The sequence below is a fragment of the Passer montanus genome, unplaced genomic scaffold, assembly GCF_014805655.1.
Source record: "Passer montanus isolate IOZ18808 unplaced genomic scaffold, ASM1480565v1 scaffold73, whole genome shotgun sequence".
In the NCBI taxonomy this organism is placed as follows: Eukaryota; Metazoa; Chordata; class Aves; order Passeriformes; family Passeridae; genus Passer; species Passer montanus.
The window spans coordinates 204349-444874 of record NW_024372481.1 but is presented as its reverse complement, the minus strand read 5'-3'; the positions used below and the strand labels follow the sequence as shown (position 1 = coordinate 444874).

Sequence of the window (240526 nt, the reverse complement as noted above, 5' to 3'; positions counted from 1 at the left end):
GATATTGGGCACCCGACTTTGGATTGTGGGGTCCAGAGATGACAGAGGGGTGCCCCAGTGGGGGGTGTGGGTCCAGGGATGGCAGTGGGGTACCCCAGGATGGGTTTGTGGGGCCGGGGATGGCAGTGGGGTACCCCAAAGGGGTGCGGGGATATGGGGTATGATATTGGGCACCCCACTGTGGATGCGTGGGGCTGCGGATGGCAGTGGGGTGCCCGAGTGGGGGGTGTGGGTCCAGGGATGGCAGAGGGGTACCTTGAGTGGGGATGTCAGTCCAGGGATGGCAGAGGGGTACCCCAGTGGGGTGTGTGGGTCCGGGGATGGCAGTGGGGCTCCCCAAGGTGGGTTTGTGGGCCCAGGTGTGGCAGTGAAGCCCCCCCAGCTGGGTGTGAGAGTCCCAGGGGTGTCACCCAGCTCTGGATGTGCAGTGTTGTAAAGGGACACCCAGCCCAGCCTGTGCTGAGCCCATACTGGGAGCACTGGGGCTGAACTGGGGGAGCCCAGCCATGGGGTGGGGACAGGCAGGGCCACCCCTGTGTGCTGCCAGCCTCATGCCACTGCCACCGTGGGAAAGGAGCAGCCCCTCCTTGAGCTCCTCCGAGCTCCTCTCTCATCCCGGCCAGCACAGCACAGAAATATGTTTTGAAGAGAGCTGCAGGGCTTATTCTTTTCCTGATGATGCTAAATTTAAGCTCCCAATCTTCTTATCTCTGTGAAGGCAGCGCCATCTAATCTCCTGCGAAGGGCCCGGTGCATTTCCCCAGCAGAGCTGCTCCAGAGCTGCTCCTGGGGGTTCCTTCACGGACACAAACAAGAGGCTGTGGTTTGCTCCCCTCACAGGGAAGGCATGCTGCAGTTCTCTGCTCCCAGGAGATTTAGGCCAAACACAAAGAAGAGGGAAGCAAAGAAAAAAAAAAATTTAAAAAAAAAGGAATGAGCATGTTGTTGAAATGTTTATTATCAGAAATATCCTGACTCTGCTGCTTAATCTGCTTCCTGCTAGTGCAGGGAAGCCAGCCCTCGTGGAAGTTGCAGAAAAAAAGTGGAAAATCCTTTAGTAGACAAGATTTAGATTTATTTTTTTTTTTAAGGCTCTTTTGGTGTTGTCTTTAAAATTCCTGGCTGTGTCATCACCAAACTAACTGAATTTGGTAAGGGGGGTGGAGAGGGACAAGGAGGAGGATTGGAACCTGCCACCAGCTGCTCTGACCCCTCACTCACCCCAAGGTGAGTCCCCTGGGGCAGGACCTGCCCAATAAACCATGGAGGCAGCAGCAGGGATGGATGAGGTGAAACCCAGCTGCTGCCCAGCCAGAGGTTGGTTCCTCTCCACCTTCCTCCCAGGAAATCTCTGCTTTGTGTCCCCGGGCTGTTCCTCTGCTGTGCCGGGGCTGCAGTGAGGGGCTGGGCTGGGCTCTTTGCCCCTGGCCCAGTGTGAACACTCCAGCTCTGGCTGATTTTGATGGAAACCTGTTGGGGTGGGACCCAGTGTAGGATTCTCAATTAGCCAGGGTGTCCCAGCAGTGCTGGGAGCTGTTAACTGCTGCTTGCCGGTATGCAGCCCACCTGGGGCATCCCAAAATGAGGATGGGAAAGGCCCAGGGAAGCGCCAGCTCCACCTGCTTGGTGCCTGGGGTCAGAATCCTCGGGCTAAACAGAGAGCCCCCGAGCTGAGGAGAGCCCAGCTCGTCCCTCCTGCCTGGCACGGAGCTGTGCCAGGTTCATTTTCCTGCTGCTTTCCATGGGGACAGGCAGTCACCTCCTCGGGCAGCTCTGGAGGAAGGGGGGAATTGCAGGGATTGTGGCAGGGTGGGAATTGCAGGGATTGTGGCAGGGTGGGAATTGCAGGAATTGTGGCAGGGTGGGAATTGCAGGGATTGTGGCAGGGTGCGCCTTGTCTGGGCAGGTAGATCAGGTGTGTGACGAGGCAGACACGGGATTATTGTCTGTACCCAGCTTTGGTGGCCCTGTGGTTTCCCCCCTGGCTGACAATCCAGCAGTGGCTTTGCCGAGCTGGGGCTTGCACAGCTTTCCTAAAATAGTCGGTGAAAGGAGATCGCAGAATGCGAGGGCGTGCTGCAAATGGCACGTAGGCTGTGTGACAGCTGCCCTGCCAGCAGCCGGGCTGGCTCCTGCTCTGGGGACCCTCTGGGGACCCTGGCTCCAGCTGGGGACACGTCCCCTGGCAGCCAGCACGGCTCCGGGACAGCCGGCTGCACGCCTGGACTGATCCAGAAGGTGGCAATGGCAATCCACAGACACTGCCTGGCTGGGAAAAGAGGATTTCCTGGCGGCGTGGAGCCGGTGTTTAAGGGGTATTTACAGAGGGGCTGCACTGTGGCTGCTTCTCTGCACGTAAAGAACTCTGGAGTGACACCAAACATTGCAGAAAATGCACCTTGCTTGGAAATGTGGCCACGTCCTGGGTATTTTGGGGTGGATTTGTAAGGGATGGTGTCCTAAAACATGTCATTGCACTTAATCTTCTCTTTCCTTCCCTCCCATTTTGCCTGTTCCCTGCAGGACTGGGATGTCCCCAAGGAGCTCTGTGACATTCCCCAAGTGCCACCACTTCTCCAGCCGGGTCCATTCCCTGTGAGCTGTGGCCCGAGCTGTGGGGGCTGCCTGCCAGGCTCCTTGTCCGTACACACGGACACATTTTTGGGTGAAAAAGCACAATATTCCCCCTCCAGCCCCTTCCCGCTGCACCCAGCCACCTCTCGGGCTTCTCTCGTGCGAGGAGCTGAAGCAAAAGCCCGTGGAGCAAAATCTGGGCAGAGCAGCTCCACGCTGGGTCCCCAGCAGAGGGTGGTGACAGACCTTGTCCTGCCTGGCTGGCATCCCCTGGCATCCCCTGGCATTCCCTGGCTGTCATTCCCAGCAGTGCCAAGAGGCAGGAGAGGCGAGCACCAGCTCTAGCAGAAAATCCAACCTCTTTAATTTGTTCAAGCTCCCTTTTAGGTGCACAATAAAAGCAGCGCCTGGGTCCTCTCCACACTCCCCATCCTCTTGCAGGACAGTTTGTACAACCTGGAGCTCACTGTGCTGGATTCCAGCTCCTCCCGAGCCTGGCTGCACAGGTTTTGGGGTTTTTTTATTTTTCCTGCTCTCAGAAATACCTCTGCCATCAGCCCCTTGGGTGCAGAGGTGGGCGAGGAGCGTACTTGCTCCAACACCTCCCACGCAGAGCCTGGCTCTGCAGCTGCAGGGATTGCTCCCAAGTGTCCAGGGGCCAAGAATGCTTTTTATTACTCAGTAAAGAAAAAAAGCTAAGCTGTGGCTCGCAGCTTTAATTATGCACACACAATAAACTCCTCTGTTGTCATCTACCTACAGACCTGACCTCACACGGCAGGCTGGTTCTGAGTCAACCAAAAATTATCCCTGGCACGGCTCCAGTGCCTTCAGTAGCCTCGTGATCCCTGCCCGTGGGTGCTGTTGGAGGGCAGAAACGCCCCGTGAAGAGCTAAAAGATCCAGAAAATCATTCCGAGAAAGCAGCTCCTCAGGGTACGGGGAGCGTGGGCTGAGATCTGGGCACTCGCAGGGCAGGGCGCAGCTCTGACGGTGACACTGGAGCGTGTGGATGCTGCTCCCTCTTGGATGGCACTGCCCACACCCTGCCCCGGCCCAGGGCCGAGCTCTGCACCGCCAGCACCTCGCCATGAAAGAATTTCTTACCAAAAAAAACCCCCCAAACTTTCCATGGAACATGAAACAATTGTTTTCTGTTCGCCGGAGAGATCCTCCTTCCTGCATTGAAAAGGAAGGATCATGGCTGTGGAGTTCTCTCTCCTTTATCTCCGCTTGGCTCCGTTTGGAAGAGATTAGTGTTGCATTTGTTTGACATCCAGGTTAATAGCTTCCCTTCGTCCCAGTCCCGGCTTCCGGCGCTGGCGAAATGGAAAGCCGGGCTGGAAATTAATCGGCAAACTCTGGGGAGAGGATCTCGGAAGAAAACTCAGAACAGATTTGAAAAGAGGCTGCTCTAAGCCGCGCTGATTTGGAAGGAAGCCACCGGTGAAAATCAGAGATTTTTCAAGAGTTTGCTGCCAAGGAGTTAATGCCTGAGAGTCGAGTTTTTTAATAAATACGCTGGTAATTAATTATAGGAGTTGTCCTGCCGTTTGAGAGTCAAGGAACACGATGCCTTGTTTGGGTTAAACATCGCCGGCAGTGTTTGCAACCCAAACACGGGATGAGCAGCGGCGGCGAGCGCGCAGACAAAGCGGGCTCTGTGCGTGCGGGGGGACCCTGGGGAAGGGGGACCCCGCAAAATGCGGGGACACAGAGCGCCGGGGCTCGGGGCGGCTCTCCCGGAACAGGAGGGATATAAGGGAGGGGATGGGTGAGTTTAAAAAAAAAAAAAAAGGCAGGAAAAAAAATAAAAAAAGGGGAAAAGGGAAAAATATTGGGGGAAAACAAGCGGGCTGCGAGGCAAAGCGCCGCCAAAGCCCCTCCGCCCCCGCTGGCAGCCGGGGCTCCGCAGACAAAGGGGCGGCGGGGCGGGCCGGGGGCGGGCCGGGGGCTGCTCCGGGGGCTGCCCGGCCCAGGGACGAACCAAACACTCGCCCCCACGGCGGCTGCCCGGCTCGGCCCCTCGCAAGTTTCCACAGGGCACCGCCACGGAGTTGCGCGGGGCGGGGGGCGGCCCCGCTCTCCCCGTCTGTCCATCCGTCCGCCCGTCCGTCCGTCCGTCCGCCGCCCTCCTCCCGGAGGATGCGGCGCGCCTAACCCCGGCCGAGGCGGTGGGGCCGCAGCGGGGGCAGGGGCAGCCCTCCGCCGGAAAACTCCGCGCCGCCCTCCTTCCTCCTCCTCCTCCTCTTCCTCCTCCTCCTCCTCCTCCTCCCGCTCGCAGCCCCGGCGCGGAGCGATGCTCTCGGGGCCGGCGGGCGGCGATGGAGCGGGGCGGTAGCGCGGAGCCGCCGAGCACCGCGGCCCCTGGGGCGGCTGCCCGCGGCCCCTGAGCGCCGGCAGGAGGAGGAGGAGGAGGAAGAGGAAGGCCGGGGGCAGGCGGCGGAGCGCGGCCATGGAGGAGTGGCGGCAGTGCGGCCGCTGGCTCATCGACTGCAAAGTTTTGCCCCCGAACCACCGGGTGGTCTGGCCCTCGGCCGTGGTGTTCGACCTGGCGCAGGCGCTGCGGGACGGGGTGCTGCTGTGCCAGCTGCTGCACAACCTGTCCCCCGGCTCCATCGACCTCAAGGACATCAACTTCAGGCCGCAGATGTCCCAGGTAGGAGGGGAGCGCTGGGCGGGGAGCACCCCCGGAGCACCGGGATGCCTGCATGCGGCTGCTGCTCTGCTCAACTTGGTGGGATAATGGGATGGGATGATGGGATAATGGGATGGGATGCGGTACCGCCTGTTTCACCCCTCCCGGATGAAATGCCGCCGAGAAATTAGGATAAAAAGGGAGGCTGCGTCCTCCAAAAATTGGAGAGACCCTAAGGGAATGCCCCACAGCCTCTCCCTTTACTGGCATAAATTAAAAGGACTCCTCTGTCTCCTTTTTGGACGTAACCCTCTGGTGTTTGTGGGTTAATTTTGCTAACACCGCAGCCCCTCCCAGGCTGTATCCGCCCGGTTCCTCTCGGTCCAGCGGCCGGGAAAGGCTCCGGGGCGGGCAGAGAACACCCCGGGCAGGAGGGAAACATCCCCCTCGTGTTTACAGCCCTGGCGAAACAAAAGCAAATAACAGGGCTGCGAGGAGGAGGAGGAGGAGGAGATGGGATTTTTGGGGGTTTTCGTGGAGGCGCTGGTCCGTCTGAGATGTGCGGGAGGAGCGGGCGCCGGGACGAAAGTTTGGCTGGGAAGACTCAAAGCAAAATAAATGAATAAATTTATGAAAACACACGAACCTCCGGGGTTCTGCGAGGCTGCCCCAAGGCCCGAGCCCCGGTGCTGCATCCCTGCAGCGGGAGGTGATGGGGGGCTCGGGTCAGGGACCCCAATTCCACCCTTGCCCTGTGCCCTGCCCCGCTCTCATCGTGCTTTTCCCATCTGGGTCCTTTAAAAGGGCTCCATCCTCGGAAGTGTTTCCAGTTCTTGGTTGGTTTGGTGGAAGGAGGCTTAAACAAACGGAAAAAAAAAAAGAAAAAAGAAGTAAAATCAGCTCAGCGCAGGTTGTTTTGTGTGTGAGAGCTGCGCTGGTGTTTTTGCAGGTATTTGCATGGGAATCGGGAAGTGAAATCGATCAGAACAAACGAAATGGGGTTTGTGCCCTGCCCCTGCGTTGATTTCATTTCAGTTCAAGTTCGTTTCACGGTGCCGGCTTTTATTTTTGAACAACAGGTTCTGGCGGTGAAATTTGAAGGGAAACTTTCTGTCTGTAACTTCGCTGGAGCCTTTCAAGGATAAACAACCTCCAGTGCCCACACGAGCTCAGTTCCTGTGCTGTGAGAGTGAATCCTCTCCTTTTTCCGCTGGAGTTTCCCTCCAGGGCGATGTTTTTTTCATGTTTTTTTCCAGTTTGTCCCCTTCACCCAGCAGGACACATCCATGTGTGGCTGCTGTGGCTGAGGACAGCCAGGAGCTCCCAAATTTGGAGCTCCTCTTTGGGGAGCTTTGCTGTGAGGATGTCCTTGATCCTGCAAAGCGCCGGAATGGGAATCCCCAGCCCCCAGTAAATAAATAACAACACGTCCTGATGCCTCTTCCCAGGGTGGAACAATGCTGGGAGATTTCCTCTTGGTTTTCCAGGCTCTGAACTGATCAAACTGTTTTCCGCTCAGGCTGATGTTTCCAAATATAAACTGCCATGCAGGAGCTGTGGATGTGGAGGGCTGGAGCTTTCCTAGAACGTGCTGAGAATGGCACGCTGTGTTTTGGGGTTTTTAAAGGAAATACTGTAATCCTACAAGGCTCATTTTGGTGTGGTATTGCCCTGTGGGGAGTTCAGGCTGGGTTTAAAGATGTGGCACTTGGGGACGTGGTTTAGTGGCAGATTTGGCAGTGCTGGGTGATGGTTGGACTCGATCTCAGAGGGCTTTTCCAGCCTGAGCTCTGGTTCTGTGGAGCCTGGGCTGGTTTGGAGAGGAGGCTCCTGCTGTCCCTGCCCGGGTGGTGTTTGCTGGTTGGAGGGAGAGTTCACAACCCTGCTGTCTTTAACCAAATTGCGTTCTGCTTATCCCACCTGGCTGCTTTCACAGCTTTAGGGGCTGATTGGGATGGGTTTGGTGGCCCTGTCTCTGAAAATGGGGTCACTAGAGGGGACCAGCACAGAGCTGAGCCCACAGGACTGCAGAGCATCCCCTGGTGTGGGGGTGGATGCTCTGGTGAGGCTCAGCTGATGCTCAGCCAGGCTGGGACCCAGAGTCAGCCTTTATTTGTGATGTGTTTGGTGCTCTTTTGGTAATTCCCGGCTTTGGGAATTTGTCTTTTCCCCAGGGTGGTTAAAGGCACCTTCTGCTGCCCTGAGCTGATGGGGAGGAAGGGGCTGAGCCCAGCCACAGAGGGGACAAACCCCACTGGGGTGCCCCAGGAGCAATTCAGTGTCTCTGGGCCAAATTCCAGAGGAATTGTGCAGGAATCCATCTTTGCCAGCCAGCTGTGATGTGCCCAGACACGGGTAGGGATGCGTGAGGCCGAGGAACTTCAGAGGCTGGTTTTGATGATAAATGCACATTTTGCCTGGCTGGCTGGGCTGGCTAACCAGCTGTCTGCCTCACTAGAGAGCTCATTTTGTTATTAATCAGGTAAAGTGCCAGGGGACAAGACACTTGTGCTAGACTTGAGACACCCAGTAATTCTCTGTCATCCACCTTTCCTGCTGAATTAAGTGAGGTGTGCAGGTGTGCAATGAGAAACAGATTTTTGCCCGAGGTGAGCAGCGTTTCAAAGGCCAGAGGTGAAATCACATCTCTGCAGAGAAACACTTTAAGGTCCAGGCACTTGTGTGTTATTTTTTAAATCCTTTTCTGTGCTGATTTGTTTTTCCTTGCAGCTGTTGGAGGCGTGCTGTGAGGTGAGGCAGGGACTGCTGTCCCTGTCCTCCTAAAATCTCCCCAGCCTCATAAAACCTCCCTGTGCTTGTGCAGCAGAGAGGCCAGACTGGCCAGCAGCAGCAGTTTAATTAATACATGATGCTTAATTAAATTAATGAGGCAAATCACCCCGTTAGGTTGCAGGCTGAAGTTTGCTTTATTTTCATGTTCAGTTCCAAAGATCCCAAATCTGCTTGGTGGTGCCTGGGAGGATGGGATGACCCAAAGAACTTCCAGAGTGGCCAACAAAATAAACAGGAAAAACAATCTTGAATCCCAGCTCTCTTCTGAGAGTCGCTGGACGTGAGTTCAGTTCTGATGGAGTAAAACTTCATTTCTGCTCCGTGCTTCTCTTTGTTTCTGGAGAGCTGGGAAGTGGCGTGAGGGTGATTGCCCTCGGTGCTTATTGATCATTGTGTCTGTGGCTGTGATTGCATTTCTGGGGGTGTCATTCAGGGTGATTTTCCAGCTGGGAGAGTGTCATGCAAAGGACATTTGGAATTTGCAGGTGGGAGCAGAGGTGGGAGCCCTCTGCTTTGCATTCCCTGCCCCAGAGCCACCCCCAGAACCCCACTCCTCTCCCCATTCCCCCTCCCAATTCCAGTCCTCTGTCACTGTGTGTTCTTGGGGGTGAGACAGAGATCTTTAAGCTTTACATTTCCATCAATAATTAGGTTTGAATCTTAATTTTGTTAAATCTCTGGTCAAATACAAATTAAATGACTCTCCACTCATGCTTCAGCACAAAAATTATGTGCAATAAAACACCTGCATGTTTGAGTGAGGTTGATATTTGGTGCTGTGAGTTTTGTGAGGTTTTCCTTTTTTTCTCTTTTTTTTTTTTTGGCATTTGTCTTAGATAAAATTAATCCTTCCTGACAGGGCCTTGGATGTGTTTGGAGGTGGGCAGGGAAGCCTGCTGCCTCCCAGGAGCAGAGACCTCGTGGGGGCTGCACCAGCTGTGCCAGACACCTCTGCAGGTGTGGGACTGGATCAGGAATTATCCAGGAAAACTGGGGGATCTGGGAGTGTCCTGCAGGATTCCAGATCCCTGTCCCTCCTGTGCTTCAGTCCCGTCCCTCATGGGGATGCTGTGAAGGGCATTTCTGCTCCCAGTCTCTGCAGCTGAGGGGAAATGGGTGAATTCAAGGAAGAACAACTGAAAAAGAAGCAATAACCCCCAGATCCTGCCCCACTGCCCTGTCCTGGCTGTGTGAGCAGCTGCTGAAACCTGTGGGGTAAGAGAGGTGGGAATTGGTGCCTGCACAAAGCTGTGGTGGTGTGATTTAACATCAGGCCTCCCACAGATCCCACGCTGCACTCACCCCCATCAAAGGCTGCTCAATATCTTCATTTTCCTGCTCCAGAACCTCCTGGATTCTGGCAGCGAGGCAGCCGCGGGGTGAATGGTGCTGGGAGCACAGAGTTGAAGTCAGCAGCAATGGCCAGCTCATTCGGGATTCCTGTTTGGAAGCACTCTGCCATCTCCCCAGAGGGAATCCAGCCCTCCCTGCAGCACCTGGAGCTTTGGCTGGGGCCCTGGAGGCTGATGAGAGCAGCAAACCTGACTGGAGTGGTGGCTGGGCTGCCCCCTGCTCTGCTCCCCCTGAGCAGCCAGCCCCACACCTGCCTGAGCTGAAAAAACAACTTTTACCTGTTGTTTTTTTCTCCATTTCCACCAAAATCCTGTTTACTGGTGCTGTGACAACTGGGGAGCAGGTGGCTCGGAGCCTCCCCCAGGTGCAGGGGAGGTGGAGGATTTGGGGCAGGTGATTTTTCACAAGGATTTGGGGTTTTTAACGTGCCACTTGAAGGCTTTATAACTCCAGAGCTTGTAATTGCTTCCATGTGTCGTGATAGTAGTTAAATATAATTCAGTATTATCAGAGCTGGGTGGGTTCTTTGAGCAAGGTTTGTGCAGCCACTCCTGATTTACCCTGCTCAGCTCCTCTGGCTTTTTTATTTACTCTCTGCTTCTTTGAAACTGAGTTCTGTTCCAAAAAAAAAAAAAAATTAAAAAAATAAAAAAGGGCTGTGAAAAATGGCCTGGTTGCATATCCCTGTTTACTGTGTCTCACTGACTTCCCGTTGGGATGTGCTGAGCCTCACAAAGGGAAGAAAGGGAAGAAAGGTGCTCTGTGTGTGCAGCCAGCCTCGTGAGCTCCTTGCAGAGCAGGAGCTGTGCCACTCTTCCTGCCCAGCCCCGCTCTGCATGCCCAGCAGAACCCCAAAACCTTCTGGCAGCAGAGTGGGACCCTCTGAGCTCGAAGGATCCAACTTGGACCTGCAGCTGAAGGCTCATAAATATTCTGGTGGGGCAGGAGAAGGTGGAGGGTGTTGGATGGATGCAGTGAGCTGTGCCAAGCAGCCTGAAAAGCAGTGAAAACTTCTATTTATTTATTTTTTTCTCCACGCTCTTGAATGATTGATGAGAGCTAAATACCTGCATTAAGCACCTACCAGCAACAGGCTCTTGAATGAATAGATGCCTTGAAAAACACAAAGCCACCAAAAAAAAAAGAAAAAAAGAAAAAAAAAAAGGCAATTTCGTGGTGGGATTTTTTGGGTTTTTTTGGTTGTTTTTTTGTTTTTTTTTTTTCAAGCTGGGACTGGAAGCTGCCTCCTGTCCCTGCTGATGAGCTGTAAAAAATGCTTGGCTGGTCCATGCTGCTCGGGGTGCTGTGCCAGGAACAGGGGGTGCCTGGGGCTGGCTCCCTCCAGGAGGAGCAGGAGGGGTTTTGGCACTGGCACTGCCCAGCTGCAGGGGCTGAGCTGGGTGAGGAACTGGGCAAATGAGGGAATTTGGGCTGGAATTTGGGCTGAGCATCCCCCCTCAGCCTGCTGGGATGGACCCACCACCCCGACTTCTGGGGGTGTGGGAGCCCCAGAGCCTTTTCCTTCAGCTCCTCCGGAGCCAGAAGGGACCTGGTTTTTGGCAGGGACAGAAATGTTGCTTCAGACTGACCCGAGGGCACGTTTTTGATCTGTTTCTTTGTCGTTTCTTAAAGAGACAAAGCCTTTTCCCAGTGTTGGAGCTCTTCCCCTTCTCCGCTTGACTCCCCTCAAGCTGTGTTGAGAAATGGATGAAATGTGCTCATCCCAAAAATCCCAGCAGCCTGCTCCGGGGCTGGGCTGGGGGATCAGGATCCTGTTGATTTAGGGTGCAGGGCTGTGGGGTTGGGGAGGATTGATGGGGGTGGTGGAGGCTGGAAATTGGAGTGAGTTTGGGAATTGGAGTGAGCTTGGGAATTGGAGTGGGTTTGGGGAATGCAGTGAGTTTGGAGGATTGCAGTGGGTTTGGGAATTGCAGTGAGTTTGGGAAATTGGAGTGAGTTTGGGAATTGCAGTGAGTTGGGAATTGCAGTGAGTTTGGGGGAATGCAGTGAGTTTGGGAATTGCAGTGAGCTTGGGAAATGGCAGTGAGTTTGGGGGAATGCAGTGGGTTTGGGGAATGCAGTGGGTTTGGGAAATGGCAGTGAGTTTGGGGGAATGCAGTGGGTTTGGGGAATGCAGTGGGTTTGGGAAATGGCAGTGAGTTTGGGGGATTGCAGTGAGTTTAAGGAATTGCAGTGAGTTTGGGAATTGCAGTGAGTTGGGAATTGCAGTGAGTTTGAGGAATTGGAGTGAGTTTGGGGAATGCAGTGAGTTTGAGGAATTGGAGTGAGTTTGGGGAATGCAGTGAGTTTGAGGAATTGGAGTGAGTTTGGGGAATGCAGTGAGTTTGAGGAATTGGAGTGAGTTTGGGGAATGCAGTGAGTTTGAGGAATTGGAGTGAGTTTGGGGAATGCAGTGAGTTTGAGGAATTGGAGTGAGTTTGGGGAATGCAGTGAGTTTGAGGAATTGGAGTGAGTTTGGGGAATGCAGTGAGTTTGAGGAATTGGAGTGAGTTTGGGAATTGCAGTGAGTTTGGGGGAATGCAGTGAGTTTAAGGAATTGCAGTGATTTTGGGGAATTGCAGTGAGTTTGGGAATTGCATTGAGTTGGGAATTGCAGTGAGTTTGGGGGAATGCAGTGAGTTTAAGGAATTGCAGTGATTTTGGGGAATTGCAGTGATTTGGGGGATTGCAGTGAGTTTTTCCACACCTCTGGGAACTAAAGACTCTGCTTTGATTTTTAAAGCATGGATCCCCCTTCTTTGAGCTGTGCAGCATTTTTTAAAATAAATTTTTATTTCCTCACACCACTCTCAGCATCAGTTTGCTCCTTTGGACTTCCAGTGATCTCAAAGCAACCTCGTGGCTCTGCTCCCACCCCAAGGCTTGCTCAGTGCCCACCAGGGTGACCCTGTCCTGCTAATGCTGAGTCCATCTGTCTGCCCAGCTGTCCCTGCAGCATCCTCACACCCCTGGGGCTCCTGGTGGTGCTGTCCCTGCTGCCAGGATGGAATTTGGGTGACCCCTGTGGGAGCCAGCAGCCACCCAGCTTCCCCTGCCTCGTGTCCTGCTGCTTCTGAACCTCAGTGCTCCTTCCACAGGAGGGGGAAGAGGAACCTCTGCTCATTTGCCATCAAAATCCTGATTTTTGGTGATGTAGGTGCTGTGACAAGGGTGGCTTTATCACAGTCTGCCTTTGACAGCTTCAAGCTCAGCGTTGATGAAATTGCTTTTGGATTTCCCCTTAAAAAAATCTGCCACTAAAAAAAAAAAAAAAAGCCCTGGAGAAAAGTCTGCTTCCAATAAAAGTGACTTTTCCTGCCTGCTTTGGGTGCTCCACTGTGGAAGGAAATGTGAAAATACCAGGTGTAGATGAGCTTGCTGGTCAGCTGGCCCTGAAAATAAACCAGTTCTCCTCAGGAAGGTCACTGCAGAGCATCTTTGGCCATCACACTTCCCAGCCTTGTCTAACGAGTCCTGCAGAATAAATTTTTGGGCACCTCTTTGGATCTTTTTGGACACTTTTTGGACATTTTCCTGGAGTCCCCAAGCAGCTGTTTGAGAGCTGCCAGCCCTTCCTGCCCCAGCACAAAGGATGTGCCTGCGCCTTGTCCCTCCTCAGCCCAGCTCCCTTTGCTCTGAGGAGGCAATGTGGAATCTGTTCCTGTTTTGTAACCCTGTCTGGACAGCCAGGATTCAGCTGCAGGAGCCTCCTCTGCCTCCTTGGAAAGCCACCAGCCTGACTCATATCCTGACTTGCTGCTCGTGGCTCTGCAGTCCATGGGCTCCGTGCTACAGACCCACCAGTAAATCAGATTTTATTCACTCTGATGCCTCTGGCCTCGTCAGGATTGGATTTTCCAGCCTGGCTGGAGCTGGGCAGCATCTCCCATCTCGCCCAGTGCCATCTCCCAGGCTGTGCTCCAGCTGATGGAGCTGCTGCCAGCTGCCTTTGGATGTGCTGGGATGGGAGGCTGGCAGGGCTTTGTCCCTCTCTGGGCTGTCCCCTGGTGCTCCAGCATGGACCCTGAGCTTGTGCCTGCCCCCAGTGTGGCCTTGCTCTGGCCCCCAAACCTCCAGGATTTGGTAAATGAGGAGAGGGGGAAGGTTAAAAGGTTCCCATTTGGGAAATGTGCTCTTTCTCCTCCAGCATTTGCCTTAGCGCTGATGGAGACGGGGGGAGAATTTGCCCTTTTGTGGCACTGATATTTTTTGGTGTGTTTTATAGCGGTTTGCAGCTCAGTGGAACATCTGGTGTCTGAAGGGGCCGAGGAGGGAACAGAGGAGGTTTGTGATTTGTGTCCAGCAGCACAAACACTGAATTATCTGTGAAATCCATGGAAAACGGGGGCACCCAGCTCCTGGAAAACAAATACCCAGGCAGGCTGGGAGCAGGGCACTGCCAGAGCTGAGGCAGCTCCTGATCCCTGCAGGAAAAGCCCAGGGCAGGCTCTGGCACCGTGGCTCCCACAGGGAGAATTGCTGCTGCTTTTGCCTTCCAGGAGTTGTTGTTTGGCCCCTTTGGGTTTGTCAGAGCTTGGGATGCTCTCAGAGCACTCAGGTTCATGCAGGATCAGGTTTTTCCTCAAGCTTGCTGCTGAGAGGTTGGGCTTTGTGGCAGAAGAATGGGAGCTGGATCTGTGATGGTATAAATATGATTTATATATAAAATATCTGTAAATATGTATATATAAAAGGTGTGTAAAAGACACAAATGTATTTGTATGTAAATAAAATGGTGTTTCTTTAACAGCTGGAGTGTGTGAAACCCTGGAAATCCCAGGCTGAGTGGCATGGCCCCAGGACAGGAAATGTGCACAGCACTGGGACAGGCTTGTGTGCACATTTTGTGTTTATGGGAAGCACTTTCTCATGTGAGTGATCTTCCAAGAAAATCACTGGTGAGCCTTGAAGAGGGGAGGAGACAAAGGAAAAAAAAAAAAAAAAAAGAAGAGACAAGGCTTTTCCTCCCATAGCTGTGGGAGAATTGTGCCTTTAAACAGAAAATAAACCAGAAAATTTCCTACTAAACCTAGCAGAAGAGTTTATGATCTTTTTTTCCCCTTTATAGATCAGCTTCTATATCTTTATTTCCCTGCTGCTGCTGCAGGGTTGGGGGCTGTTTGCTGGGAATTGCTGCTGGAGCAGCAGCTGCTCAGCTCTGGGCTCAGCACTGGCCCTGGGGCTCCCTTTGGTGGCCCTGGGGCTCCCCTTGGTGGCCCTGGGGCAGCAGATGCTCCTTTGCAGGGTGTAAATGGCTTTGTTCTGTGGCTGGGCAGGGCCCAGCGGGTGGCAGGGCTCTGCATTTTGGGGACAGGGCATTTTTGTGGTGCTGTGGCAGCCTCCAGCTCTGGGGTGATGCTTTCAGGACCAGCTGGGGTGTGTCTTGTAGGAAAAAAAATAAGTTTTCAAGCTGCAAAATAGACCTAAAAACTTTGTATTGTCGAGGGATTGGGGGCATGGAGCCAGGCCAGCAGGAACCATCCCAGCAGGAAGGCTGGGGGCGTGGGGCTGCCTCCACAAAGGTGAATTTTTCAGGGTGAAGCTGCAGGGGATGAGGTGTGAGGATTGCTGGGCTGTCCAGCCTGCTCTGGGCTGGGGCTGGGTGTTCAGGGCGGTGTCCCTGCCCCTCCTGGGCATCCCTCCCCTTGGCTCATCCACTGAGCATCTCCCAGTGCTCTTTGGGGAGCCCGTGGGGATTGAGTGGGCATGGCCTGAGCACAGAGAATTCTCAGAAAAGTGGAGTTTTTGAAGGGCTTTCTGAAATAAAGTTTCATCTGGGGTCTTGCCAGATGTGAATCATCCCTGAGTGGGTCTGCAGGTCACAGGGCAGGCACCACAGATGTGTTCCCTCACTTTAACCCTTCCTCACCCATCAGTTTTTGTCTCCCCAGGGGTTGGGATGCTCACCCTGGTTCAGGGGGACACCTCCAAGGGATTTCCCACCTTGAATTGCTGCCACTCCCTGCAGCTTTGGCCACTTGGAGCTGCTGCAATCAGTGTCTCACTGCCAGGAACTTCACCTGAGACACAGAAATCGTGGCCAGACACCCCGAGCAGCCAAACCTGTTCCTTTGGTGGGAGGGTGAGAGGCCACACCAACCTCTGCTGCATTTCCCACCCTCAGCGTGCCCAGCTGCACGTCCCCCAAGCTCTCCCCACGTGGAGAGCATCGCAAATAAATAAATATTTTATTTTTCTTCGGAGGTGGCAAAGGTTAGAAGTGAATTTTCCCGGTATTGACAGCAGGGTTATCTTGGGCAGGGTAATGAGGAGGCTTTAATGAAGCTGCAGTATCTGCCTGAGAGTGGGGTTTTAGCCAGGTTGTTGCAAGAAGCATTTCTAATTAGGAGAGATTTAATTCCAGATTTTTGTCATCCCCCCCCCCCCCCCTTAATTATATTTGCTAACGTGTTTAACAGCTTTCCCTTCAGAAAAGAACAATTTATTCAAAGGTCATAAATAGATTCTGGCATTAATTACTCCAGGAGCCACACTGGGCTGCTCTGGAGGAAGAACTCCGTGGGGAATGCTAAACCTTTCCCAGCTGGATTTATCTGGGCTTGAAATGACTTTGTTTGCACACTCCCCCCATCAAAAACACCTCCAAAAAACCCCAAAAAAGCTGATTGTGTCCACATTTGTGCCCAGCTGAAAACCCACTGGGACCTTGGGGCTGATTTCCCTGAATTTTTGGAGCAAGCTTGCAAATCACAGCATCTCCCTTGATCTCTTGAAATGTATAAGAAATTATAAATAATATAATAAATATATTATAATATAATACATATAATATAATAGGATATAATATTAAAATATAGCTAATCTCCCTGAGTTTTTGGAGCAAGCCTGCAAATCACAGCATCTCCCTTGATCTCTTGAAATGTATAAGAAATTATAAATAATATAATAAATATATTATAATATAATACATATAATATAATAGGATATAATATTAAAATATAGCTAATCTCCCTGAGTTTTTGGAGCAAGCCTGCAAATCACAGCATCTCCCTTGATCTCTTGAAATATATAAGAAATGATAAATAATATCATAATATGCTATAATATGCTATAATATGCTATATTTAAAAATAAATATAAATATATAAGAATAATATATAACAATATGTAATTGAAATGATAAGGTTTGGGGGTGTTTTTGTCCCGTAGTTTGGGATCCCCTCGTTGCTGTGGATGCTGAGCTGCAGCAGGGAGAGCAGAGCCTGGCTGGGGGCAGTGGCAGGAGGAGCTGAGCTGCTCCTCCTCCTCAGCCCAGCTCAGGTTAATAGTTTCTGTAACCTCCAGATTTTGGAGTGGCTGCAACATCTGTTCCAAGTGATAACAATGCAGTGCTGAGGGGGAATTAGCATACAGCTGCTGGGCTGGGGGAGAGCCTCTATAGAAAAATAAATGGATTTATTGAGGGAAGATGAAGCCTCATTGCCTTCTCACAGTTCTGGTAATTTTGGCAGCGTGGGTAAAATCTGTTCCTGTGCAGTGGGAAGGGATGGGCTGGGATGTGGGACTCTGATGTGATTTGAGGCTCCTTTGTTTTGTCATTTCACCCCAAGAGTGCTTCTTGCTGGCTTTGGGTTCCTGTTGAAGGCTCCATTCCCTGCCTGGGCTGGCTCTGGGGGGGAATATTGAATATCTCTGGGAATAATTCTGCTCTCTCAGAGACCTGGTCCAGTGGGTGGCATCCCTGCACATTGTGCTCATCAAAATCTCTTTTAAAATCTCTTTTTCTTGCCCTTTGGCCTCGCTGTGCTCACCAGGAGCTACAGCTTTGTGTTGGCACTTCCAGAATGTTCCCTGTGCTGGTCCCTCTCCATCCTTCAGCACCCTCAGGGCTCAGGATCCTGCTCACCCTCAGAGGTGTCTGACCCACAGCTCTGCACCCAGCACTCAGCTTAAATATTTCTGTGGCTCTTTCTCCCCTGGTGCTGTTCCTGGCATCCTGTGATGTGACACTTTCATTTTTCCTTGAGGGAAGGCAGGCAAACATTGCTTTTGTTGCTTTGTGGAAATGCAGGAGAACGTGACTGAAGTGTTCTCTGAAGCCTCTCAGACTTGAAAGCAAATTTAAAATGCTCTGGTTTTAAAATTTATAAACCCAGAACGATGATTGGAGAGATTCTAGACTCCCCTCCTTGTAGAATAATAAAAAAATTAAACTGAAGCCAACCCATGTTCAGCTTCGGGCTCCAACACAAGAAGTGAGTGAACAGAATTACCTGGTTTATGTGGGGAAGAAAAACATCTTAAACACCTGATTTAACCATCTTAAACACCTGATTTTCATTCACTGGATGTGAATGAAAGAATTGAGAGTAAAACTCCAATAAATCCAGACGGGCAGAAAGGAATTTCCAGAGGTGGGGCTGTGCGTGCAGGGATGCTGAGCCCCCTGAGCTGGGGCAGGAATAACCCCCTGCAGCCCCCAGGTTTTGCAGGGTCTCTTCACAGGAAAATCTGTTTTTCTCTCAGCAGACACAGAACTGCTCAATCTTGTTTTGGTATTTTTTTTCCTCTGATTTAGAGGTTTTTTTAGGAGTACAGCTCTTCCAATAGCAGTGTGAAGGTGTGAGGATGCTGTGTGCCACAGGCAGGGTGTCAGGAGTGCTGTGGCTCTATAAAACCCGTTATTCAGCTGAGCAGGGCTGTCATTACCTGCCTCTGGTGCTGCTGAGGCAGGAGGAGCTGCTCCCAAAAAGAGATATTTAACTTGTCTCTGCTCCAGGTGCCTTAATAACCGCTTGGGTTTGTCTCTGGCACGTCAGCACCAGGCTTGGAGTGCTGAAGGATGGATGTGGAGTTCTCCTCCCCTCCACCCACTGAGGGTTTTACTCAAAAATTGGACAAAAATCCTCCTGGCGCTGGCTGCTCATCCCACCCAGGGCTGGCTCAGGGCTTTGGGCTTTGACATTTCCAGTGTCTGTGGAGCTGAAATGGATCTTCAGCCTCCCACCCTGCTCTGTGCTGTGCTCCCTGCAGTCCCAGGATAACCAATAATCCCAGGGGCTGATGGGCTCGTGCCCAGCCCGGGGCTCCACGTGCTGTCCCTGGGTGTTTGGGCTTTGTTACTCCTGAAAAACTTCTGCAGAACTTTTCTGGGAAAAAAAAATAACCCCAAACAACTGTTGGATTTTCACAGTTCTGTGGGTTTAAGGCAGCTGGGAAAAGCCAGCTGTGGCTGCTCCCACAGCCTGGTTCTTCAGGAATCTCGCTCAGCAGTGGATGTGAGTGCCCCACAAAAGCCACTTACCTGCCACTGTTTGCATTGCTTTGGGTTATTTGCATTGCTTTTTGGATTATTTTGGTGTTACTCATGGATTCCCAGTCCAAGCTCCACTTGGTACCAGACCCTTTGCAAACAGAGGTGCTGATCCTGGGCAAAGGTTGTGCAGATAATCTGGGAATGCAGAGCACCTAGAGCTCACTGTGCCTGAGCAGAGCCATTGGCAGAGTGATTTGTTGTCCCTCTGCCTTGCTGGGGCTTGGGGAGAGACAGCTGGGCTGGATTTTGTAATCCAGAATTTGTTTTTGAAAGGGCTCAGCTGCTGGGTTATTGCTGTCCCTGTTGGTGTGGAGCTGCATGAAGGGAAGGGGGAAGAAGTGTGAATTCTTCCTCCCCTCATCCTCATCCTCCTGGGGTGGTGCTGGGCCCCAGGTTTAGGACTTGGATCCTTTTGCAGCTCCAGGAAGCCTGGCAGAGCTGTGGGACAGTCCCACTGCCGTGCCCTCCACGGCATTCCCTGGGTGCTGTCCCTGCTCCAGGATTCCCAAACCTCCCAGCCTGGAGAGAGGCTGGGGAGGAGGTTCTGCCTGCTGGGAGGGAGCTGAGCTGGATTTCCCAGAGGGTTTGGGGGTCACACTGACCTGCTGTGAGACCTTGGGGCTCTGGGTGAGGAATGAAGGGTCCAAGGCAAGGGCAGAAATCTGGAAGTGCTGTGTGACCATCCCTCCTGCCTGGCTGCTGACCCAGGGCACCTCTGCTGGGAATTTGGGCTCGTTTTGGGAGTGGTGCTGCTGTCAGGTGGTGGGATGTGCCTGGTGTGGGCAGGGGAAGGAGGAGGATTCCATCCTGGTGGTTGTGTAACCCTGGAGTTCCTCCCTGAGCATTCAGGGCTGTGCTTGACCAGACTCTGGCTGGGCACGGAGCAGCTGGGAGCTCATTCCATGAGCTGGAGGAGGGACAAAAGTTCAAAAGTTGAGTGTCTGAGTGAGACCAGCAGCTCCATACCAGGGGAGAGCTGACATGGCTGGAAACCAAAACCAGAGCTGCAGTTGCATTTCATTGCATCACTCCTGCAGGATGTTCCTTGGATTATTCAGTGCAATGGGAAGAAAGTTTCCTGGGCTGGAAGGAGGCAGTTGGGAGTGGAGGAGGATTAAAACCTCCATGAAACCCCTTTGGTCCCTCCTGCCAAGCTGGGGAATGATGATCAGGAGTGTGAGTGCTGGGCTCAGCTGCCCCTGGGCTCACACTCTCAGTGATTTGGGATCTGGGAAGGGCCAGCAGGAAGGGCTGCCCTTTGGTGCTGTCCCTGTGCTGTTCCAAAGCCAGAAGGAAGGCTGTGTCCCCGAGGGCTGCAATAACCATCCCCAGGGAGGCTCCCTCAGCCTCTCCTCCCTGCGAGCCCCTGGCCAGAGCTCCAGCAGCCAGATGTTGTTCCCTGCCCCAGCCCTGGCCAGGGAATGCTGCTCCTGGTGGCGTGTGCTCCAGGAGAAGCCTCCATCTGCCCCGTGAGTGTAAGCAGAAGTGACAGGTCACGATGACTGTACATGACATGTTATTTTTGCTCCCCTCCCCGAGGCACCCAGCAGCTGGAGAGCTTTTCCCCCACGGAGCTGGAGGCAGCCCTGCTTTGAATAAGAGCTTTTTGCATTGGAAGCTGCACCTTAGGAGAGATGTTTTATTTCCCTGGCTGTTTATAGCCCTGTAAAATACTGTGGAGCCTTCATTTTCCCTCTTTGCATGGTCTCCATTGCATTATGCAGAGGAACAATTTATTCCTAACAGCTCAGCCTAATGTGTGCCACAGCCATTTCCACAGGAGCCAGACCTGCCTTAATGTTTGCTGGATGGCTTTTTAAATGCACTGTGCTGGCTCCTAAGCCAGGCTTTTTAATAGCTGCTGCTCAGAGCTGAGTGTACATAAGTCTGACAAAAACCTTGGTGCTTGTTCTCACACCTTAATTCTGGGCTTAAAAAATCCCTCCCTGACTTCCACTTTCTGTGTGTGTTGGTGGAGGCAGTTGCTAAGAGAAGGGATAATTTAAAGCAGAAGGAAGTCATACATGCAGCTGTACTAAAAATTAACTTCAGTTGGGTGGTACTTAGGAAATTAAAGCAGGGATGCTGCCAAAAAAAAAAAAAAAGGGGAAATGAAGAGTCTGCCTTTGACTGGGTGTTGATAGTGTCTTAACTGTGTCAATAAAGTCACTTTAATTCGTGGGTCAGTGAGCTTTTTTAGGGCTGCTGCCTGTTTAGACTTATTGATCCTCTCCCATTAAGCTCCAGATATTGTCCTTTCCTGTCCAGACAATTCTCAGCCCAGTCCAGCAGAGTGGGTGGCTTTGGAAGGAGATGGAGTGGAGCTGCTGAGAAGGAATCAGATGCTGCTGCCAGTTCCCCTCTTCACCCCTCTGGCTGAAACACAGCATTAATGCTCCAGCCCAGCATGTCCCTGGGGCCTTTTCTGCATCCTCAAATTGTACCAAATTAATTAGCCTGGCCCAGCAAAAGCAGCCCAGCCTTCCCTAACGCTCTGCAAATGCAATTACCCCGCTACCAGAGTTTATTTGAGATATTCCAATTAACAGCCAGCTTTGCTTGTGCACTGTCTGGTGGAGCTGCTCCTGTCTGGCTGGGAAATACCTCATTAAATGTTAAATCCTGTTCCTTGGAGTGCCAGGCTGGTTTGGCTTGGAAGGGACTGGATGCTCGTCCAGTGCCATCCCCCTTGCACTGGGGCAGGGTGTTCCAGAGGAAATGATGTCCTGGGGAATAGCTGGGTTTGACAGGACCCAATTCCATGCAGGAATGGAGGGAAGCTCCCAGAGAGCCAACCTGGATTTTCCCATTGTCTCACAGGGAGATTTTCCAGGGGAGTTTTCCTGCTGAACAGAGAGTAAATCAGTGCAGAATTACACAAGTGCTGTGCTTGTCATTAATCCCCAACATGCAACTTCCCATGAAATAATTTACCAAAGCCTAGCTTGAAAAAATAGAGCCCCCATCACAAAACACAAAATAATGTTCTTCCTTATTTTGAGCAGGGAAAAAAAAGGATAAAAACTATAAAAAATATGCTTTTGCTTGTGTGTGTCTAGCCCCTGTTAGCCTGGCTCAGAAAGGAGGACTTGCCTTACAGAAATATGAACCCAGATCTGGAAACTGTTCAGTCAAAGCATCCAGGAGATTTTGGGAGGATTTCCAACCCCCTCCAGCCCCAGGTGCCAGCTTTGGGTGCACCCCTGATGTGTTCCTGTAATAAATGAGCGTGAGGAGCTGCCAGGAATGGGATGTGGGTGTTAAATTAGAGGGTCCTCTTATCTTGTTATCCTCCCCAAGCATTAATTTGTAGAAATATCCAGAGCCTTGTTTCCCGTAATCGCTGGGATCTGTTCTCAGTGCTGGTTTTTATGAGCTGGGGACCTGACCTTTTTAAGCAGCTTTACAAATTAAGTAGCCAGTAGATTAATTTTCTGTAGCCTGTTTTCATCCCAGGGAGCAGGAACTGTTCTGCATTGCTGGGGCAGTAAATTTTTACCTCTGGAGCTTGGCAAGGGAAGGGGGAAAAAAAAATCTTCCAGATAAGGTAAAATAGTCACATCCTCAAGGAGAGATTGAAATAAATTGGGCAGAAATGAAGCTTCCCTTGTTTTAATTCAGGGCAGGTCAGGGACAGGGTTGTGCCCAAACCCAGGGAGGTTTGGAGTCTGTGGCCAAAATTTAAGCACTGCTGACTGCAGAAAGATCTTTAATTCATCGTGGCAACAATTCTCTGGATGCTTTGGGAAACTTCCCAGAGCCAGACTCAGTTCTGGCTGCAGCCTCTCATTCAGTTCCACCCTTGCAAAAAATAACTCGAAATGGGAAGTGATTTCCTTTTTGTTGCCTGTTTTGTTGCTGTGGTGTGAGCTGGGATAATTGAGCTGTGCTGGCACGTGCAGGGGTGCAGAGCCACTGCTGGGGCTGCTTTAGGGCAGCTCTGCCCCTGCTGGGGCTCTGAGCATCCTTCCCAGAATTAGAATTTCCTTCCAAATAGGTGCCAGGATCGTGGAGTGATGGCTCTTGTGCTTTTCACCTGGTTTTCACTGATGTCAGAGTGATTGCAATGATGCTTGATACTCTCTAGTAAGGAATTAAACCTCTCCCTTTCCTCCACGAGGGCTGAAAATGCTTAATTGAAATCTTACAGATAAAATACAGCTTCTAATCTTAAAATCTTAAAGAAAAAAACAACCCAACCAACCAACATCACAGTAATGCCAGTGGCCTCTTCATCCTGCCCTTGATCAAAGTTCATTCTGATTTTTATCTGGTGCCTCCATTAAAGATGATGGTTAACCTTCAGATTTCCTGTCTCGGCCTCCCAAGCTTTGTGATACTTACAGTTACTCTTCAGTTAATTAATTTCCTTGCAGTGCTGCAGGGAGAGGAACTGATACCCTGAATGCAAATTGCCTGGGGCAGCACAAGTGCTTTAGGTGGAAAGAAAAAAAATGGGTCCTGCCTGTGCTTGTGGGGGGTTTTCCTTTCCCGGGACACAGGGATGGGTTTGGGGTTGATGTATTTGGCCAAGCAGGATTTTGGGATGTGCTCTGAAGCTTTCTGGAGTCTGGTAGAGACTCCTGGGGGGCTTCTCCTGCTGCCAGGGGAGTTCTGAGTACCCAGCTGTGGGTTTAGCCTTTCAAACCCTGACAATTCCCCATTCCAGGGGGAAAGGTGCAGTGCAGGGGGTTCATCCCAGCTGTGGGCATTACCAAAAACCCTTCCTGTTCCCAGCACTGCTTCTTCCCCATCTGAAACGACAACAAAACCATTCATTATTTAAAGCTGAGGAGAGCAAGAAGCCCTGAGTGACCCCCAGGACTCAGGGCAGCCTGTCCATCCTCTGTCCCCAGGCACAGGCAGCCTCCAGGTGCTGGCACAGCCACCCCAGGCTGCTCTCCCAGCTCTGCCAGCCTCTGCTTCAGCTCCTGCTGCTGCCCAGAGCTGGAAATTCAGTTCTCAGCTCTTCTGATCACCCGGGAGGCTCCGAGGAGCTGCTGGGCAGGGGCTGCTCCCTCCCCAGCCAGGGCTGGCTGCTGGGTGCTGTGGTTCATGTTGGAGGAGCACTGCACAGCTTGGTTGGCCCAGGGGCACCCCACGATCCCATTTCTGCTGCTTTTTTGGGGGGAAGAAGGTGCTGAGCTGCTGGAGCCAGCCTCACCTCTGCCCTGAGGAGCTGATGGCAGCGCAGAGCCCTGCTGGGCTGCCACGAGCATCCAGGGACCTGTTCAAAAGCGCATTTGGGGCTCAATCTTGTGAAAATGCTGCTTGATTTCGTGTGCAGGTCTGCATCAGCTCTCCAGAATGTGAGGAGTGTTGTGGTTTTAATTCTTTCTCTAGGCAGGAGCTGGGGGGTGTCTTTCAGCATCATTACCTGGTGCCATTAAGTGAAATGTTCTGAGAATTTGCTGTCTGCTTCTAAAAATGCTATTCTGGTCCCTGGAGTGACATTTTGGGGCTGTTCCTCTCCAGACCCACTGGCCTGGTTTTCAGCAGGGTCTGGGGGTGGCTGGCAGCCCAGGGGGTGTCACCCAGCCCGGGTGTCACCAGGGATGGGCTGTTTCCATCTCCTGGCATGCAGAACTCCTCTGCTGAGCTGGGAGCTGAGCTCTCCCCTCCAGGTCTTGTCTGGTGCAGAGGGCTCTGCAAATCTCACCACAACAGACTTCTGCAGTTTTTCCAGGCTTTTATTTCCTCTGTCACCCATTTCAGAGGTAAAAGCTGCGAGTTAGAAATGTTTTTCTTGGCTGAGGGTTTGCTTTGCAGGGGTGATTTCCCTGTGGGTGATGATGCTTGGGCTCTGTGAGGTGAATGTGGCAGGAGTTTGTTTGTTCTGCCTCCTGGCACTTCTTGCACAGAGGAAAACACCACATTTAGCTGTAATTTTGGAGGCTTTGTGAGAGTGAAGTGAGGCTAATTGGAAAGGAGTCACCCCACAGCGTGACTGCGTGCAGAAAAATTGAATTTTACCCACCATGGATGAATAACGCCATGGCAGCCATACAAGCTCTTCCCAGAAAAGTCTTTTGGATGTTGGAAGGTTGCATGCTGTTGGTCTCGTGGCTGAATTTCTAAAATCAGCTTTCTTGAGATGCTTTCAGAAAGCAGAGTCTGCAGTGAGGCCCCTGAAATGAAGATGTTCCTCTGGCTAATGTCAGCTCAGGGGTGTTTGGGGATGATAAAATCACAGATTTTGTGGGAGGGACCATAAAGCTCATTGGAGCCATGGGCTGGGACCTCTCAGATACCAATGGATATTTAAAATTACTTATATGGGACTGCTCTATAACTGATATATAAAGATTTTTAATTTGATTATTATTTATTTGTCTGTTTTGACAAGTTTGCATCAGTGACACTGCTGCAGACACCCTCCAATCCCACCCTGCGGCTCACAAAAGTTGCAGAGCTTGGCTGTGCACCATTTTTTCAGGGTGGCTTGGTTTTAAAGAGACAAAAATGAGTTGTGGGAATGTCCTGAAGGAGCCCAGGCTTGCAGGGCTCATTCAAGGACTGCCTGCACCCAGTGTTGATGTGACAAGGCTCCGTTTGCTGACTTGGCTGCTGTTGACTCATCTCAGAGCTTTTGTCATCACTGTCCTGTCAAAAGCTGATCAGGGCTCCATTCCCTGGGCCAGCCTGAGGAGCAGGGGGACAATTCCTGCCTGGAAAGCTCCCTGGAAGAGCAGCCCTGCCGTGTAACTCGAGCTGGCCTTGCACAATTCCTCCTTTTCCTCAAGAGCAGCTGAGCGGTCTGTCGTAATTTGATTGTCATGGTTCAGGTCAAGTCCTTTCTCAAAGCTTTGGGTTGGCCCAAATGTTTGGAGTTTTCTCTGCAGGAGCCTTCCCACGCCTGGAGTTATCTCATTTTTCCATCAGCTCCCAGCAGGGTTTATTTTTCACGTGTCCCATCCCTTATCTGTGGTGGTGTTTTCGGGGTGAAGTGTGATCCTGGCTGAGGCAAACACGAGGTTGGGAATCACAGCAATACCATGAGCTAAGACATCTCTTTTTTTATTCTATTTTTTTTCTTTTTCCCCCACCTTTTTAAACTGGGTTCCCCTGGTAGAGCTGTGTTTCCTCCAGCAAGGAGAGGAAGAGGCTGGGTTTGTGGAAGGGAACTCTTCATTCAGGATGCCAGGTGTGGGCAGGTTGAGCAATGCCTGCTCCTGCTCCCAGGCTTTGTGCAGCCTCAGATTTAATCGCTCAGGAAAGCCCAGCCTGGATTTGTCAGTGTGCAGTGGAGACACCCAGATCTGGCATGCAGGAGGCTGAGGCTCCTGGATTCTGGGAGAAAGCCCAAAAGAACCTCCTTGGATGGATCTGCTGGGGCGCCGATGAAGTTCCTGGAAGTTTCTGGGTTTCTCTTTTGGGGCAGGGTGATGATCCTTGGTGGTCTGCCCACACTCAGGGCTGCAAAACCTCTGCTCCCTGCCTTGCCATCCATCCCCCAGGAGCTGCTGGACACCAGGGGGGCTGTGCCCACCTGGTTTGGCCAGAAACTCTTTGTAATTCCTGGGATTGGCTGGAGATATCCTGAAAATCCATTTCCAGAGTATAATCAGCCACACAGGGATTGGATTGGGGTTTTCCAGAACCTCAGTGGGAAGGGTTTGGGTGACACAAACCTCCTGCCTGTGGCTGGGGGGGGTTGCACCAGTGCTGAACCTGTTGGACCCGCTGGATTTGGGCTGGCTGGGGGAATTTCAGCACCGTGGGTGCAACCCTGCCAGGCATGGCAATTAAAGCCTTAAAACCTTAATTATTCTGCCTTTCCCAGCGTCTGCAGGCCCGGGAGGGCTCCACAAAGGAGGGAAGTACTGTCAGCAGTGGCAGGTCCAGCGTTTTCTTCGGGAAGTTGCAGCTTCCTTCCTCTCATTTAGAGCCCCTGAGTGCCGTGGGGTGAGTGTGGATGGACAGACGGACGGAGTCCGGCGTTCCCCCGGGAATGTGGGACCTGCTGCCTCCTGGCACGGCCTCTCAGAGCCTCCCCTGTCACCAGGGAGAGGTTTTTGGGGCTTTGGGGAGGCCGTCACTGCTGGTGGGAGTTCACCTCTCAGCAAACCCACCAGAAAACCCCAGGAGAGAAATATTTATTTTCATAAATGATCGTATCCTTATGAAAACCTGGAGTGAATGTTAATGGAGGGGAGGGGGACTTGTGCTAACAGCTTGAGGATGATTTTTTACTTTCACTTGAAAGCACTCTTATAAATCTTAACACAAATTCAGAAAAAGGGGGGAAAATTCAGTGATTGGTTCCTCTCTGTGAGACTTTGAATTTATCTGTGCAATTATAAATAGCTTTATAAACTGTTAGAAAAAAACCTTAAACTTCATAACTTAAACCTTAAACTTTATAATTTAAACCTTAAACTTTATAACTTCCCAGCTAAACCCACTGTCTGGGCTTGCCTGTGATGTCCCTGTGTCACTGGAGCCTTGTCCTCCCCTCCAGCCCTGAGTGTCCTGCACTCTCAGCTGCCCGATGGATGGGGGGTTTAGCCACATTTACAGCTTCTTTTTGCTTTTCCATTTCCCCCCCCCCCATGTGTAATGGGGGAAATGAACCTGGCAGTCTTCATGGGGAGTTCAGGAGTCAGGAGAACTTCCCTTGGATAAAATAGGATGAGCTCTTGGAGCCCTGGTCTTGGCAGGGTGACAGCAGCACCCTCTGAGTGTCCTCTGCCTCTGGGGCTGAGGTTTGGGACCTCTGGGTATTTAACAGGTTACTCCCGAGTCTCTGATTTTTTTTTTTTAAACATTAATTTTGTAGGTTTTAATTATTTTTTCACAGTTCCATGTATACTCTGGTTTCCAGTTCATGGTTTTATATTGTTAACTGAGAGACCTCTTCCCTTTGAGAGCCCATGATGGGAGGTTCCTGTGGGGTGACTGGGGGATCCTTGTCCATGATGGGAAGTTCCTGTGGGGTGACTGGGGGGTCTTTGTCCCTTTGAGCCACGCCAGGGCGATGATGAGTGAAGTTTTGAGGATGAGCAGGACCAGAGCAGGCTTGGCAGCCTGTCCTGCCCTGCTGCTGGACCCCTGGTGTGCTTCTCTTGGGCAAGGTGGAAGCTCCTGGTGAGTTTGTGCAGGAATTTTTCATCCCCCCTGAGCTCTGGCTGATTTTCCTCCCTGGGAAGAAGCTTTTCTTGCTTTCCCCCAGTCCTCCCAGTGCTCTGCTATGGGTGTTTGCTAAAATCCGTGGTTGCTTTCCCTCAGGTGCTTTCCTAGGGATAAATGGTGCTTGTGAGGGGATGTGAGAAGGAGAAGCTGTAGAGAGGTCAGCCCTCATCAGTGTTTCAGGCTCATTAATCAGCCTCCCTAAGTGGAATTTGTCCAGCCCTGGAGCACTCAGCAATGGGAATGGCTTTGAAAAGCAGGGGGGGGGAAATAATAGTGCTAAACTGTTTGAGAAATAATTTCATTCTCCACTTCTCAATAGATAAATCTGCTGTCCAACAACCTGAAATTTAATCTGTCCATCTGAAGTAATTGATGAGCTGCGACTTGAATCCAAATGCGGAGGGGAATTCTCTGCAGAGAGGATTTTGTGCTGCCTCTGCACCAGAGACAATGGGGCCAAGCTGGGGAGGAACAAAGCCAGCAGGAACAAAGCCATGGGAGATTTGGTGCTGTGGAGGGGGGGAATCCAAGCTCCACTGGTGCTTTTGACTCATTGCTGGTCCCAAAACATTGCTTGGTGTGGAGGGGAGCTGGATGGGGCAGAGCCACTTGGGGAGGTCAGATACAGGTCGTGATTTTCAGTTTTAGAGAATGGTTTGGGTTTGAAGAGACCTTAAAGACCAGCTAATCCCAAGCCCTGCCATGTGATGGCTGCAGCCCTGCAGTTCCCACTGGATACCCCTGGACTTTCTCTCCATTCCTGGTGTTGGAGGAAGCCGAGGGAGATTTGATGCCCCTTTGCACTATCGGAATAGCACAGGGCGACTCAGAGATGCATCCTTTGGCTCTCTGCAGAGGTTTGGGCCATGGGACACCTGTTTTCCCCTGGTAAATGATGTGTTTTCTCAAGGAGCCAGCCTCCCTGGCCCGTTGGCAGAGCCTGTGATAAGCAGATGCTCCCAGCTCTCACTTCTCGCCCGGCGCGTTCGAGCGGTGCCGGCAGTGAGATAAGAGGAAATCTGACATCAGGGCCAGGAAGTGCTAAAGAAAGCCCCTTGCATCATTCATCAGAGGGGTTATCTCCCCCAGCAGAGCTCCAGCATTCCTTGCATGCTGCAGGACACATTTCAAGCCCACGGCTTTGGGCACGCTGGGCTCGTGGCCGCGTGCCCGCGCACCCTGTGTGCCATTGTGTGCTCCCCACACAGCCCCAAGCCCTCTCCTAAAGGCCTTTCCAAAGTGCTGTGAGCTGCCGGATGTTCCTGCCCTTCCAGGCAAAACCATCCTCCTCATTTCTTGCCTTTCCTTGCGTTTTGTGGCATTTTTTAGAAGTCGCTCAGAGATTCCCGAGCTCTGCGTGTCCATCCCACGTGTGAGGAGCAGGGGCTGCTTTGATGCTCCTCCAGACCCCACCTGGGAATTCTCTTTGGTTTCTGAGCAGCTGCTGATGCATTCTCCAGCTTTTTGTCTGTCTCTGCCATCACCAGGCTGAGAAAGTGACAGAGTCCCCATCCCTGGTGGGATTTCATGGGGTATGGATGTGGCATTTAGGGACGTGGCATTTAGGACAAGCCACCCCCTTAGTGGAGGGCTTGGCAGTGCTGAGTTGATGGTCAAGCTCAATCTTGGAGCTCTTTTCTAACAAAAATGGTTGTGTTTTTCCACTAACAAAGCAGTTTTGCTGGGTGTCAGAAGCATGTGTGGCCTTCAACCTCTAGGGCTGGGATGTGTTTCCAACCCACTCGAGGTGCTCCAGTAGTTGGCTTTTCTCTGGTGAATTTGCATTGGAAATGGCTCCTGTCTTGTCAGTGCAGGTGCCACGGGTGCCCAGTCATTTGGGGACTGCAGGGAGGGGCCTGAAGTGGGGTGTGAGGAGGAGTCACCCACACCCTCCCAAAACGTCCTCTCCCAGCCCCAGGCTGGAATTTCCAATTGCAGAAACATCTGACCTGCCCTGGGGTTGTTGGGCATGTCCTTGCTGAGATCCCAGTGCAAAGTGCAGTTATCCCAAGTGCCAAATTATCCTTTATGACCTCCCCTGAAGTCACCTCCAGTGCATTTCTGAGTTTGAGTGGCACAAAAACTCGGCAGCACAACCCTTGTATGCCCTGTGATCACCTGAGGAGTCTCTAAACTCCCTGAATCCAGTAAAAGAGAGAAAATAATGAAACCCTTCTTTTAAACAGAGCATCCCAGAAGCTGTTGAGAGCTCCCAGCATGTCCCAGGCATTGGGGCTGTTGGCCACCCTGTGTGCAGGAGGGTGGCCAAGGGCTCCCAGTGGGAGCTCAGAGCAGTTTATTCACTTTATGACTCTGCAGAGTGGTTAAAAATAATCAGAGCTCTTCTGAAACTGGGTGAGTGCAGGTGATGGGGCCCTTCTGCTGCCTCTCTCTAGTGCTGGTTCTTACAACCCTGCAGGGCCTGGGGCAGAGCTGACCACACTTTTCTCATCCATCATCAGGCTTCAAGGTGGTTTGTTTTACCAGACGAGTTTCTTGCTCTGTTTGTCCCAATCCCACCCCTGTTCCAGTCCCTCTTCCCTCTGGCTTTAACTTCCCTCTCTGATGGGTTTTGCAGTGCCCAGGATGCTCTCCCCAGCCAAGGATTTGTTCTGTGGCTGTCCCAGAGCCTGGAAATGTTGGTAGCCATGGAATTCTGTGTGCTCTCAGGTGTGGCGTTCAGATTCTCTGAAAAATCCCTTCACCCAGGATTTTTCTCCTGGGAAGCTGAGAAGTCTCAGAGAAAAAGGAAAACAATTCTTATCTCATTTGCTTCTCCTCTGTTTTGCTCATCTGGAATGTGTTTGGAGATTGTTTACCCACAGGTGATTGTTTCACTGGATTCTGGTGTGAGTTGTTTTCACTCATTGGCCAATCAGTGCCAAGCTGTGTCAGGACGCTAGAAAGAGTCACGAGTTTCCTTTATTATCTTTTTAGCATTCTGTAAGTATCCCTTCTGTATTCTTCAGTATAGTTTAGTATAGTATTCTTTAATATAATTAAATAATAAATTAGCCTTCTGAGAGTCAGATTCGTCATTCCTCCCTTCAGTGGGGCACCCCACAAATACAATACTCAGGTCTGTTTCCAGAGCTCAGCAGTGTCTGTGCCCAGGAGCTGTGGCTGGTGGCTCCCAAGGCTGTTTTGGGTGCACAGGAGGGTGGTGGCAGCACTGGGAATTTGTGGTGTTGGTGTTCCCTTGCTCTCAGGACCCTGCTCAGCTCTGGCCGCGCTCGAAGCAGATAAATGACAGCACTGATTTTGGGCCTGACAGGTGCTGAATGAGCCCCATGGAGAGCATTGATTTCTTTTTTCTCCTGTGAAATGTTTGCTTGTCCAAGGGTGTGATTGACTGGCGAATAAAATGGCCTGGGCACAGCCCATGTTAAATTGGAGCTAATTTTAACCTGTGGCTGTTGAGTAACAGTCTTGAGCCAAGAATTCATCATCTTCCATCAGCAGCGACCTCGAAACGCCAAGAAAATAAAAAGCACAAGATGACACTTTGCAGATTGGCCACAGAAGAAGGGCCAGGAGTGAATTGTGCCACCAACACCCACGCTGGGTGTCCCCACCTGGACTCCTGGTGCTCCAAGAGCGAGGGTGAAGCCCAGCTGCACTTGTCATCCCCAGTGGTGGCTTTTCCTGTGGCAGCGTGGTGGCCTTGCTCTGCTGCCAGCGCCTCGCTGGTGGGGCAGGCCTCTGGTTAATTGTGTTAGTTGTGGTTTACACCAGGCCTTTTTCAGCAGCTCTTGAAATAGATGATGGGCTTTTTCCTCCGTGTTTGTTACCTGCTGGCACTCAGGGCCTGCTTGGTGGCGTGGTGGCTTTTTGCTGATGTCACCTGGAGCTGGCAGGTGCCTCCTCCTCATTTACCAGCTGTGGTGAGGTGGTTTCCACGTCTGAACTGGATGAGGAAAATCACTTTTGGCTTTTGGTTCCTTCACTGGCACAGGTTTCCAGAGCAGCTGTGGCTGCCCCATCCCTGGCAGTGCCCAAGGCCAGGCTGGAGCAGCCTGGCATAGTGGAAGGTGTCCCTGCCCATGGCAGAGGGGCGGAAATGGATAATCCTGAATATCCCAGACCATTCTGTAATTCTGATTTGGTGCTGCCCAGGCTGGGATGAGCGGGAGCAGGGGAGGAAATGCTGCAGAAGGGCAGGGCGGTTGTGCAGAGGAGGTTTGCATCTTGCTGTGTGTAATTGTGGCTGTACCCTGTGCCATTAACTTTCAAAATTGGAGGCTTAAAAGGATTTAAAATAAGCACACGCTGGAACTTTGGAATCAATGGGACTGCAGTGCAGCAACACATGCAGCCTGGGGTGCAAATTCTTCCAGAGATAAAGTTGTGAAATAACCAGTGTCAGCAAGAGAGCCTGTAAAGCAATTCCAAAAAAAAAAAAAAAAGAAAAAACAACCAAAAACCTCCCAGTCTAGACTCTTGTATTTACTGCAGTGTTTATGTGAGATAGAGGAATGCCCCAGAAAACCAGATTTGTTTTCAATTTCTGCCTCTGGCACGTGCTTGTCTAATGAGAAGGCTCTGATGTGATGGGACTGTCCTGTGCTGGGGGAGCTCTGCTGGCCCCGTGGCATGGGGCAGAAGGGGAAAAGGTTATTTCTTGCTTTGTGCAGGTGAACCCTGCTGTTATTGAGGTGGTTTTGCTAATCCAGGCTGGAAACCCTGGTGTCTAATCCCCAAAGCAGCGCTAACGAGCTGCACCACGGCCACGTCTGGGGAGATACCCCAAAGACTGTGCTTTGATTCTTTTAATTAAAAGAAAATTAAGCTATTTTCTTTTGCTTTGAACCCTGGGTGAGGTTTGCAAGCGGAGTGTGTTTGATGAGAGCTCGGGGTTGTGCCATGTGACAAAAGCAGGCTGAGGGAATCCACCCCAAGGCAGCTTGGCTCCTCTGCCTGTTGATCACATGGGGGTGATTCACCCCCTTAATGGATGGATTTCCTTAGGATTCTAGCGTGTTTGTTAGGTATCTGTGAGGAATTTGCTGAAAAAGTGAGGAGTTGCCTAAAGATACAGCAATAAATTGAAGGTATTTTGCAGTGAGGGTGCAAAAAGAAGGGAAGCTAATTGGCTGGCTCAGCAGATGATGGATGTAGGTGATGCAGCTGCAAAAATGAAGCAGATTTTTATTTTTCTCTTCTTTAGCCCCTGTGCTGCCAGTAGCAAGATCATATGGAGTCCTCAGGCTTCAGAATCGCTGGTGATTTTGGATAAAAATTCTTTTATTGCTGTAGCCAAAGACAGGATTTTTTAGAAGAGAAATTTGATGCTGCTCTGCCAGTCAACCTTGCTGGATAACCAAAGGTTTGGGTTGAAAGGGATATTGTAGATCATCCAATCTGACCCCTGGGCAGGGGCACCTTCCTCTGTCCCAGGTTGTTCCAAGTCCTTTCCAACCTGGCCTTGGGCACTTCCCGGGGATGGAGCAGCCACAGTTTTTCTGGGCAGGGCCTCCCCACCCTCACAGGGAAGAATTCCTTCCCAATATCCCACTAACCCTGCCCTCTGCCAGTTTAAAGCCATTCCCCCTTGTCCTGTTGCTGTAACACGTGTCCCTTCTGTGGGGAGCCAAGTGGGATCGTGCTGGAAATAGTTAAATATTCAACACTGGGCTTCTGTGCAACATCAACTGTGACTTATATTTGCCTTTGACCTTGAAAGGGAAACGTCCTGCCTTGAGTTTTGCAGCCCTTCTGCGGCGTTACCTTGGGAGAAAGTTGTTTTTCAAAGGGGCGTCGTGTTCCCGGAGCACACAGGAGCCCTGGCAGGGCAGCAGGGCCTGACATCCTCAGAAACAACAAACAAACTCCTGCCTGGCCTTGCAGGGCGAGCTTCTCAGCCCCTGCTTGTAGGAGCCACGGGGGAAGGACGGTGGGGATGGATGGAGAGCAGAGATCCCTGAAGCCAGGCCTTGGAATTTGTGGTTTATTGCCAAGGGCCTGGGAGCTGCCAGCCACAGCTGGGACCAGGCCCCAGAGAGGGAGAGAGGTGAAGAGGATGAGGGAAAGTGAAGAATAAAAGCAAGAGGGAAAGAGAAAGCAAAGTTCCCGTTGCAATACGATAAATCTTTTTCGGTGCTGAATATTCTAATTCTCACTAACCAGTCTAATACAAGATACAAATCCTATAGCATTTACACACAGCCTATAAGAATCATTACATTACCATACTGTGATACATTTTAATCCCTAAAAACTACTCTTTGGGCCCTTTCTGCCAAGCTGGTAGGGTCTGCTCTGACCCTTAGACCTGTCTGCAAGCAGAGGGTATTGTTCCATCCAAAGGGGATTACCTTCAGCTGGCCATACCATTGTTTTCCACTTATTCAGTAACCAAGGTATCTCAAAGCTTGCTTTCATTTCAATCTCGCTTATAGTTTCCATATTCTCAAAATATTTTGCCAGGCAATCATATTTATAATTTTCCTGTTTCATCTTCCCCAACACCTGCTCGCTTGTCTGGCATTTAACTCAGGAAATCTCAGTTATCATTTGTGCCTGTCTCGCTCATTTCCCCTCCTTATCTCCTTTTTCTCCCCCAGTTTCTGTGTTTGAAGAACATCCGGACCTTCCTGAAAGTGTGCCACGACAAATTTGGGTTAAGGAACAGCGACCTCTTTGATCCCTTTGACCTCTTCGACGTGCGGGATTTTGGGAAGGTAAGAGTTCCTGCTGAGCTCCTGGGGAGGGATGGGTCTGGCTTTGTGCTCCAGGTTTGGGATGAAAATACAAAGGTTTTGTGGTTTTCTGAGCAGCCTCTGAGAGCTGGGCACCAGGCTTGTGGTGTATTTAGGATTGTGCTAAATTCTCAGTGGATTTAGGGGTTGTTTTAGGTTGATTCTGCTGTCCTCAGTGACCAAGCCTTCAAGTTTTCTGCTTTAGATGAAAAACTCTCTGGGATCAGTCTCTAGAGGATGTGACCCATGTGTTTTTGAGAAGAACCAAACCTTGCCTGGGGTCCACACCTCGCTCAGTCCCTCCCCATCTGCTGCCACCTGTGCAGAGCAAAATAACTTTGCTGAAATCACCACTGATTTTTGTGTGACGTGGCCAGTGAGTGTCTGTGGGGTCAGGGAGTTTCATGGCAGGGTGAAATGAGTGCCCTGAGCTTCTCAGAAATGTCTTGCTGTAAGTGATGATTGCCACCAAATAGCAAAGAAAGAAAACTCTGGTTTTGACAAGTGGCTCTTGTTCAGATCCCCTGCCTGTGACACCAACTGCATCAGGGCTGATGGATACAGGGCTCAGGGAAGCCATTACCCAGGACAATTGCTACATTCTTCAGCAGAAAAGGTGATAAAAGATTTATTAAAGCTCTGTATTGTTTTACCTGTTTCGAGCTGCCAGACATAAGCTGCTGGAAGGCATCTTCCCTTCTGATTATCCAAGGAGTAGATTTTCACTGCTGATGGGGATATATTATTTGATATTTATTGCCTAATTTATTTCTGGACCATTATGTGGAATGTGCAATTGCAGTGCCTTGTTTTATGAGGTTTTTTTTGATTTATGGAATACAAGAAGGCAGTTGTTGTTCTGGGAATATGAATGCACAGAAGGAACCTTTTGGGCTGGGGAAGGAACTGCTGCTAATTAAAATGCTGCTTTATCGTCACATTGTCTCTTGCTTTGTGCAGTTTCAAATTGCCTCTGATGCCTGGTGTTAAACACTGCTGGAACACATCAGCTGATGAGCACAGCTTGCTTTTCCTTGTTCTGGTCTTCCCTCCCCCGGTCACTTTTTGGGGGTGCATTCAGCTTTGTGATTTTTGAAGGTGATTTGCTGCTCCCTCTTTCCTCAGGGCAATCTGGTTTTTTAGGAGACTCAGGAAAGAAATGTGTCATAAACTTCCAAGAGGTCCAAATGTGCTTTATTGCCTGCATCGTGCTTGCTTTCACGTTGTCGTCATCCCCAACCAACCACAGAAAATGTGGGAAGCACTGACTCTCTATACAAAAACCTCATTTTTTCTCTTTTATCAGCTTGGTGGAGGTATCAGCTGTCCAGCTCTGCACCACCCTAATTCCCTCTGGAAGCCTGTCAAAACATTCCCATTGTCTTCAGCACCTTTCATTCCCACATTATCCTCAGATCTGTGTTCAACAGTGGCAAAGCAAATAAACAGGGAAAAATCTCCTGTTGACCAGAGCTCCCTTTCCGCTTTGAGTCACGGCGAGAGCAAAAGCAGCCTCTAATCCACGTCCCCACTGGCCAAACACAGACTTCACACACAAAAAAATTCTTCCTGGAGCCATTCACTCCTCCGATCAATGGTGTTTTTTTGGTCACAAGGCACTTGCACCGTGCAGGAGGCGTTTGTGATGGGACACAGTAACAGAGAGTTTAATTGCAGAGGGGCTTTGGTGGAGCAGGGTTGGGTGTTTCCTTTCTGGATGCCACTGGGAGAGTTATTCCTCTCCTCCAAACCAAAAGGCCACTGGGACAGCAATTACCAGCAGTTTTTGGGATTGCTGGAGTGTAATTACTGAGGAGAAAGGTGGGGACTTGGTGCCAACCTCTGAGTAAAGGGCTTTGAGTTGCCGGGGTTTTTTAGTGTTAGAAAACCACTGGTGCTTTGAAAGAGTCTGAAAAATCAGATCCCTCAGTCCTGCCTTGCCCAGCTGTTATTCTGCGAGAGGTTTCCATTTTCCATCACTCTTTTGGCTCCCGAGCCAGGGCTTCTGCAAGGAGGAGCTGCCCTGGGAGCAGTGGAGCTGCTCCAGCTCTGCCTGGGGGCTCCTCAAGCCCAGGTTTGCTCCTGGTTTTGCTTCTTCCTTGAGTTTTCAGCTTGGGGAGGTGCTTTTTGCTGTCAGCAGGGTGACAGCTGGTGAAATGGGATCACGAACCATGTGGGCTTCTCCAGGCAGAGTCCCAGTGGAGCTGGGAACTCCGTCTGGGCTCTGCGGGGTGTAGGGGAATGGGGCACTGGGGCTCTGCCAGATGGATCATCCCATTCCCTGTGATCTGCAGTGGCTCCCAGCTCCCCAGGGGAGCCCAAAGGCCGCTCCCAATTGCTCATGGCCAGCTGAAATTGCTGACAGGCAGCTCTTTTTCCCCTTGTCCAGTTCTTAAGCAATCCTGCTGTGGTGGGGGCTGTGCTGTGTTTCATGTCAGAGGTTTGCAGAAGTGACCTGAGGTGCTGGTGCTTGTATTTCCACCCATGCCCCTTCAACAGATATATTAATTATTTCTGAATATTTGATCCCTTGAAAGTGGTTCAGAGCTCTCCATAAATCACCAGTGGCATCTGCAGAAGTGTTTTTTCTGTGGCTGCAGGATGCAGGAGTAAAACCCCAGTTAATATTGCCTCATTCCTAACCAGGGTCTGATTCTGCAGGCTTGCTCTCTCTCTCTCTATTAGTGCAGCCTGGCTCTTAAAAAAGAAATAAAATAAAAAGCTGGTGCTCATGTAGTGTGTGTTGTTACACATTTAGTAGCAGTGATGGTATAAAATCAAACTCTTATTGGACCTGCTAATTTATTGGCACCAACTGTAATGACATAAAATGTACATAAATATGGATTAAACTCTTTATTACTCTATTAGTCAGCGTGATGGTAGCCAGGTTCATTAAAAGGAGTTACTCATTTTAAATAACTTGCAGCAATGTACAATTTTTTAAAAAAGAAATATAGTTCAAATATTCATAAACCTGTGGAGCGTGCCATTTATTAGCCTCCCGCTCCTCTCTGCCCTCCTGACGTGGATTTAATCGTCCTGAATTCCTTTTGAAGCTCTTGCTCTCTCTGAAAAAGGCTTTTTTTTGGCAAGATAAGGGTCTTCCCTCCCCACCCCACAGATAGGAAACGCTGCAGTTCTAAAAATGAAAAAGGGAAGCGATTCACAGGGCGGCTGAGGGAGGAGGAGATGCTGGTACCGAATTGAAGTCGTGTTTTCCACTCTGCTGCTGGCCCAGAGAGCTGCAGCCCCTCGAGCTGGAGCAGGGCTTGGAGCAGCTCTGGGTCCGTTCTTGCTCTCAGCTGAGCCCACCGAGATCTTGCCTGGGGCAGGGCTCAGAGGAGGCTTTTTTTGGGTGGCTCAGTGCCAGGGAGGGGATGTGGCTGCTGGGGAGTGCCCCCAGCCTGGCACGCTCCAGTGCCTGTGCCAAGAGCTGCCTTGGAGGGGGAAAGAAATCAGAGTTGAACAAAAAGTTTAAATTTGGGGTGATGGATCCGAAATTGCTGCATATATTCAGGGTTCATAATATTCAGGGTTTATATTTTAGTGTTCCCTTCCTCCTGCTGGTGGGCTGGTGTGGATCCCTCCTGGAAAACCCTGGGGGGATCCAGGCTGTCCTCACCGGGTGCTCTTTGTCCCCAGCCCCTTCCAGGTGAGGGATTTCCCCTTGGCATCCATCTGGATGGCTTGGGACAGCTCTGGAGGGGCTCAGCTGCCACGCTCCCTTTCTGGCACACCCCACCCTGCTGTCAGAGAGTCAGAAAACTCTGTTTTCTGTTCACTTTCAGGCAGGAGGGCGGGGAGTGCTGTCAGAATTATTTAAGGGATTCATAACTGAGAGTTGCTGGTTGGTTTTTCTGTTTCTCTGCTGAGAATTCCCCTCCCTCCAGCATCTCTAACCCCACACAGGAGCCTCTAACCCTACAGCAGTATTTTTAAAGGTGCCTTTTTAACACAGTTTGGGCAGATAAAAAGAGGGATTTATATGAATTAATATAGAAAGGCAGAAACTGCAGAAATTCCAGATACAGGGCTGCTATAAACCCAGTGCCAGCTGTGACCTGCTGCTGCTGGGAGCAGCTCCTCTTCTCTCATTTTGACTTTTAGGGTTTTTTTCTGACCTCCTGCAGCCAAGAACATATTAAAAGCAGTGTGTTTTCTCCCTGCATGAAGCAGGAGTGTCTGGGAGCAGAGCAGAGCTTCCCAGCCAAGCTGGGTGTCCCATCCCAGCCCTGCCCATGATTTTTACAAATCCCCAGAGCCCAGGCAGCCTGGATGGGGCTTCCCGTGTTGTGGTGGCAGTGCCAGCTCCTCAGATGGCTCTGTGGCACTGGCTGTGTGCCCAGGGGGATGCTGTGGCAGCTGGGAGCATCTCAGATCGCTGTGTCACCAGGGTGGGTGGGGAGGGAAACGAGCAGAATTCTCCAAAAGAAGGGTGTGTATGTTTTATGTGTTTATTTATTTTTTTTTAATTCCCAAGGGAGCAGTACAGTAACTGGCCTGCCACGAGATTTTTGTGTCATTGCATGGAAGAAATCCACTTAACCCCTTGCCTGCCCAGTGGTTGATGACTTTAATCTCAAAAAGAATTTTTCACCCTGTGCCCACACCAGTGCTTTTCCCAGAACCTTTGGGACTGCAGTTCCTGCCTGAGGGAGAATTCCCAGCTTTGGGAAGTGTAGGAGAACGTGGGGAAGGCAGCCCTGGGTGCCTGTGCCTCCTCAGTTGATGATTAACTCCACTGCAGGAGCTGTGGGTGATTTTTTTTTTTGCTGTTTTAATGACCTTGCTGGAGATTTGGGCACTGGGATCAATGCTCCAAATGGCAAAAGCAGACTGGAGCAGCACAGCTTGGGTTTGTTCTTCCCTCCCTTTGCCAGCCTGGGGGTTCATTTGGCCTTGGGAGCTGAAGGTTTGGATTTGGGGTGCAGCAGGGGCACCCCTGGTCACCCTGAGGACATTCATGGGGCCATGCTGGCAGTGAAGAGTGCCCAGAAACCCCAAAAACAAGCACAGAATTACAGATTTTTTGGGCCAGCCAAGGCTGAGCCAGGCAGTGCCTTTGGCTGTGCAGTGCCAGGAGCGTTCCTGGGGTGGTGTTTGCCCTGAGGGATGTGGAGGTGCAGCCACTCCTCCAGCAATGGACATTTTTAGGCTCCAAATCCTGATAATTTCTCCCTGCTCTAGGTGTTGCCTGGATCTTCCCAGTTGTTTGGAGCAGATGGTGCTGAAAGGGCCGTGCTGGGGCGTTTTTTGGGGTATTTTTGGGGTGTTCAGGGCTTCAGAAGCAGCACCACAGCCTCAAATTCAGCTCAGGCAACAAAATGCTGATAAAAACCAGTTAATCTTTCACTGCAGCCTCAGGGCAGAACCTCTGGGGCATGCCACCAACCTGTGGCCCTGGTGTCACCTCCAGGGCCAAGGAAATGCCACAATCCAGCAGCTGGTGGCCCTCTGGTATTTCCTGAAGGAGAAGCTTTTAATTGTGCCAAATTCTCTGCTTTTCCCCATTCCTTTCTCCCGTGCTCAAAAGTCCAGGCTGTTCATAGATGTGCAACTGAAAGAGCCAGAAATGTTCATTCTGGGAAGGTTTTTTGGGGGTTTATTTGGGGTTTTTTTGGGTTTTGTTTTGTTTTGGGGTTTTTGTCTTCTTTTTTTTTTTTTGTTTGCTTTTTCTTCTTATGTTTTTTGGGGGTTTTTTTGGGTTTGGTTTGGTTTCTTTTTGGTTTTTGTTTTTTGCATTTTTTGTTTGTTTGTTTTGGTTGGTTGGTTTTTGTTGGTTTTTGTTTTCCCCCCTTTCTTGGCTGCTTTCCCCAGTATTTTTCCAAGGGGTCACACTAAGGGGTGTTGTGTTTCAGGTCAAACAAGTGTGGGCAGGATCTCTGTAATTCTCACAGCCCTGATGGGAGAATTCTGCAGTCAGGAGCAGTGATGGAAGTGCTTTGGAATCCAAAGCATTGATCAGGATGTGGGTGAATGCATCTCCTTAATGTGCATGAAATTGATTTCCTTGTACCTTCTTGATTTGTCTGAGTCCTTTTGTTAATTTTAGACAAGATCGGGGAGAGAAGGATATTTTTTTAACTTTGGGAAAAAAAACCCTGTGAGTGTTAAATCTCCAAAAAGTGAGGAGAGGAGATGCCAGGCTTTTTCTTTACTTTTTCTTGGGTGATCCAACAATTTCTGGCTGTTGTGAGGTTTCATTTGAGCCTCCTTGGTGATGTCATGGGATTTTTGAGGTTTGGTGCAGTGAACATCACTGTGGGTGCAAGATGCCAGCAGGCAAAGCCAGGCTTTGTGTGCCTGGGTGCTGTGAGTGAGTCTCTCATCACTTGAGCTTCATGTGCTCTGGGAAAGGAAGGAAATCCATCCTGGCTGGTATCACTTCAGGGACTCTTGGAATAAAAGGAATTCTTTATTCTCTAACGAGCTCTTCTGTTTCTTCATTAAAACCCTCAGCGTCTGATGATGAGACTGTGCCAAGGCCAAATAATGCAAATAATAATTAACATTTCTAGAAATGTGGGTGTAAACGGGGTTTAGTAAAAAGTGAAACCACCAGGCTGAAAGTTCTGGCACTGCACAATCCCCAGTGCTCAGAGCACAGCATCTTACCTATGAAACAAAAAATAAAAGAGGGGGAAGAAGCTTCTGTAGGAAATTGTGAATTTTCTTGGGGCAGAGATGAGTTTGTACAAGTCCATACATTGAAATATCTCAGCTGAACACAAACAGGAGGAGTCTGGGTGTCCCCAGGATGTCCCAGGGTTTGGGTGCTCTGGATCCATATTTTACACTGAAAAATCACTCTCTGGAAGGGAAATGTTCATGGTTTGCAGTAAATAAACAGCACAGACACAGAAGTGATGAATCCTGTGTCAGCAGAGTGAGGTTTGCTGTTTCTCAGTTGAGTCTCCTGTGCTTGGAGAGGCTTGAGGGTGTTGAGATTGTGCCAGGCAGGGACAGCTTTGGAAACCAGGAGCTCCTCAGCTCCCTCCCACACTTCTTCATGGGGGAAAGAAAAACCCATCTTGGATTATTTTGTTCCACTGGCTGTCGGAACGGGCTGCTTGTTTGTTCTTGGAGGGTTTCCAGATACGGGATTATTGGTTTTTTCTCCCTCTTTTTTCCTTCAGAAATTAAATATTTCTTCAAGAGCTCCCTGTAGGATTTGTGATTCCTCCAGCTGCCCGCTGCAGGATGGGTGTGGACATTGGGGTGCACTCACAGGAGGGGTGGAAAGGGTGGAAAATTCCAGGAATATCCTGGAGCTGCAGGTGTTGGGGTGTCCCTCACACCCAGGTGATCACACAGCATCCCAGGGCTGCTCAGGAGCAGGTTTTGAAAAGCTTCTCTCTAAACATCCCTGGAGTGAGCAAGACACCTCCAAGGGTATCTCAAATAGCAATTTTCCCCTTGTTTTACAGCTTTTCCTTGCCTGGTTCCAAACCAGCTTGGAGATGAGATGAGTTAATGAGATGGTGATGCTGCAGAAAATTCATTTACACCCTCAGTGTTAATGGTGTGTGAGGCAGGGTCCCCCTCTTCCACATCATTCTCCTCCTGCTAATTAGGGGTTAGAGCCTAATCATGGTGGCAGGACAGCAGCCACAGGTGAAGCCAGTGATGGGCATTGCACTTTGTGGTGTTTCTCAGTTATTTTTATTTCTTCCAGGCCTCTCTTGGTTGTAATTTTTGGAATTTTTGAGCCAGCGTGGGCTTGGCTGATGTTTGCAGTCACTGCTTGGAGTGAGTGAGGCTTGTGTGGGGGAGCTGAGCTGGGGATTGCACCTCCCTGCCTGGCACACGGGGGGGTTCACAGCCTGGAATTAAAGATTTTTAGGGAAAAATTGGTTAAAAATACCTCAGGAAGCAGCGATGTGCAAACAGGCTGGAAGTAACGTGGAGCCACCGGAGTTTCCCGTCCTAATCCTGGGGAAAGGCTTCATTTCTTGGGCATAATTTATATTTTTTGGGCATAATTTTCAGTTTTTTGGCATAATTTTGGGCATAATTTTCAATTTTTGGGCATAATTTTCCTTTTTTTTAGGCATAATTTTGGACATAATTTTCTTTTTTTGGGCATAATTTTCCACGTCTGGGCATAATTTTAATTTTTAGGCATAATTTTCATTTTTTGGGCATATTTTTTGCCAGAATTTTCATTTTTAGGCATAATTTTGATGCCAGGCCGTGGTGAGGAGCAGGGCCAGGCCTGGCAGTCCTGTGCTGTCCCACCTCTCGTGGGAGCAGGGGCTCAGCTCCAGAGCTGCTGGTGCTCTGCCTCCCTTGGGATGTCATCCCTTGGTGGATGTCACCCCACACAGGTTCCCCTGCAGGTGAACCTCTTGGTTTTGTGCATCTGATTTAAAATGTGCCCATCTCTGCAGAGCAGGGATGCACAAGTGGAGCTTTGTGGAGTTTTCTCAAGAAAAAAAAAAGAAAAAAAAAAGGAGGAAAGCTTGTTCCCCTTATAGAGAATTTACCCAGACATTTCAGAGCGCACGGAGGATTTTGAGTGCAGGCTCTGGGTGTGATCCCCTGTCACAAACTCTGCTCAAAGACAGAACAGCTGGAGGTTGTGCTGAAATAAAAAAATAAAAGCTTGGAGAGCCAGGGCGTGAGCCAGAGCTGCCCTGTACCTGAGCCTGATGCAGTGCAGCAGAGGGGAACTCACTCTTCCAAGCCACTGGGCTGCGAAGATGATTGGAAAAAAATTGAATTTATTTCTTTCATGCGGAAATAGTGCTGCAGTCCCTGTACAGAGAGATTTATCAAAGGGACCTCTGTGCTCCAGCAGCGGGGCTGAGATCACAGCTCGCTGCAGATGGGAGCTGAAGGGACTGAGTGCCACTTTCAGCAGCTCTGAGTAACCATTGTGCAGTGTCCTGAACCCCCTGCTCCCAGGCTGGCCTCACACAAGCCAGACTTGCACAGCCAAGGAGTTTTTCTTTAAAAAAAATGAATTTTCTGGGCCCACTGAGCTGGCTGTGTGGGTTCTGCACTGAGAACTCCAGGAGAGGATGCTCCAGTGCCAGGGAGGTGTTAGAGATGGATCCACCAGCATCTGGGTTTGTCTGGTTCTGTTTCCTTTTTCAGCTGGGATGCTCCATCATGTTATAACAGAGATATTTCAGCAGTTATAACAGAGATATTTAATTACAATAGACATTTCTCCTGTTGTAATAGAGATATTTCAGCAGTTCTGAGTAACCATTGTGCAGTGTCCTGAACCCCCCTGCTCCCAGGCTGGCCTCACACAAGCCAGACTTGCACAGCCAAGGAGTTTTTCTTTAAAAAAAATGAATTTTCTGGGCCCACGGGAGCTGGCTGTGTGGGTTCTGCACTGGGAACTGCAGTGTGGGGTGCTGGAGATCTGCAGAGGATGCTCAGTGCCAGGGAGGTGTTAGAGATGGATCCACCAGCATCTGGGTTTGTCTGGTTCTGTTTCCTTTCTCAGCTGGGATGCTCCATCCTGTTATAACAGAGATATTTCAGGAGTTTTAATAGAGATATTTAATTATAATAGATTATAATAGAGATATTTCAGCAGCTCTGAGTAACCGTTGTGCAGTGTCCTGAACCCCCACACCAGCCCTGCTCCCAGGCTGGCCTCACACAAGCCAGGCTTGCACAGCCAATGAGTTTTTCTTTAAAAAAATTTATTTTCTGGGCCCTGGAAATGCCCCAGTGAAGCTGTCTGTGTGGGTTCTGCACTGGGAACTCCAGGAGAGGATGCTCCAGTGCCAGGGAGGTGTTAGAGATGGATCCACCAGCATCTGGGTTTGTCTGGTTCTGTTTCCTTTCTCAGCTGGGATGCTCCATCCTGTTGTAACAGAGATGATTTTATGTGTATTCAGGTGATGCAGCAGTTTGGGGTGTTCTGATTTTTGTAGGTGTAGATGACAGCTCTTCTGTGAGAATCAGATTTTTGGGGCTGAGTGCTCAATGGGATTAGGCTTCACTCTGTTTCTTCATTAAAAGAATAGAGATTTATTCTTCATAAAATAACAGAGATTTGTACTTCATGAAAGAATAGAGATTTATTCTTCATAAAGAACAGAGATTTATTACTCACTGGGAGTGTCTGAAGCAGGACTTCAACTAAATGGGCTTGCCTGGAAACAGAAAAACCCCACTGACCTTGGTGAGGGGCTGAAGGAGCTGGGTCTGGCTCACCAGCCCCATATTTGAGCTGGGAATTAGAAATCTCATTTAAAACCACTCCTGCATAGAAAAATGGAGAGCTGGGAAGTGGAGAAGGTTTTGGTTGAAGTCCAGCCTGCAGGGATCCTGTGGAGGACTCTTGCCTTGGGGCCTCACTTGACTCTGGGTGTTTGCTCAGCCCTTTTCCTCATCCAGCCAAGTCCCTGTGGGAGCTCTGCTGCCTGCTCTCCCCCTCACCTTTTTTTTTTCTTTTTTTTTTCTCCCCATAATATTGTTCTAATTACTGGAGTGTGAAGAATTGACTCTTACAATGCCTCGTGGCAAATTCCATTTGTGCATTGGTGAAATGTCGAGCCCGTCCTGGGACCAAACTTCCCCATCCCAGCCAAACTGGGACCTGGAGCTTGTTCCTCTGGCTGGGGATCCTAAAAACCAACAGGAGATGGAAAAGGGAGAAGAAAAGGAGGGATTTGGGGGAGGGAAAAGGGTTAACACTTGTTTGCTGGCATCCTGCAGGGCTGTGTTTTCACAGGGCTGTTTCTCCTGGGGAGCTGCCAGATGTGATTTTTTTGGGGGCTAAACAGGGACAGGCTGGGACAGCTGTGGGTGCAGAGCTCTGAGGAGGAGCTCAGCAAAGGGGTTTGCAGGAAAGTTGTGGGGCTGAGGGTTTTGGGGATGCCCAGCCCTGAACCCTGCAGGGAGCAGGGTTTTTGTGCTGTTTCTTTGTGGCTGTGTCCTTTCCCTTCTCATCATGGCTGTCCCTTAGGGAAGGAGTTCCTGGCTCTTCTGGACCTTCTGCTCCCTGGCTGGAGCATGGACTTGCAGAGAATTCAGGGGCTGTGCTTTAGGTGCTTTCAAAGTGAATTATTTAAAACCAGCACTACTGCAAGGCTGTTTCTGGAGCTTTTGGTTTTTGTTTTTTTTTTCAAGTGAGAAAGGAGCACTTGTGCAATGCTTCAGGCTTTTTCTGCATTTCCAAGGGCATAAAAACCTGGAAAATGACGCTGAAAACTCAGTTAATGAGTAATTGCAAGGTTTGCAGGTCTGAGGATTCAAGAAAAATACCAGGAAGGAGGTTGTGTCCATAATGCTGGAGACTGGGCAGCTTTGGACCAGATCCTGATTCCAGAGCACTTGTGGTGGATCCAGTGAGGAGAGTTGTGCAGGAAAATGCCAGATTGCTCCTGCCTGGGCTCCCCTCAGCCCTGAGCCTGCAGCCTGGCAGCTGGAGGGGGAGCAGGGCTGGGATGGAGGGGGATTTTCCCTCTGTGTGCAGCTCAGTGTCTTTGGCTGCCCTGAAATCTCCTCCTTTGGGGTGAATCCTCCTGGAAGGGTGGATTGTGGACTGCACAGGCACTTGGCTGGATCCCGGGTGATTTTTCTGGATCAGCTGCCCTGACAGGGAGCCCAAACTCATCCCCATGGCTCTGCTGTGTGTGGGACAGGGGCTGGTGGAGGGAGGGGACAGTTGTGGGGTGACATCCCTATCCTCTGTGCCTCCATCTCTCGCTGGGGGCACCTCTCCCACCTGCCCAGCTGCTCTGGGGACATCAGGAGGTTCCAGTGTCCCTTGCAGGAGCTCTGGGCACACCCCCTGCCTTCTTCTTTCACTGGTGGGCTTGGCAGGGCTGAGTGAATCTCAGACTGGGTGAACTTGGGGGTCTTTTCCAAGCTCAGGGATTCCATGGATGTCCTTCTTTCAGAGGTGGGCTTGGCAGGGCTGAGTGAATGCTCGGGCTGGGTGAACTTGGGGGTCTTTTCCAAGCTCAGGGATTCCATGGATGTGTGATTTTCATGTTCCTCTCCTCCCTCAATGGCTCACAGAAGAGCAGTTATCCTTCAGAGGAGCAGCAGAGCCTGAACCTTGCCCACCTCATCCCCCTGCTCTGCCAGCTCATCCCTTTTCACCTTGCTGAGAGGAGAGTTTAAAAAGGCAAGGGAAGGTTTCAGATGGAGGGAAGGGGGGACTGACCAGGGCAGGGCTGCTCAGCTTTGGGATTTGTGTTCTCACAGTGCCAGGGACCTTCAAAATGAGGAAAAGAGCAATGCAGGGAAACCTGGAAGCAGCTAAAATGGGATGCAGCCCAGGTGATGCTGGAGAAAGCTTTTGGGAAGCAGGGTTCTGTGCTGGGAGCTGTTCATTCTGTGCAGTCTCAGCATGAGCTGCAACAGAGCTTCTAACAGGTCTAAAAGGGTGTAAAATGCCCCCAAACCCGTTTGACTTCAGGCACTTCACTCTTTCCGGATGCTTTTCCAGCTCTGCCTTGCTAAAGGCTTGTAAAGAGGGAAGAATCGATGAAAATGAAGTTCCTGGTGGTGAGAGCTGTCTGGTGAACAAGCAGATCTTTAGATTCTTGTGTCTCTTTTGTGGTTTCCCTCCCTTCTATTTCTAGGTCCATTAAATCCATTTTTTACCCTGTTCTCTGCTGAAACATAAATGAGTAAATGAGGTAACAAGGGCACACTTAAGGAAAAATGAAGCATGACCATAAATACGAGTGACCCACCTGAAAGGAAGGTCAGAGAAGAGACATTACCCAGTTGTGTTCATTAAGGGTGCCAGGCTGGAATTTAGAATCCTGCTTTAGGATTTAGGAAATGAGTTGGAGGGCCCGTGGAGAGAGATAAGAGCTGCAAGAAATGGAGAGGGAAACATTTTCCTTCCTGTTGTTTGCAGAGGGTGAAGTGAAGGAGGGTTTTTGATACTGATGATTTTCTGTGATGTGTGATTAGCTTGGAATTTTGGGGTAAAAAAGCCCAAAACATTTGAGGGGGCAAGGAATGCTCTGGCCCTTGCGGTGCTTCTTTTTGGGGAAAGACAGGGCTGTTTGATTTCCTACCCCTTGCTATGTGGAAAGTGCATAAAGGTATAGTGAAATTTGGATTTGGGGTGCTCAGGTTGGGGCTGAATATTTTGGGAGGAAAAAAAAACATTTTAGGGGCAAGGAAGGCTCTGGCCCTCCTGGTGCTTCTTTTTGGGGAAAGACAGGGCTGTTTGATTTCCTACCCCTTGCTATGTGGAAAGTGCATAAAGGTATAGTGAAATTTGGATTTGGGGTGCTCAGGTTGGGGCTGAATCTGCCACCCATCCCTGGTGCTTTCTGCTTGAGGAATACTGAAGGGAAATGCATGGAGTTGCTTCAGAAAAGAGAAGTAAGTTGGAGACAAGAGACAAACTCGTGCTCTGTGAGACTGAGAAGGTTTTCAGGGCTGTTGGATTTGGTGTTTTTTTGCAGGGCTTTGCTGCCTGTCCCTGTCCCTGCTCCTGTCCCCCTGCCTGGAGCTCCCCAGGTGTTCTGCAGGTGAGGGCAGGGAGCAAAGCAGCACAGAGAAATTCCTCTTTATGGCAGCAACCAAGAGAATGGGGATTTATCTTGGCGATTAACTGGGCTGCTCTTCTCAGTTTGTTTTCCCTGCCACGGAATTCAGTCCTGTGAGCTGCACAGATCTGCAGAAGGTGAAGTGATAAAGCTGTTTAAATCCCCTTTTGGATTTGGGAGGGACAGTGGTAATTCCCCTGGTGATGAGGTTTATTTTTCTCCATTAGTACCTGGTTTTGAAGAGATTCTTTTCTTCCCCTTGCTCAAGGCTGGGCTTTCAGAAAAGCCTCTTCTGGAGGAGACTTAGTGTGTGCACACACCACGTGAAGTCAACAAGGGCTCAACTTCAAAGTGAAGCATGTGGATAAATATTATCCTGACTGGAGGCTACTATTTATTCTTTTTCTTCCAAAACAAAACACATTCACACATGCCTTCTCAAGACTTGGGATTAATTATTTTTATTTCTTTTTTTAACCACTGTCTGTTCACTCTGCTTTGCTCAGATGATCCCTCTCTCAGGTGAGTGGGGTTTACAAAAATTTCAGCAATTTTTGAATATTGAGGGGAAGACAGTGTAGCCAGGGCCAAAATCTTCCAATTTTAAGCTCAAAATCCTCTGCTTCTGTTGGTGTGGTTTCCATCGGTCACCAAGGTGGGATGGGAGAGCCCAGGGAGATGGAAACCTGAAATTTGGAGGGTTGGGAGTTATTTGGTTCAGGTTTAGCTGAACATGAGTTGTGCCAGTACTGAGTAAGATTTACTCCCTAGAAGTGCCTGCAGCAGGCAGATCCCTGCATCCCAGGTGTCTAAAAGAAGCCACTTTCACTAAAAATCAGCCTGGTTAATTCTGCCTCAAAAGCCTCAGGACCAATTCCTGATATTCCAGACAATTCCTGGTTGTGGGATCACCATCCCAGCTGTGTCTGCTCCGACCCCCCGTGCAGGGCAGAGCCTTCATGCATAGGAAATAATCAAATAATCCAATAAAACGATGCCATGCCATGTTTTATGTATGAGGAGGCACGGGGCTGTCAATAATCTTCCGTGTATTTTAATGCCAGCTCTCTGGGCCTCGCTGCTCGTGGCTGATGACACCAATTAATTTGATTGTTTGGAAATAATCTCGTGCGCCGTGCGATTTGCACGGCCTCGGCCTTCTGCTTTCTAATGATTTCTCTATTAATTTCACTGCTGCCAAGAAGCTGGGGATGCCTTTCAGAGTGGAAAGGGAAACATGACCTAATACCATGGATAAAATATTAGTGAGGGTGAATGAAATCCCTGTTAGCAGTGGTGGGACCCCAGCCCCTGAAGACACAGGAGCTGCTGGAGCGTGGCAGAGAGAAAAGAGCTGCACATGCTGCGTGTGGGTGCACCAGTGTGGAGCAATAAGTTCTTGAACAGCTTTAAAATTAATGGAGAACCGGTGTTTTTCTTGTCCCCTCCTGCTCCAGCTGGCTTTTCCCTGGTTAAAAAAGAGCTGACATGGAGAAATTCAATGTCTGGGCCTCCCTGTGGGAATGAAACACAGGGGCTGGGCTTGTCCCTCTGGAGCTGGGGTTATGCTCTGCCTTAATTCCTGGTTTTTGGCCTGAATTTGGGTGTGGTGAACTCCTTGGCAGTGCTGTCTTTGTCGCCTCGTGTCCACCTGGGAGGATGGAGCTCCATGGGGGCTCTCCCCAGCCTGCAGGACAGTGCCATTAATTTTTCTGGTTTTCAGCATCACAGGCCTCAAGCTGTCCTCAAGCCTTGCCTTTTTATCCACCCATCTAGCAGAAATCCCCAAAACCAAGCCTTACACACAAGATTCCCAGCACAAACTGCAGTTGATGACTTTGGTACTGCTTATCTGTGAGTCCTTTGCATCACCTGAGCCCTGAGAAGTGGCCTTGCAGCAACCTGGAATACCAAAAACTGTCCCTGCCCAGGGGATTGGAGTGAGTTGGCCTTTAAGATCCTTTCCAGCCCAAACCATTCCATGATTCTGTGCTGAAATTACCCTCTTTCAGCCTTTGGAAGAGCTCTGTATTCATGGTGTGGCTGAGGCTGAATTTGTTCATCCATTTCCTTGTGAGAGGAAAAAAAAAATATTCCTGTAATGCACAAAAACATCACCCCATCAATATTGCCTAAGCAGGGGGAAAAAATCAATTCAATTTGTGGCCAAAATATTGATGTGATGATTTATATAAACACCCGGATATTTATAGCTTTAATGTTTTAGTCTCTGTGCTGGGGAGTTTTTTTGGTTCCTGCATAAATGAGGTGGTAATCAAGGATATGGAGCTGGGGAGGGATGAGGGGTGAGAACTTTGGGAAGAGCTTGGGGTGGTTTGCAGAGGGGAGGATGGAGCCAGGCCAGCAGGATCAGAGCTTTTCCTTCACAAATTTCTCATTAGATGCAAATCATGAGGCTTTGGGGTTCTGTGCTCCCACCTTGGTAACCTCTGGGGCATTTCAGTAATTCTATATTCCCACCCCCAGTATTTTGAATTTTAATTGTACAAACAGAATGAACATCAGGTTTTTACCATCCCATCCCATCCCATCCCATCCCCAAAGCCCTGTCACAGACAGGACCAGGATTAAATCTGAGACATTTCTTCCCCTGTGCTGCTTTCTTTGCCTTTCTCTCCCTGATGGACCCCAAGCTTGTGATGTTGTAAGGAGTGAGGAGTAATGGAGCTCTTGGCCTTTTAAAATATGCATGAACTTCTCAGGGAAATGCAGAGTGATGGAGACAGATGTGAGCTGTGTCGTTAACCAGGCCTGGGTGTCTCTTTTCCCCCTGTCCCAAGTCATTATTCACAAGCAAATCATAATGTTTCTGTTCCTTTGGTTATGGATTATTATTATTTTTTCAGGAGAAAAATAATAATACAGAGAGCTGCTGGTGCAGTTTCTACCTCTGGGTGTTTTCTGCTGCTTGGCAGGGTCACGCTGGGTGGTGACTCAGGAAAATGAGCTTTAATCCTGTGATTTTGGTGATAAACCTGCAGATTTTTGTTTGTTCTACTGGGCAGGTTTGGTTTCTGAGAGCTGGGTTTGTTTGTCCCATGTTCTCACTCACATTTGTCCCTCCAGGTGAACGTGGTGGGATTTCTCCGGGGTGAATGACTTTGTGTGTTGTTATGTATTCTTAGTCATTTTCCCTGGGGTAAATGACTCAGTGTTTTATTTATATTATAAATATTGATATAACCCATGGATCTGTGAATAGCCAGGATCTGTTCCTCATGCACTCACAGCACAGCAAAGCATCTTCCTTTCTGTCACAGCAGGGCAAGGGGATTTCTCATTTTATTTAATTCTCCAAACTCTTCATCTAAAAAAATCTCCCAATTTTGGCTTAAACACAGCTGATAGCTTTGTTTAAAAAGCAGATTATTTTAGATTTTTAAAAATTTTTACTTAGTGTGCTTTGTCTTCATTTAAAATTATATTTAATCTGGTGAGATTTTTATTCTGAGAGCTGGGAACTGTACAGAGATACAGCAGGAGCAAACCTTGCTCGTGTCCCACTCTCCTTCCTGGCATCCCAAAATGAATAATTCAGCCACGGGGATGTCTGGGGAGGTCACATAAATGAGGTGACACCCACTTTTTATCAGCCCTGAAGGTCACATGGGCTTTTTCAGCAGTCCTTTGCAGTCACAGCTGGAAGGGTTATTCCTGAGGGGAAGAGTTAAACCTTGGGATGAGTTTTTTGCACGGAATTTCATCTCCATGCATGGAATTTCATCACCATGCGGGTTGGCAGGGCCAGGGCTTCTGCAGTCTGTGGAGTTTGGGGTGTGCAGCACTGGAATTTCATCTCCATGCAGGTTGGCAGGGCCAGGGCTTCTGCAGTCTGTGGAGTTTGGGCTGTGCAGCACATCCACCAGCATGAATTTGTCACCAGGCATGAACTGATTTTTGTTTTTTTGCTGGACAAGGGGAGCTGGTGAGGGTAGAAAAAAGAGGAGAACAGGCAGGATTTGCTTTCTGGGAAGGCTCTGCTCACCCCGAGGGTGATGGGGTGAGGTGTTCCTGTTTGCACGGGGATTGTGTCTGCTACAGGAGCAGCCTTGGCTCTCAAATAATCGATTTCCTTGGGTTCTCCAGGCTCTGGACCATGGAAAACGTGGTAGTCATTGGCTTTCAGCCTCCTCCCCAGGGCAGGGGATCAATACAGCTCAATATGGGGTTCAGCCTGTGGTTTGTGCTTTTTCCAGAAGGACCTGGGGAGAAAAGACGCCGTTTAAAGAAAATTACTGCATTGCCTATCAACTGAAAACAAAAGTCTTTTGTCCTGTCAATCAGGGGGAGGCTTTATCTTGTCAATCACGGGAAAATGCTTCCCTTGCACTTCTGCCAGGCTTTGCACAGAGTGGGTTTCTCCTTCAGTCTCACAAACCAGTGTTGGGCACAGTAGCTTTTAATAAAAAATACATTAAAATTACATTAAAACATATAAAAAATTGCATTAAAATATATAAAAATCACATTAATATATATAACACATTAAATTAAATATATAAAATACATACAAATAAATATTCATGTTTTATCAGTATTTAGACTTGAGAGAAGGTGGTGATGCAAGTCAGAGGGCAGATCTTGGGGGCTCAGGCAGGAGGGAAGGGGCTGAAGTTTGGTCCTGTGAGGAAGCCGCAGGAGCACTGCAGGGTATTTGCAGAGCCCAGACCAAGCTGCTTCTGTCCCTTGAGCAGGACTCACCCTGGCTCTGCTCACAGACTGGACTCTCTGGTTGTTTTGAATTTATTTTGAATCATTTGGGGCTTTTGTTTTGTTCACCAGACTGAAAGACACTTTCCATTCCCTTCCCACTTCCTTTCCCTTTTGCTCAGTGGTTTTCCTCCTGCTGCTGTGCTCCACAGATGGGCTCTGGGTGGGTTTTTTCTGGCAATAAATGCACTTCCAGGAGCCTGTCTGCACTTCCAGGAGCCTGTCTGTCCATCCATCAGTGCACAGCTCGATGGGAGCTGGGTACCACCCCCCTCTCCTCCCTGTTTTGGGGTTCACAGAGCTGCTGCCTGCTCTCCTGCCTCAGGGATGTTCCTGCCCAAGCTGGAGACCCAGCTGAGCTCCAGGATTCAGGCTGGAGCTCCCAGCCCCTCACGGAATCCCCCAGGATGGGAAAGCCCTGGAGCAGTGCAGGATCCCTGAGCCCTGCCTGGCCCTGGGGCTGTGCTGGAGGTCTCCCCACTCCTGGCAAGCTTTCAGGAGCCTTAAATTTGGGCTGTGCCAAAGCTGGGGCTGGTTTTGTGCAGCAGCCACGTGCCTGGGGGTGTGTGGGTGCCTGCCCTGCTCTTCCTCCAAAAGCTTTTTCCTGCAGAAACAAACCGTGTCAGGAACTGGAATCATTGTTCTGCAGCTTCCCCTTGCAGCCAGCTGGAGGTAAAAAGTGCTGGGTTTGTAAAGTTTCCATCCTCGTGGTCCCTCTGTGAGCAGGACACCCAGAATTGCTGTCACTGTGTGCCAGGGCTGTGATGGGGAGGTGACATTGCTCTGGTGCCTTTGGTGATGCTCCTTTAGAAGCCCAGCTGAAATTCTTGCTAATTAGGGACTGATATATGGTTTTATTGAGCTAGGTCTTACAAGCTCTTGGAGATCTGTATTACACTTAAGATAGCTCAGCTACTTCAGAAGCATAAATTCAGCAGGATGGCTTCTGTGGTAGTGTTGGAAACAGAAAAGTTTTAATAAAAGGCAAAATAACAAAGCTCTTTACAGAGAAAAACCAAGCCAGGAGCAAGAGGTTCTTGCTCCTGGTAAAACACCCCACGAAAGTGATTAGTTCCTTTGTTCTCTTCTTTTCCTAGTGAATTGTTTAGGTTGGATTTTTTTGGCTCCTCTCCATTGGCTATCCTTAGGTTTGAAGTGAAGTTCTCTAGGTCTTATGAGATGTCTTTTTGTCTGATTGAGGAGAGAAACTTCTGGGCTTTTTTATTTTTAAGGAGCCAAGGAATAGTTTTGTCACTCCCATCAATAAAAACCACATTTCTACAAGGGACCTCTCTCTGGAGCAGGGGAGCTGAACCACCCCTCTTCAGCTTTTTCCTGCAAACTTTTTGTTCTTTTTGCAGCTCAGCTTTGTCCCCACAGCTCTGACTTTGGCTGCTGGAGCTGCTGGTGGTGCTCTTCCAGGAGGGGCTCAGTGGGGAGAGCTCAGGGGGCTCCATCCCCATCACTGCCAGTGGGAGATGATGGAGCTGATGGATCCAGAGCCAGGGATGCAGTTCATCCTCTGGGAAAACACATCCCGAGGTCATGCTAGTGCTCTGCTCCACTGGATTTCTCTGCTGGGAGGCTCTCTGGGGTTTTTCATCAGCTCTGAGTGTTTTACCCTCCTTCTGTTGCTAAAAATGTTGATTTTCAGAGCATGGAGTAATCAGGGGTGGCTCCTGGGTGTGCTGGAGCAGAGAGCAGGGACCAGTGCTGGTGATAACTTAGCACCTTGTTTAACAAACCTGGCTCATTCCCAGAAATTCTCCAAATTCTTCACACATCAGTGTTTTACAAACCCCAGAGCACCCAGCCCTGGAGGGAACTGCTGTGTGAGGAGTCACTGAGTGTTATTATGATATTTTTATGAACATCCTTTGCTCGGATTTTTCTTTTATTTTACCTGAGAAGCTTCAGAAAAGAAATGTAAGCAATAATTATTTGATGGCTGTAGAATGTGGTTTGGACATTGTTTAGTAACAGGTGCACCTTTGGTTGGTCCATGTGGGTTGTTTTTAATTAATAACCAATCAAAGATCCAGCTGTGTCGGACTCTCAGAGAGTTGTTATGATTATTTTCTATTCTTTTCTAGTTTTCTGATGGATGTATTCTTTTTTGTATAGTTCTAGTATAACATTATAATAAAAAGTTAAATTTCTCATCTCTTCCCTCGTCCTGAAACCCTCAAACACAACCATAACTGGGTGCTTTGGAGAATCCTGATTTATGAATTCCCAGCCTGGATGGAGCTGAGCTGTGAGGAATCACTGGGTGCTTTGGGAGCCCAGCCCTGGCACCCACCTCCTCCCATCCAGCATCCCCCCCTCCCTGGACACCAGACAAGGACAGATGGGACCTGGCAGTGCCTTTCACTCCCCTGAATGCAGGAGATCTGTCTCAGCCAGGCTTTTCTTCATGGAAGACAAATACCAGTCACCCTGGTGGTTTTTCACACCAGCCTTTTGTTTCTTTCCCTTCTGAGCTGCGACAAAAGCTGCAGTGCTCAGGGAGCAGTAATTAGTTTCGCTCTTATTTTCTATAGAACTCACCTCTGGAGCACGTGTGTGCCAGCAGCCACATCCAGGAGAATGGCCCCAGGGCTGAATTTGCATTTCTGATACAGAAATTCAAATTAGTCCCATACATCAAGCGATTCCAGTGGTCAGAGCATCACTCCTTATCAGAGGCTGTTGGGATCCGTGGCTGCAGCTGCCAAATTCTTTGGAAATTTGACAGAAACAGCCCCAAATAACGCCCAGGTGGGATGTGTGCCTCTGGAAGTGCCTGTGTCCCCAGCCACGGAGGGCTTTGATCCCCCCATGTGTGAAGTCTCACCTGGGCACTGCTTTCATCCATGACTGCACCTTCTTGGGGGTTCATTCAATTATTATCTCTGTTTTCAATTATTTCACTCTGGTTTTTTTGGAGTGAAACAACGGCTGGCTGTTCCTGAGCTTTGACACAGCCAGGCTTTGTGTTTGGATTTAATCTGTGGTAATATAAAAGTGGATGATTTTACATCCCTGTCTCTTCATCCCGACCATCCCAAACCTCTTTGGGAGTGGAAATCTCTGTGAGGAAGGCTTGGCACAACCAGGAGCAGCCCAAGCACCAGGAGATGCCTTGAGGAGCACATTTTTGATGAACAAAGGGTTTTCTCTCTGCCCGTGGAGCTGAGGCTTCCAGAGAAGAGCAGATGGCACTGGAAGCATCTTCTTGGTGACAGCCAGGCCTTCTGCAGGGCATCTTGCACCCAGGAGGTCACACTTGGATGATTTTCAGGTTTTTGGGCAAGTTGTGCAAGGTTTTTCAGGTTTTTGCAAGTTGTGTTTCTCAGCTGGCTGCGCTCCTGTTGATACAGAGCACCACAAAACTTCTTACCCACTGTTCATCTCCCTTTTTTGTACTGAAAAAAGAGATTTTTTTGGTGCTGTGTGAGGAGGTGGCTGTGGTGCATTCAGTGCCCCGCTGTGGCGTTTCTCCAGCTGGATTTGGCTGTGAAATGACATTTTCCACCTCCAAAGCCCAAACCTTCAGGGAGGTGAGACACCCTTGATGAGGAGAATCTTCAAACTGCAGCAAGACAGGGCAGAAACAGGCAGAGGGAAGAGAGATCCTGCAGGAAATTGCAGTTTGCTGCCTGAGCCTGGGATGGGTTTGTGAGTGCTGGCTGCCCCAGGGGTGGCTCTTTGCAGCTGCTGCTCCTTTCCATGTCCAGCCCTTCCCTCTCCTGCTTTCCTGGAGCTTTCCCTGCCTCAGATCTCTGGGACATTCATCCCCCACATCCCAAATTGCTGCTCAGCTCATCCCCCTCCAGCCATGAGGAGCTCCTGTGGGGAGGACTGAGCATCTTTGTTTGGAGGAGGAAGGTAAAATAGAAAAAAAAAAAAAGACAGAAAATCAGCTCCTTGTTCAAATTCCCCATCTCCTCTGCCTCATCACTTGGGTTTTGGTAATTGCTTTAATCTGCACTTGGGGTTTCCTGGCAGGAGAAGGATTTTTCAGTGCCTGTCATTTCTTTGTTACTGGTTGTTTCCAAACTCATTACTCCTGGCATTTATTCACCCAGGCTGGAAGCAGCTTGCACCAGGGGCACAAAATGGAAATTGATTTACAGCGACGGTGTGTGATCTAGAAGATGTCAATTTTTTTTTTCTCCCTCCTGAGTCTATAAATTAGTTTTGATTCCAATAAGGTTTTCTGCTATAGTTATAAATCAGATCCCAAGGAGCTGTGGGAGCTGGGATATTAAAGCAGTGAAGCAGCAGCCCTGGATCCCAATATTGCTGATGCCCAGAGGTTTTGTGGGATAAACTTGGGAAAGCGTCTTTCATCTGGGGAGAAAACCAGCTGCTGAAATTCAAATGTATCCTTAATAAATCAATTTAAAAATTGTATAGGTCTAAATTTTTAGGAAGGTAAGGGCCTGGGATTGTTTGTGATTTAAGGAAACAAGCCCCACACTGAGTTTTTTGGAGAATATTGATGCTCCAGCAGTTCTGAGCCAGCAGATCTCCAGGAGGCCTTGCCTCAGGCTGTGAAAGCTCTGATGCTTTGGCAAATTTGGGCTAGTTTGGATTTGCAGCCTCAGCACTGGGAGGGGTGTGTGAGCCTCAGTGTGTGAGTAGCTCATGCAGGGGAGAACTCCTGGGATGCAGCTGAGGGGCTGCAGGGAGGTGTGGGAATGGGAAATCCACCTTGGAGCTGGGGTTTGCCAGGATGGGTTTGGCCTGCTGTGAAATTGGAGCAGACTCTGTGGGCAGACACCGTGGTGGCTCCTCAGCAGGTGCTGCTGGGTTCTCCTGGTTCCAGGGGTGTTCCTGGGGGAATCCCAAGCTCCCCAAGCTTTGACTGCCAGCCAGCCTCCTTTCTGCTCAAGAGTTCACTGGGAAAAAAACTATTTCTGACCTGAGAGCAAACCTCACAGGAGGTGACAGGGTGATGTGACACGGGGAATCCCAAGCTCCCCAAGCTTTTCCTGCCAGCAGGTGATGACCTGACTGCCAGCCAGCCTCCTTTCTGCTCAAGAGTTCACTGGGAAAAAAACTATTTCTGACCTGAGAGCAAACCTCACAGGAGGTGACAGGGTGATGTGACATCGCCCTCATGGGATTTTCCATTTGCAGAGCCATGAGAGGCCACCAGCAGCAGAGAGATCAGCCCCCAGAGCAGCTGGGGCTGTGCTGAGCCTGGTCTCTGCTCTGGCACCCCGGGCTGGCTGGTCACCTCCCAAAGCTGCAGGTTGTCACCGTGCCCCTTCCTGTGCATCCCTGCTGCTTTTTACAGCCTTTGGTAGCTCTTTTCAGCTTCCCACTGCCAATGTTTTGAGCATTTTGTGGGTGTGTGGAGATGTTTGCTTTGCTTTGGGTTCATTTAGCAAATGCTGGTGGGGGTTTTTTTATCACTCCTTTTTTTTTCTTTGTATTTTAATTAGGGAGATTGAAAGCTTAGTGCAAATTTGAAGCAGATGGAGCTGGTGACATCACTCTTTGTTTTACTCCTGTTAGTGCAGATTAGCTACTTTGGGGTAAATCCTGGAGAGAACCTTTCTGGGCTTAAACACCCCCCAGCCTCTCCAGCCTTTTCCCATCCCTGCCTGCTTTGTCCTCTCTTTGTGCCCCCTTCACTCCCCCCAGGCCTGCCTCCATCAGATGCTGTTCCCAGACCAAATTCCCACCATCTCCCAGCTGTTCCTTGTGCAGGGAGCTCTGTGGGGTGGTGTTTCCCTGGGATGAGCCCCAGGGGTTGGTGCTGGTGCAGGAGCAGAGCCTGCGCGCTGCCAGACCCTTCCCAAACCTCCCCCATTCTCCATCCACAGGGAATTTGGTGATTTCTGCTTCTTGCACGGGGGTTTGGTCATGGAACCATCCCAGAAGTTGGAATAGCCACACTAAAGAGGCAGCAGCTCCAGCTGTGCTGTCCTTGCTGTCACTGCTGTGTCCCTTGGAGCCCCTGCCTCCAGCCCTGCCTCTTCTCTTTTCTCTGATGTCTCCTTCCATCCCTCACCCAGCAATCAGCCAGGGCTCAGATCTTTCCCCATAGCCCATCTCAGGGAGGAGGGGGATGGTTGGAGGTTGTCCCCAGAGCTGTGTCCCCAGGGCTGGTGGCAGCAGGGTGGCTCCTGTGGCCGTGTTCCTGTGGTCCTGCACCAGGCACTGCCCCCCAAAGCTGGCAGGAATTCCCTTTATCTCCCTGGCAGCGGATGAAAAGCCCTGGCCACAGGATGTGTGTGTGCACAAACACATTTCACCAAAAATAATTTCATTTTTAACCATTAATTTTAGAAAAAATCAATGCAAAACCAGCACAGGCAGCAAAGCCAGGCTGCAGGGAGGTGCTGGCTGATCCATCAGAGCCTCTGGTGGCAGTTGCAAGAAGTTTTTTGTCTTTTGAGGTAGGCTGCTCCTTGTTGGGGGCACCAGTTTGTGCTGTAATTGTTGTTTTCCTTGTGTTTCCAGGCTGTGTTTCACCCCCAGAGCTCCCAATTCCCCCCTCCCTTCAGGTCCTTTGGGGTCAGGGCTGCCATGGAGAGGCTGCCTCTGGAAAGGATGTGCTTCTGCTGTGTTTGCTTGCAGAGTTTCCTGTTGGAGTGGGCTTTCTCTTCCTCTGCTGCTTCCAGCAGCATCCAGGGGCTCAGCATTTCCTGCTCCTGCCCTGGGGGAACACGGTGTCACCTGGGTGTCCCCAGTGTCACCAGCAGCACCTGGGCCTTCAGGATGGGTGTGAAAAATCAGCTCCAGCATTTAGGCTGGGTGTTGGATTTAATCTGCTCATATTTGGGTTTAATTTATGAACTCTTCGGGGGTGATGAATCAGTGTTGGGTTTTCTGGTGTGGAATAAGAACATTTCCCATCACTTCATTCCCTGGGAAAAAGAGGAGAAAGTGTGTCTATGAATAGCTGTGTGAGGAAGTCTGTGCACAATAAAGACATTATGAAAAATATTACACTCATCCATATTGATTTTTGCTTTGTTTGCTGGCTGGTTCCTTCATTACCCTGGCAGAGCCATGAGCAATGTCATCCCAGCTCAGCTAATGAGAAAACATCAGATGCTGCTGTCAGGCTGCCTGGAAAAGCCCCTTCCATGGTCATTTTGAAAAGGACACTTTGGAATGGCCAGCCTGGGCTGTGAGGCTGTGCAGCCCCTGGGAAGGAGCTGCTCTGGGTGCTGGATGGGATGGGATGGATGATGTGACATGGGAAATGTGGCACATCCTGGGACAGGGCTGGGCTGGGGGCAAAACCTTCCTCCAAAATTGGGTGCTTTTTGCAGGATGGCTGAGCCCATTAAAGGGGATTAAACACAATCCTTCCCCACATTCTGCAGGTGCCCTTTATTCAGTGGCCTCTCCTTGTGTGATGCACTTCACCCTCCTGTCCCCCCCGTAAGGAAATGTGTGCCAGTGCTTCATTTATTTCAGACTGAGCCTGTTCCCAGCAGCCAGGGCTGGAGTGAGCCCCAGGGTCTCAGATGGGATGAGGCTGGGGCTGTCACAGAGAGTGACATGCGTGGGCTTTGAATACCAGTCATTAATTAGGATTTCCCAGCCCCTTTTCCAGGCTGGAGCAGCAACTCCCTTCATTAGCAAAGAGATAAATGCTCCCTGCAGCCAGCTCAGTGTGGTCCCAGAAACCTTCCTGGCTCCTTGCTGGAGCACGTGCTCAGCTGGGACTGGATTTACAGTTCCATCATGTATTATTCATCCCAAATAATACATATTCCAAGCCTGTCAATGTGCAGGGCAAGGCAGAGTGATTTGAGGGATATCTCCAACCTATAAATCTTAATATTCAAAGCAGTGACAGATTTTGAGTGGGTGTTTTTTGGGGGCCACACAAGGAATTCTCCTCCTTAGCAGAGAGCAAGGAATGCACCCAAAATTAAATGTTTACAAGCAGCATTTCCCTCAGGTGTCCATAAGTGGTTTGTTACTGAAATTCTGGTCTGGTCTAAATATATCTGTTGGGAAAAAAGTGAGAGCTTGCAGTTTCAGAGCATCCTGTAGGACTTGAGGTCATGATGCTTGCTTTAAATGATGGTTATGGCCAAGGTAGAACCTGTTACTAAATGTAGATTTCCTCCTTTGTTAGTGGGATTATTTCTGGTTGGGGAAGAGGAAATAATCTTAGCATTTAATTTAAAAAATTATGTGTAAGTATCTATTAGGAAATTTGGGCAGTGGAACTTTTTAAAGGAGGTGTGCACTGATTTATCTTAATCTTATTATAATAATTGATGTTAAAGGAAGAAAAAACAGCAGTGAAAAGCCACGTTCTTTGCCATGGTGGAAATCTTTGTATTTCTCATAATGTCATATTTACCCCAGGACTAAATTACAGCTTGTGCAGCCCTTTTCTTTAACTCAGTAAATAAGATTTAGCTCCTGTGTGCTATCCACCTGTTTCTATGGAAACCAGGCTGGAGTGCCAGGCAGTGGATCCTGGGCTCTGGAAGCCACCCCGGGGCCAGGGGGGCTCCCACTGACACCTGGGGGAGCCCAGGGAAGGGGGTGCAGCTTCTTGCTGTGATGCTGGACTCGTTCCTGTGATGCCAAACTTGTCTGATCCCCTTAAGAGTGACAATAAGTTGATTTTTGTGCCTGGAGCGAGGATCTCGCCTGTTTTGGAGGGGGAGAGGGGATGCTTGGAGCTGCTGTCTGCACACAGGGAGTCCTGTGCTGTGTTCATTAGTGGTGTTGTTTATTAATTGGGACATGGAGGGGTGCAGAGCTTGGGGGGCTGGTCCAGGGGATGGTCCCAGATGCTCCAGTGAGCCCTGGATTGGATCCTGGATGAGATGAACAAGGAGGAGTGGAGCTTGGCTCAGGGTTCCTCTTCAAGAGCAAAGCAAGCCAAAAAGACTTGCCTTTTATAGTGAAAAAAAAATGATTAAAGCATAATTAATTTCTTAGGCTTGGATAATGAAACGTCTTTCTCTGCAGGCCTGAGGGCCCAAATAGGAGCATTTTTAATGTTATTTTTAACAGTGCTATTTTTTACGTGTCTCAATTCCCATTCTCTTCATACTCAAAGCAGGAAGAGCCAGGGGTTGGTGTTAAAACCTCGAGCCTGTTTTTGCCATGTTTGAGCTTAGATAATGCAACAGGTCTGAGGTCTGCCCTGGAGACAGGGGTGTGTGGAGCAAACATCAGCTGGTTAAAGCCTGATGGCCTCCCTGGTCATCTTTCTCTGATACCAAAGGCAATTTTGCACCATTTTTTAATGTTGTGATGAAAAAACTGTGGCGTTTTTGGTGTTGCCTTACTCAGGGCCTGGGCAATCCCGTGGCCTTTCCAAAATTATTCCATAATCCTTTAGATATTTTTCTCTCTGCTTTCCTGGCATTTGCCCCCTGTCTTTGCTGTGCTGGGATTTGAGATTTGAGGGAAGCACAATTGGGTGGAAAACAAACCCAGCCTTGCTTGCACTCCGAAATCTTGATGCTAATGAGCATTAATAACGTGCCACGGTGAGAAAATTGGAGCAGACCCAAGGTTTAGCAGGAAGGACCAGGGGAGGATTTTTACTGGCAGCTCTCGTGTGATGAGGAGCATCAGCCACCACTTGGTGAGAGCTCAGGAGCCCCCCTGCTCTGCCAGGGAAGATTTTCCTTCCTTGCTTGCTGCAATGGCTGTGGAGCTCAAAAAATAGAATTTCTGCAAAATGGTGCAGCTGGAGGCTTCTGCCAAAATCTTGCATTCCAGTTTGAGGGTTTTTGGGATGAAAGATGTTGTGTTCTTCACCCCAGCTGTGTCCAGCTGTGCCAGAGGGGTGTGTGGGGCAGGGGAGATGCTGGGCTGGCTGCAGAGCCTCTCTTTTCATCACCCTTTATCTTTTTTGGCATTTCCTTCTCTATTTCCATCATCCAAGTGCTTATTCCTCAGCTAAAACCACCGGTGGACCCTCCAAGTCAGAGAACACCCCCAGCCTTTTAGCAGTTCAGATTTGGTGCATTCATGGGGCAGAAACAGAATCCTGCATCTGGAGATTTTCCCTTTCTTCCAGCCCCAAACCCTTCTGTAATCTTAATGGAAAAAAAACCAAACCTCCATCCCCATCCACCTATCTTTTATTGGAAGTGCTAAACAACCATCTTCAGCGAGTTTTTCTAATAAAAGGATGTCTGTTAAACAGAGCCCCAGAGAGCTGAGCTGCTTTACAGGGAGCTGTTTGAACTGCTCTCCATGCTGCCTTTTTAATATAGTTTAATACAGTTCTGGCCCTTTTTCTGCATAGTTTTTCCCCATCAAAGCTTATTGTCGTTGTCTGAGTGTCACGCAGCTTTAGAGGGGGTTTGGGAAGGGGGATGGCACATGGAGCAGTGGAGAGCTCCATATTTTACACCCCAAACACAGATTCACCAGTGACTCATCTGTGTCCGGGTGGGGAGATGCTCTGAAGTTAAAATCCCAGTGACAACAGGCATGGAGCAGCCCAGCTGTTCCCTTAACAGGTTGCACGGCGTTATTTCTTGATTTGTAATTGTATTTATTTGAAGTTTTTCCTGCAGTGAGGGATCAGTTACAGCCTGATGGCACCGTGCAGTGCAGGAGCAGCTCCGGGGACAGATGTGGCCCCAGGCAAACAAAGGCAGGAACACAGATGTGCTGCTGGGGCCAGCAGCCAGAGGGGAGAGATGGGCATTTCCAAGGGTCTGAATCCTGCCTCAGAGCTGGGAGCAGCGCTGGGCTCTCTGGGATCATTTGGGAGATGCTGTTGGAAAGAATAGGATGCCAGCTTGCTTTGTGGCATTGGTGGATGGGCTGGCTGGGCTCCCTCTCCTAATATTCTGTTTCAAATTCTCTCCTCAGCTGTGGCATGTGCATTTGTGCTCAGGGTGGAACCCAGCAGAGCTTGTGCTGCTTCAGGTGGCAGCTGGGACCCTTTGTCAGGGTGTGGGGTGATGTGAGAGCCCCTGGGTTTGTGCTTTGGCAGCTTCACCTCTGCCCCAGAAAAGGTGCTCTGGTTTCTTAGGAGGGCAGGAGAAGTTCTTGTGTGGAATGGAACAAAGCAAAGGCAGGGAAGGGGCCAAGGGCACTTGAGAGCCCTTCTCACAAGGGTCCAGAGGAGAGCTGGGACCTGCCCAAGCCCTGGAGCCCATCTGGGAGCCTTTGTCAGTGCAAAAGCTGCTGGGAACGCTGTCAGGAGCAAGAGAGGGGCTGGATGTTTAATTAATTTACATCATTTGTGTCATGAAGTGATGGGCCTGACAAGGGAGCAGGGAGATTGCTCCCATTAGCTCTGCTGGAGTCACTGGGGGGGAGGTGACAGTGCCATCACCCCCAGCAGGCAGCAGGGAAATTCCCATCAGAGCATCCCCGGGGATCTGCAGGGCCAGGAGGGAGTGAGGACATCACTGAGTGCCCTCAGCACATCCACATCTCCAGCTCTGAGTGTGTCTGATTGCCCCAGACGTGTTCCATGCTCTGCTCGTCCTCCCTGGAGCATTTTCTGCTGGAGCTGTGAGCCCTGGCTGGGGCTGGGCTAGGAGGTGAGCACATCCTGGATTTTACAGAATGCAGTGCACAGCACGTGCTGCTGCCAGGGCTGGAGGAGAAACTGCCCATACTGGGACAAACTGGGATAACTCTGGCTCAAACCCACCCCCACTGGTGTTCAGGTGTGAAGAACAGGAGTGAGAGGCAGCAAGCTGATTGTGTTTTGTAGTGGAGGCATTCCAGTATAAATTGGATTAATGGAGGTCTTAATAAACCCTGAATTATTTTAGGACAGGGCTCGTCAGCTCTTCTCCAGAGCTTTACAGATCCCAGCACCACCTCCTCCTGCAAACATTTATTGCTGATAAAAATCCACGTCTGCAGCAGAATAAAGCACTTTATGAAAAATACATCAGTGGGACCTTTGTTAGCAGAGGCTGCCTCGGTGCTCCTGCTGTGGTACCCAGCAGGGACATTCCCCTGGGCTCTCCCTGGACGCTGCAGTGGTGACAGTTCTGCCTTTCTCTCTCCTGACCCCTCTCATATCCTGGGCTCCCTGGGCTGCTGCTGGGTCCCAGTGGGATCTGGGGGCACAGACTGGGCAGGGAAAGGCTCCTTGCAGTGGGTGGGAAAGGAACAAAACGTGAGAGGGGGTCCTGGCAACATCTGGGGTGGCAAATTCCCTGGTGCTGTGGTGATGGGACATTTTGGAGGGTCTTTTTTCCCCCCATTGTTCCCCTGTCCAGAGGCATGACCAGGATGCTGCTGCTGGGAGGAAACTCTCTGGTGTGACTTTGAGGTGCCTGTGAGCACCCAGGGAGAGCCCAGGTCCCTTTGTAGGTCAGCACACATCACACCTGGGACGGTTTTTCCTTTGAGGCAGGGTTGGATGAGCGGTGGCAACACGGAATTCTGAGCTGGAGCAGCTGCTCCTCCTTTTGCACCCAATCCCCCAAACCTCCTCACTGACCAGTCCCAGCACTCCAAATCCCATTTCCAGCCAGCAAGGGGGAGGGAATTTGCTCAGCTGAACGTTCTTGTCACGGATGTAATTCCCGCATAAATATCCATACATTGTCAAACCATCTTTTGATGTTTTTTTTTTCCCTCCTTTTATTTTTTTTCCCTTTTAGCCCCTCAAACACGTGATTTTCATTTCTCCAGCTGTAAAGCCGAGCGTGTGAACATTAAATTGCTCAAGAAGCCAAAGATAATTATTCCAGCACCCGCCGTAGCGCGCGTCAGAAGCGCGGGACCCGAAACCGACACGGCGCGCGCGGGCAAACGCTTCTGTGGGGATTGCACTCCACAGGGGCATGTCATGTTGACAAGAACGAATTTTCCCCTCCTTCACAGCCTGTCTTGATGCTTTGGTGGAAGTCTCATCAACCGAGTGGAGCTGATTTTGATGGGGAATTATTCCAACCTTTCAGGTCCCTCCCTGCGGACTGGTTTGCTCCGCGGGCTGATGAGATGATGCTGGTGAGGAGCTGAGGGCCTGATGTCAAATAAAAGGTTTTTCTTTTGCAAGCCTGGTTATCTCTTGGTGATGCTGTCAAACGCTCTTTTCTGCAGTCCGAGCACATCTTCTACATCTGGTCAAAATATGGCATGAAAAAAAGATGCTTTGAACAAAAAAACAGCATTAATAGCAGATGGGAAAAAGTCATTAAGACTCAATTTTCAGGGACTTTTTTGGCTTTTTTTAAAATCCAAAATTGGAAAATACTTTGTTTGTTTGTGGACATACAGGAAACATTGCCTTTTTTCAGTGGACAAAACCAAAATACTCCTCAGTATTGATCAGAACATAAAGCCCTTTCACTTTTCTCTGTCCCACTCCTCAGCTTTGAGTTTTACACCAGGCTGAGCTTTTCCTCTGGGAATTCCAGACATTGCTGCCATTTTAAGCACGCACAGTTATTTGCAGTGTGGATTTTCATGCCCCACATGAGGCATCTGAGCAGGGGCTCACCCTGACCTGGGATTTTTGGGGATTTTGTGCTCTGTAAAATGCCCTGTGCAGTGGTAACTCAGTGGTGCTGGTTGTGAAGTCAGCGAGATTTTAACGTGCTCTTCCTGGCAGTTAGAAAATGCCAATGCTAGGAACAAATCTGAGTTTCCTGTTCCCTTCCCACAAGTAAATACTTGTCAGGCATTTCCAGGGGCTCCATAGGACAGAAACCAGTTTTACCTGTTTGATTACAAAAATCTCTTTGTTCTGGACAGGGGCTCCAGGGAGGAGTTTGCCCTGACCCTCTGGGGCTGCCCTGCTCAGACCTGAGGTGACAGCAGTCACCTCTCTGATCTCATCCTCACATTTGCATCAGTGGCCTTTGGGATGCACTTTTGTGCTTTGACATTAATTGATAACTCTGCCCTGCTGGCACCAGCAATTCCTGTTCCTTTTTTACTGTTTTTTCCCCTTGGTGGCTGCTGGGACCCTCATTCCCTCCTGCACAGGGTGTTTTCAAGGACTCTCATCCATCTTGATGACCTTTATCAACGTTGTGTGTTCAGACCTGAGCCCTCAGAACCATCAGGGGGCTGTGGTGATGGGAGCCTGTATTAACACATGGAAAAATCCCTTTTTTTTCCCTCCCCTACAACCCCAGGCTGACCACAGTGCAGCTCTTTGTCTCTAAACTCTGATTAAAGGGCTGGGAGAAGGCGGTTCAAACCACATTTCCCTTTCTCTGTGTGATGATGTGTGAGTGTATTTTTGGCATTTTCTCTCCTGTACCAAGTCTGGCTCTCCAGCCCGCTCGGTTTGAACGTCGCGTGTCGAAATCCCTCAAAGCTTCAGCTCGCTGTGTGTTCCACACTTGCTCAATCTGTTCCTATTAATTTTTAAAGGCGTTTTTAGCAGCTGATAAACAGCTGGTGACACTTTGGGAGCCGCTGTGACGCCGAGCTGGGGGATGCTGGGGCATGGGGATGGTGTTCCCTTGGGATGCCAGCACCCTCCGTGTGCTGCCCCCTCCCCATCCCGGTGAGGAGGGGGCTCTCCAGCTGCCACTCTGCTCTCCCTGCTGGTTCCCACCATCCTGGCTCGCCGCAGGTCCTGAGCAGAGCTGAGCTCACACTGCAGGATGCAGCTGGGGAGTCTGCCTGAGCATCCTCGACAAAGCTATTTGCATTCCTTAAATCACTGGCTGAAAGCATCATGCCTGACTCCTTCTTCTTTTCTTGGAGACAGACAAGATCTAATCTATGATATTATGATTTTTTTTCCTTTTTTTTTTCTTTACAGCTGTATGGATTTGTTAGGCCTGAAGGGACCCTTAGATCATCTTGTCTCACCCTCTGTGCAGCAGTGACCGTGGAAATCCATCCAGCTTCCCCTTCCACCCTGTCATTTGTGAGCTCTGACACCCTGTCAGGGCAGCCAATGTTTTGGATGTTTTTTCAGTGCAGTTCTTTTCTGAGCCCTTTTGCTGGAGTGATGCACATTTCAGTCACCCCTGGAGCAGTAAATGTGCTGTCTGCAGAGGCAGCTAAATTTGAAATCCTCAGTCAAATCAAAGCACTTTGTGGGTGTATTTATCCTCTGTTACAGGATGAGGGGGAGGGAGGTGGTTTCTGGAAAATGCCTTGTGGGTTTGCTGCTCCCTCCTGCCTTCCTGCAGGTGGAAATGCATTAATTGATGTCCTAGGATTAATAAAGGGAAACAATGTGGCAGTGTCAGAGGTCTCTGTCCCATCTGCCATTCTCTTTGGAAAGCCCAGGCCAGGAGTTTGCCTGCCCAGGGGTAGGAGGCTGCTCCAGACAGAGTTTTGTCTGGAAACCTCTTGATGCTTCCAGTGAATCACGGATTTGGGAAATTCAGGGCTTGCTATTTTGAGAACTGAATCACAGAGGAAGCCAGGGTTGTTTCTGTGCTCGGGATATGATTGATGGAAAACCCTTTTTTTATTTCTGAAATAACATTTATTTCTGGAAGGTATTTCACCAGCGAAGCAGAATCTGTAATAAAATAAAACCCAACCCTTTTATCTCCTTCAGGGAGGGCGGGGAAGAGGAGGAGCAGCATCCAGAGCACACGGATGTCTTGGCTCTGCTGCTGCACTGCTCAGTCTGGAGAGGCTTCATTTGTGTCAAACATGGAATAATCACAGAGGGAAAAGCTCCTGGTAGTGTTTGTTTGCCTGGTAGAGCTGTCCTTTCCCTCGTTCTCTTCCTTTTGAAACAGTTCTTGGAAAGCTGGGCAGGAATTGTGCAGTGAGGAAGAACAAAACACACAAATCAGGAGCTCTGATACTCAGCACTGGCCCCTGATTGTGGCTCTTCTTACAGAATAAGAATTTAAACATTTGTAGGGTTTTTTTCCCCCCCAAAAATGATGCAAACTCACAGAAAAAGGGGACCTGACCTTGCCTCGGGAGATGGGAATTTCTCCTCTCTGCTCTGAACTGCTCTCCCTACCCTCAGTGTTCTGCACATCCTGGTTCAGCTCCTGCTGGCTGCCTGTTTTTCTAGGAATTGGGAATTTAACACAGTTGTTTTCCAGGAAACCCAGAGGTGACACTTTGGAGGCTGACAGGAAGGGACTGAGGTGTCCAGCTGGGTGAGGCTGGTGGAAGGGTCAGGCTAGCAGCAGAATCTTGGCACATCCCTCTGGTTTAGGTGCTCAGGACAGGGAAAATGAGTGGATAGAAACAGCCTGGTGAAAATACATGAGGAATTTCTCCTTACTACAGCTCAAGGTTCAACCGGAGCTTTCCACAGCTTTGAATGTTTTTTGTTTTTTCTGTGTCAAGATCAGTGAATCCCTGTGATGGCTCTCAATAACCTGGATAAATTGGGCATTTTTCTGATGTGAAATCTTCCAGACCCTGTGGACAGGAGGAGGGAGCAGGGGGAGTTTTCTCCTGCCTGCCTCCAAGAGTGGCAGCCTGCATCACTCCTTCTTTCCTCAGAGAAACTTTGGAAGTTTAACAGCAGCTAAATTGGCAATATTGGAGGGCTGAAGTTCGTGTCAGTTATTTTCCAGACTTGCTGGATGCTTGCAGACATTCTGAGAGTGCTGCAGGAGATGGGGAAATGATTCCCTGATTGATTTCATGTCTGAATGTGGCTTTGTGGGGTTTGGGTGCCTCTTCCAGCTGAGAGCTGAAGTCATAATCTTAACTCAAGCCTCTTCCAGCTCAGGAGGAAGGGCTGAGAGCTGAAGTCATAATCTTAACTCAGGTTTCCTGGGTTTGGAAAGGAGAACTTTGCTTCCTTGTGCCCCACGCTTGAACTGCTGTAGGATGCTTGAGGTGATCTTATCAGAGGTTTTTAGTTACCCATGAAACCAGGACCTTGCACTTGCAAACATTCCTGAAGCTGGAGCTCAGTAGCTCCAAGAGAAGTCTCAGTTTGAGGAGAAGCTTTGAGGCTCTTGGTGATGTGATGGGCCTTGGTCCTGTGTCCAGGTGTCCCCAGGGCCTGAAAAATGGATATTTAACAGGCATATTAGTGCTGATCTGGGCCAAGGAGGCAGCTCAGACCTAGCTGGCTCTGGGGGAAGTTTGTTTGTAATGATAATAAACCCCACAAGTTTGCAAGGTGCTGCTCCTCCCTGGAGTCTGGGAGAGGATTAGGGCTAAGGAAATGAACTTCATCCTGCTTTCCTGTGCTTCTCCTCCTGCTGTTCTCCTTCCTGAGTATTTCTGCTCAGTGTCACTCTGTGTTTTGAGGGGTGCAGGCAGAGGAGAGCTCCAGCCCTCTCCTGGCTGTGTGTTCCCACAGTTCATGGGCACATCGAGTTCTTTTGCCCCTCCCTTCTCTTCTGGACTTTTTTCCCTCCTTTTTTTAAACTGAAAGCTGTGAAGGTGAAGGTGTTTCATCCAGGTGGGTCTGTGCTTGTGCAGGAAGCTGGAGCAGCCCTTCCATCTGTGGAGCCAAGAGGGATTCCTGCTGCAAGCCCCGACTCCGAGCAGCTGCAGGGAAGGAAACTTCAGTGGGAAAGGTCTCCCATCCCTGCAAACACAGCAGTGCCAGGTTTTGAGCAAATCAAAGCAGCAAATCCCAGGCAAATTCTAAAAGCTGCCTTTTAAAGTGCGCTTAAAACACCCCTGTTTGCTTCCTGCCTCTTTTGTGTACCTTGGAATTACAGGAATTCCTTTGAGCTCAAACGAGTTTTTCTCCTGATCTGTAAAACACAGCTGGTCTCAAACAGCCTTGGGATAGTTAAACTGCTGCTGCAGGAGGGTTTTAGGAGGGACTTGGCTTCCCTGAGGCTGCCTGGGGCAGAGCTGAAGCTTTGCAGGTACCATGGGAGGAGTGAAGTAGAGCTGCAGGAGGAATCCAGGGCTCAGAGCCTGAGGGATCAATGGAGAAGCTTCAGGGCTTGGACCACCGCAGCCTGTGAAGTGTTAAGCTGCAGGTGCCTCCCTTGAAGTGGGATATTTCCGTCCAGTGGGATGGTGACTCCCAAACCAATCCCCTGGGTGTGGCAGGGAGGGACAAACCTGCCCTTGGTCAGATGGGCTGTGCATCTCCCACCAGCTCTGCTGCTCTGGGGCTGGAAGGGATTTCAGCTTCTCTGGGGAAACCTGGAGGCTGTGGCCCTTCCAGAAATTGGGAACTCTACAAAATGCAAAGAAAAAAGGCTTTTAAACACTTTCCTTTGTGTTGTTTTTATACACAGCTGCATTTTTTCCTTTAGCACCTGGGATAATGATGAAGGAAATCAGGCAAGGAGAATTTTGAGCTCTTTCTCTCTCTCTCCAATAGGTAAATTACTCTTTGTGCAAGTGGATTGGTTTCATATGGATGCTTCCAATTTCTCCTGCACATGCAAAATGTTCCTAAAGCTTTTTCTTTTTTGTTGCTCCATGTGTTTTGCTCTGACCTCCCAGCTCCCTTTTGGAGCCAAGAGGAAATGGGAACCCAAAGGTATGTGAAAATCTGAAATATTTTCTGCTTACATCCCAGGCCTTGATCGAAAGGGATTAAACTTAATACAGATTAAAGCCATTTTCTTGGAAGCAGGTTTGGATATCCGTGTTTTGCATCTGACTAGCTGTTTTCTCCATCTGTTCCAACAAATCCAATCAATACTGGGGGAAAGGGGGGGTTGTTTTTGCAGGAGAGCCTCTCCTTTCAGCATGCAAGGAACCCTTGGAAGTCCCCTAGTCTGGAATTCACTTGGAATATCTCGAGGTGGAGCTGATGAAAGGGCTGGGATGGGTGTGCTGGCTGGGCTGGCAGCTTTTTAATTTGGAGTCTGGTCATGGAGTGATAAAAACACAGAATTTGGACATGAAAGCCCATCTTGTCCCTCTCCCTGCCATGAACAGTGACACCTTCACTAGTCCAGGTTGCCCCAAGCCTCCTTCAGCAATTCCTGGGGTCACCCACAGCTTTTCTGGGTGTGTTGTGCCAGTGCAGTGCAGAATTCCAGTGATGAGGACAGCCCAGGTGACAGCTGTGAGCAGAGCCATGCCCCAGCCTCACCTTCTACCACCAGGAATTAATGTGAGCTGCTCCTTTTCCGTGCTCTGCCTGAGCAGTTCTTTACTTTGGGTGCCTCTGGCAGGGGCTTTTCCCTGGAAAAGTTTGTTGGGGTGGCTCTTTTTGGGTCACAAAAGAGGGTTTTGCTTGAGTGCCTGACTTTGGGCACCCTGAGTTATGGGCTGGGGTCAGAGAAGGACCGGGAGCCCTTCAGGATGAGCAGGGGATGAGGTTGTGGAGCAGCTGACTCACAGTTTGGGGAGTAAATCTAATTAAATCTGACTCAATTCAAATGTTGAGCAGGAGCAGCTGATTTCTGACAAAGTTTAGCCTGTCCTGGTGTTCCCTATGGCATAAGACAAATATTGGGGCCATTTTTAGGGTTGTTTGTCCATCTTATCCTTTTGCATCAGTGCTGTGGGGTCAGCAGTTGTCTGCAGGACCCTTTCCCCTGAATATTCCTGGTTGTTACATCCATGGAAAGCACAGATATGATAATTATAACCCCCCTGCTTAGCATGGGATGGGCTCTGAGCCTTTTCCAGGCTCTCCAACGCCTGCAGAGATCCATGCAGAGCATCATGGACCACCTGTCCTGCTGGTGTTCCCTTCCCTGTGCTCCCACACCTGGGCACGAGGAGTCCTTGTGGCAGCTCAGGCTTTGCAGACTGCCTGTGTAAACCCATTTGAAGCTAATTAAATGCTTCTAAGGATACTTTTTTTGTCTTTTTCCCCCCTTCCTGCCCTTCTTTCCGGGCCAAGTGCCCAGCACAGCTTGGTGGCTTTCAGCAGGGACTCGGCGAGGTCGGAGCTGTCAGCGCCCACGTCCTGCCTCGTGTTTCACACCTTCCCACGCTCCAGCCCCCTCCTCTGCTGCTCAGCACTCGGCACCCTTCCAGGTTCATTAGGGAACGGCTAATTGGGGGCACGGGAAGGAGCTGGACAGAGCAGAGGGGCTGTGTTGGAGTGAGAAGCTCTGCCTGGTGCTCACCTGAGCGTCTTCTCCAGGCACATGAGCCAAGCTCCAAGCCAAGCCACTTTGTTTGTGGTTTTCCCCCCTCCAATTTGCAGGAAAAAGCCCAGTCCCCCTGCCTCATCACCCTCCTTTCCCAAAGGACAAGCTCTTTTTGTAACCATCACAAAGCCATGCAAACGAGCCCTTTCCACTTACACGCTGGATTTTATTTTTTCCTTAAGAGTCAATTTTGTAATATCTTTAATCTGGAGGGAGCACATCCATCACCCATGGGTGCTGCTGAGCTCACTGCTCCCACTATTCCAGGGCCATCGGATCAGTCTCTGTGCCCTGCTCAGCTGGAGGCTCTTTCCCAGCTCATCTCTCTTGGCTTTGGTGTTGGCTCACTTGAGAAACCGCTGGGTTTCCCCCCTGAGGCTTTTAAAGTCCCATCAAAGGCAGCTCCTCGCTCCAGTCGCTGCTATCACACAGAGATAATAAAAGTCCTGAGCCAGGCAGTGGCTCAGCAGCCGTGGTGGAGGAGAGAGCCCATTAAGGAGCAGAATAACTCTTTATTGCTCTTTATTAGAGGAGCTCAGCAGCACAAAGCAGGCACTGGAGTTTCAGGGCATTAATCCCTGTGTTTGGAGCTGAGCAGGGAGCGGGGCTGTGGCTGGGCTGGTTTGTGGCTCTTTCTCTGTTTTGGGCTGCTTTGCCTCTTCTCTTGCTGCCTTTGGATATTCTCTGTGTCCTGGGAAGGTGAGGGACCTGCCCTGCCCTTGGCCAGGTGGGGACAGAGGAGCACAGACACCTCTGACACACAGACATAGGGGTTTGGGACACCAAAAATGAGTGACAGCGTTCCCTTCCCTCCTCAGCTGGTCTGTGATGGGAAAAGACAAATTGGTGCCTTAAATATGGGAGATGGGGTAACTTATGGTGGTGTGACAGAGTGCAGAGATTTTCTAGCAGTAGCCATAAATCCACACAAATTGTTCTTCTCCTTGTAAGGGAACTGAAGAGAGGAAAACAAGAAGGATGGGACTGCATGGGCTGAAGCTGGAATTGGACAATGAACTCCAATATGCAAATAGAGCAGAGCTGATAAATTAAGAGGCCCTGTGACTGGTGTCCTTTTTGTCACCATTTTGGTTCATCTTGGGTGTAGCTCTGGCTGGGCTCTTGTGCTGCCCAAGATGGATCCATTGAGGTTTTTAATAAATCCTTGCTTTATTCTTTAACTCCTCCTAGCCTCTGTTCTGGGTCAGCCTTCCCGAGGTCCCAGGCAGAGCAAGCAGGTCATGGTTTGTGTTCCTCTCACACTTTGGGCTGCTCTGCATTCCCAGGCTGGTCCAGCCAAGATCCAAACCATGGCACAGGGATGCAGGTGTGCAGGGAAAAGAGCAAACAGGAGCTCCACGTGCTCCAGAGGGAGAAAATCCAGGATTCTGCAGCACCTCAGGCAGGAGGCAGCTGGATGAAATCCTCCTTGCTCTGAGGACTGCTTTTCTTTGAGCATTCCTGTCCCTGGGACTGTTCCCATCGGTGTTTTGATTGAGGGGTGCCATCATCCAGCTCAGAAATGGCATCTCTGCCTTCCTCCCATGCCAAGAGCTCCCCAGCCCAGCTGCTTTGTTTTTTCAGACCTGAGAGAGTTTATTTGGGAGATTTTCTGGCTGCTCAGAGATACCATCAGTTTGTCTCTGATTTTGGGGTCAAGTTTCTGCCTGAGGCTGGGGATGTTTGGCCTGAGGATTTGTTTTGCCCTTTGTGAGTTCAGGGGCAAAGCAGAAAATGAGTCTCTGTAACTGCAGGCTGTGAAAACCCCTCTCCCTGGCAGGGCATGTGCAGAGGTGGCACAGGGAAATCTCTGCCCAGTGCTGGGCAGAGCTCCTGGTTTGCTTAGAAGCAAATCTGTTCTGGAAATGCTCAGTGCTGGCCGTGAGCCCTCAGCTCATTCCCTCTCCCAGGGTCACTCCTGGAGTGCCCAGAGCTGGAAAGTTCCTCCTATGCAAAGTGTTCTCCAGCCCAGCTGGGTCAGTTTGTTTTTTCAAATAAAAAAAAAAGTTTATTTTAGAGTTTTCTAGATGCTCAGAGATACCATCAGCCATAAACAATGCCAGAGGAAGTAGAAGAGGAGTGAACATAATAATTTATTTTCTCTCTGGGTTTGGTTTATTTTAAAATCTGTAATTCCTAAAAGGAAAGTGTTGGGAGTAAAGAAGAAAAGTGGTGAATTTTTTATTGAAGTAGTGTGGCTACTGTGTTTTGTTTTTTAAATTCTTTACAAAAATCCCATTTCTTTACTCACTTTGTTGTTTTCCAAAGTGACCAGTGAGTGTGACAAACTCTCATTGAGTCTTGATTAGTTTATTTTATTTTTCTTTTCTTTCTTTTTCCCATGAAGTGGAGAACTCAGGGCCTTTTTAAACCTGAAGTCACCTGCAGGGCTCGTGCCTCACTTTGTGGTGTTATTGTTTTCAGCAATGATCTCTCTGCTCAGTAAATGATCAGCTGGGTGGTTGGATTGAACCCATGCCCGTAAATAAATACAAAGCACACTGGAATTTCAGGAACGTGAAGGGCATCCCTCACTTGTCACGGCAAAACCACCAGAAATTTCCCCATGAAGCCTTTGCAGGTCACTGGTAGAGAAAAGTGTCTGTGCATCACCTGCATGTGGTACCTTTATATTCCTGTTTATATTCCTGCCATCTTATTGTCAGTGGGATGTTATATATAGCTTTTATGGTAATTTTGTGTGCTGAATGCAGTTTCCAGGGAGGAAATTGCATTGAGAAATGGGTGAAGAAGTAATAATAATAGCAATAATCTGCATAAGCCCCTGTTGTTAAAACCCACAGCCCTACATCTCCTGAAGAAAAATGCACAGATAAGAGAATAGTTTTCCAAACAACATCTTCAAATGGCTTGGAGGGTGACTTTTGGCAAGGGGAAATGGTTTTAAACTGACAGGGATTTGGGTCAGATGGATATTGGGAAGGAATTCCTGGCTGTGAGGGTGGGCAGGCCCTGGCAGAGTTGCCCAGAGAAGCTGCTCCATCCCTGCAGTGTTCAGGGGCAGGTTGGAATATCTGTTTTAGATCTTTTGGTGTGTCCTGGTGTTCCAGGAGCAGGGAAAAGCCTCAGCTGGGATCAGGGACCCTCCTGCTGCCCTGGGGGTGTGGGACAGATCCTGAGCTTACACCAGAGCCAGAAGTCAGGCCTGGCTTTGCCTGCACACAAGAAGCTGTTTTACAGGGAAAATGAGACACAGTTTAGCAAACACTTAAGGGCTGAGTTAGTTTTAATAATGTTGTTTAATCCTGTTGAAATTGAGAGGATTACTTATCCTTAAACACTTCCCTGGCTGGGACTGGGAGCTGTGAGGAGCTGGCCTTGCACTGGGCTTGTCTTGTTCTTAGGAGATATTGGGAAAAATATTCCTGATATTGGGACAATCCTTCTAGAGATGCTTCAAGGAGGCTTTTTGTGCCTGAACCCTCACTCTGGGTGGCTTGGCTTTCTCACCTGAGTGTGGATTTGGGGTCTGTGGGTTTGGGATCAGTGGATTTGAAATCTCCACTCAACTGTGTTGGCTCCTCACTTTCTCACCTTAGCGTGGATTTGGAATCAGCAGATTTGGGATCAGTGGATTTGGGATCCTCACTCAGCTGGCTCCTCACTTCCTCACCTGAGTGTGGGTTTGGGATCCATGGATTTGGGATCTGTGGGTTTGGGATCTGAGGATTTGGGATTTGAGGATTTTCAGATTTGGGATCAGTGGATTTGGGAGCCTTATTTGGCTGTGCTGGCTCCTCACTTCCTCACCTGAGTGTGGGTTTGGGATCCATGGATTTGGGATCTGTGGGTTTGGGATCTGAGGATTTGGGATTTGAGGATTTGGAATCTGTGGATTAGGGATCCGTGGATTTGGGATCTGTGGATTTAGGATCAGTGGATTTGGGATCCTCACTGGGCTGTGCTGGCTCCTGATTTTCTCACCTGAGCATGGATTTGGGATCTGTGGGTTTGGGAATCAGTGGATTTGGGATCCATGGATTTGGGATCCCCACCGGGCTGTGCTGGCTCCTGACTGGAAGCAGTGCCTGGGCTTTGATGTGCCAGGATGAGCAGAGCTTGGGGCTGCTCAGCAGAGAACAAAGGGAGCCTTGTTGCTGAGGAGAGCAGGGAGCTTTTCTCTTAAATTTCCCTGGAAGTCAAACCCCGCCGTGGCACTGTCTGATTCATAAACTGGATTTTTACTTCAGAAGGCTAAAAATAGAGCATGGAAGAGACTCATTCAGTCAGTCTAGGGCTTCCCTGGTACTATTTTAAGCCCCCTGGAGCAGGGCTGGGGGTGCCAGGGGAGTTTCCAGTCTCTGTGCCCTGGGCTGGGTGTTCCAGGTACCACTCGAGGTGTTCTGTGCCCTGCTGAGCCCTGGAGCCTTCCAGGGATGTTCTCTTCCCTGTTTTCCATGTGAAAAGCACACATTTTTTCGGTGATTTCCCAGTTTTTTGGTTGCTGCCGTGGATTTGGCTCCACATGTGGGGCACCAGCAGCTGACAGCCAGGCTGGCATTCATGGCACGTGAAAAATGGGAGTGACGAAGGTTGCAAAAGTGTGGATGGTCTGAGATGGGGCTCTCACTGATGTCCTGGCATAAAAATGTGGCTCTGAGTTCATCCCAGCAGAAAATCCAGGGTTGTGGTCCCTGGGTGGGTGGTGTGGAAGTGGCTCAGCAAAGCAGGGGAGCATCCCAAAGTAAAACTCCTGAATAAAGGGAATAAAAAACCCTGTGGCTGGGTTGGATGCAGGGCAGCCCCAGGCAGCAGCAGCCCCCAGGGCTTGGGTTTGTACACATGGAGCCCTCTCAAGAAGCCCTTTATCCATGTCCCATCCCAGTCCAAAAATAACAGGTTTGTTTTTATTACTCCAGCTTTGAAATTGTGAATGTGAACAAGGGTAAAACACAGCTTAAATCTACCTCAAACCCATTCTTTGTTCCTCTTCATCGAAAATTCTCCATAGCAATTAAAACTTCCATCAAAAAATGGGAGTTCTTCTGAAAAACCTGGTGGTTTTATTGCTTCTGATTGCAGTGCTGATGAGAATATTTTGGTGTTGAATCACTCCTGGCTGTTTTCTGCCAGAAAAGGGCGATGGTCTGCACCCACCTCTGACAAACTGATGATGCATCTTCATTGAATTGCAGGGAGTCAGAGCTGCTCAGTCTTGGCAAGTTTGCCTCAATAAGATCATTTTGTCTGAGGAGAGACAAGAAAGGAGTTGTAATCCTTTTGTAATAAAACACAAAGTAAGAGGTTTTTCTCAATGCTTCTTAGTGTGGCATAAAACCTGTCAGGGCAGGTCTGGGCTCATTAAATGAGAGTGGGGATGGAATTTCCTCGGATGAAGCTGTTCAGTAATATCTTGAGGGTTAAATGTCTTTTGTGCTCAGTGGTGGAACCTAAAGCAGGGTTTGCACTGGCAGTGTGCTCCCAGCCCTGCTGGTGACACTGTGGCACTGAGGGGGGGACTGGAGCACTTCCATTCCAGTGGGGTGCAGCTCCAAGAACCAGGCTGGGGGTCCTTGGGCTCCCACCAAACCTTCCTGTGTCCTCAGTAAGCACACCAGCCTCTTTTTTCTCTCATTTCCAGGTGATCTCTGCAGTATCCAGGCTCTCCTTCCACAGTATTGCTCAAACCAAAGGAATTAGGTAAGATCCTTTCAATATGATGCCTTAAAATAACATTTCTCTCCCCCTCTCCATATTCTTTGTGTTTAATCACATCAGACTCTTTAGAGGCTGCACATAATGGAGTTAAACAGACACCAGGGGTGCCTTTGGGATGCAGGCAGGAATAGTTTCAGATGAAATAAGTGAAAACATGAGGAATTGTGTGCACTGTGCGTGCTGGGCAGGGCAGCAGGGTGAGGTTTGGGGTCTCTAGCTGGAGGTTTTGCTCAACTCCACGAGGGATCCCACAAAAGCCAGCAGTGCCAGGAGCTGTGGCATCATCCCCCTGTCCCCACTGCCCCTGTGCAGGAGAGCCCAGGGACCTTTCTGCCCCTACCAGCTGGGAAATGTCCCCTGGCTGTGTCACAGGCACATCCCTGGTGACAGTGCAGGGTTGCAGCCGGGGTGTGCTGCCTGCTCCTCCTCTGGGGGAGCAGTGCAGAAGGAATTAAAAGCAGCAGACAGCCCCTATTAAGCAGAGCTGTTATCCTGCTCTTTGTTCAGCTCCCTGCAAAATTGCTTTGCAATTGCTTTCCTTGTTAGAGTGCATTTGTATTATTAATCTGGGAACATCTCATTAGGGCCACGGCTATAACAGGGATGAGTTTGCAACCTAAATTACCTCTCCTCATTTTTCTGGGCAGGGAGTGGGTGTGTTTTCACCCCCCACCCCCCCCAGCTACAGAACACATTGGATTTTCTCCACAGCACTGGATTTTCTCCTGCTGCTGTTCTGGGTGGGATCTGTGGTGCATCCCAAGCCAGGCACAGCCAGGATGAAGGGATGGGTGGCATCCCTGCCCCACTCCCAGCCCTGCCACCCACCCCCAGCACCCCCTGCCACCATTCCCACTGTTGGAACATATTTTCCCTGCCTTGTCTGCGCTGAGATTGCTGGAGGGGAACAGCTTTTCACGTGTAAAACCAGCTCAGAGCCTTCCCATCTGTTAAACACAGATCCCAGCAGGGCTGGGGGAGAGGCAGGGCCGAGGCTTTGAGGAAGAAAGATGTGCTGTGAGTTAAGGGCTGTTTGTTGTGCAGATAGCCCTGAGTCCTGCAGGAGCCTGCAGTGGTTTTTGTTTTAAGGGAGAAGAGCATCCAAGGGGTTTGGAGGCTGGGGAATTCACGTGCACAACCTGCAGTGCCTTGGCAAGGGCTGGTTTGAGTCTTGGGGCATCACCGGGAGGGTTCCAGGGGTCACCCCCTGGCAAAGCCCTTCCCAAGGCAGGGAGGGGGGTCCTGGATCCAGCTCAGAGGATGAAGGAGCTGCCACCCCTGGGAAGGCTCTGGCTGAGCCCCTGTTGGGTGTGTTGAGGGCTGGGCATAGCTGGGGTGCAGAGACAAGGGAGGCTTTGCTGGTCTTGTGGGCATGAGGCTTTTTCTCGTTCATTTTACAGCTGGCATTTACAGTTCCCACTAAAATCCTTTATCTTGGAAGCCTTTGGCACCATAATTACACAAGAATAGCACAGAGCTTAGTGAGCCTTTGCTTCTAACCCTGTTTTCCTGTGTATTAACCCTGTTTCTCCTCCAGCTCTGCAGGAACAGAAAATGCTGTCACTCCTTTAGCTGGAAAATAGAACAGACTAGAAATGAATTCTGTAATTCCAGGAAAATACCCTCCTGGGAGTGTTCCCTCCCATCCCACTGTCCCCTGCAGCCACAGAGCCCTGGCTTTGTCCATTGCTGCATCTTCTTTCCTTTAAATTAGGTGATTCCTTGCTGCACCATCACAAACCCCTCAATGGCAGAAACTTATCTCAAATGAATGAATCTGAATTAATCTAATCTTGTGGGAACCAGCAGCAGCTCTGGCTGCCTGAAGGGACTGCTCCCATCAGCCACCACTGCCCCTCAGCTCGTTGGGTCCATCCTCTTCCCTCTCCCAGTGAAGCTGCTTCCCTTGGAAGTGGGAAAAATCTTGTTGGCTTAGGCACAGTGCTTAAATACATGGTAAATAGAGTGAGATTTGGATGCTGGGTGGATTGTGTGGTCTTCAGCCCCACAGCATGAATGTGGCTCTGCTCCAATCCCTATTTTAGGGTCTGAGAATCAGGATCAGGCAAATTAACAGTGAAATGAATCCCAAAGCCTGTTCCTTGTCCTTAAATAAGTTTCATGGCGTGGAGAAAAATAAAAATCAATCTTGTGTGCTGTTCAGTGAAAAAAAAAAAGAAATCACTCTTTCTGTCTTAATAATTTCTGGCTACAGGAGCCTTGGCAGAGGAGCCCTGTTTCCCAGAGTCCTGCAGATAGCTATCAGGGCAGCTCTGAGGAGCTGACAGAGTGCTTCTTCCAAGAAACAAGCAGCAAAAACAGGGCAAAAACTCCATCCTGAATGCAGGGTTCCATTTGCAATGTGCCTAATGTGCAGCAGCTGCAGTCACAGCCCTGCTGTGACCATCCTCTGCCTGCCCTGTCCCCATCCCAGGGCTGCTCCCACAGATCCTGCAGGAGGCAGGCTCTGTGCTGATGGGACGGGAGCTTTTGGTGGGGTTTTGATCCCTCTGTTGTCCCAAAGGGTTGTGCACGGGGACAAAGAGCAGATCCTCATCGCTCAGGAGAGGAGATTGATTTGTTATTGGTTCTCATCCTTCCCTCCATCTCTTTGGAGGACTGTCAGCACTTCCAGGGAGAAGTTCCATCCCTGAACAAGGAGCCTTTATTATGCAGTCAGGATTTTCCACTGCAGCCCTAATTCCATTACCCCATTCCCACGCTGGCTGGCACTTCCCAGGCAGCCTGGAGGATTCTGCAGGATTCTGCAGCAGCGTGCTCCTTGCACAGGGATGTCATGCAAAGCTTCTCCTGGCCTTTGGAGCAAGAATTTTCATTCCCTTCCTGAGTTTTCACTCCAGATTTTCTTGAGCAAACTCAGCTCTCTGGAGGACAGCAAGACTTCTTGTTGCAGGTTCCAATAAACCAGGATTATAATTATTTTCTTAAAGCTTTTTTTCCCTGTTTTCCCACAAGGTTTTCCTGCCACAGGCAGGGCTGTTCCTGCTGCCTGTGGCACATCCCGGGCTCCATCATCCCCCTCGTGCTCTGGGGGCTGAAGGGGAGCTCTGAGCAGAGGAGGGGCACGTGTTTATTCATCTCCCTGAGATCTGTGTTTGTCCTGGAAGCAGAGTTCTGCAGGCAAAGCAGGAGGTTCAGGGATATTGGCTCGTGCTGCCTGCATGCATTTTTCATGTGTGCACAGCAAAGCCCAGCTGAGGGCAGGAAGGGGTTTGCATGTTCAGAGGCCTTTCTGGAGGCCCTAAATCTGAGCAAATCCTTTCTGTGTGAACTGAACCTCTCGGTGACTGTCCTCAGAAGGCACCACAGTTAATAAAAGACAATTAAAACCATTTGCAGACGGGCAGGAGGGTGAATCCTGGCTGTCAGAGGAGGTTTTCTCTCACAGGAGCAGTGGCAATGCTTTGGCTGGGCCGTGGTAGGAAGGACACAGAACCTGAAAAATATAAAAACAAAAACTTAAGGCATCAATCCCACCAGCAAACCCCACTTCTTGCAGAAGATGTGGCGGCACGAGCTGGAGCTGATCAGGATGTTCCCCTGGCTGTCCTGAAGGACAGGAGGGAGATAGGGGAAGATTTTTTATGGCCTTTGCAAGGGTTCTCCAGCATGCTCAGGCTTCCTGCAGATCAGATTTAGGTCTCTGCTCCCCTGCCCCTGGGGATGGGAGGCAGATCCAGCTGGGTGTGAAAATGGCAAGCAATTAAAGGCACTAACAATTAAGTCCTCAAGTGTCTCCTGATGAGGAGGTTGTTAGGGCACCTCTTCTCCTGAAGGTTGGTTTTACAAGGCCTGTTTTATTCCCTGCCAGCAGCTCTCTGCAATTGCACTCTGCCCATTATTCTTTTACTGCCGTTGTGTTTTCCTTGTACACACTTTAAGTGTTGCTGTAAAATGGATGGAGAAGGCTGGGGGAGGATCTGTGTCTGGAAATTACAGGTGCAGTTGGTGCTTTTGCAGAGCTCTCCAGGAACTGGGACCAGGCTTGGAACTGGTCCCCAGCACAAACCCTGAAGCTCAGCACAAACCCCACAAGCAGGAGGTCAGGTGGAGATTGTTTCTTCTGACACCACCAAACCTCTAGGAGTCACCTTAAAGCTCCTCCATTTGTTGATAAGCAGAATCCTTGGCTGAGAAGCAGCTCCTCTCCCGCTAAAAGAAAAAAAAACATTCTTAACAGATTTTTTTTGGCAAGTTTGTATCCTCACAGAGAGCCTGAAAAAAAAAAATATCCCTGACATGTTTTCCTGCATGGCTGCTTTGTAGGCTGGGGGGATGCTGAGGTCACCCCACAAGCATCTGCTCACAAAGCAAAGGCAGCTTCTCTGTCCCCTCCCTGCAGCAGCTTTGCTTCATGAACACAGCTCTGATGAGCTCAGCTCTGCTGGCTGGGCTCAGGTGGGGCTTGCTGGGCCTTGGGGTCACCTCTGTGTCCCTGGTGCTTCCCTGAGCCACCCCTGTGTCACTGTGGGACCTTTCCAACACCTCTGTCTTCCCAAAATGCAGCTCATTCCTGAGGATGCTCCAAGGATGGAGAAGGGTTTCAGGTTTGGGGTCACCTCTGTGTCCCTGGTGCTTCCCTGAGCCACCCCTGTGTCACTGTGGGACCTTTCCAACACCTCTGTCTTCCCAAAATGCAGCTCTTGCCCCAAGGATGCTCCAAGGATGGGGAAGGGTTCTAGGTTTTGGGTCACCTCTGTGTCACTGGTGCTTCCCTCAGCCACCCCTGTGTCTCTCTGGGACCTTTCCAGCACCTCTGATTGTCTTCCCAAAATGCAGCTCTTGCCCCAAGGATGGAGAAGGGTTCCAGGTTTGGGGTCACCTCTGTGTCACCGGTGCTTCCCTCAGCCACCCCTGTGTCATGTGGGACCTTTCCCAACACCTCTGTCTTCCCAAAATGCAGCTCATCCCCAAGGATGTTCCAAGGATGGAGAAGGGCTCCAGGCTCAGCTGGTCTGAAATAGGGGATCTGGAGGCTCCCAGCACAGGGGGATGGGGACAGGAGTGCCTGGAGAGGGACATTTGGATGCTCTGGGACAGCCCAGGTGTCTCTGCTCCTCCCTGGGGAAGGGGTTGCTGGTGGCCCTCAGGATGGGCTGTTTGGAGCTGGTTTGTGCTGCACACTTGGGCCCCTCTTGGCTGGGGTGTGCTGGAGTCAAACAGAAAAGTCCATTTTGGTAATTATTTATTTTTATTGGCACACGTTTCACAGGGTGGCAGCTGCTCAGGTGCAGCAGAACAACTCAGAGTGCTGAAAGATCTCCTTGTGCTGCTTTGCTGCAGGTTAAAAATGGGGATTGCAGGATTTGTGTGTTCACCAGGTGATTTCCAGTGTGAGGAAGTTGTTGGGTGGGAAGCATCCCAGGTCTTTTTTTGGGGGATTCATTCCCTACTGGTTGGTTGTACTGTTACTCCACAGGGTTTGGCTCTTTTTTATTCCTTTCTTTTCAAGAAAGACATTTCTGGATTCCCCTTTTGATTTTATCCATCTGTTCTCATCAGTGTGGAGCTGAAGTGAGGAGAAAATCGTCTCTCTTGCTTGAGTGAGGCATTGGTACATGAGGGGTTTTTAAAAATGCGATAACGTGTTGAAACATAAAATTCTACGAGCTGTTATTTTCTTGTCTTCTCATCTCCAGAAATGCTCAGTTCAGATTGGAGCTGAGCATAAAGCAGGGCCTGCAGCTCACCCCTGGGTGCTGACACTGCACTGAGTGCTCTCCTGCAAAATCATCATCATCATCATCCTCATCATCATCTTTGTGTTAGCTGGTGATGTAACTCGCTCCTGCCCTGCTGAATTTCCATCAGAATTAATCTTGCAAGAATTTCTGCAAGTTCCAGACCACAAATGAAAGCAAACTGTCATTTTTCAGAGGATGTGTCTAAAATTTGGCGCCCCGTGAGGTGCTTCTTTCCAGAGATGAGTAATGTAACAGAAAAGTGTGATTTTAATTAAATTCAGCAGCTTTTGGTATGCTCTGATGGGTCTTGTTCTGCACAAGGAGAATTTATTCTACTCTGCTTTATATAAATGGATTTTGGGGGCATTGACAGGGTGGTTTTACCTCACAGCACTTGACCAAAATCATTGCTTGGTGCTGCTCCTGTTTCACAGATGGGAACCACATCTTGGAGAGCAGCTCCAGGTCACCTCTTTGCTGGTGCCTGGTCAGCTCACAGCCACCTCCTGGTAAATTAATGCTGCTTTAATCTGCCTAATTGCATGAAGCCAACGAGGGAAGCATTTTCAGTGGTGTGTAAAAGTCTTGGAAAAATACATTATTTTCTTTGGGCAGCTCCGGGAGTGCCCGGGGTGACAGGCCCAGGGTTCCAGAACTGACAGGGGCACAGCCACAAGAATGGGGTGATCCCCAGTGCCTCGTCCTCCTGGAGAAAAAGAGAGGAAAAAAGAAAAGGGGAAGGTTGGAGCTACTAAAATGATGTGCTGAGAACAGCCAAAGTCTGAAATTTTGGGATTGAAGCAGCATTAAACCTCAGCAGTGTGACAGAAGGACTTTTCTGGAAGCATGGGAGCTGTGGGGCTGAGAACCCCACTCCCAAACTCCCATGGGAACACAGCCTGAAGCCTAAAATGTTGGTGAAACCAGTGTCCTGTGGGATTTCTGTGCATTGCCATGATGCTTCCTTCTAAACAGGGGTGTCAGGGACTCTGTACCCCCAGCCAGGGCAGCTGAAGTCCTGCAGGCTGCAATTTCAGCCTGTAGACTCCACACCATGGGAACATTTTTCTGCCAGGAGGACTCAGCACAGCCCTGTCCATCCCTGCAGGGCTGCAGGAGCTCCTTTGCAGCAGCTTGAGGCTCTGGTCCTCCCCATCAGTGAAGCAATGCCTCGCAGAAGGGACAGCAGATGGGAGCAGCTCAGGTTTCCCGGGTGTCACACACTCCACCTGCTCTTTAAAGCACTCAAGTGTTATCCCTGGACTCAGGAAAACAGGGGCAGATTATCCTGCTGGTGCTGGGAGGGTGGAATCCCCCTCCAGAAAGGGAGAAATCACCTCCTTTATATCCCTCAGGGGGTTTGCACGAGTCAGGAAAACTTCCTTGCAGTTCTGCCTGACAACCCATCTGCACTGAGAGCAGCCTCAGGTGGGAGCAGCTCCTTGGGGTGGAGAGCCCTGAGTGGGACATTTCCTCCCTCTCTGCTTCTCACCAGGCTTGCTGTTCCCAGAGCTGCTGTTTGGCCCCAAGAAATCAGAGTGGAGAGTGGAAAAGTGGTAAATAAACCACGCTGGGTCCTCCTTGCTCTGTCCCACACGGATCTGAGGCCAGGGTGCTGCTGTACAAAATGATCAGGCTGAAGCTGCCTCATCCCTGCCCCTCTGCTCCCTGCAGAGGTGAGGAGCTGGCTTCACCTCTTCCAGCCAGGACAAGGCAGCCCAGATGCTGCAATGTGCTCATAAATAAATAAACCCCCCTGTTTATTGCTGTTAGAATTGCAGCCTACCTGGCTCTTGGTGCTAAATAATTCAGAGGGAAGAGCAGCCAGGCAGTGCTGAGAGGCTCCCTGTGCAGGGGTGGACGGTGAGGATGTGGTGTGGGAGGGATCATGGGGCAACCCGAGAGCAAGGGAGGGTTTTTCTTGCGTGAGGTGCCTCGTGAAATATTAATTGATTGTCCCTGTGGGTGATGTGATGTGCTGTGGCTGGCTCTGCTCTGTGACCCGTTTGCAGGGAGCTCTGGGAGATCCAGAAATGGCCAAAATGTTTTGTGAGATCAAGGGCACGTGCTGTAAGTCCTGCCCTCCAGAGGAGCAGCTCACTCCAAACTCCAGAACAAATTGCTTGGTCTTGTCTTCCCTTTTCAGCCCTAAACAAACCCATCAGATCAATCCCACTCCCCTTCCCTCCTTTGATCTCTGGAAGTGATGCTGTGCACTGCTGTGGGGTTTGTCTGTGCACGAGTCTACTTTGGGAGCTTTGTTATCTCTTAAGAGCCTGTTCCAGCTCTGTTGGATGGCACTGGGGGCTTTTGCTTTTCATCTGAGCGGGGTGGGGCCCACAGCAGCCCCGGATGAAGGGCTCAGCAGGTGGTTTTGCATGGTGGTGGAGGGAAAAAAGCTGGTGCTTAGCTAAAGATATGAAATAAGAGACGTTTTCAAATGAATTTTAATAAACTGGGGTCTCTGCAGACCTGTTGGGTTTCAGTGGCCTCAAAGTGCTCATTGCTGCTGGGCATTCCCAGCTCTGCTGTGCTCCTACATAAGAAATTGCAATGTGCCTGGAGGACTTTGACAATTTCCCAGGGAACCCAGAGCTTTTAGATCTTTTGACTGACAACATTTTTACTCATTTTACCAAAAAAGACGACCCAGAGATTGGTCCCAAACCAGGGAGCTCATGGCTGGGGAAGGTGCAGCACCTTCACCCACCTGGATGGAGGATCTGTGGGAAGGTTTTCAGTGAAAACCCAGTGCTGGTGAGAAATACTGCCTTAAAAGATCTCCCAGCTGGCTTTTCTTTGTGTTGCCTTGATGGGGATCTGGTGGGGTGGGAGTGAGAGCAGAGTTCCTCTCACCCACTCTGTCCCTTCCACATCAAATCTGGTTTTGCAGCCAGCTCAGGTGTGTTCAGTGACAAAAAAAAGAACCTAAATGGATGTATAAGGGAGCTTAAGTCAAAAGTAGGGAAATATTTCAAATAGTGGATGTTGGTAGAACGAAATTAAATTGTGTTGTTGCACTTAGAACTCCTGGGGAAGAGCAAGGGATGAACAGAGGAAAAAGCCAAGGCTTTGTCCCAAAAGCTGCCCTTCAGCTCCAGATTTTGGATGGTCCATTTAGTAATCCTCACCCCGGTGTGACTTCTCCCTCTAATTGCATTCTGTGAGTCCTTATTTAGCCATTAGCTGCCACTGCAGGGACACAGGTTATTAATTCCTCCCCTGCCCTGACTTTCACTCCGGGCCTTCACCAGCAGTCAAGGTGAAGCTGGGAGGGCCAGGAGAGCTGCATCCCCATGAAACCCTGATTAGAAAACATTTTTCTCCCTTTTCTGCCTCCTTGTCTTACATGGGGGGTTGTATCACAGGAGCCAATTACACCTCCAGCCCAGATTTATGGCTGGGGATGTGTCCATGTGATTTTAATATTCTTTTACTCCTTTCTCTCCAGCATGGCAAGCACTGGGGAAGGAAACACTCAGAGATTAAGAGCAGAACATGCATGTAAAAGAAAGGAGGTCGTGCCTTGTGGTGGATTTTTTATTGCTGTTGTGACAAGTGATGTTTAAGCGTTAAGAGCACAATATGCATTGTAGAAGAAAGGAGGTGGTGCCTTGTGGTGGATTTTTTATTGCTGTTGTGACAAGTGATGTTTAAGCAGAAGTCACCTCTGAGTTGTGCCTTCTTGCCAGAGCTTTGCAGCCCTTGCCTGACTCCCTCCTGTGTTGGCACCTTGCCCATGGACACACCTTGGGTGCTCCCTGTGGCAGGGCAGGGCAGCTGGGATGGCTGGAATTGCTCCATGGCTGGGCTCAGCACTGCTCTGTCCCCTCCTGGGCTCAGGGTTTTACCTGAGCTGGCTGCAGGTCTCAGCACTGCTTCAAACTGCTTGGTCTGGAGCTGCTCCCCTGAAATGATGCACTGAGAACAGCCAAAGTCTGAAATGTTGGGATTGAAGCAGCATTAAACCTCAGCAGTAGGACAGAAGGGCTTTTCTGGAAGCATAGGAGCTGTGGGACTAAGAACCTAAGGAAGGCTGAGGTGTAGCAGGGGAGAGAAAGAAAATTAATGCCAGTGAAAGGATCCAAAAATAGCAAATTCGGGGGCTAACCAGGCCATGGATTAAATCTTTCAGGAGAGGCAATCTATCATGGGCAGGGAGGGAAGAGGAGGGAATTGCTCCTGAGGGCAGTTAGAGGTTCAGGTGTGGCCAGCTTTGCTCCTCCAGTGTCCCATGCCCGTGGTTCACCTGCCTTCTCCAGGGTGCCCAGGAGGGATGGGCAGAGCTGCCCTGCTGCCACCCCTCTGTGTCCCTGTGCTGTCCCTGTGCAAGGCTGGCTGTGCCCATGGGGATGCTCCAGCCCCAGCAGCCACAGCCCAGCCTGGCCCTGAGCCAGCAATAATACGTGGGCTTTAATTAAAACAGTATTTTTCGTCTCCCTCATACATTATTTGGTTATTGCTTCAGAATGAGCCAAGGAATTCTTGTATTCCCCCCACTCCCTCCCTCGCTCCTTTAATCTGCTTTCTCCCCTCCTTTCTTTCTGCCCTTTTGGTGTCCTTTCCCTCATCTCCAGGAGTTTTAACTTTTTTCAGCTGTCACAAAGTTGTTAAGATGAGGAAGCCTGGGGTTCATGGGGAGTCAGTGATTCCACTGGGATTGCTGGAAGGTGCTTCCATGGAAGCAGTACAGAGCCTGGCCGAGCAGGGAAGGAGCTCACAGGTGGAAAGGCTGGAGGAGAAGGTGTTTCTCCATCCCAGCAAACCAAACACCAGGCTGGAATCAAGATTCCTGAGCTCTTTGTGCAGCACCAGCTCAGCAGGAAGGGCTCGGCCATGGGGGCTCCGAGGTGCTGTGCTGTCAGACCATGCAGCTGCTCATTTTGGTGCCCAAATGCTGCCCTGTGTGCCCAGCCAGCCTCCCCACCTGCCTTCCTGCCCAGCCCTGCCAGCTGTGCCCTCGGCAAGCAGCAGAGCTGGTGTCACCCTGGCACAAAAATGGCTTTGCATTGAATGTTTTGTGCTGCTCAGCAGGATGCTCGGGGCTGGGCTGAGTTCAGGAGCTCTGCTGTGAGGGGTGAGGCACCAATATAAAATATAACCCTGTCATTCCTTCCCTTGCCAGGCCCTTCCCTTCGGAGGAGACCACGGAGAATGACGATGACGTGTACCGGAGCTTGGAGGAGCTGGCAGAGTGAGTGGCCTCACCTTCTCCTGGGAGGGCTGAGGCAAAAGTTGCTGTGGGTTTCCAGCAAAGGCAGATAAAGTTTGACAGCAGGGCTGGGAGAGCCAGGACGGCTGCTTTGATCCTTTGGCCAGGAGATTTTTGTGCTCTGACAAAAGTCCATCTTTTTCTGGTGCGGTGTCACTTTTAATCAGGTTGAGTTGAGGAGTGGTTTGGTGGGGGGTGAAAGGGGCCAAGCCCAGGGAATCCCCAACTCCTCCTAAATCCCAAAACCCTGGCACATAATTCACCCTCTGAGGGGATCCAAGCCAGCTCTGGGGGTGAGGTACTCATTTCCCCCATGGCATTTTTTGGGTACTGGCACATGGAGCTGCACCCCCGTGTGTGATTTTGGACCCCACCAGCTGGCCTGGGGCAATCAGGGAATAATTTGGGTTGAAAACGACCTTGAAGACCATTTCATTCCAACCCTTTGCAATGGGCAGGGACACTTCTCACTGTCCCAAGTGGCTGACCTTGGACATTTCCAGGGCTGTGGCATGACATCCTGCCATGACACCCGTCCTGCTTGTCCTTGGTGGGACGTGGGGTGATGCTGCTGCTCTCTCTGTCTGTGTTTATCTGGCTTTTCTGCCTGTGGTGGTGATGTAACAGGCTTTTAAAATCAACCTTGAACTGCAGAACACACGGGGTAGTGCAGGCACTATTGGAATTCAATGGCAGCATTCCCATCAAGCCGGGGTTTTGCTTATGAAGTGCAGTCTGCTACATATGGAGGGATGGAGTGCATGGGTGGATATGTGGCTTTATGCAGTTAAATATTATTGTTCCACAACATAAATAATAAGACTCCTTAATCCAATGAGTTCCTTATGGCTTCAGTTATTACAAAAGTAAATCATAAATTACCAGCAGAGGGAACGGAGTGCCCTGGAATTCCCTGCTTGCTGTTGGCTCCCAGCAGCTGCAGTTTAATAAAATTTTAACCAAGAAAGGGATCCTTTCAAGAATAGCATTTTTTGTGCCCCCTCTCCAAAAGTTCTCAAAATCCCTTTAATATTGGGGTTTAAAATTCCTGTTTCTCACACACAGACATGCTTTTAATTGGAGAGAGATTTGTGTGGGACTCTCACACAAATGCTGGTGGAGATGGCAGTGCTGGCCTAGAAAGAGCAGGTTTGGGGTGCTGCCCTTGGTTATTTGGTGCTGGAAACAGGTTCCTAGACTGGTTCCTTGTCCCAGTCTGCTGAGGACAAAGTGACCAGGTGGAAACTTCCCAAACTGTTCTTTGCCCCTTGGTCAGAGGGGCTGTGGTGCCCGTCAGATAACTTGGAGGTTTATTTCAACTGATTTCCCTGTTCTGTCCCAGATTTCCAAATTTAACTTTCCCTGTTTTCACATTATCTGAAAAATCCTGTTTTTAACATCTTATGTGGGACTCGTGGGGGACAGGCATGTTGCAATCAGCAGGGATTGCACAAATTCCTTCATCCAGGCCTGCCCTCCCAGTGCACGAGAACATGGCCTACAAAACAGTGTCAGAATTCACCCACAGCTGGAAAAACCCCCAAAACTCCCTGGAGAACCCCTCAGCCTGAGTTCTGCTGCTCCTGCTGCCTGCAGCAGAGTGCTCTTTCTCCCCTGGAGCATTTCCTCTGGCTGGAAATGTGCCAGCCCCAGTGTGTGCCCAGGCCCCACAGCCTGTGGCACTGATGAGAAACCTCCTTTTTCTCAGCTCCTGCCCTCTCCAAACAGCTCAACAAGGGCAGCATTCACTGCTGGGAGTGATTCAGTCCATCCAGCATCTCTGCCTTTAGTGCTGCTGATGATCCAGCAGCCTTGGGAAGATGTGGCTGCAGCCAAAATGGTTTTTTTTGGAGGCGAGGAAGTGATTTCCACAGCAGGCAGGGAAATGACCCAGTGTGGGGAGGGAGCTGCTCCAGCCCTGCCTGTAAAACCAGCAGGGATTTGTCACCTCAGGGTGGCACTCTGCTGTCCCCACAGGCCTCAGGGGGACAAGAGTGGGTGAGGAGGGACAGCCCTGGTGGGCTCTGTGCCACCAACTCACCCTGGGAGAGAGGAATCCCCTAAAGGGAGCTCTCTTTGGGGAAAAAGCTCAGGATAAACTCTGAGTTGGTTCTAACAAGATATTTTGGAGGCTGGACAATGAGGTTTTTCTGGAGAATGCCAGAATGCTTTGTTTCAACTTGAGTGGAGTAGTTTGGTGTCCCCACGTTGAGGTTTTGAATTCCTGTGCTGCAGAGCCTTTAGAATATGAACATGTTTGTGATAGAGGTGCTGATTTGGGCAGCAGAAGGAACCAGGCTTTGTCCCTGTTGTCCCCATGATTCTCTAAAGAGTGGGAACCTTCCTCCTGAGAGCCCTCCCAGCAGGGAGGAGCTGTGGGACAAAAACCAGGGCTGGACAGGGCATGCAGGAACAAGCTGTGTGTGAAATCATGGGGCAGCCACGGGGTTCTGCTGTGTTTAAAGGATGTTTAAGCCTTGGTGACCCCATTGTGCTTTCACCTTTGGGATGGTGCAGGGATTAATCCCAGCTCCAGACAGATCCCCCAGCCAGGCAGATCAAGGCACGTAATTGCCTGGAAACAGCTATTTAGTTAAAAAAAACCACCAAACAATTGGTGATGGAAAGGGGAAGGGAAGCTAAAAGGCTATCAGGGGAGCTGGGAAGTTCTCAAATTCCCTGCTTTCAGCCCTCTGGCCCCTCGGTTTGCTGTGCCCTGGGCCAGATGGCAGCTTGCAGCCAGCCTGGGCAGATGGCAGGGGCTGCTTGCATTGCAAGTGCTGCCTGATCGATGCTGTGAGGAGCTGTAAAGGGACAATTGGCCTCTGCTGCCTGATTTATTCCAGCCAGCCCCATGCCAGACCCTGGAGCAGCCATTTAGGGGGAGTTTGTCCATGAAATGAGCTGGGTTTTGCAGCAGCAGCGGCAGCAGTGTGTGGGTTCATCCTCTGGAGCCTGTGCCCCCTTATCAGGGATTATCAGTGACCCTTGTCCTGAGGATGCTCCTGCAGATCCCTGGGGAGGGGAGCTGCTGCTTCCCACATGGCTGTGGCTGCTGGGAGCTATGGCAGGAGGCAATTATCCACCTTGCTGCCCTGCCAACTGCTTTTCCATCCCCCTTTATGGCTCTTTCAGCTGCTCCAAACCATCCTGGTACCTCAGAGTTATATTTAACATTTCACCTAAATTTTCTCCACTGCCACTTGAGCTCTCTCCAGTTATTTGGTCTCATTAAATTTATGGCAGTGATTAATCCTGGCCCTCTTTACAGCCCCAGAGCCTTCTCTATGATGAACCTTCTCCACTTCATGGCACTGTCCCTCTGCGGTGGCACAATTAGGTGGATAACACAGGGCAGATTTTGGGTTCTTTGTTGGCTGCTTGAAGAATTCAGAGTCAGGCAGACGTTCTGTGAATGGTTTGATGTGAAACATTTAATTTGCATAACTTTTACCTTTGTTTTCTTTTCTGAAGAAGATTTGAGGAGAGGAGTTGTAGTGTTGCCTAAAGGACCAAGTAAGTGTTTTAGGCAAAGCAGGTCCCCACCAAACCCTGCCCCTGGAGAGCTTTGTCCCACAGGTTGTTGATATCCCCTGCTCTTGCTTGGAGCTGCAGCTCACTGGGAATTTATCCCAAACAAATTTATTGGGGTAATTGTGTATTCCCAACCTTTCCATCCCAGAGAAGGGGAGAAGGAGATCTGCTAGGTACAATTTCTCAAGTGATGGCTCTTCTGGACTCAGCTTCTTGCTGAAGTTTCTCCTGCTTCTCTCACTACTCTCACCAGCATTGCCCCCCTCACATCTTCCAAAATAGTGCTGTGATCAGCAGAATTTCTCCAATGCATTAAAAAAAGTAACAAGCGCAGGAGCCAAGGTGAGATGATAAGTGAGCTGCCACTTTTCCCATTATTTTTATGTTGGACAAACCAGGCACAACAGCCCCTCACATAAATGGCTCTGTGGTGCAGGGCACTTGAGCCAGAGTGCCTGTAAATGTGTCTGTCCCCTGTGTGTCACTCCTATTGATTTTTACATGTCCTGCTTGTGCCATTTCTGGGATCATACTGGTCACTGTGGCTGTTTGAGGCTTTTTCTTGGGATCAGAATGTTCCACTTGGAATGGGGAATGTAAGACCCGAGCAGAATAGATGGGAAAAAGCTTCTGCTGTTTCCAGATGAGTGTCTCCATCCAAGTCCAGTCTGAGTAATTAAAACCCTGCAAGATCTCGAGTCCTCCAGCTTGCACTCCCTCACCCTGAAACACAAACCTGCCAGATGTGCTGCAAATTTAGGGTTCTGCTTGTCCTCTCTGACAGAATGAGGGGGTTGGCTGGAGGAGCTGTGTATTTATAGCTGTGAGTGCAGAGTGAGGATGGGAAACTGGGGATTACTGGGATGGACTGGAGCCTCACAGCAGCCTCAGAGACCCTGAAAATCTCCCAGCCTGGACCTGTGATGGCTCTGAGATCTGGCTCTTAACCCTGGTCACAGGACTGGAGATTTGGGGTTGTCTCTTGGTTGTCTTATTTTAGCCCCTTCTGTCCCCTCCTGCTCTTTCTTTTGCTGTTCCTGGTGGTTCTGGCTCTTTCCTCAGCGTGGTTTGGAGGGAGTTTTGGTGTGGTGGGTTTGTCATGAGGGCTTGTCCTTGAATTCTTGAGGCTGCTACAAACTCATCAACTTCCCACAGCAGCTTTTATGGCTGGGGAGGCTCTTCAGTGGCCCTGAAATCCCTCAGAGCTTCCCCAGTTCCCCCCAGTGTCACTGCAAAGATGACTGCAGGGTTTCTTCAGCGTGGTGGACCCTGCATGATGTCATTTATTGGGGCATCACAGACTGTGCCCATGAGCCCTTCCAGCCCCAAATGTTCTGTGATTCTATGGATTTGTCCTTCCCTTTCCCTCCCTCCTGGCAGCAGTGCCTCAGTTCTGGGAGCTGCTCCCTGGCACGGCTGCGTGGGTGTTAGTGCACAGCAGGCACTGCCAGTGAGGCAGAGCTCAGCCAAAAGCATTGTTTTTGCCTGAAATTGCCTTAGATATGGAAAGCTTTATTCATTATCGGCTTTTCTGGCTCGGCAGCAGGCTGCCAGCCCAAAGCTGGTTGGATCCTTCCTAATAACAGTAATTGCAAACGCTGGCGTTCCCTCTGAAGGGTGGCTGAAATCCCTACCCTGACCCCAGAGCTGTCAATGAATCTCCTAATCCAAGCAGTACATCACAGGCTTTGATACCCACGGGTAACTCGCAGACTCTGCTGCTTTTATTGAAGGAATAAATTGCTTTTCTTTGTGAGGAATGAGGTGATCTGGCTCTCCTTGCTCAAGTTGTTCCGTCTGCCCGTGACACGCCTGGGATGCTGAATTTATTGCCTGAATTCAGTGTGTCCTGAGCTTTCCACTGGCTAAAATCATCCCAATCCCTGTTTTAAGGACAGGGAGGGTGTGTATTTTCAACTCTGACAGGCTCAGGTGAGGATCAATATGTGCAAAGCAGAGATGTCAACATCCATACAGCCCTGCAGGAGCTTGGCTGCTCCTGGGCTGCTCCAGGAGAGGCTGATCCTCGTGCTTTACTGCTCTCCATAAAAACTGGCAGCCTCTGGTGTTTCTCAGAGATGCACTGAGAATGTGTTTTAATAAATAACAGACTGCTGGACCATGGTGATGTTGTAATACTGCCACGGCTCTCAGGTTTGAGGAACTCTGCTGCACTCCCCAGAGCTCTGCAGTGGAGGTGTCTTTCTAGGTGTCCCCAGGATGTGGGAATAGTTCCTGTTTTTTCCCAAAAACCAGAAACTGGAGTAGAGAAGGGCTTGTTCTGCTGTGGAGCACCAGGATGGGCTGGAGCAGTGAGGCTCAGCGTTTGTGACAGCAGGACAAACGTTTGGGGACAGCGTTTGTGTCCAAGGGCTGTTGGCACTTCTGTGGGCAAATCTGCTGGATTGTCCCTTGGGAGGAGTTTCTTTCCTGGTGGGAAAGGCCTTGGGGCATCCACCCTTCTCCAGTCTCAGCCCATGACTGAGCAAAACCCATCTGGCACTTGGGGACATGGCTGAGGGCTGGTAGTGCTGGGTTCAGGTTGAACCAGATGTTCTTGAAGGGTTCTCCCAACCCTGATGATTCTGTGAAAGCCTCTTCAGCACCACGTGCTGTCACTTGGGTTTCTCCCAGTGTGTGCCCACCACGCTCCAGAGCTCATGGCTTCTTGGGGAGGGAGGAGAGTTTGTCCAGGCTAGGAACAGCAGCTTTTATATTTTTCAGATTCTGTGCTGCTTTAGTGTGTAATTCTGAGCTTCGTATCAGGGGATGGTGAGCTCTCTGCACAGAGCAGGGAGACAAAACAATTCCTGCTCTAGCTGGGGACCAAGGACAAATGATCCAAATCTCAGGCCCAATACCACCAACAACTGGGCTGGAGAGAGAAAACAAGCAGGATGGGACTGCAGGGGCTGCAGCTGGAATTGGGCGATGAACTGCAATCTGCAAATGGAGCAGAGCTGATCCCAGGAAGAGACCCCGTGAGCGGCCGTGCATTTTGGGACCATTTTAGTTCATCTTGGGTGTAGCCCTGGCTGGGCTCTTGTGCTGCCCAAGGTGGATCCATTGAGGCTTTTAATAAATCCCTGCTTTATTCTTTAACTCTGTCCAGCCTCTGCTCTAGCTCAGCCTTCCCAAGGCATCAGTTCCTCACCCAGCTGAGCTCCTGCCCATGCCATTAACCCAACCACACGTTCCCAAAAACCCTCCAGCCATGGAAGTGATGTATGGAGAGACAGCCAGCAACCCGAGAGGTGTGGGCAGGGAGATTCATCAGGAGCTGGGAATGACTGGCTGTGGAAGAGGAGCAGAGCTGAGAATATAAATATTGGTGCAGATAATAACGGCGACGCCTGGGAGGGGGAAGATGGATCACCAGCTATTAGTGGGCATTATTGCAGCAGCTGCAATGCATCACCTGGGAAGAATGGGATGGATACATCATGCCAGTGTATTTATTTAAAATCCCCAAACTTTTATTGAATAAATCTGTTTGTATAAATAGGAAGGGCCGTATTTAAGCAGCCTGGTTTTGCAGGCAGATGTGCTCTGCTGCTCCCTGATATGTAATAGAGAGATGTTGAGTGTCACACTCGGAGCACAGCTTTACACCTAAATTTATTTGTGTGTAATTAATACCCCTGTTGAAAGACACAGCTCGTAAAATATGCGAACGCTGTTTGATATTCCAGCATTTCACACTGTCCTGATCCTGTGGGATTGACTTCAGTGGGGGCTGTTAGCAGCCAGCACCTGTAGATCTAAGCACTGGAATTATTATTGTTAATTGGTATTTAATATGGGCTGAATTTTTCAAAAGTATTCCAAGGCTGAGGAGCCCCTGGGAGGGGCGTGGAGGCTCAGATGATAATTAATTACTGAGCACCATCACCTTTAGCACAAATGGGCTCTACAGCTCTGGGTTGCCTTTGAAGCCTGGGAGTGCAGGGGCAGCTCCAAAGTGGTGGGGCTGCTCCTCAAAATGTGATGTTTTGCTGCTTAATTTCTCCCTGCTGTGAATGCTGTTATTGGTCTCTGCCCACCAAGCTGGGTGTCTGATGAGATTGCTTTGTGGTGGTCAGGAGAGCCTCCTGCTCCTCTGGGAAGTGCTGGATTAAAAATCACCCATCGGGGCAGGGATTGGGCTTTGTGGGAGTTGGGGCATCACTCAGAAATGGGATGCAGAGCGTTTAAACCTGGGTGGAATGCCCAGGGCTGGTCCAGGCATTGCTGTGGGTCCTGCACAGCCCAGGGTTGGCTCATCAGGACTGGGGTGCTTCTCCTACTGCTCAGAGACATTGGATTAATATCTGCTTAATCTGTTTAATATCTGCTCCTGCTTGGAGTGGATCTGGGCTCCTACAGCAGTTTGCAGCCCTGGCTGGGGGATGGGGATGGTTTTTTGGCACAAAGGAAACGTTTCAGTGAGGAAAAGCAAAATCAGATCAAGAGTGAACACAGAGCCTTAAGCGGACCAAAATCCAACTATTAAAGTGAATTCTCTGAGCATAATATAAAGTCACTGAGGCAAAAGCTGCTCCTGGTCCTGAAGAGGAGCTGAAGGGAGGTTGTGGGCCCTTTTGGAGCAGGTGGAGCTGGAGCTGGTGGCTCTGGTGGCTCAGATGGTCTCTCTGCCTTGGCTGGCAGAGCCATCTCAGCTGGGCCCATTAGTGCTGGGCAAAAGCTCTGCAGGGGCAGAGCTGGCAGCCCGTGGTGCTGTGGGCATCGTGGGCACGCCTGGCACAGGGCACAGAGCCTGGCACAGGGCACAGAGCCACTCTTGGCTGTGATCCCTGCTCGTGTCGAGCAGCGTTCCGCCTTTTCCAGCCTCCAGCCAGCGGAAAGAAATGTGCAGCAGGCACTGATCCAGGAAAAACAGAGAGCAGGGGCTGAATTCTCGTCTCTTTCTGGGATTCTCCTCCCTCCTCGGTGCCTGATGAAGTGGCAGTGAGCTTCCCCTGGGTGTTATCCCTGACTCCTTCTCCTTCTCGTTGCAGCGAACACGATCTGGGCGAGGACATCTACGACTGCGTCCCCTGCGAGGATGAGGGCGATGATATCTACGAGGATATCATCAGAGTGGAGGTTCAGCAGCCCATGGTAACAACCCAGCTGTGTTTTCACGGCCACACCTCGCTGGGAGGGGCAGGGAGGGGGTTCCAGGAAGGAGAGAACTCCGTGCCACTGGCAGGTGACGCCGCAGGGAGGGGAACTGCTCCGAGTCCTCCTCCAAACTGGGATGGCACCAGCCCACAGGGGTTCTCCGAGGAATTTCCCAGCCCAGCCTGTCATCTGCAGGAGTTGGGGAGGAGGAAGGGAAAGGGAGACCTAATAAGCCCTAAAAGATAAGCTAAAAATAGGGTTTTGCTGCTGCTGAGGCTGTGTCACTCCAGCCTTTCTGGTGAGGCTCCGCCTGCTCCGTCAGCCAGAGGTGCCACTGGTATTTTTAGTTCAGGGTGACAGATCTGTGTGTCAGGGATCCAGCAGCTGTCTGTGCCTGCTGCTCCTACCTGCAGCAGGAAGATGTTTACAGTGGAGCTTTCTGGGGCAGCAGGGACCAGTGTGCCATTAGGGACAAGTAGCTGTCCCCATTTGTCACCTCTAACAAGCTTTTGCTGCTGGAGAAGCCTGAGTGTGAGGCATGGACAGCATCGTGGAGGGACTTGTGATGTCTCCAAGGGCTGTGGAGCAAATACTACACTCCATGGATGAGCCAAGGAGGTGTTGGTGGCCCTTGCACCTCCCTAAGGTGCCCACAGCCACCTCTCTACCTATGTCCCAGTGTGAAATTTGTGACCTTTGAAATCTGACCTTTCAAATTTTCTCCCCCCCAGTCCAATATCTGCCTCCCCCAGGCTTTGTTCAGTCGTTAATTACTCTCCCCTAGTTCAGCCCTCCCTGGAACAAAGCAGGATCAATGGACAAATTCAGTGATCAATTCAACCCCTGGAGCAGCACGAGGGGCTGGAGCCTGGCAGTGCAGGGCTGCATCCATGGATGCCTGTGTTCTGCTTCCTCAAAGATCATAAACCCCTCATTCCATCCCTTCACACCTTGGCTGCAGCTGGAGGAGCTCCCTGCACACCAAACCCCCCCTGGATCAGGGAGTTGAGCCCAAAATGTTCCCCTTGATCCTGCCAAAGTGCTTGGATCTGAAGGCACACAGCTCGTTGGTCTCCAGTGGTTTTTGTCACCAGTTGCTGAAGCCACTTGGCCCAAGAACTGCCCCAGGAAAAGGTTTTGGTGGGAATTTCTTGCATAAATGGGAAAAAAATGGGGGAAAACTCCAGCAGCCAGGTAATAAAGGATAAAGGTCAGTGGAACTGGCAATTTTTCACTGTCCCCTCCACGTTGTTTTGTGTTTTCTGCTGAGCAGTGTTGGAGTTAAGAGCTGTGAGTCCCTCTCACTTCCCTGGGGAAAAGAGCCTATTTTTAATATATCTGCCCAAAAGTTGAACTTTTTGGGTAACATTTGTTGCAACAGCAAGTGTGTGATGCTAATGGCTTCTTGTATTTCTGCATGCTTCAGATTAGATACATGCAGGTAAGATGAATTCATTAAAATCTGGGGTTTCTCCAGCTGAAAGGTCCCAGCTGTGAGTTCTGAGGGGGTGGACAGAGGGGCTCTGTTCCTGTGCATGATCCATAAAACCCCATCACTGAACTCCCTCCCAAATTCACATTCTGCCCTGCCAAGTGCAGCAGCTCCCAACACGTGGTCCCAGCTTTACAGAGCAGAAGTGACTCCACGAGTTGGGGCTTTGGGAAAAAGCACATTTTATCAGATTTGACCTAAAATCAGGAGAACTGGCAACCCTGGCCAGGGATTTGTATGAGTCTGATGTATTATTTGTGACCCATTTAGTATCTGTTGTGAGTTTCATCTTAAGCAATAAAAAAACAGTTTAAAAAGGGGGAAAAAATCAGCCTTTATCTCTTATTATTCTTCTTTACCTGATAGTCTTTAGTGATGTGGCTGTAATAAATGCAAAAAATGCAGTTTTTCCATGTTGAAACATATTTAATAACACAGCCAGGGTTCCTCCTTACATTTTTTGGATAAAAATGGTTCCCTTTGGCATAAACCAGTGTGGTCCTCTCCCGACTTTCCAAACTTGTGCTTGGTTGCTGTAACTGGACCACCTTTAGGACCATCTGACCATGCCTTATTTTTCCTTTCCCTAGAAAATGGGAATGACAGAGGATGACAAAAGGAACTGCTGTTTGCTAGAAATCCAAGAAACTGAGGCCAAATACTACAAAACCCTCGAAGATATAGAAAAGGTGAGAAGTGAGCCCTGCTTTCCCCAGCAGCCCTGGATCCCACATGAATTGTCCTGGGTTGGTTCTTGCTCCCAAAGCTGGGAGATGTGAGGGGCAGGATGGAGGAAAATGGGAGAGGAGGAGGATCCACAAAACCCAGGCAAAAGCAGCATTTTTTTGGTGATTGCTGCAGATTAGAAGCAGGCTGAAAAGCCTCCTGCTGTGTCCCCCCCATCCTGGGGTGAGAATCTCCCACTCCTGGCTCAGCCAGACCGAGTTTGCTGATAAGAGCTGTGTTTGCAGATATCTCTTATCACTCTGATTGCCACGGAATAATTCCTTTATTCCGAGTGCTGAAGCTGTGCTGTCTTGCCATTGAAGCTAATTGGATTAAAAGGAACGTTGTGCTGCCTAAATTCGTGGGGGTTTTAATTGGTTTTAATGAATTATTGTGGCTCCTTTCTTTCAAAAACAAATAAAAGGATAACACCTCAGCAATGGATGGAGCCTGAAGGTGATTCCTGCTCCCAGGAAAGCAGCAGGAAGGAGGAACAATAACGAAAATCAAGCTGCCATTTCTAATCACCCTGATGCTTTTGTTTCCTCCCCTTTTGCCATTCTTTCCCTCTGTCTGCTGAGAGTTCCCCCGAAGAAGCTGTGAGCAAAACTGGAAAAATGGAAGAACATTTCCCATTTTCCAGGAAAATGTCCCAATATTTTTGTCATTTCTGTTTCCAAGGAACCCTTGTTCCTTGGAAACAGCCACAGCCCTCTGGTTCAGGACAAAGGAAGGGTTAAATTATTGCTTTCATATCAATTAAAGCTTGCAAAGGCTTTGCAGGTCCTGGAGGTGTCATGGGTGGAAGTTCCCCTTTTGGGTTGTTGTACTTGGGGTTTTTTGCAGTTCCAAGTCACGTAGATGTTCCTATTAATATGTATTTGTTCAGAAAGGCATTGCCCATGTAATCACATCATTGCTGCCTTCTCAAGGGCAGAATTCCAGGGAGATAAAGGGCTGGAATGATGCTTCAGTGCAGCCAAGGACTGCAGAGTGCATTTCACCCCCCTGCTGCAGCTTTAGCAGGGGAAGGGGCTGTGGGCACCCATGGGTGGGGGTCTGGCACCTTCCCACCCCTGGAAGTGCTGTGGGAGCTCAGGGATGTTACACTCATGGAATTCCTGCCTCCCACTTCCCTCCCTGCTCATCCTCTGCCTTTGCAGGTGCTTAAGCCCATGAAAACCTGCCCAGATGAACTCAGCTGAAATTATAAATCCCTTGCACAACCTCATTCCCTGTTCTCCAGTGCCTCAATCCCTTTTCCATTTCCCTCTTGCAGAACTACATGAACCCCCTGAGGCTGGTACTGACTCCCCAAGACATGGAAGCTATTTTTATCAATTTGGAGGTAACACCGTGGGCATTGTGCCTTAAATCTTTGTTCTTTTCACAGCAGCTCAGCCCTCTCCCTGCTTGGGAGGAGGTTTTCTGATTTCCTCTTAGATTTGTGCATTCACTTGGAGAGCTGCAGCCTTTCGTGTGCTGTGGAGCTTAAACTGCTTTGGGAGGCATTCTTTAACACTCAGTTTTACAGGTGGGGAATATATGAACTCTAGGAAAGAAAACAATTCTATCTAGTGGATGTTTCAGGGCTGGGGCTCTGGATTTTAGCTGATCTGGGCACAGGGTGATGAAGGGATTTATTTCTCCTCTGGTTTGCACAGAGTCTAGGTTAAAACCTCATCTCCTCCACTCCTTCCATCCCATCTCCTGCTCCCTCCCCACCCTGGGCCATTTCTCACTGCTGGAATTACACCCCTGTCCTCCAGGCCACTCAGGGCTGCCCTCCACTAGAACAACTTTCTTTACAAACACCTAAAAGAGGGAAACCCCTGCCTGATGAAGGAGGGAATGTGCATTTCTCTGGGCTCTGTTTGCCCACCTGCTTTGAATGTGTTTAAAGTGTTGACTGTTGCTTGGTTTTAGGACCTAATTAAAGTGCACTTCAGTTTCCTGAGAGCCATCGATGTCTCGATGATGTCTGGAGGAAGCAGCCTGGCAAAAGTGTTCCTGGAGTTCAAAGAGAGGTAAAGGAATCCCAGGCTTCAGGCAGCTCCAGTTTGAACAGATTTGGGTTATTTTTGGAGATTTAAACAGAGTTCTTGTTACTCTCTACTACAGCCTGAAAGGAGGTTGGAGCCAGGTGGGGATCTGTCTTTTTTCTCAAGTAACAACAGGACAAGAGGAAATAGCCTCAAGTTCCACCAGGGCAGGTTTTGAATGGATATTAGTGAAAATTTCTTCACTGGGAGGGTTGTCAAGCACTAGAACAGGCTGCCCTGGAAGTGCCCAAAAATTGTGTGGCTGTGGTGCTCAGGGCCATGGTTTAGTGGCAGTGCTGGGTTGGTGGTTGGACTCAGAGGTATTTTTCCACCTAAATAATTCTGTGATTCCAGAGATGCCTTTCACAGCAGCCCAGGTTTGCATCCTCCACAGCAAACTGCTCTCAGGCAGCTGAAACATCACTGAGAGCTGACATTAAGCAGCCAAATTCAGCCACAACTGTCAGATCATCCAGGGCACAGGCTGGGACATCTCCCCTGTGACCACCAGGCTCAGTGGTGTGGCTCCTGCAAGCCCCTGGATTTTTCTGGAGCTCAGTATCCCCTAGGAGGCTGAATATCCAGTGTGATTGTGGGGACACCTCTGAGGGGATAAAGATGAGCTGGAGTGGAGTAAAACCTCAGTTGCCTTCAGGGGTTTTGTGTGGTCTCTGCAAGCAGCAGAGGGCTGTGATGTGGTGGGGTGACTCCTGCTTTGATCAAAGTGGTTCCTCACTCTCAAAAAATCTCATATTTGGCACAGAGCTCATCCTGCACCTTCTGCACGATGAATAAATGTGAAAGTTTCTGTCACAAACAGAATCAATCCTGGGTTTTGGCAGCTGCAAGCAGGAGCACCCCAGCACGCAGAGATAAGGTTGATAAAAGCCTTTAATATCCTTAATACTAATCAAAGGGTGATTCATTGTGGAATGGTGCCAGGCTGTTATTTCACTGTGATTAAACCAGTGTCTAGACACAGAAATGCCATTCAGAAGTCAATAACTGCAGAAATACCATCTGCATTAATAACACACCGTGAGGTCACATCTTCCATCATTCTGGGGGCCTCTTCTTATAAAGGGCATTTTTTTCTGGGTTAAATTACAAAAATATTTCATAGAGGAATGCAAATAGTTTCGAAATACTCATAAAACTCACTTAGGTGATTTTGATCTCCTGATTCCTGGCTCAGCCCCGTGCATGCCAGTGCCATCCCTGGGGCAGAGCTGTGGACACAGGGAGCAGGGAGGGGACATAGGAGGGGTTGTGGAGGTGACACTGCTGCCCAGGGAGGTGCAGTGGCTGAGCAGGAGCACGAGGCTGGGTTTTGAGCCATTAAATCAATGTTTTCTTCTGTTGTCATGCTGGTGGGAGCTGGCAGAATGCTTGGAGCTGGTGAGTTCCATGCAGATGGGTGAAGCACCTTGCTAAGGGAGCTTGCAGACAACTTCCTGAAGGACCTGAAAGCCTTGGAGAGGTGTGAGGGAAGGAGCCCCAGCAGCTGTGAGGTGCTGATGGTGGATCTGAAGCTCTCTTCAGTCCATGGGGACTTTGGGGACATCAGTGCTGTGGGAAACTGCTGCTCAAGGAGGGTTTTACTTTGGAGAAAATCAGATTGTTGGGGATGAAGAGTTTCGAGCAACCTGATGTAAACAGGCAGAGTCCTTTCCTCCATCAGGAAAGTCAGGAACACATTTTACAGCAAGGGGATTTCAGTGCAGGAGGAGGAGAAGGTGAACTCGCTGGGGAAACAAGTGTTGTCCCACCAAGAAGGGATCATGGACCTCCAGAGTTCCCACTTGTTCCCTGAGTATGGGACCTTCCTCCATCAAATCTATCCATGACAAACAACTCCTGCTGCCCTCCACATCCTTGGAGACACTGGCAAAATGAGGCATTGCTCCTTGGCTTTGCAGGGGCCTTTTCTAAGGAAATAGTTTGTAAATATCTCCCTCTGGAAGCCAGAGGTTTGAATTTATGCTCCTGAAGCCTTTTTGAAGCTCTCCCCATGTTGGCAAGGTAGATATTATTGTGCCTGTGCAGAAGTTGTCAGGGGAAAAAGGTGGAAGAGTAATCTTTACTGGCTGTGGCTCTGCCGGGGCTGTGGCTCCATAAATCTCTTTATTCACTTCCCTGCAGGGTGTGAATGTCCCATGTTTATGGAGCAGCTGGGTCAGTGGTTCCCAGGTCATCTCCATCGAGAGATGAGGCCCCCAGATAATGGATGAGGTGCAGTTTGTGATGGAAGATGTGTCTCAGCAGCAGCAGCAGCACAGTTAACAGCCAGGAAGGGGGAGAAAACCCAAACCTGTCAGGCAGGATTAATGAGGGAAGTGAGGGAAAAGGGGGAATCCATGACAAAACTGCTCTTTTTTTGTCAGTGTTTAAATTTATAGCCCAGGGTGTCCATGCAGAGCTTCACTGTGTTTCCAAAGGCTGTGACAACATTCTTCTCCCAATTATCCAGGCTCTTGATCTCTAGGTCCCCGTGGCACATTCAAGAAGATGTGATTCTAAAATGTGACAGAGAACCATCATGGAATCACTGAATGGTTTGGGTTGGAAGGGACGTTAAAATCCATCCCATTTCACCCTCTGCCGTGGGCAGGGACACCTTCCACCATCCCAGCTTGCTCCAAGCCCTGTCCAGCTGGCCTTGGGTAATTCCAGGGTCAGCCACAAACTCTCTGGGCAACTTCTGACAGTTCCTCACCACCCTCACAAGGAAGAATTTCATCACACTATCTCATCTAAAACCAGGCTCCTCTGCCCTGGCCATCCAGCCCCTTCTGTTCACCATGAGCTGAATCACCTCCATAGACTCTGGAAACTTCTTAATGTTCAAACGTTGAAAATTTAAATGTCAAAAAGCCACACAATAAAAGAGTGTTTACACTTTGCTAAGCAGTGAAATGGGGAATAGCTGTTTGCCTCGGCCTTTCGCTGTACACACATTTATATATCTTTTATAACAGCTTATAACTGCCAGCATTTCCAGTTAAACCTGTGATTTTCCTCCTTCCAGGCTGCTGATTTATGGCAAGTACTGCAGCCACATGGAATATGCCCAGAACACCCTGAACCACCTCCTTGCCAACCGGGAGGACGTGCGGCAGAAGGTGGAGGTGAGTGGGCAGGGGCTGAGTGCTGCCCCCAGCCCTTGCCCCAGCTTTGGGAAGGACCTGCTGGAGCTGAGGATGGTGTCTGGGGAATGTTTGATTGACCAGAAGAGAAGAAGGGTGTCAGAGTGTGTCTATGCAGCCACAGAGGGAGCAAAGCTGGGGGTTATCCTGTCCTGCCCCTCGTTTTTTCCTTATCTCCTCACCAGACCCTCACTCTGTCCTTCCTCCCCAAGTTTATCCAAGTTAAAACAAACCAGTGGCTTTATCTGAGTGGGACTGGCTGGGACAAGATCTTTGAGTTGTGCAGGCCCTGAGCATCCCCAAACCAGGAGCAACGTGGTTCTCCAAAGCCACCAGCAGCATCGGGACCGTCAGAGGCAAACCCAAATCCCCAGGCAAACACCAGAATTCCTGCCCTGGCCTCCTTCGTGTGAATAGGGGCTGATCCAGACATTAAGGGAATGAAAGGAGCCCCAGAAGGGCTGCATTGTTTGAGCTGCTGTTTTTACCCAGCTCTAATTCCTGCTTGCTCTTGATGCTAATCGGAATTTGCCGGGCTGTCTGTCCGTGTTACCTCACCTCCTGCAAATGTGCTTTGATTCCCTGTGTGAACCCAATCCAGGGGTAAAACTGCAGTTAGGAATTGTGGAAAATGTGCTCTCTGTGTCTCACATCAAGGCTGGAGCATCCAGTTGCTCCCTGCTTTTGCTGTCTCTCCCTCCCTCGTGGCAGCTCTGTCATGCAGTGGGGCTGAAAATGGGTCTGGGCAAAGGTAATGGTGGCAAAACTTCCTCCAACCACAATTAGCTCATCTTAATGACTTAATGCTCATCAGCGACTCCAGAGCCACAGGCTGCATGCTCAGTGCCAGCCCCTCACAAATCAGTAGCTTGGTCCAGCGGGGAGGTGGCTCAGGCAGATGGGTTTCATTTGACATTTCCCCAGGTCTGGGAGCATTCATACAGTGCCCTAATGAGCAGCATCTCATTAGGCTGGAGCAGCTCATTTGCATGGCAGTGGCTGGAATTTAGGGTCCAGCCCCTGGTAACCTCTGTGGTGGGAGCTCAGCCCTGGCTGCCTGCAAGGACCACAGGTCTGTGGGCATCAGAACTGAGTTCACAGGAGCCAAACAAACATTCTCAAGGCTTCAGAGACTTGTTTTAGGTGGGAAGCTGTTGTTTTCTCACTGCTGATTTATTGATCTCCTTCCTAGGAATGCACACTAAAGGTCCAGGATGGGAAATTCAAATTGCAAGATCTGCTGGTGGTTCCAATGCAAAGAGTTCTGAAGTATCATCTCCTGTTAAAAGTAAGTTTTTCAGCACTGGCACTTCTCTCTCTGCTGTAGCATCTTTCACCTCTGTCAGTGGAGGGTGAATCATTGCCAAATGCAGAGCAAGGGTTAGGATTTTTATTCCCCTTCAAATAAAATAATTACCAGAGCTACTTAACACGACATAATATTTGTGCTGTCTCCTAAAGCAGGGTGACCCAGGGTAATTCTGCACTTGCTAGCCACGAGAGGCACTTAATGAACATAAAATAAGCTTGCATATAATCTGATTATGTGTGAAATTCCTCCAGTCAGCTCCGTGTAACAGATCTCTCAAGCACCAGCCCTTGGTGTGTTCCCTGTCCTGCAGCCACAGCTGCCTGCTTGGGCATCCCTGCATCCCTGCCACCTCCCTGGCATCCCTGCAGTCACCCTTGGAATGCCTGCAGCCACCCTGCCATCCCTGTCACCACCCTGCCAACACTCAGGCAGACCCTGTCCAGTGCAGGCAGGGTCTGGAAATCTTTCCTAGCACATCCAAACTCCTTATTTTTATTAATTTATATTTACTTTTATGGTTTATTTTTATTATTAAATTTTATTTTATTATTAATTTTTATTATTAATTTTTATTTATTTGATATTTATTATTTAATATTTTATTGGTTTATTTTTATTTCAGGAGCTGCTCAGCCATTCCTCAGACCGGCCAGAGAAGCAGCAGCTGAAGGAGGCTCTGGAGGCAATGCAGGTACAGGAGGTGAAGTGGGGAGGGGGCTGTGCTGGCTTTGGGCTGCTGCAGAGCTCAGGATCCCTCTGCTCTGTGGAACAAAAATTTGGGTTTAAAATCCGCCCAGGAGCAGCTGGAGGGAAGGCAAGGTCTGCTCCTTCTGGCCACACCTGCGCGCATGGATTGTCACCTGGTGTGGTGGCCTCGCAGCAGATCCCTTGTCACCGCTGTCCCCTGAGGCAGAGGGGGGAGCTGGGGTTTGTTGACAAGTTGGGACTCTTCCCTGATTGCTGCTGTGTGTGCAGAGGCTGTGCCAGATCCGGCTTTTGTGTCTGCTGGGAGGGATTTGGAGGAGCTCCAGAGGTATCAGAAGTCAGGGAGTGTGGCAGCCATGGGAGCCTGCGTGTGTGGAGCATTCCCTGGGTGCTGTCAGCCAGGTGCTGGGTGGGAATCCTTTAATCCATGCTTTTTTTTATTTTATTTTATTAAAGGGAAGATGTATTTTCAACAATTGATAACTTTTGGCATCAGCAGTTTGCTTTGCTTCGAGTTGGTTTTTTTTCAGCTTTTAGCTGGAGCCCCCAAAATCTCAGGAAAACCATCAGCAAATGTTTCCTGGCTCGGTTATGTCTCCCCACAGACACATTCACACCAGATCCACTGTGACTGGAGGATGCTCATTACTCCAGGTTTTTCCTCTGGAGATCACCTCAGGGTTCATCCCTGTGCTCGTGGTCACTTTGTTTTCCACCTCTGGCTTTTCTAACGTGGCTGCATTTCCTGCCCCTTACATAAGCTGGGTGACCTTCCCAGCCATTCTGCTGCCAGCCCAGGGATGCAGGGCTGCTGTGGGGCTCTCTGTGGAGCTGAGGTGCTTTGAAGGACGTTGCACTGCCAGCCTGCTGCTGTGGCCTCAGATGAACGCTGTGCCTGGTGACAGCAGCTCAGCCCTGCTCGTGGCCTCCTCACCCAGCACACTGCTGAAAAACAAATGTGTGTTTGCTCTGGCTCTGCTGCACACTCAGCATTTGCTGCAGGAGGATGTTGATAACCATCAGGGATGTTTCTCTCTTCTCCTCCCCATCGCCAGGAGAGTGTGGGAGCAGTTCTGACCACGCTGGGCTCGGGGGGTTTGGGAGCCATTCAGTTTGGTTTTAATTGATCTGTAAACCAAGGCTTAACTTCCAAGTGATGTCTTTCATCACAAGTCCAGCCTTTCTGTCTGCTGTGCTGGCAGGCAGCAGACATTGCTGCTGTCTGGGGTGAGGGCTGTGCAGGGGGGTGGATGCACTGACATTCCCAAAGGGATTCAGCTCCCTTTTGTTTGGCTTGAACAGTTGCTTTTGCAAGGCGAGGGCAGGATTTGCACCAAAAAAAAATCATTAGTGGTGGGGTTTTTTTTGGTGCAGGTACCAATCCTCTGCCTGAGAATGCAGGACTGAGGTCCCAGGGGTGGTGGGGGAAATGCAGCTCCCAGTGAAATTCCACAACCAGCATTTGCAGGTTGTTGTTGTGAGTCGTGGTTGATCCTGGGATTGTGTTTGCCTGGGATTGTGTTTCCCTGGGATTGTGTTTCCCTGCTTCAGAAGGCTTTTGGTTGTGTCATTTCTCATCACCATCCCTGCCACCCCTGGCCTGGTGATGTTACAAGTATTGTCATGTAGATCTGTGATTATGGGATGTGATTAACCCTCCTTGTGTTGGGGAGCTGAGCAGGGTCTCACCCGGGGGGATGTCTTAAAAAATCCCTGCTCAGATTTAATCCAAGTTGACAAGAGCTGTTGTTGAGGTCAAGGAGGGAGCAGATAAGAAGCAAACAGGCACAGCAAATCCACTCTGAAAGGTGCAAGAAGTTGTTCCAGTGGAAGGGATGGCTCCTTCTCTTTGATGGATGAAAATCTGGGGTTTGGGATCGCTGTGCTGCCATGGATTCCTGCATTGCCATGGATTCATGCATTGCCATCTTCTGGGAAATGGAAAACATTGCAGCACCTGCCTGGCTCTGGGAGCACCAGCAGCCTCACCTGTCCCAGGCTGCTCAGAATTCTGAGGGATTCAGGGAGCCAGGCTCGTGTTCTCCTGGGTAAGGTACTGGTAAAGCAAAAAATCACTATTCACCCTTTTTTTTTTTTTTTAAGGACTTGGCCATGTACATCAATGAAGTCAAGAGGGACAAAGAGACTTTGAAGAAAATAAGTGAATTTCAGAGCTCTATAGAAAATCTGGTAAGTTGGAAAATCCTCTTGAAGCCAGTCTAATTTGGTTATTATTAATGTATTTGGGTTTTTTGGGCAATTGCTACTTATTCTGATGTGCTGAAAGATCCCCTTGTGTTCAGACTCTCTCATGACTTGCTGATAGCCCAGAGGTGGATGCTCCATCACAAAACTACTGTGGCTAGGATGGAAGGTGGCCTCTCTTTCTGGTTTTACACTAAAAATGTTTCTTCAGCTTTTTCTCACATTATTAGTGTAGGTAGGACACAGAAGTTCCTCAAGCTGCCTATCTGGCTCCTATTTAAAAAGAGGTTTTCTTTTGGTTTTAAGAGGACAGAGGTGAACTGAAGGGGGAGGAGAAGGGCTCATGTAAAAAGACGCCAAACCCCCAGAATTTCAAGCAGGTATTTTAAGGAGAACTCATCCTCCAAACTGCAGAGGTGTCAAACACTGAGCCCTGCTGCTGTGCCTCAGCAGACCTGGAGGGGTGCTGGCTTTGGGGGCTTTAAGCCTTGGCTTCATTTGGAAACAATGAACTTTTAATTTATGGTTATTTAACAGAGACAAAAATCCTTAATTCTTATGTAAACCTCTGAAAAAATAGCTTATTTCAGGTGGGGAGGGTTTGCAAAACTGCCTGGGCTGCTGAGCCTTGCCCTGGGGGGTTCCTGGGGGGCTGGGCCTGTGTTCATGGCCAGGCTCCCCTTGGAGCCTCCTCCCTCAGATACATGAACATTTTTGTAAGCTAGGCTACGTGCATAAGTAGATGTGTACATGTGCCTTATAAAATTTCTGTAATTATTAGATGATTAAATTTCTGTAAAACTTTTACCAATTACATTGACGCTAATTGCTTTGCACCAATGAATAGGATAAGTTATTCTATTGTATATTATATATAGTCAATGACTATATATATATATATATATACTATTTATATTTATATCTTATTGCCAGGCTTGGCTTTCCTTCCATCAAACAGCACAAAAACAAATTGTTCTTCTCCTTTGAGCCACAGCAGGGGCAGGGCAGGCCCAGAGCTCTGTCCAGGCAAGTTTTAAACACAGGAAGATAATTTGCTTTGCACCAATGAATACAATAAGTTATTAATTGTATATTATATATAGTTAATGACTATATATATATAGTATATAGTGTATATAGTATATATAGTATATATATTATATACTATAATAGTATATAATATATATACTATATATATAATATAGTTATATACAGAATATATATAACTATATGTAGTTAATGACTTAAGATCATACTTTGTTAAGTTAATGACTTAAGATCATGCTTTGTTAAGTGTATATAAGCTGGAGAACACACAGAATAAAAACTTTTTTCTTCTTGGACCCTGATCACCTGTGTGTCACGTCTGACCTAAGGGTGACATCCCTGCCTTGCTGGGCTGCTGCTGCTCCCAGGAGCTCAGGCAGGGCTGGGGGGTGACTCCAGCCAGCTCTGGGGTTCCTCTGCCCAGGGCAGCGTTCCAGGCTGGCTCTGGGCCTGAGCCCTGCCTTGTTTCCTGCAGCAGGTGAAGCTGGAGGAGTTTGGGAGGCCCAAGATCGACGGGGAGCTCAAGGTGCGCTCCATAGTGAACCACACCAAGCAGGACAGGTGAGTGGCCCCTGTCCCCAGTGTCCCCAAACATGCCCTCATCTAATGATTCCCCTTGAGCTCGTGTCTTTAATTCCTGCCTGGAATTTCACTGCCATAACCCAGCATCAGTGTGGAATCACAGCAGGGCACGAGCACTGAACATTGAGCTGGGGAGCTCCTCAGAGCTTTCCAAATCTTTCCCCCTTGGATTTTTTAATGGATTTCCCCTTGGAAATTTAATGGATGTTTAAATTTTTTGACTGGGTTGCTTGTTTATTTGCTTGCTTTGGGCAGGTATTTATTTTTATTTGATAAAGTGGTGATCGTCTGCAAAAGGAAAGGATACAATTATGAGCTGAAGGAAATTATTGAGCTGCTCTTCCACAAGATGACTGATGACCCGATGAATAACAAGGACATTAAGAAGGTAGGTGGACTAAGGATTAGCTCTGGAGAGCATTTTGGAGCTGTTTCAGGGTAGTATGTTCCCATTAGCCTTTTAAAATAGGAAAAAAAGCTGGAAAATAAATGCTCAACTTTCAAGGCTGCCTTAAATAGCGTTGGGAAATGTTTATTAATGTGGGGCTGGGCTGGATCCTTGACCTGTGTCCTGGCAGAACAGCCCTGAGGAGGCTGGGATGGTTGGAGTTAGGAAGCTGCTCTCTGCTTTCTGGCCCAGTGTCAGGGAGCAAACATCAGATGGGCAGGAGAGGAGGGCAGGGAGGAGGGAGGGAAGGTGCAGCATGTTCTTTCTCCCTCTGCAAGCTGCAGGGTGGAGGAGCCTGGAAAGACAGCTTTGCACACCAGGCTGCCAGAATTGGCACTCAAAGCACTGAAGGAACATCATTTTCCTGTGGTTTGATGCTCACTCTGCAGCCATGGAGGAAAAACCTCCCAGCTCTTGCTTTAAGTGAGCCCCTTCAGCTGAATCCACTTCCCTGCCATGGGGAGAGCTGTGGTGCAGATGGGATAAGGGACACTGGGGTGACAACAGCCAGGAACTGCCTAGGGAACGCTGCTGGCTTTGTGTTTTAATGAAATCTCTCTCCCCTTTGCTCTCCTATGCTTTCTAGTCCCATGGAAAAATGGTAAGCAGAGCACCCCTTTGGCTGTGTGTGTTTGTGTGCAGTGTGCTGACACAGGCTGAGCATATGTGCAGTGGGCAGGTCAGATGTTCCTCCTGGGCTGTCACTTGCTGTCAGGCACGGACAGAAGGGCTGGGGAGGATCCAGTGGAGCAGAAGAATCTGGGTTCTCTCAGCTGCCACCATGAGGTCCTGTCTGCTCCAAGTGCACAGCGCCAGGCGGCTCAGGCGTCACTAACCGGGATGTGTGAGAGACACAGGGAGCTCTCCTTCCTCCTCCCCTGCTGTCCCTGGCTCAGCACAGGGGGCAGGGACAGGCACTCAGAGCAGTGCCTGCGGCCTGTGAGTGGAAGCGTGGTGTGTTCTGCTGCGAGATCAGCTCTCTTTCCCCTTGCAGTGGTCCTACGGCTTCTACCTGATCCACCTCCAGGGCAAGCAGGGCTTCCAGTTCTTCTGCAAGACTGAGGAGATGAAGAGGAAGTGGATGGAGCAGTTTGAAATGGCCATGTGAGCATGAGTGGCTGCTCCAGCCCCGGGTGCAGCTGCCAGGAGTGGGGGAAAAGTGTCCTGGGCCATCAGGTCACTGCAGAGCAGCTCTGACAGCAAAACCTGTGGGGTGGGGAAGCTCCTGGGGGCTTGCTGGGCGAGTCCCTGTGCAAAGGGAGCTTGGAGCTGCTCTCTGAGCATCCCCACCAAGCATCTCTGACACTGAGATGGGATATTGGGCAGGAATCCTTCCCTGGGAGGGTGGGCAGGCCCTGGCACAGGGTGCCCAATCCCTGGCATTGTCCCAGGCCAGGCTGGACAGGGTTGGAGCAGCCTGGGACAGTGGGAGGTGTCCCTGCATGGCAGGGGGTGGGATGGGGTGATTTTAAATGTCCAATCCAAAGCTTTCTGTGATTCTCTGGAAGGGCACTTCACCCTGGTGTCCTTGGGGAGCACCAGGCTGGAGCAGGAGCAGGGTGAGGAGGGAAGGTGGTGCTGCAGGGCTGGTCCTGAGCAGAGCAGGGCTTGGGCTGATGGTGACTCAGGCCAAACCCATGACTCCTGTCCCAGGGGAAGGTAATGGGCAAAATCCTCTCTCCACAACCAAGCCCTGATCTCCTTCCACACTGGGCTTGGTGTCTGTGTGGTGTCCCAGCTGTGACTGAGGTGCAGTGGGGACAGGCTGATAACCCCCAGGGCCTTCCCCTCAGGTCCAACATCAAGCCAGAGAAAGCCAATGCAAATCACCACAACTTCCAGATGTACACATTTGAGAAGACAACCAACTGCAAAGCCTGCAGGATGTTCCTGAGGTGAGCAACAACCTTGCTGCTGTTCTGCAGTAAAACACAGAAAGAAAAATCTCAAAGCTGAGGCTGGATTAGGATTTTCTGAGTTTGTTTTGTTTGTTTTTTTTTTTGGTGGCACAGAGGAACCTTCTACCAGGGCTATCTTTGCCCCAAATGTGGAGCAGGTGCTCACAAGGAGTGCTTGGAGATTATTCCTCCCTGCAAGATGGGTGAGTAATTTCGTGAGCAGCTTGTTGCTGCACGTGAATGATCTGAGAAATTCACTTTATAAAGCACTGATGTTTGTTAATGCATAAAAAACCACAAGTGTGCTCCCAGCCCACCTGCCAGAGCTGTAATTCACGTTGGTTGATGGTTTAAAATGCAAACAAAGGAGCAAAATTCTCCAAAGCAAAGAGCTGCATCCCATGGATGGCAGGGAGTCACAGCAGCTCTGTGCAGGGCTGGGATCTCCAGCTCTTGTGGGTGGGCATTGAGGAGAGATGATCAATTCTTCATCATCTAACAGTGAAAGCAGGAGGGTCTGCAGCAGGGAGAACGTTTCTGATGAGGAGAGAGCTCCTCTCCAAACCCCAAATATCCCAAAGCCCAGCAAAAATTTGTCCTTGGTCTAAACTGGGCAAAGCTGGGACTCCCCTGTGCTCACCCAGGGCACAACCCTGGTGATGCTCCAGGGGGGTCACAGAGGGCTTTGGAAAGATTTTGGGTGAGGAAGCAACAAAATTGCAGGACTGAAGTGACCCCAGCTCTGCTTTGGCCTTCCTGCTTCAGCTCCACACCCTGCTGCTGGTCTGCTGACACTCAGAGCACCAGAAAATGGGTGTTTTTACCTGCTGAATTAACCCTTTACCCCACCATTTCTCTTGCAGGTTCTTCAGCAGACCAGGTACGTGGTTTGGCCTTTTCCTCACCCTTGTCCAGTGTGGCTGTGGGCAGCTCATGGGAAGAGCCAGCACTGGCCTCAGAGGGGTCCCAGCAGCTGTGGGACAGGACTGGGACCAGTGGGACAGGGCTGGGACCAGTGGGACAGGGCTGGGACCAGTGGGACAGGATTGGGACCAGTGGGACGAGACTGGGACCAGTGGGACAGGATTGGGACCAGTGGGACAGGATTGGGACCAGTGGGACAGGACTGGGGACCAGTGGGACGAGACTGGGACCAGTGGGACAGGATTGGGACCAGTGGGACAGGACTGGGGACCAGTGGGACGAGACTGGGACCAGTGGGACAGGATTGGGACCAGTGGGAGAGGACTGGGACCAGTGGGACAGGGCTGGGACCAGTGGGACGAGACTGGGACCAGTGGGACAGGGCTGGGACCAGTGGGACAGGGCTGGGACCAGTGGGACGAGACTGGGACCAGGTGGGATAAGACTGGGGACCAGGGAGACAGGACTGGGACCAGTGGGACAGGGCTGGGACCAGTGGGACAGGATTGGGACCAGTGGGACAGGGCTGGGGACCAGGGGACCAGTGGGACGAGACTGGGACCAGTGGGACAGGGCTGGGGACCAGTGGGACAGGGCTGGGGCCAGTGGGACAGGACTGGGACCAGTGTCCTCCTCTCCAGCCTAGAACTGGCCCACTTTAAGCAGCCCCAGAGCCCTCGGGAGGTGCCAGCACCCAGCTGGGGTGGGCACCATGGGCTGGGGGGTACCAGGGGGATCTGGGATGGGGTTTTCTCATCCCAATGGCATCAGGTGGCTGCTCATAGGGAGAATTGAGGCTGATGTGTCTTCACTGAGCCTTTTTCCTCTTTCTTTGCAGGATTCACTGGGTGCAGGACCTGGTAAGGGCACTGCTGTGGGGCAGGGACAGGTTGTGGCTGCAGGAATGCCCAGCTCTGGGTGTGTGGGAGGGGGAGGCTCTTTCCAAACCCAGGAGAGAGCTTCAGTGCCTGCAGAAGGGTCCTGTGCTCCCTCGTGGCCTGGGGTCCCTCCTGTCCCTGCTGCCCCTGAGTTTCTGTGGTGCCCTGGTGCCCCTGGGCAGCAAAGCTCTGCCCATCACAGCAAGGAGAGCCTGGCATGACACCCTCGTGCCAAATCCACCTTCAGGGCAGGGCAGGCATGTTCTGGCAGGGAGATTTGTTGCTGATGGGCAGCATGTCCAGTGTGCTCAGGACCATCAGTCACAAAGGTTGCTGCAATAATTTTTTATCTTCCTGTGTTTGAAACTTGCCTGGACAGAGCTCTGGGCCTGCCCTGCCCCTGCTGTGGCTCAAAGGAGAAGAACAATTTGTTTTTGTGCTGTTTCTGATGGAAGGAAAGCCAAGCCTGGCAAAAAGAAACCTGAATCAAATTTGTGGTTTTAAAAAAACCCAAAAAACAACAAAACAAGCACAGAGTGCTCCTGCTGGGAGGGGAGAGGCAGAGGTGGGGAGGCATTTTGAGGATAAACACTGTGGGTTTGGTGCAGTGGGGGAAGTTTATTTAATGTGCAGTTGTTGGCAAGACAAGTGGACTTTGACTGGGAGCTTCAGGGGCGTTTTGAGTCCCAGGTCCAGCTGATATTCAGTGGTAGCTGAGTGTTCACTGGTCCCTTTTGCAATTGTGGGGTCACTGCTGAGCCTGCCAGGGCTTGCTGCTGGCCAGGCACTGCCTGGCAAGATCTCCTCTCCTTGATTTTCGTCTCCTCGCCTGGATTTGAGCTCCTTGCTGAGGCTCAATTCCAGGTGCAGGGCTGGGAGCTGGAGCTTCAGCTTGGCTGGGTCCTTCCTGGGTTTATTTTTGCTCAGGGAACTCAATCATGCATGTGACTGCAGGAGCCAAGAACATTCACTGTGGACACCATTCCTTTCTGCTTTCATGTTTCCTGCCCCTAAATCCTGCCTGCTGTGCCCTGTCAGGGGGTGAGGGGAGCAGCCTTCAGGAGGGCTGGTTCTGTTTGGGTTTGTTTCAGCTGGGACAAGGTTGTGAAAGTGTTTTGCTTCTCTGCCAGGTCCTAAAATGGTGGCTGTTCAGAATTACCATGGAACCCCAGCCCCTCCTGGGAAGCCAGTGCTGACCTTTCAGATTGGGGACGTGATGGAGCTGCTGAGGGGGGACCCCGACTCGCCGTGGTGGGAGGTGAGGGTGATTCCTCTTGGGAAGCTCCTGGAAACTCCTAAACCAGTGACTTCTGCACTGTCCCTTTGATTTTGGGGCTTTCCTGGTGCAGGGGTGTGCTGGGGCTCGGGGGGCAGTTTGGGGCCTGTCCCCACCCCTGCCCAGTGCCCCCAGTGCTGATCCCAGTCTGATGCCCAGCTTGGCTTTGCAGGGGAGGCTGCTGCAGACAAAGAAGTCGGGTTATTTCCCCAGCTCCTCAGTGAAACCCTGCCCCGTGGATGCCAGGGTAAGTGCCAGAGAGGGGATGGAGCTGGGACTGCCAGCTGGGGTTGTCCCTGTCACTCTGCTCAGCCTTCTCCTCGAGACCTCAGTCCTTCCCTGGACCTTCAGTGAGGTGCCCTGCCTCACAGGGGAGGGGGATCCCTCCTGCCATGGTGCAGGTGTCAGGGCAGGGTGGTCCCAACCCTGTTCCCAAGGCTGGGGTTGGCATCATCAGATCCAGCTCTGTTCCTTCTCTGACCCAAGGAGCAGAGTGCTGGAGATCAGGCAGGAAACTGCATTTGGTTTGTTTTAATTGCTTTTAGCTGCTTGCTGTAATGTTGTCAGCTGCTTCCCAATTAAAAACCACTCAGGTAAATGAACCAACACAGCCTGCTCAGCCCAGCTGGGAGCTGAGAGGGAAATGCTCAGCTACAACACTGCCCTCCTCTGCCCAAGCCCAGAATCCGGGGATGGCTTGGCAGAGGGAAGCCTCCTGCGGAGAGGAGCATCCCACACAGCCCGAGGAGCTGCTGGCTCTTTTTTAATGAGCAATTCTCAATTTGCAGCCCCCCAACAGCCGGCCGCCCTCGCGGGAGATCGACTACACAGCGTACCCGTGGTGAGTGGGCACAGACACACCCCAGCCTTGCCTTTTGGGTGCTGCTTGCTCAGGAATCCACTCCAGGAAGGGATTCCACATGCAGAGCTCTGCTTCCAGCTTTCTCTGTGGCCGTGGAGCTGCCTCAGTGGTGGTTGGGGGGTGTTGAAAGCCCTGGCAGCAGCTGTGAGGATTTCTTCACTGGTGGAGGGGGTTAGAGGCAAAAAGAGAGATGCTGGTTTCTCTTCCCATTTTGTGTGCCCAGAAAATGATTGTGGGAGGAAGGAGGTAACTCCTGCCTTGGCAGGAGAGGCTGTGCTTGGCTTGCCTGCTGCTCCTTCTCTCCAGCACCAGCCAGGTTTATGAATTCATGGATATAAATTAGCCCTGCTCTCCAGCTCTCGCTGAGGCCTCATTAACCTGGAGACTGATTCCCAATTAGTGGGTTTTTCCAGGTGTCAGGTACTTCAAAGGGAAGAGGCCACTCTCTGTGTACTTCAGTGGCTCAGCAGCCTCTTGTATATCTCAGGGCACTTCCCTTCCTGCTCAGGATATTCCAGATGTTGCTCCACCTGCCTTCCATCCTTCATGCCTTTAAAAAAGATGTCTCTTTCTATCCAAAACATGCCTGTTCAAGGACACGAGTTGATTTTAATAAATTAAATGGACTAATTAACCTCTGGGCTCAGGTTTGCAGGGAACATGGAGAGGCATCAGACAGACAACCTGCTCAAGTCTCACGTCAGCGGCACCTACTTGATCCGGGAGCGGCCAGCTGAGGCCGAGCGCTTTGCCATCAGCATTAAGTGAGTAACTCCCCACTTAGGAGCTTAATAATTCAATATTTCTTACTCACAGAGGACGAGCCAGGGCTGGAGCCCGTGGCTGTGGGGTTTTTTAAGTGCTTTTGCTGTCGCTGGCAGGTTCAACGAGGAGGTGAAGCACATCAAGGTGGTGGAGAAGGACAACTGGATCCACATCACGGAAGCCAAGAAGTTCGAAAGCTTGCTGGTGGGTTTTTGTTCCCCCTTGTAGCACTCTCTCTGCAAGTCGTGCAGGGGCTGGCAGAGACAGCCAGGTGCTTCTCCTTCCTTCCCAGGAGCTGGTTGAGTACTACCAGAGCCACTCGCTGAAGGAGAGCTTCAAGCAGCTGGACACAACTCTGAAATACCCCTACAAATCCCGGGAGCGCTCTACCTCCAGGACCTTCACCCGCTCCCCAGGTAAAGCCCAGCATGGAAAACCTGCCCCTTCCTGCCAGCTCTAGGAGCAGTGGGTGAAGGAATTGACAGCTTCACTGCAGGCTTTGAGTTGCTCAGTTTGCAGATAAGTCCTTCTGGGCTGGTGGCATTTTCAGGATGGGTCTCGCCGGAGGTGGAGGGGTCTGGCCAAGCTGGGGCTCTCTGGCACTGCTGCTCTCTGAAGGGACAGTTTTTGCTGGTTCCCTTCCTGTGGTTTTTCATCCTGTGGTTTGCCCACGCTCAGGGATGTGATGTTCACTTGGTGGGATTTATCCTGTCTTTCCCACCCATGGGAGATTTTTGTGTTTTAATGGATCCGGTTCCAGTGTGACTTGTGGTGGTTTGAGTCCCAGTGGGCCTCCTTTAATGGAGGTGATGGGTGAAAGGGTAAGTTTGTGTCTAAAAGAAAAAGAAAGGAAAAATCAAAATAAATGGGAAGAAAAAAGTGCAATAATGCAAGATATTGTTTTGTCCAAAAACCTGAGTGCACAACTAACTGCTTTGTGGGGAAAAATAACTTTTAAATATTTTTCTCCATGGTATATTTAGAAAAGAATACCAAAGAAAGACAGGCTTTAAAAGTGGTTTAAATACCTTTTTGCATTAAATACAACCCTAGGATGAATTTGGAGCCCCCAGTGGCTGTGGGGCTGTGGCCAGACCTTTTCTCAGCTGTCCCAGCTTGGAGCCCCTACACAAGACCCTCTGCATGCTTTGCCCTGTATCCCTCCTTCAGCTTTTAAAGCATTGTGCCTTATAATATTTTATTTTAATTTCCTTTTTAATGCGTGTTCTGCCTCTTTCTGTTTCTCTCTAACCTCTTTGCAGCCTCCTGCGCTTCCTACAACTTTTCTTTTCTCAGTCCTCAGGGCCTCAACTTTTCTTCTCAGAGCTCCTCCAGTCCCTTCTGGTCAGGTACCAGTGCCTCTCCCTGCTGGAGAGACCTGCCACCATCCCCAGCTTGAAAGCCATCACCAGTGGCACCTGTGGGGTCCCTCCTGTCCCTCCATCCCCACAGGCAGTTCAGGGGGACCCCAGTGCTGCCCTGGGAAATCAGTTAATTAGGTTAATTAACCATGGCTTGGTTGGCAGCAAAATGCACTCCCCCCTCTCCCCAAATTCAAGGCAAGGAGGAGATGGATTTGTTGCTGTTTGAGAAAAGGGGCTAAAATTAACAAAAAAAAAAAAAAAAGTGGATGTAGCACTTTGGGATCTCATGATGTACTTCAAGCTCGACCTGCTTATCCTGTGTGTGTCATCCTGAGCATCAGCATCTCACCCTGTCCCAGTCTGCCCCTCCTTGTCCTCCAGGAGAGCATCCCAGTGTCCTGCAGGGTTTGAGCTCTGCTCTCTGGGGCTGCTCAGGAGCCCTTGCTGAGGGGACAGGGACACACCTGTGCTGTCAGGGGTGTTTTGGGGCTCAGTGTCCCCACTGAGAGGGCAGTGTCATCCTTTCCAGGCTGGTGTCACCCTCCCTCTTGATGGCATCAGAGCAAAATCCTGCCAGATTTTCCTCCCTTTGAAGTTTTTATCTTTCAGTCTCTCCTTTAGGCTGGACAGAGAAAATCACCAGCAAAGCCACATGTGCCTTCCTTGTTTGGGAAGAACACTGAACTTGTCAAGCACAAATCTGGGTTTTTGAGGTTCTCTGACTGCACAGAAATTACTGCAGGAAGTGATCTGTGTAGCAAGGGGCTCTGAGCAAGCTCCTGATGACAGAGCTCAAAGCTGCCTTGATTGGTGTCCATCCTCCAGCCTGGCTGCCTGGCCAGGACGGACAAACCCCCCAGTGGTTGCACATTGTGTGTCCAACACCATCGCCATCCTCATCTCCTTCCACCCCAAGAGCTGAAAACCTGGGCAAAGCTTTCCCTCAAACTTTGTTCAACCTTGGTTTGCACATTTTTATAGTTGAAATTAACCCTTGGAAATCCTGGGAGAAAGAGGGGAGTGAAGCACAGCATCCCCTCAGAGTGTTTATTTCTTTTTTTGTGAACTTCAGAGGATGTGCATTTTTCTCCTCCTCTGCCCATCCCATCCCTCCACTGTGGTTCTCCAGCCTTTTTTCTTGTGCCCAGATTTTGGGGCAGGAATGCTGAGTGCTGCCCCTGCCTTCCCCCTCCTTGTGCTTCCCCTGAGCATCCCCTGCCTGAAGTGATGGAGATCCCTGGGGCTGGGGCTGTGCTGGTGCAGCTCAGCTCCTGGGATGGCTCCTGGGGTCATCTCCTCATCCCAAGGTGCTGCTCAGTGTCAGGGTTTGGCACCATTTGGTCTCTCATGGGGCCAGGTTGCCAAGGTTTCTCCCTGGCAGGGACAGGAGCAGGGAGGTTCCAGGTTAGGAGCTGGTTCCTCCTCATGGCAAAGCACACAGGATACACTCAACACCTTTAGGAGAACCCATTCCCAGCAACTCTGGTTTTGAAGGAGCTTAAATCCAAGTTGATTTACAAAAGTGGTTCCATCAGGCGCTGGGAGCTGGGTGGCAGCTCCACAAGGCAAATCTCCCAGACCTGACACTGAGAGCTGAACAGGATTTTCCCATGATGTCTTTGTTAATAACTGTGTATTCCTATGAAATCCTTCCTTCTACCACCTCCAAATAGTGCCCTTCACCCCAGTGACCCCCACCCCACCCCTGACCAGCAGCGAGGAGCTCCCCAAGCCCACAGAACCCTTCAAACCCAGCAGGAACCCCGACCACCCCACCCGCGCGGGGCTGAGCAGCTCGGCTGATGCCGCCCCTCCATCCGAGCAGCTCCAGCTCTTGGTGCCACGCTGAAAAACCCAGGTTGAACCCATCCAAGCTTTCCCCAGGCTTCAGCCAGCGTGGGGGCAGGCGCTGAGGCGCTGTGCTTTGTCCCCTGGCAGTGTTCACCCCCCGGGTCATAGGCACGGCCGTGGCACGGTACAACTTCGCGGCGCGGGACATGCGCGAGCTGTCGCTGCGGGAGGGGGACGTGGTGAAGATCTACAGCAGGATTGGAGGGGACCAGGGATGGTGGAAAGGGGAGACCAACGGAAGGGTGAGTGCCTCCAGGGGGATTCCTGCCCCATTCCTGCAGCGGGATGTCCTCCCTGCTGTCAGGATGGTGAAGGGAAGGGGGTGTGTCCCGTGTCCTGCTTTTTCCTGGGTTCTGGGTGGGATGTCACCTCGTGAGAGCCACCTCTGTGTGGCCATTGGGTGCTTTGTGACACTGGCAGTGATATCCAGGGCACACAGGTGCGTGGGAGCACGTGGTGTGAGGGTCTGATCTTCCCTAAACCTGCCCGTGGAGGATGTCTGCAGGCCCTGCAGGGCTCAGCAGCCTGGGAAAACCACAGCCTGGAGGCTTGGCCTGGTGTCCCACAGATTCTGCAGCACTGGAGGCAGATTCTTCCTGCAGACAGATTCACCCTTCCAGGGTGATGTACTCCATCCCAAATTAGGGTGATTAGGGCTCACACCATCAGGATCTAGCACATCCAGGACTGGCAACAGGACAGGAGCTCCCTTAAATAAACAGAGCTGGAAGGGCCCTGCAATGATCACGGTGTCAACTCCTGGCCCTGCACAGGACACAACCCCACCCTGTCCCTGAGTTCTCCAAATCCTTGAGCTCCAGCAAGCTTTGTGCTGTTCCCCTTGAGCTCCCCAGCTCACCTGTCCTGTCCTGTCCCCCCACAGGTGGGCTGGTTTCCCTCGACCTACGTGGAGGAGGAGGGCGTGCAGTGAGCGCGGCCGCGGCCGCTGGAAGTCGTCGAGTGCCCGGAGCCAGCAGCTGCAGCCTGAGCACACTGTCCCCGTGCTGGACACCTCCCAGGACTGCCCCTGCAGCCCCTCACGACCCCCCCTGCGTGCAGGCTGCCCCGGCCTGGCCCCTGCTCCGTGTACAGAAGATTGCTGGGCTGTGGGATGGCGCCGGTGGAGAGCCCCGGGAGAGCCGCGCTCTCCCCGATGGACAGAGCTCAGAGACTCTGGGTGCCCAGCAGGGCCTGGGCACTGCACCCCTCTTGTGCCAGGGGGTTTTAACAGCCACCCTGGGGATGCTGGAGGGAGGCTGAGGCAGGTTTTGTGCCTGGGTGAGAATTTGGGGAGGGGGTCCAGGGGAGGGAGCCCCAAGGAGGCAATGCAGACCCCCTGCCACACCACTCACGGGGTTCCCAGGTCAGGATTTTGGCAGTGGCCCTGGCAGCCATGGGCAGCACTGTGCTGTGGCCAGGGTGAGGGGCAGGGTGGGCACACCTGGCCCAGAAGGAGGAGAGGGCTGTGACCATTTTGACCCTCAGGTGTGGGCTGGAAGTGGACCTCCAGGTCAGCCAGGAGGGCAAAAAGCCATTTTGGCACCCCGAGCCCATTTTCTTTGCAGTCACCTCAGTCCCACCAGCCTTGCTGCAGGCAGGGGGGTGCCCAGAGAGCTGACTGGTCCCACTGGTGAGCAGGAGGTCTCAGTGCATTGCAGATGTGCTCCACACAAGGGTTTCAGAGGCCACCAAGGCACCAGGTCCATGCAGAGGACGTGTCCCTGGGTCTGTCCTCCCCAAGCCAGGCTGATTTTCCTTGCAGCTGTGACAATTCCCACCTCGTGAGCTCAGGGTGAACCCACCTGAATAAGGGCTACGCTATCAAGTCCTGAATCCTGTCCCTGAGCTGTGAAAGCATCTCCTCTTCCCAGCTGTGTGCACTTTTGGGGGCTGGCAGCATTGCCCCTGCTCTTCCTCCCACAGGCTGTTCCTGCTGCTGCTGTCAAGTAAAGGTCCTTGTGTTGTGACATTCCCACTGTGTCCTGAGCACCCTCTGTCCTTCCCAAAGTGCAAATACAAACAAAATACACGTGTGGGAGCGTGGCAGGGAACAGCTTCCCTGTGTCTGAGCCCCAGGAGCTGCCTCTCTGAATTCGTGGCATTTTGAGCTGGTGCTTCCATGCCCTGATGTTGTTCCCCTGGGATTTGGGGTGTTCCTGCTGTGGGATCCTGCTGCAAGTCTGAGAGATGCCAGTTTTGGCTGGGTGAGCAGTGCTGCTGGTATGGGGGTCTGCAAACAGAGCAGCAGAACCACGTTTGGGGTAAGAAATGGAAGAGTTTGGATCTCTCAAGGATGAGGAAATGATGCTGACTTGGGAATTCCATGCTGCTGCTCAGTGAGAAGCCCAGAGCCACCCTGCTTTGCTCCTGGAGCTCTGGGAGTGTGAGGTGTGTGCAGCAGGAGGTGACAGGGACAAGGGGGGCTCAGGGCATTCCCAAGGTACTGTTTGGTGCTAACCCCTCCCAGGCAGCCCCTCCATGGCCAGCTTGAGGGGGGCAGCCAGCAGGGAGCTGGCAATTCCCTCCTGTGCAGAGCAGAGGGTGCCACTGTCCCCTTGTCCCATTGCAGAGGCTGTGCTGGAGCTGAGGGGACAATTTGGGTGGGTGGGACACACAAACTCCTGCTGGCTCCTGTTCTGCCTCACATCCTAAAGCCTTACAGCCCCTCCTGTTGAACGTGGCCAAGTCTGTAAGGTGGCAAGGGCATCACCTGGGGAGAGCACAGCCCTGCCACAGGGACCAGGCCACCTGTGTCCCCCAAAGGGACCCCCACCCTCTGCCTGCCCTGCCAAACCCCCCCAGCCCCTGAGAGCTCTCCCTCTTGTGTTTACTGGTGTAAGAAACTTGTTAAAAAAAAAAAAGAGATTGTTCTGTTTGTAAGTAATTATTCAGCCATTTGCCACAAATATATCTGTGAATAAGAAAGGGAAATGTTTTTTTATGATGGCGAGAAAATTGGATGTATTATTTTAGGTCGTCGCAGATCGTTCGGAATTGCAATGGGATATGTTGGAAAATAATATGTAAATTCCTTGGGTTTTTCCTTTGCACTGCACTAACTGGGCTAGGGTGGAGGGGGTTTAAAGATAAAACTGTTTGTTTAATGGAATAGTTTATAGCTGGGAATTTGGAAATCATTTGGAATAGCTTGTAATGCTGGAATAGAAACTTTAGCTGCTACTTAGAAACCCTTTTGCATGTGGTTTTTCCAGGCCTTTTTTAAGTTACAACTCATCAAAGTAAATTCCCCAACGGAGAAAAAAAAATCCCAAAAATAAAGTGTAATTTTGCTGATAGGTTTTTTTTTTCCAGCCATGGTTTTTAATGTGCCAGGGGTGTCAGGGTCGTTGTCACTAAAACCCCCTTGGCTGCACTGGGGCTCACGGGTGGGCTTGGCCCATCCAGGGAGGATGGCTGCTCCCAGGGATGGATCCTTCCCAATTCCTGGCATGAACAGTAAGTGCTTTTACCCCTCCAAAATTTGGAGTAGATCCCTCCTGTGGTGCCTGTCAGGCTCCTCATTCCTGGAGCAGCTGCCACTCGTGCAGTTGTCCCATCCAGGAGCTTTCCTGGGACTCCTTTTCTGAGCTGAACCCCTGCAGAGTGGAGGAAAGGCTGATTTTCCATGGCTTTTAGTCACTCCTCGATATCATATTCCAGAATCCCACCTGGCCCTGCAGGCAGCAGCATGTTCCAGAGCAGTAAATAAGCTGCAGAGCTGCTTATAAAAACCTGAGGTGTTCGAGAGGCCTCACCTTGAGCAGGGATGGGATGTCCCTGTGACATGTCCCTCCTGCCATGTAATTTCATTAAGAAGATTCATTTTCCCCACCCTTGGAGTCCCCAGTGCTTCCCTTTTCCCGGGGTCAGCTGGGAGGGGCTGTAGCAGTGAGCAGAGGGGTTTTACTCGGACAATCAGGGCTAAATTTTGGAAGCTGGTTTTGGAAGGTGCTGCCCAGCCAGGTGTTAAGCCTTGGTCCAGGTGCTGACCCTGCATGGGAAAAGCCCTTTCCTCGTGGCTGTTTGGTCTATTTTAGTGGAGAATCTCCAACATTCACCACTAAAATACCAGATTTAGGTGCCTGGTGCCTCCGCTGCTGCTGCTGAGGCCCAGCCTGGCCCTGGGTGGGTGAATGGCACAGCTGGGCTGCCAAAAGCAGCACTGGAGCCTGCAACCCAAAAAGGCAGTGCAAAAATCTGTTCCCATTCTGTCCAGCCTCTGGGGACATCCCTGCCAGCCTGGGGCTGGGGACACTGAGCCCCTGGGGAGTGGCTGGAGCTGGCAGGTGGGTGCTTCCACAGTGGCTTCATGCCAAAATCTGCTCCTGGGGGTTGCTGCAGTGCAGGGTCTGACACTCAGGAGTGAATGGGGCATTGATGCAGCGTGCCCAGCCAGGGCCAGGTGCAGTAACCAGAGCAGGAGCAGCGTTCAGGGGCATTAACAGCAGAATGAATTCCAGCCAGCACAGCCGGTTCCATCCTGCACAGCCCCTGGCCTGTCCCAGGAGCAGGGGACACGCCAGGCACGGGGTTTTATTTATTATTCTCATTTTTTCCCCCAGATAGAGCAGCTGCTGATGAAATCTGTGCCATGAGCAGGGCTTTGAGCAAACACAGCCTGGGGGTTGCTGGCTGCCCTGTGCCAGCAGCAGCTCCTGCTCCTGTCACAGTGTGACAGCCACGGATCCTGGCCCTGGCACTGCCCTCCAGCCCCTGTGAGCTCACCAGCCCAGCCCAGAGCACCCCAAAACCATGGCCCAAACTGCTGTGCCTCCAGGGTGGGGAAACTGAGGCAGGGGGAGGCCAGGAGGAGAGCTCAGCACAGCAGCACTCTGGGATTGGGGTGATTGTGGCTCAGGGTCAGGTGCTGGTGGTGCTCCCCAAGCCCAAAGTGAGGTTGTGGGGCAGAGCTGAGCCCGCAGCTCTGCTGAGGATGAGGATTGGGGTGGCAGAGGCAGTGTTGACAGTGTGCAGCACGCCTGGCTGCCCCAGCCCTGCATTCACCACGTTTTCTGTGACCTAGAAAACTCCAGCTGGCGCCTGAGCCGCTGCGCTGCTTTAATTTAGAATTAACCTAAAAATTATAGGGGGAGGTTGAACTGTGTAGGCTCCCTCTGCACTGCACTGATCACCCCAAAAATTAACCCTCTCATTCCTGCTCTGGAGTCACATCAGGGCTGCAGGAGCTGCCACTTTGCCCACTGTCCATCCTGAGCTTGGTGAAAGGCTCAGGCTGCTGAAGTGGACTTGGTTTTGTATTGTTCTAGGTCTGGTCTAACCCAAAGGTCATATTTATAAATTTGGACACGCTGATGAAATGGTTCTGGCCTGTCAAACAGAAACACCCCACTGCAAACAGGAGTTTAGACTTGTTTGCAGCCCTGTGGTTGTTCTGAGCAATTTAGTCCAAGGAGAAGCCTGCAGGAACTGGGGCTCTCTCTGTGAAACTGAGAAACTGGTTTTGTCTTTGGGAGAAGGAGGGGAAATGCTGCTGGAGACAGGGGATAAAGCTGGAATAAGGGAACCCCCTGGCTCCTGTTCAAACCCTTCCCAGGCTGGGGCAGTTTGGATGCACACTGGGTACCACAGGCTGTCCAGCAGGCACGAGCAGAGGGGTTGGGTGCTGAGGAGCAGAAAAGGGGCATTCCACTTCAGCTGGATGCTTAAAACCCCCCCAAAATCCATCCCATGGCTGCTCAGAGCTCTGCAGGGGTGGGAGATGCTGCCTGGGGGACCATGGTGCTGCTGGGACCCCAATCCCTCCCAACCACCAGCCAAACCCTGACTCCACCCCGACTTCTGCCTCTCTGAGATACCAGCACGAGGCCCTGCAGCAGAACTTCTGTGTCCTGCCCAAACAGGCCCTAATTCCAGGGCTGAAGGAACAACAAACTTTCAGGTTTACAGATCAAAATCCAGCCCTTTTTTTTTCCTACCCAACTCCAATTTAATTTTTTTTTTTTTTTTTTGGTGTTGCCACCTCTACTTTGAGCTCTCGGGTCTGGCTTGGGAGGGGTGTAAATGAATTTTATCTCTGTTCTTTGACTGGAGCCACTGGGAACTGCAGCAGGGGGGTCAGATGGTGCCTTTCCTCACCGTGTTTGCTCTCTGGCATCCAGCTGACAGCTCCAGCCAGCCTGAGAGGCTGCGAGTCCCTCTGGCCCCAGCTGGGTGTTTGTTCTCTGCTGGGCACTGAGCCGGGGAGAAAAGCAGCATTTTCCTCCCTATTTTTAATTTCTCCGCTCTGCCAGACTTTTTGTCTTGCCTGGGAAGCAGCAGAGCCACGAGGAGGGGGACAAGGAGGTAAGTCCCTCTTTTCTCTTGGCTCAGGCTGGCTCTGCTCGCCTCCAAGTGCTGGTTAATGTTTTTTGCAGCAGGGGCCAAGGGGACGGAAGAGGAGGAGGAGGAGGAGAGCATCAGAGGAAGGCAGGGGCCCCACCACATCCCGGCAGAGGAAAGGCAGCCCGGAGAGAGCCTCGTGGTGAGTGGTGCCGTGGGCTGTCACCAAGGGGGAGTCTGGAGCTTGGGGGGACACTAGGGGACAGTGGGTGCTCTGGTGGCCACGTGGCAGCAAGCAGGGGGTCCCAGAGGGGGGATCACACCCTGGTCGTGGCCTGTGGCTTGTGTAGGGGGGTCTGTGTTGGCCCCACTGCACCCCAAAATCTTGTTCCAGCAGCAAATCCCCAGCCAGGAGCTGCACTGGGGTTGCAGTGTCCACAGGCAGGACCTGTCCCCATTTCTCCCCCAGCAGCCACTGCCCCACCCTCTGATGCAGAGCAAACCTGGCACCTTCTCTGTGGCCAAAAAAAAAGTGATTTTTGAGGCATGAGCGAGCACAGGCTGCCGTGCCCTGTGGGAATTCCCAATCCCCTTTTTTTTAAGGGAGGGTGTTTGGAAGCTGCAGCTGGGATCCCAAATCCTGCTGCAAAGGATCCCCCAGCAGCTGGGAAGGGATGCCAGGATGTGCCCAGGGCTCACCAAACCTCTGCCCATCACCCAGAGAGGTGAGCAGAGGGCAGCCAGGGATGCAGCGAGGCTCTTTGGGATGTGCAGGTGGACATGTCCTACCTGAGCCGGGTCCCCCGCCGCCTGCCAGCCCCCTGGAGAAGCCCCCGGCCCTTCAGCAGCTCCTCGGGCCCCACGGCCAAGAAGAGCGTCCCGTACCAGAAGACGCTGCAGGAGGAGGGGGCCGGGGGCGGGCAGCCCAGCCGCCCCCCGCCCGCCTCGGCGCAGGTGGTGGTGGTGGGAGGGGGCAGCCTGGGCTGCCAGACCACCTACCACCTGGCCAAAATGGGGCTGAGTGACGTGCTGCTGCTCGAGAGGGACCGCCTGACCTCGGGCACCACCTGGCACACGGCGGGTGAGCGGCGGGGAGGGATGCTCGAGGGTTTGGGATGCGCTGGGGGAGGGGTTTGGCCTGTAAATGCTGAGAATTTGGGGTTTTCCTTCTGTAATGTTTTTTTAAAAAGTCCCCCAAATTTGCGTTTTTTCGCCCCCAAGGTTTATGTGGCTGCAGGAAGAGGAAACACTTTATTTCCAGTTTCCACCCCTTTTTAAAAGCCACCTTTCTATGGCAGGGAAGGCTGAGCTATATAAGCTTTTTCTCTATTTTTTTCCCACACTTTTGTGGCCCATCCACTCCATACCCTCTTTCCCCCATCCATTTAACTCCCGAAGAGAACAAAACCCGATGGTTTGCAGCATTCCCGCAAATCCACGAGATGGAGCACGAGCCCCGCAGGATGACACAGGACACAGGGGGACCCCGGCAGGGTGACACAGGACACAGAGGGACCCTGTAGGGTGACACAGGACAGAGGGGGGACCCCGGCAGGGTGACACAGGGGGGACCCCACAGGGTGACACAGGACACAGGGGGACCCCGGCAGGGTGACACAGGACAGAGGGGGGACCCTGCAGGGTGACACAGGACACAGGGGGACCCCGCGGGGTGACACAGGACACAGAGGGACCCTGTAGGGTGACACAGGACACAGGGGGACCCCGCGGGGTGACACAGGACACAGAGGGACCCTGTAGGGTGACACAGGACACACGGGGGACCCCGGCAGGGTGACACAGGGGGGACCCCACAGGGTGACACAGGACACAGGGGGACCCCGGCAGGGTGACACAGGACAGAGGGGGGACCCTGCAGGGTGACACAGGACACACGGGGACCCTGTAGGGTGACACAGGACACACGGGGACCCCTCCCCTGCATCCCGCCCCGGGTGATGGGGAGGTGACAGAGCATCTGTGGCACCCTGTGCGTGTCCCCCGCAGGGCTCCTGTGGCAGCTGCGTCCCAGCGATGTGGAGGTGGAGCTGCTGGCACACACGCGGGATGTGGTCAGCCGGGATCTGCCGGCAGAGACCGGGCTGCACACGGGCTGGGTGGAGAACGGGGGGCTCTTCATCGCCTCCAACAAGCAGCGCCTGGATGAGTACAAAAGGCTCATGTCGGTAGGAAGGAGCCCCGGGGTGTGTCCCCCTTGCGGGGTGGGCTGCAGGAGGGGGTTGTTGTGGTCTCTGAATGTTCCATCCCTCACCTGCTTTCCCACCTGCACAGCAGGTCCCTTCCAGGGCAGACTGCTGACTTGAAGAAGACAGCCAAAATCTGTCAAATTCCTCCAAATCTGGCAAAATGAAATCCAGCCTCGGATTTTTGGCTGTTTAAATAGCGGTAGCATCGTTTTCCCCGTTGTGCAGCATCATTTTTCCAGCTTCAGTTTAAAAACAGGGTCATAGTCCCTGAAATCTGAGCATCACCCCATACTGGATTTAGGGTTTGGGAGACAAACACGTCCTGGGATTCTCCTCCTCCTCCTCCTTCAGCAGCAAGTGGTGAACAAAGCTTTTGTTCCCTACTGAGCTCTGGGTTTTTCCGTCCCCTGGCAGCTGGGGAAGGTGTATGGTGTGGAGTCCCACGTGCTGACCCCGGCCCAGACCAAGGACCTGTACCCTCTGATGAACGTTGATGACCTGTATGGCACCCTGTACGTCCCCAAGGATGGCACCATGGACCCTGCTGGCACCTGCTCAACTCTGGCCAGAGCAGCGACTGCCAGAGGCGCTACGGTAGTTCTTAATTACTAATTTACTCATTAGTGCTTCTTGGTTTCATCCTCTGCCTTCCTCACCTTCTGCTTTCCCACTGGGGCAGAGCTGCTCCTGCAGATTTGGGTCATTCCCAAGGAGGGTGTTCTCTGGTTTGGGTGACAGTGACAAAGCTGGCAGGAACCATGAGATCCAGGGAAAACAGGGAGTGGAAAAAAGATCTTTAGGAGCAAGACAAGGCACTCAGAACTCTGCTTAGGTTCCCTGTTCCCAGATTTGGGGGCTGCATGTCAGGTGAGGCAGGTTGTCCCCCTGCCCTGGTGACCCTGCTGTGACTCTGCCCCCCCTTCCTGTGCCACCAGATCATCGAGAACTGCCCGGTCACGGGCATCCAGGTGAGAACTGATGATTTCGGGGTCAAGAGAGTGCATGCAGTGGAGACAGCCCACGGGACCATCCAGACTCCCTGCGTGGTGAACTGTGCAGGTACGGGGTGCAGAGCACAGGGCCAGGGGTGGCACAGGGACAGCGGCCACAACTCACGGCTGGCTTTGCTCGCGTGAGGGGGAAAATCTGCCCTCGTCCCTTGTATAGCTGTCCCCTGCAGCTGCCTGGGGGTGCAGAGGAGCTCAGCACGGGGCTGTTGTCTCTGCAGGAGTGTGGGCGCGGGCGCTGGGCCGGCTGGCGGGCGTGCGCGTGCCGCTGGTGGCGATGCACCACGCCTACGTGGTGACCGAGCGCATCGAGGGCATCCAGGTCAGTCCTGCCCCACGCCTCGGCTCCTCCGCGCTGGGGGACAGGGCTGGAGAGGCAGACAGAGCCCTGCCCCTTCCAGGGACCCCCAGAGCTGTGGGACCCCCTGATTCCTGCCAGGTCAGGCTCTGCTCTCAGCAGTGCACACCCTCAGCAGGGCTGTCAGAGCACCTTGAACAGAGCCAGATTTAATATTTAACGAAGTTACAACTGGCAGGATGGTATTTTTCCCCTCAAGATCTCTGTGTTTGGTGTCTGATAGCAGCATTCATAAAGATCCCAGACTCTCTGAGCAAGGCCCAGACCTGTCAGGCAGAGGTGTAGCTCTCCAAGCTTCTCTAGACTGCCTCTATAAATCTGTTCCTGCCATCTGGCTGCGGAGAATTGCTTGGGAGTTGAAGGACCCTTCATCCTCTCATGCCCACTGCATTGAGGGTGACACATTAATTAGTTTCCATCCTGCTGACACAGTCTGTGCCTGCCCTTTCAGCACCAGGTGCCTGGTTGTGAAAAGTGCTGTGGTCCATGGTTACATTTCTGTCCCAGTGACTCCACCGTGCCCTACGCAGCAAGAAAGGCTCCAGAGGAGAGGCTGCAGCTCACAGACCTCGGCGCCTCCTGCTCAATCCACTTAATTCCCCTTGTCAACACGGCTTGCAGTAGGCCCTACACTGATTCTTCAGTGTTATCTAAATGTTTCCCCATCCATTATTCACAAGAACAAATCCCTCATTCTTCGCGCACCGCTGCCTGCGCCTTGAGCTGCTGCATCCTCCTGCGGAGGCGGGTGGCAGAGGAGTGATGATTGCTGAGCTAGGATCAACCACAGGGGCTGCTCCCCGTCCCCAGGGCACCCCTGGGTGCTGCTCGGGTGTCTGTGTAAGCTGCTCTGCCCGTGCTCTGGCCAGGTTAGCTGGAGCTGAGCTGGCTGCTTTCCTCTTGGGGTGCCCAGATTTCGGTGTTGAGGGAGCACCCACGGTGCCATCGTGTCCCATCCTTGACAGGTGGCTGCTGCAGGTGCCCACCTTGTGCCCTGGACCTTGCTGGGTGCCACAGGGGTGTCCCCGTGGCTCTTGGCCTCCTCTGACCCCTGCACTCCCCCTGCCCGTGTTTCAGAACATGCCAAACGTTCGCGATCACGACGCCTCGGTCTATCTGCGTCTCCAAGGCGATGCCCTCTCCGTGGGTGGATATGAGTCAAACCCCATCTTCTGGGAGGAGGTGAGTGGAGCCGGGAGGTTTTCTGGGGGAACGAGGCAGATTTCCAGGCAGGTTTCCCCACCTCCAGGCGTGGGCGCAGGCACAGCCCCCGAATTCTGCAGGCACCAACCTCTGGTGGCTGGTGGGGAGAGCAGGGGGAGCATCTCCCCTTTGGGGCTGCCTGTGGCACAGATATGCAGTGCAGAGGCAACAGCAGAGCCAGAAGCTGCTGTGCCCATCCCTCTATCCTTAATTTAGACCACAGGTTTGTCTGGGTTGCTCAAGAAAACCCCAAAATCCCAGAGATTTAATGCAGCCTCAATTTATGTTCTCCGAGGCTGACAGAGATGAGGTGGTCTCACACAATCCTCTGTTCTGTGCCCTGATTCTTGTTTCTCCTCTTTAGGTATCTGAAAAATTTGCTTTTGGCCTCTTTGACCTGGACTGGGATGTTTTCATGCAACACATTGAAGGTGCTGTCAACAGAGTGCCAGTTCTGGAGAAAACAGGAATTAAATCCACTGTCTGTGGGCCAGGTAATGTGGCTGTGGTGACCACTGTGGTGGCACCGTGGTGGCTGTGGTGACCACTGTGGTGGCTGGGTTTTTCTGAAGATTTTGCTGGAGGAAAAGGGAAACTTTATAACCTGAGGAGAAAAAAAATATCTCTCTGAGTGCAGAGAAAGTGCTGCTGGTCTGGCTGCAGTGGTGGCATCTTCCAAGGGGTGGCATTCCAGGCCTAGCCTGGGTGGAGAAATAGAATCACACATTCAGAGATTCACAGAATGGTTTGGCTTGGAAGGGATCTTCAAAGATTATCTAATTCCAGCTCCACTGCCATGGGCAGGGACACCTTTCACCATCCCAGGCTGTTCCAAGCCCCATCCAACCTGGCCTTGAACACCTCCAGGGATGGGGCAGCCACAGCCTCTCTGGGCACCCTGTGCCAGGGCCTCCCCACCCTTGTTGTAAATAACTTCTATCTTAGAATTTCTTTTAATCTTCTCAATTTCTTATCATCTCAATTGTCCCTCTTTCTGTTTAAAACCATTTCCCTGGGGAGCTGACTGCCTTGATTTAGTTTGGTAGTGAATGGATCTCCAGTTGATGTTGTGGCTGCTGGACTGGAAAATTAAGGAGCAGATGTTTTTAAGCAGTGGCTGTTATGTTACCAAGTGTTATCTTCTGTAATTATTTCTACTACTTTCTCCTGGTCTAGTGAGGTTAGACTTACCCAGATTTACATCCCTGGTGTGGAGTTAAAGCCATCCCTGCAGTGGCAGCTGGAGGTGGTGCCAGACATTGAGCTCGAGACTTGCACACTTGGTTTGCCCTTAAAATCCACTACACACTAAGAAATCAACTATGATAAAAGTCCTTTTTGCTGAGGCACTTAAAGGGAAACTCTTTGGGTTGTGTGAGGGGAAAGTAGGGCATGTCTGGTGCCCTGCAGCACATCAAACATGATTTGTACGAGGTGGAGACCTTGGCCCTGGGTCCAGTGGTTTGATTGCACTGTGAGCAGAGCGGAACTGGCTGCTGGTGGGTGAATGTCTCCTCTTTGTCGTGCAATAATGTCATTTTCCAAGGCTCAGCTCTCCTCCTTTTCTCCTTCATGACTGAAACCAGCAGCCTGTGGCAGCTGAGTCATGCTGGGCTGATCAAATGGCAAAGGCCTTGTCCCCTCTGCTGTGGTCACTGTGCCAAGGTCCCTGGAGCCCTCCCCACCCGTCCAGGGCAAAGTCAGCTCTGCTGGCAGGGAATGTGCTTTGCCTGTTGCTCCATTAACTCCCTGAGTTTGTAGCCTGGAATAGCTGTACAGGGATATTGGCATGTGAGGAGCTGCTCTGGTGGCAGTGCAAATATTCCTGCTCTGCTCCTGCCTCCTCTGGAGCAGTGGGATCAGGGGAAACAAAGTGGGCATTGCTAAGTGGGGAAAACCCACTCTGAACTCAGTTTTCCCTCTCTCCTTTTCCATGGATGGATGGATGCACCACCCAACAGGGAGGAGAATTGCACACCTCTGTCAGGGGCTTTGCTGTCCTCCCTGGTGAGGATTTATAGAGGGATTTCCATGGCTGATGGCCCAGTAGAATAGCACTGGCAGCAGGAGACATTATGAGCACAGGAGAGACATCCCCAGCTGAACCAAGTGGCTCAAAGTTATGGAATTTCCCAGCAGGAATTGACAAAGGTGGAATACACAGGGTCCAGATGTTGAAATGGCAACAAACAGATCAGTGCAGCCCCCTTGGCTGGGGGATTGGGAAGGAAAAAAGAGCCCTCACAGTGCCTCGTTCACCTTCTCTTGGGGAATTCATTTTGCTTCCCAAATTTTCAGTCTAACTCCAAAAATCTGTGCTTGGTGTTGGCCCAGTTCTGGCCCCACTGATGTCTCTGGCAGCAGGATGAGCTCAGCACAGGAGGCTGCAGGAAACCTGTTTGTAAAGTGTGTGACATGTCCCTAAAGTGTGTGATCCCCCTGTCCTGGCCTCGCTGGCACACCCCCTCCCTGTTTTCCAGAGTCATTCACAGCTGACCACAAACCACTGATGGGAGAAGCTCCAGAAGTCCGAGGCTTCTTCCTCGGCTGTGGCTTCAACAGCGCCGGTAAGAGAGGCCTGAGGGGGCAACACCCTGCGGGCATGGGATCCCAGGGGCATCCTGGCATTCCCCAGCCCTGCTTGGCCTCCTGGCCCCGTCTGCATCCCGCCCTGTTCCCCAGGGATGATGCTGGGAGGTGGCTGTGGCAGGGAATTGGCTCACTGGATCATCCACGGCCGCCCAGAGAAGGACATGTACGGCTACGACATCAGGCAAGTCACCCAGCTGCCCCCATGGGCACCCCTCATCCCTGCTGGCCCTTGGGGATGCCAAGGCAGGGCTGCCATCAGGAATGGGTGTCCAGGCAGCGTGTGTGTCCCTCCAAGGAGCTGGAATCAATTAGAGGCTGTGGCTTTAATGAATGCACACGTGGGGTTCATCTCATTCCACTCCCACACAAACAGCTTCCATCAGGCACAAGGAGATCGTGGTGGTGGGGAAGGATGGGGTAATTATGTTTGGGTTTTGTTGTTCAATTAGAGCCGTGCCTAATCCTCTAAGTTAATAATCAGGGGGATGATTTCAGCAGCACAAAGATTAGCTCAGCCCCCCCCTGCAGCACTGCCCGGGCAGGGAGTTGTGACCATGCAGATGTTGGCTCAGTAATTGCTTTTGACTTGCTTGATTGTCTTTGATTGGGTTTGGGCTTTCTTACAGGGCTGTAGTGACAGCAACCACCTTGTCAGGGACAAAGCTGTGAAAGCCTCACGTTGCTTTAGTGGCCAAGCTGGTAAAGGCACCTTGGCTTGGGCTGTGAGGGGCCTGCAGAGATGGGGGAGATGCCTCCAGCTGCCCCTTCCACCAGCTGGGCTCGGGATGGGGATGGGGAGATGGAGAAATCCCAGGCTGGGCACTGGGTTGGCACCAGCACAGCCCCCCTGACCCCAAGGGACCCCAGCCCTGCTCAGAGGAGCCAGGGGCTTTCCACCCACACATCTCCCATCTCCCATGTCCCATGTCATCAAGCTGTCAGTCCCATTCCTTCCCTTTGGTGACAATTACCAAGCTCCTCTTTAAATAACTCCCTTTTCCACACATTTCAATATTTATCCTCTCAGAACATTTGCTTGTAAATATTTCATCTGGCAGCTGTTGCCCGCTTGCTGCTGTCAAAAATTCAGCTCGTTGGTGAAGGGGCTGAGGCTGATGGGGCAACCAGGGGTGCTGGTGACATGCCATGTGTCACCTTGTGCCAGCAGAAGAGGCAGCTGCTCTCACAGCTCTTGGGGAGCATCGCTTGTATTCCTTGCAGGGCTCAGCCCCATGCCTTGCCTCTCCTCTGCACCCAGTGAGCCAGGAGGGAAGCTGAAAGCATCATTTTAAAAGTCCCTAAAAATGGAATTTTGTCCTTCATGCCCAGCCTGGCTCCCTTTCTGCAGCCCTGGGAAAGGTGCCACTTGTGCCCAAGGCTGCTCCCCGTGAGTTGCAGGTCTCTGGGATTAACAACCTGACTGTGGGCTGAGCTAGCACATTCCTTCAAGGAGATTTTCTCTTTGAAAGATGGAAATACTTCAAATGAATTGAAGATATTTTGGGTTTTATTTATATTTCAGCCTGGGGAGAATTGGGTGAAAAATATAAGGAATGTCCAGGACTCACTCCCTCATCAGGGCTGTGTTTAACTGGGGCAGAATGTTGAAGTGCAGCAGAATTAACCTCAAATTTCGTTTTTTCCTATTTCCCCCCCTCAGCAGGGCTGTTTTCTGCTCTCACTGGCTCTGGAGTGGGGCAGCTCCAATGGTCAGCACCGTGGCATGGCCAGCACCGAGCCCTGCTTGCCTCCTCTACTCCTGCCCACAAAACTGGAGCAGGAATAACAATTTTACACCAGCATCTGCATCCACCCACCCCTAGCTCTGGTCCAGAAGTCCCTGAGCTGGTGGGCTCATCCAGATGTTGCCATCTCCTTGCCTTCCAGGAGGTTTCACCACTCCCTGACCGACAACAACCGCTGGATGCGGGAGCGCAGCCACGAGTCCTACGCCAAGAACTATTCCGTGGTCTTCCCCCACGACGAGCCCCTGGCGGGACGCAACATGAGGAAGGATCCCCTGCACGAGGTGAGGACACGGCCTGGGCAGGCCCTCGCAGCAGCAAAAAGGAGCTCACGAGGAGTGGCTGCGGCTGTGTCGTTCCCCAAAGCTTTTGTGGTGCCATTTATCCATCCTGGGAGATCCCTGCTGGATCCCAAAGCTCACTGTGAGGGCTCTGGGGCCATGGGTGGTTTAGTGGTTTAATGGTAGAGAGCCTGAGCATTGCCATATTTAACTCAGCAGATGTGGATTAAGAACCTGGTGATGATCACTGGGCAAGGGAAGAGGGGAGAGGAGAGCTCCGAGGCTGAGTCCATCCCAGAGGAGATGGAAAGGCTGAGGGTGCTGAATGCTCACAGGAACCTCCTGCCCCTGCTCACCGTGTCCTGCTCACAATTTAGCAGCAGTTTCTCCCCAAAACAGCATCTCTCATCATGGAATGAGGCTGGGCACAAGGGAAGAGGGATGTGCCTCTGTGGAGGTGGTTTTGCCAGCACCCCCTAAGTGGTTTTGCTCCCTGGAGCCACCAGCCAGGGCTCCCTCCTGCTCCTGCCCCTTCTTCACACAAATATCCACAGGTGACCACTCTCAAGATGCAGCACTTGAGACAAAACCCCAATTCCCAGCATTTTGCTGCACCAGCAGCTCAGAACCCCCCAAATCCCTGGAGACACTCAGCTTGACTCAGCACCAGAGCCTCACCCCACTGCCAGCCCCAGCCCCAGCCCTGGCAAAGCCACATTTCCCAAGCCCATTCCTGCTTCCCTCTGATTGGCATCACACCATTCCTCTTCCAACTGGAGGGCAGAGGCTCAAGCAGTAAAACAGACACCCCTGCCCGCCAGCCCCCGGTGTTTGGTTGACAGCTCAGTTGTTTTCTGTCACTGAGGATGCAATTTATTTTTTAATAGCACGTCTAATAAGTGATGCCCACTTGACTGACAGGCTGCTATTTATCCATGCAGCTCCAGAACATGTGCTGTGTTTTATAAATAGGCACTGAATGATTTCTGAGATGTTCAACAAAATCTATTCTTTTCCGAATTGAGGCTCCAAACAAAAATGTCTTAATGGATCCCTAATTAATTGCGTGCAGAGAGGCTTTCCTGTGAGCTCAGAGGAGGAATGAGAAGGTTGCTGTATAAATATTAAATGTTGTTATATAATTACTCTGTAAACATGGTGGGGAATCTTGCTCTCTGCATGCAGCATCTCTTGGTCAGCAATTTGGGCACCCCAGGGCAGGTTTTGGTGGGGTGTACAGCTGGGCTGTGGCTCTCTGTCTCTTGACCCACCCTTGAGGAAAATATCCTGCTTGAGGGGGACAAAAATCAGGCAATTTTTAGGTTTGACACTGTTTTAAAAGACATTTTGGCTGAGTTTGGCTGTTGATAGCCAAACCAAGGGGTCACAAATCTGGTCTTGAGCCCATATCTGCACCCAAGGAGGGCAGCCTGAGTGCTGCTCAAAAAGCTGTGAAACGAATTTTTTTTAAAAACCTGTTTGCTCCCATTTCTCCTGTGCAGGAGCTGCTGCGACAGGGCTGTGTTTTCCAGGAGAGGCACGGCTGGGAGAGACCTGGCTGGTTCAACCCTGGGGGAGCAGCCCCGGTAGGAACTCCTGGGGTTTTGGGGGGTCTTCAGCCTGGAGACACCAGCTGTGGGAGGACCCATCACCATGGGCAGGGATGGGTGGGGATCCATCACTGAGAGCAGGGATTTTGGGGTGGGGACCCCTCACCATGACAGGGATGCTGAGGGGAGGACCCATCACTATGGGCAGGGATGCTGGAATGGGGATCCATCATTGTGGTCAGGGATTTTGGGATGGGGATCTATCATCATGAGTAGGGATGTTGGGATGGAGATCCATCACTGAGGGCAGGGATGTTGGGATGGGGATCCATCACCGAGGGCAGGGATGTTGGGAGGGGGATCCATCACTGAGGGCAGGGATGTTGGGATGGGGATCCATCACCAAGGGCAGGGATGTTGGGATGGGGATCCATCACTGAGGGCAGGGATGTTGGGATGGGGATCCATCACTGAAGGAAAGGATACTGTGGACTCCTCCTCATGGGCAGGGATGCTCTGGTTGGATCCATCCCCATGGACAGGGACCCATCCCCATTGGGGTGAGAACCCATCCCCATGGAGATCAGGGATGCCAGAGTGGAAACCCACCACACAGCCATCTCTCCAGGAGCAGGGTGAATAAGACAAGGAGTCCTTTGGCTTCGGCCTCACCTCCTCTTCCTCCCTGTCCCCAGGTCCTGGACTATGATTACTACGGTGCCTACGGCCACCAGCGCCACAGGGACTATGCCTACAACCACCTGCTGGGGGACGAGTACACCTTCGACTTCCCCCCTCACCACGACATCGTGAGTCCTGCCCTGCCAGAACTCCCAGAGCCAGCTGGGGGACTTGGAGGCAGCAGAATTTGTGCCCCATCGCTGCTTTTGGGGGAGTTGGTGATGCTGGGAGGGAGGGGAAGCTCTGAAACAGTGAAAAATGTCCCAAAAATATGAAGAGAAATGTGTAGCCCGTGCTTGAAACCTCAGGGGAGAGGCCATGGGAATTATGTTGCTGCCTTCCTGAAGTGTTGGGAGCAGCTTGGGGGGAAAAAAATCCAATTTGATAAAATTTGGGTGTTATTAATGGTAACTGTCACTGAGTTAGTGAGGTGAGGAATGGGATCAGGCACTCAGGACAGCCTGTCAGGCTGGCTTCAGCAAATACCTGATTCTTTCAGGAGCATTTTGAAGCCTTTAAAGGCACCAGGAGAGTGTCCTGGTATCATTTCCCGTTATGTAAATGGTTTAATTTGTGTTTTTCTTTGTGGGCTGAGAGCACGGCTCAGCCTCAGCGCTGTGTTTGCTCTGATTGCAGATCAAGAAGGAATGTTTAACGTGCAGGAACGCCCTGGCTCTCTTTGACATGTCTTATTTTGGGAAATTCTACCTGGTTGGACCTGACGCTACGAAAGCAGCCGACTGGCTGTTCAGTGCTGATGTGAGCAAAGCTCCAGGTACAGCCTCAGCTCCTCCTTTTGCCGGGGAAAACTCACCCCAAAACAACCCAGGGGAACCCAGACTGGCTTTTCCTCTCAGTGCTGCCTTTGCAGAGGGTTTGGGAAGAGGCTGCTCCGTCTGTCCTCAACTCTGGGTTCTGCCTCCACACAGTGCTCTGAGCTGGGGGATGAAGGAGGGAGGTTCCAGCTGTGGCTCACATCTGGAGGTGCGATGAGTGCTGAGTAAATCAAGCACAACCCTCAAACGAGCCAGCTGTGGCTTGTTGTCCCTTTTTTCCGCGGCTGGGAAGCAGCTTTGGGCATTTCCGAGGATGCAACATCAGCTCCTCACACAGCAAAGGGAAAAAAACCATCATTCTTTCCCCGTGCCGGTGCTGGGTCACCCAGGGGCGGTCAGGGCAAAGCCAGGACGGGTGATTTAATGACGGGCACACCTTTTCGTGCTGCCCAGCAGCTCCGTGCCGGGCTGGCTGATGGGCAGCGTGCCCCTGTGCCCCGCAGGCTCCACCGTGTACACCTGCATGCTGAACCGGCAGGGCGGCGTGGAGAGCGACCTGACCGTCAGCAGGATCAGCCCCGGCACCCCGGGCTCCCCCCTGGCCCCCGCTTTCGAAGGTAAAATCCCTGAGCCCGGTGATGCTGCAGGGGGGGAGCTCTGCCTGGGTTCCCTCCCTGAATTCCCAGGTTTTCCCGCTGCCTTTTCAGCCGTGTCAATGCACACAGAGAGTTTTCCAGTCCTGGGCAGGTTTGTGCCAGCATCTCCTCCCTCCCTGCCCCGCTGGAGGGGCTGCAGGCACAGGGCTGATTGCATTTTCCTAATGGCAGCCACCTGGCTTTTTCCACCTCTGTCCTCCGGTGCCTGTAACCCGATTATGTCCCCTGTCCCCAGGGCCCTGCGCTGCTCATCGCTGTTATTGGGTTTGTCCAGCCCTGCCTGGCAGCTCTGACCTCTGTCCCAGCCCTTATCAGCTGCAATTAAGGGGAACTGAAAGGCAGCAGAGCAGCCCTGGGGACAGGAATGGCATTAGGCAGCTGCGGAGGAGGAGGCTGAGATGGAACAGGGTGAGAGCTGGTGGCCACAGAGCCCTGTCCCCATGCTGTGTCACCCTCAGGTGTGCCATGGCAATCTCAGCACCCTGTGTCACCTTCAGGTGTGCCATGGAAATCTCACCATGTATGTCACCTTCAGGTGTGCCATGGGACAATCTCATCATGCTGTGTCACCTTCAGGTGTGCCATGGGACAATCTCCCCATGCTGTGTCACCTTCAGGTGTGCCACAGGGCAATCCCACCATGTGTGTCACCCTCAGGTGTGCCATGGCAATCTCACCACGCTCTGTCACCTTCAGGTGTGGCAATCTCACTACTCTCTGTCACTTTCAGGCGTGCCATGGCAATCTCACCATGTGTGTCACCTTCAGGTGTTCCACAAGGCAATCTCACCCTGTTCGTCCCAGCAGCGTGGGGTGCCTGTGATTTTTCCCTCCCTCGTGGGAGAATCCTCCTTCCCTCCTGTCTGGGACACTGGCAGGGGAAGCAGGGTGGGAAGTGGCTGGCAGAGCTGCAGGCTCCGTCGGGCACTGGAGGTGTTTAATCACAGCAAAGTCTATTTTTCCAATTACAGTAGGTGGCTGCACTTATTATCATTATGACAGAATACCAGAGAGCAATTTTGTAGTGGCAGGAAAGACAGAGGGAAGATTGATTACATATTAATCAGCTCTCAAACACTGTCCCTGGGGATTTTTCCACCCAGGATTACCGAGGAGATGAAATTCTTCCTTGCACACAGTAGGAATTGTGCTGTAGTGGTTATGGGCTGGTCACTGCAGCATTCCCTGCTCCCACCTGTCCTCACAGCTCCCTCCACGCTTGAGGGGCTGTTCTGCACTGGGACAAAAGTGCTGTTGTTCTCAAGGAGTTTTTTCCTGTGATGCTCACACACACTTTCACTGTTAATGGTTTTCAGTGTGCTGAGCCCCACAAAAAGCAGAACCCCAAAGCCTTCCCTAATCCCACAACTCTTTAACCCCCTTTTACTGGCAGTCCCCAGCCGGGGCTGTGCAAGCTGGGGATGCTCAGGGCTGCACCTCAGGCTGTGCAGAGCAGATCCAGCCCAGCCCAGCCCTGAAAGGCTGCCCGGGGCTGTGTTCCAGGGGATGGCTACTATCTGGCCATCGGCGGGGCTGTGGCTCAGCAGAACTGGTCCCACATCACCACCGTGCTGCAGGACATGAAATTCCAGTGCAAACTGCTCGACTGCTCGGAGGAGCTGGGCATGATGAGCATCCAGGGGCCTCTGAGGTGAGAGGCGTGAGCCCCTCCCTGCAGCCTGAGCAGGGAGGGGTGGAGAGAGGGATGGGAGGAGGGATGGAAGTGTGCAGGCATGGAGGGAGGGATGCAGAGGTGGAGGGAAGGAAGGAGGGATGGAAGGAGGGAGGGAGGGATGCAGGGATGGGAGGAGGGATGGAAGTGTGGAGGCATGGAGGGAGGGATGCAGAGGTGAAGGGAAGGAAGGAGGGATGGAAGGAGGGAGGGAGGGATGCAGGGATGGAAGGAGGGATGCAGGGGTGGAGGGAGGGATGCAGAGATGGAGGGAGGGATGCAGGGATGGAAGGAGGGATGCAGGGGTGGAGGGAGGGATGGAGGGAGGGATGGGATGGAGGGATGCAGGGATGGAGGGAGGTTTTCCTCAGGTGCAGGTCCCCGTGCTGGGCAGGGAAGGGTGTGAGCCCCATGCCAGCGAGTGCTGATGTGGCTGGGATATCACTCCATTTTCCACAGAACTGGAATTTCTTTTGAGGCTCCCACAGCACTGCACGTCAGCCGCCTCAGCTCCTCTTTGGAGTGAGAAATCTGTCTTGCCAGCAAGATGAGGGAGCAAGATTTGGGCACAAAACCACCCAGGGCAGGCTGGCAGCTGAGTGCCCTCACTGCTCCCCCTTTGCTGTTTCCCCACAGCCGTGCTGTCCTGCAGGAAGTGCTCGACACCGACCTCAGCAACGAGGCCTTCCCCTTCTCCACCCACAAAATCACCACGGCTGCAGGATGCCAGGTAGGAAAGAGCCACTCCTTGAGCTGCCCAGGGAGCTCTGGGCCCTGTGCACCCACCAGCCAAGCACAGAATCCCAGACTGGTTTGGCTTGGAAGGGACCTGAAAGACTGTTGTATTGCACTAAGTGGTTTCTTTAGTTGTTTTTTTTTGCACTGGGTTTTGTATTTTGCATGGAATAGGATACAAAAGATCATCTTCCACCCCCTGAAATGGACAGGGACACCTTCCACAGTCCCAGGGTGCTCCAAGCCCCGTCCAGCCTGGCCTGGAACACTTCCAGTGATCCAGGGGCAGCCACAGCTGCTCTGGGCACACTGTTCCATCTCCTCTGTTAGGAATGTCTCTCTCTGCCTCCTCTTTATTGCAGAGAGGTTTTGGTGTGGTTTTTGTAGGAAAAGGCCAAAACCCAGAGTGAGAAAAGGGTGTTTCCCTGCCTGACTGCCTGGCAGGTGCCACCCTGCTCTCCCAGCCCTCCCAGTGGTGTCACAGCGCTGAGCCTGGGGAAGGGACAGGGTGACTCATGGCTTTGCAGTGATGCCACAGGAACGAGAGATGCCTCCATGGATTAGGGTGAGCCCTGGTGATGAGATCTACCTGACACTCCAGACACTTTCCATTTCCCCCTCCTCATAAAAAAATGGAGACAATTTAATGCAAAGCCTGTCAGGTGCTGGCAGTAGGGACTGGGCAGCCTGGGAGCTGCTGTTTGATCACAGGAGAAGCCTGACAGCCCCAGGCTTCCTGTACAGCACAGATCATCCTGCTTTTGCCCAGGCTTCAGGGCTCACATATGCGCTGAAGCTGTTGATTGAGCTTGAACACCCCAAACAGAGGAGTTGATGACCATGAAGTGTCATTTTTCTCAAAGGAGGATGTCCTGGGAAAACCTGCTGCTGGCAACTTTGGGTATCAGGGAAAAGCTTTAGCAAGGTTTCCTGGAGAAACTCTGGTTTCTCAGTGATGTTTATCCTGTGTGGAATATTCCTATGGTTGTGGAATATTCCAGGTAGAATTTGTACCTGCTCCTTTCCACGGGAAGCCTGGGCAGGCCATGATCCCAGAGCATCCCTCTCCTGCTGGATGAGCTGGCTGGGAGGAGGAACCGTGCCCAGAACTCGCTCTGGTTCTCAGGCTGGAGCCTGGTGGGGGATGAAGGAGGTGAAGGTGAAGCAGTAAATCTCATAAAAGGCAGCAGGAGAGCCAGGAGCTGCAGCAGGCTGGATGTTAAGGAAATTGGGTTAAGCCACGTGCGGCCACTTTTCATTCAGAATTAAAATGGCTTTAATTCGACTGCAGCTGCCTGCTGAAGAGATTGCTGCTAAATCAAATTAGAGCCTCTTGATTTGTGAGCTACAGCTTGGCCTGGCCTTAAGGTGGTTTAAATAAGGGTCAGATTTTGCCCAAGTCAGATTAATCTCCAAACCATTGCCATCAGTGCAGGCTGGGCTTTGGGTGCCCAGCAGCTCAACCCACAGCGAGTTCAGTGTCCCTTGGAAGGCCTGGGGGACTTCAGAGCCAATCCAGTGGTGCAGGTTGTCCAAAGTGCTGGATTTTAGTCTCCATCAATCCTCCCCACACCCTCCCTTGTCAGCCTGAAGCAGGCTGATATCATCTTGTAATAATCTGCTTCTGCCCTAAGAAAGGTGTAGAAATGTTCCTGTCTCCACGGGTGTGATGAGTTTATTTGCATTTCACTTCAAGTTTGTTATAAATAATCCAGTCCTTCGAGGAAGACAGAGCTGGCAGAAGTTTTGTGGATTCTTTGGAGTGTAAATTCCCTGATGGACAGAGAAAAGCTCTCCTGCCTCAGGGGTGTGAGCTGCCAGGGCCACCCTTCAGGAGGTCTCCTTTGTCCCACTGGACAATGAGCAGCAGGGACCCCATCCCACGCTGGAATTAGAGTGGGAGGATTGCTCAGGGCAGCAGGCAGAAGCCTTTGCTGATATTATCACCTTCCAGGTGGATTAAACTGAACCCAGCATCTTAAAAAAGTTATCACCAAGATTTTCCTGCATTAACTCAGTAGTTGAACAAAATCAGCTGGAGTCAAAGGAGAGTTCCAGCAGAGTTAATGACTCTGGAAATTATGGATTGGTTTGTGAGTTTATATATAGAGTCTCTCATTGTATGGAACAGCAGAGAAAGGTCCCCCTTTGAATCTCACTGCTGGAGACAGGCAAAAATTCAGGTTTTCATTTTCTATGGTACCTAGAATGCTTTTGAATTGCTGCACAAAACCCAGGAATGGATGCTATTCCACAGCTCCAGCTGGAAGAGCTGTTCCTATGGGAATCCAGCAGAGCTGCTGGGTCCAGCCCCTAGCATCCCCCTCCGTGGTGGGATGTGAATCCTGCCTGGGGTCCCAGTCCCTCCCTGTGCTGAGCTGATCACCGGCACCCCAATTTTCCAGGGTTACCTGTTTCCTGCGGGGCACTGCTCCTGCTGGGATGCTCATTCCCCTGGAGCACTGGTGCTTTGAGAGGATGTTTCTCCCAGGAGTAAGTTGCTCTTGATTGTAAAGAGCACTTTAGCAGCAGTCCCAGACGGGGTTAACGAGCCGGGAAGTTGCCTGTCAATCCCCGGAGCATCTCCTGCCGCAGTGAAGATGGAAGCTGGCTTGCAGCAGCCTCTTCTCACGCTGTTCCCTAATTAGATGACACCTTTGTGTAGAGGAAAAGGCTCCTCTGAGCCCGTTGTGCTTGTGCTCCTGGGGAAGGGAGTGCCAGCCTCTGTGCCTGGCTGCGGGGCTGTGCCAGGGGCCAGGGCAGGGCTGGCTCCCGGCACCTCAAAATAAATCCCCCATCCTGTGCTCCTTCCTCCTCCCCACTCCTATTGCAGAGGTGAAGGCTTCTTGCAATTTAAAAATTGTAAATTCAGCTTGAGGATGTGATTTTGGTGATAGGGGAAGCAGGAATGGATTTGGGGTGCCAGCCGTGCCCCCTGGCCATGCTGGCAGCACAGAGCCCAGGCAGCCCTTGGGCACTTCTGCCTGCTTTGGGCAGCAGCTGCTGGTGTCTGCATTTATCCCTGGGGTTAGAGAGCTCTGCCTGGGGCAGGAGCTCAGCAAATGGCAAAATGCAGCTTGTGCCCCAGCCCCAGGCAGAGCCAGCAGGGCCAGGCCAGCCCAAGGCCACCAGAGCCAGCCTGCAGGTGTGTTCTGAGCTTTGTTACGAGCACACATCACAGCCCAGAGCAGAACTCTGGAGTTGTTCTCTCTCCCAAAGCCAGCTCTGTGTACCCAAAGGGATGAACCAGAGGGGTTTTGTGGGGGAGGAATGGAGAAACACAATGGGATGAATCAGAGGGAAAGGCAGCTCAGGCTCCAGGGCTGTCTCCAGGGAAGTGCTTGAGCTGGCCTGGAAAGCTTTGGGGATGGAGACTGTTCCAGAGGGACAGCAGGAGGGTGCCTGGGTGAGAAGCTGGTGGAACACAGGCAGGGCAGGCTGTTCCCTGGGACTGCAGCCAGGCTCCATCCCCGGGAATGAGGCTTCTCTGGAGAAACACCAAATCCCCTGTGCTGATCTGCTCATTCCTCCTTGGGGCTTCTGGCACTTGGTGTGGGGCTTATGTGACAGCACAGCTTTGGGACACCACCTCCATGGGAGCCCTGAGCATTCCCTGGTGGGACTGGGAGCCTGTGGGAACGCTGTCCAAGGAGGGAACATCAGCAGTGATGAAGTGCCCCAAAAGCAGGACAGTCCTGCTGGGGACCAGCTTCCCTGTCTCAGTGGGTCAGCAGAGGGAGACAAAAGCTTGGCTGGAGCTGGAGCATCACATCTCACCCCAGCCCTGGAGTCTGTAGCCAGAGCATGCTGCAGCAGCCGCCTCTGCCCGCTGGCACTGATGGTAGCTGGGTTTGAAGGATTAGGATGTCCAGAGATGAGAAATTCACTCTGAGCCTGTCTTGGTGCGAGAAAGGAGAGCCCAGAGCTGCCTTCCACCACAAGGTTATGTGACATTCTTTTCCCCTGATGCTGCAGCAGCCACCTCTGCCCGCTGGCACTGGTGGTAGCTGGGTTTGAGGTGCCAGGCTTAGGATGTCCAGAGATGAGAAATTCACTCTGAGCCTGTCTTGGTGCGAGAAAGGAGAGCCCAGAGCTGCCTTCCACCACAAGGTTATGTGACATTCCTTTTCCCCTTGACGTGGGGAGAAGGAAAGCCCAGAGCTGCCTTCCACCACAAGGTTATGTGACATTCTTTTCCCCTGACATGGGGAGAAGGACAGCCCTGCCCAGCCGAGCTGCAGCACAGGAATGTTTGCCCTCTTGCCTCTGCAGGTGCGTGCCATGAGGCTGTCGTTCGTGGGCGAGATGGGCTGGGAGCTGCACGTGCCCAGGGCTGACTGTGTGAAGGTTTACCGGGCGGTGATGCAGGCGGGAGCCCGGCACGGCATCGCCAACGCCGGCTACAGAGCCATCGACAGCCTCAGCATCGAGAAAGGTCCTTGCTGTGCTCTCAGCAGCACTCTGCTTCTCCTCCAGCGGGGGGATCGGGAGCTTTTCCTCAGCTTTGGGGTGGGCAGTGTGAGTGGAGGGTCTCGGAATGCTGAGGATTCCCCTGTGGCTCCTCTCCAGGGTGTTTTATCCACGTGAACGAAGGGCAGTGTCAGGGGCAGGGGTGCTGTGACAGGGCCAGTGGGTGACCCGTGCTGGCTCCCTGCAGGGTACAGGCACTGGCACGCAGACCTGCGCCCCGATGACACCCCGCTGGAGGCAGGGCTGGCCTTCACCTGCAAGCTCAAGTCCAGCATCCCCTTCCTGGGCCGGGAGGCTGTGGAGGCACAGAAAGCCAAGGGCATCTTCCGCCGCCTGGTGTGCTTCACCACTGAGGAGTGAGTACCAAGGGGAGTGAGTACCACGGAGGAGTGAGTACCACAGGGGAGTGAGTACCAAGGGGAGTGAGTACCACAGGGGAGTGAGTGAGTACCACAGAGCAGTCAGTGTCACTGCTGGCTCTGCTCCCTGCTGCAGCTCCAGCCCAGGAGCAGCACCTCCACCGAGCCCACCTGTTAATTTTCCTGGCTTTTACTGAGAGGTGTTTTAAAAAATTTAATTCTCTTATCAGTTTTGATAAGAAGGGTGAGATATAAGAGATGCAAAACCCAATGCTATTTCATCAAATGCTAACCTATTTCTTGGTTACAATACTTTATAAATGTTTTTCAGCTTTTGCTACACCATGCTATTATTACTTCTAACACCAATCACCTCTATTTTTACCCGATGTGGTCCTGCTACCATGCATCTTTCACACTTTTACTTCTCTAAAATATCTGGACTTTTTGCAAGGCCATATTTTGAAACTTGTTTTTACTTCAATGTCTCTCTCAACAGTGTTATCTTTACAGTTCTTTACAAATCCATTTCTTGCGCACACACGCACACAGGTGCCACACCTGGACAGCTGTTTCCCATGCTCTAATTCCATCTCTGATTTAAATCCCACCGCAAACTCCCTGTTGGGTGTTCAGTGGGAGTGTGAGGGTTGAGCTTGTTTCACCCAGAGGTTTTGCAGGTTGGGCTGGAGGCGCTCTGGGCTCAGCACAGAATGAGCCCCTGGCACCTGGGCTGGCCTGGGGCAGTGCCCTGTGCCCCTGGAGGGGCTCTGCCGTGGCAGCTGTGCCCTTGCCTTGCAGGAAGGTGCCCATGTTCGGCCTGGAGGCCGTCTGGAGGGACGGGAAGGTGGTCGGCCACATCCGCCGGGCAGATTTTGGGTTTGCCATCGACAAAACCATCGCCTACGGCTACATCCGAGACCCCGCAGGGGGCCCGGTGAGTTCAGAGCCCCAGGGTGGCTGTGTCTCCTCCCCTGTGTCACCGGGGGGCCAGATGGGACCCCAGCTCCCTCGTGCAGGCTGCAGGGTGAGGGGCTGGTGACAAAGTTGGTGTCACTGTCGCTGTGTGAGGCCCACGTGCGGCTCAAGGGCTGCCTCGGGTGTTGATTGCAACCAAATATTTAATTGCAGCAGCAAATTCACTTATGTTGTAGGGAGCAATGGCCAATAGGAGCAGGGCAAGGTTTTAATTAACCCTGGGAGGCTCCTGGGTAATCAGCCAGGTGCCCTCATTAAGCAGCGTGCTGTGGGGACAGAGGTTGGGTGACATCTCCAGGGACCTTTTCTGTGCCATGCAAGAGCTGTGTGTGTGCTGTGATTCCTGCTGTTGTTTGCCTTGGCTTTTCATCCTGCATTCCTGCAAGAGTCCCACGGCAAGTGGCTTTGTGGGCCAGTTGCCCCAGGAATGCCCTTTTGATGAATGTTCTCCTTTTCCTTTTCCTTTTCCTTTTCCTTTCCCTCTCCTTTTTTCTCTCTTTTTCCCTCTCCTTTTCCCTCTCTCTTCTCCCTTTTTCCCTTTCCCCTCTCCTTTCTTTTCCCCTTTCCTTTCCCCTTTTTTCTTTCCACCATATACCTCCACAGGGGGGTAAAAAAAACCCCAAAATTTTCAAACACTGATTTTTTTTTTTTTTTTTTTAATCAAACAAAACTTTTAGAGAAGCTAACATCTTTTGGGGAGCATAATATACTACAGAAAAATTTTTTTTTTTTAAACAGGCTGCTTTTAACAGTTCTCTTCCTCCTTTCCACACATCCTCTCGGGATGGCAGAGCCGGGTTTTCTGCAGAGAGCAGATGTGTGGGGCGGGTGGGAGCTCCCCCGGGGGTGGGGCTGGGATGCTGGCACCCTATAGGGGTTTTTCCTGCTCTGCCTCGCAGGTTTCCCTGGATTTTGTCAAGAGTGGCACCTACGAGCTGGAGCGGATGGGAGTGACCTTCCCGGCCCGAGCTCACACCAAATCCCCGTTCGACCCCGACAACAAACGCGTGAAGGGCTTTTACTGAGGGCTGCTGGCTGCGAGAGGGCAGAGGAGCTGCAGGCTGAGCTCCCAGCCCCTCCTGCCCCTCCTGGCTCCAGGCTCAGCTGTGAGAGCTGGGCAACCCCCTGGAACCCGCCGAGTCAGTGTGGGTCAAATCAGAGGGGACAGGAGGAGAAGATTCCAAAAAGCGCCAAGGCTCTGCTGCTCTGGCTGCCAAGTGAAGTGTGGCCACTGCAGCAATAATTCTGTTCCGTGGGTTAATTGGACTGCAAACAGTGTTTGGTCTCACTGCGTGTGAAGTGGTTTCAATTTCTGACTTTGCTGGAAACTCTTTCCCCCCAAATGTAGTCTCACTCTGCCTGGGAATGAATGTTTTTTAAACTAGCTCTGCTGTTCATACAGCTAGAGCCTCCAAAGCTGCTGTCCCTCTGGTCCCTTGCTGTGTCTGTTCCCACTCCCTTGGGTGTCACCTCATGCTGGGGACTCTGCTGGGGTGGGCAGGGCAGGAGTGCAGGGTCACTGCCCAGGCTCACGCTGTGGGTTCCTCTCTGCCAGGGCTGTTTGTGTGTCATAATCAGGGAACCATGGAACAGCCTGGCTTGGAAGGGACCTTAAAGCCCATCTCCTGGGTTCCATGGGCAGGGACACCTTCCACTGTCCCAGCTGCTCCAATCCCCATCCAGCCTGGCCTTGGATACTGCCAGGGATGGGGCTGATTTTTCTGGGCTGCTCCAGGCACAGGCTGTGGTGTGAGGTAGCCACTGGGGACACTGGCTGGCAGCTCGCTGGTCCCTTGTGGCGTCTTCCCAAAGGTCACCTTGGAGGTGGCTCCTTTCAGCTGCCAGCAGAGAGGGGGATGTGGCAGAGGCTGAGCTGTGAGCTCAAACCCCTCTGGCAGCTCAGAGCCAGCCCTGGGGGCAGCAGGGAGGGCTGCAGGGGGGTTTGCCTCACACGCACGCAGCCTGTGCTGATGAAGGATCAGCAGCTCCCCGTCACCATCCCGTGCTCTGGGCCCCTCACTGGGCTCTCTGCTGGGGCTTTCACCCACCTGAAGAAATAATCTCACTCCCTGCTCTTCCCTTTTCCCCCCTCGACTGGGTTTGCTTGGGTCACAGCCTCTTTAGAGCTGATTTCAATTCCTTGCCCTCGTGCCACGGGCGCCACGGGCAAGAGCGTGAACTCTGAATTGCTTTGGTTTTACTGAAAACATTAAAAACCAAGACTGAGATGAATTTTTCTCTTGAATAGGAGGTGACTGCCCTGCCTCTGGCAGGCTGAGGGCAGGGGAGGGGGTGGCTGTGCTCCTGTTCTGAGGGAAGGAGCATTCTGCCTCCCTGCTAAGCCAGGCATCACTCCGTGCCTGGAAGATCAGGTTTTGCTTAAAAAAAGCTTTTTCTGGTGTGCAGTGCTCTCACCTGAGGTGTTTCATACACCCAAGGTGGCTGGGAAGGAATTTTGGGGGCCACCAGGCCATCCTGGTGGCCTGGATCCCACCTGTCCCAGGGCAGCAAGGACAGGCACCAAGCTGGGATGGACATGGACTCCCCTCCACCTCCACACCTCCAGCCTCTCCTCTGCTCCTCCTGAATGTTCTCCATTCAGAGCTCAACAGCAAAAAAAGCAATTTATTTTACATTTAGATATTTAATGGAGCAATTTTTCCTGACAAAAGATTTGTCATTCCCCCTCCTCCCCTCCCCTTTTCCAAACCCCATCCCAGAGGTGCCGTTTGTTCCCAGCCATTGGCTTCTGGTGGCATCGAGAGGAACAATCAGAGCATGGAGGGGAGGGAGGGAAGGGAGGGGAGGGCTGGGTGGGTGTTGTGGCACCCCTCCCTCCATCCATCCATCCCTGCATCCCTGCCACAGCTGCCAGCATGGGAGATCACCTGTGGAGCCATCCTGAGCTAGGCAGGACCGTGGGACACCAGCAAGGCTTTTGTGCTGCTCCCACACATCCCTTTGCTCCGTGCCTCAGTTTCCCCGCAGGCAAACCAGCTCCTTCCCCCCTCCCTGAGGCTCCACAATAGCAAACCTCGCCGTTATTATTCCGGGGGTGGGAAGCAGCATTACTCAGAGCCAGCATTGCTAATAACACACTAAATATAGCTCTTCCCATCCCCGGAGGACTTGCTGAACTCTGCCTGATGAGCTCGAACCCCCTCCGGAGGCAGGGCCGGGGCATTGCTGTGTGGGCAGGGATGTTCCCCACGGATGGATGCTCCTGCCTGGAGGGGCTGGCCGTCCTGGTGGCAGGCGGTGTGTCAGTCCCTCCGGAGCTGGCCCAGCTGGAGGGGGACGGGGGCAGCGGGCTGAGGTCCCGGGGAGGGCGGGCAGCGAGGGCTGGGCTCCCGCAGCCTCTCGGTGATGATGGGGAGTGGCTGCTTCTCCCACTCGCCCTGCAAGAGAGGTCAGCACCCTGAGAGCAAGGGAGGAAGGTGTTGGAGGCTCGGTGTTTCTGTCTGCTTGGAGAAATGACACGAGTTTTAACGTCTGGAGTGGGTTTTAGCCCAGATCAGGGTGTTTTCTCATGAGACATCACTAATTATTCCTAGTGCAGAAGCACCTACACATCCCCTGAGCGGCGCAGACGTCTGAGGTGTTCCACAAATCCACCCCAGCTGGGGAGTTTCCACCCCAAAAAGTGTTACCTGCCAAGTCAGGTGGAGAGAGCTCAAAGCAGGGGGTGCCACAGGCCCACCATGCTCTGGAAAAGCAGGCTCTGGCAGGAATCTCCAGCAGGGATGTGCCCGTGGAGCAGGAGGGATGCAGCAGCCTGGCTGAGGTGCCATGGAAGGGCTGTCACAGCCATCAGGGCTCACGGTGACCACAGCCAGGACAAATCCCCCCACTCTGTGCATCCGTGGTGACACCTTGTCCCGGGGATGCTCCCTGCAAAGAGCGACCTGCCAGGTGCAGGCAGTGCCCAGGGCTGAGCCTGCTGAGCAGGATCTAGCTCAGGTGTGATGTTGGCCTGGCCTGGTGGCTGGTGGAGAGGTGGGCAGGGGCTGGGGGGGCACGGGGGGCTCAGCTCCGGGGTGGTGATGCTCTGGCTGGGCTGCCAGCTGCGTGTTCGTGTGGAAATGTCAGCGAGAGGCTGAGCCACAGCGTGAGCAGGAGGAGGGAGGTCTGGAGAGGAGAGGTAGAGCCATGAGTCATCAGCGAGATGAAAGTGGAATTTGTGTTTTCTGCTGAAATTTCTCCTGGTATGTCAAGCGAAATGGGCCAGAGCTGGCACCAGCACCAGGAAAACCCTGGGGAAAGATGGAGTGGAATGGAGGGACCTTTCCAAAGCTCGTGGGGAGTGATCAGAGAGGGGACAGCATTGCAGGGCAGCACCAGCTGGAGGAACAACTCCTCTCCTGTGCCCTTATGGCTCAGAGGAGCAGTTCAGCATCCTCAGGGTGCTCCTGCTCCAGGGCTCAGCTCCAGCCCTGAGCCCATCTGCTGCGGCGTCTGCCCTGCTGAGACATCCCAAACCCTGAGCCTGCTTTTTGGAGAGATCAAAGGCGTGTGGAGTGTCTTGATAGTTGTTGTTTTCAGTGCTTTCGAGTTGAAACCTGAGCAGAGTGTACTGTGAGCCCTTGTGGGTGCAGGGGAACTTGGGGACGGCACCGTCCCCGCTGCCGCTCACAAGTGTTACCTTGAGATTTGGCTCAGTAATTAACAGCACTGAGTTCCTTCCAGAAATCATCAGATTTGGGATCACTGAACTGCAAAAACATGAGCTTAATTAGAAGCTGGTGCTTTTCTCTTGGCAGAAACAGCATGGAACAAATGAGATGTCTCCAAGTGGGGCTCGCTCTGAAACACCAGTGGAGCGGAGGCTCCTCCGCCCTCACTGCGATGCTCATGACCCACTTTGTGCCAGCATTGCCTCTGGACTGCTCGAGCCCCTTCCTGACAGCCCCCAAGACCTCTCTGAAATCAAGGGACTTGTCTGGGTCATAAATTAAGAGGTTTAATTCATAATTATGCTGCTTCACAAAACTTCCGCACCACTTCTGCCCCTGCAGCAAAGCTCTGCATGGCTGAGAGGTGCCTGGTGACCAGTTCCAGGGAAATGGAAAGGTTTATGCCCACCCCAGAGGGAAACTTTGCTAAAGGGAACTTACAGTGGCAGCAAGCTGATGGTCATGCCTGCAATCAGCTCAGCAGCTCCTGTGCTGCAGTAGATAGCACTGGATCCAGGCTAAAGGTATAATCTGAATTTATTACACTGATAAATGGCATTGGAGGCTGATGCCAGCAGTGGTTTTAAATCTTTACCACCATCATCATCATGTTCCTCATCTCTGGGCCTGGTTTTATTTTCAAGAACTCCCAGTCCTTTATCCTTCACGTTTTGCTGGATCACCACATTTGGGAGCTGCACAGATGCTGTGTGTAATGAGCTCGCTCTGCTGGGACCTGGGGTGATTTGCCAAAGTCCTAAAAACCACCTCACGTTTCTCCTTGGATATGGCCCTACTTTTAACAGTCAGCAAAAACAGTCTCTAAATCACTTTATGCAAATGCATCTCCTAATTGGATCTGGTTGGGAGCATCCATGGTGGGCTCCTGATGTATTGTCTAAGCCCGGGACTGGGCTCTGTGTCCTGCTGATGCCAGGGATTCCCAGGCAGCTCCAGCCCCCTGTCCCGAGCCTGCTGGGTTTGGACGTGTCCTGAGCAGCACAGACCCAACCTTACATCTGGGAATTGTGCAGGGAAGCTTTGGGAAAGGCTGTACCTACCGGGAAGCGGACAGCAGAGGATTTGTTGCAGTGCATGGAGATGGGAGCAAAGCCGTAGAGGGATTTCAGCACATCCCTGTTGAACGGGTTCCAGGGGATGGAGTAAAACTGCTGTGGGACAGACACCTGTGGGCACATGCAGATCTCCTCGTCGTTAAACCTGGGCAGGAGAAAGGCCAGGCTGAAGCACAGCAGTGCTGTGCCCTTCCAGAGCTGGGCGTGACCCATTCCTCCCTGCCTAAACCCGGAATGGCTCTGAGGGCAGCGCTGGGCACAGGGACAGCCTGCAGCAGCCAGCACCTCCAGAGCAGGATTTGGGACCATCCCGTGGGTAAGATGCCCTGTGCAAGGTCAGCATCTCCCCTCTCCTCACGGGTGGATGGGCTGCAGCCTCCTCCCCTGGCGTGGATCCTTGCAGTCTGCCTCGGGTTATAAGGAATTTTATGCACTCAGCCACACGCTGACTCTTGCTAAGAAGTCTCTCCCTCCATTCCTGGCAGTTCTCACTACACAGCCATCCCCCAAACCCTGGGTTTGGCTGTTGTAAACAGTGGTCCCCATGCCCCCAGCCCCCTGTGCAGGGCTCTTTACCTGTTGACAAGGTTGAAGTAGCGGTGCAGGTAGCCCGGATCCACGGCGCTTTTGCACAGCTCCAGCTGGGTCTGGGGGTAGTAGTGCACGTAGTTCACACACATCTCCTCCAGGATGCCAAACCCTCCCTGTGGCACAGCAGGAAGGCGATGGAAGCAAGGCCTGGCTGTGCCCTGCTGGGGCTGCACAGGGGCAGGGAGGGCAGGGAGGCACAGAGCTCACTCACGCCTCTGGCTGCACACTCACATGGGTCTGTATCTAAAATCTGTCTAGATCTGTATCTAAAATCTGTCTAGATCTATATCTGGATCTCTAGATAGATAGAGATGATGGAGATAGGTATTCACACCCCTTCAGGTGCATGGCATGGGCAGCTCTCTGCTTGTCTGCCCTCTGTGCAAGGACAGACCTCCAGGCTAGACCGTGTGGTTTACATTAAAATGCAGATTTCCTATAATCCCTCTACTATATTTAGACTTGTCCCTGTTGATGGTACCTCTGACAGGCTCTTTTATATTTTTTCCCCGCTGCCTATGTAAGGAAATAACATGCACTGTCAAAAAATGCCACTTCTCTTTAATTACAATTAATCCCTGGTGGAACAGTTTGTGATGGGAATTAGAGTGACACATGCTCCTTCACAATTAGCACCTTCACATCCCCGCTGCAGGCAGCAGAGCCTTGTGAGTTCCCTTCTTCCCACCCTCCCTTTGCTTCTGGCTGTGATTCAGCCTGGCTTCATGCAGGTGCCCGCTCTGGGGTGCCCCCAGCCCACCCTGGGGTGCCCCCAAAGGCAGGGCACTCACCACGGTGGCTCTGCTCCGATCCTCCGTGTTGTATGTGCAGGTGGTGATGAGTTCATCGCCCTGGGGGGGTTCAAACACAGGGAAATTTAGGGATTGGGGAGCGTTCCACTTTAAAATCTCTGCTCCCCATACCAGGAGCCTGCAACCCCACAGGAGTCCTTGCTAAAACTGCATCCCCTGCGGAGATTCCCCAGGGCTGCATCCCAGGGATGGTGTTTCCTGCTTTCCTCGCTTTTTAAGGATTTCTGTGGGGTTGAAAACACCTCAAAATTGCACTTAGGCAAGAGCTTGAAGTGCCAAAACCGGAGCTGACTTGATGGCACAAGAGCCTCCCTGCCACAGTCAGTGCTGAGGAGCACGGGGACACCCCAGGGCACAGCCTGGGCACGGCTCCAGCGGGTGCTGGGTGCTTTGAGCAGCCTCGTGGGGCTCCAGGAGCAGCTCCAGGAGCTGCCCCCAGCTTTGCAGTCAGCTCCTTCCCCCTCTGAGGAGCCCTGGGGTAGGTTCCACTCCTGTTTTCCCACCCACTCCCACTCTGATGCCAAATCTCTTACTCTCCTTCCATCAAGCAAGGCCACAGGGCAGCACCGTGGTTCATCCTCACCCTCCCGAGGAGCTTCCCTCTGCCAGACGAAGCCCAGCTTAATTAGGAGCCTCATTTAGCTCCTGGCTGCCCACACACCAATTCTGTGCCATACGAGAGGGGGCCTGCTTGTCCCCAAAGAATCTGCGTGGAGATGTGACCCAGGGACCCTCAGTCAGCCCCCCTGGGAGTCCCCAGATGGGATGAGGGGATGGAAGGAGGCAGGGGACTCAGGGCCATGGCATCAGGATGTGCTGTTTGGAACATTTTTTGGAACAACTCACCGGGAAAACTGCGACCACCTCCTTCAGCATGCGGATCTCCTGGGAGGGGAGGGGACACATCAGAGCAGTGCCACAGCGGCACTGTGCCCAGGGGGGACACCCAGCCGTGCCCCCTGCAGCCCCTGTACCTGGAAGTGAGGGCTGTAGTGGCTGTCAGCGTTCACAACCTGCTGCTCCCTCCCGTCCCGGGCCAGCACCGTCACCACTTTCCTCCCTGCCAGGTGTGTGTGCAGCTGGGAGGCGAAGATGCGGATGCCAGCGGCGGGCAGAGCCTGGGGGAAGGAAGGAAGGACAGCTCAAGCCCCTGTGGGAACCCAGTTCCCTCTAATATCCTCTTCCTCACATCCCCTGGCTGTGTGCTGGGAATTCGCTGGCCCTGTTCTGGCTCTCACACGGGGTTTAGGGGATTGCTGTACCCCTGGAAAAGCGGCTCACAAACCCTCACTGCTGCCAAAGCAACGCCCCAGGGCAGCAGGAGCAGCTGAGGCAGATCCTGCTTCCTTCCCTGCCCTTCTTGGTGGTGGCACCAGTGATTCCTTGTGGGTAAACCCGACAAAAACACACAGCAAAACTTCCCTGAGAGAGCAAGGTGGGCCCTTTGGAACCATCTTTGAGGGAGCTCCTGGCAAGCTCCCCGGGAGCAGGAGCCAATTTTCCCAGCCCTGTGAGGGAAAGCACCACTGGGACACGGCCAGCTCGGCAGTGAGTTTTATGGGAATGGTACCCCGGGGAGCTGGAGCAGATGGCTCCCCAGGAGAGCTGCTTCCAGGGGGACTCAGCACATCCCAACCAGCTGCTCTCCGTTTATTGTACACAGCAGATTTTTCCTTCCTCACGGTGAGTTTAAAACTTCAAATTGGCAGCCTGCAGCCAGGGAAAACCACGGGCAGGATTTCTCCCCTGAGGTGCAGAGCTGGAGGGGACAGGCACTCACCAGCTGGGTGCATTTATCAGTGCAGTACCCCGTGAGGATGAAGCTGTCCTCTCCAGGAGGGATGGCCATCACTGGGGTGTACACCAAGCCCAGCTCCATGATTCCAGCATCGTGGGGACGAAGGGTGGCCGTGTAGTAGAGCCGGATCCCCGAGGAGTCACGGCGACCTGGGGGGAAGGGGACAAGGACAAGTCACTGCAGGGACCAGGTCAAAAGGTGAAAGACAAGGACAGGTGAAAAACGATGCTGGGCTGATGTGGAGGAGCCTCTCGCTCCCAGCTTCCTTCCTCTGTTTAAAATTGTTTTAAATCCTATAGATTTTTGTGGAAATCTTCACTGAGTGGCCCCAGATGCACCTGGTTCCCTGGTGAGGGCACTGAGCTGAGGATGAATTGTTCCAGGACAGCAAGGTAAGGGGTGCCTTTGGAAAACCCAAAGCAGAAGGACAGAGCTTGGGGTGCTTTGGAGGACTCCCTCAGGAATGTGGCTCACTGCATCTTCTTTAATCCCAAAATCCCAAAGGGAAAGAGCAGGGTCAATAGGTCAGCAGGGGTTCAGGGCAGCTCTGAGCTCCCTGTCTCCAGGCTGGAGCCCACCCAGGGATAAGAATAACGGGGGAGACACTATTGGTTAACAGGCAAAAGCAGATGAATGATGGAAGATGTGAACTCTGTATTTATAGCCATGTTTCTTCTCAAGTTGCCGAATGTGCTATGATTGATCCACAGTACATATGCTCTGGCCTCCTAAAAATATCCTTGGGTAGTCAAGAAGCTGCTTGTTTTTATGTTAATGAAGAAACTGGGTTGTTTGGAATCCTTCTTTTTTTTCCAATGTGTCTCCTGACAATGTTATCGAAGCAGGAGAACAGGAATACAACATCCACATCCCCCCTCCCCAGGCAGCCTGGTCTCTCTGGTGCCTTGGCACTGCTGTCGCTCTTGCTCTGAGCTCAGACCCACTCAATCTATAATCAACATAACCAACTGACAGAGCTGATGAAGCCACTCCCCACCACCTCGTGTGGAAACTGGGGGCACTCCTGAGACAGCCCAGCTGAATCCTGCTGTTGCCCTGGATCACATCCTTGCAGGGACTCTGTGAGGGCAATTTTCTGCCTGCTGGCTCCTTTCCCAAGCATCCTTCCCCACCTCTGGGCATGCACTTCAGTGAGGATGACTTTGCTGAGACCAGAAAAGCAGCAGCATGGTGGGGCTTTAATGGATTCTTCCTGCAGGGACAGATCTGGACCATGAGCTCTCCACAAAGTCAAGAACAGGGCCATGGTTTAGGCCAGAGGCCTCCCCAGAAGGTGGCAATGCTTCCCTGGAATTCCCCCAGCTCTCCTGCCGTGGTCACACAGGTAAAGCAGCGGGCAGCCCCTCACCTTTGAACACCAGGGGATTGTGGTAATGGATCTCCAGACGCAAATATCTGGAGGAGCCTGGGCCACCAAAGGCAAGACCTGCTTCTTCAGGGTAATAGAAAGCCTGGAAGCAGAAGGGAGGGTGTTAGGGGTGGCTTTCCATGGGAACAAGGCTGGAAAGCCTGAGGGAATGTGTGGGTGTAATCCTGACCCACACCCCGGGCTGAGGGACGTGACTTGTGCCCTTGGTTGTGCTTGGAGAGCTGCCCTTGCTTCCAAAAGCTTCTCTCATTCCACACGCAGTGGCACAACACCTGAATGTTGTCATAAAATCATAAAATACCCTGAGTTGGAAGGGACCCATGAGGATCATCAAAATCCAACTCGTGGCCCTGCACAGGACAGCCCCAGGAATCCCTGAGTTGGAAGGGAACCATAAGGATCATCAAAATCCAGCCCTGGTCCTGCACAGGACAGCACCAGGAATCCTTGAGCTGGAAGGGATCCATGAGGATCATCAAAATCCAGCCCTGGCCCTGCACAGGACAGCCCTAGGAATCCCACAGGTGCCTGAGAATGTTGTCCAAAATCTCCTTGAGCTCCCTCAGGCTTGGGGCCGTGACCATTCCCTGGGGAGCTCTTCCAGTGTCCCACCCCACTGATTCATGGCACCAAAGAGAAGGAAAGCTGGGGACAGGTAGAAAATCCAACACACCCAGGAGGGGCTGGGAAGCTCAGACAGGCCTGAAGCCAAACCCCAGCAGACACCAGGGTGAGGGCAGCCCCTATGGGGCAACCCCAAAATGGCACCGGGATGGTTTGGGAGGCCGCAGGGCCGTTGTCACCCAGGGGGACGTGTGCCCCTTGTCACACCCACCTGTGCCCCCATGGCCCAGGCTGCCAGCACGTGCCTGCAGTAGTTGAGGCGCTCTGGCTTCATCTTGGAGTCGCAGGGCCCGTTGTAGAGGGGGAAGCTGTCGAACTGGGCCGCGCACTGGAAAACCTCCATGTGGTGCACCAGAGCCTCGTTGCCCGCCGTCACCACTGGCTCGTACTGCAAGGCAGGTCCAAGGAGGAGAGGACACACTGAGAGCCCATCCCTGGGGCCTGCAGGCTCCATGAGGCGCCAGGGCAGGAGTGTCTGTGAGCTGGTACCAGTTTCTGCCATGGGATGGGGAGGGAAGGTTGCTCAGGGCATGAGGCACCAAGAGCTTTCCCCTCATATTTTGTTCACGGCAGAGTTAAGCACCTGGGTACTTCAAAGGGGAAACAACATATTTTTAGTGCCCAAGAAGCATTTAGGTCAGTTGTGGAAATGTTTCATTTCTTGGCTGGCTTAGGGACCAACCCAGCGCCCACCAGAACCCACAGAGAACCAGCTCATCCTCTCTCCATCAAGAGATTGGGATCAGCAGAAGATCTTGGTCATTTTTGTGATGACTGAGTCCTTTACCAGGGGTAAAGGTGGGCCTGGGGTTGTTGTTTTTTTCCTACTGAGAGTCCTGGCTGTGTTGTTGTTGTAGCTCTGCCTACAGCCCTCAGGTTTAGTTTCTGTCCAGCAGCTGCTTGGGGCATGGCGAGGGGGATTTGGGGTAGAGAGAGTGACTCAAGCCTGAGGAACATCTCTGGCTAAAAGTGCCAGCTGCAGAAGTGATCTGCAGCAGCGGGAAGGTATCAGGAGTTACACACTTCTTACTTACACACAGATGATTCACTTCACACCATCTGTCAGAGAGAAAATCCTCCTTCTGAGCCTTCCTTTGCAGTGCCGTCTCTCCCCTCGCAATCACCGAGCGCTCGCTGCAGCTCGGGTGTCTGCAGGTTCTCCTCATCCCCGTGGTGTGGTTTTGACTCTGGATGTGCCAGGTCACCCCCTGAGCCACCCCCACACCTGCTGGGTGCTCTCCCATCCTTTCCTCGGGGTTGCCAGAAGGTTTCTGCCTCTCCTTTGCAGGAGATGGCCCAAGCAACACGTCTGGCAGTGCCCACAAGTTTCATTTACGTCTGTAACTCTCTTTTTTCGGACTATGCCTCATCCTTTAGGTGCCAGTTTCCATCCTGGCTGGCTCTGCCCTGCTCTCAACAGCCCTGTTCCTTTGTTTCCTGTGGTTTTATGCTCCTCATGGCTCTCTGTGTGCCAAAATCCTGCTGTGGGTCTGTTCCTTCTGCAGGGAGCCAGCTCCAAGCCTGCCCTGGAACCTGCTGGATGTGCCAGGTGGGAAAACATTACCTGGTCCCCTCCTGCCGAGACACTCTAGGAGACAAGAGTCTGCTACTGACTGGTGGGGTGGACCTGGAAGAGGTTTTGGGACCACATTTGGATGCCAGGGCCTGAAAGCCTCCCTGTGAGGTGGAATTTGCAGGATGTGAACATAATTACTGACCCACCCTGGGGAGAGCAGCCCTCTTCTCCTGCCTCTTACCATGATGATGTGGTGCTTGGGGAAGCCCTCTGGGAGTTCTGCCATGTAACACCAGTAGGTGGTCTCCTGGCTGGGAATGACAACATCTGGGGCTCTTATCTCCATGGTCTTCATGTCTCTGGGCAGCTCGGGGATGCTGATGTTGGGTTTTAGCAGCTGCACCCTCTGCAGCCCCCCGTGGAGGGCAGAGATGTTGATGGCTTGCAGGGAGCGCACCGGTTTCTCCAGGATGCCGTAGATCAGGTGCACGGTGCCGTCCTGAAGCCAGAGCAGAATAGATCTGTGGGTTTTTCATGCAGAACAGGAGCTGCAGGGACCATTAGCACCAGCACTGGTGGCATGGAGCCAGAATTGGCTCTTGTGATCCCACCCTGACTGCAGCAGCAGCTCACTCTGCTGTGCTGTCCCAGGAAAGCTCTACATTCCAGGTGTTTCTCTGGCTGATGTGTTCCCTAGCAGGTTCCCCATCAATTCCAAAAGGGTGGCACATCCTCTTTGCCCCTTCCAAGCCCCTCATGAGCTCCAGGCTGGGACAAACCCATCAGTGCAGGGCTCATCCTCCCCGGCAGCCCAGCAATAGCCTGGGGGGTAACAGCAAAAACAAAACTTCTCCCTGAAGTCCTCCCTTTTCTTCCAGCTTCTTTTCAGGTGGAAGGAACCACAAGAAGCTCTGCTGAAAGTCTGCTGCCAACAAGAACACTGAGAGCTCTGGACAGGAGATAAGGGAGAAAGGAAAAAGAGAACAATCTTTTCCTAAAGGATCAGAGAATAAAGACCAGCAAGTGATTTCGTGGCTCACACACACAGATTGTTCCCTCCAGGGCTCTCAGTGTTTTGGCAGACGGCAGACACTTCTCACCACAAGAGAAGCTTTTGAGCACCAGCAGCAAAAACTCGAGGACACTCTGTGCCCACGTTGGCTCTAAAATATCCTGCCCACAAAGGCTTTCATGTGAGATGAGCCTTGCAGTGATTCCAGGGCCTGTAGCTGAGCTCCAGAGCTGTCTGACATCCCCCACTGGGAAGGTTTACCCCAAATCCCAGCTCAGAGAGGAGTGGTGGGTGCAGAGCCAGGGAGACACCACGGAACAGCACCTCTATTTGCTGTCCCTCTGTCCCAGCTCCTGTCACCACCTCCTGTTTGCCTCCTGTTGATACACCAACCCCTCTTCGTGACACTCCCAACAGTTGGCTCCAGACTGTCAAGCAGAGTGATGCAGGAAGGATTTATATAGACCCAATGCATGCTCAACAGGAGCTGATGATGCAAACGAGCTAAAAGCTCCACTTGAGAGAGCTTTTGAAGGGGTTGTGAATAGATGGTGCCAAACATTACTCATGGGCCAGGGCTGACATCTGTAGCTCACTTCCTCTGCCTCACACAGCACCAACACCTGATGCTGTGCCCAAAGAGGGACAGGGCTGGAGCTGGCATGGGGCTGGCATGGGGCTGGGGGTGCCACAGGGGGGTGAGGGTGATGCCGTACCTCTATCAGGTAGTCCTTGGGGTCACAGGTGCTGAAGGCTCTTCTGAAGAGCAGGTAGAGCCCCTCAGGAGCCCTGCGAGCCCCGAGGAGCTGGTAGTCCTGCTGGGAATCCATGTGGAGCTGCCCCTTGGCGTCACTCCAGGCATCCTGTGGGAGAAAGAACAGCCTGCTCAGCCAGGAGGTGCCTCCAGAGGTACCACAGGTCATCCTTCTGTGCACCCTCAGCACCCCAGAGCTGCTTTGGTTCATGCCCACCTCCAGCATCTCCTGGGCAGATCCATGCTGGAATGGCCTCTGCTACAGGATCCCTGGTGCTCAGACAGACCTGGCAAACACCTGACCCAGCACTAACAGGCTGCAGAAAGACCTTTACAAGCTGAGATGTGAGTGGGGAAAGGTCAGGAAGGAGGAAGGAAAGCCCCCAGGGACAAGGGAAGGTGTTGCATTGGTCTGTGCTGTATTTTGGGTGTGTTTGTCTTGGGGGGACCCTGTGGAAGGGGGTGCTGTGCTCTCCAAAACCCTTGGCACAAACCAGCCTCCCTCAATTTAAGATCAGATCCTTGCTGGAATAAGAATTTTCTGCAAAATCCTTAATTTTTTTGGTGGTCAGATTGTTGTGGCAGCCCAGCACAGCCTCCCAAAACCCACTTGTTGCAGAGGATGGTGACAAAGCCACCCCAAGAAGCAAAGCAGCAGGGTATTCCTGTGCCTCACGGTTTGAAGGTTTGGAGTATAAAATCCTGTGATAATTTGGATTTGATCAGGGTTGTTTCTTTGATCTTTTGTTTCTCCTGTGGGTCTCCTGTTTACTCAGAAAAGGCACCCAGGAAGTAGCTGGTTGTATGCACACAAGTGGCACTGCTTCTCTTATCTTGGGAGGAAAAACCAGAAGAAAAAGGATAAAGCAACTTGGCATCATTTCAGCCAGAGCTATAGAGTCATATTTCCAGAACATATTGTCCTTAGAGGGGGAGAGGGAAATCAGCTCCACGGAGCTCTCATGACATTTGTTTTTGTAGGAATACGGAGCGCAAGTTAATCTCATAGTACATGGGGGGCTGAACAAATGTGGATCTCTTTAACAGCCCTCACACTTATCCAGAAGAAAAGCTGCTGGGAGAGAGAAAAGCAGAGCTGGAGAGATTTATAGAGATCTCCTGCAGGATGCTGTTCAGCACCAAGTGAAAGAGAAAACCCCAGCGCTGCCGGGTGTTTCTGTTTGCCTTTGGGTGAGCACAGGAAGGCAGATTAGAAATGATCCTTTATGTTTTCTTAACATGATGCTGTGAAATCCTGGAGCATTTGGCATTTGGCCCACCACAGACCCTGAAAGGCTGGTAATTAGCAGGAAAACAGCGCAGATAATAAACCCTTCTTTTCATGCTTTCATTGCACTGCGGATCACATTGCGGCTGATTGCGAAAGAATGTGTTTTATGGTTAATTTGAAGTAAGCAGAGAGGTAAAATTTAACTTTCTGGAAAGCCTCACATGGGCAAAAATGGGAATTTATTTCTGCAGCCAAGCACAAACTCAATCAGACTGATGTGGTGGGCTGGGGATAGGGCTGGGAAAACCACCCAGACAGGAACCCAGCAAACAGACAGCGACAGGGAGGATGGAGTTTGCAGCAGCAACAGCAAACAACAAAACTGAAATAATTTTCCCAAATACATTTGCACCTTTAATTTCTGACAGCACCCCAGGCTGCCCTGTTATCCCATTGATCCCTCTGGATGCATCTCCCAGCTGGGTTCCTCCTGCTGGCAGGAGCAGCCTCTCAGCCTGGTGACTTTTGCCCTGTCTCAGAGCCATTAATGGGAGCTGTGGTTAAATTTTAATGTGGCTGGCAGCAGCACACGAGTGAAGCAGGGTGTTGATGTGTGTGTCTTTGCAGATGAACACAGCAGAGACACCCAGCTCCTGGCTCCCTCAGCCTTGCTGATGTGCTGCTCTGTTTATTCTTTTCTCTTTTGGCTTTATCCCCATTCCAAACCCACCATGTGCATCCAACCTGGAGTAGAAACCCCCGAGACCTTCTGGTACCCTGTACCCCACTCGACCAAACCACCAGCTAGATTCAGAGAGCTGCACTGCCAGGGAGGGAGCCCCAAAAGCACCCACGCAAACCCTCAGGTGACTCACCCCAAAGTAGGAGTTGTGCCCGTCGCTCCAGAGCACGGCCAGGTCGGCGTTCTCAAACTCGCCCCTGTCCGACATCCCGAAGAGGAGCCCGAACTGCAGCTCCCTGATGAGCAGCTGGAAATGCACGGCTTGCTCGGGGTAGCTGACATTCCAGGAGAGCTCCAGCAGCCCCTGGGGATCCAGGGGCACCTTGTAGGGGAAATCACTGTGGCGGGGCGCCGAGCCCTGCAGGGCCACCACCAGGATGACCAGGAACGCTGCCACCATGGTGAGGTACATGGATGCCACCTCCCGCATCTTGAGGCTGGGGCAGGAGCAGGGCTTGCTCCTGGAGCTTTGCATCCTGCCAGGACAGCACCCGGCACCTGGCTGTGCCCATTTATGTGCTGGCCCTCCCGGGCAAGCTGGGTAAGTGATAGTCTTTAATTGCATTTAGTTGTTGGGAAATTGGACTGGTGTATTGACCCCCCGTCAGCTCCTGGCCAAACACTTGTCATCTGCTGTCTCCCCTTAATTGGCTCTAATTGCACATGGACATTATCAATAGCAATTGGGTTTGACTGGGCTGATGTGATTCACTCTTAAATCTTCTTTAGTGCCTGGGAAGGACTGCTTGCTCACAGGCTGCTCTGGCTGAGCCCTCGTGGACATGCTCTGCACTGCTTGTGGTGCCTTTGGCCTGGGTGTCCACATAACCCAGCCTGGGATCACCCCAAAGGTGGCCAGACATGAGAACAAAGGACCCTGAGCCTTGTCTGAGCTCCCAGGCATTAAATAATACTGACAGGGATTGAAATATTCTCCCTGCAAAGCTCAGTGCCAGAGGAAATGCTGATTTCCCGAAAACAGCAAGAAAAGAGATCTCTCCTCTCCTCTCTGCTCTCATTTTTGGCCTTTGTGGGATTTAATTCTGGCCCTCTCAAAGCCAGAAAAGCCCAGCTCTTCTCCCACCCTGCTTTGTACCCATTGAACCCCCACCTGCCTAGACCACTGGATATATTCAATATTTGTTATTTGGAACTTTGGCTCCAGTTTAAAGACCCCTTTAGCCTCTCTCCCTCCCACTTTCCATTTAAAATCTGATGGATTCTCTTTCAGTTATTAACTTTCCCACGTTAATTGGAATTATAATGAACTGCCTGGAGCTCTTTGATGCACACACACACAAACACACATTGCCTGGCTTTAGCCTGCGAGCCGGTGGCATTGTTTTATCAATCGTGCGGGGTCCCCTCGGGGCTCGGCTTTCCTCCTGCTCCTTGCAGCAATGTCACAGGGGCAGATCCACCTCCCCCAGCCCTGGGGAACGAGAGGAAATGGATTCAGCTCGGCGTTTTCATGAGTCATCAAGGCTAGCATCTCCACGTTAAACCCGAGGAGGTTTCACCGTCCTGAGGCTCAGCCATTACTCAGGAACGCGTCAATTGATCCCGGCCGGCTCTCCTTGCCGGTGACCTGCTGCTCGCAGGGTTTGCTCTCTCGCTCAGCCCCAGCAGGCAGAAGGCCAAGCACAGGGAGGGATGGAGAGCTGAGCTCTCCCAGAGGAGCATCCCTCAGCCCCATCCCTCCCCCAGCGCACAGCCCAGTCCCACACCAGCCCTCCCACAGCTGCTAAAAAGACTCAAAAGCACTCATGGATAAGGAGAGATGGCTGGAGCTGCCTGGGGATGCTCCCAGCATGGCAACTCTGGGGTTCTGCTCACTGGATCTGCACCTCACCCCAGCCACGGCTCTCTTCACCTTCCTGAAGGAGGATGCAGCATTTCTCCCTTTCCCTGAGGCTCCTGGACACACCGAAGGCGTCAGATGGATGTTCCTCATCCCCCAGCCCTGTCCTCGAGCATTACACAAGCCTGGCTGCCTTACAAAAGCCCCATAGAACAGATTTTTGTCCTTCCCTATCCCTGATCTCCTCCAAGCAGATTCACCCACTTGTCCTCCTCTCTTGGCTTCGTTTCCTCATTGTAAAGAGAAGATGCTGAGCTGCCAAGCACGGCAGGAAGGCAAAGTGATCCTCACCGGGGGCAGGAGGGGGTCCTCAGCTAACAAGCTCTGCCTCCCTCTATCAGAGATGAAACCCCAGGCTGCTGGCGTGTGCAAGTGGAGCTCCTGAGCTCTCCTGTACACGAGGAATTTGCAGTGGAACAGCAGAACACGGGCAGGTCAGCTTGAAAACAGCTGAACTTTGCAGATAAGCGCTGAGAATTTATTTGAAGACAGGAAAAAAATTATGTACATGTCCCTCTCTCCTCCCTTTCAGTTTCTCCCGAGTCGTGGCTCATAAATCCAGGCAAGAAGCGAGGATCCAGCTTTGCACTCATTGCTCGGGGTGTTTATTTTAAGACTTCAAGCAGATGTAGAAATGCCAGTTTCCTGACTGGGAAACTCATTCGGGAGCAGCGTCCCACGGGAGGGCTGTGGGGTGGGAGCCGTGGGTCCTGCCCTTCCCTCCAGGGCAGAGCAGCCACTGTGTGCTCCTGTGGGAGCTCCTGAGGAAGGGAATGCCGGCAGGATTGTGCTGGAGATGGCACTCGGGTGTCCCCGCAGCCCTCATGCCCCTCTCCAGGCAGAAAAGCAGAAAAGATGCCCGGGAGCACCTGGAGGGAGCTGTGAGCCCAGGCAGGGCTGGGCTGGGCTGGATGCTCAGCCCGGGAGCTGCTGAGCCCAGCTCTGCAGAGCCACACACCCAAACCCTCCCGGTGACAAAAAGCCATGGCTTTCCCTCCCCTCAGCAGCCTGGCTGCAAAGCTGGTGGCCAGGGAGAGCTGGAACAAAGGCTGCCTCACAGGTACGGGGTTTAAACACAACTGATGCTCCGAATTAGGGGCTGAAGCAGGCAGCAGCCCCCCGAGCTATAATCCATTGCCTGGCTAACAGAAATGGAAATTCAATTTGGGCAAGGGCAGGAGGGGAGGCAGAGAAGCTTTGTGTCTGCTCCCCGAGCCCCGGGGCTCTGCTGTGCTCAGCCCTGCCCAGCCCCACGATCGAATTTGCCTGCGTGCTGATGAGCTTTGGCAGGGTCTGACTCAGGATGGAGCCGGGTGTGAGCAGGGGAAGGGTGGGCTGGCACACCGGGGGATGCTCAGCTTTGGTGACCCTGCAGGGGTCAATGTGGGCCACTCCTCTGGCCAAATCCAGCTCTCAGCCAGCAGATCAGGGCCATGGAGCAGCCCCACGACTCACAGGATCTGTTCCATCACACCTCAGGGTGGGGAGATTGTTTATCATCCTTCCCAAAGGATCTCTTTGCCCAGTCCTGTTCCCATAAGGAATCTGCAGGCTGCTCACTGGGGTTTTTTTATGCACCAGGAGAGCACTGGGGCTGCCAGTCTGAGTTTCAATTGCCCAGCAGGGGTACAGGTGAGTGTCTGCCCTCTCTAAAGTAGCTTTAGTGTCCCTGTGTCACCTGGGTCACAGCGAGCTGTGAGGTTTTACAGGGAACTTCCACGTGTGACAGCAGCCTGAGCTCTTTTAACTCACAGATGTGCCATGTGCCAGCCAGGACAGGACTCTTGGAGGTGATTGATCCAGCAGGGATGGGTGGGAATGGCCCTGGACCCTTGGAGGTGACTGATCCACCAGGGATGGGTGGGAATGGCCCTGGACCCTTGGAGGTGACTGATCCACCAGGGATGGGTGGGAAGAGCCATTCCTTCCTCCTTGCCCTGAGTTTGTGCCTTACAGCACAATTGCTGTAACAATCCCTCTTGCCAAGCCTCTGCTTGTTGCAGTTTCTTGCTTTCTCCCAACCTGTTTTGCCTTCCTCAGGGCCAGGTTTTCCTCATTCCCCACGAGGATCACATCCAAAGGGGAACCAGCTCCAGACCTCCCCACTGAGCCACTCACCCCAAATTAGGGACAGAACTGGACCTGAGCTGCTCTTTACAGCTCAGTGTCTGCTCCTGCTCTGGCACTGAAGGTGAGGACTGCAGTGCCCTGACTGAGAAGCTCCATTCCTGCTCCAGCCATGCACCCACAGATCTGCAGAGCCAAAGGTGGGTGTCTGGGCTGAGCCACAGTGAGCTGGTGATGAGCAGGAGAAAGGCCAAAATGACCCAAAGGAAAGCACTGTTTGCTCTCTGGGAGGTGGAACTGCCCTGCCAGGTGCTCCAGGCTGGGTGAGCAGCCAGGCCCCTTCCCAGCAGAGCATCCCAGAGAAATTCCCTCCCCAGTGCTGCCGCAGCTCAGGCACCTAATGAGATCTCCTCGCCTGTGCGTGCTATATTAGGGTTTCCATGGATATGGTGTCACAAACACTGGGCTGTGGCTTTGTTATATAAACAGGAGAGATTGCCACAAATACCCAAAATATCTGAAAAGGACAGGAAGAGACAAAAGCATTCTCTGGGTGTGTTTATGAAGCGTTGTGTGATCCAGGGGATAGTGCCAGTGGGAGGTGGGAGAGGTTTGAGTGAGCTTTGGGAAGTGCAGTTTATCTGAGGGGTGGTCTCCGACTCAGCAGCTCTGGAGACTCACCCTGATCTTCAGTGTGATGTCTTTAAATGAACAAAAAGGTGCTGCTGGCTGGGCTGCTCCTGCTCTGCTCGTGCCTGAGGGCTGGGCTGGGCTCCTGGTGTGATGGGCATCCTTTTCCATGAGCAAGTTCTTCCTCACTGAGCCTCACACAGATCGTGGTCATCCCCTGTTCCTGCCATATGCAAGGAAATCCTGCTTCCTGCTGGGGCCAGGGGTGCTGATGTGGTGGGGACACACATCAACTCTCCCAGAACTGCCCACTCCTGACCCTGCTCTGCAGGACCAGCTCATTTTTTTACCATTTCAGGTGCAAAAAGTCTCTTTTGTACAGTCAAAAGGATCGTGTAATGTGAGGAAAAAGCTGCTCTAGAATGGAGGTGGGATGTAAGGGACACAGAGACATCAGGGTGGCTAAAATTGTATTGCACTCCCACTCCCCTGCCAATAACAACACCAGAAATAAAGTGGCTTTGCAATAACCATCTCCACGCATTGGAACACAGATTCACGTGTCCCCGCAAAAGATGCTCCAGGCAGGACCAACTCTGCTCCAGCCTCGCTCTGCAGGAGAGGCATGGCAAGCTTGGCCCAGTCCTCCCAGTGGTGGTGATTCTTCCCCCAGCAGGTGCAACCCCAAGCTCCCAGTATCCACCAGTGCCTCCCTTTTCCCAACCTCCATGCTCACCTGTGGTGACATTCCCAGCCCGTGGATGTGTCAGCTCATTCTTGTCCTTCCAGATACCTTCCACCATGGGATGAGCATCCATCCATCCATCCATCCATCCATCCATCCATCCATCCATCCATCCATCCATCCATCCATCCATCCATCCATTCATTCCTCCCCTCATTTTCTCTTCTCTCTCTCTCCCTGTGAACCCAAGCTGATACTTTTCCAAGCTTCATCACCCGACCTGTGGAGAATCCCAAATTCCCCAAGGAAAGATCTGTTTTATCCTTTAAAAACCACACTAAATCCCCTATTCCCTCTTCAGACACAGAACACCCTGCACTCCTCCATTACCAGCCATTCCTGATTTCACAGGACCGCTCTTAATTTCCCTGCAGAGTTCTCTCCCACCTCTGCAACGGCAGGGGGGACTTCTTCTCCACTTTGGTTGGCAATGGCAGCAAAAGGAGCTGGAATTGCTGTGGGCACAGCTCCAGGGCTGCCTGCCACGCGGATTTCCAGGGGGTGGGTGGTGCTGAGCCCTCCTGCACGGGGCTCTGCTCTCAGCCAACCTTTCTTCTTGCTCTTCCTCTGGCCCTGAGCTGCTTCCTGAGGATCCCACAGCAGGCTGGACCAGCATGGAGAGGAGCAGATCCAGGAGAGGACACGGGGCCAAGAGAGCCTGAGGAGTTTGGAGATGGAGCTTCATCAGCTTAGAAAAGGGCTGGAGCGTTGGATGGCAAAGCTGCAGGCCCTGCTGCTTGAGGCTTGTGGTGCACTGCTTAGCAGAAGGACTAATAAAGATTAGAAATTGTGCATAAAGGAGATTTCCTTTGGAAAACTCAATGTGGCTTCTGTACAGGGAGGGTTTGCCCTACAAACCTCTTGACAAGCTCAGGAAGCTTGAAGGGGGAGATGTTTTTCCAGGAATCCTTGGATTTCCAAAGCTGTGACAAAAGGCTCTGCCTGTTTCCCAACCTTGCCCAGATACTCATGGAAGGATTGATCCCCCATGGAAGGATTAATCTGTTAGTCAGGTTCATCCTTTGGCACCCTGAGGTGGTCACCTTCAAGGGCAGACACCTCTCAGAGTGACACGTGGCTGATGTGTCCCCAGGGCACCTTCAGCTCCTGCCTAAGCCATGGCACTGGATGCAAGGGGGACACCAAGCAAGGTGCCAGTTTGGGGCAGCTGTTGGGGCTGTGTTAAAAGCCAGGTGGTTCTGACATCGTGGGCATCGTGGGGGGCTAAAGCACGTGGCTGTGGAAGAACACAAAGCTGGGATCACTGCTGCTCTCAGCAATATAAAATTCTGCAATTGAATCCAGTGAAGGTGACTGAGGTGCTGCAGTGGGGACAGGAGGAGGCAGTGGGGACTTTTCAGGCTGCTGCCATGAATATTTGGGATCAGCTCAGAGACCATCCAAGAGAAGGAACCTCCATAATCGTGGGGAACAGTTAGAGAAAAGCAGCTGGTCCCTCCATGAGGACCAGAGGGTGGCTGGCACTCTGAGTTGAGCCTCAGAGCAACTGCTGCAGCTGCATCCTCCTGCAAAACTCCACACACGGGGTCCTGTCTGCCAGGGAGCTTCAGGTTAAAACAAATGCCAGAGAGAAGCAGAGGAAAAGGCTCTGTCCTTAGGAATGGGGAAGGAGAGTGGCAGGTGATGCCAAGGTTGTGTTGTCACTGTTCCCAAACCCACTCCCAGGGTCTGCAACGTGCAGAGTTGGGTTAGAGAGCCCTAACTGTTCTCCTCGTGGAACAGAGACCTGTATGAGCAGTGGGATCCTTTAGCAATATTAAGAGCCCTTTTGCTGCTGTATTTCAGATGAGTGTGTGTTTCATTGCATCTCTGGAAGGCCACACGCTTGGTGTGTGTCACATCCACCACACTGCAGCTGCCAAAGGAGTTTTGAGGATAAAAACATCACCAGCATCCCCCAGGCCGGTGTGCTCCCCTGGGAATACCCCCAGGGAGCTGGGCAGTGCTCCAGCAGCCCATTGCTCCCAGCAGTGCCCAGGATTGGCTGTGGGTTGTGCTCACAGATCAGTCTCAGGTGGGAGATTCCTTCAGGGTCAGGAAGACCAAAGGGGAGCCTTCCCTGGGGATGGAGCAACCTGGAGGTGGGGCAAAAAAAAAACCTGGAAAGCAGCCTTGGATGCTGAGTGATGGGAAAATCATAAAATATTCCTGGGCAGTTTGATGCCAAGTTGTGAGTCAAAGGAGAAAACCAAGAATTTGGGGTTGCAGGAGTGGGAGGGCACAAAATCACCGAAGGATTGACACTGGGAATGACCCAGGGGTGGTGGTGGGGGGAAGAAGGTGAGCACAGCCTGAGAATTGCACTTCAAACCCACAGATGATCTGGCTCCTGGCTGCTGCTGGGTCTGTTTATCCCACAGACTTGGCAGGCACAGGACACTTCCCAAATGTTGGGGTTGATGAAAGTTGTGGCTGGCCAGCTGCCAGGTCTCGAGGCTATCAACTGGCTCCCAAACTGTGGATGCTAATTAGCACTTCCCTTCTGTAAAAATTTCTGTTGCAAAGTCTGGGGAATCCGTGTTTGCACAGCCCAGACCGTGCTCACCATGGAGGTCTTGTACATTATAAAAACATTTTTCTCCTTCACAGAATTCTGATTTCCCAGAATTGCTCTTAGGGTAAGCAAACCTCATGTTAAAGTCCAAAAAAACAAGCTCTGTACTCTCTCAAGGCAATCCAAGCATTTGCTAAGTCCTTGTTATAACATTGCTTTTCCTTGCTTCTCATCCTGGGCTCAGCTCCGTGAGAATTGCTTTGACATCTCCCTGGGAAGCAAGGAGGATGTTTATTGCAGTACCTGAGGCCAGGCATTGAAACCAAAATGAATGGGCCAAGCAGAGAAGCTCCATCGTTCATATTTCTGAGCAAGGATACAGTGACAAATTGCCAGACGATGACGTTTGACCTGCACAAGTAATAAAAAGCTAAAATTGGTTGGGTGTTTTTTAAAGCACAGCCCTTCAACATCTTCTGCACGTGGTTCAAGCAACCTTGAAGAAAAACCCAACAGCAACCACAACACAGTTCAGTATTAAGCGATTTGATAGAATAATTAAATAATAATTGTCTTAAGTAGACTCTTTAAAGACAAACTGTGTTTTTTTTCCCTCACCTTCATTTCCTGTCATCACAGTGAGTGCTTTTCCTTTCAGATCTCTGCACAGGCTTTTGAACTGCGTGTAAAGTGTGCTGGAATTGCTGGAGGTGATCAGTTTATTTGGGGAGCAATTAATTAAATACAACTGTTTCCCTCTGTATAGATTAAAGGAGTGCTACGAGCGATACCATCTCAAAAAGAGCAGATGTGCTATAAAAACACTGATTATTCCCATCACTTGAGAGGGACAGAAAAGTATCGATGGGCTGGAACTGCTGATGAGAAAAATTAAGTTAGTTCTTGGGAATGAGTTCCACTGCCAGGGAAATGAATGCTGCAGGACAAAAGTCACACAGAGACAATCCAGGGGCCTGCAGAAGGGTCCCTGCTGCACCAGGAGTTTGACAGCTTGGTGGCAAGAGCCAAGGATGGTGGCAGAGCCTGCTGAGACACACTGAGCATCCTCTGTGCCCAGGGGAGCTGTGCGGGGAGCCCGGGGACCAGGGACTGCAGGGCTCAGGGAGAGCTGGGGCAGAGCGTGCTCCCCTGTCACACCAGCTTGGGGCTGGGGGGCAACCTCAGCGTCTCCTGTGGTGGTGCTTCTGCAAGTTGTCACCTGCTAAAGGGGTAATGCCCCTCTAGGATTCAGGTTTTGTCCCAAATTTTGCTTTTTCCAGCTCTGAAGAGCCATCACTACCCCAGCATTAAGAAAACCTTGTGATTCACCGCTGCTGAAAATCACCGCTTTGGGAAAAAGCTGTGGATGAGGGCTCTGAGCTGAGCTTGTGCTGGAATGGGCATGGATTTGGGAAGAGGAGAGACATTCCCTATTCTGTCCATAAAACCAAAACCAGCTGAAACCCCAGCACAGCCCCTGAAAAACAGAGCAGGGAACAAACTCACATCACCTGTAAAATGCCCTGGGGGCTGTGTGGGATCAAACAGGGGGTGCTGAGGGTTTGCCTTGGCTTTGTCCCTGCCCTGGGGATGGGGAGGGGGATTCTTTTCCTGTGCCAGCACTGGGGGTGAAGCTCTCTGGTCCAAATTAGCATCCCCTGGCTCTGTGATGGGTGCCAGGGCTCTGTAAGGGGGTGCCAGGGTTCTGTAAGGGGTGATCCGGGTACAGAGGGGGTGACCCCACTCTGTTGGGGGGTGTCTGGGCTATAGAGGGGGTGACCCGGCTCTGTAGGGGGGTGGTCTGGGTCCGTAGCAGGATGACCCCGGTCTCTTTGGGGCTAACCCAGCTCTGGGGTGATTCCCCCAACTCCCAGCGTCGCTCTGCCCCTCCTGGGTGCCCAGCACATCCCTGCATGCCTGGGCTGGGACCCTGTGGCTGCACCCGGGCTGGGAATGGGAAGAGGTCCCGCACCCCGGGATGGGAATGGGGAGGGGTCTCGCATCCCGGATTGGGAATGGGGAGCAACCCCCACACCCCAGTTTGGGAACGGGGAGCGGCCCCGCACCCCGGGCTGGAAATAGGGAACGGCCCTGCACCCTGGGAAGGGAAAGGGGAGCAGCCCTGCACCCAGAGCTGGGAATGGGGAGCAGCCCCGCACCCCGGGCTGGGAAAGGGGAGCAGCCCTTCATCCTGGACTGCAAATGGGGAATGACCCCGCACCCCGGGAAGGGAAAGGGGAGCAGCCTTTCATCCTGGGCTGCAAATGGGGAATGACCCCGCACCCCGGGAAGGGAAAGGGGAGCAGCCCCGCACCCCGGTTTGGGAATGAGGAGCAAGCCCCGCACCCCGGTTTGTTAATTGGAAGCGGTCCCGCGGCCCGGTTCGTTAATGGGGAGCAGCCCCGCATCCAGGGTTGGGAATGGGGAGCAGCCCCGCACCCCAGATTGGGAATGGGGAGCGGTCCCGCACCCCGGTTTGTTAATGGGGAGCGGTTCCTCACCCCGGTTTGTTAATGGGGAGCAGCCCCGCAGCCCGGTTCGTTAATGGGGAGCCGGCCCGGCCATGTGCCGACAGGGGCGGCTGCTGCCGGCTGCCTGCTCCGCGCCCGCCGCTGCCGCCCGCCTCCTCAGCCTCCTTGCTTATTTTTAATATATATCTATATATTGATCGTTATTTCATTTTTTAGATATTTTTTTAAAAAAACGTTTATTTTGGTATTGATGCTCTCCGAGAGGGAGACTTCGGGAGACGCGGTCCTCACCTGAGCGAGCCGGCCCCATTCCCCCGTGTGAAGGTAAGCGGAGAGGGAGAAGGCACCGGCGCGGGGGCTCCGCGGGACCCCCCCGGCTCTGCCGGGCCCCTTCTCCCCGTCTCTCCCAGCGCTGGGGTCTCTCGCGGTGTTTTTTCCCTGTTTGCTTCGCTCCCGCCCCCGCCGCCCGCTCCCCGGTGCATCCGAAACTGCCGGGGGTCGCTGCTCCGGGGAACCGGCAGCGAGCCCCGCATCCCGGGGATGCCCGCAAGGCACAGGATAGCCCCGCTGCCGGGGGAGGGTTGGGAAGGGATCTGGAGGGGGAGACGGTGAGGAGGGACATGGAGAACTGCGCGGCATCTGCTGCCCCGGAGCCTGCCCGGGGGGACCGGGCAAGTCCGGCCACCCCGGACCTATGAGGGTGCTCCAGGCTCGGCTTTCCCTCATCCTGCAGCATCCTCGGCTCCACAGCCTATGAGGGATGTCACAAAAGCACCTTCAGGGATGGAGTGGGAAAGCTGCCCCCATCCCATGGCTCTCCTGGGTGTGCAGGTCGTGTCCTTCTCTGCCCCAGGGACACCTCGGTGCCCTCTGCACACTCAGTGTGGGGCTGGAACCGGCCTCTCTTCATTGTCTGGACATCTGAGCCATGTGATTCACTTTGTTTCCATCTCATGTGCTGGCCCCAAAGGACGTCAGAATCCCCCAATGAGTTTGTAGGACACCCCAGTCCTGGGTTAGGTAGGAAACCATCCCATCAGCTCCCACTCAGCACAGCGGTGATGGAGAGGGATCCAGGGTGGAATGCGAGGAAGGTGATGGCTCAGTCACCTGTGGGTTGTTTTTGTCACTCTGCATCCAGCAGCCATCAAGGTCTGTGCTCTCAGAGCCACATGGATGCTGCTGAGCACATTAAAGGTAGCCTGAGGGCTCAGGGGGGCTGTGGGAGGGAGAGAGAAATCCCCCAAGGGAAGATGGCTTTTCATTTCCCCATATCGACCGCTTTCAGACAGGATTATTTATATTTGACACAACAGATCACCAAACTTGGGAGGCAGTGGGGGTGTGCTCATACTCATTAAGGTAGACAGTACTCTGGCAGAATAAATTCAAGGTAAGAGAAGACGGCACTTTGAGGTTCAACAGATTGTCTTCCAGCCTGAAACGAGCAGCGAAATCAGCATAAAACCTAGAAGGGAAAACTCTGCACTTCAGTCTGTCATGATGTATGGGTGTCATTTTTGGGAACCTGGCGGGTTATCCCGATTTTTAGAGTGCAGATGGTGCTCCTGGGTGACTTCATTTGAGCAAAAGTACCCAGTGGGATGGGATTTTTAGTCATCACATCTTGTCTTCGCTGAGGAAGCATCTAAATTACAGTGCTGTGAGGGAAAGCATGAATTGTGCATGAAGTGAGTGCCTCAACTATCCCACACCTGTGCTGAGGCTCCTGCCCCACTGCAACGCCTTGTGAATAACTGGAGTTGTTTGCAGTCTCTGTGGTTGATTTTCTTCTTGCCTGAAACAGGCAGAAAGGTGCTTTAGGGGCTGTCAGTTGGTGAAAAGAGATTTTAAACACCTTAAAGACTGTGCAGCTGTAATTAGAAGTGTAACCTCCTTCTTCTGCATGTCAGGATTTCTGCGCAGAGTGATGACAGGACCTCTTAAGGAATGGTGCTGGTGCTCAGGAGAGATAAAGAACTTCAACAAAATCCCTTGCAAAGCTACTGATGTTGATTTATCACCCCGCAGTACATTGGTTCTCGTTCAGAAGGGATGTGGGGATTTGAGGGGAAGGAAGGAAGCAGCATTTGTTCCTTTCTGGTTTATTGCCAGCGGGCACAGGTTACAAACACAGGCAGCTCTGAAATACCTGTGCCCACCTGGGCACAACGAGTGGCAGAACATCCCCAGTGCTGTGGCTCCTGGTCGTGTCCTCGCTGTGCTCCAGCAGAGCCTGGTACAGGGTCTGGCTGTCACATCTCCTGACCCTTTTCCACTGAATCTCTGGGAGTCCCTGAGCCCTCGTGGAGGTGACACGAGAGCCAAGCCTGAGCCCTTTTCTCCATGGGTAAGGGACAGACTCACTGCCCATGGTTTATTGACCCAAGCCTTTCTAAATGTTTCCCACCCTGACCCTACAGCCATTCCTCAGCACCCCTTTAGGGTCTTTAAAAGTTCTGCTGGGTGCCAGATTCAAAGAGATAAAGGTGCTCAGCTCCCTCGGGCACTTCTGTGCAGCCCAGAGAGCTTTGCTGCGTGCTCCCAGCCTGGCACAGTCTGTGCCACTGACCTCTGGGGTGTCAGGATGTGTCCTCAGCGCCCAGCACGTGGGGCAAGGAGGGCTTTTGCAGCTGGCCAGGCTCCAAGGGATTTGCCTGACTCAGACTTTTCCCTCTGGCTGCGCAGTGCTGGTGGAAGAAGCAGGGCTGGCTGCTCCCTTGTCACTCGGGCTGTTCCCGTACCTGGCTGTGGTGTTGTCATGGATATGGAGAAGGACATGGCCAGGAAAGAGGTGCTGCATGCTGGCAGGGCTCCTGCAGCCACGGCTGGTGATGCAGCTTGTGACTTTGAAGGGGTGCAGGGAAGGATGGAGCAGAGGTGGCAGCTGTTGGGGTTGAACTTGAACTCATTCCTCATTTAAATTGTGTTTTCTCCCCGGTCATTGGGTGTTATATCCTTCTCTCCTTGTGATCTCTTACAGTAGGATGGGTTCCCCCTTTGCCTGAGCAAACAGCCTTTATCCCAGCAGTGCAGACGGGCAGAGGGGTGACAGACAGGTGGGTGGTGGACTCTGACCCTCTCCAGACCTTTCAGCCACGTTCAGCTCACAGCCAGCACCAACCCAGACAGGCCTGGGACCTCAGGAACCTGCTAGAGCAGCCCTGGCCAGAGGGCAGCTGGAAAGGTTGGGGAACAAAATTAAAGGTCAGAATAATATTTTGAAAGATCCCTGCACCTCTTTGTCCCTGGGAAGGTTAATGACAGCCTTGACCCACTAGCAGCATTCAGAGCAGCAGCAGGAGGAGCAGGCTCCATGCAGAAGTGATTCTCAGGGTGTCAGAGGCATCACTGAGGGGGGACAGGACTGGATTTAGCCCAGAACCACCACAGTGATGATTTTACCCCATCCTGTGTGTCCAAGAGTACAGATTTCTCTCTGGAGCTGAGCGTCAGCAGGGACAGTGTTGGGTCCAGCACCTCCCTCAGCATGAGCTCCCCTTGGCAGGACAGGGAGTGGAGAAGGACACGAGCCAGGGGCTGGTGAGTCCTGTCACCCTCTCACTTCAGACAGAGTTGTCTCCTGCTCAGAGCTGACATTTTACTCCACTCCCAACAATGGCACAAGAGGGCAGCTCAGCCGCTGCTGACCATCTCCCTTCTCCCCCATCTCCCTCCCGCAGGATAAAAATCACCTGCAGCCACACACAAGGATGTTGTGAGCCTGCTGAGCTTCTCTGGACAGAAGCACTGATGTTTTCCTGAGCTGGAAGCTGGAAAACACGTGCCACTGAGCTGAAGGAGGGAGGGAGGGATGCAGCTCCTACACGGGGCTGAGTGGAAGGTACACACGGCTCTGCTGCCCTGGGAAATAACTCTCTGCTCCACAGCTCTTATCAAGGAGATGGAAACTTGTCATATTCTTTTTTGCAACCATATCTGACATTATCCAAGCAATTTGCCTTTGGTGTGTTTCCAGAAATAGTTAGGCCTACGGTAGGCAGGGGTGACATCTGGATGCATTACTGCTGAGTTCAGAAACATTCAGTAAACAAGACAGGATCTATTGTTTAAAGGTTATTTCAAAAGGCTCCCAGCGACTTCTCTGGCCGTGCAGTGGGGAAAGCTTTAATGGCACTGTGGTAATTGCCTTTTCTGAAGGACTTTTTGCCAAAAACCCAAAAGTAAGGCTCAGCCTGTCCCAGCCAGGTGAGGGACCCGATCCAAGCTGAAAATGTGAGGGGGTTTGCTCTTTGCTTCAGTGCTGGTGGGATCAAAGCTGGGAAATGGCTGAAGGAAGAGCAGGCTGGGGGGCACAGATGGGGGATGCAGGGGAGCTCACCAACAGTTCAACAATAAAAAAAGGTCTCGGATCAGCATAATAGGGCAGCAGGATTCACATCAGCAGGGAGGGCGAGAGAAAGAGCCCTCCCCGAGGCACTGAGGGGAAAATAAATGTCATTAGGCATGGATAAAGCAGCTGCCTCTGAGCACCTGAGCCGAGGGCGGGAGGCTCTGCAGGGAGAGGGGGCTGGGGGGCCTCAGCAGGAGCCACTTGGAGCCCACGCCTCTATTCAGCCTGTCCCACAGCACTGAATTAATCTCTGTTCAAAAGAGAAAAGTGAATTCCTGGCAGGAGCCAGGGGCCAGCTGTCCTCCCCTCCCCTGGCCCAGGTGACAGGGATGCTGCTCACGTGGAGGGAGGGATGAGCTGTGGCTCTGCTGTCACTCACACGGGAGGAGGACTGGATTTAGGCCAGAACCACCACAGTGATGGTTTTACCCCATCCTGTGTGTCCAAGAGTACAGATTTCTCTCTGGAGCTGAGCGAGGGGCTCACACAGGAGGAGGCACTGCTGCCTGCCCCCCTCAACCCCAGGGCAGGCAGAATTCATGCTCGCTGATGATTTCCTGCCCCTCAGAGGGGAAATCATGCCGTGGGCTCACACATCTTCCCGTTTCAGCAGTGTTTTTCTCCGAGGGGCAGTGGGGTGAGCGAGTTCCTCTCAGTGGAGCAGGGGTGAGCAGGGGGCTCTGCCTGCAGCAGGACCATGCTGTGCCACCACCTGCAGCCCTCCTCTGCCTCACCTGCTGCTGCTGTGAGGCTGTGTCAGTGCTGCAGGGTCTCAGTGCTGGGGGAGCCCTCGGGAGCTGCTCAGACTCCTCACACCCAGCCTGCTGCCCGTGCCTCCCTTTTCCTTCTGCTCACCCACTGCTGCTCCAGCCCTGCCCTCCTGCTCCACAGCCCCATCCTCTTCCTCCCTTGCCAAGATAACAATCACAAAATCCTTAGGTGGTGAGATAACCACGGGAAACTGCCTGAAAACAGGCTTTGGTGGGGAAAAAAAAAGCAGTTTTTTCCCCTTTGAATTGCTACAGAAGTCCAGCTTAGGCTCTGCCAAGGCTGAGCTGGTTGGCCTCTCCTGGGGAGGGGATAAAGGAGATGATCTTGCTCAGCAGGGGATGGAGCCCTGGGCACAACCAGCTTTAGGTCTGGCTCTGAGGGGCTGTGGCTTTGCTCTAGGTACGAGCTCATCTGAGCTGCAGAAGCTCATAAGCTCATTACACTGGGGGAGTTGCGAGTGCTGAGCAGGCCACACAGCTGGGATTTCCTCCCCTTCCTTCCCATCTCAGCAAACCAGCAGCAAAAGTCCTGGATGGTTGCATTTTTTTTCCAGTCTTCCCATCTCAGCAAACCAGCAGCAAAAGTCCTGGGTGGTTGCATTTTTTCCCAGTGCAGAGCTGGTCCCTGGAGCACGATGGTGGCCTCCTGTAGCACTGCCTTGTCCCCACAGAGCTGGCACCAGGCAAAGCCTGCTCCTCTCTTTACTCACAGAGTGTTTGGCATTGAAGGGGGAAATCCGTCAGTATAAATGCCAGAAAAGTGGCTGAGAGAAACCCCCAGACTGCTGGGTGATGGGACTGCTTTGAAATCCCCTGGGGATCCCCTCAGCCCTGTGATGCATTCCTCCTCTCCCCAGCTGGGTTCCCTTCAGCTGAACGGGATCAAAACGCCTCGAGGCTCAAAGCCTCACCGATCACAGCGCAGGGATGTGGACTTTGTTGTCAGAGATGCCACAGAGGCTCCGTTGGGGCTGGAATTCGCTGAGATGCCGCGGGAGCGTGCCGGGAGCGAGGGGGATTTCACAGGGAAGCGTCAGACGAGTCCCCGGAGCGGCTGCAAAAATCACAGTTCAGCTGAAGCATCACTCACAGGCACGGCTTCCTGCGAGAAAAACAACTTACCTACACAGAGCTTGGCTCGTTTCTCTTCCAAATATTCCTCCTTCGCTTCCCTCTGGGGTGTTTGGGCTTTTCTGCCGGGAGATGCTGTGGTATTTCCGAGGTGACCGGCAGGGACAGTGCGCTCCTGGCACAGAGCTCCTGCTTGAAACCCGCGTCTGCTTCTGGTGTAGGCAGAGGGTGCTGCTCGGGCTTTGCCATTTACAGCTGCATTCCCTGCTCTCCCTGCATTTGGGGTTCGCATCTGCATTCCCTGCTCTCCCTGCATTTGGGGTTCGCATCTGCATTCCCTGCTCTCCCTGCATTTGGGGTTCGCATCTGCATTCCCTGCTCTCCCTGCATTTGGGGTTTGCATCTATATTCCCCACTCTCCCTAGCTGAATTTTGGGGTTTGCATCTGCATTTGGGGTTTACATCTGGTTTCCCTGCTCTCCCTCCCTGAATTTGGGGTTTGTATCTGCATTCCCTACTCTCCCTGCTTGTATTTGGGGTTTGCATCTGGATTCCCTAGGCTCCCTCCCTGACTTTGGGTTTAGATCCATCATGGATCTTCCTGCCTGGGCTTTGGCGAACCATTAACTCCCTCCTTTACCTGCATTTGGGGTTTGCATCAGGATTCCCAGCTTTCCCTGCCTGCATTTGGGGTTTGCACTTGGGTTCCCTGCCCTCCCTGCTTGCATTTGGGGTTTGCATCAGGATTCCCTGTTCTCCATGCCTGCATTTGGGGTTTGCATCTGGATTCCCTGCTCTCCCTGCCTGCATTTGGGTTTAGATCCATCCTGGATCTTCCTGCCTGAGCTTTGGCAAACCATTAACTCTCTCCTTTACCTGCATTTGAGGTTTACATCTGCATTCCCTGCCCTCCCTGCCTGCATTTGGGGTTTGCATCTGGATTCCCTGCTCTCCCTGCCTGCATTTGGGTTTAGATCCATCCTGGATCTTCCTGCCTGAGCTTTGGCAAAACATTAACTCCCTCCTTTATCTGCATTTGGGGTTTGCATCTGGATTCCCCACTCTCCCTGGCTGAATTTGGGGTTTGCATGTGGATTCCCTGCTATTCCTGCCTGAATTTGGGGTTTGCATCTGCATTCCCTGCTCTCCCAGGCTGCATTTGGGGTTAGATCCATCATGGATCTTCCTGCCTGAGCTTTGGCAAACCATTAACTCCCTCCTTTACCTGCTGCCTGCCTTCTCACGAGGTGCCAGGGTGTGCAGGGACGGAAGCTCCTGCACCACCCCTGCCGGCAGCAATGCTCCTCCTGCCACTCTGCTTAACACAACGTGGAGTGACAGGGAAAACTGAGCTTTCCTCTAGACAGAAGGCATTTTGTGGCAATCCAAGCCGTTTTCTGGGAGGAACTGGAGGTGTCCCAGCTGTGGGAGGGTGGCTGAGGAGATGCACGGCCTCGCTGCTGGGGATCTCTGCCCAAATTGTCCAGCAGTGCAAGCAGGGATTTGCAGGGATGCAGGCTCTCCTGGGGAAGGGGAAGGAGCTGTCTCGGTCTGATTGGTGCTGCCTGCTGGGAAGCTAAGCCCTGGGAAGATTAGTGGTGGGATCTGGGGGAAAATAGCTCTGCTGAGAGAGTGGGAGTGGAGTTGGGAGGGGAAGGATAATGAGCGCTGATTTGCGTTTGTTGTTAGGAAAATTTAGTGGGTTTATTGTTATGTTACACAAAGGAGCAACTGGGGTAATAATTCCGACTTATGGCTGTCCCATGGGCTTCTTGTGTGGCTTTTTCCTTGTGCAAACATGACAGGCACCAAGCTGCCACTGCCTGTGGCTGCAGCTCTGCCAGGAGAGCAGAGCCAGCCCCACTTCCACATCCAAATGCATAAAAATGCTTGAATGGAGTTTCTCAAAGCCCTCCAGGTGATGTGTCCCATCCAGCTCTGACCAAAAGCCATTTTCTGAGTGAGTGTGACAGAGTTAAGGTCCACCCAGAGCAGGGACTGTGCTCCTGGCTGGGGGTTGGACTTGGTGACCTTTGAAAGTCCCAAACTGGAACCAGGGTGCCCAGAGCAGCTGTGGCTGCCCCTGGATCCCTGGAAGGGCCCAAGGCCAGGTTGGACAGGGCTTGGAGCAGCCTGGGATGGTGGGAGATGTCCCTGCCCATGTCAGGAGATGGACTGAGAAGGGTTTTCAAATCCCTCCCAACCCAGACCAGTCTGGGATTCTGTGATCCCTGTGACCAGCACTGGATGTGACATCCCATGGGCAGGCCCAGCCCCCTGAGATAAAGACAAGCACAATGAATATTAGACAGTTCCAGATGATTTTTTTTTTCTGATTTGCAACACTTCAGCTTTGCTGTTTTCTTGAGAGTTATTCCTGATTCTCACAGAAGCTCGTGGGAGCAGATTCAGCCCACAGAAAGTGGAGTTTTCTTAGTTGCACCTATTTTCCCTTGTGTTTCTGGCACCACATTTTTGTTTATGTTGTATTTTCAAAGAAAACAATGCAGGTTACAGAAAACACAAAACAGTGGCACCAGTTTCTGAGAAAACAAGCACTGATCTTACCTGATTTCTGGATACCATTATAAATCCTGCATATTGTTGAATGTTCAGATTGGGAGGCAAGGGGTTAGTCTGTAAAACACTGTCTGACTTGATGGGTAGTAAATATAAAGTGTGAAGATTGCTGGGCTGTGGCAGAACTGTTGACTGCAGAGGATTAGAGTTGCTCAGCCCCAGGGATGCATAAAACTGGAACATGCTCCTGCTGCTGCTGCTGGAGTTTTGCTGGAAAAGAGAAGGGTCCCAAAAATTCATACAGGTTTTCCAGGACCTGAAATGAAAAGTGTTTTGTTTGATTGGGCTGTTAACACCACCTTGTAACCCAAATATCACAGGCTGGTGCAATTCCATGATAATCCCAATTAAACCAACCAAAAGCAGCACTGAAGCACCCTGGACTCCCAGCAGAAATTCCTGGGCTCCCACATGCTCCATTCTCTGCTCTGTCAAGCCCAGGAGCAGTGGCAGCCAGGTTGGAAGGTGTTTTTTATCCAGGCCATCAGCAGTGAATGCATTCCTGATTCCCAGAGGAGATTTCTGGCCTGTTGGACTTTCCTGAGGGGCATCTCAGGGGCTCTTCTGTGCCCAGGGGCACTCCCAGGCACTGGGCAGGGAAGATGTTCACATTTTTACAGCTTTGGGTTTGTCAGACTCAGACTTCAGCTCTCTCTCTGGTTCACAGGCAGGATGGTAATGATGGTAATGGGGGAGATGGTGCCTGCAGAGCTCAGAAAATCAGTGAAGGTTTGGCTGATTTGGGTCTGGACTCCCAGTCCATCCCAGCCCAGCTCAGCTCAGAAAATCAGTGAAGGTTTGGCTGATTTGGTTCTGGACTCCCAGTCCATCCAGGTTCAGCTCAGAAAATTAGTGAAGTTTGGCTGATTTAGTTCTAGGTTTCCGGTCCATCCCAGCTCAGCTCAGAAAATCAGTGAAGGTTTGGCTGATTTGAGCTCCCAGTCCAGCACGTGAACTGTGTTATTTAGCAGAGAACACTCCTGCTTCCCAAGGAGTTCCAACAACTGTGCTCAGGCAAAGCCAGCTCACGGTGCCAGGGAGGAAAGCTGGAATCCAGCTGGGATTTTGGGGTGCTGGGTGAGCCTCCTCCTGCTTCCCAGGATGGATGGAAGTATTTCATGGCCCTGACCCCTCCCAGGGCTGCTGGGGGTGCCTTCAGCCAGGCTCAGGGTGGGATTCAGAGCACTGCTCTGAGGTTTGGCTTTCTGACAGGAGCCCCCTGGCATTTTCTGCTCCTTTGAGGCGCTGCCAGTCAGCCAAGCAAGGCAAGGAGGAGCTGCAGCCTGCTCAGGATGCTCCAGCACCGAGCAGAACCTTCTGGTCACATCCATCCTCCCTCGCCTGCCTCAGTTTCCCACATTTCAGTGCCTGTGGCAGCACTTCCCTGGCTGGGCACAGCAAGGAGGTGGCAGATGAGGAGCAGCAGCCCCTGCCTCGCTCTCCAGGGCCTCTCCAGCACCAAGGAGTCATTTCAAAGGCAGGGCTGGTGTCGTCCCCGTGCTGACGAGAGGCAAGAAGATCCCTGACACGTGTTCTGCTCTCAGAAAGATGCTGTCCCTGGGAACAGTCAATTTCTCAAACATTTGATCCTGGCACTTCCCAGCCCACGTGGGCTTGAGCAGAGCAATTCGTGTGAAGGTTTTTCTCAGTTTCTTTATTCTTCTAATGAGGGTTTTCAGCTGAGCTGTGTGAGTTCCTTTATGTTTTCCACTCTTTCACTTATGATTTTGTTGTTGTGGGCTTGTCGTTGTGGTTTTTTTTTTTTTTTCCTCTGAGTTAAATCTTTCCCTCTCTCATCTCCCAGGAAAAGCTGTAACAAAATTAAGGTGAGGAAAAAAGGGAAAATTTACTGGAACTGGTTCATGGTAAGTTGCCAAGAATCTGAAAATTACCCTCTCAGACGGTCTGTATTAATTCCCTGATGCAGCAATGATAAATCCTTATTAAAGAGGATAACATAAGGAGATTTTACTGCTTATAGAAAAACTCCAGGGTGCAAACAGTGAGGAAGCCCATCTCCCTCTTGTCCATAATCCCTGGAAGTGTCCAAGGGGAGGCTGGACAGGGCTTGGAGCAACCTGGGATAGGAAAAGGTGTTCCCCCATGGGAGGGGGTGGAATGAGATGAAATTTAAGGTCTCTCTGACCCAAACCAATCTGGAATTCTGTGATTTTGTGGTCACTTTTCAGATGCACGTGTGGCAGTGCTGACACCAGCCCCGAGGGGGTGACATTACCTGGAACAAAGGCCATGCAGGGGAAGCCAGGCAAGGCCCCTGTCCCAGGTGCTGTGGGCACTGGCTCTGCCCTGGCAGCAGCCCTAAACCTCTGCACTTCCCTCGGTGCTTCCCTGAGGTCCAGCCCTGGGAGCAGCAGGCAGACAGGAATTTTAGAGCAGCAGTTTTTGTCCTCTGCCCGTGTGGAGCAGCCTGAAGGTTCCTCTCACTGTGTGATGAGTGAGGGGCTCCTGCCCCCCCAGCACCAGGGCAGGAAACGTGTGCCAAACTCGAGTCCTTAGCATTTATGTGTTATTTCCAAGATCCCCGAGCTCCCCCTCTCTTCTCCTCTTCTTTATTCATGCACCACGCTGCCTTGCTGGGCTGGAGTGGGAAAAAACACTCTGCTTGTGCCTCATTACAGGGCTTGAGCCAGAGCCTCCACCAGAGCCGTGTGAAGCTGTAGCTATGGAAACTCCCAACCCTTTCTTCTGGTGGTTTTTTTGGGGTTTTTTTTTTGAGAGCAGCGACGTATCTCTGTTTGGAGATCCCAGGCAGGGCTGGCTGCAGCACCCAGGGAGTCCCCGGGTGTCACACAGCAGCAGCAGGAGCTGGAAGCACAGAGCTTCCAGTGTCCCCAGGGCACAGGAGGGGCACTGAGGAGGAAAAATGGGTTACATGGGGAGCCAGAGCCCAGGACAGCTCAGGGGTGCTGATGGAGATGTCACCAGCTGCCAGACAGCCACCCACAGCTGGCAGGGGTGGGCAGGGACACAGGGGTGCTGCAAGGGTAGTGTCTGAGCAGAAATGGGGTGAGCACAGCCCTGGGGGATGCAGGTGGGAATTTGGGATCTCTGAGGCATCTCCAGCACCCAGAAGGACCCATGTGCTGTGGATGAGGCTGGGAATTTGTCAGGAGCACTCTCCCAACAGGGCACAGCAGAGACCCAAGTGCCCTCTGCTCATAAAATATGACAGAGAGGTGTGCTGCTGGCTGGGTGGAGGGCGCCCCTGAAGCTCCCAGGCTGCTGCATTTTATTTTAAAAGAGCTCCCTGGTTCCCAGCCTGGATCTGTGCCTCCTGAGCAAAGGGAAGCAGGATGTGCAGCTTTGATCTGCTGAGGATCTTCCCATTGTACAGAGATGTGCTCACAGCCCTTGGAAGTGCAGAGCTGTTGGATTTGCTGCTGGCTGGACATGCCCTTCCTCCCCACTGATCCCTGGCTCAGTTGGGGATCCATGGCTCCTTCAGCTCCCGGGACATCTGTGGGGTCACTGGGTCAGGAGTGGGGCTCACCCTTCCCAAACCCTGCTCTGGGGCTGCCTGCAGCATGGACCTGCCCCTCACCCTGTGCCTGGCCAGGTGGAAGCCACCTCATCTGGAAATGGGCTGCAATTTGATGGGTTTTGGGCAATTTGGCTTCAAAAACAGAGCTGTGACCAGCTTCCCTGTCTGAAAAATGGGTGTTGGAGGAGCAGCAGTTTTCCTGTGGGGTATGGCACTGCCAGAGCCAGAGAGCCAGAGCTCCTGGGGTGGACTGAGGTTCTGGGATAAACCGGAGCTCTGGGATAAACCAGAGCTCCTGGGATGAACCAGAGGTGCTGGGATGAACCAGAGGTGGTGGAATGAGCCAGAGGTGCTGGGATAAACCAGAGGTGCTGGAATGAGTCAGGTTTCCTGGGATGAGCCAGAGCTCCTGGGATGAACCAGAACTCCTGGGATAAACCAGAGGTGCTGGGATGAGCCAGAGCTCCTGGGATGAGCCAGGGCTCCTGTGTCCCAGCTGTGCAGGGAGGCTGAAGGTGCAGCTGGGGCAGTGTGAGTGATGGGATGAACCAGAGGTGCTGGGATGGAACAGAGGTGCTGGGATGAGCCAGGTTTCCTGGGATGAGCCAGAGGTGCTGGGATGGAACAGAACTCCTGGGATGAGCCAGGTTTGTGTCCCAGCTGTGCAAGGAGGCTGAAGGTGCAGCTGGGGCAGTGTGGCCAGCAGGGCTCTGTGTGGCTTTGGGCCTGCCTGAAGCAGAAGCCAAAAGGTGCAAACAGGAGCTCTGAAGCATTCAGGGCTTCCATTAGCACAGGCCTGGATGGCAGCAGAGGTGCCTCAGCCCATGGTTTCCCATAGGGATGGCTCTCCATGCAGAGGCTGTGGCATGTGCAGAGCCACAAATCCCGGGAGCTAAAGCAGCCACAGGGACATCTTCTGCTTCTGTGTGGCCATCAGAGGGTACCAGCACCTTGCTGTCCCTCTGTGCAGTGTCCCTGGCCTGTAAATCCTTGTTCCCAGGCTGGTTGTGGATGGCAGTGCTGCTCCCATCCCAGTGCTGATGCCCCCAGGAGCAGAGGCAGCTCCAGCTCCCAGCCAGGGCTGTCACCAGCTGAGATCTCACCTGGTGACTCTGTGTGAGTGTTTGCCATCCTCGTGGCCCAGCAGCCCTGCCTGAGCCATGAAACCCCGTTCTGGAGGCATTTCCTGGGAGATGGGGCAGCAGGAATGCTGGAGTGAGCCATTGGGGTCAGACAGAGCTCTTGGAGCTTCTGGTGCTCAGTGTGAGGAGAGTTCAAAACCCGTGTGAATGGAGCAACTCTGGAGTCACTCTTTCAGAAGAACAAATTCCTTTTTTTTCCCCACTTTTGTTGCATTGGTTCAGCAGTTCTTTCTGACAATTAAGGCTTTTTGATGTCTCTGACTGTGCCTTTCTGGGGGACTGCAGTGAGCTCTGCTGTGAGATGGTGGATGCAGCAGGGAAAAGTCCTCATCAGGAGTGAGGTTTATATCTGGCTCTCAGTGAGCTTTTCAGGTTGGCCAAGGAACATTTCCAGCCTGCAGGATGCCCTGCTGGGAGCAGAGCCTGGGCTGGGCAGTGTGTGCTCCCTGCTCCCTGACCTTTCCCCTCAGCAGCGATTGCAGCACCTTATCCCAGTCTGCTAATTCCCAAACCTGCTCTGTCTAGTGTTTAATATCTCCAGCTGCTTAAGCCATACTCAAGAGGTGATTAAATGATGCAGGGTGGAAAGACAGCACATCTTTATCTTTTTTCTTCTTTTTTTTTTTTTTTCCTTTTTTTTTTTTAAGGAGTTTAGACTGCTTATGTGGGTTTGGGATTATGACCTGCTTCCCTGATGGATGGAAATAATTCCTGGTGCTTAAGCAGAGTGGGATTGTTTGGGCAGTGAAAGGTGGGACTGGGGAGGGTGAAAGCCTCTGGAGTGGTTTGGGAGCAGTTCTGAGATCACAGCAGAGCCTGGCTGGCTGTCAGACCTGGGGGCGAGTCCATCACTGCTGCACCAGCTCCTCGGGCCTGGTTTTTGGATTTACTGTCCTGGACTGATGCCAGTGTAGGGTTGGCGTGCAGGGGTGCACTGGTGGGCATCCCCCTGTATTGGTAAAATCCAATACCCCTGGATGTCTCCAGCAGCGTGTCCTGGACTGATGCCAGTGTAGGTTGGCAGGGGTGCACTGGTGGGCATCCCCCTGTATTGGTAAAATTCAATACCCCTGGATGTCTCCAGCAGCCCTGCCATTGTCACCAGCACCTCTCTCGATGTCACCAGCATTCTTCTCTCGATGCCACCAGCATTCCTCTCTCGATGCCACCAGCATTCCTCTCGATGCCACCAACACCCCGTGGGTGCTTTCAGGATGGGGCCGTTCATTTCCCCGGAGGGGCAGAGCAGGGTGGGCACTCCATCAGTTCAGGAATGTCCGCAGTCACCTTCCCCAGTCACTTCGGGATGAGGCCAGCAGCCCTTTCAGGGTGGCGGTGGGGACATCCTGAGGGGACATCCCCAAGGGCAGCATCCAGGTGATTCAGCGATTCCCCAGCCCTGCCAGCAGCACGGCCTCTCCCCGCGGAGCATCTGCACTCATTGAAATTCCTGCCGCCGTGCTTAGTAAGCCTTCACGGCACTTTGATGAGCTGTGCAAATATTGTTTCTGTGAGGCGTGATTTGCTTGTGCTCGGTGCCATTAGTGCCTCATTAGTGCCGAGCACACACTGCCGCGATGGGCAACCCCTGCATCCAAGGAAACCTTCTGAAGAGTCGGGAAACTCAGACTGAGAGCTAATCTCCGCTGTAAAAACTGCTGCGAGAGCATCCCTGACGCTGCCGTGAACTTCTGTTTTGTTTTTTTTTTTTTTGTTTTGTTTTGTGGGGTTTTTTTTGTTTGGTTTTTTTTGTTGGTTTTTTTTTTGTTTTGTTTTTTGTTTTTTGTTTTTAACTTCAGGAAACCCCACAGTTTTCAGCCGCTCTTGCTGTAGGATGGACCTCTGGATCAGCCTGAGCTTCCCCTGCTGGGTTTTGCTGTCACACAGCAATGCAGTCTGGCTGCTCTGGCAGGTTGTGGGGGTCACACCTGATCACCTTTAAAGGTCTCTTCAACCCAAAATTCGGTTCTGTGTCAAGGACAGCTGCAGAGGTGCATATGCAGTGTGTCCCTGGTATTTGGAAAAAGCTTATACAGCAAGGAGTTGTTGGACTGACATGTGATATTTAACAAAATACTTTTCGTTATAAATTTTGGGCGGTTAATTATCTGTAATACCATTTATATGTGGTTATATTGAATTGTAATGGGAGCAGGCAGAAGGAGCAGCTCAGTGTGACCCATTCCCCACCCCAGCACTGCTCTGGGAGCACTGGGGGAGATTTTCTGGCTGCAAAGGGATGAGCTGAGAATGGGCAGAAAGGAGAGGAACAATCCCTGGTCCCTCCAGCCCTCTGGAGGAGTTTATTGCATGTTCTGATTGCTGCAGACACGGGGGATACATCCCTAAATCCCCCAGGGCTCATCTGTGTGATCCTCCAGCCTTGGAGGCACTGGCAGGGCACTCAGACATTTCCTGAGCAGGTGTTGTCCTGCCCTCAGCCATCCCCAGTGTCCCCTGAGCCCTGCCCGAGCCTGGGATCCTGTTCTGCAGAGCTGAGCACTATTCCAGCAGGGTCCTGCCTGATAAATAATTCATCAGGCACCGGGGAGAATTTCTGTTCCCAACGTGTGGTTTCTGCTCTGGACATCAGTGGGAGCTGAAGCACCAGGGGCTGTCCCAGCTGCAGGAGGGCTGGGGGACTCTCAGGAGTCTGGGCTGTGTGTTACCCCTGTGCCAGTGACCTCTGTAGTTGGGTTTATGTCTCTAAGGCCACCAGAAGGGGACAGGTGGATGTGGAATGTTCTGTTCTCTGTTGTGTTTGCTGTTAAAAGCCCATGACAGCATTACAGGCATCTCCCAGCTGGTGGAGCCCTCTCTGATGTGCCACAGGCTCACAGGATTCCTTCTGATTCCAGGGATCATCAATAGTGGTGCCTTTGAGGGTGGGGAAAGCCCTCCTGAGTGCAGGAGCTGCTCTGCCCAGGGCAGTGTCTGAGCAGAGAGGGGATGAGCACAGCCCTGGGGGATGCTGGTTGGAATTTGGGACTGCTGGGATCTCTGAGGCATCTCCAGCACCCAGAAGGACCCATGTGCTGTGGATGAGGCTGGGAATTTGTCAGGAGCACTGTCCCAACAGGGCACAGCAGAGAGCCAAGTGCCCTCTGCTCATAAAATATTTAAAACCCCCTTGGAGTGCCTGGGTTACCCATGGGGACAGCCCTGCTGCTGGGCTGGGCTGGGCAAGCAGGGGATGGTGACATGTGTCTCGTTGTCTGAGGAGTGCCCAGGTGGCCTTGCCAAAGCCAGGGGTCTGCAGTGACCCAGCCCACCCACAGCCCAGCCTGGCTGTGTGAATCCTGCAGCAACATCGGCCCCCAGGCCAGGAATGCTGCCCTCAGGAGGGGACAGGCAGCACGCAGGACTGATGCAGGCACTCTGGTTAAAGTGTTTTTCATCTGGAAAGCCACGTTCCCGCCTGTGTTTCTGGCAGCTGCCCTGTCCTGGCTCTGGTGATGCAAAGTCTCCTGCTGGCACCTTGCCCGGCCGTTCCCAGAGCCCAGCTCTCACTCATTGACTGGGTAGGATTACAGGAGCTGGGGAGAATGCACCAGGAGGGCTGGATTTGCCACCAAACTGCTGCTGGCTCCTGGTTTATTTGCTGCTTTCCCACCTCCCAGGCTGGTGGCAGCTCCTTCACACCAAAGCTCTCTGGAGTTTGCCTTTGGGCAGAGCTGTGGCACTTATGGAGCTCCAGGGTGAACACAGAGGAGTGTAAGCCAGGCTTATCCTGAATTTACAGCATCAAGGGCTCGGATCCAGTCTGCTCTGCTCTGGACAGTTTATTGCAGTGGGATTTCTTGTTCTGGTTCAAGATCCTTGATGCTGTCTGCACCCAGCTTGGGGACAGAAAGCAGCAAGGCTTAGGGCAGTGGCATCTGGGACAGTCAGCACCCCTCACATTTTTCCCTGGCATCTTTCTGGGCTCTTTTCCTTCCTTCTGAGGCAGGGCCTGACCAGCAGTGTCAGTGTCAGGCTTGGTGGCAGCTGGATGAGCTGGGAAGTGGCTGCATTGCCCAGCCAGGGCAGGACCTGCAGCACACAGGGTCACACTCACCTGCCCCCCACACAGCTGCTCAACGCCCAATTTCCACACAGAACTCCAACCTCCCCAGCCTCCTCACCCCCGCATTGAGCTCCTTCCCTTGCCAATGAGCTGGTCCTCCCCCACAGCAGCCCTGAGGAGGGTCAGCCAGGGCTGTGCTGGGGTCAGTCCCCCCTCAGAGGCCCTTCCAGGGTGCTGCAGGACACCCACGCACTCGGTGCACAGCTTGTCCAAGCACAGAGCAGAGCCAGGGATGTGCAGAGCAGAGCAGAGCCAGGACAGGCAGCGTGGTGTCACTCCAGGACACGGTGCTGGCCTCCCCTGCTCCCTGCCGAGGGTGGGATTGGGTGTTTTCCTTTTTTTCCTCCCTTCTCTTCTCCATCTTGGCTGTTTGAGCAGCCCAGAGGAGGGTCAGCCAGGGCTGTGCTGGGGTCAGTCCCCCCTCAGAGGCCCTTCCAGGGTGCTGCAGGACACCCACGCACTCGGTGCACAGCTTGTCCAAGCACAGAGCAGAGCCAGGGATGTGCAGAGCAGAGCAGAGCCAGGACAGGCAGCGTGGTGTCACTCCAGGACACGGTGCTGGCCTCCCCTGCTCCCTGCCGAGGGTGGGATTGGGTGTTTTCCTTTTTTTCCTCCCTTCTCTTCTCCATCTTGGCTGTTTGGGAGCACGGGGCAGAGCTGAGCCCTGCTCCCCTGCACAGACTGTGGGCCAGGGGCAGGGTCTTACACTGAGTTTTGAGCCGAGTGTCCCTGGAGCAGAGGGTGTTTTTATGTTTTTCTCTGTGTGTTCACCAGGGCTCTCAGTTCCCTGTTGTCCCCTGGAGCAGGGGGTGTTTTTATGTTTTTCTCTGTGTGTTCACCAGGGCTCTCAGTTCCCTGTTGTCCCCTGGACCATGGGGTGTTTGTCCCTGTGTTTTTCTCTGTGTGTTCACCAGGGCTCTCAGTTCCCTGGGGTGTTTCTGTGCCTGTCCCTGTGTGTTCACCACAGCTCTCACCTCCTGCCTCCTCCAGTGCTGGGCCCGGGCAGGATCCATCCTGCCAGCACTCTGACTGTGTTGCCAGCTGGCATTTTGTACCCAGCCTGACTCAGTTTTGTCTGAGTCTCCAGCTCCTGGTGACAGGTGAATGAATTCCCACCTTTCTGGTGAACAGAGGGCTGTGCTGCCTCTGGCTCCAGGGCTGCTGGGGGATGCAGTGGCAGTGCAGAGGGACAAGCTCTGGGATACAGCTCTTGGCATGTAAGGCACGATCTCCTTGTGCAGGCCCAGCTTCAGCAGCACCAGCATTGCCCTTCTTTAACCACTTGCCATGGCAGCACTTCCAGCTGCTGCAAAACTCTTTGGAATGACTTTGTTGCCCTGCAGATGGGAGTTGGGGTGGGATGGGACAGCTGAAAGCCTCATTTATTTAATTGCCCAGAAGATAATTATTAATCCCTGCAAACCCTCCAAGCTGGTTTAACTGGGTGCTCAGAGGAACCTCGGAGCAGTTTCCTTTTCCATCCCCATTTCCTTCCCCCCCAGGTTCAGCAGGCAGGATCAGGCCAGTCCACAGGAGCCTCTGGACCTGGAGCTCAGCTTTTCAGAGCCGGGTATTTGCTGGAGCCTTGGTTGGGGCTGAGCTCAGCCCCCCCAGCTGCTCTGCAGCCTTCCTCCCACGCAGCCCTCCCCAGAGGCAGCACGGGGCCAGGCGCAGCTGTGAGCAGCCTCTCCCTACACTGGGCACCCGTGCTGGTCCTGGGGCCGTGTTCAAGGTGCTGGGGAGGTGGAAAGAGGATGATTTCTCATCCCAACCCTTCCTCTCTCCCGTTCACTGTCGTTCAGGAGAAGCTTCTCCCAGCCCCTGGGTTGGGCAGCTCCTCATGGCAGTGCCCAGGGGAAGACAGGAGAAAAGGATGAGGCAGATCTGATCCTTAGTGAATGGTTCAGCCTCAAAATCCACATCCTCAGCCATGGCAGGGACATGCAAAGGCAGGCAGGTGGCACAGGGCTGTGTCTAAAACCAAACAGCTCCTGCAGGACCTGTGTCTGGGAACTGTGGTTTTGCTTTGTAGCAGCACAACCTGTCCTTTTCACGCTGGGAAAGGAGAAGTTTTGCATCAAGCCCTGCGTGCTCCCAGTAACCCCAGGGCCACCATCACCCCATGGCACTGGGGACCACCTTCCTACAGCAAAGGGCAGCTGGGCTGGGGGCAAACAGCCTCTGTGGATGGAGTTACACCCCCCTGCAGCCCCTTGCTGCTGCCTGCCAGGGATGGATGATGTGCTGGGAATGAGTTTGGATGGGTTCAGGCATCCTTGGGAGCTGGAGGGCTCCTAAAGCTGGAGGAAGGAGCTGAGCTCTCCCAGGACTGAGTCTCCCTGCCTGTGCTCCTCAGAGCAGGGCTCCTGCATACCTTCTCAGAGACCACAGCAGAGCTGCAAAGCACTTCCTTTTACCAGGATATTTATTGCTAAATATATGAATCTGGGAGCCTGTGGAGCGTGAAATTAGGAACAAATGTAAAAAGGAGGTCTAGACAGGAATTGTTCAGCTTATGGGCCTCCACATGCTCTGCTTTCCTCTCCCTTTGCACGCTGGAGGGTTTAAAGCTTCCAGGTATGCAGCTTTAATCAGACAAGTATGTTTGGGGAGGGGAGAAGGGAGAAATGCAAATGGTCCAGCTCCGGAGGGAGCAGTAGCTGCGATGCCATGTCTGGACAGGAGCCATGGAAATTGGCTCAGTGCAGCCCTGGCTTGTGCCCCGGGGCTTTAATTAATGGGTGGAAAAGGCAGAGAGCCCTCCCTGGCAGAGCTCTGCCTGCCACCTCCCATCTCGGGCCGGCAGGGAGATGCTGATGCTCTGTGATGGGCGCAGCTCCTATCCCTGAGAGCCTGCAGGGTTGAGTGGCCACCCCAGAGCCAGGTTCTTGCCCCAGCCCTGCCCCCCTGCCCTTGGCTCTGGGGCAGAGTGGGGATTGCAAATGGGAGCAGCAAAGTGCCCAGGGATGGGCATTTCCAGCTGGCCCCTGGCCCAGCCAGGCGCCTCCATCCCTCTTTAAACTGCAGCCAAAGTTTCTAAATCACTGATGCATCGTTTGCAAACCCTCCCCATGGTGTGCTGCTCCCCCTGAGCCTCCTCAGAGCGTTTTCCCCGAGGAATGAGGGCAGGATTTGGCCCAGCTCTTGCCCCGGGGCCGTGGGGTGTGAGAAGGGTGTGAGGAGCCGTGGAGCCATCGGGATAAATTCCCTTCCCTCCTCCCGAGCTGCTCAGCAACAACATAAAACGTGATGCTGCTTTATCCATTCAGCACTCACCCAACTTTAACAGGACATTAAGTGCCTGAAAATATGGCCCAGGTTTGTTTGCTTTGGAAGCGGGTTAAATCCCTGACAGATACAGTTGCTTTTCCTCGGGTGCTGAAGTAATTTGGGGCTGGGGTGGCTGGTTTTTGCTTTAACCTGATAGCACGAGCTGGGAGCCAGCTTTGTTAAAGCACTTGGAGAGTAGGTGGTCAGGGTAGGATTTCTCCCTTAATTTATGTCTCTCCTGCTGTTCCCAGCCCGAACTAAAATGTTGCTGGAGCTTTATTTGTGCCAGTTTTAGTGCCAGTGTGTCCTAGCTGCTGGCAGGTGTGTGAGCAGGCAGGTACCCTGTCTCCCCAGCATCCTTCCTGGGGCACGAAGCTGTGTCTGATCCTGGGCTGGGGAGGAGCTCGAGGCCTCCCGTGAGCATTCAGGGCAGGGATGCTGAGAGCAAACCCCTGCTGGTGTTGCAGGGCTCGTGCTGTGCATGATACACAACATCTGCCCTCTGGGAGAGCCCAGCAGGGACAGGGGGACAGGGACAGGGGGACAGGGACTTTCTGCTGCTCCCTGTGCTGTGCCAGCTCCCAAGGGGCGTTCCAGGGAGAGAAGAGTGCTGGTGGTACCCCAAAATGCAAGCTGGGCCACAGCATCTCTGTGATGTGCACTGACAGCTCACCTGGGGCTGCCAAACATCATCCTGGGGTGCCCCCAGAGCCCCCCAACACTGTGGGTGAAGTGGAGGTCCTGGTGCCTCGGGCAGGTCCTGCTCCCAGGGAGGGCAGCACCCAGCTCCCTGCAGTCATTAAAGGCTCACTTAGCAGCTGGGGTTATTCCAAATTCAAATACCACATTGTTTTCATGGGGAAAATGGATTAGAGGCTCAGAGAAAAATGAGTGCAGATCAGAAATCCTCATTGCAGGGCTTCTTCTCCCATCACTGCAGCCTTCTGCCACCAGGTAGGAGCTGGGAGAGTGCCCTTGGTGCCTGGTGTTATTTCCCTTGGCTTCCCCTCCTGAGGGCAGAACAGACAGATGTGACCCCAGAGCTGCTTCTCACTCACTGCATGAAGTTTTTTTAACCCTTACACCTGCAAGGTGGCATTTTTGGTGACTCCCTGGTGACTTCCCACAGCTGCCCTGTGGATTCCGATTCTGCCCTTCGGAGCCCTCCTGCCTTTCAGCCCGCTTCAAAAGGGGGTAAGCAGAGAGTTTGGGGCTCTGCAGCCCACCCCCTCACCCCGTGCACTCCATTTTGCAGGCTGTTAATGGAGAAGAGGGCGGATGACAGCCGGGACCGTGGTCATCACAGGTGGAATATTAGCGACTGTCATTTTACTCTGTATCATCGCCGTCCTCTGCTACTGTAGGCTCCAGGTAAGGCCCGGGGGTGCCTCAGCGGGGAGGGCTGCTGGCCTGGCAGCTCTGGGGGTGCCAGCTGAGCCCCTTCCCGTTTCAGTACTACTGCTGCAAGAAGGATGAATCCGAGGAGGACGAGGAGGAGCCCGACTTCGCCGTGCACTCGCACATCCCTCCGCTGCACTGCAACCGCAACGTAGTGCTGACCAACGGCCCCTCGCTCTACTCCTCATCCCCCTTCGCCAAAAAACCAGCCCAGAGCCGGCCCAGCTGCCCCAGCTGCGCTCCCTACGAGCCCCCAACCTCCTTCCTCCAGGAGCCCCCCACCTCCTTCCTCCAAGAGCCCCCCACCTCCTTCCTCCAAGAGCCCCCCACCTCCTTCCTCCAAGAGCCCCCCACCTCCTTCCTCCAAGAACCCACCACATCCTTCCTCCAAGAACCCACCACATCCTTCCTGCAGGAGCCCCCCACCTTCTTCCTGCAGGAGCCCCCCGAGGAGCTGCACAACGGGGGGGACAGGGTGAGCTACAAGACGGTGAGCCAGGAGGACCTGGCGCTGCCCGTGTCCAACCTGCAGGCGCTCAACCCCAACCGGCTCTCGGCCATGCGGGAGGCGTTCTCCCGCAGCCGCAGCATCAGCACCGATGTCTGAGCTGCCGCCGGCCCGCCCAGCCCCGGGGGCATTGGACAGCGGGGAGGACTGGCTGCAGTTCGTGAAGGAGTTTTGAATAGGGGGAAAAAAAAAAAACCACACCAACAACAAAAAGAAGTGAATGTATTTTGATGGGTAATTTGTATTTTGTGGTGTAAAGGGGGGAGGAGTTTTGAATAGGGATAAAAAAAAAAAAAAAACCACACCACCAACAAAAAGAAGTGAATGTATTTTGATGGGTAATTTGTATTTTGTGGTGTAAAGGGGGAGCAGAGCAAACTCAAGTGAGGAGTTAGGGGGTGCAGCTGGAACGGGAGGTTTACCACTGCTGTGTTGCTTGGTTTTTTTCCTTTTATAAAGAGGATTTTGATACTGAGCATCCTTTTCTACAGAGGAGCTGCCCCTCCTCGCCATTGGGCCGGGGGTGATGAGCAAATGATGGGGCTCATGGGGGGCTGAAAACGGCTCGTGCTGCAGGTCAGCAGCAGCTGCTGGCGTGACCTGGGGGCCCCAGGGTACACTCAGCCACCCCAAAATCCTCTGGCCCAGCAAGGCTGTCACTGCCCACCCTTCTGCCAGCCTGTGCTGCAGCCATGGGGGTGGCTGCGGGGGTGAGCCCTGCAGCATTCCCAGCCCATCCCACTGCTCCAGGCAGGCACAGTCCCAGGTGCCAGGCACAGTCCCCTCAGGGTTAGGATGATGGCTGGGTCTGTCCCTGGAGCCCCCCAGAGTGGCTCATGGAGCCCCTGAAGGAGCTGGGCTGGGCGTGTAAAAGCTCTGTGTTACTCAGCGATGGAAATAACACACAGCACACCTTGGGATGGAGGAGTATCCCTGTGGATAATCAGCATCCCTGCTCCAAGTGGTGCCACACACAGCTCCTGGCTGAGGGCCCCGTGGCACAGGGGTCACCGTGTGGGTGCCCACCCCTTGCATGCACATTTTTACACACATTTATTTGTTTGGGAGAGGTTTTTTAAACAAAAATAAAAGGAAAAAAAAGACACTTTCTGCCCCATCCAGGACAGTGTCAAAACAGTTTTAAATTTAAACAAAACCCGCAATTTGCATTTTCCACTGAGCCATTTGCCACGGCTGGGCAGCCTGGCTGTGGCACCAGCTCTGTCCCACGCTGGATGCAGCAGGGACAGCCCTGGGGGAGCAGCAGGCACAGAGCTGGTCCCAGATGTGCTGCAAAGGAGCCCCTGGGCTTACTCAGAGATTTGGGAGAGGAATTGCAGCACTGAGGGGGTTCCTCCTGCTCTGGTTTCTCCCGGCTCTCTCCACTCCTCTCCTCCGACCTCACCACGTTCCATGTGACAGAACTCCCTGTTTCTCCTGGACTGGGCATTATTCAGGTTAAAAGCATCACCTGGGGATGGCAGGTGAGGATGGACTGGCTGCACAGAGACTCAGATGGCCTCAGGGCTGTGCTCCAGGGGGATTTTCCTTTTTCAAGATGTTCTGGGAAGAAGCAGCCGTGCCTGCAGCCCCCGGGGCTCACGGACACTCTTTGGGCTGGGTATTTTACTGCGAACCACGAGGGCTTTTAATTCCACAGGAAACCTTTTGAAGTACAAGTGAGTCTTTGCAAATGAATATCTTTGACTTTCGGGGGGGATTCTGTTTGGGGTGGGGAGGGCTGGGGTTGCTTTCCTACGTGTTTAATATTCCGGGCTTGGTCCCTGTGGCCCAGCACATCCCAGAGGGATGCAGCCACTCAGGCCTTGCCCCCATGTACAGTTCTCACTGGGGTTTGTTCCCATGCCTTGGGCCCTTCTCTTCCTGTTTTTCGTGATTTCTCCTACCAGCCTTCCTTTCCTCCTCTTTTCCCCTTGTTTCTTTTCCTTGTAGCTTGGAAATTCAGCACATGGTTGGCTTTCACTAACCCTCACCTGGTGATCTGTTGTACAGGACTTTGGGAATCTCAGATTTGGGGAGGGAAAAGGTCAAAAAATTAAAAAAAATAAAAAGAAATAAATTACTTTGACATGGGTTTTGAGGTTTTTGTTTGATTTTTTTTTTTTTTTTGCCCCTGCATCTGCAAATTTAGGGTGATGTTTGCAAAGCACTCGGGAGCTCCCTGCTGCCGAGGGAGGGTTGCAGCAGCACTTGGGGTGCACAGAGAAGTTTGGGGGATGCTAAAGAGCCTTTGGGCTTGAGTGTCTTGAGTGTCTGGGGGTCACACCAGTAAAAACACACAGCAATAACCCCTTGGGAGCTCAGAAAGGCCCTTTTCTTACTGGCACCATGTGAAATCTCTCTGTTCCCAACCCCCTGAGGAGATTCAGGGCTGCAGCTTCTAAAGCCACAAAAGGGCCCCCAAAAGTCCCAAAATCCCCCCACTGTTGGGACTTTTCCTTGCATCACTGCCCAAGGAGCTGTGAGTCTCCTGACTTAAAGCTGCTTTGCCTCCCCTGGGCACCAGCAAATCCCCAACCCCAACTCCAGTGCTCCCAGCACTCCGCTACAAACTGGAGAATAAAACAAAATACCACCATAAATATGACAACTTTATTAAAATATACATATGAGTACAAATTAATGATTATATGGATAAAGTTCACTGTCTGTAAACAAATATATTAAAAAAGAGCACGTCTTTTTTTGTGATATAAAGTGCAGTTATGTTTCCATATTATGTACAATATGTCAGCATCGGGGGGAAGGGGGTTTGTAAGGACTATGAAACTAACATTTGATTATAAGATAAAATTCTCTGAAAAAGTATACACCTACATATTACAAAAAAAAGGGCTGGAGTTCATTTAACAAACGAGGATCAGCTTCCCACCATGTTAATTCAGCTAACAAGAGCCTGCAGGCCTCGGGATAAATCAGGAGAGAGGAACCAAACTCATTTTGTGATGGGAAACTTGCACTTCTCAGAGTTCACACCTTCCCCTCGCCAACCCCAACCTTGCACCGAGGGAAGAAACAGGACAAGAGCTTGGGTGTAGCTGGATTTTGGGTGGGGAGGAATCAAATATACACGATTTCTGTACAGCTCTGACCCCGGGGGGCTCCCAACGTCCAGCGGCCAGGAGAGGAGTTCTGCTTCGGTGGGGACACCAAAACCAGGCCAAAAGCATCCTTGTCAGCAGCGTGGGCAGGTGGAAGGTGGAGCCCTGGCTGGGGCAGCCCTGCCCTAGGAGTGGGGGGCTCGGCAGGAGCGGCAGCAGGCTTTGCTGTAGTACCAGTGGCTGCACAGGTTCACCTTGATGGCCAAGGCACAGTTGGTTCCTGCCTGGTCCTGGCAGCTGTCGTCTGCAGGGAGAGAGAACACTCACACTTTCAGCAGGTTGAAAATGTGGCACAGGTTTGTTTGCTTTGGAAGCGGGTTAAATCCCTGACAGATACAGTTGCTTTTCCTCGGGTGCTGAAGTAATTTGGGGCTGGGGTGGCTGGTTTTTGCTTTAACCTTTGTTAAAGCACTTGGAGAGTAGGTGGTCAGGGTAGGATTTCTCCCTTAATTTATGTCTCTCCTGCTGTTCCCAGTCTGAACTAAAATGTTGCTGGAGTTTTATTTGTGCCAGTTTTAGTGCCAGTGTGTCCTAGCTGCTGGCAGGTGTGTGAGCAGGCACGTACCTGTCTCACAGGGTACCATGTCTCAAGGCATGGCACAGAAAAGGAAAAGAAAATTAATGATTGTGAGCTCATGAGGACATTTTCCCCCCTACACAGCTCTAAACACCACGGGATGAGCAATAACATCAGCCCAGCTGTGGCTGCCACCTCCCTGACACCCCCTGGAAAGCACCATGGAGCTTCTCCAGAAATATCACTGTCAACCTGGACAAAGGCACGAGCAGGCTGATCTGTTCCTTCACACCTGGCCAGGCTTGGGGAGTCTCACTTGGTCCCAGCCCTGAAGTTCAATATCCTTGCTGTAAATCAGAGCTGCCCAGGGACTGCTGGAGCCACCAAGGCACTGAGCTGTCCCCAAGTCAAGGGCTTCCCCTGGTAGGGATTCACAATTTCTATCCCAAAGAGGCTATTTGAGAAAGGGAATGGGAATCCAGCAGTGTCAAATCCAGAGTTAGGGGCAAGTGAGATGCTGGAGAAAGGGATGAGGCTGCTTTAGCACTCTCCGAACTCCTTCAGTGCAATATTTTGTTTCAAACCCATAGTATTCATACTTTTATATACATTTTTTAAATTAAAATCCATGGGGTGCATGAAACCAGGTTGCTCCCAGGGCAAGGTGGCCATGAGGCAACTCCCAAGCTCCATGGATCCCAAGGGAATGGGCAGCTGAGAGCACCCAGAGCTGAGCCAGGAGCTGGCCCCAAATCTGTCACCCATTTTCGTGCTTTTCTCCCACACTGTCCTCATTCCCAAATCCTATTAAAGCATTAGAACTGTGTGTTTGCTAAAGATCACAGGGACTCTGAGCCAGCAGACGAGTCAGATAACGAGATAGTTACAAATCCCACAGGACACCCAAGGACCAAAAATCATTAAAATAATGGCGCAGACAGAACTTCCTCAGCTCTAGCTGGAATCTTACAGAAGCAGCACCCAAATCAGCTCTCCAAAGGCCCCTTTTATCTTCAGGTCAGAACATGATTCTTCCTCTTAATTTATCTCCAGAAGGAGCCTGTGCATTACTTGGGCACAGAGGGAGATGTTCCTGGCATTCTCCCTGGGATGATTCTCCTAATGGGGCAGGGGAAGGTAAGATGCTGGCGGTGCTGCTGGAGGGATCCATGGGAAATCAAGGCTGTGGGGCTCACCTGGGGGCTCTGTGGGGCAGGGCTGCAGGTCACAGGTCTGTTTGCCCACCGGCTTGACCAGCGGGTCACAGCCCCGCACGATGTCCTTGCCCTGGTAGCACTTCACATCCCGCATCCTCACGCCGATCCCGCAGGTCTTTGTGCACTGGGGGACAGAGAGAGGGGGTGAGGCAAGACCCTGCCACCCCAGGGGACTGTTCTGAGCCACAGCCTGCCCACTGGAGATGTTAGGGCAGGAGGAGGGTGTCACATCCCAGTGCCACACCGCTGTCCCCTCGCGCTCTTTGCTGCCAGCACCATCAGCTTCTGCCCAGGGCTTGGTGGATGTGGTGCCATCCCCTGGCATCCTCCCTCCTGCTGCTGCCCTTCTCAAGGGACCACAAACAAGCTGGCCCAGTCCAGGTGATGCTCTGCTGGACATGGGTGGCCATGGAATGCCCAGAGCACCAGGAATGGGGTTGTGGGGGCTCTGTGCATCCATGGGGGGCTTGTGGAGCCACTGCTGGGCTCAGCACTCCCTGCCTGCTGCCCTTTGGATGCCTCGTGGAGCTGGGATTACAGCAGGGCTGCTTTGGCTAATTGCAGGGGTTGCAAGACTAAAAATGAGGCTCCTGGATTTGGATCAGGGAGGCTGCATCCAGGAGGACTTGCAGGAAGCCCTTGGCCACTGAACCCTGGCTGCCTTTTGGGTTGTGCAGAGTGATGGAGCACCCCCAAATTCTGTACCGCAGGGGCAGCCACCCTGTGGGCTCCAAGCACATCCCCAGCCACACTCCCAGGCAGCAGGGGAAAAAATAAAGAGAAAAAATAAAGCTACAGCTGGCCCCAAACAGCCCCTCTCAATCCTGCTCTCCCTGAGCAGAGACAGACCCAGCAGCAAAAACACCCAGGGTGTTCCCTCAGGGAGCACATCCTGCAGGGACTCACCCATTTCTGGGGGTTCTGCAGGCAGAGGGACCTTGGTGCAAAGGGATGGGGCAGCACAGCCCTGGGGCTCACCTCAGACCAGGGGGTGGTGTACCACTTGAAGCAGGGCCTCTCGAAGCACGTGCTCTCCTCCACGGGCTTCTTGGCCACGTCACAGTCAGAGGGGTTGCGGGTCTTGATCTTGCCATTGACAATCTCCAGGCAGAGCACGATCCTCTTCTTCACACCCCGGCCACACGTGGTGTTGCACTGCGGGGTCATGAGCAGGGACACCTGAGAGCTGCACACCCCATCCCAACCTCCCTGGGGCACCCCAAACACAGCACCCACCTGAGAGCTGCACACCCCATCCTGATCCCTCTAGGGCACCCCAAAGCACGGGAGCTGCACACCCCATCCTTACCCTTCTAGGGCACCCCAAAGCATAGGAGCCACCTGAGAACTGCAACCCCATCCTGAGCCCTTTATGAGATCCTAAAGCACAGGAGCCACCTGAGAGCTGTGACCCCATCCTGAGCCCTCTAGAGCACCCCAAAGCATAAGCTGTGACCCCATCCCAACCCCTCTGAGGGCACCCCAAAGCACAGGAGCTGTAACCCCATCCTGACCCCTCTAGGGCACCCCAAAGCACAGGAGCTTCACACCCCACCCTGACCCCTCTAGGGCACCCCAAAGCACGGGAGCTGCACTTACCCGCTCCCAGTCCTGTGCCAGCCAGTGCGAGGGGCAGTTCTTGTCCCCACAGGGGTGGATGGCCAGGGGCTTGGTGTCCAGGTTGCACTGGGACTCGGGCACCACGCGCCCGTCGCTGGTTTTGCAGTACACGTGCCGGATCATCCTGCCCTGCCCGCAGCCGCCGCTGCACTGCAACCACAGCGGGCACTCAGCGCCAGGGATCCACCCCTGAGCCACCCCACGGCAGGGACAGAGCCCCCGCAGGGCCCGGCTGCCTGCCCACACCCCCCTCCCCCAGATTTCACAGGGGTTTTTGGGGTTTAAAACACAGGGATGCTCAGCGGATCCTTCCTGCTGCCAGCAGAGATTCCACCATCATGGAATTCCACACTGGTTTGGGTTTGGGTTAAAAATCATCTTGTTCCAACCCCCTGCCACGAGCAAAGACACCTTCTGCTATCCCAGGTTTTTCCAAACCCTGTCCAGGGGCTTGGAAAAGGATGGGTTTATCCTTGGACACTTCCAGGGATGGGACACCCACAATTTCTCTGGGCAACGTGTGCCACAGCCCCAACACTCAGCATCTCTCAGGGCAGGCAAAAAAAGGGAATCACCACGAGCAGGGAACCCCAGAGTGGCTCCCAAAGTGGCCAAGGGCCAAGGAAGTGGCTGCAAAAATTCAGCCCCCAGTGCCCAGAGCAGCCGGTGCTCCCCGTGGTTCCGTGGTTGCTCTTGCAGAGGCTCTCGGTGTTTCCTAGCACTGCTGCTGCCATGGAAACTACTTATTTTTAGCTGATGTGAATGTATCAAAACCTGGGTAAAAATAGCTTGGGATGGAGGGGGTCTCTGGAGCAGAATTGTGCAGGGAAGGGAAAAAGCCGGGGGGGGAGAAAAAAAGAAAAGAGAGAGTGAAAGAGAATAGAAAATAAGGAGGAAAGAAAAATAGTGAAAGGGAGGAAAGGAGGAAAGAGAAAAGGTAAAGGGAAAAAAGGGAAAAAAGGGAAAAGAGAAAGGGGGAAATTGGAAAATTAAAAAAAAAGGGAAAAAAGTTAAAAGGTTCAATTTCTGGGCATGGAGCATCAGCATTGCCAAGGAATGCTGCGCAGCAGACAGACAAGAGGATTTTGACACCCACTAAGGCCCTCAGCCAGGTCTCTCAGGGTTTAACCCCTGCTGTACCACATCCCCCACAAGGCGGGAGGGAAGCAACAGGATCCACTGGGATGCTGGATCACCCCCAGTGCCCGAGCCGGGGTGGCTCAGGGTGACAGTGGTGACCCGAGGGAGCCAAAGCAGTGGAATTATTTGAGGCCAGGCTCTTTTCAGGTTTGTTGGGACCTGCCAGGACCAGCCCACCCCCAACACCCCCAGCAGCAGGGACACGCCAGGTGGCCACTGGGGCGGGCACGGCGGGGTCTCACCGGTCCCCAGTCGGACACTGTCCACTGCCGGTCACACGGTGGCCCCGTGCAGTTCTTCTCGGCCAGGGGCCGGGCGCTGGCATCGCAGAGCTTCTCCTCCTCCGAGCAGCGGATGTCCCTGGTCACCACGCTCCGCTCCCCGCAGCGCGCCGGGCACTGCCGGGAGGGGACAGCGACATCAGCCGCGGGTCGGGATTGGGGTTTCCCCCCTCATATTTGAACGTAAACGTCTAAAAGCACGCGCTGGAAATGAAGAAATTATTTGCCCCAAACCCCCTCCACAACTTCAGCTGCGTCCTGCCCAGGTGTGCCCTTCAACAGGTGATGCCAGAGGGGGGAAAAGGCTCCAGGAGCAGCTTTAGCTGTGCTGTGCTCACCAACAGGTGATGCCAAAGCAGGGAAGGGTTCCAGGAGATGCTTTAGCTGTGCTGTGCTCCCCAACAGGTGATGCCAGAGGGGGAAAAGGCTCCAGGAGCAGTTTTAGCCGTGCTCTGCTCCCCTACAGGTGATGCCAAAGCAGGGAAAGGCTCCAGGAGCAGATTTAGCTGTGCTGTGCTCCCCAGCAAGTGATGCCAGAGGGGGGAAAGGGCTCCAGGGGTGTCTGCTCAGAGCTGAGCAGCTTTAGCTGTCACTTGGAGAGGGGGTGAGATCTCCCTCGCCTCCTTCCCAGGAACAGCCAGCTCCTTTCCACCTCTTTGGAGAATGTTTTCCCCGCTCTGACTGCACAACTGAGATTTTTATGCTGCGGATAAATTTGGCACCGTGCAGCCCAGTGACATTATTTAGAACTGGATTTGAGTTACTACAGTCTCACATACACATTACATTTGCTCCATGCATAACGTAAAGCAGGGAAAAGTGTCAACAGCACAGGGCCCAGACGCACCGTGCCGAGATGTTAATCCTCAGAGCCCTGAAATGTGCTTTTTTTAATGCCTATTTCCCCAGCCAACTTGGCACCCCACCTCTGATGGGATCCAAAGGAGATTAGCTTTGCTGCTGGCTAAGAACAATCTACTCCAGCACTGTCTCAAGCAATCTGTCCCTGACAAATGCTGGAGGAGAATACACATTTCTGTAAAATAAACCCTCCAGTTTGCTATGCTGGACAAAATAATGCTCCAGCACGTGCTCAGGGAGCTCCTCTCTACCAGCTGGGAAAGTCAAAACATCCTGCACCACCAGGGAACGCACCAGCCCCTCTGTCAGCTCCAGGGAAATGATGCACACCAGCTTGCAGGGGAATGGAGATGTTTAGATTGTGACTAAGACGAGTTTTTGGGAGCTTCCCAGGAGGAAGAGTCATATTCCTCGTGATGCAAAGCATGGGGCAGGTTGGCACCCACGGACAGCTCGGCTCAGAGCTCATCTGCTCCTGCTTAGATGAGGTCTGTGCTTGATTTGGGAAGAGGCACCCCGAGGAAGCAGCACTGGTTTGGTTGTTTCCATGAGTTTGTGTTTGTAAGGGATGTGCTGGAGCACTGTCCGTGCTTGGGAAGGGATTCAGGGGCACAAACCCTCTCCACAGGTTTTCCCAAGGAAACCAGTGAGCTGGAACTCTCCCCAAACCTCCCAGAGGCTTTGGGGACTGGCTTAAGGCACAGCTAGGGAAAGGTTTCATTCTGCATGTGGTGCAGAGGGATTGGAGGGGAGGAAGGGATGTTTATAGGGATGTATTTCATGTAGGAGTCAGGATCACCTTCCCAGCACGTCGGGTTTGAGGAGGTTGCCAAGGAAATACTGATGGGGAGATCTGTGCCATGAGCTCCTGCCCTACCTGTGAGTGACCAATGGCCTCTCATCCTAAAGTGGAGCCAGGCCTTCATTTTAGGGGGAAAAATATTGATGCTCAAATTGTAGTGGGAAAAATATTGATGCTCATTGATCCACATCATTACTGCATGCAGTGTATCCTGAGAGGCGATGGCTGTGGATGCTACAGATGAGGATTGATGCCTCAGGTTTAGTTTAGTTTTTTTTTTTGGTTTTTTTTGTGATTCTGTGCTGCTTTGGTGTGCAGTTCTGAGCTTCACATTAGGGGATGCTGAGCTCTCTGCACAGAGTAGGGAGACAAAACAATTCCTTCTCAAGCTTCTCTAGCTTCTCTAGCTGGGGACCAAGGACAAATGATCCAAATCTCAGGCCCAAGAGCACAAACAACGTGGGCTGAAGAGAGAAAAACAAGAAGGATGGGACTTCATAACCTGAAGCTGTAACTGGACAATGAACTCCAATCTGCAAATGGAGCAGAACTGATCACAGGGAGAGACCCCGTGACTGGTTGAGCATTTTGTGACCATTTTGGTTCATCTTGGGGTAGCCCTGGCTGGGCTCTTGTGCTGCCCAAAGTGGATCCATTGAGGAGATCCTTTTAATAGATCCCTGCTTTTCTTTGATGTAGTTATGATATTTTATGAAAATCCTTTGATAGGATTTTTCTTCTATTCTAGCTGAGAAGCCTCAGAAAGGAAGTGTAAACAATTAATATCTGCTGCTGTGGAATGCAACAGGTGCATGTTAGCTGTTTTTAATTAATAGCCAATCACAGTCAGCTGGCTCAGACTCTGAGAGTCACGAGCCTTTGTTATTTATTCTATTCCTATTCTTTCTAGCCTTCTGATGAATTCTTTTTTCTCTATTCTTTTAGTATAGTTTTAGCATATCATTTTAATACAATATATATCATAACATAATAAATCATTCCTTCTGAAACATAGAGTCAAGATTCACGTCTCCTCACACAAAGCCTCAACCATATTTTAACTCCTGCTAGCTTTTCTTTCGGTCACATGGTGGCCTAAAAAAAGCATCAGGAACCACAAGGCATTAGGATAAAGGGAAGGGAATCCTGAGCCAGCAGGACTCACCTCAGACCACTCGGACATCTCCCACTGGGGCCCGCAGGCGGGGTTCTTGCAGACCTTGCGCTCGTCGGGCCGGGCGATGTCGGCCGACTCGCACAGGTCGCTGTAGACGGAGCTGTCGAAGCCGGGCGAGATCATCTTCCAGCAGCGCACGATGCGGAACTGGTAACCCTCGCCGCAGGTCCGCGAGCACTCGCTCCAGCTGCTCGTCTCCCACCTGCGGGGAAGAGCAAGGCCACCCCCGTGTCTTGCAACATATCCCTTCACAGAGAAAAGCAAGGCACGGCTCTTCCCAGGAATGTTTCTGGGATTGACGTTCTCTGGACATCGGAGAAAGGAGACACGATTCTCATCGCTTGCTGTGGCTGTGTTGTGCCAAAGTAGAATTGCAATATGGAGATTGTTTACCCAGAGTGTGTGTCAGACTGCCATGAGACAGTCACGAGATGAGCACAGTTCTGTGCAGTCGTGAGCAAGGGTGAGTGCAAGGCAGATTCACTTTAGATGCAATGTATATAATATACAGAATAATAAAGTAATTCTTTAGCCTTCTAATGATGGAGTCAGATGCATCATTCTCTCTCCTTCATCGGGGGTTGCCTGTGCAGTAACACCCCTGTTGCAGGGAGAAATGATCAGAATCACAGAATTTCTAGGTTGGAAGGGACCTTTAAGATCATCGAGTCCAACCCATGTTCTAACACCTCAACTAGGTCATGGCACCAAGTGCCACATCCAGTCTTTTTTTTTAAACACATCCAGGGATGGTGACTCCACCACCTCCCTGGGCAGATGATTCCAGTATTTGACCAATGATGAGGAGGACTCCATGGATATCAGAAGGCTAATTAATTACTTTACTATACCATGCAGTCATATTTTCTGGAAAAATCCCTTTACCCATGATTTTGCTCCTGGGAAGCTGAGAAGCCTCAGAGAAAAAGGAAAACAATATTATCTCATTTGCTTCTCCTGTGTTTTGCTTCTTTGGAATGTGGTTGGACATTGCTTACCAACAGGTGGTTGTTTCATTGGTTTCATGTGAATTGTTTTGACTTAATGACCAATCATGGTCAAGCTGTGTCGGGACTCTGGAAGGAGTCACAAGTTTTCATTATTATCTCCTGTAAGTATCCTTTCTATATTCTTTAGTATAGTTTAGTATAGTATTCTTTAATATAATATAGTGTCATAAAATAATAAATTAGCCTTCAGGAACATGGAGTCAGATTCATCATTCCTTCCTTTGTCTGAGAACCCCGCAAATACAATATTATACTATATCATTCTGTACTATATTACACTGTATTACATTACATCTAAACTGAATCTGCACAAAGCACTCAACCCAACTCAACTGTCCAGAATCTTGTGACTGTCTGCTGACCAACAGTCTGCACACGTGCTTGGCCCTGACAGGCCAAGGAAACAAAACCCCATCATTTCGGGTAAATAATCTCCATGTTGCGTTCTACTTTGGCACAACACAGGAGCAGCAAATGAGATAAGAATTGTTTTGATCATTCTTTTCTCTGCTTCTCTCAGGTTCAGAGAATGTGGATCCCGCACACCTGGGCAGGGAACAGAGCCTGTCACCCCATGGGCAGCCCATGGGAGAGCCCTGCCTGAGAAAGAAGTGTAATCACATATTCTCTGAGTAGAGAGAGGCATAGCTGTCCCAGGAAAATCCTGGGAAGCTGTGGGATGTCACCCTGTTCTTCTAAAGTTCTTCTAAGCCTTTTGATGTTTACGTTTTTGTAATGGAGTTTCTCATGCACTTTTTGTGTAAATAATGATTGTTTTGCATTCCTTTCTAGAGGAGGAGAGAATTGATGGACTGTTGGTTTGACCAGTGTGGTTGGAGAGGTAGCAATTTCATCCTCCGATCTGTGGTCACTTTTAGAATTCTATAAATATCAAGATCCAGAAATAAATGCACTTTTTTGCCTTAGACATCTCAGTGTGAGTGTCGTTCATTTCGTGTCATATTGCGACAATGGGAAACTTAAAGAAAAGAATTCAAACAATTCTTATCTCTCTTTCTGTAACCATTGTTTATAGATATGGCTCTCCAGAGTGTGCTGTTCATAGCTCACCAGTACTGTGAGAGGGTTTCACTTTGAGACCAATCAAATCTCAGCTTAACAAGTCACATTACAAAATTTGCAGTACTTTTCATTAAATTGCCTTCTGATTCACCTCGTGAAGACTGGAGTCTTTCATTCCATCCCTGACTCAACAGCATCAAGGGAGGAGTGAGCTGCAGCCAGGCTGCCAACTCCTGAGAGCTTTTCCCAAGGGATGGGAAGCATCAACATATGCTGGGCTCACCCTGCAGCCCCCAGCTTGTGCCTGAAGCTGAAACCAGCTTGTCAGGAGGAAGGGTGGCATGACAGGGCCTGGCCCAGTGTCCTCGGTGACAAGTGAGCGTTTGTCACCAGGGGCTCTGCCAGCACATTTCTGTCAGGCTTTTTGCCCTTGTTTGGCCTCCATTTTTGCCTGCTCAGCTGAAGTACAGGGAGGACACGCCGTCCATCACCCTGCAGATGCCAGCAGTAATGTCACACGGAGCCCTGGTGGGACACACGTTCATGTCCCACCATCAGTCTGACTCTGCTAAGCACAAGTGACAGGCTGGCAGAGCTGGGATCTGCTCCAAGCACTGCCTGTCCTTTACTGTCCCCTGCCACCTCCGTCCTGACAAGAGAGGAGCAGCTTGCAATCCGAGGAAAAAAACATAAAAGATCACGTTTTTTACAGTACAGGGATATTACAGCAATTAAAGAATGAGCTAAAAATCTGAATGGATCAGAATTCCCAGCTTCTCTGGAGGTGGGAGCCCCCAGGTCCCCACTGCTGTTGTTCTCCCAGCAGGAGAGCCCCAGCCCCAGCTTTCCCCAGGCCTCACACCCCATATGGGGCTCCAGGCACAGCAAGCAGCCCTAGGGGGATGTCACACATTTGGAGATGTCATTTAAGAGGTGTCACCTAGCTTCAGAAGGGAAATGAAACAAAGGACTTCCCCATCCAGATCATGCAAAATTAACATTTTTTCTTTGAAAAGCCTTGCCAGCCCAAGCATCTTCCTGTCTGCCCAAGTGCTGTTGGTCACCCCACGAGCTCCCAGTGCTCCCCAGCTGAAGTCACTGGTAAATCACTGGTAAATACCCCTTTCTCTGCCAGACATGGGTCTGTCCTGCCCAAACCCTCTGTGCCCTGCACGCCTCCCAGCCTCCACAGCAGCTGGACAGCCTGGCTCCAGACTGTGGTCACTGCTTGGATTCAGAGCCACATCAGAAGGAAAACTTTCCAAAGGACTTTCAGCACAAGCTCCTCTCTGCACCAGCTCTTGCCCCAGTACAAGCAAACCCCAGTGAGGTTTGGGATGCTGGAGGGATCACGGGGCTGGGCTTGTGGCACATTTGCAAGCCCAGCCCCTCCACTCAATTCACTCACACCTTTTCCATGTGCCAGGCAGGGCAGGATGATCCTGCACTGCCGCTGGAGGGATCACAGGGCTTGGCTTGTGGCACATTTGCAAGCCCAGCCCTCCACTCAATTCACTCACACCTTTTCCATGTGCCAGGCAGGGCAGGATGATCCTGCACTGCTCCAAGCTGGACCTGCTGGGAGCCCCAGGTGCCAACTCTGACAGGATTTATGGAAGTTTTAACCTTGAGCTAAAGCACTCAGGAGGAAATTCTTGCTGCCTCCCAGATGGAATTAAGGGAGGAGGGATGGGGGTGCTGTGGGCCATTCCTGCTGCCCCTCAAATCCACACCAACCCTCCCCAAAAAGACATCCAGGGCAGAGAAAGCACTCCAGGAGTGCCCTGTGCAGGTGGTACCTTGGCTGGCACTCTCTCCCAGCACAGAACTCATGGATGGGCTCGGGCCGGGTCATGGCATCACAGTAGGTGTCGTCCACTTCGATCCCATCATAGCGAACACACATGGCATATGTGGACATCACTCCTGGGGTCAGAGAGAACACACACACACAGCACGGTGCTTGGTGAGCTGCACATCCAAACTCTTTTTTGTTGTTGTTTTTTTTCTGGTTTTAGCTGCATTTCTCAGAGCTTCCTCCCTGTGCAAAGCTGGAGTTCCTGTCCCGTGGGATGGGTGCTGCTGGGAGGGAATATCACAGTGGCCACCCCACCAATCTGAGCAGTGTGCTTGAGTTTGGCCAGCTCAGAGGAGAGCATGGCATGGCCACCCCTGCCAGGGCTTACCACCAAAACCAATATATGACTAACACATTTTTATAGGAAATACTCAGGGCCACGAGTCTGCTCGGCAGACAGAGTGGTGGGTGGAGGCGACAGCAAACTGTCCCCAACCCGCTCCATCCCCCACTCTCCCTGGGCATTACACCCCTCTTTTTGCACCAGGTGCTCCCCAGGTGCATCCAGAGCTCCAGGCCAAGGCAGGGATCCTGGAGATTTGGCAAGGCAGGTCCTGCCCCTCCTGCTCCCCCTCCGAGGCAGCGGCAGCCGGTGCCGGCAGAGCGAGACCTTTTCCCCCACAGCCTCCCGTGCCAGAGTAAATGTTGGGAAGTCCATTCTGGGACCTGGCTGGGGACCAGGAGGCTGCTCTGGCTACAGGTAACAAGAATTGCAGCTCTGGGGAACATATGGTTTACATGAAACTAAAAAAAGATCTACAGCTCTTGACATGGCCTTGCCTCTCTGCGATATGTCAGTGAGAAAAGGCAGTGAGAAAGGAGAAATTTGAGTTAAACCTCTCTCGGCTTGCTGCAAACCAGGGCAGAGCAGGCTGGCCCAGCCAAGGGAGAAATTTATTCAGAGGGGATCAAAGAAGTCAAAAATCTCCCAGAACATGTGGATGACAGGATCCTGGGGAAAGGGATGGCTCACAAAGCTCCTGCTGCAGGCACGAGGCTGCCAGACCAGAGCAAATGCTTAAAATGTAAAATCCTTGCATTTGATCTTTTAAGATATGTCCCTGAGATTGTAAACTCCTCTCTCCCACTCCTTTCCCTCTTTTTAATTCCAGAAGCACTGCAGGCTCTGGATAATTTCAGGGGCAGCACAGACAAGTGCACAACCCACACGCCTGATTCATCCCAAGGGATCGACAGGACCCCCTAACCAGGGGGTGAGGGAGGAGATCAGGTGCCTTGAAGCTTTTCAGGGGGCAAAAAGGGAGGAATTAATGCAAAAAGAGGGAATTTCTGCCTGAAGAATAGAGGCTCAGTTTCGATATCCCTGGCATCTCTGTCACTGTTCCAGATTTACACCCTCGCAGCTGAGCTCAGGCTCCAGGGTAGAAGGAGTGGGAGAAACAAAACATAATCAAAAAGCCAAATGCTATTGTGTTTCCTGCCAGAGCTGAACAATCTTTAAAATTTCTCTCTGCAGGGAAGCAGCTTTTCAAACCCATTGAAGCTGTCAAAAAGGTGAGGAAGAGGGGAAAAAAAAGGAGGCTCAGGACAGGTTGGGGGATCCTGCTGAGCCCCAGGGGGGACACAGAGTGATGGGAAGTGAAGGCAGTGCTCAGAGCTTCCCAAAGGGAGGATGTTTGGAGGGATGATGGACACATTGGGCACCACCTCCTGGTCCTCAACACACCTGAGAGCTCGGTGGGCTTTGCATGCTCAGCCCCCAGCTCCTCTCCCCACCTTTGCCCCCGGGCACAGCAGAGCTGGGGTCGTGCTAAAGCAGAGCTCATGAGATCCCCTAAACATCACCAGCTCCTTCCCATCCCTAGCAGACATAAAATGGACTCACACACCAGATGATTTCAGCAGGTTGTGCAGAATTTGGCTGCTTCTTGTAACTACCTGTGGTGCATGTAGAGCTGCAGGGTTCATGGGAGGAAAGCTTCCACCTGTACATGTCAGCAGCACTCACACCTTGGCCCTTTCTTAACAACTTCAATCTGTTTCTAGCAATAAGCAAACAAAAAAAAAAAAAGAAAGAAAAAAACAAAACAAAACAAAAAAAAGGCATTTACAAGGCGAGCAGTGACAGCCCACAACAGACACACACATCTGGCTGCAGTTCGATTGGGTTTGGGTTTGGGAGGGGATGTGCTTGGTTTGGCTTTGGTTGGGTTTGGTTGTTCTGATTTTTTGGGAGGTTCGTTTGTTTGAATCAATTTTTAATTTTTTTTAGTTTCACAACATACCTGTCCTGAGCCCCAAGTAGAATCCCCAGCCCGGTTAGAGGCAGAGCTTCCACTGTCTAGAAATAGAGAGAATGGGATAAAAATACCCACAAGTAGAAACAGTTCAGAATTTAACAAAAAGTTTGCATTTTCTGCTCAAATACACCTGGCCCTCGGCACACAGTGACTAAAGGTGCAGTATCTCCTCCCCTGTGTCTCCAGGGCTGGGCAAACCCACTCGTGCTGCTCAGTGCAGCAGAGATTTTGGCTGCTCCAATCTCCAAAAGCCAGCACAGGAGTTTCTGAGCTCGCCCCTCAAAGCCCACTGATTTTGCCATTCTGGTTTTGGTCTGATTTATTTCGTTGGGTGTCAAGTGGGGAATTTGCATCTCTCAGCTCCAAGCTGTGCTCAAACACAAAATGCCACAGGGAGAGGAGTAACAGAATCAGCCTGGGTGAGAAAAAACATTTATGCAAGCAAGAATTGCAGCTGCTCCCCGTGCTGGGAGGGGGGAACACCTCAGGGATACTGCACCTTTACAACAAAAGGCTTCGGTTCTGTTCTCATACCTTTGTCCAAACCCTTGAAACAGCTACACTGGAATAGTGTACAAGGTTGTATCCTCACATCCAGTTGTCTCTGGCCTGGCAGGATATGCAGCTTGTATGATTTCTAGGCAGCAGAAGCTCTGAAATTGCCTTATTTTGTTGTTTGTAAGAAAAAGTTGAGGTCCAGCCTATCAAATCAACCTTTAAAAGGACACTGTTGAGAATCCAGCCGTTTCCTTTCCGACCCACCCTCCTTCCACCGCCAGCACTGAGCCTCCAGAAGGATTAAAAACAACAACAATCTCATTTTCCCTGTTGATTTTGCCTCTGTCAGTTTGGCAAATGGTCACTTCCTGCACTTGAAATGGAACTGAAATGAATGTGACTATTTTTTTTTTTTTTGGTGGAAAAATAACAACCTCAGCTCACTATAAATAGTGTTTTATCTGCCACAGCAGCTCTGCCTGGGGACCCACACCAGCTCCTGATCCCTGCCCTGTGCCACCAGCTGCCACCCAGCCAGGAGAGGGCTCACAAATGACACTTGTCATTAAAACATAGTCAACATCTGCTTTTTGTACTTTAATTTGCCTCGAAATATTATCCAGATCCTCCAGTCTATCCCCTGATCTTCGAGGCACCAAAGTAAACACCAAGTTATCCTGTGACCAGGACTTCTCTATCTTTAAAAGGATAAAATCTTCAAAATAAGCTTTATCCCACATCTAAGGACAGTAAATCTTTCAACAGTGTCCCTTTAGTGTATGTGATCCCAAATAAAGAGCTTCTATGTATGACAAGGTCCCAGGGACAAGATCTTTCCAGAGGAATCAGACATTTGGACACAGGGCAGCTCATTTCCAGCAAAGACAAAACTGTCACTTTGTTCTCCTCTCAATGCAGACAGCAGCCCATTGTCCAACAAAACTGGGAGCATTTTCTCTTTTATTTCAATTTTCCTCTTTATTATGAGCTAAATAATAAAGTCACTCATTTGCTTCTTGAGCTTTTAATCAGCTTTTCAAGCAAGACACAGCACCAAAAATTAGCACCAGCTCCTCACCCTTAACTGAGTTCTGGGCTGCCCCTTTTCCCAAATCAGTTCCCAAAGCAGAGGAATAACCCTGACAAATGCACACAAATCCACCACAGATCAACATCCACACTCCCTGGCTTCCATTTCTGTGTTTTATTTTGGTTTTTGTTCCTAAGCAAAGGGACAAACTCGTGGCTCCTGTTGCAGGCCCAGCCCTGGCTGCACACTGGCATGGAGGGCGCCTGGATCTGTCCCAGCACACCCCAGAAAGGTTTTCAGCTGCTCCAGGAGAGGAAAAGCAGCACAAGAGCCACCAAGCCATCCATCCCAGCTGGATTTGTTTCCAGAGAGGAAACAGGACACCCCACACTGGTGCAAGGTGCTCCTGGGTGCCTCCATCCACACTGCAGTGGTTCAGTAAGAAATGAACTCCTCCACCCCGAACCACACTGCCCCCATGGACAGACTCCAGAGAGCTGAGCTTCCCTTGCTTGTTCACTGGCAGGGAATGAAAATGAGCAAAAAGCCACAACCCATCCCAAACTGATCTTGGGAAGGATTTGGGAGGTCTAAAGTCCAAGCTCCTGCCCCCAGTACCAGCCTGGGCCTGCAGGGCCTTGCCCTTTCCCAAAGATGGGAATTCCTCACTCTGCCTCACCCCAGGACAAGAGATTTTCCTGGTGTCCCACCCCTGATTGCTTCAGCACAGTTCTGTTTGTCCCCTCCAGCTCCCTCCCTTCTGGTGGGACAGTTCCAGTCCCATGATACAGCAAACCCCTCATCCCACTGCCAGTTTGGGCTTTATCCCCATGCTGGTGCCAGCAGGAGCCTTAATCCTGCCCTCAGGGGCTGAGCTGGAGCTCCTCATCCCTCATTCCCACCCTGGAGATCCAGCTTAGTGATCAGAGTTACAGCAGCAACTGGGCTTTAGGAAATAAATTAAAATTAGGGGAAGCGATAAAGCCTGGGAACAACCAGGCTGTGCTGACACATCCCATGCCACCCTCTGCAAATGAGGTGCAGGTTGTTTTGTTGCCTTCCTCTCTTCCTGCCTCTTCTTTTTGTCTCCAAACAGAGGCACCCCAGCTGCCCCCAGCCTGGTCTTTCAGCTCCTCACCAGGAAAGGATGGAGCCAGAAAGGACCTGAGCATCTCTCAGCCTTTTTGGCTGGTGCAAAACTAGTCTGGGTATCAATGTTTTGATCTGAAAATTTGTATTTTGTTCCAGAGAGAGAGAGAGATAGGAGAACAGGGGGCACTGTGGAACAAAACCAAGGGAAGAACAGGTGGAAAAAGATGTCAGTGCTGGCTGACATTCCTGAAGGGGTTTAAATCCCTGTTATCAATAGCTGGGCAGCCAGGGACAGTGCAAGGAGCTTTTTAGCACCCAAAAAGCTGCACTGGAGGCACAGTGTTCTGTGACTGTCCTGTAAAAGCCAAGCTCCCTGTATTCCCAGGAGGTAGGGAAGCACTGCCCCCATTTCACAGCTGCTAGGGCAGAGTTTTGGGGTACAGGATGGCAGCTGAGGGGACACAGGGATGTGTGATGGGGTCCAGGACAGTCCCCTCCTTGCCCCAGGGCAGGGTAAGGGGAGCTGAGGGCTCTGCCCTCTGTGTCAGAGACGATGAAATGCTTGCTTTGGCAGCTGAAGGCAGCACTCCCAAGCCAAGCCACGAGGAGAGATGATAGATTCAAGCCCTTGGCAACGTTTTCATGTTCTTATCATTAAGAAGTTTGTGGATCCATTTGGCTGCATGGCCATTTTCTGTAGCACGAGTGTCTTTAGCATAACGTAGTGGAAGTTGTGGGGAAATCCAGCTAACTCTAACCAGAGGGAGCATCTGCTCAGGGCTTTGCATCTCCTCAAGCTCAGCATCTTATCCTGTGTTTTACAGGTCCAGGAGGAGGCTGACAGGAGGCTGGGGTGCTGTGGGGATGCACAGTGGGACCCAAATCCACACCTGGCTCTGGGACCTGGATACTCCCAAGGCCCCAGTGTCAGCTCAAGCTGCCCAGGGAGTGCTCTCATGGGTGGCTGACCATGAGGGAGGGCTAATTGGAAGGATAATTGCTGCTGTGAGCACTGGCCCCATCTCAGTCCCTGTGTGACTGGGAATGAGATGAGTTCTGAGCTGGGAATCAAGGCTGCTCCCCAGAGAGCCCTGGGACATCTCAAAAGCTGATAGATAAAGGCTTGGGGATCAGCACCTACCCAAGACTTCCTTCCACCCTTCCCCAGAGCAAAACCTGCTGCTAAAGCTACATTAGGCCTTTCTTTACCTCCCCACTTCCACTGAAACCAGCCATCTAAAGGAGTCCTGGGGTGATGGTCCCAGTATCAACCAGTGAGCTGCTACTGCAGAGCTTTGGATATTCCTGTCCAAGCTGGCACTCCCTGAGCTGCTTCGGCAGCTGCTGAGGCAACAAATCCAGGCTGTTCCTGCAGGACCTACAGTGGAGCTCCTGGTGGCAGGGCCACACCTGGGAGCTGCTGGAAGCATATTCCTGCCATCCCAAGGGAGGAGGATCGTGGGTGGAACTTGACAGGGTGGGTGAAAAGGGGCCAGGACCAACTTCTGCTGCATCAGAACTTGGAGGAAGGGGCAGGGGAGTGGGAGCAGGATGACAAGAGAAGGCAAAAGCAAGAGGATTCTTCGTGGTCGTGGCTCTGACAAGAAGCTGTGACAGCACAGAGCAAGGTCCCAGCTGACAAACATCAGCATGGACTCCTGCAGGCCCACCAAGGGGGACATTGAGATTTCCTCTTGCTTAAATGCTCTCATGACTTCCTGCCCCCAAACCTCTGGCCCTTCCTTCCCGATTAACTCCCAACAGAACATTTCCACATCCCACCCCCACTTACCTCCTGCTTCCAGAGAGATGGAAACCATGCATTGAGCACAGAGATATTACAGCAATAAATTGTATTTACTGCAATTTAAGGCACGTCTCCTACCTTGCTTTGTGGGTTCTGTTCCCTTGAGGGCTGCTCATGGTGGCGGTGGCGTTGGAGAAGGGCGACTCTGCAGAGGAGTTGGTGGCTTTGCCATTGCTCAGCTCCATGAAGGTGCTGTTCACCGAGTAGCTCACGAGGCCATCGCTGTCCTCGTAGTCCACGTAGAGGCTGTCAATGGGTGACCCCACCGAGTTGGTCGGGTCTCCCTGGGCAAAGATGCTGTTCATGGTCATGTTGAGCAGCAGCTCCTTGGAGTCCGAGGTCTTGCCCAGCAGCTTGTCGGTGATGGCGTTCTCCAGAAGGAACTCCCTGGAGCTGAGCCTGGCCTCGGGCTCTCTGTCGTCATGGTCTGTCTGGTAAGTAGACCTGGTTACGTTTGAATCTAGATTGGAGCCAACAGGGGGGAAACCACAGTGACAACCACAAAATGCATCGAGGCTGGGAGGGAGAAGCAGCCCGGAGCAGCGGGGACGCGCCAGAGCCTGAGCAGCCACACAGGGGGCCAGAGGCAGGGGAGGGGGCATCTCATGGGGCTCTCAAGGGTCTGCAGCTTTGGGGGGGCTTATCCTGCTATGGTGTGGCCAGAGGGGAGCTCAGCACTGCCCGAAGCAATAGCAGAGGTGAAAGGAAGGTGCTCCCGTGGCCCCACAGCCCATGCAGCCATGCTGGGAAGGCACTCCAGGCACTTTGGGGTGGGATGCCCAAGGGACTCAAATGGCAAGGAGTTTCTGGGGGCTTTGGAGGGGTGGGAGGTGATGGGAGGTGTTGTGATGGGGAGTTTTGTGCACCCAGGGCTCCCTCCTGTCCTTGGCATGAGGCAAAGCACAGCAGGGCACCAGCGGGGAGATCTCACCCGGTGTCCACCCCCCGCACGCCCCCACCAGAAACCAGAATCTGAAGGGCAAAGAGGATTTGTGAGCAGAGATGTTTTAAAGAACTTTCCGAGGTTTCCAAAACACAAACCAGCAGAACCACCAGAGGTAGAAACAGAGCATTTCTCAACAAGAGCTCTGAGAAGCAGAACAGTGAGGCCCAAGTCTCCTCCTTACCTTGGGGTTGTTTGCCCTTCAGTTTTGGCTCACAGTCAATTGTTTCTGCTCTTTCATAGACCTCATTGGTTTCCTGACCTTTGCTCAAGTTTAAATCTTCCTCCGTGTCCTGCCTTCCAAACACCTGGTTCTCCAAGTCTATCCTTTCCCTGGAGATTTTCCCAAAATAGGTTGCATTGTGCTGGATAAAGCCCAATGGCACGTCTCCATCGAACTCTCGGCTCTCCTCGCTCTCCGACTCAGAGAAGGTGTAGTAGATGGGCTGCAGACTCTTTGAGTGTGGCTTCCTCAGGAGAGTGTACTCAAACGTGATGGATGGGTTCTTGCCATTTTGATTCCAGACCTAGCAAAGACATCAAGTTATTAGTGGGTGCAGGGAATTTGTGGCACGCAAAACATGGGATTCATCTTGGACCTGACAGTTGAGGAGCATCAGTTTTGCTATTTCCAGTCTGTTTTCCTTCACAGTGCCAACTTCTTCCTGCTGCAACCCTGCACCATTTTCCCAAAGTTATTTGGCAGTGCTGCCATGGGGATTAATCCCAGGAGCCACAGGTCACACTTCTTCCTTGGCCACTGAGTGATCAGAGGCTTGGGGCAGCCACTTCACAAGAACATCACTTGCAAAGCCACTTTTTGTGGTTTTATAGGAGCACACCCTCCCCTGCAGCTACTACACCCCACTGGGGCTGGAGACTCCCAGCTGAGAGAGCCTCATAGTGGTGTAATGCTTTTTAAGCAACAATCCCTTCCCCTTCCAGAGGAGCCTGGGGCTACATGGAAGATGTCAGGAGTTGGGCTCTGGCTGGCTGCCCAGAAGAAAATTAAGGGACTTTTCTCCAAATACCTGGTTTTACATGGTTTGCTTTTGAGAAAGAATTGGGGTTTAAGGTTTATGCACTTGTCTAAGCTCTGGCCCATTTTCTTATTTTTGCTTCTCCTGCCAGGTAACTTGGATAAAAATGCCAAGGACCAGAGGAGAAATCCTCTTGCAGTGCCTGAGGCATCTTCTCCCTGCAGAGAGGAGTTACCAAGCCCAGATTCACACTGACAGCCCTGCCTGAATCCAAGAACACTGACAAATAGGGTTGGCTAAGGAACTGAGTAGACTCACTGCTCCCATCCCCTCCTTATGTGAAACCATGGCAGGACTGTGCTCCCAAGCTCACCCCTTCCTCAATCCAAGGTGGGTTTTCTCTTCCCCACCATGAGAACAGGAGAAGTCAAAGCTCACCATTATGTTCAGCCCTTGATTTGTGGGTCCCTGGGCAACAATGTACTCGATCCCAGTCTCGTACACGTCCATGGGCCGGCGGTACTTGAACACCGTGCCTGCAATGTTGAAGTTCTTTGGGCTGTCCACTTTATAGTTCCCATTGAAGAAATAGTACCCAGCTTCATCAGCCACAGCTTCAAAGGAAAGAGAACAGTCAGTGCTGTCACGTGCAAGGGCAAAGCTCTGGATGCAGCCCCTGGTGTGTTCAGGGGGTGAAATCAGTGCCACAGCAATAAAACAAGAGATTCTCCTACATGGCAATGCATTGGTCACCTCCATGAGCCTCTGAGGCAGCAAATGTGCTTCTCTTTGGCCAGTCTGGATTTTTCCACACTACTCTGAGCAGCTCTGTCACCTCCCCCATGAGATGGGTGTGTGGTCACCAACACTTCAGCAAGGCCACATGTAGGTCACATCCCCTTGGTGCTGTTGTCATTGCACGTTCCCCAGGCAGGGGAATGTTGAGGGGATCACCAGAGAGGTGAAGTCACTTGGCCATCTGTGATCCAGCACCGGGGCATCTGTCACACCCCGCTGAAATCCCAGTAATATTCACCAACATGTTCTGCTTTAAAGCAATCAAAGTGTTGACAAACACAACCCAGGTGCTCGGACTGCAGGGAGGAGCAACACCCTGGCTTGGACAGCACGGATGGATTTCCATTGCCTCCGGATTTAACTCATGTCTGCAGCAAACAGACTCGCTGATCCCTGTGGGTCCCTTCCAACTCAGGATATTCTGTGATTCTATGACAAAACTACATCCAGCTCTGCATTGGAAAAAGCATTAACCAGCATAGGCATGCATCCTAGGGAAGTACCAAGAGGTTATACACACCCAGAACATCTGCAGACTTTTTCCGTTCCACTATCTGGATATCCCTCGCTCCGGCGGGAATGTGCGTTACCAGGGAATAGCCTACGGGAAACCACGGATTAACCAGAGGACCTTTGGAACCAGTGATCTGAACCAAACCCTCCTCAGGCAGAGCTGCAATCTGCCCTGGCCTGGACCCACATTTTTAATGAGCTATGGATTTAAAAGCCCGACCCTTTGTGTTCTAGGCTGCAAACAGGAGCTTATCGGTAACAGGAAAGAAAAATGTGGGAATTGTGTCCTGGTTTATGGAGGAAAAACAAATCCAAGGGGGGAAAGGATTCAGTTCTTACATGCACAAACATCATGTTTATCTAAACTGGTGTAAGAAAATACATCTACAGATGGTTTTATTAGCTAGAGAAGCTGTTGTGTGGCTCAGTGTCGATCCCTGTATTAGCCAGCATTCCCAAAACCCCAGCAGGAGGTGGGAGCTGGTTTCTCCTCTGACTCCTCTTTGCCTAGCACCAGACAAGAGACGGGACAGGACAAGTCCTCCCACAGCACTGAAGTTCCTGCAGTTTGCTCCATCTCAGAGAGCATTAATCATAATTCCTGAATTAGATTGTTATATTTAGGACATGTAGGTTCGGCTGCTTTACATCACACCGATTTTTGAAATCCTGGTCTTTCAAGACATTGTTGCTTCCTGTTATTACAAGTCGTTTATTTCTAGTCGTACTGGGTCATGAGTGTCCTGTTTTTGGCTAAATGACTAAAAAAGACTAAAATAGATACCAGCCTCTTTCATAACCCTTTTGAACCACTCATCATCAGAGACCTCTGGCTTCTGACAAACACCACTCAAATTTCCTGTTTTGTTTTGGTTTTTTTTAAAGAAGATTTTCTCTACCCAAACAAACGGCATTAACACACATAGAACACGTGGGAAAAACTTAAATTGGGCAATTGGTAAGACCTGAAAGTAATTTACCAAAAAAATGAGTCCATTTTAAACCCAGCCCTCTCAACTGAAGCCCCCAGTCCCCAGAGCCTTACCAAGATGAGAATTTCCTTTCCGGTAACTGCCGGTTACGTGGGTGCAGCTGCTCCCATCTCCTTGGCAAACTCCACATTTATCCAAGGTGTGGGTGGAAAAGAGAATGCCATCACAGCCAATGGGCTAAAAAATGCATAGACAGAGCGCTGAGGGTCAGGCAAACGTCGCACCCATTGCGATTCTCTGAATGCTACTAACGAGATTTTTGCTATAATGTTTAACAACCTCACATTTTCCAGACACGCAAACCCCTCGGAAATCCGTGTATTTGCAGGATGTTCCATCCCTGGCCTGAACCATTAACTGTCTCTGGCCATCCACAGTGGTGCAATGAAGGTCACAGGGCTTGCTAGAAATGTGAACATAGTCATCTAAGGGGAAAGGATATAAAGAGAGATTCAAAAACAGCAGAAACACCACAACTTTCATCCTACCCAAGCCAGCGAATCTCTGCCAAGCTAAACAACAGCAGCACAACTGCAGAGCAGTGAGAGTTCAGAAGCTGCCATCTCTTGTGTTTCAGGATAGGCAGGAGATGGCACTTGGACAGTGCTGTAAGAGATGCCCCAGGGATGCCAGGGGCATCACCAGCCCAGGGCAGGCACTGAGGCAGCAGCACTGCTTGGTGCAAGGACTCGTGCATTACACAAAAGCATGCATGTGCACTTAGCAACACTTGATACATGAGTTAAGTTTACACATACATTGTTGGGAATACACATGTAAGGCTATATTGAAAACCATAGCAACTCAGCTTTTTATGATCTATAACTTTTCCATAAACATTCACCCAAGATGGACTTAATTCACCCTTTGCTTTCTGTAGAAAACAACTGGCTGGTAGCACCCACCAGCACAGTAATCCCACATTTTATAATATCCACAGGAAGCAGATGACAAAATCATATTTGCATCAGAACCCCAATGCCAAGTGTTTGTCTCCACCAGCTCCTGAGCAATCAGAGACCCACTGGCCTGCACACCCAAGCAAGGCAGCATCAGTGTCAAAATATTCTGCTGCAAATCCCCCAGGAGCCACATGAACGCCTGCTCAAACACAAAACAACTCTCTGGTGAGTCAGCTTGAACAGCAAATGTGTTTAAGGAAATTGTCACCGTCAAGGGACAAAAGCCACCAAGGAGAAATAGCTCATGGACCAAGTTCTACCTCACTGACCCTGCAAGGGCTGGAGAGCCAGGGGCTTGGTACACAGGGAAATTGATTTGATGAAGATAATTGTTCTTAGGTATGTACAGAGACTCCTAAAACAAAGTTGCAGTAGATCCCATCTCTTTTTTTAGGCACTCAGATGCGGATCTGAAGAACCTGAGCTCAGGAGCCTCCTCGGGAGAAGGGTCCTGACTTCCCAGCAGCTCTAAAGCTCCTCCATGGCTTGTGTTTAATGCTTGGTTTTGATGGGAGTTCAGTGCCTAAAAGTTCAATAAAAGCTCAATTTCTGAGTCCAAAGTTGTTTCTGCAGCTCTTGCTCACCCCAGATGACCAAAGTGACCGCCTGCATCTCGGTGACATTTGACAGAGCACACAAAGGGCGTGGGAGAGACCAAATGTCACTGAAACAGCACAGCCAGCAATGGCTCAAAGGACACTTGTCAGGGTGAGCCCGGCTGTCCCTGCCAGCACAGCCCTCACATCTCCTGCTCTCACATCTCCTGCAGCCTCTGGTCCCTGGGAGCTGTGACCAACACAGGCTACAGACATGAATTCATGTTGTTATTTAATTTTCAAGCTACCCTGCAGCTGCCAAACAAGCCTTTGAACTCGGGAGACAGCTGATTGTGCCTCTGAAAAACCACTTTAAAACAGCAGAGGAGGAGCCTTCCTGCGGGCTGTAGCATCATAACTATCAAAATATTTGGCTGAGCATTATGAAACACACAAAGAATGTCTTGTTACCAGGATATAAAGGTTTCCATTGATAGGTCCTGCCATTATACACATGGGAGTTAAATGATGAACACTGCTCCTCTCGAAAGCTCCTTCCGTTCACAGGGCACTCCTAGAATGGGATACATTAACATCCTGACGGAAACAAAGTGCGGGAAAGGTTTCTGGCACATCACCACCAGCTGCAAGGAGTGTTTCCATCACCTTGCCCAGCCAGGCCACATCCTCCTCCTCCTCCTCTTCCTCCCCCCACTGCAGGAACCCCCTGGGAATTGTTGCCAGAGCCACTCTCTGGTTTTTATGGCAAAATGCCCAAAGCCCAGACACTGGTGATGGGCACCAAAGAAGGGAACCCCCAGCTGCTTGGAGGGGAAAGAGGGTGACAGCTACAGAACAAATGGTGTCCCCTCTCCAAGGGACCCAGAAATGCCATACACGACTTTCCCAACAAGACAAAGGATATCCTTACTTGGACTTTGCAGAGCTGGTATCTTTTGGATGTTCCAGTGCAAGTTTTATTAGCCAGCCCACTCACTGACTTCCTTCTGAATAAGGAAATGGTGGTTAGATGGGGGGCAGAAATAATTTTCCCGTGTTTAAATACATTTGCTCTCTGTAATGTCAGTGTCTACAGAGCAGAGACACACAGAGATCTGTTCCTGGAGCAGGTAGCAAAGGTCTCTGTGCCAACTATTCCAGGACGTATCATGGGTTGGGGGCCTGGGCACAAGGTTTACAAAGTGGTTTTTGGCAACCACACTGCCCAGAGAGGGCAGAGCCAGGCACAAAGCAGATGGAATCAGTCCCCAGCCAGCCCTGCACCAAGGGCTGCTGTGCCCCAAAGCCTGGAGAACAGTCTCACTCTGTGCCTGCTGCCCCTCTGCACCAAGCCCTGCTGGAGAAACTGCAGGGCCAGCACAGGAACCACTCAGCTGCTGCTCCTGGCAGGGATGCCCAAAGCTCAGGAAATCCCCTCCTGCTCCAGCAGGGTTTGCCCAGCCACATTTCCACCAGTGCGCTCTCTGGGTGGTGACCTTTGGGGTCAGGCAGCTGCAGAGCCCCATCCCAGCCCACGGTGCTGTACCTCTGCCTCAGGCAGTGCCTCTCCTGGGATTTGACACCTCCCCCACAGGTCCTGGTGCACGCTGTCCACTTGGTCCACTCTCCCCACCAGTAGGCAGTGACATCTGAGCCCTCCTCCAGGCTGTTGGATGTCTGTGTCAGGTCCTGCTCGGAGCACGGGGGAAGGAGGAGAAGCAGGAGTCACATCCAAACCTCAGAGCCTGTGTGGGGACACTGAGGGCACCCCTCCCCTCCCAGCCTGCCCCCCTCGACCCAGGCATTGCCTTCTCCAGCTGAGGTCAAGCCTGAGGTTTCCATCCCTGCATTCTTGCAATTGTGTTTTCATTACAAAATTGGAATGAAGTGGCAATATTTGGGATTCCTCAGGAAAGGAAATTCTCATTGTTTCGCTCAGTTGGCAAAACCGAGCTCCCAAACAACCCTAAACTCTCCGAGACTCTTGGTGCTCTCTGACTCTTGCTCCACAGAGAATTTGGGGAGCTGCAGAGCCAGCTCCAGCTCAAAGCTCCACTGGGAGCTCCAACAAACCCTTGCAAAACCCTTCTGCAGCAGGAGGGCAGGTCAGTGGGTGCCAGGGGGTGCCAGCAGGGTGCAGGAGGTCCTCCGCTCCCTGCAAGCACAGGTTTGTCACTTCAGAGGGTCCCTGAAACCCCCAGCTCAACCCTCTGTGGTGACCACGCATCAGAGGGCAGAGGAACTGCAAATATTGAATGCAAAGTAAGTGAAAGCTCAGCCACTGCAGGGAGCAAGGAGTGATGCTCACCCAAGAGCAGGGCATGGCCCTTCAGAGTCCTTGAAATGCTCTGTGAATGCTCTTAGCTGTGGTAGGTACAACTTAGGCTAAGCCCAGACTAAAGAGTGAAGGCAAGTCAGAAGTCCTCATAATTTTTGGAGATGTGGTGCATGCACAGAGCAACTCTGCCAGCCCAAGGGGTTCCCATCCCAGACACTAGAGCATTTTAAAGCCCAGAGAGGCCCCAAAACCCTGATAGCCTTACCTGAGCTATGACAAAGACAACGTTGCCCACGAGAAGAAGGGCCAGAGTGCCTTTCAGCTGCAACTGAGCACTGACAGAGATGCTGCTCCACCTCCACTTGGATATCTTCATCCTGAAAAGCAACCAAACGCTGCACTGAGCACAGCTCCCAGCCAGCCCCCTGCCCAGCAGCAGGACCTGCCTTGCCTGGGCTCCACAGCTCTGCTCCAGCATTCCCACTCTGCTCAGTGGCACCGACCACCAGTGACTGCAGGGACTCGAGCCTGAAGTTTTATTTAATTAATAGCAGCATGAACACGGTACAGGTTCACTTCCCAGCTCGGTTTTTATCTGTCAAACCACAACTTTGCATTGGTTTCCAGTGGCTGCACCTGACACTGCTCCAAGGCTGCCTTGGAAGAAAGCCTGGCTTGCACCGAAGCACAGTGAGTAGCCAGAAGTGTTCCTGGATCTATAAAAGCAGTGCATTTAAATATCCCCATTTACAGGACTGCTCCTGGAAGAATGGGATGAAAGGCTTCAAAAACAAAAAAATGCAATTAACAGGCATTATTCCCCCTTTTTCATTTATTCCACTCCAATTCCCCTTGGTTCCCAGGGAAGATAGTTGTTCTTATAGAAAAGACACGACCCACAATTAAAGAGCAGAAATGAACTATCCCAAGTGTCAGCCTTTCATCTCTTTCTCCATCTGCCTCATGAAAGAGAGTAACCCAGAATGGCATTTTCTTAAATAAAACCCAGCTCAAAACCACAATACGTTTTATTGTGAACCTCCCTGCAAGAGCCAGAAAGGAGCAGGTTTCAGGAAATCATGCTTCCAGGCAATCAAAGCAGCTCATGTCTGTGAGGAAAAGAAAAAAAAATCCTCCCCTAAGCTAATTTCCCTTGAAAAGCAGTTAGGCAGTATCTTTGGGAAGCAGGGGGGTGGGAGAGGTGCTGCTCCTGGGGGGAGAGGGCAGGACTGCAGACCTGCAATATAAAGAGCTTCTTTCCTACTCATTTTTGCTTGGCTTTTTTTTCTCCTTGTAATGTTTTTTTTGCAGCGGTTTTGAAATCACGGAATTGCCGGCAACACCAGCCCTGCTTTTCTGTCTGGCTTAGAAAAATTACCAGAGGGCTTCCAGGTCCCCAAATCCGCTCAGCAATCGCCCTGGGGGAGAGGCGCAGCATGCTGAACAGCCTTTCCAAGAGGCAGATCCATTGATTAATGGGAGCCCGGAGCGCTTGGCCGGGGATCCCGCGGACAGGTGGCTGAGCCTTGCCTTACACTTGGTTCTCATTAAGGCTCCCAGACACTCCTGACTCCGAGCCAATACCAGAGCGCGCTCGGAGTTTATCCTACAGGCGCTCGGGGCTGCGTGCTTAAATGAAGGGAAAATTAAGGAAGGGGGGAGGGATGTCGCCGGTGCCGGGGCAGCCCCGCACGGGCGGCGGGAGGGCGATGCGGGGCGGCGATGCGGAGCAGGGATGCGGGGATGCGGAGCACGGGTGCGGGATGCGGGGCTCCATCTCCGCGGAGCGGGCAGGGGTCCGGCGGGGCGCGACCCCCGCGGGGCCGGGATGGGACGGACGGGACAGGATGGGACAGGACGGGATGGGACAGGACGGGATGGGACAGGACAGGACAGGACGGGACGGGCCGTACCTGGCGGCGGCGGGGCCGGGCAGGACGATGCTCCGGGGCCGGGCGGCAGCGGCGGCGGCGGCGCGGAGAGGAGCAGCGGCGGCCCCAGACGCTCCCTCCCTCCTTCTCCCTCTCCGACTTCAAAGGGCAGCCAAAAGCGCCGGGGCTTCCAGCGAGGAGGAGCCGCCGCAGTGGCTCCCCCCAGCCCGCGCCGGCCGCTCTTATAGCGGCGGCGGGGGGGAGGCAGGGGGAGAGCGGGCGGAATTCACACCTCTCGGCCCGGGATGCCCCCACCCCGGTTAACCCCTCGCCTCCCCCGGCGCCGGCCCGCGGCCGCCAGCCGGTTTCCTGAGGCGAGACCGGGGGGGCACAGGCGGGGAGAGCCCGCACCGCACGCATGCGTTCCTGCTGGTCCACGCAGCGCAGGGAGCCCCGGGGGGATGCTGCAATCCCCCTCCCCGGGGACCTTCCGGAGGATGGTCTGCTTCCCCCCCATTCCCGGGAGGATGCTCCACTTTCCCCCGCCATTCCGGGGAGGATGTTCCGATTTTCCCCCCATTCCCGGGAGGATGCTCTGCTTCCCCCCCCCACCCCATTCCCAGGAGGATGCTCCACTTTCCCCCCAATTTCCAAGAGAATGCTCCGCTTTCTCCCCCATTCCCGGGAGGATGCTCCACTTTCCCCCTATTCCCGGGAGGATGCTCCACTTTCCCCCTATTCCCGGGAGGATGCTCCGATTTTCCCCCCATTCCCGGGAGGATGCTCTGCTTCCCCCCCCCCCCCCCCTCCCACGGGGGTACTCCCCCTTTCCCCCCAATTCCCAGGCGAGACACGTTCAGTCTGTGCTTCACCAAAAGTTCATCAAAGCCAAAGGATTTTTTTTTTTTTTTAATATACTATTTTATTTTTTTATTTTTTTTATGAAACAGTTGAGATGACTCAGCGGTTTCTGACGCAATCCCCGTTTCATCGGAAAATTCCTAAGCAGCTCCTAGTGGCAACTGATTGCTGCCATAAATCACTGTGTTATCCCTGGCCGCGGCAGCGCCGCTTCCACAGCCCCGGCCCGGCCCCGTGAAATCAGCAGGAGCCATGCCATCGCCTCCATGGGAGCCCAACCAGCCCCGGGAACAAACTGCACATCCAAAACACGAGCTGCACACCAGCCAAACCCCGCAGCTTCAGCTCCTGCCACCCCCAAATCCCCAGGGACAGCAGTGTCCCCAAAGCCCCGGGGCTGAGGGTGCTGCTGCTGCAGGTACAGCATTAATCACGGCTGGCCAGGCTCAGACAACAGCGGGTTTTATCTCCCAGTTTTTGGCAGGAGCGCTAGAAATGATTTGCAGATGTTATTTACTGCTTTTGGGCTCGCAGTAAATTGAGACAAGATGCACCTGCATGGACAGCGAGAGCCTTTCCCGCCCGGGACGGTCACTGAGGGCTCGTGTTGGACTTTCCCAGGGAAATTTGGGATTTGGATGAGAGTCCCTTATCCAGCTCTGCTCTCTGCATCCTGCACTTGGGCGAGGCAGCGCAGCAATCCGTGTGCTGGGCATTCAGTGTCCCCCAGCCCCAGGACACAGGGGACACTTACCCTGACAGCCACCCCGAGGGACACAGGGCAGACATCCAAGGGACACACAGCAGACACCCAAGGGACACAGAGCAGCCCTGCCCCATGAGGCTGCCCGGCTTTTCCACCCCAAACCGGTGCCGTGCAGAATTCAGAGTGCAAAAAAAACCCCAAACCAGTGACAGACACTCCAAAAAACCTTCTCCAGTCGGGGGAGCGCTGCCGGCGGCTGGCGGCTGGCTTGGCCAGAGAAGTGCCTGTGGAGGAAAGGAGTTTCCTTGGCTGAAAGGAGTTCAAGAGTGCTGGGCTGGGCACTGGGGCTGCTGGCAGGAGCCAGGGATGATCAGCTGAGTGGAGAGACTCGGGGTTCCTCAGGATGAGGGGCGAGGGAGGGCTGGGGGTCCCTTTGCTGGGGCAGTTTCACTGAGGCAGAGGGGCCTCATTTCACAGCCTGGAGCAGAGTGACAGCCCAGCTCTGGTCCAGGCAGGACACACTGACCTGCTCCCTGTGCTTCCCACGGCAGGACACTTTTCCATCCTGCCCCAAGCACCAGCCTTGGGCCTGCTGGAGCTGACACCCAGCACCCCTGAGCCCCAAGCACATCCCTGGTACTGCAGAACCTGCTCTTGGTGAGCCAGAGCCATGGATATGGAGCTCCAGCACCACTTTCCCAGCCACATCAGCCCTTTCCTGGCTCAGCCCTTGCACTGGCACAGCAGATGGGATGGCTCTGCTGTAGCCAGGCCCCCCAAAATCCCTGCCCAGGTGCAGGAGTGTGAGCGTGGTCAGGAATCTGTTGGCCCAGGGCCCCCCAGCAGCTCCATCTTCCCTCAGGGATCAGACAACTGATTGGTTTTCTTCCTTTTTCATCCTGACTGCAGAACTGATGCATTTGTTTGACATTTCTGCAGTTGTCTCCAGGCCAGACTGGTGTGGCACAGGCAGATTAAAGCTGTCCATGGAGCGTGTGAGGTCCCTGCACAGCCAGAACTTCACCAAGGGGATCAAAGCCCCCCAAAAAGCCCCTGGCAGCCAAGAGCTGCAGCTGTGGCCCACCACTGGGTAAGTAAAACAAGCAAGAGGAGACCAAAAGAAGTGCTCTTTAGAGGCAGAAGTGTTCCTTAGTCCCTTGCAGAGTGACCTGCGGCACAGTGTTGGGCAAGGCAGCTCATCCCTGCGTGTCCCCACGCTCTGGGCATGGGGCTGATTTATGTCATCTTGGCATGAGGGTTTGCAAAATGTTGAGTCAAACTGAACCAGCCAAAGCCACTGAGCTGCTCCTAACATCAGATTCCTGTAAAAAACGTCTCTGGGCAGTTTGAAAGCCACAAGTGACCGCAGTGACCCCAGGTATGGTCGTGGCTGTAGAGTTTCAGTGGTTCCAAGAGTCTCTTTCTTCTGTGCAGATTTCAACCTTACCTGTCCCCAAAGGCTGCACATTCCTACAAGAACCTGGAGCAGCTTCCAGGCTCAGTTTGAAATTTTAGCTATTCAAAGATCGAAGGAAAAAAAAAAAGTACAAAGGCTTTTCTTTGAATGGAATGAGTCTGACATGGAAGTTGAGCAGTATTGTGCTGAGGGCCATCAGCTATGCAGCCCTGCCAACCACAGGCATTCAAAATCCGTGAGTCAGACTCCCCAAAAACCCTAAGACTGGTTTCATTCCCGTTTTGGATTTTGAGCCTTGAAGCATCACAGCTTCAAGCATTTCTCTACAGAAAATGACATTTTTTTTGACCAACGGGGTGAGAGCTGAGACCCTCAACGTCGTTACTGGGCTCCAGGAGTTACGACTGTAAAAAAACCCATTAAACACCATGAAATGAGCAATAAACCCCTGCACTGCCTCCATGAATTTGGTAGTGGGGGGCCATCCCAGCACATCCCAAAGGTAGGAGCGATGGAAAACTGGTGACAAGAAATCAGATGTCCTTATCATTAATGGTGACATGCTTGTCATGGGCCATGGCAGGGCTGAGATGAAAGGGAAAAGTGAAAAAACCCTAAGGAAAACAGCAGCAGGAATACTTGTGAGCAATCTGCATAATAGTTTTATTCAACAGGGAGACAGGAAGGGGGATTTTTTTTTAAGGGTAAGTATTCAGCTAAAGCTGCCTCAAATGGGGCCAAACCTTAGGGAGAATGGATATTTTAAGTGGCAATTTATTCCACTAATAAAATGAGGAGGATGCAGGTGCTCTGGCAGGGCTGGGCCTGGGTGATCAGAGCTGGGGCTGCAGCAGTGGCTGAGCAGGGCTCCAGCACAGCTGGTGGCTCTGCCTTTATGGGGCTCCTTTCCCTGGTGCCAGGGCTGTGTCTGGCTTCCAGCTGGCCAGAAAGTGTTCCCCACATCAGGATCTCAGAGGCAGCAGTGGGTGGGGAGAGGTGTTTTATGCAGGTGCTGCTGCCATCCCTTCTCCAGCTTGGCAGGAAAGGGTTTGTGCCCGTGGGCTGCTCCACTCCTGCACGATGTTCTTCCCTACCAGGAGGATTCTTGATAAAAAAAAAGGCAGGAAATCTTCACAAACCTGATGGTGCCGTGCTGGTCACATTGCTCAGGGCTCCTCAGGGTTCTGCCACATCAACCTGCTGAGCCCAGGCCACCATGCAGCCTCTCACCATCAGAGTGCACCAGCTGAAGGGCTGTGGGGATGAAAAATTAAACTCTGAAGTAATAGGAGTGATAAAAACCACTTTGTAGCACCACAGGTAGAACTGCAGCTTCACTCTTTGTTTTTGGGTCATTATCACCAGCATTTCCAGCCTGGCACTGACTGGTGGCACCCAACAGAGCAGGTTTCAATTCTGACCCAGTCTGCACCACAAGCAGATGAAAGATCATCTCATACTCACCCCAAGGAGAAAATACTCTCAATGCTGTCAGCTGGCACAGCCCCCTCAGCCCCTGTTCCAGCACACACTGCTTTCAAACCATCACCCTCATATTAAAAATAAAACAAAACTCTCTGTGTCTCTTTCCCCCACTGCAACGTCTGAGTTGAAAGGGTAGAAGTGCTTGCAGCAAGCCATGGTTAATGTTACCCTGGAAGGATCCAGGACAGCATACCAGAACCTGGGTTTGGCATCTGGGAGCCACTTTTCAGCCATATATATCACCGTTCCTGCATGCACGCCGATCCACACGAAATTAGCCCTGTGGAATGCAGATTTTAAAATCCCCTTTCCAGCAGCACTTAAACTCAGGAGCTAAAATTTGCTCTTTCTCCATTTCCTACCTGTTTAGGAAAGAAGGAACAAAGTCCTGGCCCTTTGTTTTTTGGGTTCCTTCCCGGGAAGGTTTGCCCAACCCACGTCCGCACCACAGTGTTCGCAGTGAACAAAGACCTTTTAAGCAGCAGCAGCTCCTGCCAGGAGCTCACCACCTGCCTGCCCCTCTCCTCCCCATTTATTCTGGGGGCTCTTTTTCAATAATAGCTGAAACACGTGTGCAACCTGATGGGAGTTTTTTGTCCCCCCCCATGCCTACAGTGCTGGCAGCAGCCCAACCACCAGCCCGGGGTATGCAGCTGGGAGAGAAAAAAAATAAAAATAGAATAAAACCCCAACAACCTGTGGAATGTTTTCTTGCTCCTGAGAGCTCCAACACTTCCCTGCTTGGGGAGCGCCTGCCATGGCTGGCACTTGCTGCATCCAGCAGCCAACGGGGTTTCCTTTCCAGTGGGAGCCAGCTGGATTTTGGGCGAAGGCAGGGGATGAGGGGGATGTATTTAACAACTGCCTGATGGGATTTTTCACCTGATGCCATTTGCCTTGTGCACAACCACCACACCACCCTTGCACGCCTTTGTTGCACAACCGCCGTGTCCTCACAAGTGCTGTGGGGGCTGCTTTTCACCCAGACATGGAGGTTTGCCCTCAGCAGCAGGTTTGGAGCTGTGATTTCACCCCTCTCACATCCATCTCATGGCCACAAAAGCAGGGCAGATGATGCTTTCATAGCCAGGGATCTGGAATGGTTTGTGCAACCTCTCAACCCCAAATCTGCTCGAAACCCCCATGAGGACAAGCCCTGCTGTGCCCCACAGCATTGTCCCTGGTCCAAGCAGATCATGAACACAGAATAATGGATTCATCTGAGGATATGGCCCAAAAAGGGAGCAGGGTACTTTGGGCTGTGCTGGAGCTCTGCTTTCAGCTCAGGGCTGGACACCTGGGGAGCATCAGGGTATTTATGTGCTGGCTTGGAGGGATTCATTTTCACAGTAAATAGGGACACCGGGGTTTTTCAATATTTATTGGTCAAGATTCAGTTTTGCAGAGTTTTGTGGTAAGTTTATAGCCTGCCCAGGCGGGGGGGCGGCTGGAGAAGTGGTGCGGGCAGCATCCCGCGGAGGATGATGCCTGCAGCCAGCCAGGGAATGTGGATGCTTCCTGCAGTATCAGCTAAAAACGGGAGCCATACCCAGCTCATCCGAGCCGTGCCCGGGGAAGGCTCTCGGCACAGAGTCAATGCTTTAATGCTCTGTGCCATTCCCTGCACACACACATACACACACACAGCCCTCACTCCCCCTCCAGAGCCCTTCCCAGCGTCCTGGAGTGCTTTAAAGAGGATTTTTTTTATCCTGTGCGTGCCTGTCTTTGCTCCAGACCCCTCCCGGGGGACAGGCGAGCCCGTCCTATCAGCCCTGGAACCGGTGGCTGCTATCAGAGCTCGCAGCCTCCTCCCCAAAGCCGCAGCCACAAAGGCGCTTGCTCAAGCGGAGCATTCCTGCTCCCCGTGTCCCGGGAACAGCTGTGCCGAAAGGATGCCGAGAATCCCTGCGAGGCTCCAAGGAAAAGATATTAACGCAGGGGGGGAGCAGCAGCGATATAATAAAAAGTCATAATAAAAGAGAGAGCCACTGAGTGGATTAGCAGCCCAAACGCCGCTTGGCTTTTGGTTTCCTTTCCTTCAGCTTTTCCGCGCCGCACGACAATCCGCTCGAATTCCTCCAGCCCGGAGACGCTCGGCTCCTGAATTTCAGACAGAACTCCTGGAGGTGGCCAGGCTGCAGAAGCTGAGGGCATGGCTGGGAGATTTAACTGCAAAAACGCCACGGAGGGCACGTAGGCACTGGCAGCAGGGCTGGGTGCTGTGCCACATCAGCTCCCCCATGTCTGCACCCACCCCAGGTGTGCCCCCATGGCAGGTTTGGAGCTTGGTGTGTGTTTCTCAAGTGCACAAAGGTCAGAGGATACATCCTACTGTTTAAAAAAACCCTAGTGCCTGCCACGTACCAGTTCTTCCTTCATGGAAATGCAGAGCAGAGAATAAAATAATGCAAGGGATCTACAGGGATCACCGAGTTCAGCTCCTGACCCTGCACAGGACAGCCCCAGGTCCCCTCCCTGGCCACCAGAGAGGACAGATCAGTGCCCCTCCGCTTTGTGAGGAAAGAAGATGGATTTTCCCCGCTGGACTGCTCCAGCAGCACTGACCAGGCTCGGCACAGGGACAGCAGGATGTAGGGGTGGGATGTCCCCATGAGGAGCGAGCAAACCCACCCACCGTGTCCCCAAATCGAGCAAACCCAGAGTCTGAGCTCACCCACCATATCCCCAAATCGAGCAAATCCAAAGTCTGAGCTCACCCACCGTGTCCCCAAATCGAGCAAACCCAGAGTCTGAGCTCACCCATCGTGTCCCCAAATCCAACACCCAGCACAAGGCGTGCAAGGACAACATTCCCTTGTCCTCCTTTAGAAACACCCAGGACAGTTTTGGGGGCACAGAGCATCTGCTGCCCGGAGCCACCGGCTGTGTCAAGAATTCAGGATGAGACAGCAGCGAGGGCTGTGGTGGTGGCAGCTGTTCCCTGCCCGCAGCCCTCCTGCCACCAGGGCATTTAAACTTTAAAGCACACTCCCCAGTCCTTTCTGCACCATTCCTGCCCAGCTCACAGACACCCTGCTCCCAGGAGCTGCTGGCCCACGAGGCACCCATGGGTTCGCTGGTGGCCAAGCTCCTCCTGCCCACCCTCAGCTCCTTGGTCTTCCTCCCCACCATCAGCATCGCGGCCAAGCGGCGTTTCCACATGGAAGCCATGGTTTACTTCTTCACCATGTTCTTCGTGGCGGTAAGAAGTTCTCCATTTCCCCTCTCCCTGCATGTTTTATCCTCCCAAATGCCCCCAGTACCACTGAGAAGCTGGTTCACCCAAGAGCAGCCAGCACAACCCCTAAAATATCCTTTTTCAGTTATTTCCCACTGTGTGTGCTGCTGAGCAGCTGATTGTCCAGTTTAGGATGTCCTCCAGTGTGGCCTTACAGAGATTTAGTGGTGTTTTATGACTGAGATTAGGGAGAAGGTCTGGGTGCAAAGAGCCTTGACTGATTTGCAATGCTTTGGAGCTGGCTTTTCTCTTTGTTTTACAGCTGCTAAGTGGCCATGCTGAATTTAGGCTTTAAATTGCCTCCAGAATCTCTTGCTCTGCCTCTGTCATTTTAGCCAAAAGTACATAGTAGTCAAATTATTGATTTTGCAATTGCCTGCTGGGGATGGGAGCAATGCTGGAGTCAGGGGAGTTTCTGCACTGGGAAAGGAGAGACTAAAACAGGCTGAAATATAATAATTATTAACTCTTTGTGGGTTGAAATGTGTCTTTTACCAGGCTCCGATTCCCTGGCTTTCCTTTGTGTGGAAATAACTAGTGAAGAAATGTCTGTACATATATAAAATATTCCTGATCCTGCTCCCAGCCATGTGCTGCCCTGGGCTTTGTATCCCTGTTAATTGACTCCATACAGACACCAGCTGAGCACCCAAAGCAGCATTCCCACTGGAAAAATTCTCCTGTTTGACTACATTTCAATGATCTGCTAAGGAATATGAAATAGCTCAGCAACCCAGTTGATGTTGCATTTCCCACTAATCCCCATCCATTTCAAGGCATCTCGTGAGGGTTGGCAGGTTTCTTGTACAGAGAAACTGAGGCAGGGAGTAGATCAAGGATCTTCCCAGTGTGAAAAGCTCTTCTTCATGGCTCAGAAACAGGTTGGTCTCCTATGAAGGATCCACAGAACATCCTTAACCATTTGAGCTGATTAAAGCACGAGGCAGGGGGAGAAATTCTGCCAGTTCTATAAAAAACTACAGGAGCAGTTAATATGAAAACATCCCTGAGCCCCCCGCCCCAGCTCCCCAGGGAAGCCAGACATCTACAATTTCATTTTGCACTGGGTCTGTGTCTGCTCCACCTCCCCGAGAAGCCGGTAGGAAAATTGGCACGTGTTTCCATGGGAGGTGGAACAGGTCCTCTCCGAAGAGACTGAAGAAGCAAAATATCCCTGAGTGGGGAAGGGAAAGAAGGGAAAGGAGGAGAGGCAGCTGCCAGTGCGGTGGGGAGGGGGTTGGAAGGGCAGCAGCTGCTGCTGTTGCATTTTTTGTAGCATCCCACTCCTCCTCCAGCAGGAGAGCCGAAGAGAGCAGTGAAAGCACATGGCCGTGGCAGACAAGTGCCAGGAACACGCTCAGCCTTCCACCCTTTCTTCCCCCTGGGCTCCAGACTCCCTGAGCCCAATCTCAAGCAGGGAGAAGAATTCCAGCCGTGGTGCAATCTTTTCTAGAAGCTGCAGCCAGCAGCAATTCCCATTATAAATTATATCAGCATCCCCACCGGGCCGTGACAGCGAGCAGCGTTCCAAGGGCGCCCGGCCAAGCGGAGCAGGGACTTCTTCAGGAACAGCAGAGCTCCCTGGTGCTGCCACTGCAAAACCTGCAGGGCTGAGGGCTGGCAGGAAAAGGAGAGAGCCAGGCAAGCACTGGGAGAATTCCTCTGATTGCACTGGAAAAGTCTCTTGGTGTGGTCTGCGTTTATGTTGCATGACAATGGGGTTTTTTTGCAAATAACCTAATCAATGAGTTAATGGGCAGGAACTGGTGGTTTTTAAGGGAATGCACTAATGAGTGAATTCCCCAGTATTCAGAGTCTGGCCATATAAACCCTGTTTAGCCTGGACAGTGACCTGGCATCCATACACATTTCATCAGGACACTCATTCTGAATTGTTTTACAAGAATCTTTCGCAATTAAAACCACAACCCCAGAGTCCTCCTTCTGCTGGAGAGGCCGTCCCCCAGCGCCCAGCTCAAAGCAGCTTGGTCATCAGATTGCAAATTCTGGCCAAGAGGCAAATTAAAGCCTGTCTTAGTTTGTACTAAGAGAGAAGAATGCTGATTCTTGGGCAATTTGCAACCGGGAACGATGACATTATCACTCAAATATATTCGTTACTGCATATCAGTGATCCTGCTGTAGCTGACACTGTTCTGGCCTGGCTGGCCATCCTCTCAGCAGCTACACTATTTCAAACCAGTTGATAAAGGCCTTTAACTTGCTGGTATGTGGGTAAGAAACTGGTTTTCTGATATTTTTTTTTTCTTTTTGAATAGTTTTACCACCTTTGTGACAGCCCTGGGTTATCAGTGCTGTGCTTTATGCGCTACGACATCCTGGAGTACTTCAGCATCTACGGAACAGCCCTGTCCATCTGGGTGTCCCTGATGGGTAAGAACTGCTCTGTTGTGGCTCCTGAAAGCTGTGCCAGTGGCAGGAAGGGCTGGATTTGTCACGATGGCTGATGGGACAGTCAGTGGGCACAGTCCCCAGAAATGCCACTCGCTCTGAGCTGCCACTGAAATTGCCCTTTGTGGAAGACAGTCTGTGCTATGGATGAATCCAGTTTTGTATCATTAACACCTTGGAAAGACTTTGTAATTAGTGGGGTCCAGACATGGAACTGTCCTGAGTGGTGGTTGGGGACATTTTGTTCCTGGAGATAAAGAGCTGTGGCACCTGCTGGTGGTGTTGGTCAGGGTTCCTCTGTCTGCACCAGCTCTCATACATGTTCTCTGCTTGAAATGACAGTAACACACTGGCAGCCTTGTGCTGCAGTTCAAGGCAGGACAAGACTATGAGATGACTGAGTCTGAAACCTCATATACCAGGGAATTTCCCATTTCTTCTCATTTTCCCCATACCAGGCCCATCAGCTTGTCTTGCCTGGCTTAGGGGCATTAAGAAATGCAGAATCTCCCACTTCCCTTCATAGCATGAGAATCAAAGTGGTTTAGTCAAAACAAATATAACTTCCTGGTTTATCAAAAGCCTGGTCTGATGGGAATATTAGATCTGCTTAGAAAAAGCAGAAATTCATTTCACTTCCTTTTTACTATAAATCCCACCCCTTGTCCTGTTATTTAGTTTTCCTTTCCCCACATTTGCTTCACTCTCTTTTTCCTCATTTTGTTCCTTATTTGCCACTGAAACAAAACATAATAGAAACATAAAAAATATGAGGAAGACAAAAAGTTCAAACCTATAATTTTCCCATTTTGTCACCATGAGTTTTGGAAGGATGTGAGTATTGATGGCAGGAGAAGAGAGCAGGGTCAGGGAAATGTTCCAACAAACAAAGGTTTTGCTCAAAAATTTGGACTATTTCTAACCAGTGCCCACTCCAGACAGAGTTCCCATTTCTCCCCACAAGGAGCTGGAGTCAGCACTCCAATGTACAGCCCCAAAATGGCCACAGGATTTTCCCCTCTGCCCTACCAGGGGTGGTGCAGGACCTCCAGCAGGGATGGGGTTCCTGCAGCCTCAGAGCCCAGCACAAGCAGGGGTAACACCCCTCAGCTGGGCAAATTCATCCTGTGGGGATGCAGGAGCACCCCCCTTCCAGGG

The 240526-nt window shown here is 51.9% G+C and overlaps 6 protein-coding genes across 19 annotated transcripts in view; 4 read left to right on the top strand and 2 right to left on the bottom strand.

Moving 5' to 3' along the window:
* Positions 1-4583: 4583 nt before the first annotated feature.
* VAV2 (vav guanine nucleotide exchange factor 2) lies at positions 4584-124633 on the top strand. 5 transcript variants are annotated; one of them, XM_039730728.1, is made up of 30 exons: positions 4584-5232; positions 34330-34446; positions 78186-78244; positions 89093-89161; positions 97711-97813; positions 99243-99257; positions 99899-99997; positions 101314-101382; positions 101961-102061; positions 105105-105204; positions 106415-106510; positions 107157-107225; positions 109343-109429; positions 110967-111052; positions 111329-111461; positions 112108-112122; positions 112516-112625; positions 113315-113416; positions 113534-113622; positions 114283-114299; positions 115182-115203; positions 116352-116479; positions 116670-116744; positions 117286-117338; positions 118007-118123; positions 118241-118328; positions 118417-118540; positions 119387-119473; positions 121427-121581; positions 122223-124633. In XM_039730728.1, exons 1-30 carry the CDS (start codon positions 5029-5031, stop codon positions 122268-122270), a joined length of 2637 nt encoding a protein of 878 aa, XP_039586662.1. In that variant the 5' UTR covers positions 4584-5028; the 3' UTR covers positions 122271-124633. The 5 variants fall into 5 exon arrangements, with proteins under 5 accessions (XP_039586662.1, XP_039586658.1, XP_039586659.1 ...); XM_039730724.1 differs by lacking the exon at positions 119387-119473 and having other exon boundaries at positions 4832-5232; XM_039730725.1 differs by lacking the exons at positions 99243-99257; positions 119387-119473 and having other exon boundaries at positions 4839-5232.
* A 2773-nt stretch (positions 124634-127406) lies between these two features.
* SARDH (sarcosine dehydrogenase) lies at positions 127407-150304 on the top strand. 2 transcript variants are annotated; one of them, XM_039730820.1, is made up of 22 exons: positions 127407-127642; positions 127717-127820; positions 128393-128699; positions 129626-129804; positions 130240-130419; positions 130761-130884; positions 131054-131154; positions 132268-132372; positions 132758-132887; positions 134874-134960; positions 135076-135166; positions 136873-137014; positions 138514-138597; positions 139257-139370; positions 139879-140017; positions 140522-140635; positions 142178-142325; positions 142983-143076; positions 147354-147516; positions 147739-147907; positions 148712-148847; positions 149788-150304. In XM_039730820.1, exons 3-22 carry the CDS (start codon positions 128399-128401, stop codon positions 149911-149913), a joined length of 2727 nt encoding a protein of 908 aa, XP_039586754.1. In that variant the 5' UTR covers positions 127407-127642; positions 127717-127820; positions 128393-128398; the 3' UTR covers positions 149914-150304. The 2 variants fall into 2 exon arrangements, with proteins under 2 accessions (XP_039586754.1, XP_039586753.1); XM_039730819.1 differs by having other exon boundaries at positions 127714-127820.
* A 1204-nt stretch (positions 150305-151508) lies between these two features.
* On the bottom strand, positions 151509-165705 carry DBH (dopamine beta-hydroxylase). The gene is made up of 12 exons (XM_039730716.1): positions 165241-165705; positions 163097-163243; positions 161610-161867; positions 160064-160240; positions 159208-159310; positions 157821-157987; positions 157015-157158; positions 156887-156925; positions 156020-156079; positions 155214-155341; positions 154623-154782; positions 151509-152286 (listed from the first exon to the last, which is right to left on the bottom strand). Exons 1-12 carry the CDS (start codon positions 165670-165672, stop codon positions 152152-152154), a joined length of 1950 nt encoding a protein of 649 aa, XP_039586650.1. The 5' UTR covers positions 165673-165705; the 3' UTR covers positions 151509-152151.
* Positions 165706-175482: 9777 nt separating this feature from the next.
* Positions 175483-198238, top strand: FAM163B (family with sequence similarity 163 member B). Its single transcript, XM_039730830.1, has 3 exons — positions 175483-175720; positions 197407-197522; positions 197605-198238. Exons 2-3 carry the CDS (start codon positions 197430-197432, stop codon positions 198154-198156), a joined length of 645 nt encoding a protein of 214 aa, XP_039586764.1. The 5' UTR covers positions 175483-175720; positions 197407-197429; the 3' UTR covers positions 198157-198238.
* Positions 198239-200312: 2074 nt separating this feature from the next.
* ADAMTSL2 (ADAMTS like 2) lies at positions 200313-229647 on the bottom strand. Of its 9 annotated transcripts, none has more exons than XR_005630012.1 (19): positions 229289-229647; positions 227641-227752; positions 226644-226786; positions 226029-226104; positions 225569-225671; positions 223879-224024; positions 223653-223776; positions 222615-222695; positions 221735-221910; positions 220501-220843; positions 219452-219833; positions 214585-214688; positions 212627-212753; positions 208783-208996; positions 205916-206071; positions 204513-204678; positions 203892-204068; positions 202893-203037; positions 200313-201423 (listed from the first exon to the last, which is right to left on the bottom strand). XR_005630012.1 is itself a non-coding variant. In XM_039730809.1 (19 exons), exons 2-19 carry the CDS (start codon positions 227749-227751, stop codon positions 201305-201307), a joined length of 2898 nt encoding a protein of 965 aa, XP_039586743.1. In that variant the 5' UTR covers position 227752; positions 229289-229644; the 3' UTR covers positions 200313-201304. The 9 variants fall into 9 exon arrangements, 8 of the variants coding, with proteins under 8 accessions (XP_039586743.1, XP_039586744.1, XP_039586745.1 ...); XM_039730809.1 differs by having other exon boundaries at positions 204513-204683; positions 229289-229644; XM_039730810.1 differs by having other exon boundaries at positions 204513-204683; positions 219452-219800; positions 229289-229644.
* Positions 229648-236723: 7076 nt separating this feature from the next.
* Positions 236724-240526, top strand: part of MYMK (myomaker, myoblast fusion factor) — a 7862-nt gene continuing 4059 nt past the window's right edge. Inside the window, exons 1-2 of the mRNA XM_039730738.1 lie at positions 236724-236920; positions 239236-239350. Of these exons, the coding sequence (XP_039586672.1) occupies positions 236786-236920; positions 239236-239350 (250 nt within the window). The 5' untranslated portion in view covers positions 236724-236785. The remainder of the gene's footprint in view (positions 236921-239235; positions 239351-240526) is intronic.

Excerpts from the sequence above, each read along its gene's own strand:
- VAV2 (XM_039730728.1), top strand. The coding sequence starts at position 5,029 with ATGGAGGAGTGGCGGCAGTGCGGCCGCTGGCTCATCGACTGCAAAGTT. Across the intron at positions 111,053-111,328 it reads AACCACACCAAGCAGGACAG|GTATTTATTTTTATTTGATA; the intron begins GTGAGTGGCCCC and ends TGCTTTGGGCAG. Across the intron at positions 117,339-118,006 it reads GACTACACAGCGTACCCGTG|GTTTGCAGGGAACATGGAGA; the intron begins GTGAGTGGGCAC and ends CTCTGGGCTCAG.
- SARDH (XM_039730820.1), top strand. The coding sequence starts at position 128,399 with ATGTCCTACCTGAGCCGGGTCCCCCGCCGCCTGCCAGCCCCCTGGAGA. Across the intron at positions 135,167-136,872 it reads ATGTACGGCTACGACATCAG|GAGGTTTCACCACTCCCTGA; the intron begins GCAAGTCACCCA and ends CTTGCCTTCCAG. Across the intron at positions 142,326-142,982 it reads AGCATCCAGGGGCCTCTGAG|CCGTGCTGTCCTGCAGGAAG; the intron begins GTGAGAGGCGTG and ends GTTTCCCCACAG.
- DBH (XM_039730716.1), bottom strand. The coding sequence starts at position 165,672 with ATGCAATTAAAGACTATCACTTACCCAGCTTGCCCGGGAGGGCCAGCA. Across the intron at positions 160,241-161,609 it reads CCAAGCACCACATCATCATG|TACGAGCCAGTGGTGACGGC; the intron begins GTAAGAGGCAGG and ends CCTGCCTTGCAG. Across the intron at positions 155,342-156,019 it reads ATCGGAGCAGAGCCACCGTG|GGAGGGTTTGGCATCCTGGA; the intron begins GTGAGTGCCCTG and ends GCTGTGCCACAG.
- FAM163B (XM_039730830.1), top strand. The coding sequence starts at position 197,430 with ATGACAGCCGGGACCGTGGTCATCACAGGTGGAATATTAGCGACTGTC. Across the intron at positions 197,523-197,604 it reads TCTGCTACTGTAGGCTCCAG|TACTACTGCTGCAAGAAGGA; the intron begins GTAAGGCCCGGG and ends TTCCCGTTTCAG.
- ADAMTSL2 (XM_039730809.1), bottom strand. The coding sequence starts at position 227,751 with ATGAAGATATCCAAGTGGAGGTGGAGCAGCATCTCTGTCAGTGCTCAG. Across the intron at positions 225,672-226,028 it reads ACCAGCTCTGCAAAGTCCAA|GAGTGCCCTGTGAACGGAAG; the intron begins GTAAGGATATCC and ends ATCCCATTCTAG. Across the intron at positions 219,834-220,500 it reads GAAGGGCAAACAACCCCAAG|ATTCAAACGTAACCAGGTCT; the intron begins GTAAGGAGGAGA and ends GCTCCAATCTAG.